Source organism: Bos javanicus, chromosome 9, assembly GCF_032452875.1.
Source record: "Bos javanicus breed banteng chromosome 9, ARS-OSU_banteng_1.0, whole genome shotgun sequence".
NCBI classification, from domain to species: domain Eukaryota; kingdom Metazoa; phylum Chordata; class Mammalia; order Artiodactyla; family Bovidae; genus Bos; species Bos javanicus.
In genome coordinates, this window is record NC_083876.1 from 32,299,251 (window position 1) to 32,587,608 (window position 288,358).

The following is a 288,358-nucleotide window of genomic DNA, read 5'->3' on the forward strand; positions in this document are numbered from 1 at the left end:
GTTCTGAAAGACGCATTTTGGATGTTCTTCTGGGCATGCTTTCCTGACCCCTGCCTGTGACACCAATGTTGGGTTTATCGTATCTTCTTTTACTGATCTATTAATATGTCTCTCTCCCTCATGGGACTGTGTGTCTTAAGAGCAGCAACATTATCTTGTTCATCTTAGATTCCACTGCCTGCTCATAGCAGGTGATCAGTTAATATTACATGAATAAATGGATGGATGGATGAGTATGTGAATGATGGATGCTTTTCTGAGGTTCCCCACAGTACCTGATACAATATGTTATTCATATTTTTGGATCAATAAATATTACCATCTGATTGACTGGAAACCGGGTTTCAAGATACTCTCATTAAACTAAGCTACAGAACCAAAATAAAAACCAGACTGCTGGTCTTGCTGCCAGTACTTTTGTGTGTCAGGAATATCCCCAGATTTGGATTAAGTTTGGGCCAGTTTAGAGGTAGACCCAGACAAAGATGGAAGAGGCAGATTGGTAGAGTGAGTGGCTGCCAGTGCTCCAGCAGAACAAACAGCTCATCAGCCAAAAACTCCCTCAGATGTCCATTTATGCATTTCTCAATTAAAGATTAAATTCATTACTATCATGTAAAAAATTGTTTAGTCTGGGTTTATTTTAAACTTTGTAAAATGGGTGTTATTATGGTTGAAATCTTCCAAGACTTTTAATTTTTTGAAAATTGCATTGCTAAAATTCATTCATATGACTTCATGTACCATAATTTGTTATTCTGTTTCACGGCTATATTACAGTTTATTTATCTATTTCTTGATGATGGACATTGGAGGATTTTCCCCCAATTTTTGCTGTTAAAAGCTACATTGCTTAGACCTGATTGTGCACCTCTCTACATACACAGGTACAAAAGTTCATCTTGGATATGCCTAGAAAAAGAGTTGCTAGGTTGTAGGGAAATATGATGGTCAACTTATAAGGCGCTGCCAAACTGTTTTCGAAGGTGCTTGTATAAAGTTACTTTCCCATCGGCAACAGATTAAGAATTGCTTGGTCCCTTTTTCCAGCATTTAGTGTTTTCAGAGGTTTTTTTTTTTTTTTTTCTTGCTATCATCTCTTTGCTGTATGTATGCATTTCTATGATCACGAATGAGGTTTGAGACTTTTATGATTTGGGACCAAATAGTTTTTCTCTTGTACAAAATGCCTTTTCATGTGTTTTGCCCACTTCACTTTTTCATTACTATCATATTTATCCAGAATTTAATTCTAGTGTACTTGAAGGTATATTGACTTGAGAGTAGAAAACCTGGGTCATGGTTAACATCTGACGATTACTTGCCAAGTTTTCTTGAGCAAGTCATTTTCTCTCTCTGAATCTCTATGTTCATCAGAAAAGTGGAAAAAATAATACTCGTTCTGCCTATTTCACCATCTTGGGGTGATAACTGAATTAGATTAGGTATGTCAAAAGCTTCATAAACTATAAGTTGTTATACAAGTGTTGAGTGTTGTAGTTGTATTGCACATCATTCATTAAATCCATGGGATTTGGGAGGAATGCATGCATGCAGTGAAGTAAGAAATTTACTTGATAGAAACATTTGCAGATTCAGTTATGTCTTATCTCAAGCTAATCCGTCCAAATAGTTCTTTTACCTATATTAACCTTAGATACCATTTTTATTGAAACTTTAAAAAATATTTTAGTTATAAACAAGTCTCTTTGTACATAGAATTCCATCTTCTTTTTGTCATGTTGGCAGTCTCAATTAAATACCTGACGTCTTTTAATTCTTTTTTTAAGTAAATAAGACACTGGTCCATAGTGAAGCTAAAGATGGAACAGGAAATACTTTTGCTAACACAGAAACTCATATATGTGTGGGTATATGCCTGCATGTATGTATGTGTGTGTGTGTAGAGTGGTCATTACTTTATTGAGAACTTTTCTTTCCTTCTAATTCACCATTGTCTTTTTCCATTGCTTTTATAGTTACTTAATTGAATTTTAAGAATATGGTTTAAATTATAACTTAAAGTAGGCTAAATAATGGCCCCTAATAATAGCACACACTAATCCCTGGAACCTGTAAATGTAACCTTAAACAGAATAAGGATCTTTGCAGATATAAGTAAATTAAGGGGTTTGACATGGGGAAATTATGCTGGATTATCCAGGAAGATCCCAAATGCAAACATAAGTGTCCTTATAGAAGACAGACAGAGGTAGATGTGACAAGCAGAAGAGAAGATCATGTGACCATGGAGGCAGAGATTGACGTGGTGTGGCCACAAGCCAAGGAACGCTGGCAGCCACCAGCAGCTGAGAGCAGCAAGGAATGAAGTCTCCCCGGAACCTCCAGAGGAAATGGCTCTGCTGACACCTGATTTTGGCCCAGTGAAACTTGTTTTGGATTTCTGACTTCTAGAACTTTGAGAGAATAAATTTCTGCTGTTTGCAGCCACCAAGTGTGTGGCCAGTTGCTTCCATAGCATTAGGAAACCAACACTAACCCTTCATATGTGTCAGGCAGAAGGGCACTCAGTTATAAGGACTAGTTACAAATCAGTGATTCCTAACTTCTTCTCCAAGATTTAATAACAATGTGTTCATTGAGCCTTGTAAGGTGCCTAAATGGCAGTAGGTGCAGCAAGGAACATAAAAGGAATAAGAGACATTCTTATTTAGAATGTCATCCAGTTGAAAAACCTAGATGAATTGTCATCTAGTTGAAGAATCATCTAGTCGAAGAATCAAAATGAATAGATGCAAAACCATTTAGCATACAATTCAAGACAGTGCCTAAATCAAGCACTCTTGCCTGGAAAATCCCATGGATGGAGGAGCCTGGTAGGCTGCAGTCCATGGGGTTGCTAAGAGTAGGACACGACTGAGCGACTTCACTTTCACTTTTCACTTTCATGCATTGGAGAAGGAAAAGGCAACCCGCTCCAGTGTTCTTGCCTGGAGAATCCCAGGGACGGGGAGCCTGGTGGGCTGCGACCCCATCACTCTGTGATGGGGTCGCACAGAGTCAGACACGACTGAAGCGACTTAGCAGCAGCAGCAACCTAAATCAAGGGTTAAATTCCTCTGGTCATGTGAACAAAATGAGCAAAGCTAAAGGCCAGGATAAACAAAGTAAATAATAGGCAGGGAGTCTGTCAAACCCTTGGGATGGAAAGCTCATAATAGGAATAAATTTAGCTGCTAGGAGGACTCCCTCGCAAAGGGAAAATTAGCAGCAGGATGTCATCTTAATATTAGAGGAAGCAAGGAGCCATTAGTTATTTGGGGCAGAAGAATCGAATGATGGAAACCATGTCTAAGGAAGGCTCATTTGTTTCTGATGGAGCAGGTGGTACACTCTGGTTTGCTTGTCAGTCTCTTTTCTCCTAATAGGCAGTATGACATTATATTTTAGAATAATTTTTTTCTGAAAAATATCTGGGACAGCTATGATGCTCCTTAGGATAAATAGAAACACTATGGGATGTCAGAAACAAGAAATATAAATCCTTCTCTCAGTATTCCCAATCAGATGTAATTGATATTTCTCCATATCTCACCAACTAAAAAACCAAGAACATTCTTCTTTAATATCCACATTGCAGTAGAACCCTCTTCATGGGCTGCAGGAAGCCCATTTTTCTTCTGAATTTACTTCTCAAGTGGTTTCTGAACATCCTGGAAGAAGGTGTGCAAACTGTTGAATCTTGGCTCTCTGGAGTTCCTCAAAACTTCCAGGGTGTGTTTGACTTCTGCAGGCTGCTCTGGTTCCACTGTGCCTGTTGCTCTGAGCAAGGACTCCAGTTGCTCTCTCCATCCTCATGGCCAAGCAAAGTCTGGGCTGTGGTGGGGATAAACAGACATTTAGAATAAAGAGTAACAGGCACTGCTGCTACATGGGTACTGCTAAGGGCCAGGTACCCAGAGGAACCTCAGAGCATGGGGTATTAAGGGAAACTTCTATCAGACTTCAACATGGAGGGGCCAAACCAACCCCAACCAAAGAGCATGCCTAGATATCTTCCCACCTGGGAGTCCAGCCTCAGGAAGAGAAGTTCCTTCCCTCCTCCATCCTGGGCCAGCTCATTCCCACATCATGATGACTGTCAGTGGGAATAGCCATTTTCTTCATTAAGGCTTAATGCACACACCACTAGGCTTTCTCCATGGACCAGACAAGACACTTGACTAGTCAGTTACATATCAGAACATCAGTGATGGAGCCTGGAGAGCCCTGGTCTGTGCCATCCACTCCTGTCATGGTCCTCCTCAGCTTTCAGCTTAAGGTGAAAGGAAGATCAGGCTGCCTCTCCCTCCCTCTGGGGCTCAGGCTCACAACCTCTTATGGGTACATATTTGGCCTTGACGACACAAAAGGAACTTCAAGAAACAACAAGAATTTTTGAGGACAAACCAATCTCAACCCCAAATTTCCTAGTGCTTTACTTTAACTCAGCGAAGTCTCAGGAAATGTGCGCTTATTTTTTTATTACTATGCAGAACATTCAACATCTCAAGTTGCAATATCCTTAGTTTAACAATGTGCTAAGTCACTTCAGTCATGCCCAACTCTTTGCGACCCCATGGACCATAGCCCACCAGGCTCCTCTGTCCATGAGATTCTCTAAGCAAGAATACTGGAGTGGGTTGCCATTTCTTACTCCAGGGGATCTTCCTGATTCAGGGATCGAATCCATGCCTCTTACATCTCCTACATTGGCAGGCAAGTTCTTTATCACTAGCACCACCTGGAAAGCTTAACAATAATTCCACATTTCCCCCATAACAATTTGTGGTAATTTTGTTTTTATGTGTCAGCTTGATTGGGCTAAGAATGCCCAAATAGCTATCAAACATGATTTCTGGGTGTGTCCTGTGAGGGTGTCTGTTAGCATCTGGATCAGTAGACTGAGCAAAGATCACCCTCATCAATGTGGGTGGGCATCAAGCAATCTGATGAGGACCTGAACAGAACAAAAAGTCTGAGGAAGGGTGAATTTTCTGTCTCGTTGCTTGAGCTGAAATATTCATCTTCTCCTGCCCTCGGATCTGGGACGTCAGTGCTCCTGGTTTTTAGCCTTTAGACTCAGACCAGGAAATTCACCATTGGTGTCTGGATTCTCAAGCTTTTGGATTCAGACTGAATTATACCACTGGTTTTCCAGTTGCAGATGGCAGAGAGGTTGTGTGACTTCTTGTCTTCCATAAAACTGTGAGCCAATTCTGATAATACATCTGCTATCTAGATCTATCCTATTTGTTCCATTTCTCTGGAGAACCCTGACTAATACACTCCACATTTATAAATAAAGAAATAAATTGCCTATTCTACTCATTATTTTCCGTGACAGAAATGTGTTACAGAAAAATTGCTAGCAGCTTTAATTGGTATTCCTCCAGTTTTCAAGAGTAAATTAAAAACTTATCACCACCGTATTCCATTCCATATTTATTGAACTATAAATGTGATTCAACAGCTATTCATTTATTCATTCATTCAACAAATACTTTTTAAATGCCTACTATGTGCCCAGTGCTGTTCTAGACACTGGAATACAGCAGTGAACAAAGAAAAATCCCTGCCTTCAGGGTATCTGGTATTTCATTCTGATGCGGGAAAGTGGTGAATAAACAAATAAAACTGGAATATATTAGCTGATATTATTTGCTGAAAAGGAATAAAAACTTAGGATAAAGGGATATACAGTGACTGGGTGAGGCCATTTTCAGAAGGGTTAAAAGGAGAGATTTTTCTGACCAGGATATATTTGACTGATATACTTGATATATCAAATATTTGACATATTTAATATATACCCATCCTGTATTCTTTTATTGCCTTTAGTCATAGCACCTCAGAGTTTTTGCAAAGTGAATGGATGACATCTGTACTGACTACATTTCCCAGCTTTCCTTGCAACCCTGTGTGCCACAGACTAATGGAGGAGGGCTTCCCAGGTGGCTCAGTGAGTAAAGAATCTGCCTGTAATGCAAGAGAAACAGGTACAATTCCTGAGTCGGGAAGATCCTCTGGAGAAGGAAATGGTAACCCACCCCAGTATTCTTGCCTGGAGAATCCCATGGACAGAGGAGCCTGGGGTGGGCTTCAGTCCATGGGGTTGCAGAGTTGGACAGGACTGAAGTGACTGAGCAGGCACATATGCATGCACATACAGTTGCTGCTGCTGCTAAGTCACTTCAGTTGTGTCCAACTCTGTGCGACCCCATAGACGGCAGCCCACCAGGCTCCCCCGTCCCTGGGATTCTCCAGGCAAGAACACTGGAGTGGGTTGCCATTTCCTTCTCCAATGCATGAAAGTGAAAAGTGAAAGGGAAGTCGCTCAGTCATGTCCGACTCTTCCCAACCCCATGAACTGCAGCCTACCAGGCTCCTCCGTCCATTGGATTTTCCAGGCAAGAGTACTGGAGTGGGGTGCCATTGCCTTCTCCAACACATACAGTAGGTACTTACTAAGAATGTTGGAGGAACAGCAAAGAGGTTTGTGAGGTTGTGGTAGAGTAGGAGGAGACAAAATCAGACTTGTATCAGAGGACAGCTCATCTTATGCCTTGGAACCCTCATTAGCGGTTGGGGTTTTATTCTCATGAGCTGTGGACATACTGTTGGAGCAAAGGAATGACATTATGTGATTTCTGTTTTTAAAAGACCATCCTGGCTGTTGTGCTGAGAATAGAGCAGAAAGGCAAGTGTGGGAGCCCAAAGAGACTGCTTTAGAGGTTATGACAGTAATCCAGGCAAGATAGTACAGCAGCTGGGACTAGGGTGCTAGTGGTGGGTGCACTTACAGAGCATTTCTAAAATAGAGATGCTCGGTGTGCTGATGGATTGTAAATGAAAGAAGTAAGGGCGATGAGCATAGAGAGAAAAGGGATTGACATGAGAATTAGAAAATCACATGAGGAGGTCTAGGGGTGGAGCAGACAGTGACTTATATTTTTTTTGATCAGGAGCTTCATATGACCACTTTTTTTGGACAATTGTAATTAATTTTATCTCAGTCTCCACCAATCAAGTGTCCCTCGTGGCTCAGCTGGTAAAGAATCTGCCTTCAATGTGGGACATCTAGGTTTGATCCCTGGGTTGGGAAGATCCCCTGGAGAAGGGAATGGCTACCCACTCCAGTATTCTGGTCTGGAGAATTCCATGGACTGTATAGTCCAGGGGTGGCAAAGAGTAGGACACGACTGAGCGACTTTCACTTCACTTCACTTCCACCAATCAGACTTTGCATAGGGAGTTCTGCGGATGCTCTCTCTCTCTCTCTGCCTGTCTGTCTGTCTGTCTGTCTCTCTCTCTCTCTCTGTCTCCTCGTTTGACCTCTGCCATGTCTTTCTGTCCTTAGCCTAAGCATTGCTTAACCCAGTCATCTCTCTGGGGAGATGTTCAGTGCCAGCAGAAGATAGTGATCTCTGAGTGACATAACTTAATTATCTTCTCTCTCAAAAGCACTTAGGGAAAGAGAAAATGAGAGCAGGGATATTGAATCAATGTTGAAGATACGCACTGTAATTGGAGAAACGATGGGAGGTTGAAATACCGATGAAGGTCAGGAGGGAAGAGAAATCCCAAGCCTGAGACTGTGAGAACAAATGAGAAAGTGAGCAGTGGAAGACAAAGAGCAGGCATCAGTGGTCTCCATGACCACGAGGTGAACCGAAGGTGAGGGGGGAAGTGATGAGGATGAGCAAATGGGAGGATTGACCTCATTTCTCCTCACTTGTAACTGATGCAGTCTTTAGGTGCCCCGTAAATTGATGGGATTAAGTAAACTTGAGGAAGAGGCCCCAAGACAATTGTCATACTTTTTAAGATCTGATTATAAATTAGATTTGAGCTCAGTTGTTCTTATAAGAAAACGAGGCAAAAGTTACCCTAACCCTCTGTCCGAGGTGTACAAATGACTTAAGATGGGAAGTCCTTCTTCACTTCCAGGGGGAATTACCCATGGCAGTGTCAAGCCATCTAGGGACACCCAAAGACAAACTCCAGGGACGGCTTTTTTTTTTTTTTTTTTTCCCATTTGCTAAGTGGATGTTTCCAGAATGGACAGTCATTGCAACTGGAATAGGACAGCCTTGAAGCCACTTCGGAAACTGCAAAATATCCAGCAACTATACCAGGCATTATGAATCCAACATGGAGGGAAATGTGTTTTAAACCAGTGAATGACAGGTTGAGAGTAAGAGGTACCTTCTCAATCTCTCACTATGGTTTATAGCTAACAGTCAAATTTAACATGAAAAGCAATATGACTAGAATCTCAGCATTGCTTACATATGCTTTTATTTGACCAGGCTTTTGAAAAATTAATCAATTAATAGATGTGCTGGGTCTTTGTTGCTGCATGTGGACTTTCTCTAGTTGTGGAGAGCAAGGGCTACGCTCCGTTGCGGTGCCTGGGTTTCTCATTGCAGTGGCTTCTCTTATTGCACAGCACGGGCTCTAGGGCACTCAAGCTTCAGTAGCTGTGGCATGGGGGCTTAGTTGTTCCACGGCATATAGAATTTTCCCAGACCAGGGATTGAACCTGTGTCCCCTGCACTGACAGGTGGATTCTTATCCACTGTGCCACCAGGCAAGTCCCTGACCAGGCTTTTTAACATGCCTTTATTCCTTGAAATATTTGGTATTGGAATAATTTGAGTAATGATTATTGTGAATAATCATGACTGCTCCCACATCTTTAAAGACTTAGTTATTCCTTAAAGACCCTCAGAAACCTTAAAACTTTTAAGTTTTTTGCATATCTACAGAATATGTCATCACCTTTGAAAGTAAATTTATTAGGTTTCTGAAAAAGGACAAAGTAAAAACAAACTTATAGCTACTTTTATGTACATAAAATCATGAAAACAAATAAAATCAAATATTCATATTAAGATCTTTAGTTCATTTTTTACTTAAGAACTGTTGATGATGAGGCCCTTGCTAAACTTTAGACTCAGGTGGATGAAAATCATTGTTAGTAAAAATACAATTAGGCTACAGATTAGTGATGGCCAAGAGGTGATGTCATTTAACTTGAACAATATTCACCTGTGGGGAGAGGCATGTAAATATTTTCAGAGGAAGAAAACTTACAGATGATTTATGAAAAAACAAAAAGATGCTGCCTCAAATATTTTAGGGTGGTTACTATCATAAAAAGAAAAATACCAAGTATTGGAGAAATGAACTCATGCTCTGTTGGTGCTAATATAAAATGGTGCAACAACCATGGAAATGGTGTGACAGTTTCTCAAAAAAGATTAAAGGGCTTCCCTGGTGGCTCAGTGGTAAAGAATCCACCTGCCAACGCGGGAGGCAAGGGTTCGATCCCTAGTCTGGGAAGATCCCACATGACTTGGAGCAACTAAGCTTGTGCTGTGGAGCCCAGGACCCACAATTGCTGAGCCTGCATGAGCCCTAGAGCCCATTCTCTGCAACAAAAGAAGCCACTGCAATGACAAGCCTGCGCTCCCCAACTAGAGAGCAGCCCCCACTCACCACAGCTAAAGGAAAAAGACCCAGCACAGCCAAAAAATAAAGAAATAGTATTAGCACAGGATCCAGAAATTCCATCTTGGAGTATAGATCCAAAATAATGGAAAATAGGGACTCAGAAACTATTCGTGCATCCATGTTCTCAGCAGCATTGGTCATAATAGCCAAGTGGCAGGTTGAAGCAAGCCAAGTGTCCACTGACAGGTAAGTAGATAAATAAAGTGTGAGATATACAGACAACGGACTTTAAAAGGAAGGAAATTCTGACACAGGCTAAAACATGGATGAACCTGGAGGACATTATGCTGAGTGCAATAAGCCAATCACAGAAGGACAAATGCTACAAGATTCCACTTATATGAGGTAACGAGTGTAGTCCAATTCACAGAGACGGAAAGCAGAGCGTGGTTGCCAGAGCCTGGAGAGGGGATGGGGAAGAAGAGTTTGTAATTTAATGCTCACAGAGTTTGCAAGATGAGAGGAGTTCTAGAGAGATGGATGGTTGCACACCAGTGTGCTTGGGCTTGTTGCCACTGAACTCTGCACTTCAGAATGGTTCAGGTGGTACATTTTACGTCATGGGTATTTTACCACAATTAAAAATAATTTTTTTAAAGTTAAAAAAACCACTGAAAACAAGAAGAAAGTTTAAAACTGTGTTGTAAAATCAGCAATCATGTATTTTTTCTTCAGTTTGAGGCATCTCCTTCTGTGTTTTGCTCAGAGAGTAATTCCCTGATGTGATGCTTACACATTCCCCACTGTCCAAACCTTGTTCGCCCTGCCTGCTGCTACATTCCAAGAGTTCCTGTCCTAATTAACATTTCAGTCTAATAAGATTTTCTGGCTCTTAAAGTGTGATCTATCAATTGTTGACATATCTTGGGGTATGGCCAGGCATAACCCAGCTGACTACAGCTGCCCATGGGACGGGCAGGCTGGGAGGGGCTGGGCAAACAAGCACCAGGGAACAGGTGCCAAGAAAAAAATGCAGTAGGCAGGGTAGGTAGCAGGGCAGGAATGAGTACAGGGATGGTCCATGGGCACAAGGTTGCAGTAAGTCCCAGTGGAATTCTGGCAGGTGGTGACCTTCTGGGATATAGCAAGAACTTAGATCGGCTGAAGATATTGCGGAAGGTTGTCAGAAGCTCACAGTTAGGATTGTTCCAAGAAAGGAGATTGACAAAAGCATGGCAGAGCCTCGAGCCTCAAATGACTAGAGAATTCTAGCAGGTTGAAAAGGCAAGATTCTCAACATTCAGATTCCTAGGTACCAGATATTGAATAGCAGATGGTTCAGGAAGGGTGACTGAGCCTAACGCCTAGAATGTGGAGCTAAATTTTAGGTATCCCAGGCCCCTTATATAAAGTCAGGATTGGCCAGACACTGAGCAGGGCATAATTTAAGGACCTGAGCACCATGGGACAGCCAACTAGTCGACCATAACTCATGATTAAAATAAAGTTGAATTACTGCTGGACTGGAAGAAACACAAACTGGAATCAAGATTGCCGGGAGAAATATCAATAACCTCAGACATGCAGATGACACCACCCTTATGGCAGAAAGTGAAGAGGAACTCAAAAGCCTCTTGATGAAAGTGAAAGTGGAGAGTGAAAAAGTTGGCTTAAAGCTCAACATTCAGAAAACGAAGATCATGGCATCCGGTCCCATCACTTCATGGGAAATAGATGGGGAAACAGTGGAAACAGTGTCAGACTTTATTTTTCTGGGCTCCAAAATCACTGCAGATGGTGACTGCAGCCATGAAATTAAAAGATGCTTACTCCTTGGAAGGAAAGTTATGACCAACCTAGATAGCATATTGAAAGCAGAGACATTACTTTGCCAACAAAGGTTCGTCTAGTCAAGGCTATGGTTTTTCCTGTGGTCATGTATGGATGTGAGAGTTGGACTGTGAAGAAGGCTGAGCGCCGAAGAATTGATGCTTTTGAACTGTGGTGTTGGAGAAGACTCTTGAGAGTCCCTTGGACTGCAAGGAGATCCAGTCAGTCCATTCTGAAGGAGATCAGACCTGGGATTTCTTTGGAAGGAATGATACTAAAGCTGAGACTCCAGTACTTTGGCCACCTCATGTGAAGAGTTGACTCATTGGAAAAGACTCTGATGCTGGGAGGGATTGGGGGCAGGAGGAGAAGGGGATGACAGAGGATGAGATGGCTGGATGGCAGCACTGACTCGATGGACGTGAGTCTGAGTGAACCCCAGGAGTTGGTGATGGACAGGGAGGCCTGGCGTGCTGCGATTCATGGGATCGCGAAGAGTCGGACACGACTGAGCGACTGACCTGATCTGACCCATTCTAAAGACATGGAGCTTTGAGAGTCGTTAGCACTCTTGGCATCTTCTAATATAAGGAAACTATTGGTGAAGAATCTAGCTTTCTGAAGACCACAAAGCATGGCAGAATTTATAACTCCAGGACGCAAAGAACATTTTGAGATAGAAGCAGACTAAGCTTTGTGTCTTGGCTGGAAGGAAAAGTCTTGGCAAAACATCCATTCTCTAATATTCCTCTGGTGTAATTGGCGAATGCTGTGTACTCTTCTCTGACCTCATATAGACAAGGAGGGTAACTTCTGAACCTAACAAGCAGACCCACAGCCAGAAACAATTCTGTATATTTAATATATATATTATATAATTTTATAAACACACACAGGGGATGACAGAGAATGAGATGGTTGGATGGCATCACTGACTTGATGGACATGAGTTTGAGTGAACTCCGGGAGTTTGTGATGGACAGGGAGGCCTGGTATGCTGCAGTCCATGGGGTCGCAAAGAATTGGACTTCACTGAGCGACTGAACTGAACTGAACTGATAAACACCCACAATCCATTTCGAGTTCAGATGGGAATGTACACGAAACCTTGGGCCTCACAGCAGAGAGAAAGCAGCTATAAACCAGGGAAGAAATCCTCCTGTTGTCCTTCCAGGGCTTGATTAAATGCCTGCATGGGCGGTGTAGTCAGAGTCTCTGAACAGGGCGGTGCTGGCATTCTGTTGAGGAGGAAACTAAGTCTGGGAGCTTAACTTATTTTCTCAAGATGTCTTGTTCAGGCAACAGCAGCCCTGAGGTATTATAGAATCTAACAGCAAGGAGGGTGAAGGAGAGTTAGAAGGTGAAGGAGAGCTCCAGATGGATAGGCGCTCAAACAGAACTTGTCGTTCTGTCATGAGAAGCCCTCCTCGTCAACGTCTGCTCTAGGAAATCTCTGGTCTGGAAATATAGTTAGGGGGTCCCCCAGCTTAACCAGTTTAGACCTTGAAGCACAGTGACTGCCTTTATTCTTTGAAAAAAAAAAAAAAATCAGATAGGGAATTCCCTGGTGGTCCAGCGGTTAGGACTTGGCAATTTCACTGCTAAGGGCGTGAGTTCAATCTCTGGTCGGGGAACTAATATCTCACAAGCAGCACAATGTGGCAAAAAAAAAAAAAAAAATCAAGTAAAATTACAGTTTGCAGAGTGACAGTCTTGTGATTTTTGCTGGGAAGTAGGAGGAAGGATCGACCCTCCAGGGAACCGCCTCTCTTCAGCATCACAGTTACCCACCCTATCCTCCAGCATCCTGACCTCAGTGGCTTGGCAGGTCGTCAGGCCAGACCTCACTTCATTCTTCCTTTCTCAGACGGGACAATGCCAAGTGCCAGGGCCAGCCATGGAAGAAAAAAAGGGTGTTCTTAATAAACCCTGAACTCAGAAATGCTCCAACTTATAGTATGCTGTGCTTGACCAAAAATATACTGGTATTCATTTTTTGTTGCTGCTTTAATATCACAAACTTAGTGGCTTAAACTACACACATTTATTCTCTTAGAGTTCTGGAGGTCTGAAGTCTGAAATGCATCTCATTGGGATAAAATCAAGGTGCTGCAAGGATTGTTTTCCTTTCTGGAGCATCTAGGGGAGAATCTGTTTTCTTGCTCTTTCCAGCTTCTAGAGGACGTCTATATCCCTCGGCTTATACACCTTTCTACCTTCTAAGCCAACCGTGGCTGGTGGAGTCTTTCTTGCTAGTTGTTTATTTTATCCATTAGAGCATGTTAATCAAAGTTGTTTTAAATTTTCAGTCTGGGAATTCCAACATCTCAGCCACGTCTGGGTCTGACAATTGTTCTGTCTCTTCAATTCTGTCTTTTGTCTTTCAGTATGCCTTGTCATTTTTTCTTAATAGCGGGACATGATGTACCAGGTAAAAGGAGCTTCTGTGAACAGTATGTAATGGAGAGGTGTTGGGAGTGGTCCCATGATTAGGTCTCAATCTTTTAGTGAGCCTGTGCCTCTGGATTGGGATCTCCTAAGTGTTTCTCAGGTTTTCCCTCCTGTTTAGGTGGAACAGGATGGCTAAGTGGGCTGGAGTTGGATATTTCCTTTCCCTCGGTCAGTTAGAGTCAGAGAATACCTAGCAGATTAGGCTCAGTTAAAGAGTTTCTGCAGAGGGCATGCCTTGCTAACAACAGAATGTTCTGGCATATTTTAAAATCGTTCCTTTTCCCCTTCCCTTCTCATACTGGAAGTCTGAGACCAGTTTTTCCCTCCAATATTTACTGTGGGGACCTGGTTAAGCTCCTGGAGAGAGCTTATCTCACAATATTGTGCAGACCCCTTTGAGAGCATCCCCCTGGAGTATTTAAGTCTCAGCATTGTCTGCATTGAGCCTCTAGCAACTCATCAGTAATAATTCATGATAACCCTGGCATTGGTTCCTGTGGTAACTTTCCCTCTTGAGTTTCTGTTCAGTTCAGTTCAGTCGCTCAGTTGTGTCCGACTCTTTGCGACCCCATGAATTGCAGCACGCCAGGCCTCCCTGTCCATCACCAACTCCCGGAGTTCATTCAGACTCACGTCCATCGAGTCAGTGCTGCCATCCAGCCATCTCATTCTCTGTCATCCCCTTCTCCTCCTGCCCCCAATCCCTCCCAGCATCAGAGTCTTTTCCAATGAGTCAACTCTTCACGTGAGGTGGCCAAAGTACTGGAGTTTCAGCTTTAGCATCATCCCTTCCAAAGAACACCCAGGTCTGATGTCCTTCAGAATGGACTGGTTGGATCTCCTTGCAGTTCAAGGGACTCTCAAGAGTCTTCTCCAACACCACAGTTCAAAAGCATCAATTCTTCGGCACTCAGCTTCCTTCACTTCCTTCCTTCCTTCACTCAGCCCAACTCTCACATCCATACATGACCACAGGAAAGATCATAGCCTTGACTAGACTGACCTTTGTTGGCAAAGTAATGTCTCTGCTTTTTAATATGCTATCTAGGTTGAATTTCTGTTAGAGAGGCAGAAATGCCACGCATTTGCCTATCTGTCTGCCTGTCTAGTCTCGTGGGCAGTGGCTTGCCCTGGGTCTTCCTTGCTGTTATGCATCCTAGAAGAGTTGTTGATTTTTCAATCTGTTTACCTTTTTACTTGTTGTTAAGATGGAGAAACAACCTTCAAGCTCCTTATGGCAGTACCAGAAACCAGAGTTGTGGAGTCTTTCTGTTTGGCATCCCACTTAGACTCCCCCACCTCCACTTTTAAGGACCCTTGTCATTACACTGGTCTCAGCCAGACAGTCTAGCATATTCTTCCCATTACAAGATCAGCTGATTCACAATCCTAATTTCATCTGCAATTTTTTGGAAAGTTCTTTTAATTTATATATTTATTTTTAATTGAAGGATGATTGTCTACAGTATTGCATTGGTTTCCACCAAACATCAGCATGACTCGGCCATAGGTTTACCCACGTTGCCTCCCGCGTGAACATCCCTCACTCTTCCTCCCCATCCCACCCGCCTAGGTTGTTATCGAGCCTTGATTTGAGTTCCCTGAGTCATAGAGCAAATTCCCATTGGCTATCTATTTCACATATGGTAATGTATGTTTCCCTGTTACTCTCTCCATATCTCCCAACCTCTCCTTCTTCCTTCGCCAGCTGTGTCCCTAAGTCTGCTCTCAATATCTGTGTCTCCACTGCTGCTCTGCAGGTAGTTTCATCAGTACCATCTTTCTAGATTCTGTATATATGCATTAGTATACAAGCATTGTTTTTTTTCTCTTTCTGACTAACTTCACTCTGCGTAATAGGCTCCAGGTTCACCTACCTCACTGTGGCTGACTCAAATGCGTTCCTTCTTATGCTGAGTAGTATTCCATTGTGTGTATGTGCCACAGCTGCTTTACCCATTCATCTGTCAACGGATGCTAGGTTGTTTCCATGTTCAAACTATCGTGAATAGAGCTGCAATGGACATTGGGTTACAAGTGTCTTTTTCAATTTTGGTTTCCTCAGGGTACATGCCTAGTAGTGGGATTGCTGGGTCACATGGTGGTTTTATTCCTAATGTTTTAAAGAATCTCCATACTATTCTCCATAGTGGTTGTATCAATTTGTCCATCTGCAATTTTAATCTCCCCTCGCCACATAATATAACATAGTCTCAAGTGCCAGGGACAGGACCAGGACATGCAAATTTTTGAGGGACCATTATTCTGACCAATGCAAGATCCTTCCTCAGAACTTCTCTGGGGGAGGGAGGAGGCAGCAGATACTGGGAATCATGATGAGAGGAACAAGGGTGCTTTGTCCTCAAAGTACCGGGACAGTGATCTCCATTTCCTAAACCCCAAGATGGCTCTTCCATATACCTTAGAGACCTGCTATTCTCCCTGTCTCTGAGTTTATTTTAGGAGAATTTTTAAAATTTCATCTGTTTGGGGAGGAATGGCTTTCTCATTCGGTACAGATACTATGTGTTTCAAAAAGTGAAGCTGAGGATCTCCTCCCTAGGGCCAGGGCTCCCAAGTCTCAATCCATGAACGAGAGTAATGACAGTAATGAGTCCTGAGTATCAGTTTAAGGGGTGAGGAATAGTGTGGGGAGGGGAGACGGAGGGAAGGAGGAAAGGGAAAATGAAGACAAAAGTTAAAAAGACTGGGATAGAAAAGATCAGGGTGCCTCACATGTTCTAAGGATGAAAGTTATTTCAGTCATGTCTAGACACAGGCACTGGCTTGCCATGTGAGTGCATTTCACAGCGCGGCAGTCTGAGCCTAGGGGCTCCCAGGCAGCTCCAGATGTTTGCAGGGAGAGGTTCCCCCAGTCCCTATTGTGAAAGTGCAGAAGCTTCAAAAGGATATTAGGAGACCCAGGAACAAAAAGGATGGGAGTGTGGAGAAAGGAGATCAGAACAGAAGAGGTAGAGATGGTAGTTCAAAGGGGAAAAGAGAAAGTTGAAATGCAGTTAAGAACGTTCATCTTGTTGGATTAGGAACCAAAAGAGTAGACTCAGGTAAGAAATCAACCGGAAAGATAAGCATGGATTCAAACGCTTTCCTGGGTGAAAGAGAAAACCCTCAAACCAAAACCAAAACCCAGCCCCCACTGTGCTCAGTGTCCTGTCTTCTTGCAGCTGCTAAGCCCAACTTCCAGCAGCCCTCTCTGCATGGCAGGCGCACATGGCCGATGCTGATACTCGCGGCTGAATGTCTGGGCTTGCTGGTGTCTTGGCGCTGTGACCTCCAGCTGTCCCTGTAGCTGGCAATCCTAGCAAGAGAAAGTGAAAATGACAGGGGACCTGGTCTGAGTGATGGGCAAGGAAGTGGAATGAAAGCGCTGCTGCAGTCAGCACGCAGCCCCCAAGGGCGGTTTCTGTTTAATGCTTGCTAACGACCCGATGCCCTTGTCTCATCACAGACTCAGGGGAGTTGAGCACTATTGAGCCCTATTAAATGCCCTATTAAATTTGTTTTTGTTTGTTCAGTTGCTAAATCGTGTCTGACTTTTTGTGACCCCATGAACTGCAGCATGCCTGCTTCCCTGTCCTTCAGTATCTCCCGGAATTTGCTTAAACTCGGGTCCGTTGAGTCAGTGATACCAACCAACCATCTCATCCTCTGTCGCCCTCTTCTCTTCTCCTCCTCTTCCTATTGAGCACTGTCAAATGCAGACCACGTACCATGAGGGCTTCCCTGATACCTCAGCTGATAAAGAATCCACCTGCAATGCGGGAGACCCTGGTTTGATTCCTGGGTTGAGAAGATCCCCCAGAAGAGGGCATGGCAATCCATCCCAGTATTCTTGCCTGGAGAATCCCCATGGACAGAGGAGCCTGGCAGGCTGCAGTCCTTGGGGTCATAAAGAGTTGGACATGACCGAGCGACTAAGCACACACACATGCAGGTACCATGAATCCTATTACAGAGAGGAAACTGGGTCTCAGAGAGGTATAAGAAATCATGCAAGATCAGTTAAGTGGGAAAGCTTGACTCCAGCCACTCTCTGAACTCTGCACAGGGCTCTTTTCAACACAACTGCCCTTCAAGAACAAACCTTTGAAAGAGGCTGCCCCTGCCTATCACATCTGGAAAACATGTGAGCCATTGCAGCCTCAGGCCCATGTGTCCTCTGCCCCACCAGGTCTCTACTCTGAAGTTTGGATCAGTGGATCTTTGGGGGTGGGTGGGATGGTTACTTTTTGAGGGGAGTGGAAGCCTTACAGCATGCCTTCTTCTCCCATCAGGGTTCTTGGACAGGTGCGGTGAACGGATGAAGGCAGCCTTCTCTTCCCAAGTTTAGAATGGAGTTTCGGGTCTCCTAAAAATCAAATGCTTAAAAATAAAGAAAATACGATTGTCAGTTCATTCTTACACAAAAATTTACAAACACCTGGTTAAGGATAATATCCACATCCATTGTATGCTCCCCTGATGTAGAGAAAAAGTCAGTCTGCCAGTCACTGTTGTCCTTCCTGGTTATCTTTTCCACTTCTTTTTCTCTTTATGTCTTCAAGCACAAAGTCCTGTCAGCAAGTTCAGGCAGCGCTCGGACAGTTCTAACTGGGAGGGGCAGGGCACCTGACGTGAAAACTCTGGAAAAGACAGCCACTTACACGGAAGGTCTGAGGAGCTGAAGTGGGGACTCTGGAGTCCTGCTCACCTACCCCTTTAGGGAAAGAATGTCTGGAGACATGGGGACTGCAAAGAGGCATGCAGACCTCCAGAGGGGTCCAGCTGACATGAGGACTGCTGCAAACTCTCTCACCTGTCATCTCTCTCCCTGGGGCAGGCTGGCCCCTAGGTAAGGGAGGTGTCATACCCACTTGAGGAAACATTGTTGTCAGTTGCTCAGTCGTGTCCAACCCTTTGCGATCCCATGGACTGCACCACGCCAGACTTGCCTGTCCTTCACCATCTCCCAGAGCTTTCTCAAACTCATGTCAGTTGAGTTGGTGATGCCATTCAACCATCTCATCCTCTGTCGCCCCACTTTCCTCCTGCCCTCAATCTTTCCCAGCATCAGTCTTTTCCAATGAGTCAGCTCTTCACATCAGGTGACCAAAGTATTGGAGCTTCAGTTTCAACATCCGTCTTTCCATTGAATATTCAGGGTTTATTTCCTTTAGGTTTGACTGATTTGACCTCCTTGCTGTCCAAGGGACTCTCAAGAGTTTTATCCAGCATCACAGTTTGAAAGCATCAGTTCTTCAATGCTCAGACTTCTTTATGGCTCAACTCTCACATCTGTACATGACTACTGGAAAAATCATAGCTTTGACTAGACGGACCTTTGTTGGCAAAGTGATGTCTCTGCTTTTTAATATGCTGCCTGCTACTGCTGCTGCTAAATCACTTCAGTCGTGTCCGACTCTATGCGACCCCATAGACGGAAGCCCACCAAGCTCCCCCGTCCCTGGGATTCTCTAGGCAAGAACACTGGAGTGGGCTGCCATTTCCTTCTCCAATGCATGAAAGTGAAAAGTGAAAGGGAAGTTGCTCAGTCATGTCTGACCCTTAGCGACCCCATGGACTGCAGCCCACCAGGCTCCTCCATCCATGGGATTTTCCAGGCAAGAGTACTGGAGTGGGGTGCCATTGCCTTCTCTGAATACACTGTCTAGGTTTGTCAGACTTTATTTTCTTGGTCTCCAAAATCACTGCAGATGGTGACTAGCCATGAAATTAAAAGTCACTTGCTTCTTGGAAGAAAAGTTATGAATACACTGTCTAGGTTTGTCATAACTTTTCTTCCAAGGAGCAAGTGACTTTTAATTTCATGGCTACAGTCACCATCTGCAGTGATTTTGGAGACCAAGAAAATAAAGTCTGTCACTTTAGATTAAGTAAAATTAAGCAGAAGCCTTTCCTTCAGGAATTGATGAGCTTAATAAACTAACAGTTTTTATGAGTCTCCCAAAGAAGAGTATGGTAGGAAGTCAGGAGTGCGATCCAGATTGGTGGGATCCTGAAGCTCTTTCTGGCAGCTGTTTTAAGGAATCACTAGATGTGGGGGAGATATTATTAATCTCGTTACACAGAAGAGGGAAGTGGGTCTTGGAGCAGTCCAGGGAACTATGGTCCACACAACACAAAATCATGAATGTGAGTTAGGTGTAGCTATGGTTTTGGATGGAACCCACACAAATAAGCTTTATGCTTCCTTAGTTCACGGTCAACCCATATTTTCTGAATATTTTTATCACCTTGAGGAGGGTGCAGGGAACACTCTTCGGGAACTCTGAGTCTAAATGTCAAGTGTTCAGGGTCTTGGGCGGCTCGCCTGTTTCTGCAAGGAAGGCACCCAGGCAGATGCTGTCATCCAGCTTGAGTGTTCTTTTGTTGTGGTTGTTTAGCCACTCAGTTGTGTCCAACTCTCTGTGACTCCATGGACTGTAGCCCACCAAGCTCCTCTGTCCAGGGGATTCTCCAGGCAAGAATACTCAAGTGGGTTGCCATTTCCTTCTCCAGGGGAGCTTCCCGACTCAGGGATCAAGCCCAGGTCTCTGTGTCTCCAGCTTGGCTGGTGGACTCTTTACCACTGTGCCGCCTGGGAAGTCCCTGGAGCCCCCCTTTAGCACTGCTTTCCTAATCCACTGAGCAAAGCAGTGGCCCCCAGGCTGGAACTTCTCTGACAGTTAAAGGTACACCCTAATGCTGGCTTCAGGGGGTTGTTGTTTTTGTGGCTGTTAGATTAATCCTGGACACAGTGCAAAAGGCTGAGGCCTCTCAGAAGGTGGGTGGGAAGGGGCAGCTTCTAGAGAGTGAACCAATGCCCTGGGGTGCAGTACACTCGGCAGACACAATTCAGAGGACAGTTCCTTTCATTTGGGGATTCTTTTAAATGCTGCTCACTCTGATTCATGTCACATGAGTCTGTGTGTGATAACTGTCGAGGAGGAACTTGGGCTGTGACTTTAAGCAAACACTGCTGGAGTGTTTCTAATCACGTTCATGGTGCAGCAGTCTTCTGCATGTTAACTCATCGTGCTTGATAAGGCTGACACTGAATGCTCATGTTAGCACATATGTATATATTTCTAGCTGTCACTTGGTTCAATACCAATATGATTATCAGTAATATCTGAGTTAAATGTGAGATGATCAGACTAAAACTAGAGCACAAAGGATTTAGGTGAATTCTGAAGATTTACCAAGGGAAACAGTGGCTAAACACTAAAACAGGTTATTGAGGGAAGTTATGGAATCTGTTTCCCTGGAGATTCTTAAAACAATGTCTATTCTATAGAAGGTTCCACAATCCTGACAGAAGGAAGAGAGCTTAATTTACTGGTGAGATCTTCTAACTAAAATCGTAGCTACTCTGCTCAAGGTAAATACTGAGGGGTCATATAACCTCAGATACGCAGATGACATCACCCTTATGGCAGAAAGTGAAGAGGAACTAAAAAGCCTCTTGATGAAGGTGAAGAGGAGAGTGAAAAAGCTGGCTTAAAACTCAACATTCAAAAAATGAAGATCCAGTCCCATCACTTCATGACAAATAGCTGGAGAAACAGGAAACAGTGACAGACTTTATTTTGGGGGGCTCCAAAATCACCACAGATGGCGACTGCAGCCATGAAATTAAAAGACGCTTACTCCTTGGAAGAAAAACTATGACAAACCTAGACAGTGTATTAAAAAGAAGAGACAAAGGTCCATCTAGTCAAAGCTATGGTTTTACCAGTAGTCATGTATGGATGTAAGAGTTGGACCATAAGAAGACTAAGCATTGAAGAATTGATCTTTTTGAGCTATGGTGTTGGAGAAGACTCTTGAGTGTCCCTTGGACTGCAAGGAGATCAAACCAGTCAATCCTAAAGGAAATCAATCCTGAATATTCATTGGAAGGACTGATGCTGAAGCTGAAGCTCCAATACTTTGGCCACCTGATGTGAAAAGCTGACTCATTGGGAAAAACCCTGATGCTGGGATAGATTGAAGGCAGGAGGAGAACGAGGGGTGACAGAAGATGAGATGGTTGCATGGCATCACTGACTCAATAGACATGAGTTTGAGCAAGCTCTGGGAGATGGTGAAGGACAGGGAGGTCTGGCGTGCTGCAGTCCATGGGGTGGTAAAGAATTGGACATGACTGAGCGACTGAACAACAACATACCCTGGGTGGCATTTTGATTCCTTAACTCTTTGCCTGCTGGAGAGCTAGAAATGCTATTTCAGGTCAAACTAGACAAAGGTGAACTTATTACCAACAGGCTGCTTTCTTAATTACTCTATAAAGTATGGTGATTATACTCTATAAAGTAAGGTAATTATTATTGTTGTCACTACTATAATAACAATTATTAGTACATATTAATTATTATTATTACCTACCATTTTTGAGCACTCACTATACATTAGGTACTGTTCTAGCTGTTCATACACATTGCCTCATTTTCCTCCTGTAACAACATTTCAAGAACAGTGTTATATCCATTTCATAGATATTTAAGCAGAGTCTTGAGGCTAATAACCTGTTGATGATACAGCAGGATTCAGACCCAGGTCTGTCTGACCCCAAGGCCTGTACTTCTGTGTATTACGAGGTGTGCTCCTATATCTAAAAGCACATCAGATCACACATAGTGTTCACTCGTGCAGTCCCACTGGGCAGCTATACTCTTTCCACTGGTGCTCAGCAGAGGCTAGGTTCTCTTTTGGACTGGCTTTCATCTCCATGGACACCTCAGAGGTTCATAAAGAATGACATATTTCCCATTAATTGCTGAAATATTAAATGGGATGAGAGAGACCTTCATAACAATCACCTATTTCCTATGTAGGTTCTCATTAGGATAAGTAAAGTTCTGTTGTTTAAAATGTTTGCAAATATATTCTTTTAAAAATTCTCAAATGAGAACTTGTCTTGGGGTGAGGGAACACCTGAAGATTATTCAAAATCAAACCTGGTGAGTTGCAAGAATAATCAATCCAGCTATCATAAAACAAGGTATGAATGATGAAATAATGATGTCAGTTTTCTTATGTAATGTTGTGACACACACTGACAGTAAACAGCCTGGATCTCCATCAGAGCCAGCTCTGGCCCCAACACTGACATTCATGTCAGAGTCCACACGGTGACCTAGAAACATCTCACCTACTTATTGACCAGTGTCCCAGAGAGGACCAAAATGATGACTTATAGGAAATGCGTTAATCTAGCAGCTGGTGAACTTGGGAGCAAGACAGATGGTGGAGGTGATGATGTTGCGTGAATTGTTTCCTCTCTCAGCGAGATTGCCAAAAACATGTTCCTCTGCAATTTTTTCTACCGAGGAGGGAGTGGGAGGAAAGACTCTTTTATTGGTATCTGTAACAGATACATTTTCCTTAGACAAGATATAGGTCAGCGATAGTCATGACTTTTTGTGCATGTATAATAGGGAACAAAACATTTAGCCTCATGATGAAAAAACAGCACAATATTCTTCTGCTAAGAATTCTGAAATTTTTATATTTAGAGTTTTGACTTCTTTTTCTGATTCAGGTCACTTGTTGGTTGAATGCCACCTACACTTAACACAGTTAAAATCAGCTTATTTCCCTCCCTGTTCTCTTTAAGAGCCTTCATCAGATCAGAAGCTCCCCAGTATTGTCAGTGGCTCCATTCTCCTGCCAGCCTTCTATGTTCCTAACTTGGTCAAATTTTTCCCTTCTATCATTTTGTCCAGGCAATCACCAGTTATAAGCATCCTTGCTCTGCAGGGCTTCTTGAAGCCATACGCTGTCTCCATTCCCACGGGCACAGGCTAGGTTGGACTGAAGCATTGCATCTAGACATGGGGAATAGTTTTTAATCTCCCACTTTTAGTTCCTTTCTTATACACACCATCCTGTCCAGAAACAAGCAGTTTCATCATTTGCCTGACCAAATTACATTACAGTTCTGCCGCAAGTGTTCTATCACCTCAGGACTCAACGTACTGTCTTAAAAGGCCCTTACTGTGCTCATCAGACCCCTTACTGTCCTTCCCTTCAACCCCGTCCACCTCGGATGGACCCATAGACCGTTCAGCCTGGCACTTCCCACCAAGGGATGCCACTTGGTCCCTTTCAAACAGTGTTCAAGACTAGAGAGTACGTGGTTTCCATGTTTTCATCCCCACAACTTTCTTCATTATCTTCTTATCCCTTAGCACTGATACACAATACAATGAAAAGCTGAATTAAAAATTTATGTGCCATTGTGTTTGTATTTCTACCTTCTACATAAATTGTTCCAGCTTCTTGTGTAAAGGGACTGGGCGTTGGGCAGTCCCTACACGCAAGTCAGGTTTCCACTGGTCCCATCTTAGTAAAGGAACATTTTGGAAAATTCCATCCTTTCCTTACAAACTTTGAAATCAAATTGTCCTTGCATGTGCTATGTAACAAAATTTCTTTGACTGGAGTGAATTGACCCATTGAAAAATATATCTCCTTTGTAAAGAATTTTTTCTGTAAGGAAATCATTGAGTCTAAAGATAATTCTTTCTTTATTCAAAACTGATTTATTTAATGTTGTGTAGCAAAGAGAGATTTGAGATTTTTAGAAAGCAATTTCTGTCCACAGACAGACAAGTTGTTAAACAATCAACCCAGAGTTAAGGTGCCTACTAAGCTATTCAACTAGGATATTTTCATTTTTTTCAGTACCAGAATTTGTTAGGTAGATTCATATGTATCAGTTTATTTTACCCTCACAATGATTCTTTGATATAGATTTTGTTATTTTTCGCATCATTGACAATGAAACCAAAGCCCAGTGCACTTAAGTTCCAAATTCAAGTTCATCAAACCACAAGTGGTAGAACAGAATGGTTACTCGGCTTCTTACCATCTAAATCCTGCACTCTTTCCTAATCCTGAGCCGTTCTGTGCCAGGGGCTTCTGGTTAGCACTGGGCCTCTTACTAATGAGAAAGAGGCACAGGACCAGCAGTGTGGCTGACAACGGTGGTGAGGCAGGCAGAGCCCTGAGGAATGAGCCGTGTTGATTAGACACTGCCTTCCCATATGCATTTGGAACTCTTTCTGGGCATTCTTTCAGTTCCATTGTTCTGTCTGTGTACTTATGAATTAGTACTGTAGTCTTAGTTATTGAAGCTTTGTATTTCACTATTTTATAGGGCTTACCATTCCCCGCAACCCAGATTTTTCCTCTTACTTGAGAATCAGCTTATCTAGTTCAAAACATCATTATGAAGTTTGGGGGATCTGATGTCAGATTTCTAGATTGTCAGGGAGCGTTGATATTTTGTATCTTCAAAACACAAAGAAGAGCAGGTCCCCCCATCTGTTCCAGTGTCCCTTTGGGTCTCTTTTTGTTTCTCAGTATTACTGTCTTTTATGTTTTCACTAGATCATAAAAGTAAACCTATTACTTAAAAAAAAATAGTTCTGTCTTGGTTTATTCTGTGTTTCAGTGTTGGTCTCTTTTCTTGTTTCTTTTCTTCTCTCTTTCACACAGCACACATGGACACATATACTAACTTCTTCATCCACAGGGTCATCAATGGCATTTGAAAGACATTGAACTAAAAGTTCCAGAATCTTCTATGACAGGGACACAGCAAGATGTTCTTTCTCTCTAGAACATGGCAATAAACTGTCACAGCTTCATGATGGAAGAACTTTTATCTCATTTGTTCATTGCAGTTTTCCACGTGTTTAGAACAGTGTTCATTAACTCTCAATTGCTGTTTGTTGACTGAATGAAAAATCCAGTATATGCCTCTCCAAACTGCACTGGAACAAAGCCCTTGGTTCATATTTTCTGCCAGGTGAAGCTGACTGTTGGGTATTTTGCTGTAGAAAATCTGTTGAGAAAAGCAGCAGTGTGTGGAGGATAATTACCTTCCTGTGTATGCTCTACTGACCTATTTCTCCATTAGAGTATTAATAATAAATGCCCAAGGCTCTACTGAAAATAAATAACCTTATTCCATTTTGCTTATTAGACAAAGCCTTGAAATTCACATTTGCACAATGAGGGCTCTAAAATGCATCCTGGCAGATGGATACTTCTTGAGCTGTCATAAGGAGACGAAGAAAATTCAGTCAAATGTGTGGGTTAAGGCGGCAATGAACACTTGTCATTCTGAACCGTGTTAGAAACCAAGGCCCTTGGTCTCTTCCGCGTTACAGCGTTTCCTGGCAGTGTGGGCTGTGAAGTGTGTGCAGGAAGCACGGTTGCGCTGTGGTTTCACACCGGAGCTCAGGTTGCCGCTCATGAATATGTATGATGAGGCTGTCACTTGAGTGTTCTTGAGCAGAACTGAACCCCTGCACATACCCATTTCCTGCCTACCGTTTGAAGAGGTTCCTTGAGGAGGTTTGAAAAAGTGAGTTGCATCTCCAATTGTGGAGCGTTTTACCTTATTTCTCTTCGAGATGGCAAATTGCACCCTGATTTATTTTTACTCACTGTGAGTCATTTGCTAGTCTTATTTTATAAGTAATATTTTCTACATCTTACCCAGAGGCAGATGGGAAAGTTCAAGGAAACACCCTCTTGGAAAGAGGAAAAGTACTCTGGTCTGGGTTTGCATGTTGGTGCCTTTCCTGGAGTCCCTGATATAAGCAGTGGAATAAACAGATGGTGAATGGGTCTAGCAGAGCCACATTTAGAGTGGGTTTTCTTTGTTTTAGAGGCTGTTATTCTGCTCTTACTGTGGACTCTGTGTACTCCTGAGAATGCAAAAATAAATAAATAAAACTGGAAGCTCTTTCCTGATATTCATAACACAGGTCACCAGATCCAAAGGTACTTGGCCAGTTGGGAACTCTCTCTCACACACACACATACACATGTGCTAAGGGTTATTGTGTGTTGTCTTTGTGAGAGGAAATGGGGGAGGAGAGGGGGACTCTAGTGCTTCTGAAGCCGAGAGGCAGTGCTCCAGAAACCCACGTGGTGAACAGCATGTGCTGGGAAATGCCAGCCTGTGTCGCTCTCAACTTGGCGTATAGACTCGACTCCTGTTTGACAAAATTTATGGAGCAGACAGCGAATAGTAGGGGTGTTTTCCCTAGACAAGCAGTAAGGGTGAGAGATGGGCATATGTGGGTTGCTATGCAGTTGTTTCACTGTTGATATGGGAGCCTTGCCAAGCAGGACTTGGATCCTGGAAATGTTTGCATGATTCCATGGAGGTGCTGGCTTTCCAGCTGAACCCATGTATGTGTCTTTTCCTTTAATGACAGTCATGAGGGAGAAAATGTACCTGCTTTCTGGATGTGTTGCTTCTATTTCTCCACAGTCTGGAGGCTCCTTCTTGAAGTCGTGACTGGCATTATCTTGGTTGTCATAATGAGCTTCTAATGAACTGTCTGTCTAGATTGTTCGTTCCTCATGTTAGATGTTCTTTTCCTATGGAAAAAAAACTTATCCTTTAGAAATTGCTCAACATGGTTTTGGCATTGAAGTTTCGTGATTTAAGAGCTGATGATTTTATCTCATTGTTAGATGGTGAAATAACAGGGTCAAACTGAGGTTAACAGGATTTAGAATTTCAATTTGGCTGGAGTCTTTCCTTCTGAAAAATGGTGAAAGAATGGAAGGATGGAAGGAAAGAGAGGAGGAAGGGAGAGAGAGAAGAAGGAAAATCTATTTAAGGAAAAGTCTGATTAATAAATAGGTGAAATCATTGACTAAATCTAAGTTTATCTGAGCTAAACATTTTTCAGTTCAGTTCAGTTGACTTTGATCTCTTTAACCCTCTTATGTATTCATTTATTTTTATTTTTGGCTGTGCTGGGTCTTCGTTGCTGTGAGGGCTTTTCTCTGGTTGTGATGAGCGGGGAGCTACTCTCCAGTTGGGGTGATGGGCTTCTCATTGGAGAGGCTGCCCTTGTTCTGGAGCATGGACTGTAGGGTGCACAGACTTCAGTGGTGGCTTCCAGGCTCTAGTGCACAGGCTGAGTAGCTGAGGTGCACAGGCTTAGTTACTCTGCCACATGTGGGATCCTCCCAGATCAGGGATCAAACCCACTGTCTCCTGCATTGGCAGTGGATTCTTTACCACTGAGCCACCAAGGGAAGCCCCGAGCTAAACCCTTTTATGTATATTTGTTAAATTAAAGAGGGTAAAATAATTACATTTTCATTTTAAACACTTACTCTAATATCTCACTTTTTTCTTCCAGTTTTATTGAGATATAATTGACACACAGCACTGTATGAGTTTTAGGTATACAACATGATGATTTGATCTACATACATCATGAAATGATAATCACAAATTTAGTGAACATCAGTTATCTCATACAGATTCAATAAAAGAAAAAAAATCCTTATGATGAGAACTCAGGATTTACTCTCTTCAGGACTTTTGTATATATCTTTCAGCAGTGTTAATTATATTTACCATGTAGCACATTGCATCTCTAGTACTTACTTATCTTATAGCTGGAGGTTGTACCCTTTGACCACCTTCATCCAATTTCCCATCCCCTTCCTCCTTTCCCCCCAACTCTGGTAATCACCAATCTGGTCTCTTTTTCTTTGAGTTTGTTTGTTTGGTTTTGAAGTATAACTGACTCACAACATCATCTTACTTTCTAATATACAACATAGATTCGATATTCTGTACATTCCAAAATGATCACCACTGAGCTAAACATTTTTACATTCTCTTCCCATCTTCGTTGGGTCAACAAATACCTTTCAAGAGTGTACTCTGTACCAGGCATAGAACAATACAATGTTTCTGGCTACCATTTAATCATAGACTCTTTTGATTCTATCACAACAAGGAAGTCCTTTTTCCACTGTGTACCTCATATTCTGTCTCCCCTGCCATTAGAAAAATTAGATTACCTGTGACTTTTGTTTCATGTCCAATTTAGGGTTATGTTTCCCCATGTCCAGTTATCTTTATCCTTTTCAGCTCTCCTGGATCATGCAACTTAATCCAAGGCCTTAGGAACAGGCTATATTTTACCAAGTTATGTGAGTGCACTTTTCAGTGAAGTTTTTGCAGCCCTCCATCTCAGGCCTGAATTGCTTCCTCAGCACCTCTCTTGTGAACTCCAACTGCTTGGGTACTTAGCTGTCTTGGCTATGAATACCTTGAGGGCAGGGCCTGTGTCTTATTCATTTCTGAAGTGATGGCAACATAGCACTTGGCAAGTATTTGTAGAAAAAAATGAATATTGCCCAAAGCATCTTTGTTTATATATTCTAACCTTTTGGTCTTTTCTTTTTATGGGTTGGATTCTAAGAATGAGTTTGTTGGTCTAACTCTATATAGAATTTTAGTTTTAATAGATGTTGCTAGATTGCTTTCCAAGAAAAGCTAAGGCAGTTTACTCCCATATTGCCCTCAGTAATAGGTTTTATTGTTTTTTAATGTTTGACAGTTCAATAGCTATAAAGTAATATCCCATTGTTTAATTTTTCTTTTCCTGCTAGTAAAAGTTTGAGTATCTTTAATGTGTTTATTGGTCATTTATTGCTGTTTTGTGAATTAACTTTTTATATACCTTGTCCATCTCGACACATAAAAGTTTATATTTATTTCAAGATATATAAAACAACAATATAAAGCCCTTTCCCCCTGAAATTCCAATTCTAGGTCTGTGTCCTTGGAAACACCTTGTGCGTGTGTGCTTAGCCACCCAGTCACATCCGACTCTCTGTGGCCACACGGACCATAGTTCTCCAGGCTTCTCTGTCCATGGGGTTCCCCAGGCAAGAGTACTGGAGTATCCATTCCCTTCTCCAGGGGAGCTCCCTGAACCAGGAATCAAACCCGCATCTCCTGCAAGATATGTACACAAAAATATACGCAATGCATCTTATCGGAGTATTGTTTGTCGTAATTAAAAATCAAGTTTAATGAAAAGGAGTAGTTTTATGTCTTATGGTGTTTCCTTACTAAAATAAAGAGAACGAGGAATTAAAAGATATGAGGTATTACTCAACTATAAAAAGGAATGAAATTGTGTCATTTACAGAGACATGGAATGGACCTAGAGACTCATACAGAGTGAAGTAAGTCAGAAAGAGAAAAACAAATATCGTATATTAACACATATATATGGAATCTGGAAAACTGGCACAAATCATCTTACTTGCAAAGCGAAAATAGAGACACAGGTGTAAAGAACAAATATATGGACACCAAGGGGGAAGGCAGGCTGGTGGGATGAATTGGAAGGTTGAGATTGACATATATACACTACCCGTGTACAAAATAGACAACTAGTGAGAACCTACTGTAGAGCACAGGGAACTCTACTCCGTGCTCTGTGGTGACGTAAATGGGAAGAAAATCCAAAAAAGAGGTGATATATGTATACACGTGGCTGATTCGCTTTGCTGTACAGCAGAAACTAACTGTACAGTAACTGTACAGAAACTAACTTTACAACACCGTAAAGCAACTATACTACAATGATATGTATATTTTTTAAAGTGAACTCTCTCAACATCCTTCTTCTCCTTTCCCATTCCCTGTCCTTGTACATGGGGACAGAGCACCAGTGTTCAGTCACAGGAGATACTGTGGGATGATAGATAACAGTGATGAAGTGGAGCAGAAGGGGATAAAGGAATTAAACATGTGGAGATGTGAAGAAAAGAAATTAATATAACATGTGGTGTTGACTGCTACCTCAAGTTGGATAGAAGAGGGTTAAAAGAGAGAATATTGAAGAGTAGTAAAAATTATGTGTAATTTTCAGTTGTTTAATCAGTATATAAATCAAAAATTCCAGGATGTTCAAATATATATATTTCATGAGTTGAGATTACCCTAAAATAAAAACTAAAATCATATTAAAATTTTCTGAACCTTTCAGAAGATATAGTATCCCAAAGGGGCTTCATTCTAGAAGGAAAATCATAGTAGCTTGCCAATTCCAGTTCTGGTCAGGCATTCTTAGAATATTTTGGAGTGGATTTTAGGCTCGTGGGGATTCTACTTTCAGATTATCAACCAACAAGCCAAAACAAGGCTCTTGAAAATTTTCTCTACGTCTGCAAATCTGGATAGTGATGCAAATATATAAGTTTCATTGCTGGTACTTTGAGTGCTGATAAATTTGGGCTTTAATACAAAGAAAATGATCGCTCTTTCTCTTCTCTAGAAAATAAAACTAAGAAAACAACTCCCTTGACAGAGTACCTGTGTTCTACGACTAAACGTAAGGCAACTGATCAAGTATACATTACACACAGGCTCTGAGTTCATCCCTCACAGAGAGCTGTACCTGAGGAGTAAGGACACACAGCAAGTGAAAGGCTGTGGTGCTTACAGACAAAGCACCCCGAATACCCCCCAGTTAGCTCAGTGGTGACAGTGGGCAAAGGACCGAGAGCAACAACGTGGGGCAGGGTTATCAGGGAAGGCTTCCCAGGCATTACATCAATGCACAAGGAGAGAGAAGGAATTCATACCAGGGAGGGAAATTATTTATGGCATTGCAAGGGGGAAAAGAGGATTTTTTTTCAAGGTCCTGGTATCTCTGTTACTTGGTCCTAGTGTTTGGACATATGGAGGTACCATTGCCATTAAAGTATTAAAATGTGCCAGAAGACTTGGAATGTCTTAAGAGCATGCTGTGAAGGGCTGCTGACACAATTCCAGTTATGCCTTGGTACAAATGTCATGTCAGATTGATGTTTGGAAAAGGACTGAGATTTGAAAAACTGCCTAATGAGCTCTTGTGTTCTTTTCATCTTTTATTTTGTACAAACCAGACTCAACATGCCATTGGTAACTTCCTCAAAACTCAACAAGATAAAGGTCTGTAAAAGGGACTTGCTGGCTATCTTGATCCCTAATGGAAAGTTCTTAAAACCTTGATTTGATGAGCCCAGGCCATGCCATGTAACATTTAGTTACATGTTTAGTCTAAATATTTTCTATTTTGTGCTCCCTTTAGCAGGCACTATATCCCTTCTCCCATCTATAAATTGTCTTAGCTCAAAGGGATGGTTTTTGCTGTGTTATGTTATCTCACAGCCTGGGGCAAATTAACAGATAAAGTGAAAGTGAAAGTCACTCAGTCGTGTCTGACTCTTTGTGACCCCCACAGACTATACAGTCCATGGAATTCTCCAGGCCAGGATACTGGAGTGGGTAGCCTTTCCCTTCTTCAGGGAATCTTCCCAACCCAGGATCAAACCCAGGTCTCCCGCATTGCAGGCAGATTCTTTACCAGCTGAGCCACAAGGGAAGCCCTAGAATACTGGAGTGGGTAACCTATCTCTTCTCCAGCGGATCTTCCCAACCCAGGAATCCAACGGATAACAGATAAAACAAGAAGCCAAAATCTAGTAAGAGGAGGCCAGTGCGGACAGGTGTGCATGCCCTGGGTATGAAGAGAAGAACGAAGCACCTTCATGTTCTTTGAGAGCCCCTTTGACCCATGCACTTTTAAAAGCAGCAGAAGAAATGAGCTGAGAGTGGAAAAGAGTGTGTGGGGGTGAGGTTGTTACTTAGCAACAGGGAAGCTTCTGGCCAATGTTCTGAACTGAACAAAGGAAAGCACCTGGGATGGCGTGGAATAAATGAATGTGGAAAAAATGAAAGGGAGGAAAGCAGATGTGGCAGCGAGGGAGGGCTTAGAGGAGAATGAAAAATAACACAGCAAAGGAAAAGCATGAAAATGGATGTGGTAGGTACTTAAACACCAGAAGACTATGAATAAAAATCATTTGGGAATAAAGAGATCTGAAAGAAAGGTGAAAATAACCAAAGGGTAAAGAAACATCTGCAGTGGAAGCAGCCGGCAACTGGAAGGATAAAATCCCCCAGTGCAGGGAACTCTTGGCTTAAAATCTGGCTCTTCCCTGGTGTTACAGGTCACACCAGGGTGGATTGGCTGCATGGTTCCTGGAACAGAGTTCAAACCACCTGAGCCTGATTCTATTCGAAATATGAGCTGGGAGGTAGGGTGGCTCTAGGAATATTTTTTGTTACATTTTATAATAGGTATGAATCCTTATGTGTTAGTTCAGATGGTAAAGAATCTGCCTGCAATGTGGGAGACCTGGGTGCAATTCCTTTGTTGGGAAGATCCCCTGCAGATGGGAATGGCGACCCATTCCCTTGTGTTCTTGTCTGGAGACTCCCATGGACACAAGAGCCCGGAGAGCTACAGTCCACTGGGTGGCAAAGAGTTGGACATGACTGAGTGACTAACAATTTCACTTTCATGAATCCTTCAGTTCAGTTCAGTTCAGTCACTCAGTCGTGTCCGACTCTTTGCGACCCCATGAATCGCAGCACGCCAGGCCTCCCTGTCCATCACCAACTCCCAGAGTTCACTCAGACTCACATCCATTGAGTCAGTGATGCCATCCAGCCATCTCATCCTCTGTAGAATGACCCAAAAATAACTTTTTGGCTTTTGGACCACTACATCAGGACCAACCAACCAAGAGAATTGGATATATACTTTAAACCAGGCTAGAAAACTTCTAATTCTGTCTTTGATTCCTCTAATAGTGCATTAGTTTCTACTGTACAGCAAAGTGAATCAGCCATACATATACTTTGTTGGTGTTGTTCAGTTGCTAAGTCATGTCCAACTCTTTGCATCCCCATGAAATGCAGCATGCCGGTCTTCCCTGTCCTTCACTATCTCCTGGAGTTTGCTCAAACTCATGTCCATTGAGTTGGTGATGCCATCCAACCATCTCATCCTCTGTCACTGTATACTTTTATCTCCTCTTTTTTAGATTTCCTTTCCATTTAGGTCACCACAGAGCACTGAGTAGAGTTCCCTGTGCTACAGAGTAGGTTCTCATTAGTTATCTATTTTATTATATAGTATCAGTTAAGTTCAGTTCAGTCGCTCAGTCGTGTCCAACTCTTTGCGACCCTATGAATTGCAGCAGGCCAGGCCTCCCTGGACGGAGGAGCCTGGTAGGCTGCAGTCCATGGGGTCGCTGAGGGTCGGACATGACTGAGCAACTTCACTTTCACTTTTCACTTTCATGCATTGGAGAAAGAAATGGCAACCCACTCCAGTGTTCTTGCCTGGAGAATCCCAGGGACTGGGGAGCCTGGTGGGCTGCTGTCTATGGGGTCGCACAGAGTCGGACACGACTGAAGTGACTTAGCAGCAGCAGCAGCAGGCCTCCCTGTCCATCACCAACTCCCAGAGTTCACCCAAACTCTTGTCCATCGAGTCGGTGATGCCATCCAGCCATCTCATCCTCTGTCATCCCCTTCTCCTCCTGCCCCCAATCCCTCCCAGCATCAGAGTCTTTTCCAATGAGTCAACTCTTCACGTGAGGTGGCCAAAGTACTGGAGTTTCAGCTTTAGCATCATTCCTTCCAAAGAACACCCAGGACTGATCTCCTTTAGAATGTATATATGTCAACCCCAATCTCCCAATTCATCCCATTTCCTCCTTTCCCCTTGGTATCTATACATTTGTTCTCTATGTCTGTGTCTCTATTTCTGCTTTGTAAATAAGATTATCTATACCCTTTTTTTTTTTTAGATTCTTCGTATATGTGTTAATATATGGTATTTGTTTAAATGGCATTTTCTCAGTCCCTGTGCAGGGTTATCATATCCTGTTTTACAGGGCTGCATGGATTTACTTATATTATCAACAACCACATTGGTTGATATGTTATTTCTCTTTGTCTATATATACAATAGGACTAAGTATTAGTTATTCCTCTTTAAAAAAACTTTTCTTATCTATAATATATAATTGTCCTAAGTAGCATCAGTCATGTCCAACTCTTTGCAATCCCATGTACTGTAGCCCACCAGGCTTCTCTGGCCATGGGATTCTCCAGGCAAGAAAACTGGAGTGGATTGCCATGCCCTCCTCCAAGAACTTATTACAAGTGATTTCTAATTAAGCATGTTGAATGATAATACGCTCTTTGGTCTACGTGTTTCCCAAATCTCACTTAAATGACAGTAAGAGGACACAACATGAAGAACGAATGAAAATTAGACAAGGTTTGGTATACCAGTTATCTGTCATTGTATAAAAACCACCTCAAAATTTAGTGGCTTAATATAATAGTATTTATTAGTGCACAGTTCTTGAGGCAGCAGTTTGTTCAGGATTCAGCTGCAATAACTTATCTCTGCTCCACGTGGCACTGACTTAGATTACTTGCAATTGCAGTTAGTGGACAGTTAGCTGGAGTTAACGATTGGGGTGCCTCAGATCTCCACAAGCCTCTCCAGCAGGCTGGCTCAGGCTTCTTCACATGTTATTGAGGTTCCAAAGGAGGTGAGAGGAAGCGAGGCCTTGTTATTAGTCACAAATGATCACTTCTGCAGCTTTCTATTGTCAAACAAGTTGAGAGGTGCTTTGGACTGAACTGCATTCCCCCCAAATTCATATGTTGACCCCCTAACCTCAAATGTAACTTAATGTAATTTAAAAGCAGATAGGGCCTTTAAATTAAAGTTAAATGAGATCATAAGGGTGGGGAGATCATCCAGTAGGACCAGTAGTCTTATAAGAAGAGGAAGAGACTAGGGATGTGCATATACAGAGAAAATGTCACAGTGAAAGTGTGGCCAGAAACCAACTCTGCTAATGCCTTGATCTTGGACTTCCAGCCTCCAGAACTATGAAAAAATGAATTTTTTTTGGTTAAGCCACCAGTCTATGGTATTTTCTTATGGCAACCTTAAGAGACTAATACACAAGGCCGGTTCAGATTTAAGGGGTGGAAAATAGACCACCTCTTGATGAAAGGAGCCATAAACAATTTTGGATCATTTTTCATCCACCACACTTGGAAAATGTCAGCTCGCTTTAGAAAGTAGAGGTGTATCAAGAGGTATACTTAAAGTAAAGCACAAAATACTCCCACTTTCTCCACACACACTTATTTCACTTTGTAATGGATATTGCATTAATTTTTTTTAATTTAGGTAAATAACAGATAGTCATTTAGTAGGCATATATCTAAGTAGGATCTAGAAAATGATATTAAGACATAGAATTTTCATTAGAAATGAACCACTCATCTATTCTCAACGTTCTCCTCCTGCTTAGGAAAAGGAAGAAATGATTAGAAAATAAGTCCTATACCAGAGGCTTGAGAACTGTATAGATATAAAAAGTGGTTTGTTTTTCTTATTCATGTGCTGGGGTAAGAAGGAAATACTTTTTGGTTGAGAGGGCTCCTGATTAATAGGGATGCTAAGACAGAAGAAGGCAAATAGTGGTAATTAACTGCTAAAGCCAAGGTAGGTGTGCTGACCATAATAACAGCAGTAGGATTGGCATAGGATTCAGAATGATGCATTTCTCAAAAATCTCTGCAAGAGTTCTATGTACATTAGAGTTACAGCGATCATAACAGATGGCAGCCAGCTAGGTTTGTAATTCATCTGTATAATGGGAAATTCTGCAGTATTGAGACTTCCCTGGTGGCTCAGACGGTAAGGCGTCTGCCTACAATGTGGGAGACCTGGGTTTGATCCCTGGGTTGGGAAGATCCCCTGGAGAAGGAAATGGCAACCCACTCCAGTGTTTTTGCCTGGAAAATCCCATGGACAGAGGAGCCTACAGTCCATGGGGCCGCAAAGAGTTGGGCACGACTGAGCGACTTCACTTTCTTTCACTTTCACTCCAGTATTAGCGGTTGTGGCTCTGATGTGTCTTTGAACTCAGTAGTTCTGGTGTCTGGAGAAGGCAATGGCACCCCACTCCAGTACTCTTGCCTGGAAAATCCCATGGATGGAGGAGCCTGGTGGGCTGCAGTCCCTGGGGTCACTAAGAGTCAGACACAACTGAGCGACTTCACTTTCACTTTTCACTTTCATGCATTGGAGAAGGAAATGGCAACCCACTCCAGTGTTCTTGCCTGGAGAATCCCAGGGACGGGGAGCCTGGTGGGCTGCCGTCTCTGGGGTCGCACAGAGTCAGACACGGCTGAAGTGACTTAGCAGTAGCAGTAGCAGCAGCAGTTCTGGTGTCAGCCTTCTGACACTTGTGTTTCCAGACTTTCCAGTGATTTTTGTGAGCACCTAATTCCCTGTCTTAAAACTCTTTCTACTTAAAGTACCTAGAGTGGTCCCGTACCCTGAACACTACTAACATGCATCCCAATAGGACCCTGAGTCCCTGCCATGTTTACTTCCCCAGTTTCTGGGTATATTATTAAGACAGATGACCTCAGAAAGTGGCAGAATTCCTACAACTTGACATGTTGAGTAAAAAATTACTGTAATATTTTTTAAAGTGCATCCCTGGGGAAATCACAGAGATGAGGCCATGGTATTTCCTATCCATCTGCACTTTTGGCCAGTGCAAAAGATGGATGAGTCTTGAAAATCACAGAGGATTAGTGTAGGCTAAGTCAAGTGGGAATTCCAAATACAGTAATCTTCCAAATCCAGTTGCTTTATTGCAGCAAATCTACACACACTATGACTGCAGCTTTTATCTGGATGCTCCGTTCTCTCTGTTCCAACAGAGAACATTATAAGTAGTTTGATTTCACCTCAGATGACAGAAACAGATTTTCAACTCCAAGTTATTTTAACTCTCTATTCTCTGTGCCATGAGTTAGTCTATAAGAACTAAGTTGTCTCACCATCCTCAGCCAAATCAGCAATAATATGCTGATGAGCTCCAGAGAGCAGGAAGTGGCTGGTATTTTAGACTGAAACTGCATGCCAGAAAGTAGGAAATAAACTCTATTCTAAAGCAGTGATGGCTCAGTATCTGTGCTGGGTGGCCTGTGAAGTTTATCCTGTCTAATGTCAAGGACAATTTGTTTCCTACCTCTAGAAAAAAGTACTATGATTTCTGGTGCTCTTTGGATTTTAGAAGCAACAGACGTGGTGTTTTGTGTGCCCTTCAGCTCCTTCCTGAGTGACTTGAGAGGCTGACAGCTTCAAGCGGGGTCCAGAGGAAGACTCTCCAGTTGGTCCAGGCTGTGGCTTTTCCATATGGCCTATTAGGACCCAGTGAGATCAGTGATGGTCAAAAATCACATGAAGTCTGTGGTGTGGAAAGGTTGCAACAGTACAAGATTCACAGTAGAAATGTCAAGGATTTAGAACAAAGCTATGCCTTCTTCAGCGAGGTCCATTCTTCTTTTGGAGGAGGAGAACTTGGCTGGCCACTGGGCCCTGATAGAAACCAGGTGACTATGAAATATAAGCTGCTCATCATGCACTGGGTGTTATCTGATCTACCCAGCTATAACGTCAAGCATATCCAAGTGGAAACAGTATATAGATGAGTGCATCTGAGCAGGTCCTGAAAGCTCAAGTTTCATAGGCTGGTGACTTCTTACTATGCCTACCCACGCCACATGCCCCTTCTCCACCAACCAGACTTGCAACACCAGGAACACTTCTCCAGTATCAGCTAACTGAAAAAAAATGAAAACGAAAATGGAACTTACAGATGGCTTTGCATAATAAGCTGGCCCCAGCTTCAAATGGATTGCTGAGAGCCACTCAGTCCCACTTACTGGAAGGTGAAAAATTCTCACGGTAGGTAGAACTTTAAGTGGTATAACATCTTTGTTTTATCCTGGAGAGATCAGCTGATGTACAGTAACAAATACATTGGTCAGATTGCTATAGACATGAAAAGAATAAGACAAGAGAATAGGTGACAAAGAAGCTTGGGAAGAAGCATGTGGATGGGTCTCATAAAATGGGCCTATATTGTGAAGACATTAAGGTTCCATGGAAATGTCCACCACATTGTTTGTCAACCGATAGCTGTTCTTTCTTGAGAACAAGACTTCTTCAGTTTTGTACAGGTACCCATGCTCCTCCTGTGACTTTATACTTCAAGGAATACTGGTCTTCCCCAACAGGTGAATCAATTAATCTAGCCCACTATGATTATTCTATTTTCTATATGAGTGGTTGGCTTAAAAAGGACCATGTGACCCAATTTTGGCCAATGAGACTTTGAAGGAAGTCTGCTGTGGGGTTAGTTCTGTGTGAGTTTATCTATTAAAAGGAAACATAAGAGGCGATCTCTTCTTCCGCCTCACTTTGAATTGGGAGCTAGTCTTACAAATAAGGTCCAGGGGGAGCATTTCTGCTTGTAGTGGTCGTAGCAGCAACATCTGGTTTCTAAGGCCAGCTGCATCTGTAGTAGCATCCGATGTCAAGTGCCAACACTGTCAACTGTGCAAGCTGTTATTTCTGATACTAAGTGGCAGCAGCAGCTGTGTCCTCACAGGAATAGTTTTGTGATATGATTTTGGTCATACCCTGGACCGCATGGCTTCTGAACTTGACTGCTCCCCTGGACCATCTCTGAACTAACCAATATCCTTTAAATAATCCCTTTTCTGCCCACACCAGGCAAAGTCCATTTCTATTGTTTGTTATGAGGCTCCCTGGCTGATATCAGTTCAGTTCAGTTCAGTTGCTCAGTCGTGTCCGACTCTTTGCGACCCGTGGACTGCAGCACGCCAGGCCTCCCTGTCCATCACCAACTCCCGGAGTTTACTCATACTCATGTCCATCGAGTTGGTGATGCCATCCAACCATCTCATCCTCTGTCATCCCCTTCTCCTCCCACCTTCACTCTTTCCCAGCATCAAGGTCTTTTGCAATGAGTCAGTCCTTCGCATCAGGTGGCCAAAGTATTGGAGTTTCAGCTTCAGCATCAGTCCTTCCAATGAATATTCAGAGTTGATTTCCTTTAGGATGGACTGGTTGAATCTCCTTGCAGTCCAAGGGACTCTCAAGAGTCTTCTCCAACACCACAGTTCAAAAGCATCAATTCTTCGGTGCTCAGCTTTCTTTATAGTCCAACTCTCATATCCATACATGACCACTGGAAAAACCATAGCTTTGACTAGACAGACCTTTGTTGGCAAAGTAATGTGTCTGCTTTTTAATATGCTATCTAGGTTGGTCATAACTTTTCTTCCAAGGAGGAAGTATCTTTTAATTTCATGGCTGCAGTCACCATCTGCAGTGATTTTGGAGCCCCAAAATATAAAGTCTCTCACTGTTTCCATTGATGCTGGCTAATATAGGTCTTCTGTATAAAATCGTCTGTGAGCTTTGGTCCAAAAGAAAAAAAAATGTATTTTTGCTACACTTAATACTGTTCTTGTAATTAAGTGTTTCTTTGTAAGTTTAACTTTTTGATATTATTAAAAGTTAGCAAAGACAAATGTTCCTTCACCTACCAGCAGCATCCTTTTGGAAAGGATGGGAATTTAAAAAAAATGTATCAATAATGGACCCAACGGAAACTAAATATACAGTTGGGAAATGTAAAAATAAAGGCAGTGCCTTCCATGCAGGCTGAATACTGAAGAATTAGCAATAATTAATTACAAAACTGGTTCAGTCATAAGCAACCTGAGACACTGTATCCCCAAAGGTGTTGGGGGAAGAAGTCTCCTTCAAAAGCAGAGACATTACTTTGCCAACAAAGGTCAGTCTAGTCAAGGCTATGGTTTTTCCTGTGGTCATGTATGGATGTGAGAGTTGGACTGTGAAGAAGGCTGAGTGCCGAAGAATTGATGCTTTTGAACTGTGGTGTTGGAGAAGACTCTTGAGAGTCCCTTGGACTGTGAGGAGATCCAACCAGTCCATTCTGAAGGAGATCAGACCTGGGATTTCTTTGGAAGGAATGATGCTAAAGCTGAAACTCCAGTACTTTGGCCACCTCATGCGAAGAGTTGACTCATTGGAAAAGACTCTGATGTTGGGAGGGATTGGGGGCAGGAGGAGAAGGGGACGACAGAGGATGAGATGGCTGGATGGCATCACTGACTCGATGGACGTGAGTCTGAGTGAACTCCAGGAGTTGGTGATGGACAGGGAGGCCTGGTGTGGTGCAATTCATGGGGTCGCAAAGAGTCGGACATGACTGAGCGACTGAACTGAACTGAACTGAACTGAAGAAGTCTCCAGGGTACTAGACAAGCCTAAACCCCATATAAGACAAAATGCCAGGATTGATTCAGACATACAAGATGCTTTTAAGTGAACTGGGCAAATCAAAAGAGAGGGACTAGGATGTAAAACTATACCTGAGATACAAACCACAAATAATTGACTCTACTGAAGGTGGGAAGATAAAAGATGTATTCTTAAAAGCAAAATAATGGTGCACAAGGCAAGAAGAATGTATCACTATTGCAATTAGTCTTGCTTTATTACTACATGCTTGAATGAATGAGTTTTACTTATGGAGCATCGAAATCAAAACAAAGAATTCTTTTGGTAGTCATATGGTACAGTCATCTTACCCTACAAACAGTAAGGCTGAGTTGGTTTAGTACTGAAGCAGCTCTATTCACAGGCACTGATCACTGTCTATTTTAGTCCCATAGCCATTAATTTCTTGGTTTCCTATCCCACAGGAAATCTAATGCAGCCAAACACTCCTTAAAATTATTCTGCTACATTCTATAATGGAAAGAACCCCCTACCTCCTCTCATTCCTAATGGAATCACAGTTCTGAGACCATTTTCCTCACAGAACAGCGGAAATAACCTATTAACAGTTGAAAGTTTGAAGATTTCAAAATAAGCTAATGTCCATATGAACTATATTTTTTCTCATCAAACGAAAACCATAAAAATTATTGTATGTGAGGTTACATGCTGCATATTATGCTATATGCAGTGTTCGAAGTTGAAAACCCAGAATTTAACGTGAAATATTTTGAACCTTAAATCTGGACAATCAATTCATAATTTAAAAGAAAAAGCTATGTAAGTTATAGAGCTAATTTGGCTTCCACTTAAAGCAGAGGATGAGACAAAGACTTGGCTGCAGGGCATGTGTTAAGGAGGTGATTCCAGGGAATAAGAGTAAAGGAGCAAGGAGAATGGGACCAGAGGAGTAGAAAAGTCAACACAAGGGGGTGTTATCCAAATCTCTGTTGTAGGCACAGGGACTCAGTTTGGCTGCAACTTTTGCAAAGTGTGAATTTTTTCAAGAATTTTCCATCTGAGGGAAGAGAGGATGAAGCCTGGCTCCCACATTGGTTGATGGCTGATGTCTCCCTGGGCAGCACTAACAAAGCTCCCCTCAGGGTTATGTTGATACATAAGCCCAGGGTATGGGAGAGGCTCAAGGCAGAAAGCAGAATAATTCTGTACCTGCTTGAGTTGGGACCCTGTCAACAGGAGTTAAACCTGAGCTCTCAACAGATGAAACAGAGATGGACCAAAGAAATGAGAATAAGGTTCCAAGGTATTTGTTGCATAAAACAAACATATGTGAAGGCCAGTTATGGTACATTGTTTGCCAGAATTTGACCGTTGAGCCATTGGCTTGAAGGTGAAGGTGAAGTCGCTCAGTCGTGTCCGACTCTTTGCAACCCCATGGACTGTAGCCTACCGGGCTTCTCCATCCATGGGATTCTCCAGGCAAGAATACTGGAGTGGGCTACCATTTCCTTCTCCAGGGGATCTTCCCGACCCAGGTATTGAACCCAGGTCTCCCACATTGGAGGCAGACGCTTTAACCTCTGAGCCACCAGGGCCATTGGCTTAGAAATTCACAAACTGAATTCACAGAATCATCTAACGAAGAGATCATAGAGATAAAATATACAATTGTTTTAAGAAAGAGGGCTGATTTCTGCTTTTTATTTATACATTAATTCAATTAATTTAATGAATATTTACCACATGCTAGGTGCTGGAGATACATCAAAGAATAAGATAAACAAAGTATCTGTCTTGTTGAGCTTGCATTCTGGTTGGGAGGCAGTCAAAAAACAGTGAGTAAGGTGATTTCAGGGTTCTTAGTCACAGGGGCTTGTGGAAATGAACCAGAGTCACACAGAGTCAGACACGACTGAAGCGACTTAGCAGCAGCAGCAGCAAGCTAATAGCGAGAGAAGCATGGCTGCTATTTTAGGTAGGTACGTGGAAGGCTTCTCTACGTAAATGATGTCTGAGAAAAGACCTGAATGAGAAGGAAAGAGCCAAATGAAAGTCAGGGAAGAACATGCTGGGCAATTGCTGAGTCATAAAGTCCTGCCTGCCTCTTTGAGACCTCATGGACTGGAGCATGCCGGGCTCCTCTGTCCTCTACTATCTCCCAGGGTTTGCTTAAATTCATGTCCATTGAGTTGGTGATGCTATCTAACCATCTCATCCTCTGCCACCCTCTTCTCCTTTTGCCTTCAATCTTTCCCAGCATCAGATTCTTTTCCAAAGAGTCAGCTCTTTGCATCAGGTGGCCAAAATATTAGAGCTTCAGCTTCAGCATCAGTCCCTCCAATATGCTAGGCAAAGGGAATAGTTGATGTAGGAGCCCTGAGAGAGGCATAAGTGTTTGTGTTTCATGAAGTTGAGAGTGAGACAAAAATAGCAAGTGATGAAGTGAAACAGGTCGGCTGGAGGCAGGTCAGGCAGAGTCCCGTGAACTATGGCAAGGAGGTCAGGCTTCACTCTTAATGAGATGGGAAGCCACTGAAAAAATGGTAATTAGAGGAGGGATGTGATCTAATTTGGTTTTTAAAAGTCCACTCTATGTGCTGCATGGAGTGTTTCCAGGCAATTATGTTCCCTGGAACATAACACACCCGAGAATTTGTATTTTCCATAAACAAGTTAATCTCTCAGTCACATTTGCTTAAAACACAATAGGTGTCCACATAAAGACTTGCAGGCAAAATATTCTAAGCAGCATTATTCATAACAGCCAAAAAGTAGAAACAACTCCAATGTCCATGAACCGGTGAGTGGAAAAACAAAATGTGCTTATACAAGGGAAAACTATTTAGCATAAAAAGAGATCTTGATACACATTCCAACATGAACATCAAAATCATCATGCTAAGTGAAAGACTCCAGACACAGAAGGCCACATACTGCATGATTCTACTTATATGAAATGTCCAGAAAAGGCAGATCTATACATAAACAGATTAGTGATTGCCTGGGGCTGGGAGTGGAAACAGAGATTAACTGTAAAGGAGTGGGAGGGTCATATTGGAATGATGGAAATGTTCTAAAACAGTGTGGCAGTCATGGTTGTGCGAAAATGATAAATTTGCTGGAAATCATTGAATTGCATACTTGAAACAGGTGAATTTGAAGGCATGTAAATTATACCTCAATCAAGTTGTTTCTAAAAACATGTGGATATTTCTAAATTTAGGACATAGGTCTTCAGATTGTATGGACCCTTGGTCTTCAAAGACCTTGGCCTTCAAAGACCTTGGCCTGATCTGAGGTTTTCCCTGCCCACCCTTGCTCCAGGCAACACCACGCTGGCCAGCTTTCTAGTCACCAGTGCCCTGCTTCAGAACCGGTTGAGTTGAAACTTCTCCCTCTTTCAATTTTCTTCCCTTTCAAGAGGTCATACCCCTTCCAAGCTCTATCTGTGCATAGTTCAAGTCTCCGGTTGGTTGATTCCTATGTAAGGAATCTCTTTATCATCTTTAGCCCACCTAGTTTTCTCTCTCACTTTTCTAGCTTTTGTCAAGTGTTTCTATTTGTTTTATTTTTTTGTTGTTGTTTTCTATTTGTTTTAAACTATTAATACTTATTTGCTTTTAAATATTTATTTGGTTGTCCGGGTTTTAGTTGTGGCATGCAGGATCCAGTCCCCTAAGGATGGAAATGGGGCCCTCTACTCTGGGAGCACAGAGTCGTAGCCACTGGACCACCAGGGAGGTCTCTTGTCAACTGTTTTGCTTTGTTTTTTAAATTTCCTTTACTACTACAACCTTCTCTCCTCTCTCTCTCTCCCTCTATTATTTTCTTTTTCTCCCTTTTCTACTTCTATTTTCTTCTCTGTCACCTCCCACTCTTTCTCTGTTTTTGTTCCACTTGTGACCCCACCAAGAGACTGTAAAAATCGTAGCCCTTACCTGGGAGAACAGTACTGGAGACAGACACATCAGTGCCAGGAGAGAGGAGAGACTAAGCGATACTTTATGGCAGCCCCCTCCAGTGTTCTTGCCTGGAGAATCCCCTTAGACAGAGCAGCCTGGTGGGCTACAGTCCGTGGGGTCGCAAAGAGTCGGACACGGCTGAGCGACCAAGCACAGCACAAGTGGAACTTTGTCTAATCAATCTCTAAACTTAAAAGTACCGAAAAGTCTACCTCAAAAATACCTGAAAATTGCCCTCCACCTCACTATTGTACAATCAAACCTGCTTTTACCTCTACTATATTCATGGGAAATAAAAAGTTATGAAATCATATTTTAATACATTTGTTTATTTGTGTATCAGTTCAGTTCAGTCGCTCAGTCGTGTCTGACTCTTTGTGACCCCATGAATTGCAGCACGCCAGGCCTCCTTGTCCATCACCAACTCCTGGAGTTTACTCAAACTCATGTCCATCGAGTCAGTGATGCCATCCAGCCATCTCATCCTCTGTCATCCCCTTCTCCTCCCGCCCCCAATTCTTCCTAGCATCAGGGTCTTTTCCAATGAGTCAACTCTTCACATGAGGTGGCCAAAGTACTGGAGTTTCTGCTTTAGCATCATTCCTTCCAAAGAAATCCCAGGGCTGATCTTCAGAATGGGCTGGTTGGATCTCCTTGCAGTCCAAGGGACTCTCAAGAGTCTTCTCCAACACCACAGTTCAAAAGCATCAATTCTTCGGTGCTCAGCTTTCTTCACAGTCCAACTCTCACATCCATACATGACCACAGGAAAAACCATAGCCTTGACTAGATGGATCTTTGTATAACTGTATTTTAAAATTATTTTTTATTATGAACAAGCATATAACAAGCATAACAAGCATAATTGCAAAAAAAGTATTATATTGACATTGATGAAAATACTTTTGTGTGCTGATCCAGTAAAAGACACAGTACTTAACATATTATTTCTATGGGAAAATGATGTCTGAAGTCCAAGCAAAATTTACGGTTTATTTTTGGTTTATTAATTGGAGACTGTTATTATTTAATTAGTTTTAAGTACTTATAAGTCTTAAGTGATTGTCACTCAGTCATGTCTGACTCTTTGTGACCCCACGGACTGTAGCCTGCCAGGCTTCTCTGTCTATGGAATTCTCCAGGCAAGAATACTGGAGGGGGTTGTCATTCCCTTCTCTAGGAGAACTTCCTGACTCATGGGTTGAACCCAGGTCTCCTGCATTTCAGGCAGATTCTTTACCATCTGAGTCACCAGGGAAGTGCTATACATAATTGTTCTATTGGCTGACTTCGTATCTTGTTTTATTGCAATTTTTCCCTGATACATTCTTAAAAGCAAAAGGTAACTAAGCAAAATTAAATTTCCCTGTGGAACAGATGACAGATTTATCATCATCCTTGGATCTTCCTTTTACATGAAATATATTATAATGGTGGAAATGATTAGCATATTAATAGTCTAATATTAGGGGCTACCCAGGTGGCTCTAGTGATAAAGAACTCATCTGCCAATGCAGATATAGGAGACACCAGTTCAATCCCTGGGTTGGGAAGATTCCCTGGAGGAGGGCATGGCGACCCACTTCAGTATTCTTGCCTGGAGAATCCCATGGACTGAGAAGCCTGGTGGGCTATGTCCACAGGGTCTCAAAGAGTCAGACATGACTGAAGTGACTTAGCAAGAAAACAAGTCTAATATTAGTATCATCTGACTTCATTTCTTGTTTACAAATATATTAAAAAAATGAGTTTCTAAATTCCTTTAAAATTCAGCTGTAGGGAAAGAATTAGGACCATAGCTCATAATTACTTATTATGCGAGATTATGAAATCAGAGGTTACTGGTATGTCTTGCCTTAAGGGATGGATAAATACAGACATGCCATGGCAGACTGCATACAAGGCTGAAAGAAACTCTTCAGTTCTACTGGGAGAAGAGTAGGAGGAAACAACGCTGACCTTTCATTTCCTGTAGGTTGCTTGTAATTTATGAGATTCTTTTTTTAAAACAGCTTCAAATATCTTTAAACCTTACGTATACTAGTTAAACTTCAATAATGAAAGCTGAGATCATAAACATCAAAAACTCCATTTAGATGTAGGGTGGATTTTTCTAATGTAACCTAGAGGGAGAGCCTCTCAGAAGAAGGAGTTTCATGTTTTGATTTTTAACTGCTAATTTAAAAATTGGCTGCTAGAGAAAAGGGTGTGAGTTTGTTTTAGTTTTGGTCTCCATTTCCTGTGTAAGTACTTTGGGATGGATGTTAAGTTGAGATATGAAGCCACTGGAAAAAAACAGGTAAAGAGAAAATACTATCATGAAAAATTAAACACTAATTTTCCACATAGTTTTTTGGAAAGGAAAATCAGTTTGGCAAGGTGAAAAAGGTCTTTGGCAAAATAGACGGCTTGAGACCTCCCTGATACATAGGCTCCCTGATAAAAGAGTCCAGTCTATGGACAGATCCCCGATAAAGACCAGCAGGCCACGATCCAACAAATGCCTCTTTACCCCACAGGCTGAAGTCTGCAAGAAACAGATGAATGTTTAGGGCTTTTACAGAGTTAACTAAGCTTTTCAGTCCTGCTCTTTTAATTAATGATGTACTTTACAAGACCAGGTAGCTGTAACAGACAGTTACACCCACTTGTTAATCACTTATTTCAGTAAGAAAACACATTGGCGTTTATGAATGGACATTGGTCTGTCACTATATGTTGATGAAAATGTTAGGATCTTGGTGAAACCATGCTGCAAATACACAGCCAGAGGCAGCACTGATTTTCCAACACCACTGCTGAGGCTGGGAAAGGAGACAGAGGATTGGTTGCAGGCGACCCTGAGGGATGTTATTCTCTGTTCTTGCTTGGGCGAAATGACTCCTTGCAATGTAGTCAATAAAAGGTTAAAAAGTTAAGTTTTCATATAAAAATATTTATAGTTCATATTCTTCTACATAAACATTTAAAGGTGGAAAAAAAAAAAAAACCCTCCAGCTTGGCATGAAAAAGATTAAATTTTCTCCCAAACATTGGTTTGGAAATTTTCCCAAAAGAAAGCTGTCTGATCAAACTGCTGCAATCTTAAGCAGTAAAAAGAATGTACTATATTTAAATGTAGCGATCGGATTTTTCTGATCAGTGTACTGCTGCTGCTGCTGCTAAGTCGCTTCAGTCGTGTCCGACTCTGTGCGACCCCATAGACGGCAGCCCACCAGGCTCCTCTGTCCCTGGGATTCTCCAGGCAAGAACACTGGAGTGGGTTGCCATTTCCTTCTCCAATGCATGAAAGTGAAAAGTGAAAGTGAAGTCGCTCAGTCATGTCCAACTCAGCGACCCCATGGACTGCAGCCTAGCAGGCTCCTCCATCCATGGGATTTTCCAGGCAAGAGTACTGGAGTGGGGTGCCATTGCCTTCTCCGTGATCAGAGTACAAGAATCCTCAAAAATCATCTTGTCTGGAATCTTCAGAAAAATACAGAAGCTTTATGATTTAGTATGGATCACTGTAGGAGGCCTCTGGGAATCCCACAACTTTTTTTCATTGTCACCATAGCATTCCAACTGCCTTAACCTTCATGCTTGTAAAAACAGGTACTTTTTCAAATTTGGGCCATATCTCCCATGTGGCAGTGTTCTGGGTTCTTTGTCCTCAATGCGGTTATGACCACTCCGGAAATTTAAGAAAGATATACACCTCTAGATCCAAGCTCTAGAAACATTTCCATATTGGAGCTGAGAACTCTAAAAATAACATGTTAGCACTAAATCCTTGATATTCAAGAGCAAAAATATAGAGCAAGCTGAAAGTGTGTGTGTATGTGTGTATTTTAGGAATAGGAGAACTTTAGAACACAAAATTATGTGAAGCTTCACTCACTCAAAGCACAAGGAAATGTGAGTAACTGGGCAGTGAAGGGGACATGTTCCTTGTACAGTTGGGCTGCCAAATCATTTCTGTTCCCTCAATATCTAGTGAAGACACCCCTCTCTTTGAAACTTCTTTATTGAATGAAACCATGGGCTCCTGGAGGTGAAGACCACATTTCACAACCGTAAAGCATGTGTTTCTGGATCCCAGCACCTAGAATAACCATAGTACATAAAGTACTAAAAATAAGATTGATGAATGAAAGGAATCAATGAATGAGTAAACATGTATTTATAAACTGCTGTGACTGTGAAATGTAAGGCTTTGCTCAATAAAATTAGCTTATGATATTTTTCAGTTGAATATCTTGGTTCAAACAGCTGCTTGGTTTCTGAAAGCCACCCACTTTTTATTTTTCCTTGTTTGTTTTTGTTTTCCTGAGATTAATAATTTTGAAATAAATATTAATGTCTGTGAAAGCATTATTAAAGCTCTGATGATATTTAAGTGCATCACAGGTTTAATCATAGTGAAATAATAAGTAGATCCGGATTTCAAAATTATCTATATTAGATTAAAATGTCCTAATCCCACATCTCAGATACTTTAAAAATTCTGTCCCCTATTATAGCATTGCCTTTGCAGGAAAATTTCATGGGGTTCATGTACTACTAAAAGGAAAAATGCAAAAATCTTCTAATTCAGTGGGGGAAAAAAAAAAAACAGAACAGCATCAGATATTTTGAAATCTTTAAAGTTTTCCTGAAAATATTCATATTCGGTTTCTTTACTATTAATAATGGACATAACTGGATTATTTCATTCTATATCCCTGGTAACTAGTGTTTAGACTTATTCAGTTCCTTGCTTTCCAGTGCTTCTCCTTACCATTCTAGAGTTGAACCAAAGCATACCTGAACATAATATACTCTACATAAAAGCACAGTTATAACAGTTCCTTGTTATAAAAAAATGTGGTTCTGTTTGTTGTAATTGTTTACTCTCATTTGGCCTGTATTATCTAATCCACATTTTAAAAATTTCAGACTGCATTCAGTGTTTTAAGGTCAAAAATTGTACTTTTTAAAGTTGAATTACTGGTGAGTGTGTTTTCTACGTTGAATTACTTGGCAACCAAGGGAAGGTTCTTTATAGACTGGACTCAAAAGCTCTTGTTTACTGTTAATCCTGAATTTGGTTCTCAAAGCAAATGTCATATACACAATAGCTCTGTTGTGGATTCAGAACCAAATTCCATTTCAACAATGGGAAACTCCTCATCAGCCCTGTTCTACAGACATGTGGTTTCAGTCAGGCACTCCAGAGCCTCCTCAGAATGTAGAATCTCTTTAATAATTTGGTTGGATCGTAAGTTCTTACAGATACCCAGCTGTTTAGAACTGAAGTATTTTCCTGTTTTCCTGCTACCTAGCTCTGAGCATGCATGTCAATTCCACAGTTCCACCTAGTATCTGATGCACAAACTAACATGCTGGTAGATGTTGATGGTCCAATTTTGAGGAATTATTTTTTTTTTAACTTTTTTCTATTTCCCAAATATGTTACAAAGAGTGTGTGTTAGTTTTGGAATCAAGAAGAAAATAAACTCTGTTTAGAAGAAAGTAAAATCAGTGTCAAGGTTAGATACCAAGATATTTTGTATAGAAGATCCTTTGGGGGGCTGCCAGTGAAATTTCTGATCTAATATTCTGGCAGGCTATGAAAACCACTTCAGAAAGAATTTTTACTTCTTACTAGAATTATAGAAACAGCCTATTTTTCTAAAAGATTGAAAAGATTATCCATGTCTCTCCCTACTCAGTTCCACTGTAGTTCAGAAGATGTTTTGCTTTCAAAATGCGTGGGGAAGGTAAACTCGTGCCTTGCAGACCACATCAGACCCAAATACTGTTCTGTTTGGTAACACATGATTTAAAAATAGAAATTGATGCATGAACATCATGAACATTTAGTTTGTCACAGACCCATCACACCTTTAGGTAACCTGCCTAGCACCTGAGCTTATCTCAAGTTGATACCTAAAGGCTGCTGCTGCTGCTGTTAAGTCGCTTCAGTCGTGTCCGACTCTGTGCGATTCCATAGACGGCAGCCCACCAGGCTCTCCCGTCCCAGGGATTCTCCAGGCACAAACACTGGAGTGGGCTGCCATTTCCTTCTACAATGCATGACAGTGAAAAGTGAAAGTGAAGTTGCTCAGTCGTGTTCGACTCTTAGTAAAAAATGGACTGAGAGATGATGTGACTAAGACATGTTAGGCAAAGCAACAATTGTGCTGATAGCACCAAGCTTCTCTTCATTTTGCATATGGAAGAAACTAATTTTGGAAATAAGGAATTACAATTAATTTAGTATCCACAAACACATGCTTCTTACATAACCTTATGTAACTTTCTCCTTATCTTTCTCCCTATTTAGTTCATTCTTCAGCTACTTCCTGCTAATATTCCTAGAGCCTAACTGTGCTCATGTATTTGTTTTTGGCTGCACCATGCAGCATGCGTGTAGGATCTCAGTTCCCTGATCAGGGATTGAACCCACACCCTCTGCAGTGAAAGGGCAGAGTCATAACCACCAAAATCTTAACCACTGGATAGCAAGGGAAGTCCCTGTACTTATGTATTCATTGTTTATTCTTTCTCTCTTTTTTCTTTACTGGGTGCAAAGACCCCTTTTGGTGCTAAGGAAAGAACAGTGGATATGAAGTGTACAGTCTCATATGCCCTGAAGGGGCTCAGACATGAACATTAGAAGTAACAGGATTGTGACAGTTGGCAGGAACTGAGTGCCATGGAAACACAGGGGATGAAGGCTGTGACTGCCTGGGAAAGGCTGTGACTGCCTGTGTCGCCTGTTCCAAAGGCGACAACTTCACTGACTCTGAGAAGGAGAAATTCAGCTGATGATCAAGTCAGACAGAGGTATTCCGGGTCAGAGGAGGGCAACCAAAGCCTGGCTTCAAGGGAAGTCTTGGGAGATTCAAAGAACTGCAATTTGTTTGGTTTGACTTAATCACCAGTGTGTAAGGAATGGAGAGAAATGAAATTTGCATTATTCATTCATTTAATGATTCATTCGATAAATTGTTTAATCACTTGCTCTGTGCCAAACATTGAGGATACAATAGTGATTTATATAGTCACATCATTTGTTGCACAAATATAACAGTCTAATGAGAAATGGGGAAGTAAGGAGGCAATAAAATAAAGTGCTATGATAAATTGTCTTCACTGTCGTCTTATTTTAAGAATTTGCCACAACTACCCCAACCTTCAGCAACCACCACCCTGATCAGCAGCCATCAGTATTGAGGCAAGACCCTCCACCAGCAAAAATATTGCAACTTGCTGAAGTCTCAAATGATGGTCATATTTTTTGAACATAAAGTAATTTTATTTATTGATTTATTGGCTGCACCATGTGGCATGTGGGATCTTAGTTCCCCGACCAGGGATCAAACCTGCACCCTCTCCATCAGAACCACAGAGTTTTAACCATTGGACCATCATGGAAGTCTCAATAAAGTAAATTTGAATTAAAATCTGTACATTGCTTTTATAGCCATAGTGCTACTGTATACTTAATAGACCATGGTATAGTAAAAACATAACTTTTATATGCGCTGATGCTGCTGCTGCTAAGTCACTTCAGTCGTGTTGGACTCTGCACTGGGAAACAAAAAATTCATGTGACTTGTTTTATTGAGATATTCGCTTTATTGTCATGGCTTGAAACTGAACCCACAATATTTCCAAGTAAGCATATATTTGAAAATACATGCTGAGAGCTGGAGAGAGGTCAGTGCTAGACATATGGGTTTGGAGACCATATATGTGGTCATTAAAAACATAGATGTACATGAGTGCAGAGATCTCCATGTTGCTTCCCAAAGCAATTCCTGACTTCTCCAAATGGCATTCACACACAACAATGGTGGTTCAGCACTACGGACAGTGGCAGGATCACTGGCACTTCCCTGCCCCCTACTCAGCCCATCCCCAATCTTTTAGTTCTGTAAGGTCAGAATTTCATTATCTTTCCCATCCTAGCTTTCTTGATTGACTTCCTACCACTGCCCTGACCCATATCTATGCTTCAGGCAATTGTGTTCAGTTCAGTTTAGTCGCTCAGTCGTGTCCGACTCTGCAACCCCATGAATCCCAGCACGCCAGGCCTCCCTGTCCATCACCTACTCCCGGAGTTCACTCAGACCCACGTCCATTGAGTCAGTGATGCCATCCAGCCATCTCATCCTCTGTCGTCCCCTTCTCCTCCTGCCCCCAATCCCTCCCAGCATCAGAGTCTTTGCCAATGAGTCAACTCTTCGCATGAGGTGGCCAAAGTACTGGAGTTTCAGCTTTAGCATCATCCTTCCAAAGAAATCCCAGGGCTGATCTCCTTCAGAATGGACTGGTTGGATCTCCTTGCATCCAAGGGACTCTCAAGAGTCTTCTCCAACACCACATTTCAAAAGCATCAATTCTTTGGCGCTCAGCCTTCTTCACAGTCCAACTCTCACATCCATACATGACCACTGGAAAAACCATAGCCTTGACTAGACGATGGCAAGAATACACAGAAGAACTGTACAAAAAAGATCTTCACGATCCAGATAATCACGAGGGTATGATCACTGACCTAGAGCCAGACATCCTGGAATGTGAAGTCAAGTGGGCCTTAGAAAGCATTACTACGAACAAAGCTAGTGGAGGTGATGGAATTCCAGCTGAGCTATTCCAAATCCTGAAAGATGATGCTGTGAAAGTGCTGCACTCAATATGCCAGCAAATTTGGAAAACTCAGCAGTGGCCACAGGACTGGAAAAGGTCAGTTTTCATTCTAATCCCAAAGAAAGGCAATGCCAAAGAATGCTCAAACTACTGCACAATTGCACTCATCTCACACGCTAGTAAAGTAATGATCAAAATTCTCCAAGCCAGGCTTCAGCAATATGTGAACCGTGAACTTCCTGATGTTTAAGCTGGTTTTAGAAAAGGCAGAGGAACCAGAGATCAAATTGCCAACATCTGCTGGATCATAGAAAAAGCAAGAGAGTTCCAGAAAAACATCTACTTCTGCTTTCTTGACTATGCCAAAGCCTTTGACTGTGTGGATCACAATAAACTGTGGAAAATTCTGAAAGAGATGGGAATACCAGAGCACCTGACCTGCCTCTTGAGAAATCTGTATGCAGGTCAGGAAGCAACAGTTAGAACTGGACATGGAACAACAGACTGGTTCCAAATAGGAAAAGGAGTATGTCAAGGCTGTATATTGTCACCCTGTTTATTTAACCTATATGCAGAGTACATCATGAGAAACACTGGACTGGAAGAAACACAAGCTGGAATCAAGATTGCCAGGAGAAATATCAATAACCTCAGATATGCAGATGACACCACCCTTATGGCAGAAAGTGAAGAGGAACTCAAAAGCCTCTTGATGAAAGTGAAAGAGGAGAGTGAAAAAGTTGGCTTAAAGCTCAACATTCAGAAAACGAAGATCATGGCATCCGGTCCCACCACTTCATGGGAAATAGATGGGGAAACAGTGGAAACAGTGTCAGACTTTATTTTTCTGGGCTCCAAAATCACTACAGATGGTGACTGCAGCCATGAAATTAAAAGACGCTTACTCCTTGGAAGGAAAGTTATGACCAACCTAGATAGCATATTGAAAAGCAGAGACATTACTTTGCCAACAAAGGTTTGTCTAGTCAAGGCTATGGTTTTTCCTGTGGTCATGTATGGATGTGAGAGTTGGACCGTGAAGAAGGCTGAGCACCGAAGAATTGATGTTTTTGAACTGTGGTGTTGGAGAAGACTCTTGAGAGTCCCTTGGACTGTGAGGAGATCCAACTAGTCCATTCTGAAGGAGATCAGCCCTGGGATTTCTTTGGAAGGAATGATGCTAAAGCTGAAACTCCAGTACTTTGGCCACCTCATGTGAAGAGTTGACTCATTGGAAAAGACTGTGATGCTGGGAGGGATTGGGGGCAGGAGGAGAACGGGATGACAGAGGATGAGATGGCTGGATGGCATTGAGTCCATCCTGACTCGATGGACGTGAGTCTGGGTGAACTCCGGGAGTTGGTGATGGACAGGGAGGCCTGGCATGCTGTGATTAATGGGGTCACAAAGAGTTGGACACGACTGAGTGACTGATCTGATCTGATCGAATCTGACTAGATGAACCTTTGTTGGTAATGTCTCTGCTTTTGAATATGCTATCTAGGTTGGACATAACTTTCCTTCCAAGGAGTAAGCGTCTTTTAATTTCATGGCTGCAGTCACCATCTGCAGTGATTTTGGAGCCCCCAAAAATAAAGTCTAACACTGTTTCCACCGTTTCCCCATCTATTTCCCATTCCAGCTTTTGTTTTTATCAGATGACAACCTGAGGCCCAAAGAGACTAAATAGTTTGCTCAAAACCACATTCCTAGTTAGTGATATCATACATCTGTTCTGAATACATCACCTTTTCTCCCATCTTATTTGCTTCTATATCTTTTTCCTCTGAGTTCTGGAAGATTTTTTGAGTTTGTCTTCAAATTCATTAATTTTTGGCATTTTCGTATTTTGCTCTTTGCTACTTTTGCATTCTCTTTTCTTTTAATGATCCTATTCTTATTTCTAAAGCAATCTCTCCTAATTTCAAATAGTTCCCATTTAAAAGTGTAATATTTTTTAAAATGACAGCCTTATTGAGATAAAATTCACATACCACACAATTCACTCTTTTAAAGTGTACAATCTTATTGGTTGTCAAGTGGTATCTCATAATGGTTTCATCTTCCTAATAACTAATATTGTTGAGCATCTTTTCAGATACTTACTGGCCATTTGTCTATCTTACCTGGAGAAATGTCTATTCAGATGATTTAAAAATTGTCTTTTTATTGTTGAGTTGTAAGAGTTCTAGATACAAGTTCCTTACCAGTTTTGTGATTTTCAAATAATTTCTCACATTCCCTGGGTTGCCCCTCCAGGTTTCTTTTGAAGCACAGAGTTTTTTAATTTTGATGAAGTCCAGTTTGTCTGTTCTTGTCTTTTTTGTTTGTGCTTTTGGCACGAGATTTAAGAACCATTGTTTAACCAGATCACAAACATTCCTGCCCATGTCTTAAGAATTTTATACTATTAGCTTTTACAATTAGGTCTTTATTTTGTGTTAAATTTTGCATATAGTGTGTATATGATGTAATGTAGTTTTTGCATCTTGTTGATAACCCAGCATCTTTTCAGTTCCTGGCATTTAGAGTTTTCTAAAGTTCTTTTTTTTTCTCTCTATTTGTATTATTAACTATTCATGGATCAGTTCAGTTCAGTCGCTCGTTGTGTCCAGCTCTTTGCGACTCCATGGACTACAGCACGTCAATCTTCCCTGTTTATCACCAACTCCCGAAGCTCACTCAAACTCATCTCCATTGAGCCGGTGATGCCATCCAATCATCTCATCCCCTGTCATCCCCTTCTCCTCCTGCCTTCAATCTTTCCTAGCATCAGGGTCTTTTCCAATGAGTCAGTCCTTTGCATCAGGTGGCCAAAGTATTGGAGTTTCAGCTTCAGCATCAGTCCTTCCAATTCAGGACTGATCTCCTTTAGAATGGACTAGTTGGATCTCCTTGCAGTCCAAGGGACTCTCAAGAGTCTTCTCCAACACCACAGTTCAAAAGCATCAATTCTTTGGTGCTCAGCTTTCTTTGTAGTCCAATTCTCATATCCATACATGCTGCTGCTACTGCTGCTAAATTCCTTCAGTCGTGTCTGACTCTGTGGGACCCCATAGAAGGTAGCCCATCAGGCTCCCCTGTCCCTGGGATTCTCCAGTCAAGAACACTGGAGTGGGTTGCCATTGCCTTCTCCCATCCATACATGACTACTGGAAAAACCATAGCTTTGACTAGATGGACCTTTGTTGGCAAAGTACTGTCTCTGCTTTTTAATATGCTGTCTAGGCTGGTCTTAGCTTTTCTTCCAAGAAGCAAACATCTTTTAATTTCATGGCTGCAGTCACCATCTGCAGTGATTTTGGAGCCCCCCAAAATAAAGTCTTTCATTGTTTCCAGTTTCCCCATCTATTTGCCATGAAGTGATAGAAGGGCATGCCATGATCTTAGTTTTCTGAATGTTGAGTTTTAAGCCAACTGTTTCACTCTCCTCTTTCACTTTCATCAAGAGGCTCTTTAGTTCTTCACTTTCTGCTATAAGGGTGGTGTCATCTGAATATCTGAGGTTATTGATATTCACGAATGTGATCATTGAAATTTACTCCTCTGGTTAATCTCCTTTTGTAGATTTAAACTGGTGCTTTTAATCTAGAAGATGGTCCTTCTGCTTGTTCATTTTTATGATTGTGTTCATCTCCATGGATGCAGTTCACAACTTTCAGAATTGTTTGAGGCTCCAGTTCAGTTATTAGGTGCAGACAGTGGGAGAACGCAAAATTAAGATTCATCACAGTTCTGCTTTAATAAGTTGGATTCCAGGTGTCTGTCTGAGTAGAGGAAGAGTTACAGCCAGAGGGGGCACATTCAGAGACTTTACTACTGTGTCACAGAATTCTTGTTTTCTTGTGGCTCAACTCAGCATATGAAGGGTAAGTAGGATGTCCTGGGATGTTGCTCTGTGTGGACTCTAGCATTTAATGTTCTTCCTATAGATATTGGTGTGTGCATGCTAAGTCACTTCAGTTGTTTCCAACTCTTTGTGACCCTATGGACTGTAGCCCACCAGGCTTCTTTGTTCATGGTATTCTCCAGGCAAGAATCCTGGAGTGGGTTGCCATTCTCTTCTCAGGGGATCTTCCCAAACCAGGGATTGAATCCGCATCTCTAATGTCTACTGCAATGGCAGGTGGGTTCTTTACCACTAGCACCACCTGGGAAGCCATATAGATAAATATTACTAGGAATGATAGTTGTCCCTCCCTGACTGCCCTATATCTCACATTGGTCTCTAGTTGCAGAACCCTTTAATAGAGAGCCCCTAAAGTTTATACAAGTGCCAATTCATTTTTCCTGCATTTAAAAACACATAAATTTAGATCAGTGTCTTGCACAGAAAACTTCTTTCAGCCTCCGATTTGACTCTGCTCATTACTGATTATTCTTGGCATCTATCTACTGACCCCAATGAGTTCAGTTTCCTATTCCCCTTACCCTGAATGATTATTTTGTGGTTTTTGCTGGTGTTTCCTATGCTTGTCCTTCCCTAACCACTAGCCCCCGACTTTGGTGACTGATCTATTTTTTTGTGTTTTACAGTAATCAACTACGTTAGAGATCAGATTGTGCTTCTGTTCAGTAGATTGATTTTAAGTCATGCAGTGTCTTTAGCACTGACAATAGCCTGCTGCTTGTCCTAATGAGAACATTTCCACGGTCAAGTTGAAATGCCTAGATGCCGCTAATGCCGCTCAACAGCCTTGAATGAGTTTTCAGATCAGTGGGGATATCACTGGAAAAAATGACCAAAAAAAGTAAAAGAGCAAGAGGTCTGTGGTATTAGTCAGATTTCTGCTGCAATAGTGCCGCATAATAACCAGCCACAAACTTTAGAGGCTTAGAACAACAGAGGCTTGTTTTTCTTGCTCCAGGACTGGTCAGCTCCACATTTCTTCATTCTTGAATCTGGCTTTACGGGGGATCACAGAAGTAAAGAAGTGCTAAAGCCAAAGACAGGTGTGTTTAAAGCCTCTGCTTGCGTCACATCTGCTAACTTCAGTTGCCCAAAGCAAGTCACGTGGTCAAAGCTAATATGAAGTCAGTGGGGAAACAAAAGCTGCCTACTCTGGTGGGAGGTACTGCAAAGCCACTTGACAAATGGTGTGTAATTCCACTTCGGGGAGGGAATGAAGCATTGAATACAATCCAGTTGTATGCTCAGTTGCTCAGTCTTTGCAACTCCGGGAATTGTAGCCCGCCAGTCTCCTCTGTCCATGTGATTTTCCAGGCAAGAATACTGAAGCAGGGTGCCATTTCCTACTCCAGGGAATCTTCCTGACCCAGGGACCAAACCTGTGTCTCCTGCACTGGCAGGCAGATTCTTTACCACTGAGGCCCAATCCAGTTACCATAACCATAATTCTATTTGCTATACCCCTTCCCATTTCACAACTTTGTATTAGTAAAGAAACTTAAAGGTTTTCTAATATGATCCTTTCATTGTGTATATGAGTTATCTGGGGCCCAGAGAGACTATGGGAATTGCCTATAAGTCAGTTCAAAGTTCTGTTCCACGAGACTAAATGCTGTACTGCAAACTTTCCTCCAGATCCCAGCTCTCCGTGGAATTATATGAGTTTAGTTCATGAGATAAACCCAGGATTAAGGACCTAAACGAGTCAATCTCCAGAGGTAAAAACCTAGATTGGCTATAGATTTGAAGAATTTTGGTAGTATACTGAAGAGAGACCTTCAGTTCTAGATTCTGACTTAAAAATTTTAAAAAAATTGTTTTTTCATAGAGTTTTTCCAAAGAAAATATTTAGAGACTCGGAGTTGTTATTTAAAAATAGGTAATGTTTCCAGAAGGAAATGTTTAGTTTCTTTCCCAGTTGCTTTCCATTGTCTCCATGTTTTATCTGACAAAGAATCAAATGTAAGGAAGGGCCGGGGGCGGGGAGGTAGACCCAGTGGAAAACTGCCAGAGATGGAGGGAAGCTGTAAAACAGGGCCTGTGCAAGCTGACTTTTGCTTTTTAAGTTACCCTAATGTCCTCCCTAAGGTAAATCACCAGTGGCTAATGGGCTTGGCTTACTCCTCAAAAGCAGATCCGAGCTGGTAAGCTAACTGCAGTGCACTGGAGTCGGGTTTGTTTTGAGAGAAGGGAACAGCTGTTCCTCCGGAGTCCTCAGCCTGTCCATTACCTCAGTGTTCCTAGATGCTACTGCTTACAGCCCTTTCTGTCTTGTTTACTGCTCCAATTCTGTAGGTCAGTGTGACTACAGATTACTTTTTTTTTTTTTAAGAGATACTTAATAGTTAAGATAGTATTTGTTATTAATGTCCTGCCCAAGTTTGCCGGTTTCTTTAACATTTCATGGTTATACTTCTAGTTTGTTTACTTCTTGCGAATCGACTCTGCTGGCAGGAAACTTGACCCCTGTAGATGATATTATCTTGGAGGAATGTAGGGCTAGGCTAGAGGGTAGTTTTTCTGCGAATCAGTGATCTGACCACACATAAGAAACAAAGCCAGATAAGAAGCCACCATTCAAAATGAAAAACAGAGTAATAATTTAGCAATACAACATTAAAAGAGAAACACAGGAAAAGATACAAAATAGTTTCAAATAATTATTTTCTATCCTATTATTATTCTGTTCCCTTTATTTTACCCTCGAACAGATGGTCCCCAAGTTTTCAATTACAATCTCATCTTTAACATGAAAAAATTTCACAGAGCCCCACATAACAGTAATTACAGTTTTAGTAGAATTTGATTGATAATACATTAGGACAAAGCACATAGTTATGAATTCACTGATGCTTTTAATTAAAATCATGCTTTATAGAACAAAACAGCATTTACATCCATTTGAAGAACAGGTATACATATCAACACAAGGCACCTTATTCAGGGTACAGATAAGCATACTTCATGGAAGTATGCATGTCTTCCTGTAATAATTATAAAGATCAGCAGATGTCCAGGACCCATCGTCTGGCGTCTAAACCTTGTCCTCCATTTTTATGCCTGTCAGTTTTGGAAGCTGTCCTATTTAATGACATCATTGGTCTCCTGTCTACACAGGCACTGCATATTCTTGCTGGTTGGATTAATCAGGACATAACAACATGAACTGAGCCTTGTCTTTCTAAAAGATGACTGGAGTTTAGGGTATTTTTTTGTTTTTGTTTTTTTAACCTATTTGTATGTTTCCTTGAGGAAATCAGTGTCTTTGAAATATTGATACATCTTTTACCTTTTGCAAAATTAAGGATAGGGTCTAGGAATATACTTGGTCTGCCCAACTCAACAGATACTGTGAGGTTTAAACTAGATTATATAGCACCTCACTGCATACACAACAAATGGTAGCCAGTCAGTATCTTAGTACAATCTTCTCATTTAGAACCTAATTCTTAGCTGTTGCAGAACTAGGAATGTGTAATTCACCCAGAGTTACACTGGCCTGGGTGACTGCCTTACTTCCGAGACCCACAGTGGCCTGTGGACAGGAAGTAGAAGGTCCGCACAGTGAACTGCGCTGGGAGTGATGACTTAGTTTTAAGATTTACCTTGGCCATTCCCAACGAATCGTTTAATCTTTCTGGGCCTCAGTTCCTTGTGTGTGTGTATGCTAAGTCGTTTCAGCTGTGTCCAACTCTTTGCAACCCTATGGACTGTAGCCCACCAGGCTCCTCTGTCCATGGGATTCTTCAGGCAAGAATACTGGAGTGGGTTGCTGTGCCCTCCTCATGAATAGAAGAATGGACCAAAACCTTAGAGGTATTCACTTTTTACAATGGGGCTCTTTTATTTCCCTAAATGAAATCTAATCGCAAAACTCCAATGTATAAACCAGATACAAAACAACATACAATTTTCACGTGCAATTTAAAACTTTTACTGTTTGCCATTGAGGCCCTAGGAGTACACCTTGGAAACCACTGATTTAGTTCATATTTAAGATCCAGCTCTAAACAAAGATATCCATTTTTTCATTTAAAGTGAGAGAAAATGTTCCTTTCCCCAAAATTGCTAGTGGTCATCTCCATGGGACATCTAGCTCTGATGGTCTGTCCATTCAGGAAATCAAACCTTAGATCAGAACATTGAGCATAAAATAAAGCAAGTTCTTCTTCTTCTTCTTCTTTTTTTTTTTTTTTTTGACTGTGCTGTGTGGCTTGTGGGATCTTAGTTTCCTGACCTGGGCCCTCAACAGTAAAAGCGCTGCATCCTAAACACTGGACAGCCAGGAAATTTCCCACATGCTCTCTATTCTTGAGGAACAGTTTTATCAAGCAGTGGTGACCTAGTTTAACACCCTTCTTCATGCTAATAATTTTTTTTCTCTAAAGAACTGGGCAGGGAAATCTAGAATCTCAGCACCAGTCTCCATAGGTCAGTATTGGCAGAAACACTCATTAGAACCTTACCCTTTAACTTATCTTTTTCTGTCTCCGTATAGATCTCCATACTCCTGACATGACTGCCCTCCTAATATTCAGAATACGCATCTAGACTTTAGGAAGTTGTCAAACTTTTCAGTATGTTTGAACACACCTGAGCCAGGTGGTCAGCTAGGCTCTGTCTTGTCCATTTCCTATGTTGGAGGGTTTGCCACTGGAGATAGACTCATTTCTCTTTCCTTGACGGAGTAGTTCTTAGATATTTTTTAATACATTGATCTGAAATACAAATCTCTTGCGCTCATCTCACACACTAGTAAAGTAATGCTCAAAATTCTCCAAGCCAGGCTTCAGCAATATGTGAACCGTGAACTTCCTGATGTTCAAGCTGGTTTTAGAAAAGGCAGAGGAACCAGAGATCAAATTGCCAACATCTGCTGGATCATGGAAAAAGCAAGAGAGTTCCAGAAAAACATCTATTTCTGCTTTCTTGACTATGCCAAAGCCTTTGACTGTGTGGATCACAATAAACTGTGGAAAATTCTGAAAGAGATGGGAATACCAGACCACCTGACATGCCTCTTGAGAAATTTGTATACAGGTCAGGAAGCAACAGTTAGAACTGGACATGGAACAACAGACTGGTTCCAAATAGGAAAAGGAGTTCGTCAAGGCTGTATATTGTCACCCTGTTTATTTAACTTATATGCAGAGTACATCATGAGAAACGCTGGACTGGAAGAAACACAAGCTGGAATCAAGATTGCCAGGAGAAATATCAATAACCTCAGATATGCAGATGACACCACCCTTATGGCTGAAAGTGAAGAGGAACTCAAAAGCCTCTTGATGAAAGTGAAAGTGGAGAGTGAAAAAGTTGGCTTAAAGCTCAACATTCAGAAAACAAAGATCATGGCATCTAGTCCCATCACTTCATGGGAAATAGATGGGGAAACAGTGGAAACAGTGTCAGACTTTATTTTTCTGGGCTCCAAAATCACTACAGATGGTGACTGCAGCCATGAAATTAAAAGACGCTTACTCCTTGGAAGGAAAGTTATGACCAACCTAGATAGCATATTGAAAAGCAGAGACATTACTTTGCCAACAAAGGTTCGTCTAGTTAAGGCTATGGTTTTTCCTGTGGTCATGTATGGATGTGAGAGTTGGACTGTGAAGAAGGCTGAGCGCCGAAGAATTGATGCTTTTGAACTGTGGTGTTGGAGAAGACTCTTGAGAGTCCCTTGGACTGCGAGGAGATCCAACCAGTCCGTTCTGAAGGAGATCAGCCCTGGGATTTCTTTGGAAGGAATGATGCTGAAGCTGAAACTCCAGTACTTTGGCCACCTCATGCGAAGAGTTGACTCATTGGAAAAGACTCTGATGCTGGGAGGGATTAGGGGAAAGAGGAGAAGGGGATGACAGAGGATGAGATGGCTGGATGGCATCACTGACTCGATGGACGTGAGTCTGAGTGAACTCCGGGAGTTGGTGATGGACAGGGAGGCCTGGCGTGCTACAATTCATGGGGTCGCAAAGATTTGGACACGACTGAGCAACTGATCTGATCTGATCTGATAGGTTCAAATATCATCAAATGTGTAACTCTGATGAATGAGTCATATTACAGTATGCTCTAGACTGCAAGCTCCCCATAAGATTCTGAACTACTGCAGGATTTGTTTTTGTTTGCTCAGCACCTAACAGGACCTGAGCTACAAAGGAAACTTGATACATCTTGAATGACTGACTAAATAAATTAAATGAATTTGTAGCAACTCATTAAGCAAGAAAAGACTGAATGGCATTATTATTTTGAAAAGCAGCAATTACAAAGTTTATAGTTCAGTTTATCACTGAACAAATCTAGTTTGTGCCTTCAGACCCTGATAATGCTCCTGCATTGTCACAGCTTCAGAAAACGTGCATTTCTAAACCACACGGATACACCCCAGCCAGTATCTTTCCCAGTTTCCAGCCACTGAAAGAGCTGCTAGGAGCTAGAGCATGAAGCCAGTCGAGCCGGCAGCTGAGGAAGGAACCACGGAAACTATGGGTTCTAACCCTAGCCTTTGCTTGCTATGTGACTTGGGGCAAGTTCCTTACTGTCTCTGTATCTATGAAATGGGTATTAGCTGATGTGAGGATTTAATGAGCTGATGACCCTAAAGCCCTTGGAACAGAGCCAGGCATGTCGTAAACATTCAATAGGTGCTTTCATATATTCATCCTGATTTAGTGGAAAGAGCATAAGCTTTAAGTTAGGCAAGCCAGGCTTTTAATTCATACTCTGGCCCTCTTTCTTGTTTAATCATTTAATTTCGCTGAACTTGTTTCATCTTGTGTAAAATGTGGATAATAACAGTGGTGGTGGGGAAATGCTATTAAAACTGCAGCAGACAACAGCCTTCAGATTCCTAAGACTCTAAGCTTAGGAAAACACCTTGATGAGCCTGCTTAGGATATGAAAGAGGAAGCCCCAGAGAACTAAATCACTTTGTCTGATAAAGTAAGACTTTTGAGCATTCCAGAGCTTCAGATGAAAACAGCAACCCCAAGAAGAACAGAAGTCCAGCAGAATAGCCCCAAATCTGGGCTGTTTAGGGGGCAAGAGTCTTACTATTCAGTGTTGAATTATTACTTGGCACCATAGTGAACCATTCCCTACCTTTTCACCAGAATATAGATATTTGTTATATAAGTAATCATATGTGGGTGATAATAGGGAAGTGAAGAAATTAGGGTGATGTGTTTGTAGTAGAAGGAGAAGCGGGTAACAGAAGATAAGATGATTGGATGGCATCACCAACTCAATGGACATGAATTTGAGCAAACTCTGGGAGATAGTGAAGGACAGGGAAGCTTGGCATACTGCAGTCCGTGGAGTTGCAAAAAGTTGGACGTAACTTAGTGCAGTCATGCACAACAATAACGTTTGTAGTCCTGGATAAGGCAGTACAGTAGAAGGGAACAAACACAAGAGGTATATAGAGGAGAGATGAAGATACCTTGGCCCACATAGGAAAACAGGATGCAAGGTAAATAAACCTGGATAAGTGGGGAAGCCAGCAGACATCTCACCAGGGTGAGATGGCGATCAAGCACGTTTATTTTACATTGATCTTCGTTGTTGTTGTTTAGTCACTAAATCAGGTCCAACTCTTTTGCAACCCCCTGGATTGTAGCCTGACAGGCTCTTTTGTCCATAGGATTTTTCAGGCAAAAATACTGGAGTGGGTTGCCATTTCCTTCTCCAGGGGCTCTTTTCAACCTAGGTGTTGAATCCGTGTCTCATGCATTCCAGACAGATTCTTTACTGCTGAGCCACCAGGGAAGCCCACAGTGATTTTAAAGGATTTAAAAAATGAAAAATAAACAGAAAACCCCTAGAGTCAGTTAAAGAAGCTAAGTATCCTGGCATTTGTGCTACACACTCACTAGGATTCTCATGACAATTAGTGTTAATGGATGTAAACTCTTAGCGCAAAGTAATTATTCCATAAATAAAAACTATCATCCATTTACCCTGTTAACGCATATATTATTCAGTGATTATTTATCTTACCCGAAGAAGCTGGGCAAAGAGCAGCTGGTATATGAGGGCAGTGGAGCATACAGGCTCTTTCCTCTTACCTAGCATACCTCTTCCTACTCTGCACGTTTCTATCCCTGGCCTCTGTCTTTCTGCACAAAAAAATAACACTCTCTGAGACTTCAGGAGGGTCAGCAAAGCACAGGCAGGCTTGTGTGATTGAAAAGATTTTTCCTACATCATGCTCATGTAAGAGAAAGCTTATAGATGGAAAGTTTAAAAATTATTTCAGTAATCAGCTAAGAGTGACAAGCAGGGTTCTAAAAACATGGAGCTATTTTATCTATGATCCATTTTCCAGTAAGTGACTACCAAGATAGCTGGAGCACAAGAATAGGTAATGGCTTTGTTTTCCTAAGATGTAGTCATTGCAATTATTTTTAGATGAAAGATTTGGAGCCAGAAGCACAACTCATAATTATGTTGCTATGATTCTACAACCAGTTGTTTTGTGGAATTAATTCAACCATAACAACTTTAAAAGTCACCACATTTTCCCAAAAAAATGTGCAGATAAAAATGGAAAATAAAATATTCCATGACACGAAGTGCTGTCATTAGCTCACATCTTTCTACTTTCGAAGCTTGCATGCCCTCTTCCCTAGGCCCTTTTCTAGTTCCCAGTTCTCACCCTCCTTGACCCATTATTGAAGCTCACTGACAGCCACTCCTGCAGGAAGCCCTCCTAAAGAACCCAGCCTGATGAACACCCCTTCTTCTGAACTCCTGCATTGATTGTGGATGGTCTACAACTTTCCTTAGAACTCTTCATTCTCTCCCTTGAATTTTTTTTAAAGATATTTTTGACCTGGGCCATTTTTTTTTTTCTAAAATCTTTGTTGAATTTGTTACAAAATTGCTTCCGTTTTCCATTTTTGGTTTTTTGGTCATGAGGCACCTGGGATCTTCGCTCCCTGACCAGGGATCAAACCAGTGCCCCCTGCATTGGAAGGCAAAGTCTTAACCACTGGACCATCAGGAAAGTCCCTCTCCCTTGAATTTTAGTTTATTTTCAAATTTATATCATTATTTCCAAAGCTAGGTTTGTATCCTGTAACAATTTTACATTATGAAAACAATATGTCAGAGATCAATATTATCAAAAATTTGGAAGAGAGGAAAGAAAACTGTTCATAATCTCATCATCTTAACACTAGTCCTGTACTCATCATTTTATGGTGTTTTTCCTAAACTTTTTTTCTATGCTTCCTCTTTCACTAATTTAATTCCAGTGGCAATGTAATTTCACATTTTGAAGTTTTGCAACTAATGTTACATCACCACCATTTTGTTAATTGCTATAAGCCTTCATAAATATTCCTTTAAAGCCTGTATAATATTGACTATTGTTAAAATTTTAAATTGTTAATTATAGTCCACTATTATACTGGGCTTCCCTGGTGGCTCAGTGGTAAAGAATCTGCCTGCCAATGCAGGAGATGCAGGCTCAATCTCTGGATCAGAAAGATCCCCTGGAGGAGGAAATGGCAACCCACTCCAGTATTCTTGCCTGGGAAATCCAGTGGTCAGAGAAGCCTGGCTTGCAACCATGGGGTTGCAAAAGGGTTAGATGCGACTTAGTGACTAAACAATTATGATACAGCAGTTGACATATTTATGCATGTAGTTTTTTCAGTGTGTGCGTTTTTTTTGTGTGTGCATGCATAGTTTGATAATTTTTTCTTGGGATAGTATTCCAAAAGGAAGATCACTGAACCAAAGAGTATGATTATTTTTATGGTTTTAGAAACATATTGCCAAATTGGTTTCCGAAAGAGCGACCAATTTATATCAGCAGAAGCAAATGAGAATACCAGTTTCTCCAAATTTTTACGGGAATTATTTTTTAATTACTTAGTCTTCATATAAACAAAAAAGGATGAAATTGGTTCACTGTTTTAATTATTTACTATGACTTCAAATATACAGAAAAGTTTGGAGAAAAATATTAATTCATGGCTCTGGTTTAACAAATCTTAATACATTTCCATATTTTTTACTAGTTCTATAAAAATATATATATACATGGATAAAGTCTTTGTATACCCCTTTCCCAATTCTATGCCAATGCTCTGCAGAGACAGCCAGAATTGGAAGTTTATCATCCCTTTGCATTTCCATTTCCATATCTTTTAATTATTAAATCTTTGATTAGTAATGAAGTTAAACTCTTTCCTATGACATAGCTAATATGAAAGTACTCAGGTTCTAGAGTCAGGTAGATTTGGCCTTAAATTCCTACTCTGTTTCTCGCTACCCATGTGTCCTTGGACCTCTCCTTGCCTTGGTTTACTGATAGAAAATGGAGATAAAATCATTCCTACAATCCTCTAGTCATTAAGTCGTGTCAGACTCTTTTCGACCCCATATACTGTATGTAGCCTGCTAGGCTCCTCTGTCCATGGGATGCTCCAGGCAACAATACTGGAGTCAGTTGCCATGCCCTTCTCCAGGGGATCTTCCTGACCCAGGGATCGAACATGGGTCTCCTGTATCTCCTGCATTGGCAGATGGGTTCTCTACCACTGTGCCACCTGGGAAGCCCCAATTGTCTATGTTGCTATGAAAATTAAATGCTATGGTTCAGGTAAAATTCTTGGCACCATGCTCAGCACTAAATACTACCTTTCATTATTACTCTAGTTTCTCTTTTGGATTGCTTGCTCCTTGTCCCTCATAAAAAGATTAGCTTACCTACAACTGTGAAACACTTTATCAAACATGATCCTATTTACTTCTCATGACAGCTTTATGAGATAGCATTGCAGTGATCCCTGCTGATAAATGAGGACACTGAGCCCAAAAGGTCCACATCCAGCAGGGAGCAGAGCTGTGTGTGTCTGAGCTCGCATCTCTGGTACCAGCACCTTGCACTGAGCATTTCTAGGCTGCAGCCCCATCACTTCTGAAAGTTAACAAGCTGTTTCATGATACAATATGACTGGCCTATGATACAATATGACTGGCCTATGAGGTGGTTTTAGCACAGTTCTTTAACTCAATCATTATAGATAGATTCCAGTTTCTTTCCCCATTTATAATTATTTTCTTTTCCTTTAGTTTCTAAATATCCTATAGGAAATATTTCTTTTTATAAAACTAGATATATTTTTAAGTGCAACAAAAATTGTTACCAGTTAGATAATATAATCATATTGTATTTACATGGTTAGAGATTTAACATATCTATGTTTGGTACTACTTTTTTCTGATTTTTAAAATTTTATTTTAAAAATAAGACAAAGAGAAGATCTTAAGCAATTTCTGCACCCAATTTTCGGTCCATGAATGCATGAGCCCTAAGTATTCTAACTAAAGTAACCCGTAATGATCCTGAGTAAACATTCAGTTAGCTGGAGTAAGATTAAATTAAAATTTCATGATTTATAAAAATTTAATTTAAAAAGAAAAACAATGTCTTAATAAAATGTATTTATAAACTATATTTCATGAAACCTTGGTTTTCATTGTTTTTTTTCAAGGCTAGGAAAAAAGTGCCATGGGTATAGATTACAATCTACTCTGGCGTGCATTAATAGGACACATACATAAATATCAGTTCTGTTTATATAAATCTTAAACTACAAGAACATTTTTTACAGTGACATTTTATGGTAGTCATAGTTTTCTCAGGTCTCATATTTCACTCATTTTTTTCTTTGAACATTCTGATCTCTCATATCAATTGACATTCTTCTTATATTTAAGAAAACCAGAAGATGGGTTAGGCGTTAATGAGGCAGTCACAGGCAACATGACAAAGCCCCCAGGGCATAGTAGATGGAGGGACCCTTAATGGCAGCTTAGCAGCAAAAAACATCTCAAGGCTCAGGAATGGTGTGTTAGGGACACAAGATCATACAAAGACTATTTACTGAACTAAATACCGAAGTATTTTTGAAACGACCAATATAGATTCCACCAACCTAAATCCAGTGTTTGTTTTGGTTTTATTCCAATGTGAGAATAATCTGGTCCTTTTTTTCTCCCAGAAACCACAGGATTCAGGTAAGTGGCGGTACGGGTTACTGGGAATCCATAAAAACCATCACTTTATACATGACCGTCTGCCCCTCACCTGGCAATCTGCCAATTCTCCCAGCGACTCCCTGGAGCAATACTCTGGGTCTGGCCTTCTGCCAGTTTGTGAAAAGGGTTCGAGGCACGAGCTTCACTGTGGCTCTCTTTGCAGGTCTCCCTCAGCGGACCTTCTCCGGGAGCCGGCAGCCACCTCAGGAGAAAGCCATCTGGAAACTCTCGCCAAGTTTACCTCTTTAAGCAGGAGAACGCCCATACGAACCAAACATTCTAAGGAAATTCATCAGAACCCCTGGATGAAAGGGTAACAGGAAAGCGACAGCGTCTGATACCGGCTTCTCCTGTATCAGGCAGGTACTTACAGGATGATAACCACCTCTGCCCTGAACACACGGAGATGTTACACACAATGCTAACTAAGACTCATTTCCTCTAAGAAATGTTAAGCCATCTGTCCAAAGAGATGGTAGGAGGATGAAAGTTCCTTTAAAAAAAAAAAAAATGATGTGGTAAAGCCCAAACTCAAACCCAGAGCAAAAGTGGTGTTGATCTTCTATGCTTCGATTTTCTGGAAGCAGCTTCAGGCAGCAGGCTCCGCGGGCGGGTGAATTCAGGGGCCGTTTTAGGGCAAGCCGGGTGGGATTAGATGTTCCAGTGTGCACTGTGCTCCTAAGCCCGCTGTGATCTGAAACTGAGCTCTTGGGCCTGGGCCAGAACCAGACTGACGTTCCAGGGTGAGCAAAGAAGGCAGCAGCCTTCAGGCAACCGCCGTGCAGAATTCTCTGGATAATGCCTTTGGCTCTGTTCTCTCTAACACTGGTCAGATGCTCCCAGTCCATCTGCGACCTCCTTAGTGTCTCTATAGGTGCGTCCTGCTGAAATTGTATATCTTTTTAAGATTCTGAAAATAAATCCTATCACTATCTTCTGGTGTTAGTTGAGAATAGTTATCTTTCAGTGGTTTTCACAGTATAAATAACTTGCCCAATATTACTAAGGCTCTATAACTTCATTAGGAGGTTATCTGTAATGAAAAAAAAAAATAAGTACCTAATTAGGTAAAGACATGGAATATCCCAATTAGGAAAATGCCATATAAATTTATGTATATCATATATATCTTTTATAATTTATTTTGTCATCATCCATAATATATGTATGAGGAAGGAGTGTGAATTTAATTTTAGATGCTCTGTTCATTGTTAATTCATCTCAGATTCTCTATAAGCACTTATGATAATGAATGTATTTGATGTTCAGGTGGCTCTTCTGTGCTTTCATTTGCAGTTTTGCAGTTCAGTAATTGGCAATTCAGGGTGCAGAAAACATTTTTTAAAAGATCTCAATAAGTGTACTAAAAGTACAAATTGGTTATTCTAGGTTTTTAAAAACTTTTAAGTATTATTGAGTTGTAAGAAAAGTCTATAAGAAGTTATTCCTTCTGAATTCAGCTTTAGGTAGTATGTTAAAATAGATTCCCCCTAAATAACACTATAAAACATTATATATGTTTAGAAATACCTTGTCTATGGCTCAAAGTGGAGTAAAAAGTAGACCAATTTAAATGAATTAATTTTAACTTATTAGTTTAGATATGTCCAAATATCAGGTAATCCCCATTTTTTTCAAGACACATTCAGAAATGTGTCCCAAGTTTGGGACAGTGTGATATGTTAAAATTTTCAGATATAAGTGAAAAGATTAAATATCAACACATTATTGCTTAACCATAACACAAAACATGTTGCTTTGTCCACTTTCACATTCAACATATATTTATGATTACTAAAATGTGGTCATTATTGTACTACATTTTACTGTTTTAAAATTATCTATTAAAAAAAAAAATACTGGCTCCAGAGTTTACAGATGGAATTTACATCAAGCTAGATGACTTCTCCAATCAGTATGCTGTTCATCAAAATAAAGTAAGAGTGAACCATAATATTAGGGACTTGTAAGGACTGGAGCACAAAGTGACTCCATCTTTTCTGAGAGATAATTTGGGCTTAAAAACCCCCAAAGAGCCCTCACCTTATAAATATCTATGTATGTTTATAAAACAGAAAATTAAAAAGCTATAAGGCATTATAGTGAAGTAAGTCAAACTTTTACACCTAGCCCTACTTTTTCCTGCTCTACTTAGATATTCAACAAATATTAATATTTACTAAATGAGTAAGTAATGAACATTTATGTACTATCTTCTTTTGGTTTTTAATATGTATTATTTTTATAATCAGAAGAAATAACAAAGAAATTAGTTCCCCCATAAATCCAGAAACTATAGCTAGACTTTTCTTTTGTTTTCTGACTATAATACTTGTTAAAATTCCATTGACATTTTAGCCAATGTGTCCATTCTTTAAATTAACCCAGATCACTCTAGGGGTTGTTTTAGTGATATTAGCTTTATTTACAGTTCCTGAGATCCCTACATCCTCCTATTGTGTAAGAAAAATAGGAAAACTCTTTGGAATGAAAACTTACCAAAGTTAATAGAGCTATTGAATTGAATACTACCTACCACCTAGAAGTAACAAAATTACCGTGAAAACTGTCTTAATGTTTTAAAATTATTTGAGTGGTGAAGTTGTAACCTATTAACTACTCTTAATTAGTTAATTAAACTCTGTGGGCCTCAGTGAACTCAATAAGCTGCCCAAGTCTGTAGTCTGCTTCTGGAAGCACTTTGGATAGTGGTAAACTTGTTTCGGAGAAGGCAATGGCACCCCACTCCAGTACTTTAGCCTAGAAAATCCCATGGATGGAGGAGCCTGGTAGGCTGCACTCCATGGGGTTGCTAGAGTCGGACACGACTGAGCGACTTCACTTTTACTTTTCATTCTCATGCATTGGAGAAGGAAATGGCAACCCACTCCAGTGTTCTTGCCTGGAGAATCCCAGGGACGGGGGAGCCTGGTGGGCTGCTGTCTATGGGGTCACACAGAGTCAGACATGACTGAAGCGACTTAGCAGCAGCAGCAGCAGCAAACTTGTTTAATTGGGAGAGCCGCCACCGGCACCAGCCAAGGCAGGACTATTGAGGACTTTGTCCAGTGAGTTTCAAGTGTGCCGAAGTGGCATTCTGAGTGCACTCAAACCTGTTGTTCCTCTCAATCTTGTCTTCCTCTGCATTTATCTGTATCATTGGAGTCAATTCACATTGCTCTGTGCTGCCTTTCTGGTTACTCATTCTTGGTTGACAGCACTCAGAAACATTTTCATCAGGCTCCAAGAACCCCCATTTTACTACTTAAACAGATACATAGACGAAAACCCACTCCTTTATATCTTTATCTTCACAGGTTGTTTCAGTTGGGCTCTCTGGGAAGCAGATGCTAAAACGGAGTTAGGATGCAAGGCGTTTATTAGAGATAACACCTGCAAAAGATGAAAGAGGCAGGAAATAGGATTGGAAAGGAAAGACTCAGACCGCAGTGCATATCTGATGGGGTCTCAGTCAATCCAGTGGGGAGCTAGAGAATAAAGGCTGGTAATTGGAAGGGTTCTGCATTGGAAACACTAGCACGCCCCAGTATCTCTGCCACGCTTCGTCACTGGCTGGGGCTCTCCAGGAAAAGAGGCCTCCACTCAAGAGCTGAGGCAGACTCCTCATGTGTTAACAGCTTGTGGACTGACCACCCTTGTGGGTGAACATCAAGCTCTTTCTTGAAGGGAAATCAGAGGGAAGCAACTCTAGTTAGTACTGCTTCATCACTTTTTCCTTAGTGCCCACAATGCAAAACCATGTTTATCCATCTGCCTTCTTTATTCCTACACTTAAGCTGATGGGCACAGCTAAAGAAAATCATACAATAGTACAGATTAATGTCACATAGTTTCCAGTCTTGGCTGAACCCTAAACACTGTACAGAAATCCTATAATTAGATTCTTCCTTCTCATATGGCACCTGAAGGAAAAATCTTATAATTTTTGTTTTGCAACATGTTAATAAACATGATGGGGAAAGTTCCTTAGGGTAGATCTGAATTCTACCTTTACTGCTTGTGTGAATTTGTTTAACTTCTCCAGGTCTTTTTCCCTCCATCTTTAAAATGGAGCTATTATTAGCTGCTGATGACATTGTTTTCAGGATTACATAAAATATTGAACCAGTTTAGTGAAAATTCTCAAATCATTGACAGTACAGACCCTAAGGTTTTCCCCCACTAACTGACCAACTGTAATCTACTGAAAACCCCTCTTTCCACTAAGTACATCCCAATCTAATTTCATAACATTTGGACATTTTAAGTTATTAAACCAGTCCTCTTTCTCCATTGGGCTAGCTTAGGAAACTGTGTGTGCCTTTAGTGAAGGCATGATCAGCTTTCTTGAACTCCACAATTTCCTCCTTCCACTTAACACTTGGTGTCTGAAAAGGAAGACACAGAAGAATTTGTTTCTTCATACACTGTCAAGGTTGCTATCCTGCTTTCACTGTAAATGACCTTGAATCTTTTCTATAGGCTCAGCATGACCAGGTTCAGTTCAGTTCAGTCGCTCAGTCGTGTCTGACTTGACTCTTTGCGACCTCATGAATTGCAGCACACCAGGCCTCCCTGTCCATCACCAACTCCCGGAGTTCACTCAGACTCATGTCCATCAAGTCAGTGATGCCATCCAGCCATCTCATTCTCTGTTGTCCCCTTTTCCTCCTGCCCCCAATCCCTCCCAGCATCACAGTCTTTTCCAATGAGTCAACTCTTCGCATGAGGTGGCCAAAGTACTGGAGTTTCAGCTTTAGCATCATCCTTCCAAAGAAATCCCAGGGCTGATCTCCTTCAGAATGGACTGGTTGGATCTCCTTGCAGTCCAAGGGACTCTCAAGAGTCTTCTCCAACACGACCAGGTAGTGACTGTAATAATTTCCACTGACAAAGAGATCAGTTATAAGCAGTTCAAGTAAACATTGATGGTCCCTGGAAGACTAAACTTTATATTTTGGCTTAATTTAATTCTTTCCAGTCTCACCTCCCACCCAAAGGACCACTCCATTATTCAAGTGATCCGTATCTTACCTACTTTCTCATCAGCCATTGCAACCCAACCCTGGAGCCAAAGGTATAGTTAAGACTCATTTTCTGTTGTTGTTCAGTTGCTCAGTCGTGTCTGACTCTTTGTGACCCCATGGACTGCAGTATGCCAGGCTTCCCTGTCCTTCATCATCTCTTGGAGCTTGCTCAAACTGGTGTCCATTGAGATGGTGATGCCATCCAATAATCTTATCCTCGGTCATCCCCTTCTCCTCCTGTTTTCAATCTTTCCCAGCATCGAGGTCTTTTCTAATGAGTCAGTTCTTCACATCAGGTGGTAAAAGCATTGGAGCTTCAGCTTCAGCTTCAGCATCAGTTCTTCCAAAGAATATTCAGGATTGATCTCCTTTAGGATTGACTGGTTTGATCTCTTTGCAGTCTGAGGGACTCTCAAGAGTCTTCTCCATTTTTCTGTATCTCTAAGGAATCAAGGGCTTGAGATGATGTGTCCTCACCCTCTTGGCTTGGTTATACCACCCAGGCACCTCTCCCTAATCTTTCTTTTGCTATTTTGGTAGTTTTGGGCAGAGACAGGAAACCCAGTAGCTGAGCAAACATCCACATGGGAAGTTCAGGGAATCAGAGCCTAGAATGAAGTCTTCTATGAACTTGGACCCAAAGAATTTGGTAAATGTTTTGCAAAAGTGCATCATTTCACCATAACCTGAAATAATTAGTAACCCCAAAGGGTCAGGAAAAGCTATCAATCAGTACTTTATAGTATTCTGATATATCATTCTGATACAAAGTAAGGCAATGGCACCCCACTCCAGTACTCTTGCCTGGAAAATCCCATGGATAGACGAGCCTGGTAGGCTGCAGTCCATGGGGTCACTATGAGTCAGATATGACTGAGCGACTTCACTTTGACTTTTCACTTTCATGCATTGGAGGAGGAAATGGCAACCCACTCCAGTGTTCTTGCCTGGAGAATCCCAGGGACGGGGGAGCCTGGTGGGCTGCCGTCTATGGGGTCGCACAGAGTCGGACACGACTGAAGCGACTTAGCAGCAATCTCACTGTACGCATCAATGCTGTTTTTTTCTTGGTGAGGTATGTCAGGACTCCATTTCTAGATTGTATGTTGGTGTAACTAATATACGGTGCATACATGCATTTTTCTAAGCACACTACAAGTATTAACTCATTTAATATGCACAAATGTCCTATTCAGTTCAGTCGCTGAGTCGTGTCCAACTCTTTGTGACCCCATGAATCACAGCACGCCAGGCCTCCCTGTCCATCACCAACTCCTGGAGTTTACCCAAACTCACGTCCATCGAGTTGGTGATGCCATCCAGCCATCTCATCCTCTGTCGTCCCCTTCTCCTCCTGCCCCCAATCCCTCCCAGCATCAGGGTCCTTTCCAATGAGTCAACTGTTTGCATGAGGTGGTCAAAGTACTGGAGTTTCAACTTCAACATCAGTCCTTCCAATGAATATTCAGGACTGGTCTCCTTTAGGATGGACTGGTTGGATCTCCTTGCAGTCCAAGGCACTCTCAAGAATCTTCTCTAACACCACAGTTTAAAAGCATCAATTCTTCAGAGCTCAGCTTTCTTCACAGTCGAACTCACATCCATACATGACCACAGGAAAAACCATAGCCTTGACTAGATGGACCTTTGTTGCAAAGTAATGTCTCTGCTTTTCAATATGCTATCTAGGTTGGTCATAACTTTCCTTCCAAGGAGTAAGCGTCTTTTAATTTCATGGCTGCAGTCACCATCTGCAGTGATTTTGGGGCCCAGAAAAATAAAATCTGACACTGTTTCCACTGTTTCCCCATCTATTTCCCATGAAGTGATGGGACTAGATGCCATGATCTTCGTTTTCTGAATGTTGAGCTTTAAGCCAACTTTTTCACTCTCTTCTTTCACTTTCATCAAGAGGCTTTTCAGTTCCTCTTCACTTTCTGCCATAAGGGTGGTGTCATCTGCATATCTGAGGTTATTGATATTTCTCCCGGCAATCTTGATTCCATCTTCTGCTTCTTCCAGCCCAGCATTTCTCATGATGTACTCTGCATATAAGTTAAATAAGCAGGGCGACAATATACAGCCTTGACGTACTCCTTTTCATATTTGGAACCAGTCTGTTGTTCCATGTCCAGTTCTAACTGTTGCTTCCTGACCTGCATACAGATTTCTCAAGAGGCAGATTAGGTGGTCTGGTGTTCCCATCTCTTTCAGAATTTTCCACAGTTTATTGTGATCCACACAGTCAAAGGCATAGTTAATAAAGCAGAAATAGATGTTTTTCTGGAACTTTCTTGCTTTTTTTATGATCCAGCAGATGTTGGCAATTTGATTTCTGGTTCCTCTGCCTTTTCTAAAACCAACTTGAACATCTGAATGTTCACGGTTCACGTACTGCTGAAGCCTGGCTTGGAGAATTTTGAGCATTAGTTTACTAGCATGTGAGATGAGTGCAATTGTGCAGTAGTTTGAGCATTCTTTGGCATTGCCTTTCTTTGGGATTGGAATGAAAACTGACCTTTTCCAGTCCTGTGGCCACTGCTGAGTTTTCCAAATTTGCTGGCATATTGAGTGCAGCACTTTCACAGCATCATCTTTCAGGATTTGGAATAGCTCAACCGGAATTCCATCACCTCCACTATCTTTGTTCACAGTGATGCTTTCTAAGGCCCACTTGACTTCACATTCCAGGATTTCTGGCTCTAGGTGAGTGATCACACCATTGTGATAATCAGGGTCGTGAAGATCTTTTTTGTACAGTTCTTCTGTGTATTCTTGCCACCTCTTCTTAATACCTTATGCTTCTGTTAGGTCCATACCATTTCTGTCCTTTATTGAGCCCATCTTTGCATGAAATGTTCCCTTGGTATCTCTGATTTTCTTGAAGAGATCTGTAGTCTTTCCCATTCTGTTGTTTTCCTCTATTTCTTTGCATTGATCGCTGAGGAAGGCTTTCTTATCTCTCCTTGCTGTTCTTTGGAACTCTGCATTCAGATGTGTATATCTTTCCTTTTCTCCTTTGCTTTTTGCTTCTCTTCTTTTCACAGCTATGTCCTATTAGGTAGTTACTATTGTCATCCACAAATTAAAGATAAGGAAACTGATCCACAGACAGGTTAATTAACCTATATCTCTTCTACTCACTTTTGTATTGTTGTTGAGTACTAAGTCATTCTGACTCTTTGCGACCTCATGGACTACAGATGCCAGACTCCTCTGTTCTCCACTATCTCCTGGAGTTTGCTCAAACTCATGTCCATTGAGTTGGTGATGATATCTAATCATTTCATCCTCTGTCATCCCCTTCTCTTCCTGCCTTCAATGTTTCCCAGCATCAGGGTCTTTTCCAATGAGTCAGCTCTTCGCATCAGGTGGCCAAAGTATTGAAGTTTCAGCTTGAACATTAGTCCTTTGTATAGTCGAATGTATCTGCTAAGAATCCGATTGCAATTTTCAAACCCATCATCAAGTGAAAAAGTTTCTGAGTTTTCTTTTTTTCATTATTTTAAATTATTATTTGAGATTACAACAACACATAATAAATCTAGTAACTTGTCATTTTTGTGATCTGGAAGAAGTTATATATCATAGTCCTTGTCACACCTTTGATACACCAGAAGTATCTGTACCTTGGAATTTTTCAGACTTCATCCACAAAGTTCCTATCAAGTGGCAACTGTTCTTTAGGAACTCTTTCAGTTGTTATTGGTTGGTTTAATTTTTCTACATTTTGTTGGTTTTGAAATTTTATTTTTTTGTAAACATTACACTCTCTTGAGGTTGCTTATATTATGTACCATATGTTTTCCTAATTTTAAAATATCACATATCCATTGTTACATCACTTCTTTGTTCACTGGTTGTTTGCTCAATATGATACGTTTATATAAGAAAAATACATGTAAGATAGTTTAAACTTAATGAGTTTAGAGATTTATACCCAAAGAATTTAAGATTTATGAATGCAACATATATTTTTATTTTCAAATAATGTCTTTTTAATGCAATATTTCAAATGAGGAATTTAATACAGATCTGACAGTAAATTTTTAGTCCTATTTTCCTCTTTTTAAAGTCCTTTTTCAAAACATTAAATATGCAAATTTCACCTAAGCAACTGTATTTATACACATATATACACACACAAGCATATACAGTCACTATTTTCATTACTTGTATTATCTCTACTAAGAAAAATTACTAAAATATTGAAGTTCAATAATAAATGTCTTGGGCTTCCCAGGTGACTCAGTGGTAAAGAATCCACCTTCCAGTGCAGGAGACTCTGGAGACGTGGATTCACTCCCTGAGTTGGGAAGATCCCCTGGAGGAGGAAATGGCAACCCACTGAAGTATTCTTGCTGGGATTATCCCCTGGACAGAGGAGCCTAGGGCTACAGTCCATTGGGTTGCAAAGAGCAGGACACGACTGAGCAAGCAAGCAAATAATGTCAGAATGTGTATTAATAGGATTCTCCTTATGGTCTTTACTTACTATCCCAATGAAACAAAAACATGCTGGTTTATAACATTGGCCTTAATAATGGTTAGGTAGTCCTCAGTCTCTCAATCTTTTGCTATGATTAATTTTAATCATTCTGAGAACCATGGATACTGGGTGTATCATAGATGTGGCTGGAAATCTCAATTCAGTATATGGTTGACCCTTGAAAAATCAGGTTTGAACTGTGTGGTATGGCTTATATGTAGATTTTTTTTTCAATAGTAAATATTGCAGTATTACAGAATCCTTGGTTGGTTGAATCCTTAGATGCCACAATGTGGATACTGAGGAGTTGGGGATGAGGATTCAGGGCGACTGTATTTTATACTTGGAAATACCTACTGTGCAGAGGGTAGGTGCCCCCTAACCCCTGTGTTGCTTAAGGATCAACTATGTTCATAATGCATATGATTTTTTAAAAATGATGGTTACAGTTTACTTCATATGCATAGTATTTTTAGTATTTCAATTATTTTAATTGCATTAGCTCTCTATCCTCTCAAGTTTAATTAGTAGGAACACAAAAAATTTATCCTTGGTGGTGCCAACTGCCAAAATAGCAACATGTTTTTCTATTTCTATTTAGTACAGAGCATATTTTACATAGTCTCAACTTCACACTTTTTTTGGTGTATGTAGTGGCATGCCTTTCAATTTGATAAAAACATAGAAGAACTGAGTAAAATATTTTTTAGAAACACTGCTTAGAATTGAGTGAAAGTTGGCAGAGTTTTAGAATAACAGTAAGTATATATTAACTCACAAAGGACTGAGATATATTTGTAATAGTTCATACATGTCTTAGATCTGTATAAAAAAGTTTGGTATGTAATAAATTCTATACCTAATATGAGAATATAGTAATTATAAATCATGAAAAAAGAATACTTTCATATAATTCTATAGCTTCTGATAATTCATGTTAGAATTTACTTTTTTAGGTTTCTTTTTGAACCTGTACTATTCAATTATCATATTACATGGGTTAATGCACATTTAAATCACAGAAAGGAAACAACTGCATTCTTTTTTTCATATTTCTATCACTTTCTAGCCTTAGAAACAGTTGACCCTTGATCAGTTGTTCAGGATTTGGAGAAATAAGTGGAACTCTACCTGTGGGAGACTAAATGTAAAACTGCAATCAGATAAATTACAAAATACCTAGATGTAGATTAACCTCTAAAAGTTTTAGAAAAAGCAGAGAATTCCAGAAAAGCATCTACTTTGCTTTATTGACTATTTCAAAGCCTTTGTGTGCTGCTGCTGCTAAGTCACTTCAGTTGTGTCTGACTCTGTGAGACCCCATAGACAGCAGCCCACCAGGCTCCCCCGTCCCTGGGATTCTCCAGGCAAGAACACTGGAGTGGGTTGCCATTTCCTTCTCCAATGCATGAAAGTAAAAAGTGAAAGTGAAGTCGTTCAGTCGTGTCCGACTCTTAGCGACCCTATGGACTGCAGCCTACCAGGCTCCTCCATCCATGGGATTTTCCAGGCAAGAGTATTGGAGTGGGTTGCCATTGCTTTCTCCTAAAGCCTTTGTGTAGGTCACAACAAACTGTGGAAAATTCTTAAAGAGATGGGAATACCAGACCACCTTATCTGGCTCCTGAGAAATCTGTATGCAGGTCAAGAAGCAACATTTAGAGCTGCACATGGAACAACAGACTGGTTCCAAATTGGAAAAGAAGTACATCGAGGCTGTATATTGTCACATTGCTTATTTAACTTATATGCAGAGTACATCATGTGAAATGCCAGGCTGGATGAAGCCCAAGCTGGAATCAAGATTGCAGGGAGAAACATCAATAACCTCAGATATGCAGATAACACCACCCTTATGGCAGAAAGTGAAGAGGAACTAAAGAACCTCTTGATTAAAGTGAAAGAGGAGAGTGAAAAAGTTGGCTTAAAACTTAACATTCAAAAAACGAAGATTATGGTCTCTGATCCCACCACTTCATAGATGGGGAAATAATGGAAACAGTGAGACTTTATTTTCTTGGGCTCCAAAATCACTGCAGATGGTGACTGCAGCCATGAAATTACAAGATGTTTGTTCCTTCGAAGAAAAGCTATGACCAACCTAGACAGCATGTTAAAAAGCAGAGACATTACTGACAAGGATCTGTCTAGTCAAAGCTATGGTTTTTCCAGTAGTCATATATGGATGTGAGAGTCGGACTATAAGAAATCTGAGCACTGAAGAACTGGTGGTTTTGAACTGTGGTATTGGAGAAGACTCTTGAGAGTCCCTTGGGCTGCAAGGAGATCAAACCAGGCAATCCTAAAGGAAATCAGTCCTGAGTCTTCATTGGAAGGACTGATACTGAAGCTGAAGCTCCAATACTTTGGCCACCTCATGAGAAGAGCTGACTCATTGGAAAAGACCCTGATGCTGGGAAAGATTGAAGGCAGGAGGAGAAGGGGGTGACAGAGGATGGGACGGTTGGATGGCATCACCGACTCAATGGACATCAGTTTGAGCAAGCTCTGGAAGATGGTGAAAGACAGGGAAGCCTGGCATGCTGCATTCCATGGAGTCACAAAGAGTTGGATACGACTGAGAGACTGAACTAACTGAACTGAATACAAACATGAGGGCTTTGTTAGCAAACATCCAAAACAGGAAAAAGCATCACTGTGGTCAAAGCTTGTTAAGAGTTAGCAACCTGCTTCCTGGTTTACCGGATTCATCAGCCAGGTCCAGAGCTCAATTCCTTCTACAGTGCTTAACCAGTATTTATTAAATGCACTATTTTAAGGGTTATAAATATTGCCAGTGAAAAGGAAGATTTAAAGAGGATGCTGCACCTTTTTGTCCTTCCTCAGGATACCTGCTCTTGCACTCTGGGTTCAGGTGAAGGGTGGAATCTGACCAGGCAGAGAAGAACGTGAAGGTGTAGTTGCCCTCCCATTACATACTTTGGTGTCATTTTGACTCCTGATTGCTTATCTGAAACACTGAGCTACTAGATTAAAATTGACAGCCCCTCCCTGAACCCCCTGGTACTTATTTACCTCGGGTCTTTTTTCCTGTTTTTTTTTTTTTTTTTTCTGCACTCGTGTCCATGTTGTAGATATTTTGGTACCCTCTCCCCGCCTCGGTTGTAAATTGAGGAAAATGACCTCTTTACTATCCTCCACAATGATCAATAAACGATGCTTATAGAATGCATGACAACTTTAATTTCAACCCCAACCCTCTTTTATCACAAGCAGTCTTGATGTGAAGGCAGGTCTTCCATGCCTTTTTCTGAAAGGTGCCCCGGAGGGCCTGAGGGCTTAACCAACGGAGCGGGGAACCTCAAGACAAGTCCCTGACCCAAGTTCCGCCCTTTCCTCACCGCACTGAGCGCTGGGATGGGAAAAGAGGGATACAGCAGGTATGTCGGACTGACTATTCGCAAACTGCGGAGCAAAGGGGCTTGATGGTACCCACCTGGAACGGCCCGCAGGCCCCGCCCCGCGCCGCGCACGCCTTTTGTAAGCGCACTAAGCCCCGCCCCCTCCAGGCCCCGCCCCTGCCCGGCTCCGGCTCCTGCTCGGGCTCCGCCAGCGGAGGGGGTGGAGAGAAGCCGCAGCTGCAACTTCGTCTGGAGCCTCGCAGCCTGGGCTCGGCCGGGGACCGAGCCGCCGTCACCGCGGAGCCGCCGCTTCCCTGGCCCGGGCCTCAGCACAGCTGGGCTGACCATGGCAGCCGCCGCCGCCGCCGCGACGAATCCGGCCCCTGCGCCCCCTTCCCGTCGCTGAGCGGCCGTTGCTCAGCCCACCCGCTCGCCCCGCCTCGCGGGTGCCGCCGCAGCTCAGGCTCCGCACAAGTTTCCGCCTCCGAAGAAGCAGAAGGCAAAGGCAGCGGAGGACGGGCGTGGGGAATCGGGCGCCCCCGGCCCACTCAGCACTCCCGCCCGCGATGTGGGGGCGCTTCCTGGCCTCTGAGGCCGGCGGCCCGGACAGCCCCGGCGAAGCCCGCAGCTTCCCGGCGGGTAAGTAACGGGACAGGCCGCCGGTCGGGGTGGGGGTCGCGGCCGACCGCGGCGCCCTAGGGACCCCGCCGTCGCCGCTCCCCTCCCTCCTCCGGCCTGGCTTCCCCCTAGCCGCGCGCCCGCCCTCCCGCCAGCCCGGTTTCCTCCCGGCTGCCGACACCCAGCCGGGCGGGCTGACATCTGGCTGCCCGCCTCCCCGGCCAGATCCGTCCGGCATCGCGGCGCGCCGGCCCGGCGTGGCTCCGTATCCCGGCCGCTCCTCGTCGGGCCTCAGCCCCAGCGCCCAACTTACAGCTCACTTGGGCCTCCTCGGATTGGGCTTTGTTGTGCGTCCCCCTCCCTTTTTTTTCGGGTGGGGTGTGGGGACGTGGGTAACGGGGCTCCCGGAGATCCGGGCTGGAAGGTCGCTGCGACCGTGCTGCAGCGGCGGCGTTGCGGCGCGCTCCAGGGGCGCCGGGATCTGCTGCAGCCGCTCCCGCAGACCTTACTGGAGGGCGCGTTTGAGGGTGGGAGGAGGCTGCTGGGGATGTCTGGATTGCTGGTGCCCGCCCAGGGGTCCATCTCCTCACTGAAACCTGGTCACCGCCCAGCAGTTCTCTCTGGAGGACACGTCCTGCCAAAGCCAATCGATCTTTGAGCAAGAGGGGATGTTAATTCGTTTGCCTGTTCCTGGCCTTTTCGGGGAAAATTTGGGTTTTACCGCGTTGGGTGTGTGAAGGGAACTGTTTTGTAATGCAGAGCCATTTCATGCCTGCATCACTTGAAAGTTGTGTAGGAGCCACCAAATTAGAATAAATCGTCTCCTGATTAGGAATGTAGAAAATAAGACTTGGTTATCTGATATTGACAAGTTACATGACGTTGGCTGTTTTTTTTTCAGGCGCTTTAATTTAATCTTAATTGTATTTTGAGCCACCCACCTCCCCTCCCTGCGCCCCAGAAGCTGCAAGTTATATGGATCATTTATCCAGAAAAAGCCGCCATATGTACATACACAAAAATTTTCCTGCAACTCCAGGTGCTTCTAGGACTCCTCTGTTAGGTAACCTCTTGTTACACAAAATGTTTGAGCTCTACTTGTGTAACTGACATTTTAGTATACATTTTCAAGGCGATTTGCAAACAAAACAATATTTGGAAGTGGTTTTTTGTTGGTAGTATTTTTGCTATTTAAAAAATATCAGACACAAACTCAGATTTCTATTAAAATTTCAAATAATACAGTTCTGTGATACTTTAAAAATTAGTGATTTTTTTTTTTTAGACAGATAATTTTCTCAGGTTTATTTTCTCAGGGTGTAATTGACATTTAGAAATTGTAATATACTTAATATGTGCAACTTGGTTTTGATATATACATGTGTATATACACATTGTGAAATGATCTCCACAGCCAACTAGTTGACCTGTCCATCACCTTATAGTTACAGGTTTTTTGTGTGTCATGTGTTTGGTGAGAAAACTTTAAGATTTACCCTCTTAACATTTCAAGCATATAATAATACACTTTTAACTGTAGTGGCATAATGTACCATTAGATCTAGACATAAATAAACTTTCAAATTCAGAGTTAGATTTGAAATTGTTCTCTTAAATTTGGTCCTGCAATGCTTTTAGAAATAAGATAATTTAATGTAGGCATGAGTTTAGTTTAAAAAAAAAAAAAAGTAGGAAATTATTTTCTCTATAATTTATACCATTTGTCCTAAGAGGAGGAGACAGGAGTTAAGAGGTTTCTGATACTCATTGGTTATTTACAAATTCTGCAATCACAGTAACTTCAGTCAGTGAGAAGGCACTTCATTATCCCCAGAGGCTGGAGGGAGTGGTTTCAATTTATCTGTACATGTCAGAAGCCATCTGTAATGTCTTTGCAAATTAACCTCTTAAAATTTATTTTTATTTGTTATAATAACATGTTTGAAGGCATAATATCATCCAAGCATTGTATCCATTTATTCCATTGTTTTTTAGGGAGAAGAAAACATCGTAGTGCTTAGAAATTGTTAATTAACTGAATAAAGGACTTGGAGGTTATATTGCAGCCTCTAAACCTTTGCTGTGTCAAAGAATATTGTGGAAGAAGATACTTTATAAATATCCAAATTTAGTAAATTCAGACAGTATATCTTTACAACACATTTATTTTATCTAATCTTTGACAGTAATAAATCTTTGGTAAGTCAGGGCATGTCTTTCCAATACAATTTTTCTTCAGCTGTGTGCTAAGAATAGATTACTTTTACAGAATAGTAATGTAATTATTTATGTTTATTCTCTTCTTAAGTAAAGCAAACCTTTAAAATTATTTTTGTAGCTTAATATGTACCTCATTTGTAAAACTTAAGTGTGGTTTCTTTAGCAAATGAGCAGGTGGTGAAGGTCAAAATAATGACCTCTGGGTTGGTTCATGTAGGCATTTTTTTCCTTAGAATTTAAAGAAAATTTGTATATTTGAAACACTGCCCAGTATTACCTTTTGACTACCTTGAGTGATTTTAGAGCTTTTCTGAAAGCAGAAGGAACCAATCTTCTGATTGAATTTATTAGCAATCATTTTGGTTTTGAGGGCCAGTGTTAAGACAGGGATACATAAATAATTTCTAGTATTTAAATGAGTTTGTCTCAATATGTGGGTTAATCCTAGATGTCCAAAAACTAGTTTGTTTATACAGTTATGTAACTAGACCAATCTGCCTGCTAGTGCAAGAGACACAGGTTCGATCCCTGGGTCCAGAAGATCCCCTGGAGAAAGAAATGGCAACCCACTCTAGTATTATTGCCTAGGAAATCCCATGGGCGGGAGCCTGATGGCTACAGTCCGTGGAGTTGCAAAGTTGGACGCAACAACTAAACAACAGACAACTAAACTAGACTAAAGAGAAAACCAAAGATAATACAGAACCAGTTTTAAAAAATGGGAGAAAACTTTTCTTTTTAAGGTAATGGCAATTAAAACAAGTAGGAATAATTAGTGGGTATGGTAAGTACTGAACTTTGGACCTTTGCTGTAGGATTTAATTTTGCTTTGGCTTTATCCATAGTTTTTCAGCTTTGCAAAGACAACTGTTATAAATGAAAATAAAATGAGTATTTTCTTAACATTCCCATGCAAAGATCAAGCAAAAGTGCCCCTCCCCCCCGTTTTGATTGGCAAGTGTGGTTAGAAAGCTAATTTTATTTTATTTTCCTTTGCCTGCTTTTATTTTAATTTTTTCAAACTTTCAACTTTTTTTTTGGTATTGGGATATAGCCGATTAACAATGTTGTGATAGTTTCAGGTAAACAGCAAAGGGATTCAGCCATACATATACATGTATCCATTCTTCCCTAAACCTCCTCCCATCCAGACTGGCACATAACACTGAATAGAGTTCCATTAGCTAGCTATACAATAGATCCTTTAGGGTTATCCATTTTGAATACATAGAAAACTTAATTTTAAGTAGAACATGTGTTATGTTTTTTATGATTTGGTTGAGTGTATTTGAGAATACTCCATTATTCAAAATGTATAATAGTTTCAAAGTTGGATGAAAGCTGGATTATTTCCCTTAGGTTTAAACATCTAGTATGATATGGTGATATTTTGAGTACTTGCACTTAGTTATATTGAATTTGTTGCTTTTTATAAATCATACTTTCAAAGTATTAATATATTTAATCCTTAAAACATTTGGAGGTAGGATAGGACAGTTTTAAAGTCTGCTAAAATTAAAATGTTATAGAAAATACTCACCCGATCTGAAGAAGTGTCATTTGAGTGCCTCGAGCCTTAGTGCCTTACTGCCTCTCCCTAGTTGATGCCTGGCTATAAGGTGTTTAGTGATGTCATAATGATGGTGGTAGTAACTGGTATGATTATGTCAAATACTAAGTCTTTCTGTGGTTTTGAATTAAATGAACCCAAAAGTACAATGATACCAATGAAACATAACTCTTCTGCCTAAACTCAGTTGAGCATGTTCTTTTATAATAGGCTTTCAGGGATGAGTGGTTAATCTCAGCTTTAGTAATGACTTTTGTGAAATGAACCTGATTATTACTGATAGCTTCTTGGCTTGATGAAGGTGGTAAACTAATCTGAGGCCAGGAAATAAATGGTGAGTTGACAGCCTCTGTTGTGAATGTTTCTGTATGTTGAGAACAGAAGGTATTTTACAGTCTCAAGTTTCCTGACTGGATCAGATGTGTCTGTGTGTACTTGAGAAGATGAAATGAAGGCTCTCAGATTTTACTGCATTTTATCTTAATTAGTTCCCTCAAATTGTGTATTAAAAGTGAATAATGCAATCATTTAGATACCTTCTAAAGGTATAATGATATGCTAATTATTATTATTACTTTAAGGATATATATATTTACACTGGCAAAATAATATTCTACAGAGTGGGATTTATTGTATACGGTCATTTTAAGAATGAGGATGATCAACATAAAAGAACATCAAATTGCTCTTCATACTAATATTTTACTTGCATTTTCTATTTTTCTTTAAAAAAAATTCATTGTTACCTAGCATAGTGCTTGGCACGTACATAACTACTTGGTAAACTTGAGTCATTCTTTCAGTATGTATTGTGTGGTAGGCATTGTACTGGCCTCTGGGAGTGCAACATTGAACAGGAACGTTCCCAGCTCCAAGGGAACTTACATGCTAGTAGGGAGGAAACGGTTTGTAAGTAAACCAACAACATGATGATTCAGCTAATGTTAAGTACTATGAAGAAAAGGGAGCTGAGTGAGATGATATAGGATGGGTGGATCTGGGTAGACAAGGCCTCTCTGAGGAGGTAACATTGCTCTGAGACCTGAGTGATGAGGAGCCAGACATTAGGGCAGGAGTGTTTAGGCAGAGGGTAAATAAACAGCTCCAGGCTAGAAATGAATTTGGGGAATTTGAAGAATATCAGTGAGTCTGGAGCATAGTGAGTGACCAGGGATATGAGGTGAGGGAGTCCTGTAAGAATTTGAAAGAATTTTAGGTTCTATTCTATGTGAGGGGAAGGCAGTTTTGGATGGTTAGGGAGATGACTGTTCATTCTTTCACTTAGCACACTGAGTGCTACTGCAAGGCAGACCTTGTTTTTTGTTCTACGTACTGGGGAGATGAAGCAGACGTTAGGCGTTGATAGATCACTCCTGGCTGTTTCGTGGGAGGAGGAAATTGTGGTGGGATGCAGAAAAGATTGGTAGCAGAGAAACTGGTTGATAGGTCACTGCAGTTATTGGGTGAAAGATGATGGTTTGGATTAGGGTGGTAAGAGTGGACTGGAGAGAACAGAGTGAGTCTGGAATATACTTGAGAAATCGAGCTAACAGGATTTACGGATGGCTTGGAGGTGGCAAATGAAGAAAAGAGGAATCAAAGATGAAGTCTTAGTGGTGGCTTCAGTAATTGTAATGGATGGTAGTGTCATTTCGTAAGGTGGGGAAGGTGAGGGAGTAAGTAGAATTAAGAGTTCTGTTTTAGTCCCGGATGGAGTTTGAGTTGTGTTTTAGAGGTTCAGGTGAGATGTTGGGCATAGAAGTCTGGATCTCAGTGGGGAGGTGGGAGAGCTGGAGGTAGAGAGTTTGAACATGGTGTTTAAACACGATCACATAGAGTATCCAGAAGACAGCAGAGGTTAACGTTTTCTAGTCAGATAGAGGAAGAAGATCCAGCCACAGAGAGACCGTGAAGGAGCAGCCACCAGTGAGTAGGAGTGAAACTGGGAGAGTGTAATGTTCCAGAGGAGAGAAGACTGAAGGAAGGAGTCAAGAGTCAAAAGCTAACCTTCTGGAAGAGTCAGAGTCACATGCTTCCAAGAGGCCAAGTAAGATGTGACAGGGAGAATAGATCAGTGCCACTGTCTAGTTTCAGTGAGAGCTTTAAAATGTTTAGACTAGTAGGGATTAAAGATCCTCTAATCCAATCAGCCCATTTTATTGGATTTATAAGATTGGTATATAAGTGCTTAGTAAGTGTTTGGGTGGCTTTCTTTGCCCTTACCACTTAATCAGGCTAGGGTGACCAAGTGTTTGGGTTTGCCTGGGACATTCAGTTTTGAAACTAGGGGTAGTGTCTCCTGGAACTCCTCACGCTGAACAGTTGGCTGAATCTTGACTATAGGATTCTGCCAAGGGCATCTGAACTGGGTAAAGCTTTAAATTACTTTAAAGAGATTTTAAATTACTTTAAAGAGAGTAGATTTAAGATCAGGAAGTTTTATGCCCTCTTTATATAGTAGATGTCTTCATTGCTTTATTGATGCTGTTTCAGTACTAAAGTTCAGAATTCTGAAGTGAACTCTAGTTTTTGACTAACCTTCTGAAAGAATGGGATGAAACAACCACCTCAGAGACTACATGGACTACGTATCATGTAAAGTGTAAAGTTTTCTATGAGGTGGTTTTACTGTCGTGTAGAGGCAGAGATCGTGTGTTTATAGATCACAGTCAATGAACATTGCTTTATCATGACATTACTGAAGCTTTTTTGAAGCTTTTTCATTAATTCTGCACATCCTATCTCCTTTTAAGAATAATGTACTGAGAAGTTTGACTGGAAATGAAGTTTTTAAATTTGGGGGTGTAATTTTATAAATTTTGTCAAAACTTTATTTTGGAGTGTTTTGAAACTGAAGTTCTGTTTTAGTTTTGGCTCTTAAGTATTGGAAAATTAAAGACTGAGAAATAATGAGCTTACTCTGCTTTCATTGAAGACCAGTGGCTATGTGAATTTTCATTAGGTCTAGCAACTTTATTTAGCAGTGTTTATTTTTATTGGGACTTTTATTTCTTCCTGGGAGCTGATGATCCTTCTTAAGTTTGGACTTAATTTGCTACCATGTAGAATATTTTCTCTATTAATTGATATTATGAAATAGTTGCATTCAAAGACAGAGGTAAACCTCTCTGGAATACCACTTGTTATATTCCCTCCTGTTTATAGTGGTTTTATTTAAAAAAACCTCTTACTAGTTTTTAATCATACCTATTTTTTCCAGGTTATAGATAGAAACAAAGGCTTTTTGAGAGACTAAATTAGTTATGTGGCCTTCATTCCAAATAGCTCCAAAAATACTGTTTTGAATACAGCATTTCATGTAACCAGAATATAAGATAGGATATCTGTGGCCTCTCCACATATGAAATCAACAAGCACATAAAATTTTTTTCATAGAAAGAGATAGTCTTACCTATATTGTTTGCTACCTTAACCCTCCTGAGTTCCTTGTCTTACATGATGAGAATATTACTGGTTTGGATTCACACTTTTTACGTGAAAGGTGAACCATTTATTTTCATCTGATCTTGGCCTTATTGAGTTAATTTTAACCTCAGCTGGAACCAACCTAGTTTAAAGCTCTTCCTTGTTATACTCAAATTGCAAATAAGAAAATTTAGAACCACATTTGAAGACTATATAGTGTTATAACTTTGGTGGTAATGTTTTTAAAAATTAGTTTTATTAATAATTTTAGTACTAATACTAATAATAGTAGTTTTAATAATAATAGTTAATGAATAACTTCCAGATATCATTTTTATATTTAGAATGCAAAGAATACTAGCTGCTAATTATTTAAACTTCAGTTTATTGAAATCCTTAAATGCAGGAAAGCCAATTAACTTAAATTGAGGTGGATTTTTTTCCCCCCAGTTTGATTGAGATGTAATTGATATATAACATTGTATTAGTTTAAGGTATACAATATAGTGAATGAAATATATATATATATTTCAAAATTATTACCATAATAAGCTTAGTTAACATCCATCACCACACATATTAATAGTTTTTTTCCCTTGTGATGAGAACTTTTAAGATTTACTCTCTTAGTAACTTTCAAATATATGGTATAGTATTGTTAACTATAGTCATAATGCTGTACATTATATCCCCAAACTTATTTATCTTATACCTGGAAGTTTCTGCCTTTTTACGGCTTTCATCCTTTTCTCCCACCCTCCCACTCCCTGCTCCTGGAAGCCGCCAGTCTGTTGCCTGTCTTTATGAGTTTTGTTTTGATTCTGTGTGTAAATGAGATTATACAGCATTTGTCTCTGGGTATTTATTTGACTTAGTGTGATGTTCTCAAGGTCCATTCACCTTGCAACAAATGGCAGGATTTTCTTCTTTTGTGGCCGAATAATATTCCATTCTGTACAAACACAGTTTCTTTAGTCATTCCTCTGTTGATGGGCCCTTTAGTAGTTTCTGTGTTTTGGCTATTATAAATAATACAGCAGTGAACACGGTGGGGGTGGGGTGGGGGATGTAGATATTAATATCTCTTTGGGACAGTGATTGTGTTTTCTTTGGATGTATACCCAGAAGTGTGGATTGCTGGATCATATGATAGTTGTATTTTTAGTTTCAGTATGGGGAGCCTCCATACTGTCCTGTGGTGGCTGTACCAGTTTACATGCCCACCAATGGTGTACAAGGTTTCTCTGTTCTCTACATTTTTGCAAACACTTGTTATTATGTTTTTGATAGTAGCCATTCTAATAGGAATGAAGATCTCATAGTGGTTCTGAATTGCATTTCCCTGCACTTAGTGATCTGAATCACCTTTTCACATGGCTGTTGCCCTTGTATAGCTTCTTTAGAGAAATATTTATTTAGTTCCTTTCCCCATTTTAAATCAGATTATTATTATTATTATTGTTTTTCCTATTGAGTTGTGTGAGTTAGTTCTCTCTTTTGGATTTTAACCCCTTGTCAGATAGATGACTTGCAAATATTTTCTCCCATTCAACAGATTGCCTTTTCATTTTGTTGATAATTTCCTTTGCTGTGCAGAAGCATTTTAGTTTGATGTAGTATACTTTTTATTTTTGCTTTTGTTGCCTTTGTTTTTGATGTCAAATCCAAAAAAAACATTGCCAATTCTGATGTCAAGGAGCTTACCCCATGTGTTTTCTTCTAGGACTTTTATGGTTTCAAGTCTTACATTTTTTAACCCAATGAGTTGATTTTTATATGTGGTGTTAGATAAAGTCTAGTTTCATTCTTTTGCATGTGGTTGTCCTATTTTCTCAATACCATTTATTGAGGAGAATATTCCTGGGCCTTTTATTCTGTTCCATTGATCTATGTGTCTGTTTTTATGTTTAGCCCTTTGAAAAATATCTTTGCATATTAATTCAGTTATCACAATAGCTCTAAAAGATAGACACTATAATTTTTTCTCCTCTTTTTACATATGAAGAAATGGAGGCACAGATTGGCTAACTGACTTACTCAAGATTTCACTGCTTCTGAGAGTGGTACATAACTCGAACCCAGGCAGTCTAGTTTCATAGTCCACATTTTTTCCCACTATGCTATGCTATTAATTCTATAATTAAAGAAAAATTAAGGTAATTGGAGTCACTTACCCTAGAGATAAACAGTACTGAATTGAAGTAGAAGAGTGGGATGAATAACAGATACCTCTATGGTATTAGCTTTTTGTCACTTTACCTAGGTATTCTCCAGTGGGGTGCAAGATTTTCTGTTTCTCTTTTCCTGATTACTATTAATGTGGATATTTTTCTGTGTTTTAATCTTCTATTTAATTTTTTGGTGACTTTTTTAGTGCCTTTTATGATTTTTGAAGATTGTTTTCCCCCATTTTTTAGAAATTTAGGCCAACAGCCCCTCAAATCACTTTTAATTATTAGTTTTTTTCTCTTTTTTTTTTTTTAGCTGCCTTGGAAAATATTTACTGATCTTTAAATAGATGCTTAAATGTACACTGTCTCAAGGGATAGCTTAAAATTTCCTGGATTTTAAAATAGACTACCAACCCACCCCCCAACCCTGTTTTAATCCTTCTAAAAGAAAGAATATTTTTAAGATCTAATTATAAACCTTCCAAAATTTTATTTTATACTAGGAGCATTTATTGGTTACCCAGTGGTTATAACACTGCATTTATTGAGACCCTGTCTTAAATGTGCAGCTCTGTGCTAGAGACTAAAAAAAGTTGCCTTTCACTGTTCCTATTTGGTAAGGAGGAAGAAAGTCATATAAATATGAGTTAATATAGATTAGTAAATGTTGTTATGGTATTTTAAATGATATATTGGGAGAGTACAAAGTAGTAGTTATTTTAATACTCCCTGGAAGAATCAGAGAAAACATTTAGAGCAAGTTAATTCTGAATCGAGACTCTTAAAGAAGAGAGAGAGGAGAAGTAGCTTGGAGTCAGAAAGGACCTGATCTCTTTGGAGGCAATGGTTAGGTATGTGCGGCTATAGAGTGTTGGGAGCTGGAGCTGGGGAGGTAGGAGTTGTAAAGTGTTAGAAAATGAGGTTGCCAGTTGATGAAGAACTTTGCCAAAGTTAAGGAGTTTGAGTTTTATTTAATATGCAGTAAGGAACCCACAGACTTTTGTAAGCAAAAGAATGATGTAAGTGTATTTTCTGATAGTAGGGTAGAGGCTGGCTTGGGCAGCCGCCGCAGCAGGAGGTCTGTCTAGCAGTTGAGCCAGAAGCCATAATCTGTGACAGTGGGAAGGAGAGGAGAGACGTAATTCAGTGAATACGTCTAAAATGGACTGAAGAGGTTCAGAAACTGATTAGACATATGAGATAAGGAAAAGAAGGTTTTTGGTTGTGTTCCCTGGGTTTCTTTCTTTTTAACTTGGTTTCTACTGATAACAGAATGGGGCAGTTGAAGGCTACTGTTCTGAACTTTGTGCAGAAGTGCTTTGTACTTGTTAACATTTCAGAGATGTTATATCATGAGATTTGTTTATCTTATGTCAAATAAGGGTAAATATGCTTTGATATTTTCCATTTTGTTCTGTTTTATTAAAAAGAGTTGGTCTCAATGCACTGAATGGTGATAACCTGCATTTAAGAAAAACACTGTACTTTGTATTCATGGTTTGTATTATATATTCAGCTTTTTATTTAAAACTATAAATCTGCTTTGTCAATTTTGTTTTTCGGCTTAGTGTTGTCATTTTTAAAATTCAGTAAGGTTAGTTCTTCTAAATGCAGTTACAGTTATGTTAGCATATTATGGAAGACTTGATATTGTATGAATTTTTGCTTCCAATTTAGAAAAGAAGCTTCAGAAAGAATATATAATAGATAACTTATTCATTTGATGTTCATCTTCCTGTTTTTTCCAGTGTGAGAAATATTAATAGTTATTAAATAAGTTAATATTTAATATTCTATTTAGTATTTAAATACTGGACATTTAATATTTAATGTATTTAGTATTCTATTTAAAATAATCAAAATTGGTGTTAAAAAATGTAACATATTGTCTTCCAAAGAGAAGTCCCAATGCACGGTGTCTTGGGAATTTTTGCTGTTCTTATAGAAATGCTCTTTCCTCTAGGGAGAGCAGATTCTACATAGTCATTCAGTTACTGTAATATGATAGGACCTAGGTAAGATTTTATTTCAGAGATCACTGAGCCTTATTTTAAGTTATTTTTAAAGTGCCCATATCTAGAAATTGAGTAACTCCCGTTTTAGTAGTGTAGTCTTATAACAATTGGGTGAAAAAATTTTCCTTATATCACTTGGTAAGCGCATTCATGTCATGTCTAGTTCTGACTGCTTTGTGATTCTGGATTATGTTGACTAGAGATACAGCATGTCATTCTTCTCAAGTTGAATTCATTCAATCTGAATTAAAGCTTAGAATGTTATTTTAATCATGACATTTTGTTAATTATCTCCAGTGTTCTAGGCATATAAAATACCGTGTCCTTTAAAAAAACTGTAGTTATATTTAAAGGAGGAGACAAATGTGAATGCAGCCTGGAGGAGATCAATTTCTATAGATAATTTGGTCATTTCATGATTCTTCTGCCATTTTGGGAAATCTGAATGAATCTCTTGTTCCTTTAAAAGGAAAAGTTTAGCAAAAATAAGAGCATTGTGATACTATCATAAGTAAATTAAAATGTCTTACTGATTTAAAGGAATAAGATGCCATTCTGAGTAGGACATGTTTTCCCCACTGACTGATCAAATACTTTGTCTGACGTGATTGGACTTATGCTTTCTTTTCCTAAAGTTCTTTTGATGAGAATGCCTTCCTATGAAAAGTGCACCAGTCTTTTGTCAGAATGTTTGAGTTACTTTGTTTCCCCCGTAGACTCTCCTACAGCTTTAAAAAGCTTCCTGATTTGTTTCTGCTACTGGACTAAATTAATTGTGGTATTATTGATACAGACTTGTAGCTATCAACCAAAACAAAGAACCAGTCTGTTCTAAATTCTTTATTTTGAATTTGAAGAAATTTTTTTCCTTTTAAATGTAGAAATCTAATTCAGTTTATGAACATTAATATGTAATTTTGAATTTTTGAACAATTTTTCAAAAGTTATGGTACTTTGATTTACATGGTAGAATGTACCCATTTTGTTCCAAAATAGGCCATATAAGTTGGGTACCCTTTCCAGGAAAACATATCTCCAAAGGCTTTCATTAATAGTTACTTAGCACACGTATAGAATCGCTGAGGTACTTAATAACTAAATTATTTGGTTTGTTATTGGTGGGGTTAAGCATTAAAAAAACCCCTATTTTTCTGATTATTAAAGTAATAATACAAAGCATAAGAGTCAAATTACTGATAATCCTACCATCTAGGAAAAACTACAAGTAGTATTTTGATGTACTTCTTTCCAGTTGCTCTGTGCATTTTTTGTTTGCTTGACTCTTTGCTGTATATATGCTGGCTGCAGCACTGAGTCAAGTCTGGAACACTGGTCCCTGCCCTTAGTGAATATTACTACAGTCTAGAAGGAGGACAGATACTTGCACAGATAACTTTTAATTTGATATAGTGAATGCTAAGCTAGAAACAGGCAAAAAAACGAGTTCAGAGAATTCCTAGAAGATATGAAATCTGAGGTTATTTTTGAATTTCCCATTTATTGTATTTTATATCTTACTTAGATTGATAATATAAGCATTTTAGACTTTTATATCTTCATTATTTTAATGGCCTAGATTCTGTTCCTTTCTCCCTTTTGGGGTTTATTTGTAATAGTTCCTTATTAGAAATAATGCTTAAAGAACATTCCAAAGACCCATTCTCCCAAATGTTGGATTCTTTTTTTCTTGAGCTTCGTTGAGATATAATTGATAAATTGTAATGTATTAAGGTGAAAAAGTGATGATTTGGTTTGTGTGTACATTGTGAAAGGATTCTGATTAGAGTTGATTAACATATCCATCACCTCACTGTTTACTTTTTTTTTTTTTTCAGTTGAGAACATTTAAGTTTTATTCTCTTAGCAAATTTCGCTTACACAGTGTTGTTAACTGTAGTCATTGTATTCTACATTAGATTCTAAGACTTAGTCATCTTATAACTGCAAGACACCCTGCCATTCTCTCCCAGTTTCCCCATTTCTTGGACCCTGACAACTACCATTCAACTCTCTTTGAGTTCAACTCTTGTTTTTTAATCCCACATGTATTATACCGTGCACTAGTCATCTTTCTTTGTCTGGCTCCTTTCACTTAGCATAATGCCCTCCAGGTTCATCCGTGTTGTTGCATATGGCAGGATTTCCTTACATTTTATGGCTGTATAATATTCTGCTGTGTGTATGTGTCTTTGGAAAAATGTTATTCAGATCATCGTTTATTTGGATGGTTTTTAGCTGTTGAGTTATATAAGTTCTTTGTATGTTTTGTGTTATTAACCTCTTATTGGATATATGGTTTGCAGATATTTTCTCCCATTCCATAGATTGTCTTTTCTTTTTCCTTCTTCCTCTCTCTTTTTTAAATTTTCTTAACTGTTCAAAAGCTTTTTAATTTGTGCCATGCTGTGCTCAGTTGCTTCAGTCATGTCCAGCTGTTCGCAACGTTATGGACACAGCCTGCCAGGCTCCTCTGCCAGAATTCCTCTTGCCATGAAATTCTCCAGGCAAGAATACTGGAGTGGGTTGCCATGCTCTCCTCCAGGGGATCTTCCCTACCCAGGGATTGAACATCTCCTGCATTGGCAGACAAGTTCTTTACCACTAGTACCACCTGGAATGCCCTTAGTTTGATGTAGTTCCATTCATTTATTTTTGCTGTTAGTGTCAAAATCCAAAAAATCATTGCAAGACCAATGTTAGGGAGCATATCTGTATAGTTATTCTAGGAGTCTTGTGGCTTTACGTCTTATGTACAAGTCTTTAATTCATTTTGAGTTCATTTTTGTGTATGGCGTAAGATAGTGGAATAGTTCATTCTTTTGCTTGTGGCTGTCCAGTTTTCCTAACACCATTTACTGAATAGACGGTCCGTCCTTTCCCCTTGTATATTCTTGGATCCCTTATAGTAAATTAATTCACTGTGTATGCATGGGTTTATTTCTGGGCTCTCTATTCCATTCCATTGATCTGTGAATCTTTTTAAATGACAATACTGTTTTGATTACTATAGGTTTATAGTATAGTTTGAAATCAGAAGTTTGATGCCTCCAGTTTTGTTCTTTTTCAGGATTGAGTTGGCTATTCAAAGTCTTTTGTGGTTTTAGTTTTTTTTTTCTATTTCTGTAAAAAAATGCTTTTGAAATTTTTATAAGGATTGCATTGAATTTGGATTGCTTTGGGTAGTATGAACAATTTAGCAATATTCTTTTGATTCATGAGCATGAAATATCTTTCCACTTTTGTCTTCTTCACTTTATTTCATCTCAGTGTATTCTAATTTTTGATGTACAAATCTTTTACCTCCTTGGTTTAATTTACTTCCAAGTGTTCTTTTTGATGCAGTTTTAAGTGGGATTGTTTTCTTAACTACTAATGTCTCTTTTCAGTAGTTTGTTAGTATATAGAAACACAACTGATTTTTGTGTATTAATTTCCGTATGCTGTAAGTTTATTGAATTTGCTGATTTGGTTTTTTGGTGGTTTTTTGTATGAAGTATGTCATGTGCAAATAGAGACAGTTTTACTTCTTCCTTTCTGATTTGGATGCCCTTTATTTCTTTTTCTTGTATAATTGTATAAATGCTCTGGCTAGAACTTCCAGTACTTTATTAATAAAAGTGATGAGAGTGGCTATCCTTGTCTTGTTCCTGATCTTGCTCCTCAGCTGTTCACTGTTGAATATGATGTTAACTGTGGGTAGTTATGTATGGCCTTTATTGTGCTGAAGTATGTTCCCACTATATCTAATTTGTTAAGAGTTTTATATTGAAAGGATGTTGAATATTGTCAAATACTTTTCCTACATCTGTTGAATTGATATAGATTTCTGTGCTTGATGTTGTTAATGTGGTATATCACTTTTATTGATTTGCACACGTTGAACCATACCTGCATCTTTGAAATAAATCTCATTTGACCATGGTGTTTGGTCCTTTTGATGTACTGCTGAATTAGGTTTGCCATTATTTTGTTGAAGATATTTGTATCTATGTTATTGGGGATGATGTCCTGTGATTTTCTTGTAGTGTGCTTATCTGTCTTCAGTATAGGGTAACAATGATTTCTTAAAGAGCTTGGAATTGTTCTCTCCCTTTCCATTTTTTTTGAAGAGTGTGAGAATAATTGGTATTAATTTTTTAAATGGTAGGATTCCTCATTGAAACCATTTGGTCCTGAATGTATCTTTGTTGAAAGATTTTCGATCATTGATTTCTAGTAATCAGTTTGTTCGGATTTTCTTTATCTTCATGATTTAGTCTTGGTGGGTTGTATGTTTCTAGGAGTTTATTCATTTTTTCTAAGTTGTCCAGTTTGTTGGCTTATGATTGTTCACAGCAGTTTCGTATAATCTTTGTATTTCTATGTGAGCAGTTGTAATGTCTCCTTTTTCATTTCTGATTGTATTTGAGGCTTTTGTTTTTTCCATAGTCGTTCAGTTGTCAGCTTATCTTTTTAAAATAGCGTTTAGTTTCATTGATCTTTTCAGTTGTCTTTTTTAGTCTTTATTTCCTTTATTTCTACTCTGATTCTTATCAGTTCCTTGCTTTCTTTTTTTTTTTTTTTTTGCTGCATTGCGTGGCTTGTGGGATCTCAATTCCCTGACCAGAGATTGAACTTGGGCCATGGCAGTGAAAGCCTAGAATCCTAAATTAGTTCCTTCCTTCTACTAACTTTGGTGTTTGTTCTTCTTCTGGCTCCTTAAGGTATAAAGTTAGATTGTTCATTTGAGCTTTCTTAATGTTGGCATTTATCACTATAAATTTACGTCTTAGAACTGCTTTTGCATTCCATAAGCTTTGGTATGTTGTGTTTCCATCATTTGTCTCAAGAAATTTTTTTATTTCCATTTCACTCATAGTAATTTAGGAGCATGTTGTTTAATCACCACGTATTTGTGAGCTTTCTGTTTTCTTCTTTAAATTATTTCATACCATTATCATTGGAAAAGATGGCTTGGTATGTTCTAAATCTTAAATGTAGTGAGACTTGTTTTGTGGCATAAGGCATGATCTGTCCTGGAGAGTGTTTTATGTGCACTCAAGAAAAAAAAATTATATTCTCTTTCTATCTCTATATAACTTAAGGAGTAGATTTATTGTAAGGAATTTATTCATGTGATTATGGAGGCTGGCAAGACCCAAGATCTGCAGGCTGAGTCAGCAAGGTGGAGACCCAGGGAAGTCAATGGTTTAGTTCCAAATTGAATTTGAAGGCCTGAGAACTGGGAGAGCTGAATGTAGAGTTTCATTCTGAAGGCTGAAAGGCCTGAAGTCCAGGAAAAGCTGATGTTTCATTTCCAGTCCAAAGGACAGGGTAAAGCCAGTGTTCTGTTTTGAAGACCTTAAGATGGGAAGAATTCTCTCTTTATTGGGGGTGTGTCAGCCTTTTGTTCGGAGAAGGCAATGGCACCCCACTCCAGTACTCTTGCTTGGAAAATCCCATGGACGGAGGAGCATGGTAGGCTGCAGTCCATGGGGTCGCTGAGGGTCGGACATGACTGAGCAACTTCACTTTCACTTTTCACTTTCATGCATTGGAGAAGGAAATGGCAACCCACTCCAGTGTTCTTGCCTGGAGAATCCCAGGGACGGGGAGCCTGGTGGGCTGCCGTCTATGGGGTCACACAGAGTCAGACACGACTGAAGTGACTCAGCAGCGGCAGCAACCTTTTGTTCTATTCATACCTTTAGCTGGTTTGATGGAGGCCCTTCCACATATGGAGGGCAATTTGCTTTACTCAGTCTACAATTTAAATATAAGACCAAAAATAGTCTCATAGAAACATCCCAATATGAGGACACCTCATTGTCCAGTTATGTTGACACATACAATTAATCATCATACACATTAATATGTTGTTAGAGAGTTTTCAACCATGCAGGGGAATTCCATGGTGGTCCAGTGGTTAGAACTCTAGGCTTTCACTGCCAAGGGCCTGGGTTCAATCCCTGGTCAGGGAACTAAGATCTCATAAGTCAAGCAGCATGCCTCCCCACCCCGCCTCCCAAGAAAAAATATACAAATAAGCTTGTCACTGAGTCCAAGCTCATATAACTGGCCAATAAATTAAGAGATGAGTTGTTGAGGCAAGGAGTAGTGACTTTATTTGGAAAGCCAGCAAACAGATGATGGTAGGCTCATGCCCCATAGAATCCTCTGGCCTGACTTAGAATTCAGGCTTCTTTTATAGTTAATGGGGAGGGAGTCAAGTCAGACATTTCGTGGTTCTCATCAGCTTTTGGGGCTTTCCCCAGTGACTGAGTGGTAAAGAACCCACTCTGGAGATATGGGTTCGATCCCAGGTTGGGAAGATCCCCTGGAGAAGGAAATGGCAACCCACTCCAATATTCTTGCTTGGAAAAGCCTCATGGACACAGGAGACCTGGTGGGTTCAGCCCATGGGGTCTCAAAGAGCTGGACACGACTGAGCAACTGAACAACATCATCATCAGCCTTTGGAGGGGATGTGTTAGCCTCCCTGTAGTTGTTCAGGGTGGGCCTGGCCTAGATGTTTCCTGTGAGCTGAACAGAGGTTGTTTTTTTTTTTTTTTTACCTTAATGCTCATTATCTGGGAGATTTCCCGGAGATGGGTCGTTATAAGGTGCGTACAGCTTATAGGCAACCTCCCTTTAGTGATTAACTTGTAATAGAATATAAAAGGTTCTTTGTTATTACAAACTGAGACTGTTTATTCTGGAAAAAGAAATCCAAAAAGTTACTGGTATTGGTAGTCCACAGAAAATTTCGATAATGCTGCCATGAATTTTCAGATTTAGAGCAGCAGTACTCGCTAGTATGTGCTCTAGGATGAACTAGAATTTCTTCTGAATAAAGGAATGAATTAACATGCTGGCTAGAGTTACTCATTTTGAATCAGCTGAACTTTAGAGAATATTTACAAATTAGAATAATTTTTTTTTTTACTCTAGATCAGGGATCTGCAAACTATGACCTTTCGGTCAAATCTAGCTTTTCATCATTTTGTAAAGTTTTATTGTAACACAGCCACATCTGGTCTTTTGTCTGCTACTGCCTTTATGACAGTGGTGAAAGTTTTGATAGAGATCAGATCAGATGGCTTGCAAAGGTGAAAATACTAATCTCTGACCTTTTACAGATGTTTTGTTGAGCCGTTCTTCCTGGTAATAGTTAATGATTTAAGCTAGGAACGTCTTCCTAGCTTCTGATGATAATACTGTATCATTTTTGGTGGGTTTTTTCTCTGTTTTTTTTTTTTTTTTTTTATCCCCATTACTGGTGTGTCTGTGTGTGTACATGGGGCGGGGGAATTTATATCCTTTCTATATACAATTGGTTTCCTTGGGTCAAGATTTGTTAACAACAAATGGAGTGGAGTTGTTGTGGGTTAAATATGTAACACTACTTTATACTGCTCAAAATAGTTACATTGTCTAAAAACAAGTGTATTTCCTTTATTTCAGGGGTCTTACCGCAGCTTTTATAAAATTGTTGACCAGGAATCTGTTGAATTTACATATCTTGCTCTGTAACTGGTTCCTTTCAGAATCAAATGCTGATGTAGCCTGTGAATGAGTAAAAGTAATCAGCATTTTCTTCTTAAGATGATAGTGTATAATCATCATCATTATCATCCCTAGTGACAGAGTAAATGTTTCTCTATTTGTTTCTTTAGTAAAACATTGTAGTTAATATCAGCATTTAGATGTGGAGCTCCCTGAAAGCTCCTTTTTCCGTATGTGTAAATGTACAGTCTCTTCTGCAGCCATGGAAGCATACTATATAAGCAGCAAGTGCTTTTCTCCCATCCATACTTAACGTTTTGGATGTCACTACATGTTAAAAAAAATAGGTCAATAAAATTATTTTTAGCACTTAAGTAGTATCAACTAACTTACAGACAGTGTTTTGTTTCTAGGCATTTATTTTTTTATTTAAAGAAGTACTGTCCTTGTGCTTATATATTATTATACTTCTCTGTTATTTTTTTTAATAAAAATTCCTAGTAGGAGGTCTTATGTTGAAATTTAGGTACATGTTGAAATTGAGATACCTGTTTTCAGATGTTCTAATTTTGAAATGCTCTATCAATTTATGTACCCATAAAAGTATGTGGACGTTTCCTGCACTTTGACATTGGTATTTCAAATATTTGCCAGTGGTATTTAATGTTATAGATGATTTAAAAGTCTAAAAATAGAAGCATTGTTGTCTTTTTCATTTCATTATTACTAAGGTTGGACATCTTTTCATATCTTTATTCGCCATTTCCATGTACTTCCAGCCTATTTATGCTCTTATCTGCTTGCTAAGTCACTTCAGTCATGTCTGACTTTTTGCGACCCTATGGACTGTAGCCCTCCAGGTTCCTCTGTCCATGGATGGAATTCTCCAGGCAAGAATACTGGAATAGGTAGCTGTGTTCTACTCCAGGGGATCTTCCCCACCCAGGGATCGAACCTGCGTCTCTTATGTTTCCTGCATTGACAGGAGGGTTCTATACCACTAGTGCCACCTGGGAAGCCCATGTTCTTTATTCCTAAAAAAATATTTCTCCAACTAATAGGTTTGCACTTGGGAGAGAAAATAGTGGGCTGTTTTTCCTTTTTGATAATGGTTTAGATAGGACTTGGAGTTCATTTAAATGGAATATTATTAATACCTGAGGAACTGTTTAAAGGAAGGATGTTTGGTGCAGATAATAGACAGATCACAGTAGAGCACTTTTGGTGACAGAACGCCTTCACTTGGTGCTTTAATATGTGAGTGCCTAATCAGATGAATTAAGATAAACCCAGTTTTGAGACTGATGTAGAATCTACAGTTTTCACTTGTTCTGGACCTCAAAGCTGGTGGAAGTGTTTCTTTGGCTACCATTTTTTAAACTTGAGTTAATTCAAACTTAATTTATAAATTGCATAGAAATAGAAAATAAAATAATTTGATACAGTATTTTATTAAAACTAAAGCTTTAATGTTGGGGTTAATATGGTAGAAAATAGATTCTGGTTTTATTATTAATCTCTTTATATGTTTTGATATTAATATAGAGTGTGTCTATTATAAATATGGTAAAATAATGGTGATTAATTGTCTGGATGTGTTTGTCATTTTGTGATTCTTGAGTTTATTAAACTGCTAGAAAGTTCTCCTTGCCTGCCAATTTCGATAGCATGTAACATGATAATTCTGTAAAGGTGTCTTATTTCACATCATGATGATAAGTGCCTTGTCATTTCTCCATTACTTGGAAGCAACTGCAATTGCAAACATAAAACCCAATGGGAGCATTATAATTATGTGATAATAAGTCTGCTTTAAGGTAGCTATTCAGGTCATCTGTAATGTGCTTATTACTTTTCAAGGGTATAATTGAAATGAAGTCTCAAAATTCTTGTACAGAACTTAACACCCACAAATAAGTCTGCAGTCTTCAGGTTTAGAGTCACTGTGTTGAACATTAATAAAGATATGTACTGCTATAGCTTTTGTATAAATTTCAAGATTTAAAATTGCTTTCAAATTACTATAAGCATTTTTCAGTGCTTATCCTTTATTTCTGTTCCTAATTGTTAACAGGCTAGTAGTAAATAGTTCACAGATTGACCCTGGTCCATGGTATATTTTGAGACATTGTAGATAAGAAGGAATGAACAAGAAGGTAAAATGATGGATAAATCAGGTAAAGGCAAATGTCAGTTAAGTAAAAATGGGCAACATAAGTGAAAATGAAGTTTAAGAGAACATTGAAAGTGATAAATTAGCTGAACAGTGAAGATTTATTGTAACTCAAAAGGGAAAATTAAGAGCCAGGAAATGCTCTGGTGTTAAACTTTTATTGAAAGATAACTAAAGAAATAGAATCAATTAAAATAATGCAAAATAATTTTAAATTTTAAGTGGTTAGGCTATCGTAGTAGAAAATAGATTGTTTTGACTTTCCAGCTTCCCTAGTAGCTCATCTGGTAAAGAATCTGCCTGCAATTCAGGAGACCCTGGTTTGATTCCTGTGTAGGGAAGATCCTGTGGAGAAGGGATAGGCTAACCACTCCAGTATTCTTGGGCTTCCCTGATGGCTCAGCTGGTAAAGATTCTGCCTGCAATGCGGGAGACCTGGGTTTGATCCCTGGTTTGGGAAGATCCCCGGGAGAAGGGAATGGCTACCCATTCCAGTATTCTTGCCTGAAGAATTCCATGGACTGTATAGTCCACGGGTTCACAAAGAGTCGGACACGACTGAGTGACTTTCCATAAGTGCATTCTACATGTATTGTCATGCAATATGCTTTGATTAGATTTTTCCTGAGTCCTAGTTCTCAGATAATATCTGTATATGGGATCACAGATGCCTACCTATCAAATATTACAGAGCAGAGTACTAACATTTCCATACAGATTGATGATAGAGTTGACATTTTACATCAGACAGTAGTTCTGTGTTTAAAAGTTCAGTATCTGTAAGCAGAAATCAGATATCTTCAGTCAAAGAAAGCTGCTAAGTCAGCGTCGAATTTGTATATGTCTGATAAGTAAGTTTATTTGGTGACTCATAGATATTACTGATCTATTTGAGTTATTTTTGGCAGAAAATAAGCTTTTTATCTTACTTGTATTTTTTTTTAACAAGGCCAAAAGATGTCTTCTACCTACTCATAGACATTATAAATTTATTAACTTTTTGCATATTTTCCTTTGTAGGCCCAGATTATTCTTCATCAGCATGGTTACCTGGTAATGAATCATTGTGGCAGGCCACAACTGTCCCATCTAACCAGCGAAATAGCCATATCAGGAGACATAGTATAGCTTCTGACAGTGGTGATACTGGCATTGGAACTTCCTGTTCTGACAGCGTGGAAGGTGAGTTAAATTCTTACTGGTTAGACATGAAGCTTTGTAGAATGGTTGTAATTGAGAAAGCAAGGGACATGTCTTATTGTTCCAAACTAAAAAATTATAAAATAATGTTTGAGTATTTAGTAATATTCAGTGTTGTTGTATATCAAATGAAATTGTTCTGATCAGATTAGTTTTTCCTTCCTTCATTTTTAAATTAAACTTTTTATTTTGAAATAATTGTAAATTCACACGTGATTTAAAGAAATAGTACAGAGATGCTAATGCAACCTTCAGCTCATTGCTCCCCCACCCCTTGGTCTCTTGCAAAACTGCACTGCAGTATCACATTGATAAGGTCAAAATACAGAACATTTCTCTCACCACAGTATACCTGATTCTGTTCATACCCACTTTCCCTCCCACCTCTTCGTAACTGTTGGAAACCACTGATCTATTCTCCATTTCTATAATTTTGTTTGTCATTTCAAGCATACCCTATAAATTGTACCATACAGTATGTAACTCTTTGGAATTGGCTTTTCTCTCTGTAGATTTATCCTGGTTGTTGTGTGCATTAATAGTTCCTTTCTTTGTATAGCAATGGTGGTATTGGAGAGACCACATTTTGCCTAACCATTAAACCGCTGAAAGACGTCTGGGTTGTTTACAGTTTGGGGCTTTTAGAAATAAAGCTGCTATTATAAACATTCATGCATAAGGTTTGGTGTGAACATACGTCTTCGCTTCTCTGTGGTCAGTGGCCAAGATTGCAGTTGCTGGTCGTATGGGAGCTGCACGTTTAGTGTTTAAAGAATCCGTCACACTGTTTTCCAGAGTGACTACTGTGTTTCCATCAACAATGTAAATAGAGCAGTATGAATAATCAAACTTTCTCTTCAGCCTTGCTAGCCCTTGGTGATTTTTATTTATTTGTTTTTTTCTTTGGTTTTTAAATTTTAGGTTTTCTGGTAGGAATGTAGTGATATCTCATTTTGGTTTTAATTCTCATTTTTTTTTTAAAGGTTAAAAATGTTGAACATTTTTTCACAGATGTTTATTTGCCATCTATCTGTTCTGTTTGTTGAAATGTTCTTATCTTTTGCTGTTTTCTAGTTGGATTTCCTCCATTTTTATTGTTGAGCTTTGAGTATTCTTTGTATATTTCAGACACTAATCCTTTGTTGGCTATTTGATTTGTAAACATTTTCTTCCAGTCTGGCTTGTCTTTCATCCTCTAACTGTGTCTTTTGCAGAGCAACAGTTTTTAAGCTTGTAAATCCAGTGTATCAGTTTTTGCCTGTATGGATCATGCTTTTGGGATCAAGGCTAAGAACTCTTTGTCTAGTCCCAGATCTTGAATATTTTACTTTTTTCCTCTTTTTTTCCCCCCTAAAAGTTTAATCATTTTATATTCTGTAAGTCTGTGGTCCATTTTGAGTTAATATTTTTATAATGTGTATATGTTTGGGTGTTTCTGAGAACACTCTTAGGCTCAGTTATTTGCTGGAACTCAGAAAAGATATTATACTAGTGGTTATAGTTTTTTTTACAGCCAAAGGATACTGATTTAAATTAGTAACAGAGAGGTAAAGGGCAGGGTCCAGAAAACACCAGGTCCAAACTCCCAGTTGTCCTCTCCCAGTGGAGTTGTGTGGACAGTAATTAGTTCTCTCAGCAGTGTTGTGCGAGGGCACACACAGTGGCAAGGCCCAATCCTTGGTGTTTGGGATTTTTACTGTGGGTAGGTTATATTGATATGGTTGAATGCCTGTAGCATGACCTTAGTTTCCAGCCTTTGAGAAGTCAAGCTGACCTTACGTGGTTCAAGACTCCTACCATAAATCACATTATTAGCATAGACTATATGCTTGGAGTTACCCAAGGTCCCCAGGTAAACAAAGACACTCTTATTAGGCAGGGTGTTTCAAGAATTTAGAGGTTACATCTTAGGAGCCAGACAAGGGCCAAACCTTTCTTGGAATGTGCAGTGTGTGGAAAACCCAGACATGCTGATCCTTAACTGCACAGTGTGAGATTTAGATTGAGGTTTATTTTCTTTGCAATATAAATCTTGAAACCAGAATAATATCCACTTACTTTTTTTTGAAAATTGTTTTAGCTATTCTGGTTGTTTTGTTTTTCTGTGTAAGTTTTAAGTAATTTTGACTATACAAAAAGTCTTGCTGGGAACTTAATAGGAATTATGTTGTCCATATATCAGTTTGGGGAGAGTTGCCATCTTTACTCTGTTGAGTCTGCTAATCCATTAAAATGGTATGTTTTCCCATTTATTTAGATCTTATTTCATTCACCAGTGTTGTATAGTTTTCAACATACATGTCCAGTACATGTTTTGTTAGATTTATAGCTAAGTATTTCATTCTTGGGAGAGTGAATGTAAATGGCATTTTATAGTCCAAGTTTGGTACCAGTGTGTTAGTTGTATATTACAAGATTGCTGAACTCACTCTTTCATTCTCAGAGGGGTTTTGGGGGTTTATTTCTTGGATTTTTCTCTGTAGATAGTTATGTCATCTGTAAGTAGGAGTATTTTTCCTTTTGATATCAGGATAATACTAGCTTTCTAAAATGAATTGGGAAGTGTTTCTTTCTATTTTCTGGAAGAGATGGAATAGAGTGGTTTTAATTCTTCTTTAAATGTTTAGTAGAATTCTTGTGACACCATCTGGGCCTAGGAATTTCTTTTTTTTTTTTTAATATTAATACCTTAAAATCATGAATTAAGTTTCCTTAATAGTCGTCGTTCTTCACTCAGTCATATCTAACTCTGTGACCCCGTGGACTGCAGCACACCAGGCTTCCCTGTCCTTCACTATCTCCCGGAGTTTGCTCCAACTGATGTCCGTTGTGTCAGTGATGCCATCCAACCATCTCATCCTCTGTCACCCCCTTCTCCTCTTGCCCTCAGTCTTTCCCAGCATCAGGGTCTTTCCAGTGAGTCAGCTCTTCTCATGAGGTGGCCAAAGATTTGGAGTTTCAGCTTCAGCATCAGTCCTTCCAATCAATATTCAGTGTTGATTTCCTTTAGGATTGACTGGTTTGATCTCCTTGCAGTTCAAGGGACTCTCAAGAGTCTTCTCCAGCACCAATAGTGCTAATAGTCATAGAACTACTCAAATTATCTTTCATGTTGGGTGAGTTGCAATAGTTTGTCTTTTTGAGGAAGTAGATCATGTTGGATGATGGTGTTGATTTTTTTCTATATCCTTGATGATTTTCTGTTGAGTTGTTCAGTTGTTGAAAAAAAAAGTATTAAAAGTCTCAACTGTAATTGTGGATTTGTACATTTAATTTTTTAGTTTTATAACCTTTTGTTTGATATCTTACAGCTCTGTTGTTCAGTGCATATGCAATTAGGATTGCTATATATTCTTGGTGGGTTGTCTCTCTTATTATTGTATGATGTCTTTCTCTGTCTCTGGTAATTTTTTTGTGCTGAAGTCTACTTGGACTGCGAGGAGATCCAACCAGTCCATCCTAAAGGAGATCAGTCCTGGGTGTTCATTGGAAGGACTGATGTTGAAGCTGAAACTCCAATACTTTGGCCACCTGATGCGAAGAGCTGACTCTTTTGAAAAGACCCTGATGCTGGGAAAGATTGAGGGCAGGAGGAGAAGGGGACAACAGAGGATAAGATGGTTGGATGGCATCACCGACTCAATGAACGTGAGTCTGGGTGGACTCCGGGAGTTGGTGATGGACAGGGAGGCCTGGTGTGCTGTGGTTCACAGGGTCGCAAAGAGGCGGACACGACTGAGTGACTGAACTGAACTACTTTATCTAGTTTAATATCTTCTACTTCCTTTTGATTAATGTTTAAATGATATATATTTTCTGTTCTTTTACTTCTAACTTGTCTAAACATTATATTCAAAGTTAAATCATTATTAACAACGTACAGTTGGGTCATGGTTTTTAATCCACTTTGCCAGTCTTTGTCTTTTAGTTGGTATATTTAGACTATATATAATGTAATTATTGATGTATTAATACTCAGATTTTCTGTTTGTTCTCTTTGTTTTTGTTTTCACTTTCTTGGCTTTCTCTGGGTTACTTGAACAGTTATAGAATTCTACCTGGATTTAACTATAGTATTTCTAAAAGGGTATCTCTTTGCATAGCTCTTCTAGCAGTTGCTCTAGGTATTATATGTTATATATAATGTGGATATATAATATAAAAGCTTATGTATATATAGCTTACCATTTTAACATTTGGACTATAGAAGCATTTTCTCCCTTTATATCCTTTTATGTACCCCATTTATAATAAAATTATTTCAGCTCTTTCCTTTACATATAACCATAACCGCATCAGACAGTGTTATAATTTTTATATCATCTGTTAAACATAATCTAGGAAACTCAGGAGGAGATAGAGAACCTGCTATGTTTACTCATATTTTTGCTTCCTGTGTTCTTCCTTTGTGTTGTTCCAAGGTTCCATTTTATTGGTTACATTTGGTTTAGAGGATTTCCTTTAGTCAGTTGTTTAGGATACATTTGCTGGCAACAAATTATCTTAGTTTTTCTCCAACTGAGACTGTCTTGGTTTCACCTTGATTCCTGAAGGATGGTTTCAGTAGGTATACAATCTGCCTAGTTTGACAGTTCTTTTATTACTTGAAAAGTATTGTCACTTCTTTCTGACCTCCATGGTTGATTAACAATGTTGTGATAGTTTCAGTTATACGGCAAAGTGTTTTCAGTCCAGTTCAGTTGCTCAGTCGTGTCTGACTCTTTGTGACCCCATGGACTGCAGCACGCCAGGCCTCTCTGCCCATCACCAACTCCCGGGGTTTACCCAGACTCATGTCCATTGAGTCAGTGATGCCATCCAACCATCTCATCCTGCCGTGCCCTTCCTCCTGCCGTCAATCTTTCCCAGCATCAGGGTCTTTTCCAATGAGTCAGCTCTTCGCATCAGGTAGCCAAAGTATTGGAGTTTCAGCTTCAACATCAGTCCTTCCGATGAACACTCAGGACTGATTTCCTTTCGGATGGACTAGTTGGATCTCCTTGCAGTCCAAGGGACTCTCAAGAGTCTTCTCCAACACCACAATTCAAAAGCATCAATTCTTTGGCGCTCAGCTTTCTTTATAGTTCACTTTCACATCCATACATGACTACTGGAGAAACCATAGCTTTATACATATACATGTTATCTATTCTTTTTCAAATTCTTTTTCCTTTTAGGTTGTTACATAATACTGAGCAGAGTTCCCTGTGTTGTGCAGTAAGTCCCTGTTGGTTATTCATTTTAAATATAGTAGTGTGTACATATCAATCCCAAACTCCCTGTTTCTTCCCCTGACCCATCCCCCTTGGTAACCAAGTTCATTCTCAAAGTCTGTGAATCTGTTTCTGTTTTGTGTATAAGTTCATTTGTATCATTTCTTTTTAGATCACTGCATATAAATGATATTATACGATGTTAGTAAACTAGTTTTCAAAAGATGAAATGATTTATTCTCATCAGTATGGTGATTAAGAGCTATAGCTTTGGTTAGACCTGTTATCAGTTAATTATCTGTGCAATCTGGAATAAATTCTCATTTCTCTGAGCCTGAGATTTTTCATCTTCAAATTGGAGATAATATTTTTTAAAAGTCTTATGGAAATTTAATAATATGACTTTTAAATTGCTTAGCACGGTTTCTTTGTATTACCATCAGTACTTTAATAAATAAAGTGATTATTCTCCTTCCCCGGACTCTTACTTTTTCTCATGTCTCTTCAAATTTTCCCTCCCTGGGAAGGTTCCCTGAAACAGTGATACTTCTGTTGCCACTGTCACAGCTTTGTACCTACTACCCTGCTTTACTTTGGGTTTGTTATTTGTTGTTTATTGCTTGTTATTTGGGTTTGTTATTTATTGTTTGTATCATAGAATAGGGACTGGTATAGGGACTAGTATGGACTGGGTGCTCGATTTTGTTCAATGAAACGATGCATATATATATGTGTGTATGTGTGTGTGTGTGTGTGTGTATATATGTGTGTGTGTGTATATATGTATACGTATATAGAGAGACTTTCAGTTACAGATTCTTGTTTTAGCCTGCTTTGTACTTGGTATTTCTGAGATTGGTGCCTCTTTGATATTTCCCCAGAGAGATGGACTCCCTGTGCTGCATTCCCAAGACTTATTTTTTCAATAGTTACCACACTAAATTTTCTGTCTTCTGAAATTTTGTTGTAATCTCTTATTGCTGATGGTCCTATATTATTCATTGCCATGAGTTTCCACTTTATTACTTTTCTGTTATTTCAGTGGGTTTTAGAGGGGGAGAATGTAACTTTGTGAACTTAGGCAATGATCTTGAACAAGAGAATTTGTCATGTAGATATAAATGAGAAAAAATAAAGAGAAAAATAATTAAAAAAAGATTGTAAAACTTTTCCTTAGTGTCAACTAGTATGTGTATTTTTTCTATTCCCCCCACCATGATTTTAAAAAAGGTGAAAAATGCACATTTTTAAAAAGCACATTTAAAATGAAGTAAATTTATTTTATATGAACATAATTTTAAAAGCAAATTTGTATTTCAAGTATTAAATTTATGGGCTTTGAAAATTTTGAATTCATTTAGCATTAAATAGAGGAAAAGTAAAATTTCCCTTTATCTTCTGTCTTCTGATCCTTGCTTTGTTGTCAGAGGTCACAAGTGCTATTAGGGTATTGCATGTTCTTCTAGATATTTTGTTCTGTGTTTATTCACATACACACAAACTTTAGAATAAAACTGGATCATCCCATATATACTTGGTAATTGGCTTTTGTATTTTTTAAGTCTGTATTGGAGTTCTAAAAAAAGAGTTTGTTTTCTTTTTTCATTGTGATATGAGTCATATAAGCTAAGGCATACTACCCGAGGCTCCTAGAATTGCTCTGTTCTCCACGGAAATCCAGCCATTGAGATAAGCCGAGGACTGGGTTAGACCCAGGAATTCAAGGGTTAGGCAGGCTTACATGGGGGCTTTCTTCACGATGCTTTGAAAATAACACACAGAATGAATCAAAGTCCTCCTACCAGTTTACAACAGAATCAAGCAACAAATCAGAGAAGAAAACAAACTTATAATCTCTATTAGATATTGAGATTTCTCTAGCACATATATCAACCTAAGTACTTTTTAAAAACACATGCTTATTTGGAAATTTAGTACATGATATAAAAACAGCATTTCAAAGTAGTAAGGGAGGATTAAGCCTGAAAAAAGTGTTATTAGAGCCTGACCTCAAACTGTAAGAAAATTAAATTTAAAATGGAGTAAATTTATTTTATATTTTTACATTAGAAATATTCTTAAGCCATACAACACAGATTTTAATAGAAATTTAAATTTTGAACACTGCTAAAAGCTACTAAATATAAAAGGAAACATACTAGGAAAAAAATATTTGTAATCAAATTAACAGGAAAATAGTATCCTTATTTAATGCACCCAAATAGGTGTTTATCTATAAAATTTTAAATATTTAATAATTTAAAAATTTCACAGATAAAAGAAATACATAATTCATGTAAAAATTACAAATGGCCAATAAACATCAAAAAGATGATCAAACTCAGTCATAGTGAAGTGAAAGACTGTACAATTAGATACCACTTTCACCAGTGAAATTGCCCCTTAAAAAAAAAATAGACTAATATCCAGTGTCTGAGCAAAGATGGGAAAAACAGTACTCTAAAAAATAGTATATGTAGTCAGCCTTTATAGAGGGCAATTTGGCAATGATAACTAACAGCTGTGTGGCTGTTAACCATGTTCTAGGCACTTACAGGTTAACTCATTTAATCCTCACAGCAGTTCTCTGAAGGGAAAACGAGACAGAGGTTAAATTACTTACCTGTAAATAATATATGTACAGTGTATATATCCTTGATTCAGCACACACACAGGTAAATAAAGATAACATATATAAGAATATTCACTGTAAAACTGTTTCAAAGAAAGTTAGAAACAAATCCAAGTGTCTTATCAATAGGGAAGTGGTTAAATATTTCACTGTGTATTCAGTTAAAATAATTAGGTAGCTATATATATGCTGCTGCTACTGCTAAGTTGCTTCAGTCGTGTCCGACTCTGTGAAACCCCATGATGGCAGCCCATCAGGCTCCACCGTCCCTGGGATTCTCCAGGCAAGAACATTGGAGCGGGTTGCCATTTCCTTCTCCAATGCATGAAAGTGAAAAGTGAAAGTGAAGTCGCTCAGTCTTGTCCAATTCTTAGCGACCCCATGGACTGCAGCCTACCAGGCTCCTCCGTCCATGGGATTTTCCAGGCAAGAGTACTGGAGTGGGGTGCCATTGCCTTCTCCGAGCTATATATACACCAACCTAGAAAGATACTGAAGTGAATTTGCAACTTAAGATAATAAACTAAGCACATTCCTCTACTTTTGTTTCTTTCTGGAAAACCACTAAAAGTCAGGAAAAAAATTAAAAAACCAAACCAAATTTTACATTCTAAAACAGCAACAAGAATTCAGAAATAAACCGTTGATTTATACTATTAAAAATGCTTAGAAATGCTCAAGAACCAGTAGTATCAGACTTGCTATGTTTTCCCACCGTATAGTAAAGGTTTTTCTCCTTTCTATATTCTGTTCTTTGGATGCAAGTTAGAAGGGAAGGATTAAACTCTGCCTCCTAGAGGAGGAAGTTTCTGAGTTTAATATTTGAAATTATTCTTTAAGATATGTTTGTCCTTTCTTATTTATCTATTTGGTAATTTGTAAATATCAACACGAGCACTTTGTTAAAGTGCTGCACTCAATATGCCAGCGAATTTGAAAAACTCAGCAGTGGCCACAGCACTGGAAAAGATCAGTTTTCATTCCAATCCCAAAGAAAGGCAATGCCAAACAATGTTCAAATTACCATACAACTGCACTCATTTTACATGCTAGCAAGATTATGCTCAAAATCCTTCAAGCTAGGCTTCAGCAGTACATGAACCAAGAACTTTCAGATGTACAAGCTGGATTTAGAAACGGCAGAGGAACCAGAGAAAAATTGCCAGCATACACTGGATCATAGAAAAAGCAAGGGAATTCCAAGAAAATCTATTGTTGCTTCATTGACTATGCTAAAACCTTTGACTGTGTGGATCACAACAAACTGTGGAATATTCCTGTATAGAGAAAGCCATGGGAGTTTCAGAAAAACATCTCTCTCTGTTTCATTGATTGCACTAAAGCCTTTGACTATGTGGATGATGACAAGGAAAGCTCTTAGAGAGATGAGAATACCAGATCATCTTACTTATCTCCTGAGAAACCTGTACTCAGGTCAAGAAGCAACGGTTAGAACCCTGTATGGAACATCTGGTTGGTTCAAGATTGAGGAAGGAGTACAACAGGGCTGTCTGCTGTCACCCCTTTTGTTTCACCTGTACGCTGAGCACATCATGAGAAATGCCAGGCTGGGTGAGTTACAAGCTGGAATCAAGATAGGCAGGAGAAACATCATCGGCCTCAGATATGTGGATGACACCACTCTAATGGCAGAAAGCGAAGAGGAACTAAAGGACCTCTTGATGAGGGTGAAGGGGAGAGTGGAAGAGCCGACTTAAGACTAAATATTAAAAAAACTAAGATCATGGCATCAGCCCATTACTGCATGGCAAATAGAAGAGGAAAAGGTGGAAGTAGTGACAGATTTCGTCTTCTTGGGCTCTAAAATCACTGTGGACAGTGACTACAGCCATGAAATCAGAAGGTGATTGCTTCTTGGCAGGAAAGCGATGACAAACCTAGACAGTGTTGAAGAGACATTACTCTGCCGACAAAGGTCTGTATATCAAGGCAGTGGTCTTCCCAGTGGTCAGGTATGGTTGTGAGAGCTGGACCATAAAGAAGCCCAAAGAATTTATGTCTTCGAACTGTGATGCTGGACAGCAAGGAGATCAAACCAGTCAATCTTAAGGAAGATCAACCCTGAATATTCATTGGAAAGACTGATACTGAAGCTGAAACTCCAGTATTCTGGTCATCTGATGTGAACAGACGACTCAACTGCCCTAGAAAAGACTGAGGGCAGAAGGAGAAGAGGGCATCAGAGGATGAGATGGCTGGACAGCATCACTGATGCAATGAACACGAACTTGCGCAAACTCTGGGAGATGGTGAGGGACAGGGAGGCCTGGTATGCTGCAGGCCATGGGGTCGCAAAGAGTTGGACACGACTGGGCGATGGAACAACAACTTTCTTAAAGAGATGGGAACCACACCACATTACCTGCCTCCTGAGAAACGTGTATGCAAATCAAGAGGCGACAGTTGGAACTGGACATGGAACAATGGATTGGTTCAAAATTGGAAAAGGAGTATACGTCAAGGCTGTGTATGGTCACCCTGATTATTTAACTTACATGCAGAGTACATCATGCAAAATGCCAGGCTGGATGAAGCACAGGCTGGAGTCAAGATTGCCTGGAGAAATATCAATAACCTTAGATATGCAGATGATACGACTTAAATGGCAGAAAGTGAAGAGGAACTAAAGAGCCTCTTGATGAAGGTGAAAGAGGAGAGTGAAAAAGCTGGCTTAAAACTCAACATTTGAAAAACAAAGATTATGGCATTTGGTCCCATTACTTGGTCCCATGGCAAATAGATAGGGAAAAAGTGGAAGCAGTGTCAGATTTCATTTTCTTGGGCTACAAAATCAATGAATATGGTGACTGCAGCCACAAAATTAAAAGACACTTGCTCCTTGAAAGAAAAGCTATGACAAACCTAGACAGTGTATTAAAAAGCAGAGACATCACTTTGCCAACAAAGGTTCCTGTGGTCAAAACTATGGTTTTTCCAGTAGTCATGTATGGATGTGATAATTGGACCATAAAGAAGGCTGAGCACTGAATAACTAATGCTTTTGAGCTGTGGTGCTGCAGAAGACTCTTGGGAGTCCCTTAGACTGCAGGGAGGTCAAACCAGTCAATCCTAAAGGAAATCAACCCTGAATATTCATTGAAGGACTGGTGCTGAAGCTGAAGCTCCAATACTTTGGCCACCTGATGCGAAGAACTGACTCTTAAGAACAGACCCTGATGCTGGGAAAGATTAAGGACAAAAGGAGAAGGGGTTGACAGAGGATGAGATAGTTGGATGGCATAACTGACTCAATGGACATGAGTTTGAGCAAACTCAGAGATAGCGAAGGACAGGGAAACCTGGTGTGCGGCAGTCCATGGGGTCACAAAGAACCAGACATGGCTTAGCTACTGAACAAAAACAACAGCAGCAATCATTTATTTTAGTATGGACTGGGTTATTATCCAGTGTGTGTGTATTAGTCTCTCAGTCATGTCTGACTCATTGCGATCCCATGGACTGTGGCCCGCCAGGCTCCTCTGTCCGTGGAGTTCTCCAGGCAAGAATACTGGAGTAGATTGCCATTTCCTTCTCCAGGGCATCTTCCTGACCCTGGGATCAAACACGGGACTCTTGAATTGTGGGCAGATTCTTTATCATCTGAGCCACTAGGGAAGCCCAAGGAACCAAAACCAAAAAATATAGATGACCATACAGCATCCTTATTGCCAAATTCAGACTTAAATTGAAGAAAGTAGGGAAAACCACTAGACCATTCAGGTATGAACTAAATCAAATCCCTTATGATTATACAGTGGAAGTGAGAAATAGATTTAAGGGCCTAGATCTGATAGAAATATCAATAACCTCAGATATGCAGATGACACCACCACCCTTATGGCAGAAAGTGAAGAGGAACTAAAAAGCCTCTTGATGAAAGTGAAAGTGGAGAGTGAAAAAGTTGGCTTAAAGCTCAACATTCAGAAAACGAAGATCATGGCATCTGGTCCCATCACTTCATGGGAAATAGATGGGGAAACAGTGTCAGACTTTATTTTTCTGGGCTCCAAAATCACTACAGATGGTGACTGCAGCCATGAAATTAAAAGACGCTTACTTCTTGGATGGAAAGTTATGACCAACCTAGATAGCATATTGAAAAGCAGAGACATTACTTTGCCAACAAAGGTTCGTCTAGTCAAGGCTATGGTTTTTCCTGTGGTCATGTATGGATGTGAGAGTTGGACTGTGAAGAAGGCTGAGCACCGAAGAATTGATGCTTTTGAACTGTGGTGTTGGAGAAGACTCTTGAGAGTCCCTTGGACTGCAAGGAGATCCAACCAGTCCGTTCTGAAGGAGATCAGCCCTGGGATTTCTTTGGAAGGAATGATGCTAAAGCTGAAACTCCAGTACTTTGGCCACCTCATGCGAAGAGTTGACTCATTGGAAAAGACTCTGATGCTGGGAGGGATTGGGGGCAGAAGGAGAAGGGGACGACAGAGGGTGAGATGGCTGGATGGCATCACTGACTCGATGGACGTGAGTCTGACTGAACTCCGGGAGTTGGTGATGGACAGGGAGGCCTGGCGTGCTGCAACTCATGGGGTCGCAAAGAGTCGGACACGACTGAGGGACTGATCTGATCTGATGCAGCATCCTATAGTACCTATAGTAATTTGTTGCTCAAATTATTCCAGCTTTTGCCATTGGGAACTCTTTCAGGTTGACTCCTGTGATACTTTGTGTTCTCCCCCCATCCTTTTGTTTTTGAGCACTTCTTTTGAATACTGTAGGGTGTTGTATGGTCATCTTATGTTTTCCCTACCATAGACCTAGAATCAGCCATTGCTCCAAAGAGCCCTAGTTTTTTTGTTTTTGTTTTTGTTTTTGTTGGAGAAGAGTATTTAGAAACCAAGATCTGTGTGCTGGGAGTGCTTGTTACTGCTGGGGTGTCATTGCTTCTGTGCCATCATGAAGGACAGAAGTAGCTTCTCTGGGGTATATATACTCACCTGTATATATGTGCATATCTAAAATTATTTGTGTCTATTCATAAGTATCTGTATTAAGCTAAGTTAGTTCCTACTGATGTCTCTCACTCTAGTCCAGTACAGCAGAGCTCATTTTAGCTTTTTCCCCTCCTTGTCTGTAATTTCCCTCTCCAGCAGTGAGGCACCTCCTACCATCTACCATCCATTTACATATTTGTTTATCTCCCAGTGTACAAGTAAAGCACATTTGGAAGTATTAACCCATATTTCACTGTATTCGTTTCCCAGGGCTACCATAACAAATTACCATAAACTGGGGGCTGCTTACGACAGCAGAAATATATTTTCTCACAGTTCTGGAGACAATAGATTCAAAGTCAAGGTATCAGCTGGGCTATGTTTTTCCGAAGGCTCTAGTGACAAGTCTTCCTTAATTGCCTCTCTAGATTCTGCTGGTCACTGGGAATCTTTGACCTTCTGTGGTTTGTGGCACCATAGCTTTCTTCTCTGCTTCCTGTACATGGCCTGCTTCTCTAGGTCTCCTCTGTGTCTTCATGTAGCTCTCTTTCCCTTTGTAAGGACACTGGTCATTGGATTTAGGGCTCACCCACATACAGTATAACCTCATCTTAACTTACTACATCTGTAAAGACCTGATTTCAAAATAAGATAACATTCACAGGTACTGGGGGCGTTAAGATTTCAGTGTATCTGTGTGGAACACAGAATTCATTCCACAGCACTATTACATGTATTAATATCTGGTTAAATAGAAAGGCATAAAATTTTTGGAGAGTAATTTGGACTAAGTGGAGTTGAAAATAAAACAGGAAACTACAGTGATGTTTTAAAAAATGTATTATTAGTTATTTGGTCTCATCAATAAACTTTAAAAACGTTTTTGAGTATAGAATTGTGTGGAAAGGATACAGATCCGGAGATTTAAATGTTATAGAATGGATGTTCTGGGGTGGTTTTTTTTTTTTTTTTTTTTTTTTAGTGCTATTGCAAAGCTGTTTAAGCAAATCAGACAGTCTGTTAACTCTGTTTCCGTGTTGTGACTTCTGAAAAGTTTACTTGGATTCAGAGATAAATTTCACTTTTTTAAGCTTTGGCTTAGACATTCAAGATCAATGCTCTTTTTCTAGTCAGTTACTTCCCAGGTGCTGCAGTGGTAAAGAATCCACCTGCCGTGCAGGAGCTATAAGAGACACAGGTTCGATCCCCGGGTCAGGAAGATCCTGTGGAGTAGGAAATGGGAACCATTTTAGTATTCTTGCCTGGGAAATTCCATGGACAGAGGAGCCTGGTGGGCTACAGTCCATGGGGTTGCAAAGAGTCGGATGCGACTGAACATGCACTCATGCACTTTAATTTCCATAGAATATTATGGTATTAATCTGGGTCCAGCTGCGAAATTTTCTTCCTGAGTTCTTCCAGGGAAAGCTTTAAAAAAAAAAAAATCCCTTCTTTTGCCCATATTAGGCCACACAGTGTCAGGGCTGTGACGCTATATTTTCTTAATGAGTGGCTGAAAAACTGAAAATACCTCATTGAGAATATGATAGTACTTTTTAAATAATTTCCAGAAACTCTTTGATTCTGCTCTATATTATTATATATAATTACTCATCTTTTCTATTTCTGTTTAGAAAAATGCCTTTTCTCTTTATTCTTTGAATTAATTTAAAACTTATTTGTGTCAATAGCAAATATCACTGCTTTTCTCACTGAATAATTCATCAGGTGTTAAATACAAATCCCTATAATGTTTTAGGGATAAAGAACATGATTTTCACTTTCTTCTTGAATTGGGCTGATGTGTGAAGATGTTGTTTTCTTTTGGCCTTTCATTATTTCTTGCCATTACCTCCAAGTTGAACTCAAACTCCTTTTCCTGCTTGTTATTTAAATTAATACATAGAATCAGTGATTTTACTGGTATGTTACAGAGCACTGTACAAGATATTCAAATGGACAAAGAATCCATTGAGTTTAAGGCATTATCATAGAAGGTAGTGTTATTTAGAACCTATTATATATGGATGAAGCAATGTCAAAGTTTGAAGACAGAGGGCAAATAGGGCAAGAGTTCTAGGAAAGGATAGTAACGTGTAAGGGTGGTGCATGAAAATAAGGTGGAGTTATAGGATTCTTGGAAATTGGCAATAACAGAGACTTGGTGCTTCTGTGGAAAATGAGTCAGAATTATGGTTTGAGTGATAATACTGATAACAGATGACTTTGATTGCAATTGTTTGACTGTCAGGAGAGGTGAAGGGTACTCCTGTTAAAAAAATCAATTGTTTAAAAATTTTATCTAAAGATAGGGAATAGTTTTAGCAGGCTTGTTAAAGATTATTTATTTAGAATGAAAGCTTGGTGTGTTTGCTGATGTAACACCTGATTCCAGTTAGTGTAGTTTTCTTGCCTGAATTTATGTCTTTCTGAAGTTCTCATGATTTCTGCTTCTTGAGAGCTGTTCATTGATTTTTTACCATCTCTGTTCTTTGGAAACTTTCCTGAGTTTTCTAATTTGTGATCTTTGTTTTTCCTTGTTGGATTTGCTTCATGTCATCATATCTGTTTAGTATAAAGGGCTCAGGGAAAAAAAGATCGTGGAGGATTATTGAGTGTTGAAAATAGCCTTGCATTAGAATGTAGCTAATAGGTTGATATTTCTAACATAATGTCAGCTTTAAAACATGCTGTGGATTAGATTATTCCATATCAGTGTCATGTGGATACTTTATATATGCTTTGCATATTAATACTTTGGTCTTTAATTATATCATTTTGTCATTCACTAACCGTAGGCTTACAAAGTGTTTGTTTTTTCTGATTTATAAAGTTAAATCTATCCTTATTAAATTCCAAACCTCATCAAATAACCTAAAAAATGTTTATCACCTTTGTACTAAACCCTCCAGCTGAGAATTGTGGTAGTGTACAATTATATTAATTTAAATAATATACATGAAATTTGGACCTGTTACCAAACACAATTGGAGTTTGTTTTAGAGTGTATCTGCAGAATATTTTAGTGAAGTTTTACTATTAACATTTGTCTTAGAAGAGGGTACATATTCCTTCTGGATTTCTGAGGCTTTGGCATGAAGTGCTGCATTATTTGGTTTGCTGTGACAATTTTTGGGTGAAATGTGTAAATGCATTTGAAATCTTAAAACCGATTATTTGCTGAGCAATATTCCACTATATGTATACATACCACATCTCCTTTGTCCATTCATCAATTGAAGGACATCTAGGTTGCTTCCCTGTCCTGGCTATTGTAAACAGTGCTTCTGTGAACATTGGGATGCATGTGTCTGTTTTGATTATGATTTTCTCAGAGTATATGCCCAGTAGTGGAGTTGTTAGGTCATATGTTAGATTTATTCCTGGTTTTTTAAGGACTCTCCATATTGTAGTCCCTAATAGCCGTATCAGTTTATATTCCCACCAACAGTGTACGAGGGTTCCCTTAGCTCTAGTGAGATGGACGAACCTAGAGCCTGTTATACATAGTGAAGTAAGTCAGAAAGAGAAAAACAAATGTAGTGTATTAATGCGTATGTATGGAATCTAGAAAAATGATATCGATGAACCTATTTGCAGGGAAGGAAATGAGACGCAGAGGTGGAGAATGGACTTGTGGGCAGTGGGGGAGGGAGGGAGTGGGATGAATGGAGAGCAGCGTCAACAGACGTACACTGTCGGGGCAAGATGGACAGCTGGTGAGGAGCTGCCGTGTGGCACGAGGGCCCAGTCTAGCTCTTGCTCATGACCTGGAGGGATGGGAGGGGAAGGGGAGGAAGGCTGCGGAGGGAGGGTATGTATGTATAATTATGGCTGATTTGCGTTGTCCTGTGGTAAAAACCAACACAATGTTGTAAAAATTTCTTAAAAATCAAAAAAAGATTATTGTTAAAACCTCAATATACATAGCAAATAACTGCATGATTTATATACTACATTGGACTGACTAGTAACAAAAACTCCCAATTTAATTCTTACCACAATTTACATACTATGCTTGATACAATATGTGTACTTACAGCCATTGTAAATTATTGTCATTTCCTTTCTGAAGATATCTAAGGTAGTTTATGGAAAACAGTAGTATAGCACTGTGTGATCCAGTGTGGTAGCCACTAGTAACATGGGGTTACTGAGTACTTGAACTATGTCTACCCAAATTGAGATGTAAGATTCACACTGGATTTGAATAAAGAAAAGACTGTAAAATATCTTATTAATACTTTTTAATATTGATTGCATAATGATATATTTTAGATATAGTGGATTAAATAAGTTATTGAAGTTAGTTTTACCTTTTCATTTTAATTTTTGATGTGATTGCTATAAAACTTAGAATTATAAATGTAGCTTGTATTATATTTTTATTGGACATTTGGTAGTGACAGTGTAATTTGTTAAGGGTTTACTTTCAGATTTCATGAGCATATATGTATGTTTATATATTTCCCAGTAGAAATGGCATTGGCTTCTCAAAATAACTCTTGTCCCTCTACTTAATACTCAATATAATAGAAATTTGTATCGATTAGCATTATTTCTATGATAAACTATATTCTGCCGTCAGTCTGGGAGTCCTAAGAGCATACTCCTGCTGTCATTTTGACAATGCTAAAGGCCTCACTGCAGTGGAATTGCCCTGGTTCTTTTGGCAAACAGAAAGTTAATGTGGCTATGGTGAGATACAAATGTCTGGGTTAGGGGAGATTTTAGATAGGAGAATCCTTGAAATTCTAAAGAGTTCTCTTGCCCACTTAGAGGATAGAGTAAAGGAATAATGTCAGTAATTGTTGCTAGAATTCTCCAGTCGGGTGTGAAGTGCAGGCCCTCAGGCTTCATTAGGAGGAAGAGGGAATCTTACCCTGGAGTCTCAGAGCATACTTGGCTGCTAGACCAGCGGATACCCACGTGAAGCTGAGAAAGTAAAGAGTGTGATTGCACCAGTTTTTCATGTGTAAAGTTTGGTTGGAATTTGAGTGTGTAGGAGGGAAAAGCCTATCTTGCTACAAGCTTCTAAAATATGTTCTTTGCCAATAACATTATGCATGTGTTAGATAATTCAAATATGTAACCTGTAATAGTAAATTTTGAGTTCTTGTTTATCTTAGCAATTATTTATTTTTAAAAGATGATCATGGTTAAGTGGTATACCTCTGTATACTAAATGTAAATTTAATTTTTGAGGTAGACATAAAAGAACATGAATAAGTTTTACTTCAATTCCATGACATATTAAGTAAGCAGTACAGCTGTGAAGTAAGTCATCAGGCTTTAAACAAACTGAAAGGTACTGTCTAGTCAGACCTTTAGTGTTGTTTGCATGTAACTGATGTTCCAAGTGATGCTGGTCATTGATGTTCGTCATTGCTGAATCCTCAAGGTATTCTGTGCATCATCTGAAAAAATAACATACTCTTTTTTACTATTCCTCTTTATTTTAATGTTGTGTTTTTTGATTATTTAAAAACTTAAAATTCATACATGAATGTAGAATATATATTTATCATACAGACTCTAAATGCTTTAGGAATTAGAAATATCCAATTTTATAAGTGACCTTATATGAAAAAGTAACCTTTCTATGCTCTCTTCTGTGCACCTTTTGGAATCTGTTCATTTATTCACTTCATAAACATTTATTGAATACTTACTCTGTTTCAAGAACTGCAGAGATCAACATGGAGAGGATTACATCAGAACTCAGCAGAGAAGGGACTCTCATACAGAAAAATACTTTAAAATTACCACTGAGTGATTTACTTTTAGCATGGTATTTTGAGATTTTAAATAATGCTAAATAAGAGTGTGACATTTTTGTATTTAACAAGTTGGAACACTAATTCGACATTAGCGGCGCCACTTTTTAGCTGTGGTAATTTGTTCATGGGGTGTCAGATTCCAGGGTGGGAGGAAATAGATCTGTGACGTGAGGAGATGAGCCTGCAGGACTACCAAATTGTAACGTAAGCCACACTGCAGATCACCTGTTTGTTCCGTGATTTTCTTTGCTGAGACCTGGAGGCCGTGTAAATAGCTGCTGTTGGCTCAGAGAGGAGAGTTGTCTTTGAAGTATACAGCACTTGTTGTATAGGGCATAACTTCGATGTGGTTCCAGACTTGAGTGATTAAGGGAGAAGCAAGAGGAGGAGAGGAGCCTGTCTAAAAAGGACTTACGTTTTCTTAGACTTGGCTCTGTAAGCTTCCATAGGAGCCGGCCTCTCGTGAATCACAAGGTGCCTGAGAGGCAGGCTCACATGCAGTTCTTTTATCTTTTAAAACTTGAGTTCGGAAATGTAGCTTTAAATAGTCTATTTGGGGCTAATTTTCAAGCATATTTATATATTTTACTAATGAAAAGGTAAGGTGGAATTAAATATTTTTTCTTTGATAATTCCCAACTGCTATATGTATTAGAGATAATTTTCTTACCTAATTAACCTCATTTATTTCAAATAGGAGGGACTGACAAAAGTGGACTTTAGTTTAATCATATCTTCATTAGTTAGTTGTTTTTACTAAGAAATAATAGGACTGTCGAATAGTATACATTCTGAGGTCATCTTGTGAATGTATGTCAAAAAGGAAGACGACGGCGAGGGAGGAGGGAGAAGGGTTCAGGATGGGGAACACATATACCTGTGGCGGATTCATTTCGATATTTGGCAAAACCAATACAATATTGTAAAGTTTAAAAATAAAATAAAATTTTAAAAAAATTAAAAAAACAAAAAAACAAAAAGGAAGACAAATAAGAAAGTTAACATTTGTTGCGTTGTGGTTATTTTATGAAGAAACTAAGGCCTTGTAAGGTAATGATTTGTTCAGTCATTTATTTATTCATGTAACCAATATTTATTGAGTGTATATTATGTGTCAGGTATTATGCTAAAGGTTAGAATTAAATAGACATTTTCTCTCTTCATTGTATGCATAAAGTCTAGTGGAGAAGACAAGACAGGAAATAATTATAAAAGATGAGATGGTTGGATGGCATCATTGACTTAATGGATATGAGTTTGAACCAGCTCTGGGAGATAGTGGAGAACAGGGGAGCCTGGCGTGCTACAGTCCCTGGAGTCTCAAAGAGTCAGACATGACTCAGTGACGAAACAATTGAAATGTAACTTACATACCATACAATTCACCCATTTAAAGTGGACAGCTTAGTGGCTTTTAGTATAGTCACAGAGTTGTATAAACATCATTGTATGAATTTTAGGACATTTTTACCACCCTAAAGAGAAACCCGACTCCCCTTAGCCACCACCCTCAACACCCCTATGCTCTCAACACTAGACAACCACTAATTTTGGAAGACATCATACAAATTTTCCAGGGCTCTGTTTTCTTTGCTTGTGTATTTTATTACAGTGACTAAGTTTCATTACCTTACTTTGCTAAATGGTTTCTTTCTTTTTTTTTTTTTAATATATCTTTATTTATTTTAACTGGAGGCTAATTACTTTACAATATTGTATTGGTTTTGCCATACATCAACATGAATCCACTATGGGTGTACATGTATTCCCCATCCTGACCCCTCCTCCCACCTCCCTCCCCATACCATCCCTCTGGGTCATCCCAGTGCACTAGCTCCGAGCATCCTGTATCATGCATTGAACCTGGACTGGTGCTTCGTTTCATATATGATATTATACATATTTCAGTGCCATTCTCCCAAATCATCCCACCCTCACCCTCTCCCACAGAATCCAAAAGACTGTTCTATACATCTGTGTCTCTTTTGCTGTCTTGCATACCTGGTTATCATTACCATCTTTCTAAATTCCATATATATGCTTTAGTATATTGTATTGGTGTTTTTCTTTCTGGCTTACTTCACTCTGTATAATAGGCTCCAGTTTCATCCACCTCATTAGAACTGATTCAAATGTATTCTTTTTAATGGCTGAGTAATACTTCATTGTGTATATATACCACAGCTTTCTTATCCATTCGTCTGCTGATGGACATCTAGGTTGTTCTGGTTTCCTTGGTGTGTATTCCCAGCAGTGGGATTGCTGGGTCGTATGGCAGTTCTATTTCCAGTTTTTTAAGGAATCTCCACACTGTTCTCCATAGTGGCTGTACTAGTTTGCATTCCCAGCAACAGTGTAAGAGGGTTCCCTTTTCTCCATACCCTCTCCAGCATTTATTGCTTGTAGACTTTTGGATTGCAGCCATTCTGACTGGCGTGAAATGGTACTTCATTGTGGTTTTGATTTGCATTTCTCTGATAATGAGTGATGTTGAGCCTCTTTTCATGTGTTTGTTAGCCATCTGTATGTCTTCTCTGGAGAAATGTCTGTTTAGTTCTTAGGCCCATTTTTTGATTGGGTCATTTATTTTTCTGGAATTGATCTGCAGGAGTTGCTTGTATATTTTTGAGATTAATTCTTTGTCAGTTGCTTCATTTGCTATTATTTTCTCTGATTCTGAAGTCTGTCTTTTCACCTTGCTTATAGTTTCCTTTGTTGTGCAGAAGCTTTTAATTTTAATTAGGTCCCATTTGTTTATTTTTGCTTTTATTTCCAATATTCTGGGAGGTGGGTCATAGAGGATCCTGCTGTGATGTATGTCGGAGAGTGTTTTGCCTATATTCTCCTCTAGGAGTTTTATAGTTTCTGGTCTTATGTTTAGATCTTTAATCCATTTTGAGTTTATAGAACACAAACAAAATAATGTGTTCTCGTTCTAGAACACAAACTAGAAAGTGTTCTAGTTTCATTCTTTTACAAGTGGTTGACCAGTTTTCCCAGCACCACTTGTTAAAGAGATTGTCTTTTCTCCATTGTATATTCTTGCCTCCTTTGTCAAAGATAAGGTGTCCATAGGTGTGTGGATTTATCTCTGGGCTTTCTATTTTGTTCCATTGATCTATATTTCTGTCTTTGTGCCAGTACCATACTGTCTTGATGACTGTGGCTCTGTAGTAGAGCCTGAAGTCAGGCAGGTTGATTCCTCCAGTTCCATTCTTTCTCAAGATTGCTTTGGCTATTCGAGGCTTTTTTGTATTTCCATACAAATCGTGAAATTATTTGTTCTAGCTCTGTGAAAAATACCGTTGGTAGCTTGATAGGGATTGCATTGAATCTATAGATTGCTTTGGGTAGTATACTCATTTTCACTATATTGATTCTTCCGATCCATGAACACGATATATTTCTCCATCTATTAGTGTCCTCTTTGATTTCTTTCACCAGTGTTTTATAGTTTTATATATATAGGTCTTTAGTTTCTTTAGGTAGATATATTCCTAAGTATTTTATTCTTTTCGTTGCAATGGTGAATGGAATTGTTCCTTAGTTTCTCTTTCTATTTTCTCATTATTAGTGTATAGGAATGCAAGGGATTTCTGTGTGTTGATTTTATATCCTGCAACCTTACTATATTGCTTGATAAGCTCTAGTCATTTTCTGGTGGAGTCTTTAGGGTTTTCTATGTAGAGGATCATGTCATCTGCAAACAGTGAGAGTTTTACTTCTTCTTTTCCAGTTTGGATTCCTTTTATTTCTTTTTCTGCTCTGATTGCTGTGGCCAAAACTTCCAAAACTATGTTGAATAGTAATAGTGAAAGTGGGCACCCTTGTCTTGTTCCTGACTTTAGAGGAAATGCATTCAATTTTTCACCATTGAGGATAATGTTTGCTGTGGGTTTTTTATGTTGAGGTATGTTCCTTCTATTCCTGCTTTCTGGAGAGTTTTTATCATAAACGGATGTTGAATTTTGTCAAAGGCTTTCTCTGCATCTATTGAGATAATCATATGGTTTTTATTTTTCAATTTGTTAATGTGGTGTATTACACTGATTGATTTGCGGATATTGAAGAATCCTTGCATCCCTGGGATAAAGCCCACTTGGTCATGATGTATGATCTTTTTAATGTGGTGTTGGCTTCTGATTGCTAGAATTTTGTTAAGGATTTTTGCATCTATGTTCATCAGTGATATTGGCCTGTAGTTTTCTTTTTTTGTGGCATCTTTGTCAGGTTTTGGTATTAGGGTGATGGTGGCCTCATAGAATGAGTTTGGAAGTTTACCTTCCTCTGCAATTTTCTGGAAGAGTTTGAGCAGGATAGGTGTTAGCTCTTCTCTAAATTTTTGGTAGAATTCAGCTGTGAAGCCGTCTGGACCTGGGCTTTTGTTTGCTGGGAGATTTCTGATTACAGTTTCCATTTCCGTGCTTGTGATGAGTCTGTTAAGATTTTCTTTTTCTTCCTGGTTCAGTTTTGGAAAGTTGTACTTTTCTAAGAATTTGTCCATTTCTTCCAGGTTGTCCATTTTATTGGCATATAATTGCTGATAGTAGTCTCATGATCCTTTGTATTTCTGTGTTGTCTGTTGTGATCTTTCCATTTCATTTCTAATTTTATTGATTTGATTTTTCTCCCTTTGTTTCTTGGTGAGTCTGACTAATGGTTTGTCAATTTTATTTATCCTCTCAAAGAACCAGCTTTTGGCTTTGTTGATTTTTGCTATGGTCTCTTTTGTTTCTTTCACATTTATTTCTGCCCTAATTTTTAAGATTTCTTTCATTCTACTAACCCTGGGGTTCTTTATTTCTTCCTTTTCTCGTTGTTTTAGGTGTAGAGTTAGGTTATTTATTTGACTTTTTTCTTGTTTCTTGAGGTATGCCTGTATTGCTATGAACCTTCCTCTTAGCATTGCTTTTACAGTGTCCCACAGGTTTTGGGTCATTGTGTTTTCATTTTCATTCATTTTTGTGCATATTTTGATTTCTTTTTTGATTTCTTCTGTGATTTATTGGTTATTCAGCAGCGTGTTGTTCAGCCTCCATATGTTGGCATTTTTAATAGTTTTTCTCCTGTAATTCAGATCTAATCTTACTGCATTGTGGTCAGAAAAGATGCTTGGAATGATTTCAATTTTTTTGAATTTACCAAGGCTAGATTTATGGCCCAGGATGTGATCTATCCTGGAGAAGATTCTGTGTGCACTTGAGAAAAAGGTGAAATTCATTGTTTTGGGGTGAAATGTCTTATAGATATCAATTAGGTCTAACTGGTCTATTGTATCATTTAAAGTTTGTGTTTCCTTGTTAATTTTCTGTTTAGTTGATCTATCCATAGGTGTGAGTGGGGTATTAAAGTCTCCCACTATTACTGTGTTATTGTTAATGTCCCCTTTCATACTTGTTGGCATTTGTCTTACATATTGCGGTGCTCCTATGTTGGGTACATATATAATTGTTATATCTTCTTCTTGGATTGATCCTTTGATCATTATGTAGTGTCCTTCTTTGTCTCTTTTCACAGCCTTTGTTTTAAAGACTATTTTATCTGATATGAGTATTGCTACTCCTGCTTTCTTTTGGTCTCTATTTATGTGGAATATCTTTTTCCAGCCCTTCACTTTCAGTCTGTATGTGTCCCTTGTTTTGAGATGGGTCTCTTGTAGACAACATATATAGGGGTCTTGTTTTTGTATCCATTCAGCCAGTCTTTGTCTTTTGATTGGGGCATTCAACCCATTTACATTTAAGGTAGTTATTGATAAGTATGATCCCGTTGCCATTTACTTTATTGTTTGGGGTTCAAGTTTATACACCCTTTTTGTGATTTCTGTCTAGAGAAGATCGTTTAGCATTTGTTGGAGAGCTGGTTTGGTGGTGCTGAATTCTCTCAGCTTTTGCTTGTCTGTAAAGTTTTTGATTTCTCCTTCATATTTGAATGAGATCCTTGCTGAGTACAATAATCTGGGCTGTAGGTTATTTTCTTTCATCACTTTAATTATGTCCTGCCATTCCCTCCTGGCCTGAAGAGTTTCTATTGAAAGATCAGCTGTTATCCTTATGGGAATCCCCTTGTGTGTTATTTGTTGTTTTTCCCTTGCTGCTTTTAATATTTGTTCTTTGTGTTTGATCTTTGTTAATTTGATTAATATGTGTCTTGGGGTGTTTCGCCTTGGGTTTATCCTGTTTGGGACTCTCTGAGTTTCTTGGACTTGGGTGATTATTTCGTTCCCCATTTTAGGTAAGTTTTCAACTATTATCTCCTTCAACTATTTTCTCATGGTCTTTTTTTTTTGTCTTCTTCTTCTGGGACTCCTGTGATTCTAATGTTGGGGTGTTTAACATTGTCCCAGAGGTCTCTGAGATAGTCCTCATTTCTTTTAATTCTTTTTTCTTTTTTCCTCTCTGATTCATTTATTTCTACCATTCTATCTTCTACCTCACTAATCCTATCTTCTGCCTCCTTATTCTACTATTTGTTCCCTCCAGAGTGTTTTTTATATCATTTATTGCATTATTCATTATATATTGACTCTTTTTTATTTCTTCTAGGTCCTTGTTAAGCCTTTCTTGCATCTTCTCAATCCTTGTCTCCAGGCCATTTATCTGTGATTCCATTTTGTTTTCAAGATTTTGGATCATTTTCACTATCATTATTCAGAATTCTTTATCAGATAGATTCCCTATCTCTTCCTCTTTTGTTTGGTTTGATGGGCATTTATCCTGTTCCTTTACCTGCTGGGCATTCCTCTGTCTCTTCATCTTGTTTATATTTCTGTGTTTGGGGTGGCCTTTCTGTATTCTGGCAGTTTGTGGAGTTCTCTTTATTGTGGAGTTTCCTCACTGTGGGTGGGGTTGTATGGGTGGCTTATCAAGGTTTCCTGGTTAGGGAAGCTTGTGTCCCTGTTCTGGTGGGTGGAGCTGAATTTCTTCTCTCTGGAGTGCATTGAAGTGTCCAATAATGAGTTATGAGATGTCAGTGGCTTTGGAGTGAGTTTGGGCAGCCTGTATATTGAAGCTCAGGGCTATGTCCCTGTGTTGCTGGAGAATGTGCATGGTATGTCTTGCTCTGGAACTTGTTGGCCCTTGGGTGGTGCTTGGTTTCAGTGTAGGTATGGAGGCATTTGATGAGCTCCTGTTGATTAATGTTCCCTGAAGTCAGGAGTTCTCTGGTGTTCTCAGGATTCGGACTTAAGCCTCCTGCGTCTGGTTTTCAGTCTTATTTTTACAGTAGCCTCAAGACTTCTCCATCTATACAGCACCATTGATAAAACATCTAGGTTAAAGATGAAAAGTTTCTCCACAGTGAGGGACACCCAGAGAGGTTCACAGAGTTACATGGAGAAGAGAAGAGAGAGGAGGGAGATAGAGGTGACCAGAATGAGATGAGGTGGAATCAAGAGAGGAGAGAGCAACTAGCCAGTAATCACTTCCTTATGTGTGGTCCACAGTCTGGACCACTCAGAGATGTTCATGGAGTTATACAGAGAAGAGAAGAGGGAGGAAAGAGACAGAGGTGGCCAGGAGGATAAAGGCGGGGAGTCAAAAGGAGACAGATCCAGCCAGTAATCAGTTCCCTAAGTGTTCTCCACTGTCCGGAACACACAAAGAGATTCACAGAGTTGGGAAGAGAGGAGAAGGGGGAGGGAGGCGATATAGGTGACCTGGTGGAGAAAAAGGAGAGTCCAAAGGGGGAGAGAGCAGCCAAGCCAGTAATCTCACTCCCAAGTAAAAATGGGTACTGAAGATTGGGTTCTTAAAGGTACAAAATTGATAACAAATACCAAAAAGCAATGATTAAAAATCTGGAGTAGAGGTTGGATTTTCAAAAAAACATTAAAGAAAAAAAAAAGTCACAAAAATTGTAAAATATATATATATATATATATATATATATATATATATATATATGAAGTTTGCTTTAAAAAATAGGGTCTCTTTTTTTTTTGCAAAGTAATAGTAGGTTATAAAAATGAAAATTAAAGGAGTAATAGAGGACTTAAAAATAAAAAAATTAAAGAATTATAGTAAAAATAGTAAAAATATATCTGGGACTTTCTCTGGTGGTGGTGTGGGTAGTTCATTTTCGGATAGTTCCTTGATCCGCCTTATATTTCTCAAGATCTATACGCCCCTTCCTGTGTAGTTGGTACTAACTACAGGGTTTTAATCTATTGCACCTGTCTCTGTTTTAGCTGCTTCTGTTTGCTGGTCTCTTCAGTGTCTAATTTCCGCCCTGACACAAGGGGGCAGTGGTGGACAGTTTTTTAGGCTCACTTGTTCAGTCGTGCTGTGGGGAGGGAGGGACGCTGCAAACAAATAACACTGGCGTGTGTTCACACTGTCTCGGCCACACTGGGTTTGCCCCTGCTCACAGGCGTGTGTACTTTCCCTGTCTACACTGCTTAGGCTCTAGGTTGCTCTGCCGGGAAGTGTCCGATGCTGGCCCTGGGCTGCATGCACCTTCCAGGTCTAAGCCGCTCAGGTTCGGGCACTCGGGTAGTCCTCAGAGGCGCAGACTCAGTTGGGCCTGCGTTTTTGAGCAGCTCAGGTGACCAGGTGTTTGGCCAGCATGGTCGCTGCGACTTATCGCTGCTCGGTTTTCTGGGTGTACAGCCGGCGTACCTTCTCAGGCGGATGTTGACCATCCAGAATCTCAAGAAGTCTTAGTTAGCAATAAGCCTGCTTGCAGTTTGGTAGCTGATGCCTCTCTAGGGCCGCGATTGCCCCCTTCCGGCTCTGGCTGCCCTCCCCTGCCTGTCACTGGAGGGTTGTGGGCCGGTCTGCAGCCGGCTAGCTTTGCTCAGTCCTTTGCTCTGTGAGCGGGCCTGGCGGTGTCTTAGGTTAGGGCTTTTTGCGTGGTAGCTATCCCTCAGTGTGGTTTGCTATCCCAAGTTAGTTCGCTCAGATTGCCCTCAGGGCATTCAGGCCCGGTCCTTACTCTAAGCAATGCAGCCCACGCCTCCCTGCCCAGCCCCCGCTTGCTAGCCTCGGGTGCAGGTGTCTGCGCTGCTGCTCCGCTGGGGCAGTTACCGTTGGGCACTTAATCTGTGGGTTTTAATTATTTATTTATTTTTCCTCCTGGTTATGTTGCCCTCTGTGGTTCCAAGGCTCGCCACAGGCTCGGCAGTGAGAGTGTTTCCTGGTGTTTGAAAACTTCTCTCTTTTTAAGACTCCCTTCCCAGGATGGAGCTCCGTCCTTACCTCTTTTGTCTCTCTTTTTATCTTTTATATTTTTTCTTACCTCCTTTTGAAGACAGTGGGCTGCTTTTCTGGGTGTCTGATGTCCTCTGCCGGCATTCAGAAGTTGTTTTGTGGAATTTTCTCAGTGTTCAAATGTTCTTTTGATGAATTTGTGGGGGAGAAAGTGGTCTCCCTGTCTTATTCCTCAACCATCTTAGGACCGCCTTTCCTAAATGGTTTCTTTAAAACACCTCAGCTTAATGTAAAATATCTTCTCGTTCTTACCCCTTTTTTCTTTTTTACAGAATATTTTAATTGTTACTAAGGTAAAAAGATGGAGAAGGAAATGGCAACCCACTCCAGTGTTCTTGCCTGGAGAATCCCATGAACGGAGAAGCCTGGTAGGCTGCAGTCCATGGGGTCGCACAGAGTCGGACACGACTGAAGCGACTTGGCAGCAGCAAGGTAAAAAGAAGGTGAAATGGTAAACCTACATGTACATAATGCCAAAGTTATACAGGTATAAATTCTAACACATGGCAGTATTATTTCAGATATTCTGTGCTCATCCCCATACCTTAGGTAATATTTTAAGCAAATTGAGAGTTCCTTCTTAAACTTTAATTAAAATAGTAGTAATATTTATTTTGCATTTACTATGTGTAAGGCATTATAAGAGGTTTACGTGATTGTTTAAGTTAATAAAAAAATTACGTTAGGTACAATTCTATATCCATTCTGTAGGTGACATAAATGATATTTAGACTGTTCTCTAACTTGTTTCCCTATTTAATTAAGGTTCATTTCATTGGTGAACAACCTTATGTTGCTGTAACTTCATAGCTTTGGCACTTTCAGGGCTCTTGATGATGGATACTCCCATAACATGGTCTCCAGAAAATTACAGTAAATTAGATAGTCAGTTGACCTTAACCTTAATGAGAATATGTGCTGTATATTTTTGCAATGTGAGGTTTTATAGTTCTGATGTGGTGGTTGTTCAATCACTAAGTCATGTCTGACTCTTTGTGACACCATGGATTGTAGCATGCCAGGCTCCCCTGTCCTCCACTATCTCCCAGAGTTTGTTCAAATTCATGTCCATTGAGTCAGTGATGCCATCCAACCATCTCATTCTCTGCTGTCCTCTTCTCCTTTTGCCTTCAGTCTTTCCCAGCCTCAGGATCTTTTCCAGTGAGTTTGCTCTTTGCATCAGGTGACCAAAGTATTGGAGCTTCAGCTTCAGCATCGGTCCTTCCAATGAATTTTCAGGACTACTTTCCTATAAGATTGAGTGGTTTAATCTCCTTGCAATCCAAGGGATTCTGGAGTCTTCTCCAGCACCACAATTCAAAAGGAACAATTCTTTGGTGCTCAATCTTCTTTATGGTCCAACTCTCAAATCCGTACATGACTACTGGAAAAACCATAGATTTGACTGTACGGACCTTTGTTGGCAAAGTAATGTCTCTGCTTTTTAATATTCTGTCTAGGTTTGTCATAGCTTCTGTACACGATTAAAAATTTTTTCACTATAGAATCCTTCTAAGGTAAAATACCTTGGACATGGAACAACAGACTGGTTCCAAATTGGGAAAGGAGTATGTCAAGGCTGTATATTGTCACCCTGCTTATTTAACTTCTATGCAGAGTACATCATGAGAAACGCTGGGCTGGATAAAGTACAGGCTGGAATCAAGATTGCTAGGAGAAACATCAATAACCTCAGATATGCAGATGACACCACCCTTATGGCAGAAAGTGAAGAGGAACTAAAGAGCCTCTTGATGAAAGTGAAAGAGAAGAGTGAAAAGTTGGCTTAAAGCTCAACATTCAGAAAACGAAGATCATGGCATCTGGTACCATCACTTCATGGCAAATAGATGGGGAAACAATAGAAACAGTGACTTTATTTTTGGGGGCTCCAAAAATCACTGCAGATGGTGACTACAGCCATGAAATTAAAAGATGTTTGCTCCTTGGAAGAAAAGTTATGACCAACCTAGACAGCATATTAAAAAGCAGATACATTACTTTGCCAACAAAGGTCCATCTAGTCAAAGCTTTGGTTTTTCCAGTAGTCATATATGGATGTGAGAGTTGGACTATAAAGAAAGCTGAGCCCTGAAGAATTGATGCTTTTGAACTATGGTGTTGGAGAAGACTCTTGAGAAGTCCCTTGAACAGCAAAGAGATCCAACCAGTCCAACCTAAAGGAGATAAGTCCTGAATATTCATTGGAAGGACTGATGCTGAAGCTGAAACTCCAATACTTTGGCCACCTGATGCGAAGAACTGACTCATGGGGAAAGACCCTGATGCTGGGAATGATTGAAGGCTGGAGGAGAAGGGGATGACAGAGAATGATATGGTTGGATGGCATCACTGACTCAATGGACATGAGTTTGAGTAAGCTCTGGGAGTTGGTGATGGACAGGGAAGCCTGGTGTGCTGCAGTCCATGAGGTTGCAAAGAGTCGGATGTGACTGAGTGACTGAACTGAACTGAATTGAAGGTAAAATACAATTACCTTCTCTTTACTGAGAGAAAGTAAAAAATAAAACTTAGAAGATGTTAATAACATATCTGGGGTTGCACAGCTGTTCAAGTGATGGAGCTGAGGTTCTTCAAATCTAACTCTAAAGGTATACCCTTACCCACACCATTAGATATCTGTTCTTAAAGTGAGACACTAGAGGAGGAAAACGGAGAGGTGTAGTGTAGTGTGTAGGATAGGATAGGTAACACTAGACTGAGAAACAGGAGACTGGGATTCTGTTTTGAGATCTGTACTTGGTCAAGTAATCTAACCTTTATGGATTTAGTTCTTCATTTGCATATGGAATTAGGTCAGAAGTTACACACAGAATACTTTTTTGCTTGTGAAATCAAATAATTTCAAGGCAGTATTCAAAACAATTATGATTTATGTTCATTTACAAACCAAATAACTGTTTTCATTAGCCCTGCATCTCTACTTAATTTTCTTGTTAATCTACATTTTTGCTGAAAAGAAAATATTTGAATTTAAAACTTTAAATGTGACGTATAAGAGCATTTCAGCTGTAGTAAATTTGCAGGAATTAAAATTGTTTGTTGGAGGTATATTTTGTATCTTTTTGGACCTCATTTTTACTTTCATTGTTATCCGTCCATCCATCCATCCATTCATACACTCAGGTTTTTCTATCATTTTGCATCTTAGCATGGTAGAATATGACTTCCTGAGCCTGACCCAGCTGACTGACCTGAATGTAGTCCACTTTTGAGACCTGTGTTGAACCCAGGTATTTCTGACCTGGAAAGACTCTCAGTCAGACAGCCATGGGTTTAGAGTAGAGATTAATGATTTCATATCTCCCCAGACATGTAGGTGGTTAGAGGACCAGATGCTAATTTTTTTGTCAGTTCTATCATAAAGTAACAGTTTTTTTTTCCTGAGAAAATTTGAATTTTCAAAATCAGTCTTCATAATTTGAGATCATTACAATTTGATTTATAAACATTTTTAGAGAGAAAGAACACTTGCAGCTCTTTGCAAGTAAACTGCTGATGAGACAATCTAAATTGAAACTCGTAAGAGATATCTAGAAAATGGTACAGTTGAAAGAAATTTTAAAAGCCTTTCAAGAACATAAAAATACTACAGTTTTGGTGTAAATACAAAAAGGAGCTTCTTTTTTTTTTTTTAACTGACCAACTTTTAAAATGAGTTTTGCCTTGAATTGTTGACCTCTTTAAACAGTACCTAGATTGTCCTTTAAGTTGCCAATAATCTGACTGCAGATCAGAAATGCTCCCCCCACTTTAAAAACCAGCTTTTCATCTTATTTTACATAAACTTACAAAATGAAGTTTCTTAGTTTGTTGTGAATGATTGGTAAGAGTGTACAAAAAGGGCTTGAGAACTAACTTGTGAACAGTATAGACTTCTATAATTATTTTAAACAAGTAATTTTAGAACTTGTCACTCAATTTCTGCCTCAGTAGGATTTGAAGTGACTTCACAAAATACAATTGAGAAATATAAAATAGTTAAGAAAAAATGGTGATTGGTGATAATGATTAGACAATAACTAAATGAGAACCAAGATTTGCACATAATTGTGTATTATTACTGTCAAGTACAATTGCTGAAATAGTAGGTCATATGTTTGGCAGTAGGGAAACAGAAGCTTCTCATTATAACAAGTAAAAGCAAGCAGTTCAGGAAAGTATGCTTTTCATGATCTTGATACCTGATACACAGTTCTCCTCATGTTCTTGATGGTTATTTCTATATGATTCTTTAATGCAATCATTCTCAGTTTCTATGCAGATACCATAGTGCCAAAATAGGATTTAATATTTTAGGTATATCTTTTGTAAACATTTAGCTGGATTTAAAAATTATGTGAACAGTTCTTTGAGTGGATTTTTACTTACTGTGATTGTTAAATTTTGATTTTTAACCATATTGTATACTTTCTGTTCTGCTTTTCTCAAGCTTTTTCTTTCTTACCTTTTTTTGATTCACTTTTTCTCTCATGACATTTTCCTTCTAGTGTATCACAAGTTATACACACATATCTTTAAAAAATCTTTACTGAGCTATAATTCATATACTGTATAATTCACCCATTTAAAGTATACAGTTTAATGCTTCTTAATATATTCTCAGAATTGTTCAACTGTTATACAATCAAATTTTAGAACATTTTTTAGCTCCTCCTCCCCTAAGAAATCTGTAATCTCTCTCTCTCCATCTTTCCTTCCATCCCCTTAAGCGGTCACTTATCTGTATAAATTTCTTTGTTCTGAACATTTCAGATAGAGTCATCTAATATGTTGTCCTTTGTTACTGATTTTCACTTAGTGTAATGTTTTCTAGATTCATTCATGTTGGAACACATATCAATCAATACTTCTTTTCATTACTGTATAATATTCCACTGTAACACTTTTTATTTATCCATTTATCAGTTGATGGATGTTGAGTTATTTTGACTTTTTGACTACTAATAATACCTCTATGGATATGTTTTCATTTCTCTTTGGTGTATACCTTGGAGTGGAACTGTTGGATCATATGGTAACTCTTATTTTTGATTTTTTAGGAACTGCCAAACTGTTTCTTAAACAGCAGTACTATTTTACACTCCTGTCAGCTTTGTATGAGAGTTCCAATTTCTCCACCTCCTTGCCAACACTTATTATCTGTCATTTGGATGATAGCCATCCTAATGGATGTGAAATGGTGTCTCATTGTGGTTTTGAATTGCATTTCCCTAAAAATGTTGAGCATCTTTTTGTGTGCTTTAATAAGACCATCTGTTGATCTTTGGAGAAATGACTTTTCAAATTTCACATCCATTTTTACATTGGGTAATTTGTATATTTATTATATAATCTAATTGTGTTTCTCATATAATCTGAAGTCCCTAACAGATGTATAATTGCAAAGACTTTCTCCCATTTTATGGGCTGTCCTTTCACTTTCCTGATGGTATCATTTGTAGCAAAATTTTTAAAAATTTTATTCAGTTCCAATTTATCTTTATTTTCTTTTGTTGCTTGGGCTTTTGGTGTTGTATCTGACAGATTACTCCCTGACTTAAAGGTCATGAAGATTTACGCCTATGGTTTCTTCTAAGGATTATATAGTTTCAGCTGTTACATTTAGGCCTGCGATTCATTTTGAGCAATACTTGTTGAAAGTATAAGAGAGGAATCCAGCTTTATATTTTTTTGCTTGTGGCTGTACAGTTTTGAGCTCTCCCTATTCTTTTAGTTGTTTAGAAATTATAATATGCATCTCTAACTTGACTATAATGTTAGAATGCTGTTCCATCCTTGTTTTATTCATCATAGTTGATATTTTGGTTTTCTTTGCCCTCTTTTTGTTAACCCACAAGTTAGATATTGTTATATAACCATTGGTGTTCTTAGGTTTAATCACACGTTTTTGTTTTTTTTTTTTTAATCTTGTTTTTACAACTCAGGACTCATTTTTCTTTTTTAGTGAAAGAACCTTAAATGTTAGTATGATTTTAGTGACTCTCTTGGTGATAAGCTCTGTTTTTGTTTAGCTGGATTATATATTTTGCCTTTGATCTTGGAAGATAGCTTAGTGCTCCAAACAATTCTTGGGTGCCAATTATTTACTGTTAACTTTCAGGAGCTATTTCACTGTGCTCTGGATTCCATTATTGCTATAAAGAAGCAGGCTATCATTCTGAGACTTGTTGTATGAATAAGCTGCCTTTTCTCTCCAGTGCATTTCATACTGTGTGGTGCTTTGTAGTTTCCTTATGATAAGCTGTAGTTCTGTCCTGCAGCTGTGTGTGTGTAATGGTGAAATTGTAAACCCCGAGGAGGGCTATTTTCATATTTTATTGTGAATAATATATTTGTATAGTCTTTTCTGCCTAGTACACTGCCTTGTACATTATACATTGCTAGAAGATTGTTTGGTTGAATATTATTGAATTTCCTTATATAGCTCTTTTCCTACCAGAGTATAGTTAAGAATATTTTAAAAATATTTACCTAACAATGTAAGGAATGCTTAGAAATGTTCATTTGTTTAAAAAAATGGGGAGAGTTAAATGTGGCTTAAATTTTTTTTTTCCTCATGATACATTATCACGGCATTAGCAGGAACGGGAAAAAGTCATGGTATTCTATAAAACTTAATTATTGCCTTTGGGTTAGGCTTAATATTTTTATTTAAAATGTAAAATACTATATTTTATATTGAATGAAAATACAAGCTGTTATTTTTAAAAGCAGAATATTTTAATATATTTATACAGTTTCCTGATTATTTTTTAATTGTAAACATTTATGATTTCTTATTATACTATAGATCTGGAAGGTGTGGTTTTTTAAAAAATTTAATTCCTTTTTACTATAAGAAAGAATAGAGAGACTGTCCCTACATGTAAGAAGATAGAATCAATCTGGCATGAATTGCCAGGTAAGAATAAGATGATAGTGATTTTGTTCAGAATCCAGAACTTTTGTTGTCTTAAATGTAATTCACTTGCATTATCAGGTTACAGCAGTGTCCTCTTCTTCTCTTTTTCCCCTATAAGCTGAAATCTGTCTGCAATCATTAGCTTTTCTGTGTTCTCTGTGAATACTATGGACCCTGCCCTCTGGCTTTTAAAAGGACTACCTTCTGTGGTTTCAGATTTCACTGTTCTAACTTAGATACTGCTGGATGCCATCATAATAACTTGCCTTTGAGATTTGTGGCTACAATTAGGTGGTATAATGAAGCACATTAGGAAATGCGTTGCATCTGCCTCTAATTGTGTTTCATTAGGCAAAATAAATTAATTTTCAATTCATCTCTGAGAATGGTCGTTTTTTTTCAGGTATCTATCCTGTCAAATGTTTAATTCTTTGTTCATTAATTTATGTTGTGTGTGTGCATGTGTATGTATGTGCATATGTATGTGGATAGAATAAACTTTAATTCTGAGTTTTCACAGAACAAATTCTGAATGTCACAGTAAATCAATTTCTACAATGAACCTCAAATACTGTTGATAGTTGGACTTGAGATATTTAATCTTGAAATTGAAGGTTTCAGAACTGAAATCAGTCACAGGTGTACTGAATAGAACATTGTACTGAATAGAATAGCAGAATCACTTATTAAAAAGTGATGTTTCCTGGACCTTCTCTACTCTTGAATTGAATGAGAATCTCTTGGAGTAGGGCTCCAGATACCAGGTAACTGTGTTTTGTGCTGAAATTTGAGAACTTTAGATGTAAGTGAGTTTTGGAGTAAATTCTATTCTTAATGTAATGTTCTATGAACAGGATATATTACAGTAGCTTTTAGATTTGTAGGAGTAAATACTAGTGTGATGTAGAATTGGTTTTTATCACCAATTGTTGATTTTCTATGCAGTTTGAAAATATGAAGCTGGCAAAGGTAGACAGGAAGTTAGCATATTTTCAGATAGAAGTAGCACCCAGGACTGGTGAAGTTTCAGCTGGTCTCAGAAGTTTCAGCTGTGGCATGGAATGTGAGACAGTCACTTCATATATAATTCAGACTTTAGAAGCGGCGTTCTTTGATATTTCAGACTCTCTGAGGTGACACAATAAAACATCTTTGCAGAAGTTTGGCTAAATGGTAAATTTATGCTCTTTGGAAAGAAAATAAGACATTGTGTAAAGTAGAATGTAAAAGCATCCTTTCTTTCTCTCCTCTTTCTACCTGTGTTTATTAAGTTTTGAGTATATTCCTCCAGATCATTTATGTGCCCATGAATATGTGTGTACTTATATACACAGCTTCCCTCGTAGCTCAGTCAGTAAAGAATCTGCCTGCAGTGCAGAAGACCTGGCTTTGATTTCTGGGTCATGAAGATCCCTTGGAGAAGAAAATGTTAACCCACTCCAGTATTCTTGCTTGAGAAATCCCATGGATGGAGGAGCCTGGTGGGCTACAGTCCATGGCGTTGCAAGAGTCGGACACAACTGAGCGACTAAACCACCACCACATATTCCTCCAGATCATTTATCTGCCCGTGGATATGTGTGTTTGTTTGCATATTTTAAATATTGATGTATACATATTACCCCTCTTCTTCCAAAGGCTGTAACAGTTTTATGTCCTATCATCGTAGGATATTAGCAGTCATTAATAGTTTTATGTGTATAGTAGGGAATGCACTTTTACTGTTTAGTGAGTTTAGCATCTTTTTTTAAAAAATAAGTATTCTTTTTAAAAACATTTATTTTATTGAAATATTTTCTTGGCTTCATACTTGGATCAGTTAGTGTTCTTAATCAGCAGAAGAAGCTGACTGGATGATTGAGAACAGGAGGAATTTATTTAAGGGTGTTCTGTTAACTCAAAATTTCTGAGGAGCATTGGAGAACCAGGCTTAGGGTTAAGCTTCCAGGTAATACGCCTCAGGCGCCTCTGAGAACGGACACTCTCCTGCCCCATTGGAGGAACCAACCGATGCCGCCCAGTTACTGCCCCTTCTGTGCCAGCACTTGGTTTGGCCACCTCTACTGTTGTCATTGGGAGGCTAATGTGTCTGCTGTTGCCAGAAATGGTAGCTCCACACAGAGCCCATTTTCTCATGTGACTCACTTCCAAACTGAAATCTGTGCAGGTGCTTCTGAATGTCTGTATCGTCGTTGCAGGGTATGTTGGGAATTTAAGGTCTAAAATTTATTTTGGGAGGTTGGCTTTATAATATGGGAATTTTCTTGAGTATGAAAGGGTTTTGTAGAAGCTGATGGGAACCTGTAATATGGTAAGTTACAGTGATATTTTGTGATACTTATTCTTTCATCTGTAATATTTTTCCCCTTCCATCTCCAGGTGACTAAATTCTGTGCAGAGACCTCTTGGAATTATATTTTTAAAACAGTTTGCCTGGCTCTTTCTCATCTGAATCTTCTTATGATTTCCTCAGCATTTCTTTTCCTGTTACTTTATTTAAAACAATATCAAAACTCATAAGTAATATTTAAATATATACTGAGTCAAACATTATGGAAAGACATAGAGAACAAACTGTAAAAGTTACATTTCACCATCTACCCCTGCACTTCAAATTGCTATCACCTTTCAATCCACTCCAGCACTCTTGCCTGGAAAATCCCATGGATGGAGGAGCCTAATAGGCTACAGTCCATGGGGTCGCAAAGAGTCGGACACGACTGAGCGACTTCACTTTCACTTTCTGTATATCATGTGATAAAATGATAATCTTTGATTTTAGTTAGGCATATTTGATGGCGGTTTGGCATTTGATAGTAAGTCCATTGAGTGTAGAGGCCCTTTGGGCTTTATTTATTCTTTGGGCTTCCATATTGCCTACTACAGCTGTTCCTATGTTTGGGATAGTATTATGTGAAGGTCTGATCTATGGCAATAGCTGTGCAGTCATTTTGGAAGTAAAAATGTACAACCTGGGAATTTAGTAAATGTTCAGAGAAAGATAGGAATCAAAGTAGACGTCAGGTGGTCTAGCTTGGGAAAATAGGTCATTGAGGATGCCATTAAGGGAGACTGAGAATGTAGAAACTACTCTCCATCTGCAAATATATTGCTAGAACCCTTTCTGTTTATTTTCCATTACTGAAGGAGCACCTTTACCCATATTTCTGATTTGCTTTCGAGTGTGGAGAGGTACTACAGTGTTCAGGTTGGGCCTAGATTTCCACAGTTGAGGAAAGACACTAAGAGATACCATTTTTTAAGTAAAGTTAGAAGTTGTGTCTGAGGCTTCAATGATTTATCATGAATAAAACCTTTCAATGGGGAGATGGATTTTTCTTTGAAGGCATAGTACTTTGGTTAAATAGCATGAATATATACCTGTTTTCTAGTCATTTTCATCTGTAAGTAGATTGCAAATGAGCATATATTTTATGTATCCATTTTTAGAAAATGTATGAAAGTAGGTTTGATTTGTTTCAGATGACCAATAATAATAGTAACAGTAATAAGTAGTAAGTCTCTCATGTTGATGAAGTGCTTTTGAAAAACTTGTGCTGGGAAACCATATTCAGATTTTTGTTTTGGCATTTTACATTTTACCTCTTTTTTTTTTTGGTCTGTTAATTACAACTAATTTGGCATTCTTTTTTCTTTCCAGATCATTCAACTTCAAGTGGCACATTATCTTTTAAGCCTAGTCGGTCATTGGTTACTCTTCCTACTGCCCATGTCATGCCGTCTAACTCCAGTGCTTCAGTTTCCAAACATAGGGAATCATTGACATCAGATGGCTCAAAATGGAGTATAAGCCTCATGCAAGCATTGGGAAATCATAGTAGGGGGGAGCAGGACTCTTCACTGGACATGAAGGACTGCCGGCCCCTCCGGAAATGGTCATCTTTATCCAAACTCACCGTCCCAGAGAACTGTAGCCAGGGTGGCATGGTGCACACAGAAGAATCAAGGAGAGGTTTGGAAAAGACAGGGAGAGACAAGGCATTAACAGCACAACTAAGGACCATTGGACCTAGCTGTTTACATGACAGTATGGAGATGCTTAAGCTAGAGGATAAGGAAATAAATAAAAAACGACCATCAACTCTGGACAGCAAATATAAATTTGAGAGCTGTAGCAAAGAGGACTTTAGAGCTTCTTCCTCCACTCTTAGGAGACAGGCCTTAGACATGACATACAGTGCCTTACCTGAAAGCAAGCCTATTATGACAAGCTCAGAGGCTTTTGAATCTCCGAAATATTTAATGCTTGGTCAGCAAGCAGTAGGTGGAGTTCCCATTCAGCCTTCTGTGAGGACGCAGATGTGGCTCACTGAGCAGTTGCGGACAAACCCCTTGGAAGGTAGAACTACAGAGGACTCTTACAGTTTAGCTCCTTGGCAGCAGCAGCAAATTGAAGAGTTTCGGCAAGAAAGGGATACACCAATGCAGGTAAGGCTCAGAACCTAGTGTTTGCCTCCCTCCAGTGGATGCTCTGAGTACTAGCACACTTGAAGTAAGCATTTGACAGTGTGTCTGTAAGCACAGATTGCTTTACTTTTCCTTTCCCGTGGACAGTAATAAGCATAAATGTTATAAAACTCTAGAAGTATTGTGTTGATAAAACTTTAAAAATATTTGAGACTTATTAACATGGAAAACTTGAAACTTTGTATTTGACTTGTTGTTTTTCTTCTCATTTGTTTTGCTTTTGTTCAGTTGCTCAGTCATGTCCGACTCTTTGTGACTATGGGCTGTAGCATGCCAGGCTCCCTATTCTTCACTATCTCCCAGAGTTTGCTCAAATTCATGTCCATTGAGTCAGTGATGCTATCTAACCATCACATCCTCTGCCACCCGCTTCTTCTCTTGCCTTCAGTCTTTCCCAGCATCAGGATAAACACAGCAAAAAATATTCAATCTAAAGAAAATTGAAACAGAAACAAAGGAGGCTGGCATGATATAATAGAAAGAACATTAACTTGAATGAAGGCTTGGATTTTGTTTCTGGTTTTATCAGATTCAGAATCTGGATGATTCTCTTATCTGTCACTTAATACTTAATATCTCTGGGCCTGAGTTTTTCTTTCTTTCCTCCCCCCTGCCCCCCAAATTGAGATATCATCGACATACAACATATTAGTTTCAGGTATGTAGCATAATGATTCGATATATGTGTGTTATAAAACGATCACCACAGTAAGTCCAGTTAACATCCATCACCATACTTAGCTACAGAATTTTTTCCCTTGTAATAAATAAGATCTACTCTTAGTAACTTTCAAATATGCAATACAGTATTATTAGCTGCAGTCACTATACTATACGTTATATCCCTGTGATTTATTTATAACTGAGGGTTTGTACCTTTTGATCGCCTTCATCCATTTTACTCACCCTCCAGCCTGTGCCACTGGCAACCATCCATCTGTTCTCTTTATATGAGTGTAATTTTTTTGTTTGCTTTTTTAAAAAACATAATTTGTCTTTCTCTGGGTGACTAATTTCACTTGGCATAATGCTGTCAGGATCCATTCATGTTGCCACAAATGGCAAGATTTCCTTCGTTTTATGTGAATGTTCTAGCGTGTGTGTGTGTGTGTGTGTGTGTGTGTGTGTGTGTGTGGAGAGAGAGAGACAGAGCACGTTTTCTTTTTTCATTCATCTATTGATGGATACTTAGGTTGCTTTCATGTCTTGGCCATTCTTGTAAAACTGAACATAAGGTTGCATATATATCTTTTCAAGTTTGTCTTTTCTTTTTCTTCAGATAAATACCGTGGAATTACTAGATCATAGATAGGGTAGCTCTCTGATTTTTTTGAGGAACCTCCGTACTCTTTTCCATAGTGGGTGTGCCAGTTTACTTTCCCACCAACATGTATAAGGTTTCTGTTTTCTCCGCATTCTTACCAACACTTGTTATTTCTTGTCTTTCCGATAATAGCCATTCTAATGAGTATGAGGTGATAGCTCATCGTGATTTTGATTTGACTTTCCCTGATGACTAGTGGTGTTGAGTACCTTCTCATATATTTGTTCGCTGTGTATATGTTTCTTCAGAGCTTCTGCCATCTATAAAATGAGGAGGTGGAAATAAAGTCATTGATAAAGCTTTGGCAGTGGTTGGTATGTATTCAGGTTTATAAAACAGATGCGCTTTTAAAAAAAATTGGGTTTTAAGATTTATTAATCATTTTAAGGAAAGTACTGTATGATAATATTACATAAAAAGAGAAGTGTGTACTTCCTAATGTCACATGTAAATGTGTAAATTTCTTGATGTGAAAATGTCTTTTGTTCCAAGGTAATTGTCTGCAGCGCATTTTAACTGGGAAACCTGTTGTCTGTAGAATTTTTCATAAATCCTGTCATCCATTTTTTTCTTATTACCAGAGTTTTCTGAAACAAAGTGATTTCATCGAAAATTGCAGAATTTCCCTGGAGTAAAAACTTAAAATTACTAATAAAAAATAATGAAGATTAAAGGAATATATTCTATGAAAGAATAAGGAAATCACTTATCTAGTAACGTCACGAATCTGAGCGCAGCCCCAAAACATACACATAACCTAATGTGCTCCATTCACAGGAGAGCCCTTAACACCTCCTCCGCGCTTTCTTTACTCTTATTTTGAACATAGTTCTTATCATCTTGATTATATATATTTAAACTGCATAACCAAACAGATGTATCATGATGTTTGAATAACAAATCATAAAAGAGCAGTTTAACCAGATTTATTGTGATTTATCTGTTCAAGCAGTTGAAAGATAGGAAACCTAATTTATCAAATGCTGTCATATTTTAGTTCTCAAGTGCTTGTGGTTATAGGAAAACAGGGATTGGATAGTTGTTTCTCCAGCTGGTGTCTTTACACAGAACTGGAATAACCTGGGATGGTTGGGGGAGGGGACTGAATGTTTTGCTCCAACCTGAAGTGTAGGTGCCATAGAGAGGTAACTGAGAAGCTTGAGTGAATTTCAGAGAATAAGTACTAATTTCACTCCTTCCATTCTGTTGGGAGGATCCTCTTCAGTAATCAAAGTTTTCCCCAACCTTGAAGCAATGCAGAGAATGGGTAGGTAGCTTGGAGGTGCTTTGTGGAGCAAACTTATTTTTAAATATTCTTGGTGCATGGTAGAGGAAGAAGGTGAAAAGGGACAAAATTTGCATGTGCTTGGAGAGTCCTACTTTTAGATTAACCTTTAGGATGGTCTCTTTATAGTGCTTAAAGTTTAAGCTCAAAGTTTCATAGTAGAAAGGTGAAACCAGGTAAAGAAAACCTAGATACTTTAACTGAAATGTTTGACAACTTCTCTTCTAAGTCTCCTGGACTGTTATAGAAGAAAACAATCTTCAATACCTTCTCCTTGGAGCTTGCAAATATCTTTCTTTTAAAGTTCTCATCTTTCTTGTTTCTTAGGTCTCTTTAAAACATTGACTTCTTTTTAGTCTAATTTTTGTATAAAGGGAAGAGCCTTAATAATAATTATTCCATTGATAAATTGTGAGAATGTGATTTTCAATGACAACTGATTGTCACTGTGAAGAAAAAACAAAACATTTTACAGCTAAGAAAAGGAATTTGGCTGAGAGTCACAATCTAACATCACCATAAATTTATCTAGAACTTTTGTAGCTGTCAGAATGTTTTACCTCATTTGATGCTCAGAGCCTCCTTCCTCCTTTTACTCCCTCAAAAGATTAGTATTGCGACATGAAAGTGTTTCTCTTCTTAGAACTCAGTCCTGAACATCTACTGAGCCAGCCTCACAGTCTTTTTTGCATGGTGTTCCTTGTTTCTCATAGTTCCTTACTAAATTAGCTAGAATACAGGTGGTGTAGAACTCTGAAGCATTTCCCCTTGAGAATGAAGAGAGGCATCGGGTGTCCTTAGGTGTCCTTAGGATATAGGTCTCCATGTACAATGTCCACCATAGTCTTTGGTTCTTTCCTCTGCTCTACATTAGCAGCTCTCTTCCCACCTTTGCCTAAAGCTGTTTAACCCTACAAAAACTGTGATGTAAGAGGAAAACAAACAGCAGACTCTTGTCTTCTCTGGAAAGACTGTGTCCCTTTCTAAGCCCCTTTTGCATTTCTTTTTGGGGGATGGGGAGAGGGGTGGGAAGGAAATGGAGGATGCATATTTCTACATACAACACGATCCATTGAATCCCTGTAAGCTCACAGTGGATCTTCCAGACAGAAGTGAAGGAGTGGTCTCTTATTGACAAAGTAGCTCTTCTCTTCTCTTATATTCTGTAGGATGTTTCTGAGTACTGTGTTGCAGACATTAAAAAGAAGAAGATAAAATTTTGTGCTTGTTTTAAACAAGGAAGGGCTTGATCATCCAGGATATTGACACCTAATGATTTCAACGTATTTTACTGGAAGATTTCTCCTGTGTAAATGAAAAATATAAATATTTAGTAGAATGACTTAAATGACTTGGTTTTTGTCTTAACATGACATAAGAATGGTTTATTTTTAATGTGAGAGCATTTTGTGTATTCTATTACATTTTCTGAAAAGAAAGTTTTCTTGTTTTTATTTTTTTTGCACCGTTTTTTTTTTTTTTTTTTTTTACTGTTTAAGATAATTTTACATAACCATATTGAAAGATGTGAAAACTTCGACACTCTCAACAAATAGACTATGACATTATGACATTCACTAGGTAACTAAAATGCATAATTGATTTTTGTTATACATGTTTTAATGAATAAAATTATTAATGTGTTTGACTTTTTCCAAGCCATCATCTTTTCTATATAGTATTGGCACATAATCTTTAGACATTTTAAAGTGTGCTATTACTTAGAAGAGCAAATTGTTTTGAAATTTTACTGTTTTCTCAGTATGCCAGAAGACTCAAAAATAATCAAAGGATAAATAATTTCTAGCTAGTAGGAAATTCATTGTTTTATGTCTGTCTGCCCTCTTGTGTCTCTACTAGGAAAATCTTGATCTTATTTGGGGAAAGTTACTGAAAACAGCTTACAAAGTCAAAACTCCTTATAGATAGATTGTTTTATGGTCATATCAATCATGAGCAATTTCACTGAGTTCAAGAAGGTTCATTTTAATGTAGGTGATTTGAATTAAATAAACATTTTGAACCAAATAATATAAAAGGCAACATTAAACATTTAAAAAATAGTTCCGTTTTGGTTCCCTGTAAAGTAAGGTTAGAATTTGAGCATTTGGTATATAAGTTTTTAAAATACATAATTCATTGTATCTTACTCTTTACAGATTATGATAAACAGAATAAATAAGTTCCATTTTAAGAATGAGTATTTATTTTACAATATAATCTGAGTTACAGTATTCTGTAATCCTTAAGTATAAGGTTTTAATTTCTATTAAAGGCAGAATGAACAACAAAACAATTCTTATTTCTGTTTGACTTTGGAAAAGCTCCATAACCTCACAGTTTATGATTTAAAGTTGATGTTTGTAATGAACAACATAATGAAAAGGCTAGAACCTATTATTTCAAAATTTCCACTTGTTTTTAGGATCATTGCAGCTAATTAATTATAGAACTTGGTTACTTTTTGCCTGGGTAATTATTGACACCAGTGAAGTGAATGCATTAATTACTTCTTGTTTATAAGCTCTTCTGGTTGATATTAGGGATATCCGATCCATAGTGAGACTTAAGAAATCCCTCTCTCAGTATGAAACCTCTGTTCTCAGATATCAGTGAACCAACATTATCCCCCTTTCTATCTCTAGTACCTCTCAGGGATTAAAAAAAACAGTAATATTTCTTTCATTATTTTGTTAGTAGCATTTGTGTTACAAGCCATAGTCAAGATTGACTTTTCCAATTTTTTTTTTACCATATTTTGGCAAATTTTATAGTAAATTACGTCTATTCCTTTAATAATTACTATATTGGTAGTATGTCTTTAACTGTAGTAAAAATTTTGAATTATGTAATATAGGTGTAAACTGTTTTAGACTTAATTTTAAACTAAGTCAATGTACCAAATTTTTGTGAATGTATTTTCCAAACCAGCTTTTGCTTCTGTTTTATGAGTTGTTTGAAGAAATTTTTAAATGACCAGTTTTTGCTTCTATTGTTCTATGAGTAGTTGGAAGATATTTTTAAATGAAGAGAAACTTGAAATGTATTCAGCAAGAAAATCATTGTAGATTAGTGTTGCTGGTTAGTGTAGTAGAGTGGCCTACCTCATAGGTGTTTACAACCTGGTTGATAGATTAAGAAAAATAGCTATACCTTATCATGAACAGTAGTGGGATAAAAATTTTACTTTAAAATTTAAGAATTTGTTGATTTTGGAGAGAGAGTTAAAATTTTCATTTTCTGATGCTCGAAGTAATATTTTTTCTTTTATTCTTTTGCTTGCCTATAATGAGCATGAGATTAAAATAGAAGACAACCTGTAGAATCATTCTAATCTTAAAATTTTATGATTCCAGTGGCAAGTTATGTGCTCTAACTCAAGTAATTAGCTATAGTGCTTTAAAGGGAGAGGTTCTATTCTACTAGTATATTAGTAATTATGGCTAATCACACTGTCAGATGTTAAATTAGCCAACAGTTCTTGTCTATTGATCATAAAGTCCTGGTGAGAACAGATTATGGTTTACCTGCACATATTAAAATTCGGTAATTCTTTGAGAAGATTAGTTGTTTTATTATCTAAGGGTATGGTCTTGCTTGTTTTTACTCGATTCTCATAAACTTAAAATATTAGGGTATTGTAGAAAAAGTATAATTTCTGTTTTAGAGTGTAGGGTCTGATAGAGTTACTATGGAGACTTCTGTATGATGATAAACAAGATAACAGATATGAGGGGTATTTCAAACGATATTTCATTTGAATGATTATGTTGATATACTTGGTGAGGACCTGAAAAATACTCAATAAATCATCCAAGAGGCTTTTACAGTACAATATAAATTATATTTATCCCAAAGTGTGAAGCTGATGCTCTCTATATGAAGTGAACTTATTAGCAGTGCAGTTTCAAAACTAAACTCCTAGTTCATCCTTAGGAAAGATTTGGGATAGAAACTTAAGGTCTGTTTAGAAAATTAGCAGTTACATTATGCACACTTACATTATAGTCACTTTAAAGTTAATTTTTGAAAATAAAGCCCTTCTTATGTTTACAACATCCAGCAGATGAATACGTTTGCTAACAATTTGCTCTGTTCCAAATCTTGACTTTTTCACAAAGAAATTCTTCTATTTAGGAAGTGGTCTCTTATATAGTATTGTTTCCCCTTCTTCATGGGATGACAGATTTTAAGCAGATGGTGGTAAGTGGCAGCACTGGGATTGCAGCAGAACTTCAGAGAAGCATCACGATGATGCAGATCAGCAAGAGACATATTAAGATGAGACAGAAATTGATAAATAGGTTCTGGAGATTTTGACGTGCTTGTTGAGGCATTTCAATGGTTGAAGCTCTTCTTATAGCAGAGCGAGTGAGGTACTGGACTTTATCCATGGTACCAGGAAGGCAGGGAGCCCGGAGTTTCAAATGCTCAAGAGAAAGATAAAAAGCTGCCAGCCAAGTGCGTCTTCTTTTTGGTAGCCTGGAATGTAAAAGTAGTAAATGGTTTAGGATCATAGGTGTGACCTATCCTCTGAACAGGTAAAACACTGTTCTGTGTTAATCCCTCTTCCTCAACCTAATTTGTATTTACAACATCAAATACCTCTATAGTCTTTGTGTATTGCTCAGGCTCTATCTTTTTTGGTGATGGTACCATCATATCTTATATTTGGGGTATAGTAACTTCAGTCTTTGGAGAAGGCAGTGGCACCCCACTCCAGTACTCTTGCCTGGAAAATCCCATGGACTGAGGAGCCTGGTAGGCTGCAGTCCATGGGGTTGCTGAGGGTCGGACACGACTGAGCGACTTCACTTTCACTTTTCACTTTCATGCATTGGAGAAGGCAATGGCAACCCACCCCAGTGTTCTTGCCTGGAGAATCCCAGGGACGGGTGGGCTGCCGTCTCTGGGATCGCACAGAGTTGGACATGACTGAAGCGATTTAGCAGCAGCAGCAGCAGCAACTTCAGTCTTGGCCTCCTCCTCTCAAAATGACTGGAAGTATAGTTCGGTTAGGATGCAGCTTGTCTTGGGCTACCTTGGGCCAAAGTTCTTATGTGTTATTTCATTAAGACTATTTTCTCTGTGAGCACAGTTGTTCTGAGCATCAGTGTATAAATAGCTCCAGAGCAAACTTTATAAAAAGAAATGCATGCAATAAATTATTCTACAGATGTTGACTTCACTCCAAAATAAAATAGTTCAATGAGAAGTGTTTTACCAGAACTATAGATTGAAATGTTTCTCATTTGTTTTGACGATTTTATAGCTTTGTAAAATATACTACTTTAAGTAGCATTTTAACAGGATGATATTAAGTACTAAAGATTGTCAGACTCAGAAGGCATAGTAATAAAATTATCATTGTCTCACTGTCTACTACGCATAGTTGCCATTTGCAAAGGGCCTATACTTACGAACAGTGTTTGCATTTGCTTTCTTTCAGAGCTCCCACAAGCTGTTCTGCCTAATTAATTAATTATTTGCTGCCTGATCAATTACCTGTGCTGATTAATAAACAAAATAAAACTTAAAACAGTACATCATTGTAGAAAATTAGGTATATTCAGTAGATTAAAAATTAGCTGTAAGTTAAGTGCCCAGAGGTAATAATTTGGCAATATTTGTTGTCAGTCAGGATACTTCTGTGTATTTTGAAATAAGAAAAATTAGAAATGAAGTTTTAAAAATAGTCATAATTAACTGCCAGAGATAATAACTGTTAACATTTCTTGATACATCTCTGCTGATCAAGATATTACTGCCTTAGCCCAGCTGCCTGGTTTCATTTTCTCCCTAGTGGTTGTACATCTCATGAAGACCCATCTCAGTCTTCAGCTGTATTTTGCAAGAGAGACTAGTGCTGAAGAAGAGGGAAGAACTGAAAGAATGAGAAAGGATCTTTAGGCCTGATCTTTAGATTAGGTTAGAACTCATTTACTGTTGCAAAGACACCACGTGATACACAGTGGTTGGTTGGATTCTGTACAGTTTCAGCACTTCAGCTTGGCTCCATTGGCTGAAGACCCTGTGGTCTCCTTCACAGACTAGCCTGTAGTGAGGAGATCCAAATAAAGAAATAAAGGGTTTTTCTTTTGTTCTTTAAGAAAAAAGTTCTTTAAATTGTTTCAGCTTATATTTGCTTATTATAGATGTCGTGGGTTTCTACTGTTGGGTAATTGTGGAGAAGATTATTACTTTTTTATATAAACTTGACTGGTCTCTGTATATAACAGAGCACAACCTAGAAGACTGTAAAGAATTAGCGTTGGTAGTTCCTATCTGAACTTAATTTTTATGAAGCTTTAGGACTTAAATGGTGTACAAGCCCTGAATTTTAAAGTTATTGTGAGATACAACATGGAAAAGGAAGAGCAAGCCAGTTCATCATGAAGTCACTCCCCTCCCCTGACACCGGGGAGCGACACTTTAGTCACATGAAACGTGTCACCTTTCCATAAATACTTCATTCCCTTTTATGATTGTCTTTTGCACATGTTTTTCTGGCTCTGCCTGGAATGTCTCCCCTCCCCCAGCCTCTACCTTTGATTCTTTGCCAGGCAAACTTCAGTTAATCCTTAAGGTCCAGTTTAAATATCACTTCCTAATGAAACCTTCCATTACTCATTAAGGCAGGATTGGTTATCACCTCCGTTGGGTTTTAGTAGGGCTCTAGTGCTGCCTGTATCAAGATGTGGCTAGCGGGCTGAGCTGTGCTGTAATGTTGATTTGCATGCCTGTTCCCCCTTCTAGACTTCCTGTTCATGAGTATAAAAATTCACGGGCTTACTTTGTATTCTAGTGCTTAAGTGCAAAATGAGTACCATTTGAATAAATCAGTGAAGCTGAACGGTGATTTATTTTGATTTACTTTAATATTTTTAGAAAATTTTTAATGATCAAAGATAGTGCTTTGATTAACAGATGAACCATTTAGGTCATAGAATTTGATAAACAAAATGTCCAGTATTCTTCTCAAGTCTCTTTACAGATGAGGAAAGTGAGGCTTAGAATATTTACTTTAGAAATTAAAACTTAAATAAACTATTGTTAGTGACTAACAGAATTAACCTGAACTGAACTTTGTACAAGTGGGTATTTGGTGTTTATGAAATACAAAGAGGTTTGTCCTGAAGAAATGAGCTATCCGATGATGATGAATAATGGACAGACTTAAAAGATGATCTCATAATACTTCAGCCAAGTATTGTCAGAAAAGTTCCTGGAGACAAATTGGGTATAAAGGAGACCACCAAAAATACTGTCTTGTTTCTTGTCAAACTTAGAAATATGTTATAATTCTAAATAGTCACTTTATAACCTTGTGCTAAAACCAAAACAAATCCTGTTTACATGCTGAAATGTTAAGCTTTGTGCGTGCAGTATTTTGGGCCCAGTTCTATTTGACGGTGGTACGGTCTGAAATGTGTTGAGTCCTAATTCTGCTGAACTTCCAAAATGTATATGATAGTAATTAAGCCAGAATTTGTGATGGGGCTTCCGGTTGTAAGTTGAGAATTGAAAAGCTGTGTGTGGGAATAGCACAGCCCTATTTTTAAAGCTGTCTGTGACCTTCACTCCATCATAATTTATGGCATGGTTGTCAGGTGTTTTATTCTTTTTCCTCCTCTCTGCACACAGTTATCCTGTGAGTTTAGAACTCCTGTAGTCTTTTTTTTTTCCCTTCCTTTTCTTAGAGCTAAGCTGTGAATGCAGCAGTATTTGGTGGAAGAAAGAGAGAACAAACTACAACTCTAATCTTTCAGCATTTACCATGTGTCATGTTAGGCCACATTTTGGGTCAGCTTCGGCAGCAGTTCTCACTTTGTAGTGAGTTCTATTTCTTAAGGTAACATCAGATGCATTCTTGTGCAAAAGGAACCTTAATAGACCTTTGAAAACTTTTTGGTGTCTGCATTAGGTTTTGCTTACAATTGATACTTTGATGTTATAAATGCTGAACAGTAATTCCCACCTGTAATTTAAGCACTTCAGTGCTTTGCAGAATTTACTGAACTTCAGTTTTTTTCAGTACTCCCTCTGCTGAAACCATGAATTCTTTAAATTCTTTGTGGCATTCAGAATTTTGCTTCCCTTTAATTTTTGTCTGCTTGTTTATGCGTTTAGTGAAATAAACATGGGGATATTTTGTGAGTAACTTCAAGTAATACACATCTAAGACTATCGTCTGATAGATAATTTTTTGAAAAATTTTTCCCATTAAATTGATTCAGAAGATTAGAATTCTCTATAGGTTTGAGTTACAGGATTTGTCTGTATTAGGATTATTGGAGGGTTTTAATTTTCCCCTACTCTGCAGTCATTTTTGCACATAATCCAGAAGCGATTGTGTATGCATCTTTGTTGTTGTTGTTGAATTAAATCAGACCAGTTCATCTTTAGATTTGTCATCAATTAGTTGGCATCCACAAGTTCACTTTGGTTGGATCTCTTTTCTTTTGAGATTGCCTAGTGCTTTGGCTCAGATGGTAAAGCATCTGCCTACGATGCAGGAGACCCGGGTTCGATTCCTGGGTGGGGAAGATCGCCTGGAGAAGGAAATGGCAACCCACTCCAGTACTCTCGCCTGGAAAATCCCATGGACGGAGGAGCCTGGTGGGCTACAGTCCATGGGGTCCCAAAGAGTCGGACACGACTGAGTGACTTCCCTAGTGCTAATAAAAGGCAATGGCACCCCACTCCAGTACGCTTGCCTGGAAAATCCCATGGACGGAGGAGCCTGGTAGGCTGCAGTCCATGAGGTCACTAAGAGTTGGACACGACTGAGCAACTTCCTTTGACTTTTCACTTTCCTGCATTGGAGAAGGAAATGGCAACCCACTCCAGTGTTCTTGCCTGGAGAATCCCAGGGACGGGGAGCCTGGTGGGCTGCCGTCTATGGGGTCGCACAGAGTCGGACACAACTGAAGCGACTTAGCAGCAGCAGCAGCAGTGCTAATAAACTTGGAAGTTGTATTAGAAGTTATTTTGTAACAGCAACTTCCCAGAACTTTGTTGGTCCACAGTGGCTATTTGAAAGAGTCTTCAAACTGCTTCTGCCTGGTTATGAAAAGAATTGTGTAAACATAAAAATCAACATATCCTCAACCCCTAGATTGATCTCATAATGAAATGTTTCCCTTGTTCAAAGCCCTGCCTTTAGGGAACTTCATTAAACAGCAGCGTAGAGATTTTTCTCTTTGAAATTAGCAGATTGCTGTTGCCAATCTGTAGGCTTGTCTTTAGTATCTGTTCGTTATGTTAAAATTAATTTATTTGCAATTAAAATACTCTTTAACCTTCAGATTCTTCTTTGGGGGGAAAAGTATGGGGGGAGGAAGTTTTAAGGAAAATGAATGCCAGTTAAATGTACCCCCACTAATGAGTAAGTTGGTCCCCTCTCTCCACCCTTTTTTGGAAAAACCTGTAGGTGAAATGCATTATACAAAGCACTAGAGGTCCTCAGTTGACTACAAGTATACTGGGATGGAGCTGTACACCCAGGCCTCATTTTGTTGTGTTTATTTGGTGCTGCATGCTTCAGAATTATGTAGGATAAGAATATTGATGGACTGTTTCTGAAAATGTTCAAAAAGATACATACTATCTCATTTAGTTGATTGTAATTTATAAGCATCACTTACTTGACTTCTAACCTTTAGATTTTCTTCTTTGCTGGTATGATCAGTACTGTGTTAATTCTTACTTTTAGATGAAAGTGATTTTTCATAGCATAAATAAAGCAAGATTCCTCTGTTCAAGCACTGCAGAACAAATAGGCTTGAATATTTTAAATGGTATGATGTGAGGAGGTCAGAAATGAAACCGGGGAAAGCTAAGAATTTAGTATGAAACTGGAATAAAATATGCAAGTGTGGTTTCTGTTTATGCAAATATTCTCCTATCTCTAATTAATTAGTGAGATTAAGAAACAATATCAATATGTAACCAAACGCAATTTTGGGGAAAGTTTTGAGGAGAAATTAACCTGCATTTTCGATATCAAAGCTAAATAGATTAAAGACATGAGTATTTTAGCAATGAAACAAAAAGAAACTTTGATTATTCTTGTTACTGTTCTTTAAGGTCTGTGCCAGTTATTTTGAATTTTGTCTTCCAAGATGTTTCGCTTATTAATTGAGGGACATCTATAAGTATTATATCCCTAGCTTTTAAAATGGTCAGGAGAATATTATAAAGGTGATTAAGGACATCATGCCTCAGGCATAAATTTAACTTTAAATGAAATGGTGTGGTTTTAAATTAAAATAGAAGTTGTATCCCCTAACTTTGCCTTTTGGAGTGCCATATAGTATTTGAGGACTTGGAGTTCATTTTGTTTTGCCAGTGTCGTGATTTATTTTTAAGCCGTTGATCAGTGGATGAGATGTGTGTGTGGTGTAGAGTCTTAAAATCTTGGCTCTTGCCAAGGCGCCACCATTTCCTAGCTCTCTGACCTTGGGCAATTCACCTTTTTGCATCTGTTTCCTAAACTGTAAAATAGAGATGGAGTGTCAAACATTTGGGAATTAAGAGGATCAAATGAAATATTTGTGGATGGTACATTTAGAAAATTGTTAAAGAAGAAGGAAGCTTTAATTAACTGTTTCTAGGATTGGTAAGAAGTATACAGTCTAACTTAGATACTCTAATTTTTACTTAAAACTTTAATACATTACATAATTAATATTTTACCTAGTATATTAAAATTGGGGGAACTATTTTGTTCATTCAAATATTCTTCTAATTAGTGAGATTAAGAAATAATATGTAACCAAATGCAATTTTTCTGGAACATTATTTTCCTTTATGTCCACTGGAATACTGTTAAAATCATTTTGATGTTTGAGTTTTAGGAAATCATAGTGACACGACTCTGCTTACTTAAGCAAAGTACTCTAGCTCTTACCTGTGTTTTTAAAACTCACTCAGTTTTTCACAATTTAAACATATTTCACATTTCTCCTACTTTATTTCATCAGACTTATTTTTTAGCACTTAGTTTTAAACTGCATGAAACAAAGACAGTATTTAAATTTCACCTTATGACAGAGATGAACTAGTTAGGACATAATGTTTGACACCATGTATAAAATTTGGGTAACAGTCACTAACTATGTAATTTCTGTTAATCTGGACACATGAAGGATAACTTTAGTAGAATTTCTGCTCTTTCTAGAAATTATCAACTTTGTGGAGCAATTATGTAATGTGAAATTTTGGTACTATAAAAGAACTCATGAACATCTCATTTGAAGTGTGAGAATGTTATTTGATGGATATTTGAGTAAAAATGTACAAATCTGCTCAAGTAACACACCTACACTGAGTGACTCTTGAGTAATATCAAAGGAAAAATGTTTTATGAATATGAGGACACTTAGAGGCACTTGACAAAAACGAGAAAGGCATGCTTGTAGATGCCTTAAGGAAAGCTGCTTATGGAATTATGCAAAGTTCTTATCTCTTAAAAGCAGTAGAGTTAACATTTGTCTTAAGAACTTAGAATTCTAGAATTAAATTTTATTTTGACATATATAAAAATAAAACTAATGAAATAAAATCAATGCAGTATCCTTTATGCCCTGACTAGAAGTTAAGAATGAAAACACATTTTGTATATTAAATTAAGAATCTAGAGTGGAAAAGAATATAAGCAGAAGTTACAAAATTTATGATGGCATCTCCATTCCTGTGCATTTTTTTCATACTGCTCCCCACCTTCTAAATGCCAGAGAGGAAACACTGGAGGACAGTAACTTAATAAAAATATATTCATTAATAGGCAGAATAAACATTCATTTCAAATTCACTCAAATGAGATTCTTAGGAATACATGTACTACCAAAATAACAAGCATATGGCAATTATTTTTAAAATAAATTAATGTTCTGTAACTTTAGAATTTTACATATTTTTGACGAGTGTTTTGAAATGTCCAAAGTCTTAGTTTGTGATTTAATATTGAATTTAATATAAATAAATCGATTTATTGAAAGCTTTTTTTTAATAGAAGTAGACTAGACTTTGTAAAAGTAGTTTGTGATATATTTCTTAAACTCTACTTTGTTAATATTCACTGTAAAGAATCAGAATAATATTGGAGTAGTCATGCCAGTAATGTGCCTCTTGTACAGTCACACAACTGTTCATAAAATTCTGGATGTAAGTAGACCAGTCCCACCCTACTTCTCAACAGAGTAACACATAGCAAAATGAAATCGTTATTTTTGCATAGAGAAATCAAATCACCACTAGCACCAAACATGGTAACATAATTGAAAGATTTTAATTGGCAGAAATTTAACAGCAAAGCTTCATACTGAAGCTTCATAATGTTAGCTTGTAACAATATAATAATTTTTGAACAGCAAAATAAAAGTGAAAGTTAAATCAAAATGACAAACCAATAACCAAGATCAAAGATGAATGCTACCTTTATGATTTCTAAGTTGTCTTATTCTTACTATCACTGCTTAGATAAACATTTATTTAGAAATTAAGCTTTATGTCAGTCAGACATTTTATTATTTAAATTTGAACTGAAACTCAGAAAATATGATTAACTCTTTTTTAAAAGTTCAGTAAGTTTGAGTTCTAGAAAGTGCCATAATCAGTGTAATCTGTTTCTTACCTTGGCTGTTGTGACGATCACAATATAGAATACTGTGGGTTACATGAAGTGTTATCCGACGTTTAGCTGGAAAGTTTTCTGACTCTTACCAGAGTTATGGGAACAATTGAAGTAGGTGGAGGAGAAAAAGTGTTCCAGGGAGGTCTTATGATGTCACACAGGAATTCTGAAGTTATGATTGGTTAACCATAGTCTTATCACAGCCAAACATTTTAGAATGTCATTTATCTTAACCTTAGGTATGGAAAGGTCATTAACACTTTGTGCCTCATTTTTTTGTTTTTAACTTTAAAAAGCATGTGGGAGATAAGTGAAAAAGTTCGGAGTGGTAGAAAGCTCTTTTTTAAAGGTTCATGCATCTTCAGCTCAGAAGTAATTATAATCTGAGGGTGATAATGTTAAAGAACTAAAATTGTTAAAATAATAGGAATTTTAATAGAGTGAGAATAATAATACTGCCTTAAGCCAAACAGCTTTCATTGAGTTGTTGTTGCTGTACTGAAGCTTCATAATGTTAGCTTGTAACAAGATAATAATTAAATTGCCACAGAATCAAATTTCCTATTTTTTCCCGACTTATTCTTTTCTCATACCTATTTGTATATGGGGGAGAGAGTATGTGTGAGAAAGCCAGAATGAGAAATCTGATTTTGGTTTTAAAAAATTAGCTTTATCTTATAGTTAAAGTAAGAACCAAGAAATGTATTTAATTCACTTTTGTTTTCTCAATTAGTGCTCTAAAAATAGCAATGTATTTACGAACATTAATTCTCATTTTTTAAACTGATAGATATCACCCCAAGAAAAGTTGTTGTTTTCAAATTTAAGTATTTAGGTTTTTTAACCAGCTGCAGTAAATTGCCATAAAATCTTACTAAAATTCCAGTAAGCTGATAGTATCAGGAGTAACTTTCTAGCCAAAAAGATGTAATCCCACAAAACTGATCAATGGCATCCTAGTTAATGCTACTTTATTGACGATAGATGTGCATGTGTCTGGAAATTTAAGTAGTATTTCTAAAATGGTGTGCCTCACTTAATGCAGTAGTTGTTTTCCTGAAATTTACTATGTAAATGAAATTTTAGTAAATGAAATGATCTTTTGAACTTCTGAGAACAGAAAAGAATTCCTTTGACAAACCAGGCATCGTTTTCCTGTCCCCCACCCCCCAATTTTTTTTGTTTATATATTAGATTAACTTAAAATCACCACTCCTCCAAATTCTGATTCTTAAATCTCGACTGTAATTCTGGAGAAGCTACTTGTTATTTTTAATTTTTAAAATGCTTACAGCAAAGTGAACTCAGCCTGCTTCACTTTCTTATGGGTAACTAAAATCTTTTGCAGCAGCTGCTTATGTGTCCTTAAATGGAGATGATTTTGGCTTCTTCCAAAGAAAGATAAATCCTTTGCTAAAACAAATCTCTTGTTATTTAAAGAATCGGCTAAAACTATCAGAGAAATAATGTTCAGCAAAGGCCCTCTGTGAACATTGCTAAGGGAAAATTTTACAGCTTAAAAGGAAAACCCGAAATTAAGTAAATTGCATGAACGTTTGACGTTTTGCTCAGTGCTATTCAAGCATTTTTTCTTTCAATCCTTACATAATAAGGATCTCTGATTATTATCAATTGCCAGTGATTACTGACATTCAAAACCTAGGGACTTGAAATACAACCCTAACATGACTTATAGTAATTTGTCAAATATGACATAGCTGCTAAGTGACAGATGGTTCAGATTTGGACCTCTTTAGTTATAATTCTCTGGTAGGTTGGCATGTTAGAGGGGGAAGCTATAGTGTAACATGGATATGCATTCCAGAGAGTAGCATTTATCAACTAAGAAACTATAAGATGGAAATAGATGAATTATTAAAAACAAACTAATTTTAGCAAGTCTGCTTTAAGTTTGCCTACACATTCATTTGAAAATGAACCTTAGAGGATAGATCATTGTGTGAGTGCCTCTAGTTCTAAGAAAATAGTATTAGTAATACTTAACTTGTATAAAGTAAGAAACTACCACAGACTGAATAAAATATGGCCTAGGTATTTCACATGTTGGCAGATTTGCTCAAAAAGCCTATATAGGTTGACACACACACGCGCGCATGCACACACACACATGTACACCCAGAAGGATATTAACAAAGTGTGTGTGTGTTTAGAGTTGGAAAGAGGAGATAAAAATCTACTTTTCAGATTTGTGCAAGAGTGGGGAGCTTCTGTGTCTACCGTTTTCCTTTGGTTTAGCTGCTATTGCTGCAGCTGATCATCATTGTTAGTCTAAACGGAGCTCTAGAAAGTGTTACATCTTCCTTTTGGGCTGATTGCCTAAACAGAAAGTTGTATACTAGGAGCTTTGGTGAACTACAGAATAATCAGTAGGTATTTCCTCAGAAATTCCACTGTGATGGTCTAGAAAGTGTTTTTAGAGGTGCTTTGTCAGAATCTTCATTTGGGTTCAGACTATAGTCTGAATCCATTTTTGGTATATATGACCTTATACAAACTTCTTTAAGCTGCCTTATCTGTGGGATGGGTTTGTCGTGAGGATTTTCCTAAGATGAAATATGTATATAATGACTTAGAGATCTTGCAACACAGTGTCCATTTAGTGTTAGTACTTATTTTCCTTTTGAAGATGATTCTTACAGCCCAGGGGTAGAGTTCAGTGCCCTTTGAACTTGGATAGGAAACATGTTAAAGATCTTTATTTTTACTAAATTCTGAATGAGATTTAGCCTTTCCTCAGTTGTATGTTTACTGTCACTATAGTAGTCTTAGATAATTTCATATAGAACAGTTGGAGGGATATAGCTTGAAATACTATTCATATTCATACCACTTGAAATTATGCAATTAAGCTGTCTGTAAATATTGTTATTTAATGCATTAATAAAGAAGAACAGAAAAGAAAAAAGGAAATAAAGCAGAAATATTACAACATAAATTTGTTTTTTTTTTAATATTTGGTGAAATTTCTTTTCTAATGTATGTTTCTCATTTTTTCAAGTTTTATTTTAAAACAGTTCTGAATTTACAGAATTAGTGCAAATATATGGACAGAGGAGCCTGGTGGGCTTGCAGTCCATGGGGTCGCAAAGAGTCGGGCACAACTGAGAACTAACACTTACTTACTTACTGTAGTGTAGTGTAAACCCCACACCTGGCCTCCGCTGTTGTTGACGTATCCGACACAAGTCTGGTACATTTATCACAACAGGTGTACCAGTGTTGATACTTTATTTTAAGGAAACCCATTTTTTCAGTTTTCCCTGGTGTTCCTTTTCTTTTCCAGGATTTCCCAGGACACCAGATTACGTTTAGTAGTCGTGTCTCCTCTGGTCCCCTTGGTTGTGACAGTTTCTTACAGAGCGTCCACAGGTGGGACTTGTCTGATGTTTTTCTCGTGGTGAGGCCGGTTGATGTGTTTTCGAGAGGAAGATCAGAGAGGTAGAGTACCGTTCTCAGCACATACCAAGTGTACATGCCTGTCGGCATGACTTACCAGTGCTGTTAACCTGGACCACCTGGCTGGAGTGACGCATTCGTCAAGCTTCTCCATGGCAAAGTTACTCTTTCCCTCTCCTTCCTTCTTTTACTTTCCGGAAGAAAGTTACTGTACACAGCCCACAGTTATGCTTCCCTACCTTAGGAGTGGAGTGTCTATAAAAATTACTTGATATTCTGTGTATTTTATGATATAAAAACACAAAAACGGATCAGTCAGCTTCAGCCATCTGCCAGAAAAAGTCCATGGCACAGAAAATTAAGAAGTCCTGTGCTGGAGGCAGTTTCTGTCTTTGTATGGGGCAGCCCTTTTTGGAAAGAAGACTGACAGGCTAAAACCAAGATCTCCCAGTCTGCTTTTTTAAGCCCTGCTTTTCCAGCTTGTCTCTTATCACATTCCTTTGTATCCTGTGCCCTGGCCCTGTACAGCTGCCTGCAGCTATTTGAACAAGCTATTGTTCTATTTTAAGCCTCCTCACTTTTTGTAGGAATGCCCTCCTCACTAACCTGTGTCCCCGTTAAAGCACTATTTCAATTTACGTCTTCTGTGCAGCCCTCTCTTTCTTATGATAAACACTTTTGCATGTACCCCTATAATTATCTATCTCATTTTATTGTGTTTAGAAATGTATCTGCCTAAAGTAAATTGCAAGCTCTGCTGATCCAATAACTCATGTTTATAACCTCTTTATTCCTTATAGTATTATTACCTAGTATAGCACCTTGCTCATAGCAGTTCTTATAGATACTGATTGAATGGATGATTGGATGAGTGAATTAATAATGGAGGAACCAGGAAAGATTGCATGGTGGTACTGAATGATTCTGCAGAAGTCTTTTAGGCAGTTAAAAAAAACAAAACATAAATTTTAAAGCTCATTGTGGGGGAAGAAAATAATTGGGAGAGATTGGGGATAAGAGTACAGTAATTGAGAAAATAACTTTCTTGTCATTTAAAAATGATGTAAATATATTTATAGAGTAAGAGTGAGGGAACGTTGAAGTATAAGCCTATACTTGCTAAATTTGAATCTATATATAAATTAAAAAAAAATTTTATTTACTGTGCTCATTTGATTCATAATAATTCATGGTGATTTATATACTCTTAACATTGCAAAGCCTGCTTTTATGTAATTACTAGTTTTATTAGTTTTAATTTTATTTTAATAGTTAAAAAAATAAGTACCTCTACATTTACCACCTAAACAAAAGCCAAATTTTTAAAAATATTTTTTTAATGTGGACCATTTTAAAAATCTTTATTGAATTTGTTACAGTATTGCTTCTGTTTTATGTTTTGCTTTTTTGGCCACGAGGCATGTGGGATCTTAGTTTACCCAACCAGGGATCAAACCCATACCCCTTGATTTGGAAGGCAAAGTCTTAACCACTGTGCCACCAAGAGAGTCCCTCCAAATTGGGCTATTAATGTATACCTAAATAGTTATATGATCTTGCCCATATTCCCCCTGTTTTCTCCTCCCAGGTAAATGATTAGTCTGATTTCTAGGGTAATTTCTTTACATTTGTTTTATAGTTTTGTGGCATTTTTAATTTGGTATTCTTTAAAAGTTTGTGTTTTTTTTTGAGATTTTACTTTGTTTAAAGGAAATTATGATGTATAAAGCGAGTCCCAGGTGGCTTAGTGGTAAAGAATCGGCCTGCAATGCAGGAGCCGTAGGAGACGCAGGTTCGATGCCTGGGTTGGGAAGATCCCCTGGAGTAGGAAATGGTAACCCACTCCAGTATTCTTACCTGGAAAGTTCCATGGATGGAGGAGCCTGGCAGGCTACAGTCCATGGAGTCTCAAAGAGTCAGACATAACTGAGCACACACACACATGATGTATAAAATCTTTTACACTGAGTGTTTAAACTCCAAGTTGTGGTGTGTGGAAGCAAAAGACCTTTCTAGGTAGACCTGTTTTTTTTTTTTTCCTTCTGGAAACATTTTGACAAGAAAATTTAAGTTGTGACAGAATTAAAGCATTTTAATACTTAAATATGTAATATAGTAAAATGCAAGTTTTGAATAAATTTTTGTGATACTTGAAAGAAAAGGAGCTTTTCTGGGTTAGACTCCCAGGATTTTACTTAAGTCGTAAGGATTTTGTTCTGTTGAAAGTTTGAGAAATTACTGCTTTAAATTTTAAAGCTACCTAAAGAAGAATTTGTTGAAAAGACATCTAAGAGCAAAAATGATAAGAATAGTAGTCTATGACTTAGGGAATGGGAAAGTGCCTAAAATCATAGAGAAGGGAGGATAGGAGTTATTCATCAAGTTGGTTTAAAAAAAGACCAATACTAAAGTAACTTATAAAACTTAAGAAGATAGATTTTAACTTATAAAACTTAAAGGAAGGTAGATTTTGCTTTAGAAATTGACATGTCAGATGCTTGAAGGCTAAACCATTTTTTTTTTTAATAAATGCTGAACTCTGGACAGACTCTTGCCTTATTAAATATTAATAACCCAATTAGGAAAGGGGAAGAATTTGACATCAAGAGAAGCCAGTTAGTTTAAAGGAAGTGCTTGTCATGTAGGTTCGCAGAATTTGGGAGAAATTTATGAAGCACACTCCAAGTGATGGAAAGAAATGCTGTAGCATGCTCTGTGGCTTTTTAAGGAATTTGTCTATCAGTAAACAAGTAATGTACAGATAAACATTTAACATTTGGAAGTTAACCACTAGTGCAAGATAACACTAGGAGGACAAGAAAATTCAGGATTGAGAGTCAAATTGGCACCAATATGATTTCTAAGAGAGCTGCATATTTTATACAAAAGAAGTTGACAGAACTGAAGCCAAAAGAAGAAATGGAAAATCTCATTCACACACATACACATAACAGCCAATTTAACAACAGAAGGCGACCCTCGAGTCTCCAGATACTTGCTTCAGAACTCTGTAGACCATGAGGTTATTCCTTTGTTAGGAAGATTCCAATCCAATTCAAAGATTTGTAGATCCCGGCGTACCCCACCCCCGTTACATTCATTATCTTTTGCTCTACACCCCAGTGCTTGAGCTCCTTGATTCCTGGTCTCTTTGTTGGCATCATTATTTGTCATCCAAAATGGAAATTTGGGACTGATCCTTGTTTCTGTCTTCTCACAGACTCTGGTCCACTAGGAAATCAAATGCAGATTGCCGATTCGAGATCTCTGTTCCCATGGCCTCATCAGCTCTCCTCTGAGCTTTTATATAACCTACTGTCTTGACCCTCTCCTGTTCTTTACTCTGATATCCAAGTTGCCTTCTCATGGGTAAATTTGGTTCTCACATGCTGAGAACTTTTCTTTATTATCACCATGTCCCTCAAAATTAAAAACCCAAATTTTACAGCCATTGCATACAGAGGTTTTTCCTAATTTGGTGTTGTCATCTCCTCCTAACTGACTGTATTTGACAACTCTGCCATTTGTGAGTTTTATTTCTTCTATCTGGAATCTATTCCTTTCTTTCTTGACTTTATTATTCAAAAATGTGTAGGGAGAAGCCTGTTTGTTTGTTCTTAATTTTTAATTGTGTAAGTATTAAGTATCTCTTACAATTCAGGAAACTCAGATAAATCAGAAGTTGGAGGGGTACTTAATATGTTTTTTAGGTATTTATTTTTTCTTTGCATGCATTTCATGAATGGGGGCTGATTTATTTTTTCTTTACTCCTCATACTACTTATCCCATAGAAGTTAAGGTTAATGGATATTTAAAATATTTTTTGCCATTACAAATGAGCTTGTAAAGGGCTAAGTCAAAGGCAGTTATGGAATACAAATGCAAGTGGCCCTTGAATTTTTAGCATAGATGCATTCTTGAAAAGGTTATGTAAAATGGATTTTAATATGTAGAAACCGTGTTTATCTTATAAAGCAAGAGATGTCCCAGCAGATAAGATTAATAAGCACAACTTTCTAATGTGCAGATGTTAAGTTTTTATCAGCAGTTTAATGCATTGAGAATTGTACCTGTTGTACACTGTTTTGATATATCGCAGTGAATCTGTACTTCCTCCTTAACCCATCTCCAGATTAAAAGCTTATATAGCACAGCAAAAGGATGTGAACATGTCATCTGCTGTTTTCATTTGCCCTTGAGTTGGTCAGAGGAAGTGAGTAGGTTCCAGGGCCAGCTGTTAGCACTAAGATCAAGAGCATACTTTTGGCAAATTTGGTTGTTCAGGCTTCCCTGTTAAAGTATTCATTTTTATAGGTTTATTGCTTAGTTGGGGCCATAGATATCTGAAGAGTTGATTGTTGACTCCAGCATTACTATGTCAGTTTTAAAAATCTGACTTGAAAACATAAAATATCTAAAAATTCAGTGTTTGGATTATTATGAACCTGGGTGCTGAATGTGTGAGAATCAAAAAGTGCTCTTGAGACTTTACACGTACAGAATAGAAGTACAACATAGTCACTGAAGACTTTTTTCCCCAAATATATGTCTAAAATGCAAACTAAAATTAGTTATATAGATTACTCAAAGATTACCTGGGTCTGAGAGAAATGAGGCTGAGCCTCAAGATTTGGAAAGCATCATTTTTATTCAAATGTAAGTCTGTTGATTAATCTTTGAACTATGATCTTGAGAGTGTGTATACATATCTTTTTTATTATATATATCATTGCTATAAAAATGTTAATAGAGGTTTTAAGTAATGATAATTTCAGGGATGGTAACCTTTTGAAGTTTGTAAATTTTTAGATTGCTTAATATTTAGCAAATATTACCAGATTCTGTGTTGTGTACCAAGAGTTTTAAAAGAATAAGGCCGGGCTTATCAGGATACAGACTAAACTGGGATAGGAAGCACTGTCATAAGTACTGTCATAATACTCTTAATTGCAATACCTGTCTGTGCTGTTCAAAACAACTTTGGATTTTTTTGAAAACTGAGAAACATCCTTGAGGGATCATCGTTAGTCATTCTCTTTTTGTTGATTGTGTGCTATGGTCTAGGGAATGAACTAGACTCTGGGCATTTACCACAAAAATTTTAAAAAATCTCTAACATTGCTGGTGCTGATACTTTTTAGAAAAATACGTGAAGGCATGTTTAAATTGAGCAGCAGTCAACTTGCCTGTCTAAACTCTCAACAGTTTCTCTGAGATTACCCATTGTTGACTCTTGGAATATATATTGAAAAAAAACAACAGTGTTTTAACATATGAAAGAAGAAAGTGCTTAATGGCCCTTAACTGCACTGTCAGAAAAGAAAAAAAGTAGTATATGTATGCCAAGCAAAGTCAGTTAATCCCAGTTGATGTAAAGTAGAAGCCGACTCCCTGTCTTCTCACAAGATAACCATCATTCATAAATTCCTTTTGTATCCTTCTAGAAAAATCCTAGATAACATTTTTAAATAATGTAGGCAGTACTTTGGCCCCAAAACACATTTATTATTTTATACTTTTCTTTTACCTCTCAGTGGTACAATATGATAAAAAAAATTGATAAGACACATTTTGGTAATCTGCTTTTAAAAATAAGTGGAATATGTCAGTGCTCATACTACCGCTTTGTTTTAGTAGACTCTGGCTCTGTAATCTAAATTTGTTATCCTTAAGTAATCATGCAAAAGGTTTGGAAAATAACTGCATTCTCTTTTTTTACAGGTGAAATACATTGTTACATTTGAATACTTAAGCACTTCCACTCTGAATCTTGTGATTGATTTGCTTAGGGAAAATGGTTCGCTCCTCAATCTTGGATATATCATTTACCCCTTCACTTTTGTGTTACAACTGTAATGAGATCATGTTTCATGCGTAGATCATTCCTTTGTTGGCATTTTTAAAAAACATGCTGATGCTAACAAAGATTATACATCAACCAGATTGATTTTTCAGAGGAAAAATGTCTTTTCCTCCAAAAGAAGAGTTAAATTAATAGTAACTTAAGCTGTGTAGCATGGTGGAAATCAGTAACACTTTTACAGTTCTATTTTCATATACATGTACTTTTAAGATATAAAATGTAGCTATGTATTCCTCTCATCAGTTTCTTTTTATCATTTTTTAGAGTCTTTTACCCTTGAAGTAACTTGATATATTTGTATTGTTATTTCAGTAAAGCATATCAGGATGGCAAAAATAGCATCATAGAATTAATAATATAGACAAAGAAATAGTGAGATCATTAAAACCTCAGTTCCTTCTGTAATTTTAACTTCAAGAGTCATGATGCAGACTTTCGTTTATAATTAGTCTCTCTGATAAAAAGTTTATGGATAGAATTTTTTATATGATTTGTTTTTATTTTTTAGAGAAATATGTAGTAATGCATTCCATAAATAATAACATGGGCTTAAAGATAGAATTTTTTTTATTTTATGCACATTCTTTTAGTAATAATACAATATGTAAGATACAGATTTTGTTGTAATGATAGTTCTGTAATCCATGTTTTTCCTTCTCTTTGAATAAAAACTCTAAATTCTACATAATTTGTAATTTATTTTCATCGATATTGTTGAGCTTTGTGAATTTACCTTTGGGTGAGGTATCCTGATATTTTTAACAAAAAGCACTCGTAGAGTATCTCTTCAGATAGATTATTCCAGGAAAGAGAGGAAGATTTGCTGTGTTATTTGACATGTTGTGAGTGATGAATGAGCTAAATAACAAAGGCAAATGAAAGAGAGATAACAAACTTGAAGATTTGCAGAGGTTGTAGTCCAGTTAAGTGTGGCAGCACTAGATTATCTAAGTTTAACAGTATTTGTCCAGGCAGAGGCCAAAGAATTTGGAGCTATTTTCAGATGCAAATAGTGCGCTTATTTTAGAAGCATGTTTGACCATTACGTGACATGTTTTGGCAACTTTTCATAGCATCTGGGTCTCATCTAAATAGATATATTTGGGATTGTTGTAGATGCATGTTTTCCCTATTCAATTATTAGACTGAAATTTGCTGTTTACAATGAGGTGGCCATACATACGTTAGAATTCTGGGTGGTTGGGGTCTAGATGCAGAAGAGTTATGCTAGTATACTGGCTAGGCTGCGTTTCCCAGGTGGCACAGTGGTAAGGAACCTGCCTGCCAGTGCAGAGGATATCAGAGAGACAGGTTCAATCCCTGGGTTGGGAAGATGCCCTGGAGTAGGAAATGGCAACCCACTTCAGTTTTCTTGCCTGGAAAATTCCAATGGCAGAGGAGCCGGGTGGACCCCAGCTGGTGGGGTTACAAAGAGTTGGACATGACTGAGCAAGAACACTCAGACTAGACTGTGTGGCTAGGCTACTGTTTTCTTTTCTAAACCACCACTGCAACAGTGTATCTTAATGCATTTTTAGGTAAAACATCTAAATGAGGAGTTCCCCTCCCTCCCTGAGTTTGGTAACTACCAATTATGTATTAAAAACGTTTACTTATAAAAGATGTCCTTGTTTTGCTGAACACATTTTGAAATGTTCCTGACTTTAATGACTTCCTTTCTGTTCCATACTTGGAGTTCGCTCACAGCTACATGCCTTTGTAATTATCTTCTAGATTTCATGTTCATGTCTAGTTAAAGTTTTATTATTATTCACAAGCTATAAATTATATGTTCATATGTTTAAATTACTTTCTCTTTGATTACTTACATTAGTTAATGGGCAAGTAAAAATATGACTGATGACTTGAAATTCTGCCACAAAATGGTATTCCCCTCGTGACCAGCTACAACTTTATTGAATGGAAATTCTTAATTGTCTTCTAAATACTTGGGATTAAAATGTATTACTACTGGTCATAGGGAAGACATTATTTGAATATAAAATACTTTCTTCTTTTTCATATCTGGGAGCAGAATTGCCCCCTGTTTAATTGGACAGCTTCATTGTTCTTCTTCAGTATCGACAGCTCTTAAGAACCATCTTGTAGGTTGCTGTACAGGAGGACAAATAATTTTCTCCCTACCATCCTTAGTTCTTAGCTGAGACCCTTGTAATAAAAGATGGATTACAAGAGAAACAAATAGAAGTTTATTAACATGTGTACCTTGTGTACCCATGGAAGATACTCAGGGGAAAATGAGGAGCTCAGAGTGGTAGCTTTAGAATTCAGGATTAGATACCGCTCAATTCAAGAAAAGCAGAGGAAGGATACAGGCCTCTCAGGGGAGATACATGATTTTTAAGAGAGATGACTAGGCCTTAGAAGAATAGATAGGAGCGATGATAACCTTTGAGGAACTTTGGGTACACTGTCTGCTTCTAGTCTTCTTTTCTGTGCTAAGAGCCAGTCCTCTCTGATGAAACTCCTGGGGAGGAGATTTATGACAGTTGAGTTCCTTTGGGAGGATCTGTCTTTAGGCGGAGAGTGGAGTTCAGAGAAAGCCTCTCCCTGCATTGGCTGGATTTCAACTGCCTACCGCTCAAAATAATTAACATGTCATTAATTATGGTGGCATGTTGATGAGCTCCTACAGTTGTGTTTTGGAGTGGCATGTTCTGCTGCCCTTCATTGCCAACTCTGTTTTTGCATCCTTGGTGTACAGTATTGACTTCACCTGATCTTTCTCTCTCAATTATTTGTCAATGTAAAATGGTACCGTAGTGATGAACAGGTAGGAAATTATAGCCGAGGCAGTGCATTGTCTCATCCACAGTGCATCTTTGAGTACTTACACATTTTCCCCAGGCAGGCAAGACCTTGATTTTACCGCAGTCTTTCTTTGAGGTAGAAAAATAAAGTTTAAGCCCACGGCGTTTAGATATACATTTTGTTTTTGTTAAGTTAGTATTGCATTTTGTGGATATGGCACAGTTTATCCATTTATCAGTTAATGGTTTGTTTCCAGTTTGGAGTGATGAAGTGTTTGCCTGTAGGTCTTTGTAGACATACATTTTTCACTTCTTTTGATTGGACACCAAATTCAGTTCCCCATTTAATTAGCTTTGTACCCCTTGTGAAAGTTAGTTGACCAAATGAAATAAGTCGGAGGAAGACAAATACCATATAATGTCACTTACATGTAGAATCTAAAAATGCCAAACTTACAGAAATAAAAACTAGAGTAGTGGTTACCAGAGGTTAGGGCGGTGGGGAGATGGGAAGATGTAGGTCAAAGGATACAAACTTCCAATTCGCTATAAATTATATTAAAAATAAAATTTCATCAGTTTCTTTTCTGTATATCTTAAGTAATGTAGTTGTTTATATAGTGTGCAAAATCATAAAGGTACAGTAGCTGCCTTGCTATGATTTTAATAACTCTTACTAGGTGTTTCAAATTGTGTTCTATAAGTTCATTTAGAATAGCATACACTAAAGCCTCATTATAAAAGCCTTAAAAGGTAACATGTTTCCATAATTGTCATTTTCAGTGTAGGGCAGATATAAACAGATTTTTAAAATTGCATGTAACTCTACCTGCAGCATTTGGTTGTTAGGATTCATTCTCTTTTTTGAACTATTTTAATGAGTCAGGATTAAGGCTTCCCTGGTGGCTTAGATGGTAAAGAATCTGCCTGCAATGTAGGAGACCTGGGTTTGATCCCTGGGTTGGGAAGATCCCCTGGTGGAGGGCATGGCAACCCACTCCCGTATTCTTGTCTGGAGAATTCCCACGGCAGAGGAGCCTGGCGGGCTATAGTCCATGGGGTGGCAGAGTCCGACACGACTGAGCGACTAATTACACACCGCCTGCAGCATTTGGTTGTCATGATTCATTCTCATTTTTAGACTATTTTATGAATCAGGATTGAAGTTTAGTAAGAAGATTGCCATGCAACTGGTTTGGTAATTGTTTAATTGTCTTAATTACAGAGAAAGGTTTCCTTTCCTTTCTTCCTATTTGCTCAATTTTCTAAAGGGTTTAGATCAAGGAAGGTACAAATTGGAAGAATAAAGTCTCATATTTTGTTTTATATATATTCATAAATGTGTCTGGCAAGTATTGGATTGGCCAAAAAGTTCATTCAAGTTTTTCCATACACCGTTACAGAAAAACCTGAATGAAATTTTTGGCCAACTCAGTACTTCAGCAGTCCATCTTGTCAATAGATGAAGTGCTATAAACCAAGTATATTGTTGATTGCTTTTCTACTGCAGACCTACTTTTTTCTTTTCTTTACTTCTTTCTTGATGCCAAGAAGTTTTATAAAATAAGAAGAGACTTCTTAGGAAGTTGTCAACCATGGGAAAAATTTTTAGCAGCTAACTTGTGGAAGAATAGAATAATTCATGTCATCTTGTAAATGTCATCATGTATTGTCTAGGCACTTGTCTTACTGAAATAAGTACAAGATGTGTAAAGTAAAGCATAGCTTAAAATATCGTGGTATAGGTCTTTCCTGACTTGTAATCCTCAATGGAGGAAACTTTTTTAGATCCTTGGAAGAGGATACCGTAGATGCTCAAGCTGTCTTAGAAATTTTCTGTTAGGCATGAAAATGATATACAAAAACCAGTATTTAAAATATCTGTAACATGTTACCAGGAGATTAATATTTAATTCAATATATAAATTAAATATATATTCACTTTTATTCTACAAATGTAATAATTATAGCACAAACAGTTTACCATATCATTCTGATAATTTCCACAACTTATGTTGAGTTTTAGAATTATTAATATGGTCTTAGTTGTTACCACTTTTAATGAATTCCTGTTTGAACTACAGTTTGACTAAATTGCATGAAATGACTACCGATTAAATTGATAGTCACTGGAAAAGGTCAGTTTTCATTCCAATCCCAAAGAAAGGCAATGCTAAAGAATGCTCAAACTACTACACAATTGCACTCATCTCACATACTAGTAACCTGGTGGCTCAGAGGTTAAAGCGTCTGCTTGGAATATGGAAGACCCGAGTTTGATCCCTGGGTCGGGAAGATCCCCTGGAGAAGGAAAATGGCAACCCACTCCAGTACTCTTGCCTGGAGAATCCCATGAAGGGAGGAGCCTGGTAGGCTACAGTCCATGGGGTCGCAAAGAGTTGGACACGAGTGAGCAACTTCACTTTCACACGCTAGTAAAATAATTCTACAAGCCAGGCTTCAGCAATATGTGAACCGTGAACTTCCAGATGTTCAAGCTGGTTTTAGAAAAGGCAGAGGAACCAGAGATCAAATTGCCAACATCTGCTGGATCATTGAAAAAGCAAGAGAGTTCCAGAAAAACATTTATTTCTGCTTTATTGACTATGCCAAAGCCTTTGACTGTGTGGATCACAATAAACTGTGGAAAATTCTGAAAGAGATGGGAATACCAGACCACCTGATCTGTCTCTTGAGAAATCTGTATGCAGGTCAGGAAGCAACAGTTAGAACTGGACGTGGAACAACAGACTGGTTCCAGATAGGAAAAGGAGTACGTCAAGGCTGTATATTGTCACCCTCTTTATTTAACTTATATGCAGAGTACATCATGAAAAACGCTGGGCTGGAAGAAGCACAAGCTGGAATCAAGATTGCCGGAAGAAATATCAATCACCTCAGATATGCAGATGACACCACCCTTATGGCAGAAAATGAAGAGGAACTAAAAAGCCTCTTGATTAAAGTGAAAGAGGAAAGTGAAAAAGTTGGCTTAAAGCTCAACATTCAGAAAACGAAGATCATGGCATCCGGTCCCATCACTTCATGGGAAATAGATGGGGAAACAGTGTCAGACTTTATTTTTTTTGGCTCCAAAATCATTGCAGATGGTGATTGCAGCCATGAAATTAAAAGACACTCCTTGGAAGGAAAGTTATGACCAATCTAGATAGCATATTGAAAAGCAGAGACATTACTTTGCCCACAAAGGTCCGTCTAGTCAGGTCTATGGTATTTCCAGTGGTCATGTTGGATGTGAGAGCTGGACTATGAAGAAGGCTGAGCGCCAAAGAATTGATGCTTTTGAACTGTGGTGTTGGAGAAGACTCTTGAGAGTCCCTTGGAAGAACTGATGCTAAAGCTGAAACTCCAGTACTTTGGCCACCTCATGCAAAGAATTGACTCATTGGAAAAGACTGATCTCTCATCTGATGCTGGGAGGGCTTGGGGGCAGGAGGAGAAGGGGACGACAGAGGATGAGATGGCTGGATGGCATCACCGACTCGATGGACATGAGTTTGAGTGAACTCCGGGAGTTGGTGATGGACAGGGAGACCTGGCGTGCTGCGATTCATGGGGTCGCAAAGAGTCGGACACCACTGAGTGACTGGACTGAACTGAACTGAAGTAACATGGAGTTGTAATAAGCAGAGACTTTCGCTTAATATCAGCAATATTGTTTATAGTGCTTAATTGTCTCAAGTTTTTAAGAGCAGTTACTGTCAAACATTTTTTCCAGCTCCTATGATATGAAATTTGAAATACCTTCTTGGTCAGCTGGGCCATAATAGAAAGAGTGAGACGGTGTGGTACGTTTTTGCTAGGCTGCCTGTATTTGAATCCTGGCTCTGGCGGCTACATATAAGCTGGTAGATAGTGTTGAAATGGGAGAATTTTGAGAGACTGATTAGCAGAAACCAGCCTGTCAGGAAGGATGCCATGAGTGGTGTCCTGAAGGCCCCCGTTTATGCCAGGAAGTAACTCTTTGTTGGGTGATGGAAAGCTCTGAGGAGTGGCCTAAGTATTGGATAGGACATTCAGGGGTTTGAAAGTGTTAGTCACTGAGTTATGTCTGACTCTGCGACCCCGTGGACTGTGGCTTCAGGCAAGAATACTGGAGTGGGTTTCTATCTTCTCCAGGGGCTCTTCCTGACCCAGGGATTGAACCTGGGTCTCCTGCGTTGCAGGGAGAATCTTTACCATCTAGCCACTAGGGAAGCCCTTCCAAGGTGTTTGGGCAGCATCTATTTTCAACCACAGTGAAAATGCTTCAGTACTGCAACAACTAATATATCCATACTGGCGCATGTTCGCCCAGTGTCAACCTGAGTTGTATATTAGGCAGAAGAAAGAATGAAATTCAAAAACTAAATCTCTGACTAACCTGTCTCTATAACCCTGTGTGTCATCTCGACTCCAAATATCTGCCCATTTGACAAAGTGAAGTACCCTGTTATCACATGGTTTCTACCATTCTTAGTCTGTTCATCTGCTGCTGCCTGAAACATCCTGTCCTTGTATACTTGACAGGCATTTTAAAGGTTTAATCTAGGACTAGTTGATGTCACCCAGTTACTGGTTTATTCAGAAGCAAGTCTTGTCAGTAGATCTTTGGAAGGCAAAGGATAAAGATATTGCTGCAAGTTTGAATTCCTTGAAAGTTGCTTTTTGGTGTTCATGTAGCATCTCTTAGCTTGCCAAGGAATTTGTGTTCCTCTTTGATTTACCAATTGTATTAGTTTCTTAGAGCTGCCATAACAGACAAACAAGGTAGCTTACACAACAGAAATTTATGTCTCACAGTTCTGGAGGTTAAAAGTTCAGAATCAAGGTGTCAGCAGAATGCATTCCTTCTGAGGGCTGTGAATGAAAGTCTGTTTCAGGCTGTTTCTAGTGATTTTCTGGCAATCATGTTATATTCATCTCTTTACACAGTCTTCCCTCTGTGCATGTCTGTGTTCACATTTCCCCTTTTGTGTTAGTCTAATGACTTCATCTTGACTTTATCTGTAGAGTCTGTATTTCTAAATGAGGCTCCATTCTGAGGAATTAGGGGTTAGAACTTCAGCATCATTTTGAGGAGTCAGTTCAGCCAGTACCACCAGTATTAAAATTTTAATTTTGTTTCAGTGATAGAAGTTTGAAGATATGTTAAATTGGTTTTGTTGTTGTTTGTGTTGTTTAAATATCTTAAATATTTTTAAAAGTCTAAACATTTTTTTTTTCTAAATGATACACTAGAGAGCGGCAGTCATCTAGATTATCTGATTAATAGTTATTTTCTATGGATATATTTACTACTTTGGGAAAATACTTTAGCTTTAGAAATTTTGATGTAATTAAAGGATGATGTGATGAATGACAATTTCAAGACCTGGAAACGCGTCTGGTAATACATGTACAGTCTAGTCTAGCCTTACTGTGCTCCTTCCTTAGGCATGGTTCATTTTCTTATTTGCAGAAAGCTTCCACAAGATAATGAGACCAACATCTTACATTTAGTATTGTAATGTGTTCTGTTGTCTACCGATTCTTGATTAGATTTGTACATTTACTTTAGAACTTCCTTGAAATTCTTCATGTTATGTTGTATTCACAGGTGTAATTTAAATTTTTTTATGAAAATCATTGGGAAAATACTAGATGACATATAAATATTCCCTTTAGCCACTTCTGACGTACTAATAGTGTAAACATGTTTGTGCAGGTTTTGTCTGGATCATCTCGTCAAAGTTATTCACCTCCCAGCTATCAAGATTTCAGTAAGTGGGAATCAGTGCTGAAAATAAAAGAAGGACTACTAAGGCAGAAAGAGATTGTAATTGATCGGTGAGTCATTTTTTTTAAAATTATTACTGAGTATTTCAGGCATGCAGAAGTGTAGATTAATAAAGCAAGTATCTTTGTACCTACCACTTAGAGTTTAAGAAATAGAACCTTACAAGGACATTGAAGTCTCATGTCTGTCTATTCCCAGTCCCAGACATTTCCAAAATTTTGCCTATCTGAGTACCAAAGCTCTGGAAAAAAAAATTATTTTAAACTGAATAGACTCCTGATTATTCTGAGCAATAAATCTTAATATTAATTATTTATGATCTATATTGATTCTACATCATTTATGTGTACTTTGGGGATAATTAAACCTGTTGCCTATCATGGTAATTGGAAGATAGCTTGAGAAGGCATTTTTTCTTAATCAATGCTAGTTACTACTTATTTTCATGTGCTTTTATGAGATAAAGTACTAGGTATTTTAATCTTAAAATTAAATCCTTATTCAAACTTTTAAATATATTTAATAGTTGAAATTTCAAAAGATTTTGCTTAGAAACTTAATGTTAAGCATGATCTGCTGGAATATGAACTAGTGCACAGACCTTCTGACTTCCTTACTCTCCACTATGTTCTCAACCATCTTGAACAGAGCCTGGCATGTAGTACCTGTGCTTAGTGCTTGATAACGTCCATGTTAGTATTTATTTATTTATTTGTATTCATTTAAATGAATGAAGATTGCAAGAGATTGTTACAATTGATTTTATGAAAAACTATCTTAAAATATTAGATGTTTCTAGTATAAGTGAATTTTATGTATAAGTATAGACACAGTTCAGAGAAGGCAATGGCACCCCACTCCAGTACTCTTGCCTGGAAAATCCCATGGACGGAGGAGCCTGGTGGGCTGCAGTGCATGGGATCGCGAAGAGTCAGACACGACTGAGCGACTTCACTTTCACTTTTCACTTTCATGCATTGGAGAAGGAAATGGCAACCCACTCCAGTGTTCTTGCCTGGAGAATCCCAGGGACGGGGGAGCCTGGTGGGCTGCCATCTGTGGGGTCGCACAGAGTTGGATATGACTGAAGCGACTTAGCAGCAGCAGCAGCATTGGATATATATTTTTAATACTTAATTTATTGTATATACTCGAAATTAATGCTGTTTTTAAACAGACCAAAATTCAGACTTTCATTAATATGAATTGATTTGTCCTCAATGAGAATCACTCAGCTTTTATTATTATTTAGACACCATTATACCATTCTATTGAGTATAAGTTAATAGATGTCTTAGTTCATTTGGGCTGCTATAACAAAATACCGTAGACTGGGTAGCTTATTATTGTTCAGTTACGCAGTCATGTCGGACTCTTTGTGACCCCATGGACTGTAGCACGCTAGTCTTTCCCATCCTTCACCATCTCCCAGAGTTTGCTCAAACTCGTGTCCATTGAGTCGGTAATGCCATCCAACCATCTCGTCCTCTGTCATCCCCTTCTCCTCCTGCCTTCAGTTTTTTCCAGCATCACTGTACAGGAGGCACTGATGAAAACCATCCCCAAGAAAAAGAAATGCAAAGAGGCAAAATGGTAGTCTAAGGAGGCCTTACAAATAGCTGAGAGAAGAAGAATCGTGAAAGGCAAAGGAGAAAAGGAAAGATATACCCATCTGAATGCAGAGTTCCAGAGAATAGCAAGGCGAGATCAGAATGCCTTTTTAAATGAACAATGCAAAGAAATAGAGGAAAATAATAGAATGCTTATAGACAATAACCATTTATTTCTCCCACTTCTAGAGGCTGGGAAGTCCAAGGCACTGGCCCATTCAGTGAGAATCTGGTGAGAGCCAACTTCCTGGTTCATAGATGGCCATCTTCTTGCTGTAGCCTCATGTGGTGAAAGGGGCAAGGGAGCTCTCCAGAGCTGCTTTTGTCGTGATGCTAATTGCATTTGTGAGAACTTGGTCTTCATGACCTAATCACTTCCCAAAGACCCTCCACCTCCACCTTCTGTATCACATGTTGGGCGTTAGGATTTAATGTATGAATCTCAGGGAAGGCTCCCAGCGTTCAGTCTATGAAAGTAAGAAATACAGATAGTTATTAATATAGTCTATTAAATATATTTATCAATTTTGTATATATAGAAGGATACTAAGGAAATAATCCAAAATCATTCAGAGTTGCTCAGTTGGCCAATTCTTGTTTTAATTAAAATTTTTTTTATTGAAGTATAAATGATTACAATGTATAGGTAATACAGCTAAATGATTCATATATATCTATATGTGTATATATATATTCATACATATTTATATATAAATCTTTTCAGATTATTTTATCATGTAGGTTTATTATAAAATATTGAGTATAGTTCTTTCTGCTATGCTGTAGGCCCTTATATATGTATGTGGTGGCTCAGATGATAAAGAATCTGCCTACAGTGCAGGAAATGTGGGTTCAACCCCTGGATTGGGAAGATCCCCTGGAGAAGTAAATGGCAACCCACTCCAGTATTTCTTGCCTGGACAATTCCATGGACAGAGAAACCTGGTGGGCTACAGTCCATGGGGTCACAAAGAGTCATACACAACTCAGCAACTAACACCATACACTGTGTTACTCTAGTTTTTAATTTATCCATCCCCACCATCTTTCCCCTTTGGTAGCCATAAGTTTGTTTTCTATGTCTGTGAGTTTCTGTTTTGTAAATAAGTTCCATTTGTATCATATTTTAGATTCCACATATAAATGATATATTTTTTTTACTGTAAAATACTTATCTTGGACTGACTTAGTATGATAATCTCTATATTTCATTCATGTTGCTGCAAATGGCATTATTTCATTCTTTTTTATGGCTGCATAATATTGTGTTGTTTATGGGTACCACATCTTTATCCATTCATCTGTTGGTGGACATTTAGGTTGTTCCCATGTCTTGGCCATTGTAAATAGTGTTGCAGTGAACATTGGGGTGCATATCTTTTCAAGTTATAGTTTTCTCCAGATATATGGCCAGGAATGGGATGGCAGGATCATATGGTAGCTCCACTTTGCATTTTTTAAGGAACCTCCATACTGTTCTCCATAGTAGCTGTACCAATTTTCATTCCCACCAACAGTATAGGAAGGTTCCCTTTTCTCCACATCCTCTCCAGCATTTATTATTTGTAGACTTTTTGTTGATGGCCATTCTCACTGGTGTGAGGTCATACCTAATTGTAGTTTTGATTTGCATTTCTCTAATAATTAGCAATGTTGAGCATCTTTTCATGTATCTTTTGGCCATCTGTGTGTCTTCTTTGGAGAATTGTCTATTTATATCTTCTGCATTGGCATGAGTAGGAGTTGGCTGGTCTAGGCTAGCCTCACCTGGATGGCTTGTATGCTCCCATACAAGCATCTGCAGGGTTCCGTTATCCTGCAGTATTCTAGCTAGGGTTTGTTTGTAGGGTGGCTGGGTGAAGTTCAAAGAGAAAATGAAGCACACGCAGTCTCTTGGAGATTAGGCTCAGAAATGGCACAGAATCACTTCCTCTATGTTCTGATTGGTCACAAGGCCAGGAGACTTCACCTGTGGACAGAAGGAACAAAAGGTGTGTAAATAATATAGGGAAGGGAATAATTATGGATGTTTTTGTGAATCGTACACCGCACCCAGTGTCTTAAATAATCTTCGATATTTTACAAGTCTGTTATAAAATTTGTGATGATTAATGCATTTGATATTGTATAAGACAGAGGAAGAAAAAGTAGCTCCTCTTTCTGTAGCAATAGAATCAGAATTTAAAAGCAAAAAATGTTCAAGTATAAAAATCTTTATATAACAAATATAGTACTAAAAATGAGAACAAAATAATAGTATATTTTTTCTAGGAACCAGATTAGAGTAATGGCCTTTAAAATTGTGATAACACATACAGAGGCTATTTCAGAGAGTGAGATGACAAGATTTAGTTTCTTAATGGATGAAGCTAAGAGTAAAGATGCCAAACTTTTCTATTTTGGAATATGGTGTGGTTGATGATACCTTTAAAGTCACTTAACTAAAAATTCTACACTGGATATTATTCCTGAAAATATCAAGTTGTTCATGATTGCATGAGAAAAAAATTTTTTTACCATGCCTATAGCTTTTATAGATTTTGGTTAATTAGATCAAAGAAGATCAAATGTTAAGGAAAATTAGCTGCTATAGAAACTGTTCTTATGGTTACCAGTGAGAAATGATCAGAGCGATAGATTGAAAGTTTGGAATTGACATAGATGTATTTTTAAAATAGGTAACCGACAAGGACCTACTGTATATGGCACAGGGAAATCTGTTCAATATTCTGTAATAACCTAAATGGGAAAAGAATTTGGAAAAGAATGTACATTTATATATGTAACTAAATCACTTTGCTGTACACCTGGAACTAATAGAGCATTGTTAATCAACTATACTCCAATATAAAATAAAATTGTTTTAAAAAGTAAGAAAAAGAAACTGTTCTTAAGTGTCCCCATCTTATGAGAAAAAGCACATAGTTTAATTGCAAAAGCAACTCAAAGGAGGAAAGCTGGTTTCCTAATTCTTTATACTCGATACTAATCATTTAGGTCATTCTGAATAAGATACTTGACCTTTTGCAAATTGATTGTCTCGTCTGCCTGGGTACAAGGAGTTTCACTACTTAAGCAAAAAGTGAGGTTTTCGAAGATCACTGTTTTAGGCAACTCCCCTCTCCCACCTAGCTGTACAGCATGAGGATTAAATGAATGAATGTGTGTAAAAAGTCTTAATCCTGTCTGATGCACAGTGGCCATTTAACAAAGAGTAGCCTCATTATATGTGTTTTGTGTATATAATAGTTATATTTATGTAATTGTCTTTCCTCAGTGGATTCTGAGCTCCTTCACAGAAGAGAGTTTCAAGTATATTTTATTATAATAGAAACTCACTAAATATTTGTTCAGAGGAAATAGCCTCATTTTAATGAAAAAGAAGCTAAGGTTTTTGGTTAATCTATGCTGTTGCTGATACTCATGGTTCTTATAATGGTTTACACTTAGAAGTTGCTTGGCTCCTGCCACTGAATTGAACAGATAAAATAGAAGGTGCACTGGAACCTGATTCAGAGAGGAAACCTGCTACGCTCAGTGGAGATAGCTGAGTTAATGTTATTAGTAAATGATACTATCAGCACAGAGGAGAATCTCATTCTGTCATTACTTGCAATTTCCAACATAGTACCTACAAATCTTCTTAAAATTGTCCAATATTAAGAAATCTGACTAGCCACTGTTCGGGGTTCTTCGGAAGGAGACTAAATCTTTCAGTTCAGTTCAGTCGTTCAGTCATGTCTGACTGTTCGCAAACCCCATAGACAACAGCGCGCCAGGCCTCCCTGTCCATCACCAACTCTGAAGTCTACTCAAACTCATCTCCATTGAGTCGGTGATGTCATCCAACCATCTCATCCTCTGTCGTCCCCTTCTCCTTCTGCCTTCAATCTTTCCCAGCATCAGGATCTTTTCAAATGAGTCAGCTCTTCACATCAGGTGGCCAAAGTATTGGAGTTTCAGCTTCAGCATCAGTCTGTCCAGTGAACATTCAGGACTGATCTCCTTTAGGATGGACTGGTTGGATCTCCTTGCAGTCCAAGGGACTCTCAAGAGTCTTCTCCAACACCACGGTTCAAAAGCATCAATTCTTCAGCACTCAGCTTCCTTTATAGTCCAACTCTCACATCCATACATGACCACTGGAAAAACCATAGCTTTGACAAGATGGACCTTTGTTGGCAAAGTAATGTCTCTGCTTTTTAATATGCTGTCTAGGTTGGTCATAACTTTTCATCCAAGGAGTAAGCATCTTTTTATTTCATGGTTACAGTCACCATCTGCAGTGATTTTTGGACCCCCCAAAATAAAGTCAGCCACTGTTTCCTTATCTATTTGCCATGAAGTGATGGGACCAGATGCCATGATTTTTGTTTTCTGAATGTTGAGCTTTAAGCCAACTTTTTCACTCTCCACTTTCACTTTCATCAAGAGGCTTTTTAGTTCCTCTTCACTTTCTGCCATAAGTGTGGTGTCATCTATATATCTGAGGCTATTGATATGTCTCCTGGCAGTCTTGATTCCAGCATGTGCTGCATCCAGCCCAGCGTTTCTCATGATATACTCTGCATATAAGTTAAATAAGCAGGGTGACAATATATAGGTCTTTTGTATTCATGAGCCCTAGAACACACCTGCATTTATACTAATGAGGTGATTCTTGAGCCCTGAATTTCTGCTTCAGGACCTGGGCTGTTCACCAGAGAGACCAACGCTGTGGTCAGAGGGTTGGGTCTTGGAGCTAGTTCAGCCTCCAGGACTGGAGATTGAATTCAGTCACACAGCTGGTGATTTAATCGGTCATGCCCATGCAGTGAAATTCTATAATAAAAATTTGGGGAACTCACCAGATTTGTGGCCAGTTGGCTAAAAGTGTGGGTGACCTGGGATCCCACTTGCCTGGCATCTGAAGTGAGGCTTTCTTGCTGGGGACTCTGCCCGAAGAGTTGTGAAATCCAGTGCTAAGTTACAGTGTTTGGTGTCTGAATGGAGTTTCACACAGTATAGCAGTTGGCCTTGAAACGAAATAGATTTAGAAATTGATTTTACGATGCTATATACCTAGGTTCTTTTAAACTGCCAGTGAGTCTGTTCTGGTTCGGGAGCACTGGTTTGGGACCCTGTGATGAGACCTAAAAGGCGTGAGAGCGGGTGCTGTCCACGTGCCATAGAGGTGGCTCTGAGGTTCCACAATGCCACCCCAGGTGCCCTGCACCAGGGCCTGGAGCGGAACCTACGTGTCCCATGCCCCAGCCGCTCCCAGCCCACTCTGGCTAGAGTCTGATGGCAGTGGCAGCGCTAAGGGACCCACCTCAGGAACAGTATAAGCTTTGAAGACGTTGCTGGGTACCTCTCCTGGGAGGAAGGGAGGCTCCTTGATGAGGCTCAGAGAGGCCTGTACCTCAGTGTGATGCTGCAGAACTTTGCACTCGTATCTTCACTAGCTAGGGCTTCAGGGACAGTGCTGAAAAGCAGTGGGTAGAAGGATATCTATGCCTTCTTCCTGATGTCAATGACCCAGATAACCATGATGGTGTGATCACTCACCTAGAACCAGACACCTTGGAGTGCGAAGTCAAGTGGGCCTTACGAAGCATCACTGTGAACAAAGCTAATGGAGGTGATGGAATTCCAGCTCAGCTATTTCAAATCCTAAAAGATGATGCTGGTAAAGTGCTGCAGTCAGTATGCCAGCAAATTTGGAAAAGTCAGCAGTGGCCACAGGACTGGAAAAGGTCAGTTTTCATTCCAATCTCAAAGAAAGGCAGTGCCAAAGAATGTTCAAACTACCTCACAATTGCACTCCTTTCACACGCTAGCAAAGTAAGCCTCACAATTCTGCAAGCTAGACTTCAACAGAACATAAACTGAGAACTTCCAGATGTTCAAGCTGGATTTCGAAAAGGCAGAGGAATCAGATATCAAATTGCCAACATCCATTGAATCATAGGAAAAGCAAGAGAATTCCAGAAAGACATCTATTTCTGCTTCATTGACTACACCAAAGTCTTTGTATGGATCACAACAAACTGTGGGAAATTCTTAAAAAGATGGGAATACCAGACCACCTGACCTGCCTCCTGAGAAACCTGTATGCAGGTCAAAAAGCTACAGTTAGAACTGAACATGGGACAACAGACTTGTTACAAATCGAGAAAGGAGTATGTCAGGCTGTGTATTGTCACCCTGCTTATTTAACTTCTATGCAGAGTACATCACACAAAATGCTGGGCTGGATGAAGCACAAGCTGGAATCAAGATTGCTGGGAGAAATATCAAAATAACCTCATATATGCACATGACACCACCCCTATGGCATAAAGTGAAGAGGAACTAAAGAGCCTCTTGATGAAGGTGAAAGAGGAGAGTGAAAAGCTGTCTTAAATATCAACATTCAAAAAACCAAGATCATGGCATCCAGTCCCATCACTTCATGGCAAATAGATGGGGAAATAACAGAAACAGAGACTTTATTTTCTTGGGCTCCAAAAATCACTGTAGATGCTGACTGCAGCCATGATACTAAAAGACACTTGCTCCATGGAAGAAAAGCTATGACCAACCTAGACAGTATATTAAAAAGCAGAGACATGACTTTGCTGACAAAGGTCCGTCTAGTCAAAGCTATGGTTTTTCCAGTAGTCATGTATGGATGTGAGCGTTGGACCATAAAGAAGGTTGAGCACTGAAGAATTGATGCTTTTGAACTGTGATGTAGAAGACTCTTGAGAGTCCCTTGGACTGCAAGGAGATCCAACCAGTCCATCCTAAAGGAGATCAGTCCTGAATATTCATTGGAAGGAATGATGCTGAAGCTGAAGCTCCCATACTTTGGCCACTTGATTCGAAGAGCCTACTCCTTAGAAAAGGCTCGGATGGGAAAGATTGAAGGCCAGAGAAGGGGACGACAGAGGATGAGGTGGTTGGATTGCATCACTGACTCAACAGACATGAGTTTGAGCAGGCTCCGGGAGATGATGAAGGACAGGGAGGCCTGGTGTGCTGCAGTCTATGGGGTCATAAAGAGTTGGACATGACTGAGCAACTGAACAATAAATATATCTAGGTATAAACAGCCAAAATAACTTAGAAACACACTATTAAAACTGTATTAAATACTCAAGTAAACTGATAAAAATAATGAAATCTTAATTCAACACTTGTGATAGAGAATAAATATGATATAAATATAATAAATAAATACCCCATCTTGCATTATGGGATCTATCTCAAAATGAAAGCTGTACTATAAATTGCTATGAGCAATATCTCATCTGTTAATTGATCATGTATGTGAAATTAGAGTTAATAACTTTTAATAACCTGATATGTACACATATGCCTTGCTTTAGGAATCTGATCATAAATCCCAGGTTATAAAGCAGGTGAGTTAGAAGGACATTTAGTATGAATTCTATTTTTTTAAAAAATCCACACTATACCAAAGAATTCACCACTGATTTTAAAAGTTTACCTAGCAAAATTATATGATTTTACTTCCACATGTAATTAAGTGTGAAACATACACGTTGCTGAAGGCTCAAATGATAGCATTTTTTAGTAATAAAATATTTTTAAATTAAGATATTACATTTTTTAGACATGTTATCACATACTTAATAGTTTATAGTATAATATAAACAAACTAATAAAATTTTACTGGTCTTTGTCTTTCCACCCTATACCTTTGGTCACCTCTTCTTTTATTTCAATCTGTCTTCCCTCTCTATCTCTTACAACCTCATTATGAGTCTTGTTATTAAATTTTTGATGATTAATGATAATACATATAAAACTCTTAGCATGTTGCCTGACACATTAACAGTTTTCAGATGTTTTAGGAAACATTCTCAAAAGTTACACAATTTGATTAAAGTAAGTTATGATCCACTGAGGAAATATTTGAACTTCATCGTGTCCGGGTCCAGCATGAGGTGACATTAAAATGAAATTTCAGCGCCATCAAGATATGTAAATCTGCCACCATGTGAGTTCTCCATCATTAGTGATGTTTCTGCATAGATCATGCAACCTGGATATTGTAGATAAGGTGCAGGCAGAGTACAGCAAGTGAACTACATGATATTTATAAAAATACCTGTCACTCCTTACAATGAGTTTTTTCAGATGTTTCAATTGGTATTGTGTGTCAAAAAGAATTTGGATGAATGGAAAGAATGATATTAAGATAACGACATTCCAGACTGAGAATGAAACAGTTTGTATACTAGGCAGCAAGAAGAAAGAAAGCAAAGCATGACTTTGTTAGAACCTAGAAAGAGTATTCTACAAAAGATTATGTTCTTTTAAGTAACCAGAAGTACTCAGTATAAACTTTTTTCTATATTTAACATATCTCATGGTACTGTAGTTTAAAAAGATTTCTTCTTATGAATTTTAAGATCATACTTCTAACTCTTAATGCCAAATTAGAATACTGAAAATTCTGCTTTTAATTGTATCAACTTATAAAAGTATGTTTTTTGTAATGTGACCCCAACTTATGTTTTGCAGGCAGAAGCAACAAATTACCCACCTGCATGAAAGAATAAGGGATAATGAATTACGAGCACAGCACGCCATGTTAGGACACTATGTAAACTGTGAGGGTTCTTCCGGGGCTGGTTTGCAGGTAAGATTACAAAGGGTTTTGTAGCTATCGTTTTACTAGTCTTGTCAAACATATGCTTAAGCTGTATGATTAGGACATTTGGGGACTAGTAATCTGTTCCTATGGTTCATATTTATATGTGTAGTAAAAGACGTTCCAGTGCTGTTTTCCAGCTGTCCAGTTCACATGCTTTTCCCACACTAACAGGAATTACTATTATCAGTTTCTAGTGTAGCCTCCCAAAGTTGATATTTATTACAACTCACAGATAAATTTATTTTATCCTACACAAAAGATATCAAAATATATAAAATATTCAACATACTGCTTTTTTTTTCATATTATATAAAATACAATGACTATTTCCATATCATTACCTAGGCAGCATCCCTTTCCTTTGCTTTTATAGCTGCTTGATTTCCCATTTTATGGAAACAGCATAATTTATCCATCCTATCTCTGCTTGTCAAAATTTGGGTTGTTTCTAATTTGGGACTACTATGCACAATCTTATAAAAGTGAAAATCTATACTCATTAAACAGTAACTCCCCATTTCACTCCCTGACCCATGGCAACTACCATTCTACTTTCTGTCTCTGTCATTTTTAATTACTCCAGGTATCTCATGTTAAATGGGATTATGTAGTATTTGTCTTTTTGTGGCTGGCATATTTCACTTAGCGTAATATCCTCAAGGTTCATCCACATTGTAGCACGTGTCAGAATTTCCTTCCCTGTTAAGGCCAAATAACATCCCATTGGATGCATACCATGTTTCGCTTTTCTACTCATCTTCCAGTGGACATTTGGCTGGATTCCGTATTCTATCTGTAGTGAATAATACCGCTGTGAACATTTTTGCATCATTTATTTGAACATGAATACTACTGGCAAATACTTTATGGTAGTACGTACTTCTATTTGGTCATTTCCGTTTATATCTTTATTCTTAGAATTAAATCAATTTAAGTGTAATTTTTTCCTCCATTATATTTTTAAACTTGCAGTTTTATTAAAGGCATTGTTATATTAAAATCAGGACATGATAAATGAAGACCAAATAACAGACTTATTTGCGGCAGAGGCACTTAACATAGAGATTCCAGCTTGTTTGTCATACTTCAGTTATTAATACATCAAATAGCTTGTTATTATGTGATGTCATCTAAAAGTCTCTATCATACTGAGATTAATAGTGTTCAGTTATTTGAAAGTGGTATTTCTGTACTACTTAAGTAGTATAATTTGCTTTGATAAGGGTATTTTAATAGAACCATGCAGTTTCCCCTTATAACTTCGTTATTCTGAATAAAGGTTTTACTTGAATTATACAATTAATATTACCAAAAAAAATAAAACTCAATATCTGTCTGCAAGCTAAAGAAAATGTTTTTTGACACATAGCATCAGACCAGTAGAGGGCTCTCTAAGTCAGTCTGCAAGGACAGATAGAAATATAAGGAAAATGGGGTTGCTAAAAATATTATAAGAATTTTAAATTATGTGGGGGAATTAAAATATTGTTGAGAAATTCATTTTAAAAGATAAGTGTGAGACTCCTCTGGCGGTCCAGTGGTTAAGACTTCACCTTCCAATGCAGGTTCAATTCCTGGTCAGAGATCTAAGATCCCACATGACTGGTGGCCAAAAAAACCCCCAAAAAACATAGAACAGAAGCAATGTTGTAACAAATTAAGTAAACACTTTAACAATGGTGTACATCAAAACAATCTTTTTAAAAAAAGGTAAGTGCAATTAATAAAAGAGAATGCAAGGAACCCCCTCCAATACTAAATGGATACAATAAATATATAAATGTTTTTCAGTAGATTGATACAGAGTGAATAAAATGGCAAAGGTTTAGAAGTAACAACTAATACAATAAATTCTCCTTAGTGAAGGAAGTTTTTATTTTTCTTTATATTTTATTGAACAAATTTGACATGTAATATGGAATGAGTTTGGGCTTCCCTTGTGGCTCAGAGGGCAAAGAATTCACTTGCAACCCAGATCTGGGTTTCACCCCTGGGTCTGGAACATCCTTTGAAGAAGGGATTGGACACCCACTCCAGTATTCTTGCCTGGAGAATTCCCATGGATAGAGGAGCCTGGCAGGCTACGGTCCATGGGGTCACAGAAGAGTCAGACACGACTAAGTTACTAAGCACACACGCACAGTGTGTTTAAGGTGTATGGCATGTTGCTTTGATACATTTATATGTAATATGATTGCTATTTTAGTGGTATTTATCACATTACATAATTATAGTACAATATTATTATTTGTATTCATTATACTGTGCATTAACTACTTGTGGCATATTTACTGCTTGTTGAAATTTTACCCTTAAACACCACACTCTTATCCTCTGTGGGTGCTCCACCCCTTCTCATGATCTCTGGTAAGAAGGTTCTTTCTGTTTATTACAGGTTTAATTTATTTAGATTCCACATATAAGTGGTATCATACGGTACTTGCTTTTCTTTATCTGATTTATCTCATTTAGCATAATGTGCCCAAGATCTGTATATGTGTGAAGATATCCTCCTTTCTCATGGCTGAATAAACTCCATTGTATATTACATCTTTTATCCATTCATACGTTGATGAATGTTGGGATTGTGGCCTTATCTTGGCTGTTGTAAATCAGCTCAGATCAGTCGCTCAGTTGTGTCCGACTTTGCGACCCCATGCATCGCAGCACGCCAGGCCTCCCTGTCCATCACCAACTCCCAGAGTTCACTGATAACTCACGTCCATCGAGTCAGTGATGCCATCCAGCCATCTCATCCTCTGTCGTCCCCTTCTCCTCCTGCCCCCAATCCCTCCCAGCATCAGAGTCTTTTCCAGTGAGTCAACTCTTCGCATGAGGTGGCCAAAGTACTGGAGTTTCAGCTTTAGCATCATTCCTTCCAAAGAAATCCCAGGGCTGATCTCCTTCAGAATGGACTGGTTAGATCTCCTATGATAACTATGGGAGTGCATGTATCTTGTAGAAATCATGTTTTCTTCTGGGTGTATATCCAGAGATGAAATTGCTGGATCCTGTGGTAGATTTGTTTTTTTATATTTTTGAGGAACCATCATGTTGTTTTCTGTAATGGCCACGCTAATTTATACTCCCACCAACCATGTTTAAGGTCCCCTTTCCACCACATCCTTTCCAGCACCACTTATCTCTTGTCTTCTTTATGATAACCATTCTAACAGGTGGGAGGTAAGATATTATTTTGATTTTGGTTTGAATTTCTCTGATGATTAGCATTCCCTGATGTGATGTTGAGCACTTTTTCACGTGTCTGTTGGCCATTTTTATTTTCTCTTTGAAAATATGTCTGTTTAGTTCTTCTGCCTATTTTTAAATCAGGTTGTCTTTTGTTAAGTTGAATGAGTCTTTTATGTATTTTGGATTTTAACCCCCTTATCTGATACGGGGTTTGTAGAATGTTCTCCCAGTCAGTAGGTTGTCTTTTCATTGTTAATTGTTTCTTTTACTGCACTTCTTTTTTAGTTTGATTAGTCTCATTTGTTGATTTTTGCTTTTGCTGTTTGTCCTTTTGGCATTATGTAAGAAAAAAGTCATTGCCAAGACAAATATCGATGACTTCGAGGAGTTTTATGGTATCAGGTCTTATGTTAATTTTTTGAGTCACGTGATGCAGGGGCCTACTTTCATTGTTCTGTGTGTGTTTCTACAGTTTTCCCAGCACCATACCCACTGGGCGCTCTTGGCCCCTGTTGAATACTAGCTGACATCGTATTTTAGAGTCTAATTCTGGGCTCTCCGTTCGGTTTCAGTGGTCAGTGTGTCAGTGCCAGTACCAGTTTTATTACGGTGATTTGTAGGGTAATTTGGAATCTGGAGTGTGATGCTTCTGGTTTTGTTCTTTTTCTCAGTATTGCTTTGGCTGTCCAGAGTCTTTTCTGGATCCTCACAAACTTCAGGATTGTTTACTCTATTTCTGTGAAGAGTAGCAAAGGAATGTTTTCCTTGGATTTATAAACATTACTTTTTATGCACAGCATTTTGTATTTGCACATTTTTGGGGTCCATAACTTGTTCATCCTAACTCCTTAGTATATTTAAAAAAGGAAATTATGCTTTTAATATTCTGTGTATTCTAGGTTTAAAAAGTATATTTTTGAAATAAAATACCTTTTAAATTAATTTACAGATAAAATATACAACTCTTGAGAAGTAAATGCTGTTTGCCTATTAAAAACTTTGAATAACCTTACAATCAAAATGACCTGAGAACTAGACATTGCCAAATCTCATAGGTGGAAAATGAGAACCAGGTCTTTATCCTAAAATTCAAACTTCCCCAGTTGTTTCAATAGTAGAATTACTAGAACCAAGAGTGGTTTGTACTTACAATATCTTATACCAAAATTTCAACCTGTAGTTAACAGGCTTGCATGGAAAAAAACCAAATGTGAAAGACCCTTCTTCCTTTTGTTAAAAATTGAGGAAGGCAGGCCAGCACTTGTTATTTGTTGTCTTTCTGATGATAGCCATTCTGCTAGGTATGAGGTCTGTCTCACTGTGGCTTTGATTTGCATTTCCCCAACAATGAGTGATGTTGAACATCTTTGCATGTGCCTGTATGTCTTCTTTGAAAAAATTTTTTCAGGTCCTCTGTCCATTTTTTAATTGGGTTTTTTCTTTTTTTTTTCCCCTTGATGTTGAGTTGTATGAGTTCTTTATGTATTTTGGATATTAACCTCTTATCAGATGTATCATTTGCCTTTATCTTCTCTTATTCAGATCTTGTCTGACTCTCCCTCAAAGCCTTGCTCATGAAGAGAATAATACATTTGTTCATTTAGCAATTATTTTTGAACTCATGTTGTGCTCAGTCACTGCTCTATGAAATAGGGATATAAGAACAATTAAGATGAACAAAAATTCCTGATTTCATGACCCTTACTTTCTGGTTAGGGGAAACACTCTATTAATATTTATTGATATGTATTTATTGTTATGTATTAACTTTATTAGGGATGTCTCATTTACCTGTTAGCTAAAAATGATCACCTGTGAGAAAAGAGTTCTTTAGTCTTCATTTCCCCAGAACTTTTACTTCTTTATAATGTACTTTTTACGCTCTAATTATGCCTTTTAACCAAATAATAACTACTTTTTATTTAGCTTCTGCCTTGTGCTAAAACTTCGTGTAACTTGGCCATGGTAGGTAATTTGAATTGATCATGGCACATAACTGAGAAGCAGGAGAGCTGGGATTTGCTGAGGTCTGTCATTAAAGGCTTGTGTATGCTCTTTGTTCTGTCCCTCATTTCCAATGTCTTTCCATTGGTTCAGGACAAGTAAACTTGTAAAGCCTTGCCTGTGTGTTTCTCTTTCTGAATAGCCACAATATGAGAACACCTCCCTGCAGACTCCATTTTCAGACCAGTCAGCATCCCATTCCCAGCACGAGGAACTTGAGGAAAAGCTTGCATCTACTGAGAAAGAAGTTTTACAGCTCAATCAGTTTCTCAAACAAAGAATAAGCCAATTTAGTGAAGAGAAGAAGAAACTGGAGGAAAAGGTAGGTATTTTTAATAAAGTTAAATAAGGCCAAGGGCATTCCTTCAGCATATGATTTTTTTTTTTTGTTATCTACTGTATGCCAGGTATCTTACCAAGTTTATTATTCTAAAGTGAATAGTTTTACAGTAACTTTTGAGAAACCCTGTGCTATCTACAAAAATCCAGGCTTTTTTTTTTCTTTTGAGAAACAAAAACACCATTGTATATTATATTATGTCTTTCTAAATAATAGTAAAGCTCTTTTTAGTTGCCTATGCTGAGATTTGACACCAATAACTTTTCTCCTTTTCCTTTTTGGATCCTGTATCTTTGTCATGTGTGGTATGAAGGACTGCTAAATGAAATAAAAGTGGTCTTTCTTTCAGAAGCACATGACTTCAAGTTATTTAAGCTGAAGCCCTTGAATAGAATAAGTAGTGAAAGCCAAATGCCTATATATACACAATGTATCTGTACATTTATTTGACCTTTCTGCCTTTATTATTTTCACATACTTCATCTCATTCCATTATATTGGCTTTAGATTTCTCTTGTTACACTCAACTTACTCTTCTATTAACTAACCTCCCATTCAGGTGATCTTAAGGCAGTCACCATAATTTTCTTTAGACAAGATTGGCACTATTGATAAGGAACTCATTGATATTTTTGAGTCAGTATAGATATACATGTGTGTATATACACACACACACATGAGCTAAAATTTTTTGTCTTCCCCCCAAAATTTGACATTTTACATGGTAGATAGAAATTGTTGAAAAGCTAGAAGTAAAATTCAAGATAATTTAACTCTTTGTTTGCTGCCTTGGTTCTAATAATAATTTATAAAAAAATTAGAGGAAAATACTTTTTCCCTAATTTATTTTGTTCTGATAATTGTATTTAAAATAAAGAAAAATAAATCTGTAAATTTCTTCTAAAATGGGACTCTCCTATTGCTTTCTAGGAATGATGTCAGTATTGTGTAATACCTTCTTGAAAGAAAAATCTTATCTTTTTATAACTGAAATAAGAAAGATTTATTAGCATTGTGTCATTTGATGGCTTCCCTGGTAGCTCAGACAGTAAAGAATCTGCCTGCAATGCAGGAGACCCAGGTTCAGTCCCTGGGTTGGGAAGATCCTCTGGAGAAGGGAATTTACACATTCTAGTATTCTTGCCTGGAAAATTCCATGGACACAGGAGCCTGACGGGCTGCAATCCATAGACTCACAAAGAGTCAGACATGACTCAGTGACTAACACTTTCCCTTTTCTTTTCTTTTCATTTTTTGTTGCTGTTGTTCAGTCACTAAGTTATGTCCGACTCTTTGTAACTGCATGGACTGCAGCTTGCCAGACTTCCCTGTCCTTCACCATCTCCTGAAGTTTGCTCAAACTCATGTCCACTGAGTTAGTGATGCCATCCAACCCTCTCATCTGTTGTCCCCTTCTCCCCCTGCCTTCAATCTGTCCCAGCATCAGGGTCTCTTCCAGTGAGTTGGCTCTTGGCCTCAGATGGCCAAAATATTGGAGCTTCAGCATCAGTCTGTCCAATTATTTGAATATTCATGGTTGGTTTCCTTTAACATTGACTAGTTTGATCTCCTTGCAGTCCAAGGGACTCTCGAGAGTCTTCTTCACCCCAACAGTTTGAAAGCATCAATTCATTTACCCATAGGTAATCACTGGAGTTCAAAATTCAGTGACCTCTATTAATGTGAAACAGAAAACTTGAAAGTTAAATAAACAGAAACCAGAAAATAGAGAACTTCCCATCAGTCAGCACGGTAAAGAAAACAAGAAAACTAGATCCAATAATTATGTGTGGTCAGCTGCTTGTGGTCACAGACAACAGAGATAATGTCTGATCAAGTATTGGCCAAGATCTGTGATCCAGAGCAGCAAGCCTGACATGATAGCAAAGAAGAGAGTTGACCAACCAGAGAAAAAGAAGTTACCTAGGATGCCTTTGCATGGTAGAAGACAACATGACTAAATTATTCTAGTGGCTCCTGTCTGAGGTCACGATAATGTCACATTTAAGACAGTTAAACAATCAAGTGTGAATTAGGGAGCATGCAGTAAAAGTAGACTGGTTACTTATGTAACTTACAGGGTCATTTGCTAAGGCAAAAACAAGATTGTGTGGTCTTTTCAGGTCACAACCAGTGCCAACATCCGTAAGTTCTGATAGAGAACAAGTTAAATTGTCACACCAGTACCTTGATTTTAGTCCTAAGAAAGCCCCAGCACATAGTAGGATTTGTCTATTTTACCAGTGTTGCTCCTTACCCAAAGAACTAAGTGGCTCCTAATTTTATTAATGGAATAAATAGATGAAATAGGATGTGATGTTTTTCTAATTGAAATTGTTTTAATAAAAGTTGTTATACATTGGACCTGAAAGAAATTAGATAAAGCACAAAAGAAACTAGATTGTGGCCAAGCATTAGCTTTTATAAAATTTGGAAGAGTAATCCATTATACTACTAATTACTACTTATTTCCATAGTGAATATGAGAAAAGGCTATAAAGTTATTTTAGAACCCTGTAAGCTTGTGAAATAATATTAAATGTCTGAAAGACAGGCAATTTAAAGCAAACATAGTCTAGAGTTTACTTTTTAGGCAACTATTTGTATATGCTTTGTTTTTAATTGACCTTGAGTATGAAAGAGTTGTAGCAGTAGTATCTCTACAGAATCTAAAGATTTGTATATTTCAGGTGGAAAGGCAAAAACAAATAGTGCATAAAAATCTGAGGTTCAACCTGTACAAATTGGGATTTACTAGTATTATGAATTGTATATGTTCTCTAGTAGGTGTTCAGTTAACGTATTTCATCAGTGCTAGGGTGGCATTAATGATAAGGTACGTTTTTATTTTATATAATTTTTGGAAGGAAAATACGCTGCAAGTTCAGTTTGACACAGTGCTTTAGCAACAGTCTTGCTTGAGCTATGGGTTACTCTCACTAGTCCCATTATTTGTTCTTAAGTATTTGATCATTTTGGTAAGTGTCCTGGCTTTGATTGCATTGCTTTATTTAGTACACGATAAGCAATTCCTTTGTAAGTAACAAAACAGCTTTAAGTACTTATAGATATCTCCTTTTCTTAATTCACATAAAGCATTGCACATAACTTTGCAAGAAATAAATTAAAATCATCATTCCAGAGATGAATACTTGCTTAACTGATTTCAGAATTATGCCCTGAAATTGTTTCTGTTTTTCTGGGTACCAAGACAGAAACAATGCCAAAATAAATTGGTTTTTCAATGCCAAACTATAATGTAACATTTCAAAAGTATTTTAAATGTCATTTAAACTTAGCACTATTTCAACTTGTACATAATACTGTTGAAATGACATATGAATAGTCTTGACTAAATTTGCACATATACAGACAGTAAAATCTATATCATTCATGCAGCCTGGCTAACTGCAGTTTATAGGACATCATCATTTGTAAAGCAAATAAACATTCCCAAACTCTTAATTTCAGTGATATGAGAATTTGCAAGAATGTGAATCTTAGAATTTATGAAATAAGGTAACTCATACGTAAGTTGGAAGTGATGTTAGCTATATCTGAAACTGCTGGAGAATTCAGTGATGCCTAAGATTAGGATGTTTATATAATAACAATAATATTATTATTTTTTGACACGAAACCACTAAAGATTCTTAATCTTTTTCTTTAGCTTAAAACCAGAGATAGATACATTAGTAGCTTGAAGAAGAAATGCCAGAAGGAGTCTGAACAGAATAAAGAAAAGCAGAGAAGAATTGAGACCTTGGAAAAGTATCTGGCTGATCTTCCAACTCTTGATGATGTGCAGAGTCAGAGTCTACAGGTAACGTGAAATAAAATGCTGATCTTTATTTATTTTTTTTTTTTTAAATGCTGATCTTTAAATGGCAGAAAACATATTCTTTTTTGAATTGACTCTTTTGACATCTGAAATTTATAGTTTTTCATTCATTTTGTATTAACATTTTGGGTTGTATATTTAGCTAATTGTAAGTTAAATCTGTGTGCTTACTAGCTGTTTTTAGGATTAACTTTAATTAGAAACTTTGTTCATTTAAGCATGAATAGCTCTTTCTTGTTCTTAATTAATACGTGGTTTCCTGCCAATGAACCTGTGTCTTAACTCTCTCACTGTTCTACTCTATAGTTTCTAAGCCACTGACACCCCACTCCATGCACACACCACATACTCCTCAGTTCTGACTCTCCCCAGTATTCTCTGGGAGCCACCGAGGCTTAACAAGACCCTTTTGGACTATCTTTCTAGATACTTGTCTTGTTTTCATCATTCTTCTTAATCTTTCCATAAATTCTTTCTTATACTTTAATCTATGACCTCCCTTCACTCCTCTGACTCCTGACTGTTTTCCTTTCTTAGCAATATCTCATCCAAAGTCCTTTTACCAACTCTGGAGAGGCCTTTCCTCTTGAGGCCTTACTTGTAAATGCTACAGATTTGGAGTAGTCCAAATCTGTAATGTGTTAAATGTGTTGTGGACATTTGCTAATATCTAAACCTACTCTTAAGTCTTTTCTCAAAGTCTTTCTGATCATGGGATTTTCAGTCTCCATGCTATTGGTACTTGAGGGCAAGTAGTATTTTGTTGTTTGACTCTATCCTGGGCGTTAAAGGACGCTTAACAACATTTCTGGCCTCTATCTACCGGATGCCAGTGGCACTGCTCCTTCCCTTCCCTCTAAACCAAAAATGTCTACAGACTTTTCCAAGTGTCTGCTGCAGGGAGTGGAGGGGTGAGAATCGTTGATCTAATCCATGGTGTATCATTCTGTAGACTTTAGACCTATAGCACATTCTCTGTTTACATTAATTTATAAGTTGTAAAACTAAGAGAGGGTGGTATCATGAAGGAACTAAAGAAGGATCCACAAGGGTTTGAGCAGGAACACACAGGACCGTAGATTGTAAAATGTGTGTTCATACCACATTATACCCATTAGGATGGCTAATACCCAAAAAACGGAAAGTAACAAGCATTGGTGGTGATGTGGAGAAATTCTAATTCCTCGTGCACTGTTGGTGGGAATGTAGTATGGTGCAGCCGCTATTGTAAACCATATGGCAGTCCTCAAAAATATTAAAAACAGAATTATTATATGCTCCATTAATTCCGCTTCTGGGTGTATACTAAAAATAATGGAAAGCAGAGTCTCAAACAGATGTTCATTCACAATGTGTGTTCATAACAGCGTTATTTCCAATACCCAGAATGTAGAGGCAGCTCAAGTGTCCATCAGTGGACGAATGGATGATCAAACTGTGATGTATACATACATTATAGCCTTAAAAAGAAACAACTTTCTTACACAACTACAACATGGGTGAACCTATGGACATTTGCTAAGTAAAATAAGCCAATCACAAAGATAAATAGATTAAAGATAAATGAATGGTACCTAAAGTAATCAAATTCATAGAGATATAAAGACAGAAAGTCAAAGGGTGATTACCAGGGGTTGAGGGGAGATGTAGATGGAGAGTTGTTAATGGATAGAAAGTTTATTTTGCAAGATGAAAAGAGTTCTGGTGATTAGTTTACGATAATGTGAATGTACTGAACTCTACTGAATTGTACACTTAAAAATGGTTATTAAGATGGTAGATTTTATGTTACATATATTTTGCCACAATTAAAAATAGAATTATACCCCCAAGCTGAGATTATTCACCTTTCTCTCTATGGCTTCCAGAAATTTCTGACTGTATTCTCCTCTTCATAATCCCATTCTCTAGGTTCCCTTTATGCAAAGAAAGAGATAAAGTGTTAAGTGCTTTACATGAGATGAAGATAGTGTGATTTTAACAATCAGTCCACTAACTCTTGAGAGCCTGGTACCGATTTCTAGTAGGAACACATTTAATATTCTTTGTGTTATGAACTTTAAAAAATTTCTCTTTAGCTTCAAGTTCTAGAAGAAAAAAACAAGAGTTTGCAAGAGACTTTGATAGATGTGGAAAAAAAGCTTGAAGAGTTCAAAAAACAGTATCAAGAAAAAGAGGCACAGCTAATATGCCAGAAAAAGAAAGAAAAGGAGTTGGTAACTACAGTTCAGAGGTAAGAAACCCTCAGTAATCCTTTTATATTATTCTTTATTTTTCAAAGAGCATTTTCACTTAAAATGCATTAATTTATAATTGGTGCTCTACTATTTTTCTTAAAGATGTACTGTTGATAACCAAAAGTATTATGTCATCGAAACAGATTGTCTCAGTTGCAGTTTATTTGATCCAGTGTACTGACATCTTGGTTTTAGACGATTTTAGATGAGAATATTAAAAAAGACACCAGTTGAAAACAGGAAGCATTAACACAAACCCTTTATCTCATGGCTTTGTCAAAGAAAAAGTAAAAATTCTAAATAACAAAAAGTGGGGCAGCCGGACTGCACCCCTTAATGGGACCGTCCGAGTAACTGGTCCCATTTCACCTGACCGCAGAGTAACAGCTGTGGCTCTTTGCCAGGCACCTTCCAAGTTTTCTCACATTCTCTTGCCTCACAGGACTCTTCTAATTTAATATAGTTGGAACTACAGTGCATATTATTTGCTTGCATATTTTGTTAATGTAAATGAAAATTGATACTAGATTCCTGAAAAACCTAGAGAACGAGGCAGTATATTCATCTACATATACTCTGTTTTTTAGAACTTAAAGAACCTTAATAGATGATCAACTGTTAGTAGTAAAACTATCTTAAAGAGGAAAACAACAAAGCAACAAAAAACTGAATTTGAGAAAGACACTCTTAATGCTTATATCAATTATGTATAACTCAACCAAACTTTTTTAGTCAAAATCCTTCAGATGATTCTATGTTAATATTGCTTTACTACTATTTTCTAAGTCTTAAATATGTCTCATCTACATTTTCCCCTTGGATTTCAGTGCAGAAAACCTCTGATTTCTAGGACAATTCAGTCGTCAGTGTCTCTAATCTCAGCTTCAAAAGAATCCATACACCTTTGACTCTACCTTTATTTTTCTCCTGTTTTCTGCTTTCTTGATCTTAAATTTCTTTTTATTACTCCACTCCTTATATCCTATTCTCTAGTCTCAAAACAGCTTCCTGACCTCTGTTAATTCAACCACATATCTTTCTTTAATCTTACGACAAAAGGCCAAGGGATAATGCATTTGTTCTGTTTTATAGTGTTACATTCATAAACTCAAGCTGTGTTTTTATGAGTAGAACTAGGAACACCTGAAAATAATTTGAATGTTTGTTTTGTTCCATTGTGTGTTTTTACATATTTGATATGATTTTATACCTTCTCTTTTATTTTGATTTTCTCTTTCATTATGCTTTTGGAGAACATTGAGCTTGGTATTCTTGATTTGGAAAGATTTAGTTTAGTGCATTTCAGAATTCATTTTCCATATCTTCAGTATCTTGATCCTGAGATGACATCATCCCAGGAAATTTCTCTTGATTTCTAACAAACATAAAGGACCAGAGAAGGTGTTCTAAAATTGTTCAGTACTTGTATGCCTATAATGTCACCTGACTTTGGGGGTAGGAATGTTATTTCAGTTTCCTCAACTATATGATGTAGTTAGTATTCCTTAAGTTTCAGAAGAATTTAAGATGTATTATGTGACTATAAATTATATCATTACATTGATCTGTTTTTATATACTATTTCCAAGTTTCCTGCTTTGTGAATATGTAAGAGCTTTTGGGATTTAAAAATGAGGCAAACGTTTTTCACTTGGAAATGAAAATCTTAAGTAAAATATGTGGAAGGGATTCACAGTTACGCAGTAGTTGGTACTTTGCTGTTCAAGAGATGTATCACTTTTCTAAATGAGCATGCTTCATAACATAAACAAAATGAGAATGTGTACGTGAAGGAATACTTTTTGCTATTTTTACATGACAGAGGACATTTTTCCTTCCACATCACTGACTCTTTTGTTTTCTTCTTAATGATAAGCCTTAACAGTTTTGATGTAATTTATTTTTCTTGAAATGTTTGTAATAAATACATAGAAATAGTACCTTAACACTGAATTGGGACAAAAACATTCTGAGATAGAAATAACATATTTTTTCACTCTTAGACTGAAAAAGCAGATACTTTTATGACAAGTAACAGTATATTACAAAGCCGTACAGTATATTTATAATATGTAAAAACTTCTCTGGTGCCATTATTTATGAACACATCCGAATACCTCATTGTACTATTTCTGACTGTCAATTCTTTGTCCACAGGCTAGATACGGCATTTCTTTATGAGGGATATGGAAGGGGAGACAAAACATGACAGCCATACTAGTTGAAAGAGGAAAATAGTGAAAATATAAAAATCCACATTAAAGGAATTCTGTTTCTTTTAGTAGGCTGCAGCTCTTGACTATGACTACATGCTAAAGTAAAACTATTTCTAGGTGTCTTGCTGTTTTGTTTTGGTTTGGGTCGTTGTTTCTTTTAACCTAAATACTACTCTTCCTTTCTCAAAGCTAACACCTACCCCCCTGCCCTTATCTTTTTTTCTTAATATACCAGAGGGGCTTCCTTTTATTGTTTCCTCATAAATGCAATTCTGTGCCAAGCATAGCATGAGGAATTGCTATGTCACATAATAAATGTATAAGATTATTGCTTTTCAAAGAGGAGGCCCCACTCAACATCCAGTACAGATTCTGGTCACCACCACACCGATCATACCTGTTGGGCCAACACACACTGAGGAAAGACATGGTAGGAATCCATACTAAAAACAGCCCTTGCATCAAAAAAATTATATTCAAACAGACTTCACAGAGATACTCCCACAAAACAGCCCTTCAAGACCTTTAGGTAACTGTTTCTCCTAAACTCATACAGTTAGAGAAGTATAAGTAAAATGCAGAAGCAAAGGAACCGCTCCCAATTAAAAGATCAAGAGAATTCCCTAAAGGAATAAACAATGAAACTGACCTTTCCAGTCTACTACATCCCAGGTTCAGAATGAAGTTAATAAGAATGCTGAAGGAAATTTTAAAAAGCTGTTGATAGAAATGCAGATTATTATAAAAAGGGACTGGATTGTTGCTTTCACTCATGAAGGAGAAATGTAATTCTGCTGATTTAAGTAACAGATATCTTTACGAACAAACTGCTGCTGAACTCAAAATGAAGGGCAAAAGACATACATCCATATTCTTAGGCTCCCTACCACAGTCATCTTAATCAAGGAGCTCGCCTTTTGGGAAGGAGGGAAAGAACACAGTTTAAATTGCGGAGCTCAGATTAGGACATGCGGGACTTTGCTAGGGCCTAAGGATTTCACATACTAAGCAAATCTGGTCTTGAATCTGGTCTCACATTTGCTGTTTCTGAAAAGATGATCAACCTCCATTATATTTTTTACTTGTAAGAAATATAAGTACTCAAACTTATTCATCTACTCTCTGTAGGTTTTTATTATTGCTTGCCTAAAATATATTATAGACCCTAAGAAGAGACTTCATTTATGTTGAAGTCATCTACCAAAATCAGCACATAGAGCTTATTTTCTTCATATAATTATGTCTCTCTAAAACAGTTTGCAGCAAAAAGTAGAAAGATGCCTTGAAGATGGAATTCGCCTTCCCATGTTAGATGCAAAACAGCTTCAGAATGAAAATGATAACCTGAGACAACAAAATGAAAATGCCAATAAGGTCAGTACATATCTTTGATAGTGAACTTTGACAGTGAAATCTGTAGATATGTGTGTGCATATATATAACTTATTTACTTTATTTGATTTATATTTTTACTAATATTGAGCAACTTTTACAGAGAAGGCAATGCCACCCCACTCCAGTGCTCTTGCCTGGAAAATCCCATGGACGAAGGAGCCTGGTGGGCTACACAGTCCATGGGGTCGCTAAGAGTCGGACACGACTGAGCAACTTGACTTTCACTTTTCACTTTCATGCATTGGAGAAGGAAATGGCAACCCACTCCAGTGTTCTCGCCTGGAGAATCCCAGGGACGGGGGAGCCTGGTGGGCTGCCGTCTATGGGGTCGCACAGAGTCGGACACGACTGAAGCGACTTAGCAGCAGCAGCAGCAGCTTTTATAGCATTTTTAGTTTGAATGTCTTTATTAGGAAAGAAAATAGCAATTTAAGTAACTGTAAATTAAATCCAAACTAAAGAAGTTATGTTATTTCTTAGCAAAAACAAAAGGATATCTTTTTCTTTCCTAAATTATTCAAAATCTGTTTCGAACTTCCTATTTTTTTAAATATTTATTTATTTGGTTGTGCCAGGTCTTATTTGTGGCTCACAGGATCCTTAGGTGTGGCATCAAACTCTTGGTTGGGGTGCTATCTAATTCCCTGACCAGGGGTCAAAACCGGCTCCCTTGCTTTGGGAGCACAGAGTTTTAGCCACTGGACCATCAGGGAAGTTCCTCAAATTTGTTTTTATAAAATGTAAAGATTAAAGGTTTATCAAGAACTAGAGTAAGGCATTCGCAGTTTTGTTTACGTGTGATCTAAATCATATGGCTATTTAAAGGATGCTTTGTATAAATACTTCTGTAAAAAAAAATCACATTTTGATTTTTTTAAAAAAAAATTCATGATTCTGTGTGCTTTTGTTTTCTTGGAATTTAGTAGTTCTAAAAAAGAAATGAAAAAAAAATTTGATTCAGACTGATATATTTCCTGTGTTCTAGATAATAGATAGCCAACAAGATGAGATTGACAGAATGATTTTGGAAATTCAGGTAAGGAATATTTTGTACATTTTTAATCAAGCTGTATGCTCAATTACATATCTAAAAATATAAAAGCATATATGTTTTGTGTAAAAATATTAATAACACTGGAGATGACATTATAAATTCTTTAATATTAATCTTTCAGTTTTTTAGAATGAAAATGATTCTTGGTAAATCATTTCTTCAAAAAATTGTTCTCTGTTCCTTACCTTGCCTCTTTTCAACTGGCTGTAGTCTGTCTCTACTACTGAGAACACATTTGAGTAAGACCATCAGTGATGTGCTATTTAAAGACAACGGACTATTTTTAGTTCATTGTGACTGGGCAAGAACCCACCCCTCCTACTAATTCTATATGTTGTTTTCTGTGTTATCAAAGTATAACACTGCATATTTGTGTCTGTTCCTCCTACTTATTTTCTTCATAGTGTGGAGACTACTGTAGATCACCTACTGTCTAGAGCTTAGGGTGTCTGACCCATAATACAAACCAAAATTTGTAGATTAAGTGGATTTTCATTCTTTTATTGATTTGCCCAATATGTACTGAGCCCCTGCATATATGCCAGGTACTGTTCTTAGCACCAGAGGTTCATCAGTGAACAAAGCAAGTCCCTGGCCATTTTAGTGGGGTGAGTTGGAGAAATGGAAGTATAATGCCAAGTAGAGAAGTGAAGTGGAAGTCTCTCAGTCGTGTCCGACTCTTTGTGACCCCGTGGACTATCCAGTCCATGGAGTTCTCCAGGCCAGAATACTGGAGTGGGTAGCTGTTCCCTTCTCCAGGGGATCTTCCAACCCAGGGTTCAAACCCACGTCTCCCGTGTTGCAGGCAGATTCTTTACCAACTGAGCCACCAGGGAAGCTCCAAGAAGAAATATGTGCTATTATTAAAAAAAAAAATTAAAAAATAAATTATTAAAAAAAAAAAACAGAGGGCAATGACAGATCATGTTGCATTAGATACAGCGGCCATGAAGTTTTCCCCTAGTAAGTCACATTTGGACATAGATTTGCAGGGAGTTAACCAGGGGAAGAACATTCCAGGCAGAGAGAGCAGCCAGTGCCCTGAGTGTGGCTGTGCCCTGAGTGTGCTCCCTGATGAACAGGAAGGCAGCTGGTGTGGAGAGCCCTGCTTGTGAGACCCAGCGAGAGCTGACCAGTGGGAGAAAGTAGCCCAGGGCCAGATCACACAAGGGGATATTACGTCTTCGTGTTTTATTCTTCAGGTGATAGGAAACCATTGGACAAGTTATGCTGAATACATTTTTATTTTTATATCTCCTGATAGGAGTATTCTCAAAGCTGGAGATAAAAAAGAATTACATAAGTGGTTTGAACATCAGAATTTATGGACAGTCTGCTTTGTCTTTTGACCATGTTAAGTGATCTATCAGTGTGATCAAATACTAGTCCAGTTCAGCAAGTATGTGGACTTACTGGATTGATTCACAGAGGTTATACTTTTTAATGTGTATTCCTTCAGTTGTTCTATAAGCCATTCAAATCGAGAAACCAGTTGTTCTATAAGCCATTCAAATCGAGAAACGGTTGGTTTCCTCAGCCATTATCTAACTTACCACGGACAACAGTGAAAGGAATTTCTATTTTATTTGGTAACATTTTCCAAGAAGTAAATCTAATAAAAATGATCTCAATGCAAATTAAGGTCAGCTTTGTCCTTTGGCATTGAAAACCTTTTATAGTCATTTAAAAATATTTATGTTTGGTTACTCTGGATCTTGGTTGCTGTGTGCAGGCTTTCTCTAGTTGCAGCAAGCAGGGCCTGCTCTTGGTTGTGATGCTTGGGCTTTTCACTGCAGTGGCTTCTCTTATTGCAGAGCATGGGCTCTAAGTTCCTGGGCTTCTGTAGTTGTGGCTCGAGGATTCTAGAGGGAGGGCTTAGTAGTGGTGGTATGTGGGGTTAGTTGCTCCGCAGCATGTGGGATCTTCCCTGACCAGGGATTGCATCTGTGTTCCCTGCGTTGGCAGGCAGATTCTTACCCACTGTACCACCAGGGAAGTCCTTGTAATTCTTTTATAATGGGAAGTTTGTCTCTTTTGCCACGTTTATGTACATCAGTATGGATTCATGGCTATGTTTTATACCTTGGGTTATGATTTAATACTATTGTACTTTGTTGCTCAAATTGTTCCAGGTTGGGGCATTGGCAGCTCTTTCGTTTGACTCATGTGTCCTTTTGGATTACTTCCTCTCCCTATCGCTTGTGTGTGTGTGTGTGTGTGTGTGTGTGTGTGTGTGTGTGTGTGTGTTAGCACAATAAGTCTTTCTATCTAGGAAAAAAAATTGTTTTTAATAGAGGTTAAGTTTTAAACTCAGGTGATCTTTCTATTTTTACTCTCTTGCTAACCCTAAAACGCCATAATAACTAGCAAAATTCCGCTATTATGATCATGCCCTATTCTCGGCTTTCTTTATTCTGGTACTTTCACAGGCATTGGTGAATATTATCTTGGAAGTGAATATTGTCAAGATAGAAAATCCTAGAAGATTTTGAAGTTCTTGAAGCAGTGAAAAATGCCTATGCTTACTACAGGAAAATTTAGCAGAAAAAGGAGTTCTTAGGCCCAGTTCTTAGGCCCATGGATATATTTTTTAAGAATACTGCAGAAAAATCCCTTCAAAGGAATATTTAAATATCTAAAAAACATCTTTGAAACATACATTTATTTTACTTTTGATCAACTTTAATAGTTTTTGGTGATATAAAACTCATTTCCAGGGATTGGACCCTAATATATAATCTGTCTGTAGAGTTTGATTTATTAGGAGCCAGTGAAGTCATTGTTTGGAGTGAGGTTACTCACTAATGGTAATTATTCATAGAAATATAATAGTCATTAGCATCCTCTGAAAGTCAGTTCTAACACGGTTGTCTATGTAGTTGAAACATTCTCTAAGTCAGATAAGATGCTTCTGTGTTACTAGTTTTTCATAGCTCTCCAGTACATAATATTAATAGTCTCTTTCCATTTTTTAACTATTCCCTTTAAGGTAAAAATGACATTCTTGTTATTTAAAAGTCCAAGCAATACAAAAGTGTCATCCTCCCTATCCTGTTCTACTCTTCACTCCAGAGATAACTAGTTACAAAATTGTATCTTTGTAGACATTTTCCTATGCATTCACTTAAATGTGATTCTTTATATGTTTGTATTTAAATAGCGAGATAATATAATAAATATTGTTTTGTGCTGTACATTTTTTTTCATCTAATAATATATACTGATCATTTCATGTCAGTAAATTCAAAACTACTTCATTCTTTTTAAATAAAACATTTTATAATGAGCACATACCATAATTTAGGGCTTCCCTGGTGATTCAGGCGGTGAAGCATCTGCCTGCAATGTGGGAGGACCTGAGTTCGATCCCTGGGTTGGGAAGATCCCCTGGAGAAGGAAACGGCAACCCACTCCAGTGTTCTTGCCTGGAGAATCCCATGAACAGAGGAGCCTGGTGGGCTACAGTCCGTGGGGTCACAAAGAGTCGGACACGACTGAGTGACTTTACTATACTATACTATACTATAAGATGTGTTCAGTTCAGTTCAGTCCCTCAGTCATGGGTGACTCTTTATGACCCCATGGACTGCAGCATGCCAGGCCTCCCTGTCCATCCCCAACTCCCGGAGCTTGCTCAAACTCCATCGAGTTTGTCCATCAAGTCGGTGATGGACATTCAACCATCTCATCCTCTCTTGTCCCTTTCTCCTCCTGCCTTCAATCTTTGCCAGCATCAGGGTCTTTTCCAGTGAGTCAGTTCTTCACATCGGGTGGCCAAGGTACTGGAGTTTCAGCTTCAGCATCAGTCCTTCCAATGAATATTCAGGACAGATTTCCTTTATGATTGATGGGTTGGATGTCCTTGCAGTCCAAGGGACTCTCAAGAGTCTTCTCCAGCACCACATTTCAAAAGCATCAATTCTTTGGTGCTGTGTATCAGAAGTCAGATAAATACTGATTTAGGTCAGTGACAAGTCTATTGATTCACAGCTTTGAAGTTTGGGGAGAACTCAGTCTTCTACCGATTATAATGTATTTGTTGTTGAATATAGAAAAGGTTTTACTTCATGTAAAAGTGTATACTAATTTTGAAATTGAATTCAGTGCTATAAAACGCAGATGTATCTGTTTTGTTCAGCTGTCAAGGTAATATTGTTAACTGGTGTGAATACCTTGATTACTAGTTGATCCTTTAGAAATACTGCCTTTCCTTTTATCCACAAAACCAGTGTAGCTAAACTGGCTTCTCCTCTTAAAAGGTTCTTCTTCTGTCAGTGTACAATAGAAAAGACATTTTGCAGTAGAATGTTTACCATCATTTCCGTAAACCTGGCTACAGTCCTTGAGTGTGAATGAGTTCTTCTTTGGGAATTATTACCTTCCTTCCTATTTACTTCTCAAAAGTACATTTCACCCATGTAACTTTGTTTCCAGTGAAATCTTACCATTTTATGTTACCATTATAATCTTTTGGCAGAGGACATACAAAGTAAAAAGGCTTACTTGTTTTTTTCTAACACATTAAAATGTGTTCTCATTAAAAGGATTTATGCACTTACATGATTTTTCACTAGTTTCCTTGGGGACTAGTTCTGAGTAGCTCTTCATGTCATCATGCTAAAAGCAGAACTCTCAGGCAGATGGCTTGTAATGTTATATCAGGTAGCAAGATGATAGTTAAGAAAGGAATTTGAGCTGGACACTGTCTTTAATTATTATTAAATAGAAACCTTAAGAAATGTGATTTTTATGGGGCTTGCATATCATTTATTGCTTAGTTTTAAAATACTTTGAAAATTCTTTTATCAATATGGAAGAATGAGGGAAAGTGATTTAATATTTGTCCACACTTAGGCCAAAGTGAGAAATGGAACCTCTGTTGCCAAATGAAGAGGTGTCAGTGATGGTTCTGGGTGATAATATTATATGTTATAGGAATGGTTCTTTCTGGTTTATGTTTACTATCCCTAGACTTCAACAGTAATCGTACAAAGTAAGAAAGAGCATATTTTTATACATGAAGTTGCTTAGATTTTGAAAGGTGTGCCCAAAGTCTCAACTGAGATTCTAAGTCATGTCTGTCGGACCTCAGAGTTTGTGCCTTGGGCATTAATCCTGGCTACTTCAAAGTGAAAAAAAAAAATGTTAGTCTGATTTGTTCCTTATATTAAGATAAGCCTTAGGGGAGAGAATTGTTTTAAGGGGTTTTCCTGGAATGAAACGGAGAAGGCAATGGCACCCCACTCCGGTACTCTTGGCCTGGAAAATCCCATGGACGGAGGAGCCTGGTAGGCTGCAGCCCATGGGGTTGCGAAGAGTCGGACACGACTGAGCGACTTCCCTTTCACTTTTCGCTTTAATGCATTGGAGAAGGAAATGGCAACCCACTCCAGTGTTCTTGCCTGGAGAATCCCAGGGACGGGGGAGCCTGGTGGGCTGCCGTCTATGGGGTCACACAGAGTTGGACACGACTGAAGTGACTTAGCAGCAGCACCAGCAGCTGGAATGAAAAAGAGTTAAGCTGGAGCACGTTGGGAAACTAATCTCCTGTGGAAAGCACCTTATACTTAGTTGCCTCGAAGTGCAATTTGGCAATTTTGTCCCCAAAGTGAAATCTTTTAGTACATTACACTCTACTATATGGTGGCATTATTAGCTCCTTGAGAGGAATAAAATGCCTTTTTTTCCCCCTGATACATTTATTTCAAAAGCTTTATCATGACTTTATCTCTTACTATTTTCTGTCATCCTAGCTCTCTTTGCTATTTCTCACACAGAAGAGACACCCGTCTGCCTCAGAACCTTTACACGACTGAAACATACTCTCTAGTTACCTACGGGACACAGTCTCTCACCTCCTTCAGGACTTTGCTCAGATGTCATCCTCTCCATGAGCCCTTATTCTTTCGGATTTGACATTCCACCCTGCCTCCATCACCACACTCTGTTCTCCAAAGCACTGGGCAAATTCTAATATGTGATACTACATAACTTACATATTTATTATGTTTATATTCTTTGGCCTTTTTCCTCTTAGTACAAGTTCCACAAGGACCAAGTGTTTTTGATTGTTTTGTTCACTGATGTGGATATATTTTTGCTAAATGAATGATTATATGAAGAAATGTATTTGTGATGCTCTTTTGTGTGTGGGATGGGGTGAGGTGAGGTTGGCTACTTGTGTGTGTTTATATAACAAAACTGCTAATATAAGATTCTTTTAAAATATTGTGTCCTAAATTAGGTTTGTGAAGTATGTAGAATACGTTGAGTAAGGCACATTTGGTTTTTATTCATTTGGGCTATCTGTATTTAAGGGGGAAAAAAATGGTTAGCATTTCTGGATATTTAAATCAAAATATTAATAACAAATGAGTTTAAAACCACATTCAACTCCAAGAATGATTGTGATACATACCTGTTTAGGTTAGTAACTTAGACTTAAATCATTATTAAACAAGAAATTTAAAGAGAAATTGTAGACATTTAAAAATTAATTTATTTTTAACTTTAGTAATTCTATTCTAAGCTTAGCTGAAATGCCCCTGCCCTTGCTTTTTTCTTAAACATGTGCTTTTTCATGTAGTTTGGAATAGAGAAGTAATCTTTTAGCTGAAATGTTAACTGTTAGCCAGCTATAGCGCTCACACCTAATATTATCCTATAAGTAGTACAGCATTTGGTCTTATTAGAATAAATGTATCTGTGAACTCTTTCCTCTGTTCAAGGACCACCTAGCTAGTGCCTTTGAACCCAACCAACATGTTAAGCCTGATATTAATATTGTTCCCAAATTCAGTTTTCCTTCTGGTGACAAACAGCACTAGTGCCAGACATTTCTCATTCATTCTGGTGAAGAAGATTGCCTTTTTCTTCACTGGTTTAAATTTAGGTTTATGTGGTGACACATTAATCAGATTTACTAGCTAATTATTAGTCACATTCAACATGCTAAAAATAAAAAACTAGTCTTTTAAAGAATTATTCTACACTGTTATGAAAATACCTGTTTTGGGTTCAGTTTTCATTGTTCAAATGAGATTTAGAGTAGTTTATTTGTGATTCCTTTATTTATAATATTAATAAAATAAAGTCATAAATCTTAAGAAAATTTTGGATAAATTCTGGATTCCAGCCAAATAATTTTGTCATGCCAGTAAGTATCAGTTTTTGGCTAGGTAGATAAATCCCAACATATCATGCAATCAAATGGATTTTGATTCAGTCAAGTGTAGTTACAAAGGAATTTCAGTACCCAAAAATATATATTCTCAAATAGCCCATGTGACTTTATGCTGTGGAGCTCATTTTTGTGGAATATAAAGCAAGTTTTTCCTTGAAATAAAATGTACTTGTTATAGAGCTTGATTCATTTGTATCCAACTTTTGAGTTATTAAATATAATATTTTTACAGAGTTTAGCAGACAAATGAAATAAAAAAGCAAAAAGGTTAGGTACTGTTACTAAGAAAATCATTTTATATTTAGAGTCTTATCTCACCAGTGGTGACTACCATCCTCTCTTATTCCACCCAGAGATAATGTGAGGGGGAAAAAGTAGGTTGTGTGCTAATTAGGTGGTCAACATTCTGAAGTATTTTTAGTGTTGAGACTAAATACAGACCTGAAGGGAAAAAAAAAACGAAATCTCTTCTCTAGACATATTTATTGATCTTGTGGTTTAAAAGGAGAAAAGTTGATAGAAAAAAGTCACTGATAAGTACAAGGTTTATAACAAGTTCTTCTGTGGTATGTTGCTGAAAATCAGATTTATAAGCTGAAATAACCCAAGAGCTCTTAAAATATCCTATATTCTGCTTTGATATACTCAAGATTTTCTCACCATAGTGTCATGTCTGTTTAATTTATAATTTTATAATGGAGTTAAGAGAGAGATTAGTTTATCTAAGCCCTATAGTAGACCTTTGGCTTGAATTCAACATTATATTCACTGCTTGGAATACTGTATACCAAGAGGAATGTTTACCTGTGTTTCAAATAATAGAAAACAGGGATAGTCTTATGATCTTATCATCTTGTAGCTTATTAATCATAAGAAAAGGATTTTTTTTTTTTTCAAGTATGCTGTGCCATGCATAGTTGCTTCAGTCATTTCTGACTCTTTGACACCCCAGGGACTGTAGCCTGCCAAGCTCCTCAGTCCTTGGGATTTTTTAGGAAAGAATACTGGAATGGGTTGTCATTTCCTCCTCCAGCGGATCTTTCCAACCCAGGGATCGAACCCATATCTCCTGCATTGCAGGCGGATTTTTTCCTGCTCAATTTTTCAAGTATAGATTTACTAATACACTCCCAGTATATAAATGAGAATCAGTAAAATAAAAACTGTTTGTAATATAGCGTTAAACTGCACCTTTAATTTAATATGTTTTACCAAGAATTAAAACTTACTTGGTAAAGATGATACTTTTCCTTCCTAGTCTTGGAAAAGATGATACTTTTCCTTCCTTCTATCCACTCTAGAAGTAGTATGACTTAATTGAGAAGTGGAGGCCTCATTTTCCAAGGGATTGGGGAAGTCAGGACATCTAAAGTGTTCAGAGCCAGTATTCCTGGTTGCCTACCTAATTGTATTATGCTTTAAGCATTAACATGCTTTGCTTTCAAATTCTCTTTATTGTAGTCTATGCAAGGGAAACTTTCTAAAGAAAAATTGACTACTCAAAAGATGATGGAAGAGCTGGAGAAGAAAGAAAGAAACCTTCAGAGATTAAGAACATTGCTTGATGTGAGTAGAAGAAATTCAGATTGCTTTCAAGGATGATTCAGTACCTATTTAAGTTACAGGAAATGCCTGTTTTGTACATACTTGTAAATCATTTTTTAATTGAAGACTTGATTTTGTTGTGCCAGATAATTAAATTCATTAGGTTTCTTAATAAGATTATAATAAAAAGACAAACTTTTAGTTTTGTATTGTCTTAGAAACAATTTCATACACTTAACTACAGCAAAGTCAGCTGTTACATAGAGATTAGATCCCAAGTCATAAAATGATGCATAAATTGAATATAAATGAAGTTATGCTTGAAAATCCTTAAGGAAGGTAAAATGTAGACACATCATCTATGGAACAGATCACTTTCTTCATTTAATTATGAGATGAAATGTAAATATTTGGCTTGTATTTAACGACATGTTATGTAAAAAGTACTTATTTTAGTTTTTGAGCTGTCATCGTGACATTTTCCTCTAAATAGTTAGAAATACATCTCCAAAAATTAGGGACAGTACCATTTCAGCACTGTCCCACCATATAAGAATAAGAATTTTCCTTGATGTTTGGTAATATCTATCTTAGAAAAATTCCTGCCTTTCTTCCCCAAATGTTAAAACCAGTATCAATCAAGACCATGTGTTGTGTTTTATTTTGCTTTTTAAACCTAAAGTTCTTTTCTTCTCCTTAACAGAATCAAGCCTTTTGTCATAGACTCAGATTTGTTATACCTGGATTTGTCTGATTGCTTCCTCATGGTGTCATTTATCTTGTTCTCTACCCCCTGTATTTCTTGTAAGCTAGAAGTTAAAGCTAAGGATATTAGACTCATTGCAAACATTTTTTGGCATGAATACTTTGTAGGTATTTTTCACATCTTCAAATTATATGTGTTTGCTTATCCCACTGTAAGTGTCACAAATACCAATCTCACTGGACTAAGGTGGTGACAGACTGATTCTTCCCGCTGTAACACTAGCCTCTGCAATCAGCAGATCTGTGGGCTTGATACTCAGGCAAGTGTGTGAATATCCAGTGTGCCAGCACCCTTTCCCTTGATGGTTTTAACATCCACCAATGATCATCTGAATCATTAGACAATTAAAAGAGTAATTTTTATATCATTCCTTTTACAATTATTAGCTGGCATTCTTCTATAAAAAAATTTATTTTCCTCATTAACCCAGGCTATTTGGCTTTTCTGAAATTTCCAATACCACCTGGAAAGTTAGTCAAACTTACCTTTAATTAGTAATTTTCAGGATGAGGAATAAATGGTGGTAATTTGGGGAGTAAGTGAGTGTCACTTTTTCTGAGCATAATAAATCATGAGCTCATACTGATACTTCTAATTCAGATTTAACAATTGAGAGTTGCTTGGACTTTTTTCTTCATCTTTGATTTTATACTTTTCTTTTCCTCTTATACTGAAAAATTTGGTTCCTATCAACACCGTAACATATATACTTTTTTCTCAATGTACAAAAAATAGTTTCAGATTAGGTAAATCACTGTTGCTGCTAACAATAAAACTACAGGATGAGGTTTCAATTTTCTTCGCAGTTCTTTCTATTCTGGGGATAAATCTCATAGCAAATTACATAACAACCAAGGTACTTTTAATATGAGACCTTGGGAGACTCCCTAGAAACTTAGTCTGTTGGAATTTATGTTTCGTCTCTCAGATTCACCCTCGGACATCAGATGGCACAGAGAAACCCTTTCCAGTATTGAATTCTTTTTCCCTCCTTTTTTATTTTTCTTACTGCATATATGCAGTTAAATCTGGTTACTGTGCATGTAATATGACTTCACTGTTTAGTTTATAGACTTGGGTGGGAGAATGTCAACCTTTATGGCTTTTGAGTACCTTTCCTCTGTTCTGACAGCCTGATTTTTGTTTTCTTTATCCAATGCAGAACCAAAGACAAACAGAAGAGACCTGCTCTTTATTGGATCAGGGCCAGGAAGCAGAACAGTCCAGGCAGCAGACCGTTCTTTGCAAAAGGCCACTCTTTGATTTGAGTGTGATTGATCAGCTGTTCAAGGAAATGTCCTATTGTTTGCTTGACTTGAAGGCATTGTGTAGTATTCTTAATCAGCGTGCTCAGGGCAAGGAGCCTAATCTTTCTTTATTACTGGGAATCAGATGTAAGTGGCTAATGACTTGTCCTAACTGTATTGCCTAACAATTAGAAACATATCTTCTTGAATTAGAAACGTCTGTCTTTTCCCTATTTATTTTTATCTCCCTTCCTATTTAGATTTATAAATTTCTGAATCAGTCTGTGGCTCTGAATACCTGTTACTGCTTAATAGCTAGAACTTGCCTCATTGGATTTATAAAAATGAGGAGGGTCATGGTTGATATGGACTGCCACTCGGAAGAATGCCTATAAATCCACATATATGGATGAGTTAGGAGATGTTGCCTGTGCAGAATTCCATACGTGACCAGAATGGTAGTTCAGTGTGATTTTCTGATTACTTTCCTAAAAGTGATGATTCTCTTTGCTTTCATGTGGCGATTGTATTAAATTAATGACCCATCCATCAGTCCGCTGGTAAAATATCTGAGAGAAAATACTTAGACGCTTTCCTGTGTATGTTCTGCGGCAGCTGTTTAATGTAGGTGCCGATGCTGCCACATGAACCAGTTTTCGTGCCTGGAGCTCTGTTGTCCTTGCGATGTGCACCTGCTGGCTTTGTCCCTTTCCATGTGACACCCACCCGTTCTGCCTCATTCTTCCCTCCTGCACCCTGATGGTGAGAGCTGCCTCAGTACTATCCTAGGGTCTGGTCCCTTCTCTGCTGCTTTTTCTGGAACACTCAACTTACATAAGGCCCAAAATCATTATAATATTAATATGTTGGTCTCTTTTTAATATAGAGGAAATAGACTTCAGTAAGGAGAAATGAGTGGAATAAGACCATAATGTTTCTATACCAACATGCTGTATTGAGTTAATTGCTTAATAATATGATTACTACATGACTGAGTGGAGACTAGTTTTATTTCCAGTTTCATCAAAGAGATTCTACAGTCTTGTATCATAATAGTTATTTTGGCGAACCAAGTAATACTCCTGATCGTGTAACTGTACTCAGAGATGTCAGCAGAAGTTTCTTTTCCATGAATGTAAGAACACATATATGAGTGTGAGTATATAGAAGCACTTTGAAAGAAATTTGAAGTATAGTTGATTTACGGGGTTGTATGTTAGTTTCTGGTGTACAACAAAGAGATTCAGTTATACATATAAAATATATATTTCATTATAGGTTATTATAAGAAACCAAATATAGTTCCTGTGTTATGGAGTAGGACCTTGTTGTGTTTACACATAGTAGTTTGTATCTGTTAATCCCATGAAAGAAAGTGAAAGTGTTAGTCGCTCAGTTGTGTCTGACTCTCTGTGATCCCACAGACTGTAGCCTGCCAGGCTGCTCTGGCTCCTCTGTCTGTGGAATTCTCCAGGCAAGAATACTGGAGTGGGTAGCCATTCCCTTCTCCAGGGGATCTTCCCAACCCGGGGATCAAACCTGAGTCTCCTGCATGGCAGGCAGATTCTTTACCATCTGAGCCACCAGGGAAGCCCATGCTCCTCCTTTATCCCTCTCCCCTTTTCCTCTCTGGTAATGATGTTTGTCTTCTATGTCTGTGAGTCTGTTTCTGTTTTTTAAATAAATTCATTTGTGTTGTATTTTAGATTCCACTTATGGATGATACCATATGGTATTTGTCTTAATCGTCCTTACTTCGTATAGTATGATAATTGCTAGGTCCATCCGTGTCGCCACAAATGATGTCATTTTATTCTTTTCATGGCAGTTCTGTATTTAGTTTTTTGAGGACCCTCCATAAGGTTTTTACATCGTGGTTGCACAATTTATACTCCCACCAGCAATGTAGGAGAGTTCCCCTTCCTCCACCCCCATTTATTGTTGGTGGGCTTTTTAGTGATGACCATTCTGACTGGTGTGGGATAGTACCTCACTATAGTTTTGATTTGCATTTCTTTGATAATTAGCAACATTTAAGCATATTTTCATGTTCCTATTGGCCATCTGTATGTCTTCTCTGGAGAATTACTTGTTTAGGTCTTCTGCCCATTTTTTTATTCAGTTAGTTGGTTTTTAAAACACTTTATAATGTTATATTCAGTCACTCAGTAAGCATTAATCAAATGCCTTCTATAGTCCAAGCACTGAAGTGCTGATAATGCACATAAATTGAACACAGTTCCTGCTCACACATTAACCACAATATTAGAGCATTGAAATAAGTGCTATAATTGAAACGTGATCAGAGGACAGTGGGAGCACAGAGGGGGAAAAAACAGTGAAATCTACCTGGGAGGAGCTGTGAAGCCTCCATGGGGGTGTTTAGCTTGAATCTCAAAGGAGGAGAAGTTTGACGGGTGATCATGGGGTGTTGGAAGTTAGCAGTCATCTCTTGGAGCAAGAAATAAAAGCTTACACACAAAAGACTCATTTTCTCCACCATTTCAGGGCTGGCCATCCTTTGGGTTATTTTGTAACCTTCTACCTTTGTGCTGTTTATATAGCGTTTATTAACTTTTGCAGTGATAGGGTAAGAGAGCAACCCTAACATGAGTAAAAGGGAGATTCAGCAATCTTGGCACCATGTATACTCCTTCCATTCTGTTAGGGTTTAACCCGAGTCCTTACCTTATAGTCTGGCCTTGTGAAAATTTGACCAACCAGCTAATTTCTCAAAAACAGTGGAGGTTTTTCTGATCCTTGTCTCAGCACCCCATCAACTGTCTGCTGACACTGTTCACCTCACCCTTGATAAAGCTCTGCTTCCATGGTTTCCATGACATCATTCTCTAAGTTCTGCTTCTACCTTTATGACTGCTCAGCCTCAATCTGTGAAATTCTCTACCACTTAAATACTGGCAGGCCTCCTGGAAACTTTTGTTGTTGTTTACTTTTTCCAAGTAATCTTGTACATACCCACTTGTTTTCTGTTTTCCCTGTACCTTTGACCCATAAAGATATTTATCTCTCACCCTGCCTAGACATTCATCCCCTTTCAGCTCCTAACTTTATTCACCTGTACGTTAGAACCAGCGGTTTCATAGGTATCGCAGACTCAATATGTCTGAAACAGAACCTACTTTTCTTCCCTCCCTAAACCTGTTCCTCCTCTGAGTGAGTAGAACCACTATCCAGCTATCAACCCAACCCAGATTTTATTCTCCACCCTCTCGTTCGCCCATCTGTGTCCTTTGCCTAATCCCTGGGCCCCTTCCCAAGCTGCCTGGTAATCAGACTTCATCATGTCTGTGAGCCCCTTCCTACTTGTAACATTTATGCCTGCTGCCACATCTCCATTGCACTCTTGCCTTAATTCAAGCTTTAATAGTCCTTCATCTGGACTGGTTTCTTTGTCAACCATTGTGCCCCACCCCACCATCCCTAATCCATCTTCTTTTTTAATTTTCTTTTTAATTTTTTTTATTGAATGATAATTGCTTTACAGAATTTTATTGTTTTCTGTCAAACCTCAACATGAATCAACCATAGGTACACATATAACCCCTCCCTTTTGAACCTCCCTCTCATCTCCTGCCCCATCCCATCCCTCTAGATTGATACAGAGCCTCTGTTTGAGTTTCCTGAGTCATATAGCAAATTTCCATTGGCTATCTATTTTACATACAGTAATGTAAGTTTCCATGTTACTCTTTCCATACATCTCACTCTTTCCTCCCCCTTCCCATGTCCATAAGTCTATTTTCTATGTCTGTTTCTCCATTGCTGCCCTGTAAATAAATTCTTCAATACCATTTTTCTATATTCTGTATATATGCATTAGAATATGATATTTATCTTTCTCTTTCTGACTCACTTCACTCTGTATAATAGGTTCTAGGTTCATCCACCTCACCAAAACTGACTCAAATATGTTCCTTTTTATGGCTGAGTAATATTCTATTGTGTATATGGACCACAACTTCTTTATCCATTCATCTGTCAGTGGACATCTAGGTTACTTCCATATTCTAGCTATTGTAAATAGTGCTGCAATGAACACTGGGGTCAGTTCAGTTCAGTTCAGTTGCTCAGTCGTGTCCGACTCTTTGCGACCCCATGAATAGCAGCACGCCAGGCCTCCCTGTCCATCACCAACTCCCGGAGTTCATTCAGACTCACGTCCATCAAGTCAGTGATGCCATCCAGCCATCTCATCCTCTGTCGTCCCCTTCTCCTCTTGCCCCCAATCCCTCCCAGCATCAGAGTCTTCTCTAATGAGTCAACTCTTCGCATGAGGTGGCCAAAGTACCGGAGTTTCAGCTTTAGTATCATTCCTTCCAAAGAAATCCCAGGGCTGATCTCCTTCAGAATGGACTGGTTGGATCTCCTTGCAGTCCAAGGGACTCTCAAGAGTCTTCTCCAACACCACAGTTCAAAAACATCAATTCTTTGGCGCTCAGCTTTCTTCACAATCCAACTCTCACATCCATACATGACCACAGGAAAAACCATAGCCTTGACTAGACAGACCTTTGTTGGCAAAGTAATGTCTCTACTTTTCAATATGCTATCTACGTTGGTCATAACTTTTCTTCCAAGGAGTAAGCGTCTTTTAATTTCATGGCTGCAATCACCATCTGCAGTGATTTTGGAGCCCCAAAAAATAAAGTCTGACACTGTTTCCACTGTTTCCCCATCTATTTCCCATGAACAATGGGATACATGTGTCTTTTTCAACCCTGACTTCCTCAGGGTATATACCTAGGAGTGGGATTGCTGGGTCATATGGTGGTTTTATTCCTGGTTTTTTAAGGAATCTCCATATTGTCTTCCAAAGTGGCTGTATTTACATTCCCACCAACAGTGCAGGAGCATTCCCTTTTCTCCACACCTTCTCCAGCATTTATTGTGTGTAGACTTTTTGATGATGGCCATTCTGACCAGAGTGAGGTGATATCTCATTGTGGTTTTGATTTGCATTTCTCTAATAATTAGCAATGTTGAGCATCTTTTCATGTGTTTGTTAGCCATCTGTATGTCTTCTTTGGAGAAATGTCGGTTTATGTCTTTTGCCCACTTTTTAATTGGGTTGTTTGATTTTCTGGCATTAAGTTGTATGAGCTGCTTGTATAGTTTGGAAATTAACCCTTTGTCGGTTGTTTCATTTGCTATTATTATCTCCCATTCTGAGGGTTGTCTTTTCACCTTGCTTATAGTTTCCTTTGCTGTGCAAAAGCTTTTAAGTTTAATCGGGTCCCACTTGTTTACTATTGTTTTTATTTCCATTACTCTAGGAGGTGGGTCACAGAGGATCTTGCTTGATTTGTCACTGAGTGTTCTACCTATGTTTTCCTCTAAGAGTTTTATAGTTTCTTGTTTTACATTTATGTCTTTAATCCATTTTGAGTTTATCTTTGTGTCTGGTGTTAGGAAGTGTTCCAATTTCATTCTTTGACATGTAGGTGTCCAGTTTTCCCAGCACCATTTATTGAAGAGGCTATCTTGGCTCCATTGTATATTCTTGCCTCCTTTGTCAAAAATAAGGTACCCATAGGTGCATGGGTTTATTTCTGGGCTTTCTTTCTTTTTCCATTGGTCTATATTTCTGTTTTTGTGCCAGTACCATACTGTCTTTATGACTGTTGCTTTGTAGTATAATCTGAAGTCAGGAAGCTTGCTTCCTCCAGTTCCATTCTCGAGACTGCTTTGGCTATTTGAGTCTTTTGTGTTTCTGTATGAACTATGAAATTTTTTGTTCTAGTTCTGTGAAAAATGCCATTGGTAATTTGATAGGGATCGCATTGAATCGGTAGATTGCATTTGGTAGTATAGTCATTTTCACAATATTGATTCTTCCTACCCAGGAACATGGAATATCTCTCTATCTGTATATGTCATCTTTGATTTCTTTCATTAGTGTCTTATAATTTTCTGTGTACAGTTCTTTTGTCCCCTTAGGTAAGTTTATTCCTAAATATTTAATTCTCTTTGTTGCAATGGTGAATGGGATTGATTCCTTCATTTCTCTTTCTGATTTTTCGTTGTTAGTATATAGAAATGCAAGTGATTTCTGTGTATTGATTTTGTATTCTGCAACTTTGCTAAATTCACTGATTAGCTCAAGTAATTTTCTGATACTATCTTTAGGGTTTACTATGTACAGTATCGTGTCATCTGCAAACAGTGAGAGCTTTACTTCTTCTTTTCTGATATGGATTCCTTGTATTTCTTTTTCTTCTCTGATTGCTCTAGCTAGGACTTTCAGAACTATGTTGAACAACAGTGGAGAAAGTGGGCACCCTTGTCTTGTTCCTGTCTTAGGGGGAATGCTTTCAGTTTTTCACTATTGAGAGTAATGTTTGCTGTAGGCTTATCATATATGGCCTTTACTATGTTGAGGTAGTTTCCTTACATGCCCATTTTTTGAAGAGTTTTAATCATAAATGGGTGCTGAACTTTGTCAAAGGCTTTTTCTGCATCTATTGAGATGATCATATGGTTTTTATCTTTCAATTTGTTAATGTGGTGTATCACATTGATTGATTTGCATATACTGAAGAATCCTTGCATTCCTGGAATAAACCGAACTTGATCATGGTGTATGAGCTTTTTGATGTGTTGCTGAATTCTCTTTGCTAAAATTTTGTTGAGGATTTTTACATATATGTTCATCAGTGATACTGGACTGTAGTTTTCTTTTTTTTGTGTTGTCTTTGTCTGGTTTTGGTATTAGGGTGATGGTGGCCTCGTAGAAAGAGTTTGGAAGTGTTCCTTCCTCTGCAATTTTATGAAAGAGTTTTAGAAGGATAGTCATTATCTCTTCTCTAAATGTTTGATAGAATTCTCCTGTGAAGCTGTCTGATCCTGGGCTTTTGTTTTTTTGGGAGATTTTTGTTCACAGCTTCAATTTCAGTGGTTGTAATTGGGTTGTTCATAATTTCTGTTTCTTCCTGGTTCAGTCTTCTCTTTTTTTCTTGATGAGTCTGGCTGAAGGCTTGTCAATTTTGTTTATTTTCTCAAAGAACTAGCTTTTAGTTTTATTAATCTTTACTATTGTTTCTTTCATTTCCTCTTCATTTATTTCTGGTTGGATCTTTATGATTTCTTCTACTAATTTTGGGGGTTTTTTGTTTTTTTTTTTTTCCAGTTTTAGGTATAAAGTTAGGTTGTCTGTTTGATGTGTTTCTTGAGGTAGGATTGTATTGCTATAAACTTCTCTCTTAGAACTGCTTTTGCTGCATCCCATAGGTTTTGAGTTGTCATGTTTTCATTGTCATTTGTTTCTAGAAATGTTTTTATTTCCCTTTTGATTTCTTCAGTAACCTGTTGGTTTAGAAACACACTGTTTAATCTCCATGTATTTGTGTTTCTTACAGTGTTTTTTTCTTGTAATTGATATCTAGTCTCATAGCATTGTGGTCAGAGAAGATGCTTGATACAATTTCAGTTTTCTTTAATTTACTAAGGTTTGATTTGTGACCCAAGATGTAGTCTATCCTGCTGAATGTTCCATGTGCACTTGAGAAGAAGGTGTATTCTTCTGCATTTGGATGGAATGTCCTGAAGATATTGAGATCCATCTCATCTAATGTATCATTTTAGACTTGTGCTTCCTTATTAATTTTCTGTTTTGATGATCTGTCCATTGGTGTGAGTGGGATGTTAAAGTCTCCTGCTATTACTGTGTTACTGTCAGTTTCTCCTTTTATGTCTGTTAGTGTTTGTCTTATGTATTGAGGTGCTCCTATGTTGGGTGCATAGATATTTGCAATTGTTATGTCTTCCTCTTGGCTTGATCCCTTGATCGTTATGTAGTGTCTTTCCTTATCTCTTGTAACCGTCTTTATTGTAAAATCTATTGTGTCTGATACGAGGATTGCTACTTCAGCTTTCTTTTGCTCCCCATTTGTATGGAATATATTTTTCTATCCTCTCACTTTCAGTCTATATGTCTTTAGGTCCGAAGTAGGTTTGTTGTAGACAGCATATATATGGGTCTTGTTTTTGTATCTATTCAGCCAGTCTGTGTCTTTTGGTTGGAGCATTTAATCCATTTACATTTAAAGTAATTATTGATATACATGTTCCTATTGCCATTTTCTTAATTGTTTGGGGTTGATTTTATAGATCTTTTTTCTTTTCTTGTATTTCTTGACTATATAAGTCCTTTTAACATTTGTTGTAAAGCTGGTTTGGTGGTACTGAATTCTCTTAACTTTTGCTTGTCTGAAAAGCATTTTATTTGTCCATCAATTTTGAATGAGATCCTAGCTGGGTACTATAATCTTGGTTGTTAGTCTTTGCCTTTTAGTACTTTAAATATGCCTGCCATTCCCTTCTGGCTTGCAGAGTTTCTGCTGAAAGATCAGCTGTTAAGCATATGGCTTTTCCCTTGTATTTTACTTGTTGCTTCTCCCTTGCTGCTTCTAATATTCTTTCTTTGTGTTTAGTCTGTGTTAGTTTGATTAGTATGCGTCTTGGCATGTTTCTCCTTGGGTTTATCCTGTATGGGACTCTTTGTGCCTCTTGAACTTGTATGACTATTTCCTTTTCCGTGTTGGGGAAACTTTCAAGTATAATCTCTTCAAAAGTTTTCTCATACCCTTTCTTATTCTCTTCTTCTTCTCAATACCTATAATTTGAATGTTGGTGCTTTTGATATTGTCCCAGAGGTCTCTGAGACTGTCCTCGGTTCTTTTCATTCTTTTTATTTTCTTCTGCTCTTTAGATGTTATTTCCACCATTTTATCTTCCAGCTCACTGATTCGTTCTTCTGCTTCAGATATTCTGCTACTGATTCCTTCTAGAGTATTTTTAATTTCAGTAATTGTGTTGTTTTTCTCTGGATGTTTATTCTTTAATTCTCCTAGGTCTTTGTTAATTGATTCTTGTTGCATTTTCTCCATCTTGTTTTCAAGGTTTTTGATCATCTTTACTATCATTCTGAATTCTTTTTCAGGTAGTTTGCCTATTTCCTCTTCATTTCTTTGGACTTCTGTGTTTCTAGTTTGTTTCTTCATTTGTGTAGTATTTCTCTGCCTTTTCACTTTTTTTTTTAACTTAGTGTATTTGAGGTCTCCTTTTCCCAGGCTTCAAAGTTGAATTCTTTCTTTCTTTTGGTTTCTGCCCTCCTAAGGTTGGTCCAGTGGTTAGTGTAAGCTTCGTATAGGGTGAGATTTGTATGCATTTTTGTTTGTTTGTTTTTCCTCTGCTGGGCAAGGCTGAGTGAGGTGGTAATCCTGTCTGCTGATGATTGGGTTTGTGTTTTTGTTTTGTTTGTTGTTTAGATGAGGCGTCCTGCACAGGGTGCTATTGGTGGTTGGGTGATGCCAGGTCTTGTATTCAAGTGGTTTCCTTTGTGTGTGTTCTCACTGTTTGATACTCCCAGGGTTAGTCCTCTGGAAGTCTGGGGTCTTGGAGTCAGTGCTCCCATTCCAAAGGCTCAGGGCTTAATCTCCTTAGAAGCATCTTTCTCCTCTTTGGGCTTGGTCACCTTTCCATTCGTAGATCCCAGCTTGCTTGACAAGGTTGGGCCAGGAGACAGAAGTCCTCGCCAAGCAGGCCGGACTTGGGAGAGTGCCTAGGGCGGCAAGTCGCAACCTCGAGCTCCCCTTGGTGTGGCTCTGGTCAGAATCTGCTGTTCCCCCGCACTGCTGCTGCCACCGCTGCCTTCCCTCTCTCTCTCCCTACACCCACACCTCCTAGGAGCTCGCCTGCTCCCTCACTCACGCTCTCCTTCCAAAGAACCCTCAGGTCCTGGAGAGCCCCCGAACCATCTTTTATGTTGCTGCCAGAGCCATCATTTAACCCGTAGTTCACATTTCCTCTGGGGAAATCAGAGGAAATACTAGGGGACTTCCCTGGTGGCTCAGACAGTTAAACGTCTGTCTACAATGTGGGAGACCCAGGTTCGATCCCTGGGTCCAGAAGATCCCCTGGAGAAGGAAATGGCAATCTACTCCAGTACTATTGCCTGGAAAATCCCATGGACAGAGGAGCCTGGTAGGCTACAGTCCATGGGGTCTCAAAGAGTCGGACACGACTGAGCGACTTCACTTTCACTTGGGGCTTCCCTGGTGGCTCAGAGGTTAAAGCATCTGCCTGCAATGCAGGAGACCTGGGTTCGATCCCTGGGTTGGGAAGATCCCCTGGAGAAGGAAATGGCAACCCACTCCAGTACTCTTGCCTGGAAAATCCCATGGACAGAGGAGCCTGGTGGGCTACAGTCCACAGGGTCGCAAAGAGTCGGACACGACTGAGTGACTTCGCTTCAGATTTCCTCAGACACCCCTTAGAACAGACATAAAGGTAGTTCCCACCTGCCTCTCTAGTCTCGTTTCTTGACATTCCTCTGTCTCAACCATTTATGCTCAACCATTTTAGAGCTGGTACTGATTTTCTTGATGTTTCTCAATGTATATCAGACTGTTCTGTTTTCTGTTTCTGTATACCTGTGTTCATTCTGCTTCCTTGGCCTCTTCAGAGAACCTGTCCCCTCTCCAGTTAGGCCACCTTGTTCTCTTCCTTATGTTGCTGTAGCCTTTGTGTCGTGGGCAGTTACCTAGGACACCTGACTGAATTTGCTTGTTTATGGAATGTATGTAAATCATTAAGAATAAGCCACCAGGTGCATTATTTTGCTGACCTCAGCACTCAGTACAATGTCTAGATCATGGATCATGAACAATAAAACAGTTAAATTAGTATTTGTTAAAATAATATGTTACCTGATTCTGAATTCAGCCCTTACCCTCAGTGATTTAGCCATTGGGCAGTTGGCTCTCAGCTTGATTCAATCATTTGGAATTCAAATGTTTGGAATTCCAGCATACACACACACACACACAAACACACACACACTCACACTCTCAATTCTTCTTACTTTGCAGTCTGTAAAAATATAAGATAGTGCCCCTTACCACCCAAAAGATTTTCAGATTTTTGTCTCTAGTTGGGTTTGAAGAGAGCTATTAGCATGTTCCTTTTTACTCTGGGAATATTGTCATCCATTAAACCTGTTGAATTTGTGCGTATCACTGTATGAATTTATGCATTTTCACTAGCAAAATTTTAAAAGGACCAAATAGATAAGATCCATTTACTGTAGTGCAAAATTTAAACCTGAGCTTGACCTGTATTGAGTGTATAGCATTATATTTCCAATGATAATTAGGCTGAAAATCCTAAAATGCCTTTGTTACCAAAAAATGTGACATTTTCTCCATGTTCTATATCCACAGCAATGAACTGTTCAGCTGAAGAAACTGAGAATGACCACAGCCCAGAAGCACTCACTAAAAAACTGTCAGATGTATGCCAGTTACGGAGGGACATAGATGAACTACGGACCGCAATATCGGACCGCTATGCTCAGGACATGGGAGACAACTGCGTTACCCAGTGACCGGTGTTGGGCCCACAGCAACAACGACCCGTTGCAAAGTGCTGCTGTGTTCAGTTCTTCATGTTTCTCTCCAGGAGCCATGATAGAAAGTTGCAAGTGACATGTGTCTTGCTGCGTAGGTTTTTTTCTGTGGATTTGTTCTGTCGCAGAAGAATTGGGATGTGAGAAAGTTTCGAAGGGGCTTATCTAATCAGGCAAAAAAAATTAAATTGCCATTTGAAAAATATGATAAAATGTATAAGAAAAAAAAAAAATCTGTATTCTCAAACTACTGACTGTAGGACCAAGCTGTGAAGAGTGCCCTTCAGATAAAGGGATAGAATTTCTTTTAATCACATAATTGTGTGTGTGTGTGTGTGCATGCATGTGTACTTATTTACAAAATTGTAAGGATTTCTAAGATCAAAGCAGAGCTTCTGAGAAAGGCACACACTATATTCTTGTGCTTCTTTTTTTTCTTCATGGAGAAGCTTGTGTTGTACTTGGGGTTTTCAAGGTTGGCTCAGCAAGAGTTCCCACCAGGCAAGTGTTGTAACAGCAGTACAGCAGCAAAACCTTTTGTGTTTTGAACGATCACTGTGCTGAGATGGTGAGGTTGTGGAGTTGGGTTGATTTTCGTACTGTAGACAGGTCAGTGATTTTTCCAGAGTGATTGTGAATCCTGTAAGAGGTGTGAAATACTGATGTGATGGTTAATCCCATTAGCATTATAATTTATGTATTACAAGGTGATTTAACATAATCGGAATTAATTTTAACATGTCCCTTACTATTTACAATTTTTATTTATAGATTATATATATATATATATATATATATAAGTGTAAACAAAGCCATATACAATTAATGCAAACCTAAGGCCTCAGATCATTATTGTAAAATGAACAAAATGACTCTGGAACAATAACTCGTTTATCCAAATCTCCAGTGTTTACATTTTCAACAGTTTTGTATCTGTTTTGAAGTTGAAACCACTTTAAGAAAAAATCAACCTGTATTCTTTATATCTGAATTATCACTAGCATAGAACAAAATCTAAACCTAAGTGATACTGAAATTCCTTTTATTAGGTAAAGTACATTAAAAACAGGGTTCTTCATAGAATATAAACTTGCCCCAGTTAGTTGTTCTTCTAGGGTATAAGATATCACGATGAAATACAACTGATTTTTTTAGTAGACATGCAATCATTTAAACTTCCAAATGAGTATTTCCCTATTTTAGTTGTATCTCGGAAGGAGTTTATATTTTATTACCTTCAGAGCATTTAGTACATTCTTTTGAATGTACTTAGTTGTGGCAATCAATGTCCTTTACACATTGGTTTTGATTTATCTCTTGATACAGCCCCAAGTCTCATTTAGGTCAAGACAATAGTAGGTAGAAGGAACAAAGGATGAAAATCAAGCTGGAGAATATTGTTTGGGGCAAGAGCAGATCACATGTCTGTTTTCTTGCCAGACTTATATTTAATGGTATAAAGGCTGCTCCTAGAAAAATATGCTCCTGAATAATTTCAGCAGTGAAAACATATTTGGGATAGACCTTCAAAGAAACTACCCAGGAAGACATTCAGCTCAGAATTTGACTTATAGACAGTTCTCAACAGTTATTCAATAGTTGCATTTCAGCAATCAGTTATAATACATTGTAAGGACATCAGCCTTCCCTTCTGTTCAGTGCCTGAGTCCTCCCTGCCATTTAATGTCTTAGGATCTGAACACTAAGAAATCAGTGCATTGTAGGGATTCTGCTTCCCACGGTCCTTAAGTTAAAAAGGAGGGACTTGGTCAGTAGCAAAAATTTGGCTTTCTAAGATGTTGATCTGTTTTTGAATGTTGGTGGTTTAAGACAATCAAGGAGTAGTAAATATATACCAAAAATCTGATACAAAGAATTCTGCCTTGTAAAAATTAATATCTGTAAAAATGGTCATTTATAGTAAAGTAGATAATTAGCATCTAATAGATAATCCACAAGTGTAGCACACATTTTTACATTCTCTTTGAATAGAGTCCCCTCCCCCCACCCTCAACCTCCACAATTTTGAAAATAAAGGTACTCTGAAATGATAGTGATAATGGGCAAATAGTCACTGATTTGGATCACTAGGTTCTTACTAAAATGTATATGTTTGGGAGTTTTATGGTCATTAGTGTTGTTTAAACAAACTGTTGGTCATTTGTTTTGACTGTAGATACTTTGTTTTCCGCTTTTGTTGTGATAAAATAATTTATATTTTTAAAAAGTAAGTTTTCGAAAACTCAAAAAATTTGACTTAATTTACATATCTTGGGGTAAAAAATTTTAACCTAACAGAAAATTAACTAACTACTGCTGATATATTTCAGTTTCCCCTCCATGAAAAGGAGAATTAAGATGTAATAATTTAAGTATAACCTTGAATTACAGACTGTTTATCTCTTGGAATCTGGGTTTTGTAATAAGCAGACAGCCTTGGAGGGAATTTTGGGGGAAATAAAGCTATTAGCAGTCTAATTTGTTAGTATTTAATTTTGATTTTTCAGAAAATTCCCTTCTCCAAGACAACCTTTTATGTTAGAATAGTAAGAATAATGATATCTCTTTAAAAACAAAGATTTTATGGTTAGACTAGGTAAGGTGGACAAGTAGAAACTCTGTAGTGTCGTGTCCTAGTTTGAAGTAGGATATTCTTAGGAGTTATTACAGTGATTATCTGTCTGAGGTGAAAATTAACCTAAGTTTTAAAGTAAATCTATTTGAAATTTGCTTAAGTATTGACTTAGGTAAGCCTTGTCTGAGTTTATTTCTTTCTTTTTTTTTTTCAATAAGTGTGGCCCCTTTTTGTGTTTGAAATAGGAGTCAGTATTCAATGTTAACCATATTTTTATTAGTGACATTTGTTTTGATCATGACAATTTATTAAGCTGAATTAGACTTCTTTCAGTAGCTCGTTAGAGACAATCTCAAGGGCTGGAAAGTGTTGCTAAAATGGATATTGTACATTTCCACAATAATGTACAATAATGAATGACTAATGAAATTATAAATTTTGTCATAGTTCAAGACTTATTAATAGGATTCTCTTAGATGGCATTTTTAAAGGAACTACTTTATTAGGAGAATGTTCTTTCAATATCAGTAATAGTTCATTGAATAATACAGTAGCTGAGAACTTGGACTCTATTTTTACATCACATAGTTCAGCTCAGGCACATCTTTGGATTTTGGCATTCTCTTATGCAGCTTTGTATCATTGTAGATACGTAATTACAGAAATAAGCAATTCTCATAACCATGCTTACTCAGACAATGTCATTTGAAACTGCCAGTAGCTAGAGGTCTCAGAGCCAAAGTTAATTCATTTTGTTTCCATTTTTGACAGTTTTTTTTCCAGTGTTCACAAAACATAAAATTTCTAGCTTCACCCCAAAATGTCATGCTAGAAATTGCTGTATAATAATAACTTGCATTTAATCATGAAGAGGGAAAGGTTTTGGATATTTGGATTTTTATCTTATTTAAAAGAAGCATTGAGTATATTAAGAATGTAGTTTCAAATCAATGTCATTAACAACACTGTTGCAAGTGCATACATGAAGAACCTTTTGTGCCTTTTTGCCTGCAGTAAGCATTCATTTCTATTTACACGAGCTGTAAGAATGTTGATGATTATTGCACCTTGTTCTTCTGTAAATAGACTTGATTAAGGATTTTCGTTTAAAGCAAGGAGGAGTTTTTGTTACTAGGTAGATACCTTAATAAACATAAAGGGAGTTATCAAATAATACGTCTTTGGAGTCCAACCTTTTCCCTGTTTAGTGAGCAGGAAACTCCTTTGGAATGTAGTCATTTGTGTGTATGTGTGTATATATGTATATGTATAGTTATTTAAATACATAAACATAAAATTCAGCATCACATTGGTGTGATGTCAAGAAGTAGTAAGGTGCTAGGTGGCTACATTAAAAGCACAGCAGAGTATACCATCAGTCACTATGACTGGTGGCTTTTATAAACTAGGTTCAGTTTTTGAACCGCCCAGAATACCTCATGTGTAAATACAATAGTCATGACTTAATTGAAATACAGTTATTGTAAAAAGAATGTGAAGCCACTGGTTGGCTTATGCCTTCTGATTATTATCCTTGCCCCTTTTTTTGTAAAGGGGTTGTTTTTTGTTTTTGTTTTTAAATAGGGTTTACAGCTAGAATTTTGAATGCCAAAGTTCTATTTATTAAATTTTAAAAAGTTTTCAATGTTAATGGCTAAGTATTTTTCCACTGGACTATTGTTTGTTGATGTTGGAATTTGTATTAACAGATAAATAAATTTTTTATAAAAGATTTATGTCTACCAAGTGCCTAATGTTGATATAAAAATGTATTTGAAATTTTACACTCTGAATTCTCAATGACAAGAATATGCTGGCTTGACTCTTTCAAAGTTTTCTTTATGCAAGAAAAAAATCTTACTAGAACAGGGGCACTTGTGCCTCCTATGTCTGTCTGAGGGTTTCTTTTCAGTCATTGCAAAGCGTTTTGTCAGGCCTTTTCCTTAAAGGGCACTGAGATTTTCTGATGGCATAAATGCAAGGCATGGCTATGCATTTCAGCTCATAGAACTGTATCTCTACTTTGAATTTCTAAAATTCTTATTTGAATCAAGAGTCTTCTCTCTACTTTTCCAACAGACAAAATCAGATTTCAGTTTTTTATATTGCTGAAAGAATAGCAAGGTAAATCTTTTTTATTTCCTCCCTTCTAATCAGAGATTAAAACCTTACTGAAACATATACAAATAAGACCTTGTTAAAAGATTGCTCTGCAGAGGCCTCAACATCTCAGATTGATGGCCTGGGTCCTTGTTCTAAGTCATATGTGCCTTAATGTTGCCTGCTGGTTAACATTTGGATTAGCAGCGTCTGTTTCTAGTCCAGTTAACTTGGCATTGCTGTCAAGAGTTTTTAATGAGGCATCTAATTCAGTTAACAGGAAAAAGAAGCATGCATTACAAACCCCATAGGTTGTAAGCAAATGACTTGGAAATAAAAACGGAATAGTTAAAGTCCTTGAGTATCTCCAAGGTTATTAATGAACAGTCTTCTGCTTTATAAGAAAACATATGATCATTTTGATCTGCTTTTAAAAATAAAGTTTCAATGGAGTCAGCAAAGACTTTTGATGGGGTTCATCCCAGTGATTTTGCCAGTACTTTGAGCTTCCTTTTTAGGCCAGTTTCCCAACCAACCAGTCTTTCTGTGTAGAAATACAAAGGACTCAGTTTGAAAGGAGTAAATATCCTCTTAGTGTTGGTGCAAAATGATGGCATGTGGATGCAGTAGAGCAAATTGTTTACAAATAAATAGCACTCTAACATCATGTCAGTTAAGATGGTCTCCTTGATTTAGTGGAGATTCCCATCTGAGGACTGAAATTGTGACAAAGATTTCTTCAATGTTCAAGTAAAACTGCTCTCCCTGATAAATTCAGTGTGATCACAAAAAGAAAAAACAGCTTTCCATTTCAGCCACCTGTTTTTACTTAAACACAGTCTCACTTCACAATCTCCGTAGATTCCTTTATAATAGAAGTTTTAATGAAACATACACCTACCCTACTCTGTGACCTGGAAATTCCAGTCTAGGTGTTTACTTGAGATAAATACAAACATTCATCTAAAAAGAGACTTGGAAATGAATGTTCACAGTGATTTTATCCATAATAATCAAAAGCTGGAAATAGCCCAGGATCTGTCAGTAAGAGTTCTCTATCTAGAGTTGAAAAACAGCATTCTTTCATAACCTCAGGTTTTGATTGATTATTGAATATATGTTAATATTTGGGGAAGATGGAGTAACATTTCATAGACAACAATGAGATGGTGTATCAGACTTCCTCTGTATACCAGAGGTGCTTTTGTTTCCCTTCCCTCTGGGGTGAGCATTGTCCTTTGTCGTGCTCCCACCTGTGTTCCATGAGTCTCCACACTTGATGTGAAGCTCTTGGTTTCACCCTTCTTGAAACTCCTCTTTTATGCCATTGTTTTTGAACAGCATAAAGAGCTCATCAGACTTTGAACTCTTTGAGAGCATGCATGTTGTCTTATTAGACTTTGCATTTAATAAGCCTGTAGGACATACTAATCTCCAGAGACGTGCAAATACCTGTTGTTAGCCGCAGGAAGGAAGAATGATTTCAAAGGGGAAAGAAATGGTTTTTATAGCATAGGTCATCCTTGGAGGCTGTGGGGCTTTTAATGGGACATGTAAAGTGATAATAAACCCTACTTAGGCAAGTTCCATTTTCCTCCGTCCCTTGGGCCTCTTGCTAATCTCTCCTGTGACTGTCCTCTCTCTGCCCTTCTGTGGGTTCAAGCCACAGGATTGGACACAGTTGTTTCCTAGCCCCAGTGTTCCTGGAGCATAACAATCTCATTGGGCGTTAAGCCAGCTGTGGAGGTTTTGTAAGGACAAATTCAAGGTCTTAAAGGAGGAGCAAAATGTCAGCTTAAACAGTGAATGCAGTTCCATCTATGTATATATCTATGCACAAGTCTGGCGAATAGTCATTGAAGCATATAGTAACAGCTAGCATCCCTTCTACTTAAAGTAGTGTATGTCTGTGACTTGGTATCCTTCATGACTTTCAAAACTTTCTCAGTCATATTCCTCTGCATATTGTTTTTTGTCCTGCTTCCTCTTTTCCCTATAACTGTGCCTCCAGTTATGTGTATCTTCTCTTTTATCCACTGTGTGTCTTATGTTCTTTACTACTCTTGTTCCCTTCATTCTTAATGTTCTCTTGTGATATATCTTCTAATTGACTATGTCTCCTTTTGGCTATATTTAATTATCTATGAAATCCAACCGTAGAGTTGGCCAATATCAGGTTTTGTATTTTTCAGTTCTAAAACTTCCATTTGGTTCTTCCTTAGAATTTTTAGTTTTCTTTCAACATTATCGATTTTTTCACTGATTTCTTAAGCAAATTAAGCATAAATATTTTAAAGCCCATTATCTGTATCCTCAGTTTGTTTCTATTATCTGTTGTTTCTCTTCATTTTTAAAATAAAGTCTTTTGTTCTCACCTGTGTTATTGTTTTTTTTTTTTTCAGAGCTGAATATTTTATATGAAAATATTTAAGGCTCTAGATAATGTTATCTTTCTCCAGACAGGATTTAAATTTGCTTCTGGTAGGGCTAGGGGCACTAATCAACCTAATTAACTCAGGGCTTCAGTTGATTTAGAGCAGGGGTTTGAGCCCTTGGGACAGCCCCCCCCCCCCGCCCCACTGTATCTGGCTCACATAGCAAAACCCCAACTCAAAGTAAAGGGCACTTGCCAGCACTTCCCTTCCTAAAACAGCTGTGGAGTCCAATTTTCACTTTCAATTCCAACCATTAGGTGAGCAATAACCTACAGGCCAAATTAGCCTACCACTTGGTTTTTGGAAATAAAGTTTCATTGGAACACGGTCGTGCCCATTTGTTTACCTATTGCCTAAGCTACTTCTGAGCTAAAATTGCAGAATTGAATGGTTGTAGGAGCCTATATGACTCTCAAAACCAAAATTATTTATTTGTAGAGTTTTGCTGACCCATATCCTGGATCCCTAAGTATAAGGAGAGCTCTGTCCAGTTTCTGTTTGTGTTACCTCTTCCAGAAATGGCAAATATTCCTAAAGGAAAAATAGCCCCAAATCCCAGGGTAAACTTTTTTGTTTCTTCCTTGTACTGGATCTTGAACCTGTAATATTTTTTTTACTGCACCATTACCTCTCTGATGCCTTCAACTAGAATTTTCCCCAGAATTTTCTAATTATTCTTTGTGGGGAGGGTTGATCTGAATTTTAGTTTGCATTTATTGGAAGCAGAAATCTTTATAAGACATTTTAACCACCAGTGTTTAAAAAAATATATTTGTTTGGCTACACCAGCCTTAGTTGTGGTACACAGGATCTTCAGTCTTTCTAGTTGCAGCAGGCGGGGTCTAGTTCCCTGACCAGGGATCGAGCCCAGGTCCCCTACACTGAGAGTACAGAGTCTCAGCCTCTGGACCACCAGTTTTTAGACAAATCCAGCCTGACAGCAGGTACTCCACCATCCCTTCTTGTTGGTTAACATGTTTGCAGGGGTTTTGTCCTTCGTCCTTCTGAACTGTCCTAGTTGTTTGCTGTATGATGTAGGGTGCAGTTATTCTAGACTTGGGTCTTCCACTTGTAAGACGTGCTATCACTACACAAAAGTTCCTTCCTTCCTAAACTATTTCAGTAGTATATTTACTTCACTAAGTTCCTGCCCCTTAAAATATATCCTGCATATCTGCTTCTGAATCGTCAAAATGGCAGTGTTAATCAGGCTCTCAAAAACCTTCAGTGATTCTCATTGTCTAAGGAAATCCTTGACATTTAAGCTTTTTTTTTTTTTCTTCATCCTATTTTTTAAGTTTTCTATTTCCCTAGTCTGGTCAAAATATATTGGTCACATACACTGATCAATGTGGACATTCAGCTCTGCTAAAAAAAAAATACCAAATAATTCAGTCAATGCTTCTTTCTCATATAAAATGAATTTCCTCCCATTTATACTCTTCAAAGTTTATTTCAGATGGCATTAGGTCTAACCATATTTTCCTTATCCTTCTATGCCTCATAGTGGTTTATACCTGGTTCACATTCAATAAACATGGTTTTCATTGGAAATAAGAGTTGTGTTCTAAGATATTTGCTTTGAGTAATTCTTCAATATTTCTGTTATAGAAACATAACTATTCTTCATTGGAGCACTGTCTTTTATTATTCCATAAGTATTTGAATATTAATAAATAAACTTGCTAAAATTAATGAAGTTATTCCTAGCATTGGAGTGGCTAAATAGTAATAGATAATAACTATTATATAAAGGTTATTATCAGATAGAGTGTTGACAGATTTCTTATAACTTAAACTATTGATAGCAGTTGAATAATTTTAATTCAGAGATTTCCTATTTTTATTCGAGTAGTAAGGTAAACCATGTGACTAGTATCTAAGAATTCTAATATGTTAAAAACTTAGAGCCCTTATTAATTCTACTAATCTCAAATCTCTGGATAGTTTTATGTAAGTATTTTTAAGAGTAGACTCAGATTAGTTAAGAATCCAGTGGAAGATGTATGGAAAGTGTGCTTGAAAGGATATGTGTTTTAAAACTTTTTTACCCAGATTAGAATCTCTAATTTCTTAATGTATGTAAGGTGGGGTAAAAATCTTCTTCATAACCTTTGTGTAGTATTTAAATCTGTGATGAAAAACAAATTCTATTTGTGTCTTTGAAAATTTTGACCTCAATAGTTCTGTCTTGCTGGCAAGTGGTAAGTAGTATACAGAGCAATAACCAAAAAGATATATACAAAATATATACAAAAGCAACAACCACTCTAATAGTAGAAAGTGAAGAGGAACTAGAGAACCTCTTGATGAGGATGAAAGAGAAGAGTGAAAAAGCTGGCTTAACACTCAACATTCAAAAAACGAAGATCGTGGCATCCAGTCCCATCACTTCATGGCAAACAGAAGGGGAAAAAGTGGAAGCAGTGACAGATTTTATTTTCTTAGTCTTCAAAATCAATGAATATGATGGTTGCAGTCACAAAATTAAAAGATGCTTGCTTCTTGGAATAAAAGCTGTGATAAACCTATACAGCATATTAGAAAGCAGAGACATCACTTTGCCAACAATGGTCCATATAGTCAAAGCTATGGTTTTTCCAGTAGTCATGTATGGATGTGAGAGTTGGACCATAAAGAAGTCTAAGCACCAAAGAATTGATGCTTTCAAATTGAGAAGACTCTTGAGAGTTTATTGGGCTGCAAGAGATCAAACCAGTCAATCCTAAAGGAAACCAGTCCTGAATATTCACTGAAAGGACTGATGTTGAAGCTGAAGCTCTAATACTTTGGCCACCTGATGCAAAGAGCCAAGTTATCAGAAAAGGCCCTGATGCTGGGAAAGATTGAAGGCAAAAGGAGAGGGGAACAGCAGAGGATGGGATGGTTAGATAGGATCACCGACTCAGTGGATATGTATTTGAGCAAAGTCTGGGAGATAGTGGAGGACAGAGGATTCTGGTGTGCTGCAGTTGCAAAGAGTTGGACATGACTTAGCTGAACAACAACAACTTAACTGAACAACAACAACCAAAAGGTCAGAGCTAGAAAATGTTCCTAGAGTACATATTATAATGGAGAATGAGGAGTAGTGGAATCAAATGCCAACTATGTTGAGGACACCAAGGCTTGGTGAGCTTGGAGGAATGGGAAGAGTTTTTAATCTGGGTTTTGAGTTCAGAATGCAAGTGATACTAACTTTTATTTGCAAAAAGTGTGGCAAAATGTGTAAGGATTTATGAATCAATGCTAATATTTGCCCATCAATGAATCTGGGGCAGAAGCGGAAAAAAAGAATGAATCTGGAGAAGAAAGAAGGGAATAGCATCGCTCTAGCTCAACATTCAGAAAACGAAGATCATGGCATCCGGTCCCATCACTTCATGGGAAATAGATGGGGAAACAGTGGAAACAGTGTCAGACTTTATTTTTGGGGGCTCCAAAATCACTGCAGATGGTGACTGCAGCCATGAAATTAAAAGACGCTTACTCCTTGGAAGGAAAGCTATGACCAACCTAGATAGCATATTCAAAAGCAGAGACATTACTTTGCCAACAAAGTTTCATCTAGTCAAGGCTATGGTTTTTCCTGTGGTCGTGTATGGATGTGAGAGTTGGACTGTGAAGAAGGCTGAGCACCAAAGAATTGATGCTTTTGAACTGTGGTGTTGGAGAAGACTCTTGAGAGTCCCTTGGACTGCAAGGAGATCCAACCAGTCCATTCTGAAGGAGATCAGTCCTGGGTGTTCTATGGAAGGACTGATGCTAAAGCTGAAATTCCAGTACTTTGGCCACCTCATGTGAAGAGTTGACTCATTGGAAAAGACTCAGATGCTGGGAGGGATTGGGGGCAGGAGGAGAAGGGGATGACAGAGGATGAGATGGCTGGATGGCATCACTGACTCGACGGACGTGAGTCTCAGTGAACTCCAGGAGTTGGTGATGGACAAGGAGGCCTGGCATGCTGCTATTCATGGGGTCACAAAGAGTTGGACACGACTGAGCGACTGAACTGAACTGAACTGATGATACTCAGGAAGGCCCCATTACTGATAGGAGGAATGCTTGCTTCTGTTTCATGTGAATGAGCAATGTATGGGGGATTGCTTATTCCAAAACATCTGTCAGTATTTCACAACTAGTGATTCACACTTTTGAACAGCTAGTATGATTCACATTTTACTCAGCTTGAATTTCTCTTTTAATAGATTTTGTTTTTAGAGAAACTTTGGGTTTACAGAAAAGCTGCACAGAAAATATACCCATTCTCATTCTAGCTCTGCACACAATTTCTCCTACTATTAATATCTTGCATTAGTGTGATACATTCTTTGTAAGTGATGAGCCAATACTGATCTATTATTTTTACTAAAGTCTGTAGTTTATAGTGGGGCTTCTCTGTTGGCTCAGTAGTAAAGAATACGCCTGCAATACGGGAGACTTGGGTTCGGTCCCTGAGTCAGGAAGATCCCCTGGAGCAGGAAATGACAATCTACTCCAGTATTCTTGCTTGGGAAATTCCATGGACAGAGGGGCCTGGCGGGCTACAGTCCATGGGGTCAAAAAAGAGTTGGGCACAACTTGGCGACTACACAACGTAGTTTACAATAGGCTTCATCTCTGAACAGCTCTCTGGGTTTTGGCAAATACATAGTGTCAGGCACCCACCACTGCAGGACTAAACACAACAGTCTGACCACCCTAAAAATCTGTGCTCCATTTATTTATTCCTCCCTGTGGCTAAACCCTTCTCAACCACTGCTCTTTTCACTGTCTCCACGATATCGCCTTTTCCAAAGTGTCATATAGTTGTGATTATATTGTATATAACCTCTTCTGATTGGCTTCTGAAACTTTACAGTGTGCATGTAGGATTTATCCATATGCCTTGATAGCTTATTTCTATGGCTTAAGAGCTTATTCTTATCACTGAATATTCCATTGTATGGAGATACCACGGTTTATCCATTCACTTATTGAAGGACACTTGGTTGTTTCCAGGTTTTTGGCAATTGTGAATATAAAGATTCTATAAGCTTTTGTGTGCAGGTTTTCATGTGGACATATTTTCAACTTTTTTTGAATAAATATCTAGAAGTGCAATTGCCCGGTTATATGGTCTGCTGCTGCTGCTGCTGCTAAGTCGCTTCAGTCATGTCCGACTCTGTGTGACCCCATAGACGGCAGACCACCAGGCTCCCCCGTCCCTGGGATTCTCCAGGCAAGAACACGGGAGTGGGTTGCCATTTCCTTCTCCAATGCATGAAAGTGAAAAGTGAAAGTGAAGTTGCTCAGTCGTGTCCGACTCTTAGCGACCCCATGGACTGCAGCCTACCAGGCTCCTCCGTCCATGGGATTTTTGGGGCAAGAGTACTGGAGTGGGGTGCCATTGCCCCCTCCGGGTTATATGGTATATTTAGCCTATAAAACACTGCCAAGCTGTCTTCCAGAATGACTTATCATTTTGCTTTCTCATCAGCAATGAATGAGACTTCCAACTGCATTTGGTGTTATCACTGTTTTGGACTTTAAATTCTAATAGGTGTGGAGTGGCATGTCATTATTGTTTTAATTTGCATTTCCCTGATACTATACAATGTTGAGCATATTTTCATACTCTTATTTACCATTTCTGTCTTCTTTGGTGAAATGTCTGTTTGAATCTCTTGCCCATTTTTAAAATTGAGTTGTTTGGTTTCTTATTGTAGAATTTTAAGAGTTCTCTGTACATTTTGGACAGAAGTCGTTTATCAGATGTGTATGGGCTATGGTTTATATTTCCAGTCTATGGCTTATATTTGATTCTCTTGAAAGTGTCTTTCTCAAGATGGAAGTTTTAATTTTTAACAAAGTTCAACTTTAAAATTTTTTCTTTGATGGATTATGTTTTTGATGGGGTCCCTAAAAAAGTCATCACCCAAACTCAAGGTCACATAGATTTTTCTCCTATGTTCTCTTCTAGGAGTTTTGTAGTTTTCATTTTACATTTAGATCTTGACGCATTTTAAGTTAATTTTTGTGAGAGCTCTAAGGTCTGTATCTAGATCCACATTTTGCATGTGCATATCCTGTTGTTCAGCACCATTTTCTGAGAGGACTATCCTTTCTCCATTTATTGCCTTTGCTCTTTGTCAAAGATCAGTTGACTGTAAACTCAGGGGTTGCAATTCACTTTTAAAATAAAGCTCCAAATAAATAAATAAAATGAATTTCCTTTTGGGAAAGGTAAGATTATGAATATTTTAATGTGAAAGAGTTATTCAAAATCTTCTCCTGACAGCAGGTTATTAAAGGCACTGTTTTTCCACATTTTTTATGACTTCTGCCTGGAAAGTTTTCTAGACCATCTCTGCTCCAGAGCTAAGGAAAAACTGGGATACAAGCCATAGCAAACATGAATTCATTTGGCTTGCTTGACCAGGTTAGAGAGTACTGACTGTTGAGTACTCATAATGGGTTGGCAGAAATTGACAACTAAAATATAGCAAAGGCATACTCTAATGTCTTCTCAATTTTGTCCAGGGCCTGAGTATGTGGGGATGAGGAAAGTGAAAATGTTAGTTGCTCAGTCGTGTCTGACTCTTTCTGGCCCCCATGGACTATAGCCTGCCAGGCTCCTCTAGTCCATGGACTAGAATTACATAGAATTCTCCAGGCAAGAATACTGGAGTGGGTTGCCATTCCCTTTTCCAGGGGCTCTTTGGGACCCAGGGATCAAACCCAGATCTACTGCATTGCAGGTAGATCTGCATTACCATCTTGAGTCACCAGGGAAGCCCCTGGAGATGAGGGGTTACCTGAAATTAGAACTTTAGTCTTGTAGAACTTTAATCCTCATCCTCTAGGTAAGGAACTGGGCAGCTTACATCCCTGTCCAGTGATTTACTTACAATGTAAATTGTTAGGTTGTTTGAATGTAGTAGCCATTGCATTGTCATTACGCTGTTAGTTATTTTTAGAATAATGTTGCTGTCAATCTTAGCTTTGATGTATGTAATAATTCACAAAGCAAACCAAATGAATTCACATTTTCTATGGCTATATCCACGTTTTTCCTTAGGTCAGGAGAAGAGCTGTTCTAGAAAGCTTTCCAGACAGAAGTCTTAAAAAATGAGGATTACTGTGGAAAAAGAGTGCATTTAATAACCTTGAACTATCAGTCCATATATGCAGTGATTAACACTTTCATATGAGAGCCCTATTCCAGGAGTACGTAACAGGAATATATAATTCACTTAAATTTAACCTAATAAAGCAGAGACATTACTTTGCCAACAAAGGTCCGTCTAGTCAAGGCTATGGTTTTTCCTGTGGTCAAGTATGGATGTGAGAGTTGGACTGTGAAGATAGCTGAGTGCCGAAGAATTGATGCTTTTGAACTGTGGTGTTGGAGAAGACTCTTGAGAGTCCCTTGGACTGCAAGGAGATCCAACCAGTCCATTCTGAAGGAGATCAGTCCTGGGTGTTCTTTGGAAGGAATGGTGCTAAAGCTGAAACTCCAGTACTTTAGCCACCTTATGCGAAGAGTTGACTCATTGGAAAAGACTCTGATGTTGGGAGGGCTTGAGGGCAGGAGGAGAAGGGGATGACAGAGGATGAGATGGTTGGATGGCATTACCAACTCGATGGACGTGAGATTGAGTGAACTCCAGGAGTTGGTGATGGACAGGGAGGCCTGGCGTGCTTCGATTCATGGGGTCGCAAAGAGTCGGACAAGACTGAGTGACTGAACTGAACTGAACTGAATAGCTAGATTTAATTTTCAGTAAAAATTGAAGACTTCAGTCTGAAAGTAGTGGCATGTTTTGTTCCATAAATCTATAAAGGGTAATTTTTTTTAAGTAATATGACTCATGAATATGAAGTGAACATGTGTCAAAGATTTTATTTAACTCATTAATTAAATGCGGGAACTGGAAAAGCTGTTATAGCTAATTCAAAAGATAATCCAAAGAACAAACACATTTATAAATCAGGAATACTGAAATGAATTTGCAAGTGGTTTCAAAATGCTATTCCTTCGTGGGGAAAAGAAGTCAACCAAACCTCCACTAGTGAGAATTTATTTCATATGGATAAACAAGAATTGTCAGTAAGCAATTATTTTACCTCATTATCAGTTTTCTACAACTTATAAGAGTTGTAAAATAGCTTCAAGGCAATGATAGGCTTAAATCAGATAGCCTAGAAGACTGTACTCTGAACAATGCATAATTTTCTATTGAAGACATTCAGTAACCAGTTTTGCTTACTGCAAATTTCCTCACAAATTTTTCTGTGCTTCAATTCTTTAGCTCATAGGGCATTTGTATGACTTCAAAGATTGTTGAGGCTTCTGGGTATAGATGATGTTTATAAAGTCTTCTTGAATCCAATCCAGACGTGCGATGTTTCTCACCAGGCTACCTTAGGCAAAGCACTGAAAGAGACAGGGACAGATTGTGAACCACAGCCGTAAGTGTATTCTGTTTAAATAAGCGTATTTATATAAATAAATAAGCATAAATAAATCCTTACTCCACTTGGCTTTTACTCTCTATTTTTTGGAAGCACACCTTTATTTTTCTCTCATTACTGAATAGATAGTTTTGTAGCTTATGACCCATGTGTTTCAGCGTGTTTATCTGCTGCTGCTGCTGCTGCTGCTGCTGCTGCTGCTGCTATGTCACTTCAGTCGTGTCTGACTCTGTGAGACCCCAGAGATGGTAGCCCACCAGGCTCCGCCATCTCTGGGATTCTCCAGGCAAGAACACTGGAGTGGGTTGCCATTTCCTTCTCCAATGCATGAAAATGAAAAGTGAAAGTGAAGTCACTCAGTCGTGTCCGACTCCTAGCGACCCCGTGGACTGCAGCCCAGCAGGCTCCTCCATCCATGGGATTTGCCAGGCAAGAGTACTGGTTATATATCTGATACATAGGCAATAGTGGATTGCCTTGTCTCTACACTTTGAGGAGATAATACTTTCTACCATTAATATATTAAGTAGTATTTGTTATTTCCTCTGGATTCATTCTTTATACAGATTTAGATGTTTAGAAAGGCTCTTTCTAAAGAATGCCACAGAAAGAGGTCAGCAATAATTTTGTGTGAATTTTCTCCTTTCAGTTTCCCAGAGTCCCAGAGACCATTGTCAACAAGAAGGAGATTGAGGTTGGGAATGGGAGATGGATGTAAGTCATGATACTCTACAGGGAACTTGCTGAAAGGAACATGTAAAGGCAGATTGGAAGAAGAGCTGTTTGTAATTATATTCCTTCCTATATTAAGAATGTTGTCAACAGCTGGTTTGGAAATCATACAAGATATATTAGTGGATTTCAACCTCATGAGGAGTAATCTTTATCCTTGAATGACCCCATCTAGTGAAAAAGTTTATTTTTAAAATAAATTAAAAAATCTCCTGTCAGCTGTGTGCTAATCCAAGTCATAAGAAATCCTCTTTTATATTTAGAGGGCAGAGTAAAAAAGTTCATTTTCTTGTATAATATTGATATCTTTCCAGGTCTAATAGACAAGGAAATGTCTAGTTTTAAGGTTGGAAACTGAAATATAATTTGTTATGATTTCTAAATTTAAATCATATATTTGTAGGAATAGATTATTAAACATTGTTTTCTTTCAATTAAAAAAGAGAAGTCCTCTTTTTATCTTGATACTTCTTCATATTAAGAACATTCAGTTCAGTTCAGTCGCTCAGTCGTGTCCCACTCTTTGCGACCCCATGAATCACAGCACACCAGGCCTCCCTGTCTATCACCAACTCCCGGAGTTCACTCAGACTCACATCCATTGAGTCAGTGATGCCATCCAGCCATCTCATCCTCTGTCATCCCCTTCTTCTCCTGCCCCCAATCCCTCCCAGCATTAGAGTCTTTTCCAATGAGTCAACTCTTTGCATGAGGTGGCCAAAGTACTGGAGTTTCAGCTTTAGCATCATTCCTTCCAAAGAAATCCCAGGGCTGATCTCCTTTAGAATGCACTGGTTGGATCTCCTTGCAGTCTAAGGGACTCTCAAGAGTCTTCTCCAACACCACACTTCAAAAGCATCAATTCTTCAGCACTCAGCCTTCTTCACAGTCCAACTCTCACATCCATACATGACCACAGGAAAAACCATAGCCTTGACTAGATGGACCTTTGTTGGCAAAGTAATGTCTCTGCTTTTGAATATGCTATCTAAGTTGGTCATAACTTTCCTTCCAAGAAGTAAGCGTCTTTTAATTTCATGGCTGCAGTCACCATCTGCAGTGAAGCAAATACAGTCAAAGCAGGTAAATCTCCTGTACTAGGCTGACTAGTGTTCGTCACTCAGTTGTGTCTGACTCTTTGTGACCCTTCGGACTATAACCCATGAGGCTCCTCTGTCCATTGTATTATCCAAGCAAGAAAACTGGAGTGTGTAGCCATTCCCTTCTCCACAGGATCTTCCCAACCCAGGGATGGAACTTGGGTCTCATGCATTGCAGGCAGATTCTTTTACCATCTGAGCCACCAGGGAAGCCCCACTAGGTTGACTAGCTGACTAGGTTGACTTGTGTTCCCCCAGATTGATGTCCACCTGGAATTTCACATCTTGTTTCAGAAGTCCACCCTCCAGAGGTATGGTCTTGCAGATGTAATTAGTTAAAATTAGATCATATTAGATTAGGAAGGGCCCTACTCCAATAATTAGTGTCCCTATAAGGAGAAATATCTGAAATGCCGAGAGGGAAGAATACTGTGTAAAACAGGGATAGAGACTGGAGTGGGGCATCTCCAGGCCAAGGAGGACCAAGGCTGCTGATGACCACCAGAGGCAAGGAAGAGGCAAGGAAGGATTCTTCCCTAAAATTTTGAGAGCACAGTCCTGTTCACACCTTGGCTCTGAACTTCTAGCCTCCGGTGTTACCAAACCAGTTTCCTTGGCCCAACAGGTAGCAAGCCAAACACCAAGACGTCAATGTTTGCAGCAGAGAGTTTATTCATGAGGCAGCCAACTGAGGAGATAGGAGAGCAATCTCAGACCCGCCTCCCTGAAGATGGGGGACTTGGGACATTGATGGGTGAGGAGTATAGGATGGTCAGAGGTGGAGAGGAAAGTGACTGCAGCGGGGGAAGGTGACATAACCATCTTCCTGTACAGGCGCAACTGAACTACATGCTTCCTCATGCTGCTGCTACTGCTGCTGCTAAGTTGCTTCAGTCGTGTCTGACTCTCTGAGACCCCATAGATGGCAGCCCACCAGGCTCCCCCATCCCTGGGATTCTCTAGGCAAGAACACTGGAGTGGGTTGCCATTTCCTTCTCCAATGCATGAAAGTGAAAAGTGAAAGTGAAGTCGCTCAGTCGTGTCCAACTCCTAGTGACCCCATGGACTGCAGCCCACCAGGCTCCTCCATCCATGGGATTTTCCAGGCAAGAGTACTGGAGTGGGGTGCCATTGCCTTCTCATGGGACACATGCCAATCTGGGGGAAGTTAGTGTAAAATGTGGGGAAATTTGGGGCTTTGACATCAAAAGGTCACCTACTGGCAAGCAAGTCTATGCTGTGCAGATGCAGGTCAGCCCTGTCTGTTCTATCTAGTTTAAGCCAGTTTTGTTGTGTTACAGGCAGATGGTTTTTAAAAAATAAACTGTTCCCTTATCTACTGTTCTGTGAAGACAAACCATATGGGCCTTGTTTCTGTAGTGTAGTGGTTATCACGTTCGCCTCACATGCCAGAGGTCCCTGGTTCAAAACTGGGTGGAAACAGACTTTCAGAAGCCTCAGGGTCTCTGTTAGTCACTAATTTCTATTAACACTATGGGGCATGGTTTCAGGGTTTTGTTTTGTTTTGTTTTGCTTTTTAACTATGTGGAGTACTGTTTCATAAGAATTGTGAGCGAACACATTTTGCTGTTTTCAGCTACCCGTGGTAGTCTCAGAAACTAATCCAGCACCCTTAAGCAAATTGGAGGTGAGGAATGACTTGGCTTCTTTGTCCCCAGCAAACCTCCTTCTCACTCTTGCTTACATTTGTGTTGATGGGCTTTTCATTCCAGTGCTCTAAACGGCATCTGGGAAACCATGTTTCAGAGGATGAAAGACTCTGAGGTCCTGTCAGACACTGCAGCACCTAGTCTGGGAAGGCTTTCAGGGCAAGTGGAAACTTCCCAATATATTTGAAAGAACTAAGGGCACGTCTCTCCAGAGAAAAGGCTTTCAAACAAACAAGAACTGCAGCTCCTCTCCTACCTCCAAACAAGTCCCTCAGCTCAGAAAGTCCCTGATACTGGGACGCATCTGGATGTTTGCTCATTTGTCACGTTCCCCTGTCATCACTTCCTGCGCCACCCCTGGGTCTCCTGAGTACTTCTCCCAGGAAACAGGTCCTTCAAACTTGCAGCTGTGATCTACAGTGCAGAGGACACATAACTAAAGCTTGCTGCTAGAACTTAATTCAGAATCTTCTCAACAAACATCCAGGCTCCTAATCTTTCTGTAGAACTTGGCTGAGGCAATATTGCCTCCTCATCTTGCCTGGTAAAAATAAGAACAAATAAACTCATTTCACCAGCGTAGGGTACAAATATGGCTATCTTTTCCCTATTAATGGTTAAATTTTAGCAGAGTGTAGCTCATACGCCTTCTGAGGAGTATTTAGCTATACTTCCTTCCTTTTGAGTTCTCCTCTCTCTGTGGACTGGTCTAGAAATGTGGGGGTAATTCAATTCACAGCGGATGAGTTCTGCCTTTGTAACAAGGAGACACTGGCAGTGTGGCCAGTGGGGGCTTGCAGCCACTGCTCTCTCGCGCGCTCACCAGTGGCCATCGTCCTGTACTGCAGGTGAAGCCCCCTTGGGGTCTGTGCTGTCCTTTTCTACCAGCCAACTTTGGTCTAAGCCACTCTGGTCTACTCTATGAACTAGAAAATACCTGGGAATTTTAGGAAAGGGGTTTGGAGTTGGGCTTTCCCTTCCAGAAGTATAAAAATTAAAATGACATTTCTCAGAGCTCTGAGAAGAGAGGAGACCTTTTCTAAATCACATAAAGTAAAAAACCAGGTCCAGTTACACGTTTCCTAGGGTAATGGGCACTTAATCAATTTTCTGTAATAAAAAAGATAATTTTGTTTCTCCTTTTTTAGCCAAAAGGAAGCAAACAGTTTTTAAAAATTTCACCTCACTTCTTTTCCTAACACAGTGACCATACTAAGTCAAACATCCTCAACAAATCATTTATTTTATTTAAAAATACTTTAAAATAATGAAAATAGTATGTACTTATTGCAGAATATTTCAAAAAGATCAGGTATTTCAAAGTGAAAAAAGCTACGTGGCACTTGTCAGTCTGACATCCTAACTTCTACCAGGACAGCATCTCTCACTTTTCTGTTTGAACTGAGCCCAAGTAGGGTAAGCATCCAACATCTTACAATGTCCAAACTTGGAAAGAAACCCTGCTCTTGTCTGAAAGAAGGGAATCAAGCTGCCTGTGTCTGTGAGTGCTCCCCTGATGGCAAGAGAGAGAACAGAGAAGCAGAAACTAAGGAAGCACAAGTCTAATGAAATCATCAACCCAACAGAAAACTCATGACTCTTGTATATAATAATAATTGTAAGACTCCAGGTGGTAGGAATCTTTGATTACAGCAGGCATTCTCATGAATTTCAACCTCCAGGTGATTCTCCCTGAGAAGGATGCAGTGAACTTGCAGAATTATGGTCCCCTTACCCTATCCATTTCTTCCTTCTGAGGAAAAAGGACTTGGTGATAAGAGATTAGGTAAATCTGCTTTAGGATTTTTGCTGATGATGCTCATGGAAACCTGTGATTTGCTCCAAGTTTTTGATTTTTCTTTAATCCAATTGAGGGACAGGTCTGTCATCTGTGACTTTTCACCACACTGCTGCTGGTCACCAGTTAATCTGTTCTAATTACACTAAGCTGATAGCTGGAATGTGGATGATTCATAATTGAGTCTCAAATGCCTGCATGTCTGGGAGTCCAGCTAATGAAAATGTATAGGCCTCAGATACCACTCGGAGAAGGCAATGGCACCCCATTCCAGTACTCTTGCCTGGAAAATCCATGGACAGAGGAGCCTGGTAGGCTGCAGTCCATGGGGTCGTAAGAGTCGGACACGACTGAGCGACTTCACTTTCACTTTTTACTTTCATGCATTGGAGAAGGAAATGGCAACCCACTCCAGTGTTCTTGCCTGTAGAATCCCAGGGACAGAGGAGCCTAATGGGCTGTTGTCTATGGGGTCGCACAGAGTTGGACACAACTGAAGCAACTTAGCAGCAGCAGCAGCAGATACCACTGGTGCAAACATATGTGCAAACTACCTCCCTTGGATACCCACAACAGGCCAAAATTAAATTGATAATTAATTTAAGCTAAGCTAATATCAGTTTATAATTAAAAGACAAGAATAGCATTACAAACAGCAAGCAGCTGAAGAAAAATTGATATATGATTTTAAAAAGTGTGCTTAAGTGTAGGAATTCCAACTATGTGTGTATCTTGTTCTGTTTACAACATTTTCCTTATTAAATATGAGTTCCAGGAAAGCAGGGAGTTTCCAGTTGTTTGTTTTGTTCAGATGTACTCCCAGTGTCTAGACCAATGCCTGGCAACAGTAGGTGTTGAGTGAATGAATACACTTCACATAATTACAATAACAATGCATGACAACCAAATCTCCCAGTAGGAACCTCCACCAACAAGCAGCACTTGTTAGAATATAAAAATTCAAGTCTATGGGATTATACTTTATTTCCCCCATAGAGTTATTCCTCAGCCCACGATGGCCCTCTCTACTCATGTCTGTCTGTGAGCCCTACTTTGAAAATCACAAATCTAGACTCTCTAAGCTCTGCTACAGTTGTTCCCCAGAGTCCATAGGATTGATTCCAAGACCTCTGCAGATACCAAAATCCTTGGATGCTCAAGTCACTTATATACTTTGAAAATCACAAATCTAGACTCTCTAAGCCCTGCTACAGTTGTTCCCCAGTGTCCATAGGATTGATTCCAAGACCTCTGCAGATACCAAAATCCTTGGATGCTCAAGTCACTTATATAAAAGTGTGCTGTGTACAGTTGGCCTCTGATGAGTGGGTTCTGTATCCTCATGGTTGGTTGAATCCAAAGATGCTGAACCCAGGGATATGAAGGGCAAACTGTCCTCCCCAGGTGATGCAAATGTGTGTTTAAGTTTGAGAAGCACTGCCTTAAGAACTGCAGTGCAGGTGGTGACTCTAGTCAACAACATCGTGTTGTATCCTTGAAAGTTGCTAAGAGAGTAGATCTTAAGTGTTTTTACCACACACACACACACACACACACACACACACGCACACACACATATACAATCCATATGATATGATGGATGTGGTAAATAACTTTACTGAAGTCATCATTTTGCAAGTTATACGCACATTAACTTGTCACATACATCTTCAGTTGAATTTAGTCGCTCAGTCATGTCTGACTCTTTTTGACCCCATGGACTGCAGCACACCAGGTCTCCCTGTCCTTCACCATCTCCCAGAGATTGCTTAAACTCATGTCCATTGAATCGGTGATGCCATCCAACCATCTCATTCTCTGTCGTCCCCTTCTCCTGCCTGCAATCTTTCTCAGCATCAGCGTCTTTTCCAGTGAGACAGTTCTTTGCATCAGGTGGTCAAAGTATTAGAGCTTCAGCTTCAGCATCAGTCCTTTCAATGACTATTCAGGACTAATTTCCTTGAGGATTGATTGTTTGGATCTCCTTGAACTCCAAGGGATGCTCAAGAGGCTTCTCCAACACCTCAGTTCAAAAGCATCAATACATCTTGAACCTTAAGGACTTCCCTATAGCTGAAATGGTCAAGAATCTGCCTGAGATGCAGGAGACCAGGGTTTGATCCCTGGGTTGGGAAGTCCCTCTAGAGAAGAGAACGGCAATCCACTCCAGTATTCTTGCCTGGAGAATTCCAGGGACCGAAAAGCCTGGTGGGCTACAGTTCATGGGGTCACAAAGAGTCAGACACTACTGAAAGACAACACAATTGTTGTCTGTCAATAATATCTCAATATAATGGAGGGGAAGCTACTGCAGTCACTGGCATAACAACAGTCAGCTCTGAAATCTTGGCCCTGCACCAGCCAATTCCAAACAGAGGCAATAGAGACACCTAGGTGATTGCAGTGGGTCTCGAGTTAGTCCATCAATCAACAAATGCTAATCACTCTAGGCGCCATGCTCTTAGTTCCCTGTGTGTCTCCCCCGACTACTACACAAAAGTCTCACTGTTAGTCACATGGAGTGTCAAATCATGAGTCAGCTAAGTAAAGACATCATTCAACCCCTTTATTTTGCCTGTGAGGAAACTAAAATTGTGAATGGCCTTGGGTCTATCAGTTCAGTTCAGTTCAGTCGCTCAGTCGTGTCCAACTCTTTGCGACCCCATGAATAGCAGCACGCCAGGCCTCCCTGTCCATCACCAACTCCCGGAGTTCACTCAGACTCACCTCCATCGAGTCAGTGATGCCATCCAGCTATCTCATCCTCCGTCATCCCCTTCTCCTCCTGCCCCCAATCCCTCCCAGCATCAGAGTCTTTTCCAATGAGTCAACTCTTCACATGAGGTGGCCAAAGTACTGGAGTTTCAGCTTTAGCATCATTCCTTCCAAAGAAATCCCAGGGCTGATCTCCTTCAGAATGGACTGGTTGGATCTCCTTGCAGTCCAAGGGACTCTCAAGAGTCTTCTCCAACACCACACTTCAAAAGCATCAATTCTTCGGCGCTCAGCCTTCTTCACAGTCCAACTCTCACATCCATACATGACCACAGGAAAAACCATAGCCTTGACTAGACGGACCTTTGTTGGCAAAGTAATGTCTCTGCTTTTGAATATGCTATCTAGGTTGGTCATAACTTTCCTTCCAAGAAGTAAGCGTCTTTTAATTTCATGGCTGCAGTCACCATCTGCAGTGATTTTGGAGCCCAGAAAAATAAAGTCTGACACTGTTTCCACTGTTTCCCCATCTATTTCCCATGAAGTGATGGGACCAGATGCCATGATCTTCGTTTTCTGAATGTTGAGCTTTAAGCCAACTTTTTCACTCTCCACTTTCACTTTCATCAAGAGGCTTTTTAGTTCCTCCTCACTTTCTGCCATAAGGGTGATGTATCTGCGTATCTGAGGTTATTGATATTTCTCCCGGCAATCTTGATTCCAGTTTGTGTTTCTTCCAGTCCAGCATTTCTCATGATGTACTCTGCATATAAGTTAAATAAGCAGGGTGACAATACACAGCCTTGTCATACTCCTTTTCCTATTTGGAACCAGTCTGTTGTTCCATGTCCAGTTCTAACTGTTGCTTCCTGACCTGCATACAAATTTCTCAAGAGGCAGATCAGGTGGTCTGGTATTCCCATCTCTTTCAGAATTTTCCGCAGTTTATTGTGATCCACACAGTCAAAGGCTTTGGCATAGTCAATAGAGCAGAAATAGATGTTTTTCTGGAACTCTCTCGCTTTTGCCATGATCCAGCGGATGTTGGCAATTTGATCTCTGGTTCCTCTGCCTTTTCTAAAACCAGCTTGAACATCAGGAAGTTCACGGTTCACGTATTGCTGAAGCCTGGCTTGGACAATTTTGAGCATTACTTTACTAGCATGTGAGATGAGTGCAATTGTGCGGTAGTTTGAGCATTCTTTGGCATTGCCTTTCTTTGGGATTGGAATGAAAACTGACCTTTTCCAGTCCTGTGGCCACTGTTGAGTATTCCAAATTTGCTGGCATATTGAGTGCAGCACTTTCACAGCATCATCTTTCAGGATTTGAAATAGCTCAACTGGAATTCCATCACCACCACTAGCTTTGTTCATAGTGATGTTTTCTAAGGTCCACTTGACTTCACATTCCAGGATGTCTGGATTCAGGATGTCCAGGATTCTCGGGTCTATAGAACAGACTAAAATCCAGGTTTTTGTTTACACCACATTTTATCCTTCCTCTGTGTAAAACTCAAGAGAGATATGGTTATATTTGACCCCTACCCATATGACCAGACACCTGAAGTAGGGAGAGCTTGTCTCCAGAAGGCTTGAGGGAAGTAACATGAGTTACTTGGGGATGACCTCCTTATATTCACCTCCTATCATGGAGGAGAGAGCATTTAATGAGAGGGTGAGAATGGATACATGTATATGTATGGCTGAGCCCCTTTGCTGTCCACCTGAAACTCTCACAGCATTGTTAATCAGCTATACTCCAATAGGAAATAAAAAGTTTAAAAAATAGAAATAAAGAGAGGGTTAAAGTGCAGGTCAGATTTTGACAGCAAGAAATGGGTAGAAGGCAGGGTAGTTCAGGCCTCAAGGTCTTCCCAGAGATGAGCCTGCAGAGGTTGTGTGTGGAGACAGAGAATGGGCCACTCAGCAGGACTTGAGGAGACTAGACTTTAGAGTTCAGGTCACGTCGTGGAGAATGTCAACTCGAAGCTCGGGACAGGAAAGCACTGAGTTTGGAAATAATCTTTAAAGCCCTCCCAGATTGTTTTTCCCAACACCAAACTCTGTCTCTTATCTTTGGCTCAGAGCTCGTCAAGGGAAGTCACTTTTTGCTTCTTAAGTGTTGTTGGTTTCTTCCTTCCAATTGCTCTTCCGCACGTCTATGAGCTGTTTTTAAACTCCGCTTGGCTGTGTTGCCTACTGCTCAAAATATTTTGAGAACTTAAAATAGAGGACAAAGGTAAGGCTGCTAAGCCTGCCATTTGGTGCCCCTGCAACCTGACCCCCACTTTCCTCTCTGATTTTATTCCCCGTGACCTGCTCGAGAGCTCCCTGCCCTCGCCAAGCTGGAGAATCCACTGCTTTACAGTAAATTAAACATGTTTCCACTTATGGTCACAGCCTCCGCTGAAACAGCCTGTCTCTTCTAAGTCCACAAGTCTCATCTTCCTCTTGCATCTAGCTCCTCCAAGATTCCCTTGATTCACCCCACTATAGCCATCAGCTACCGTCTCTTCTTAAACACCTTTGCAATTTTCCCTATTATTCAAATGGCAACTGATTTATTTTTTCATTAAGCTGAAATTTGCTGGATGCCTGCTGTGTGTCAGGTCCTAAAAGATAAGTGCCGGAATTTTAGCCCTGGAAGAGCTGACGATCTAGTCGGGGAAAGAGTCACTCTTATGAGTATGAGAGATGTAGTGATAGCAGTAAAATTGAGTAATGTGAAAGCAGCCAAGATAAAGTAACGAGAGGGATGAAACATGCAAGGAAGGGAGACAGGGGAGAAGGAAGGGAAAGCGAAGGGGAGAGAGAGGGGGATGCGAAGGCTTTTTGGTAAAGGTGATTTCCCAGTGTAGGTTTGAAGGATGGGTCATAGTCACAAAGGGGTGATGGGATGGGGAAGGATGACTCCATGTGAAGTCTTGCAGGTGACAGTGGCAAATTTGAAGAATCACTTAAGTTAACTTAGCAGATACTTGCTGATGATGCTCGTGGAAATGTGTGATTTGCTCCGTGCTTTTAGGAACGATTTTTCTTTAATCCAATTGAGGGGCAGGTGCTGTGAGTTTTTTGGCACATTGCTGCAGGTCCCCAGTTAATCAGCTCTAGTTAGACTGAGCTGATAGTCAGAAAACTGCTTCAAAAATCAGCCAATATTAAAATTCTTCCATGAAACAAGTTCTTTTAAAACAGAACCTGTGGGTGGACCTTGCGACTTTAGGGTTCGAGCTGTCCAGTGACCACGCGGTGTTACGAGGTGGTCATACATGCGTCTTAAAGCCACAATGTTGCATCCATCCCCCAGGCTAAGCTCTCCAACCCCAGTAACCTCCGAGTCTTCTTCAATGTGGACATCGGAGGGGAGCAAGTTGGTTGAATTGTCTTAGAATTGTTTGCAGATATTATACCCAAAACTGCAGAATTTTTGTGCATTGTATACAGGAGAAAAAAGCACTGGACCCACCACTGGAAAACCTCCCTGTTTCAAAGGATGTCCCTTGCATTGAATTATTAAAAACTTGATGATTCAGGGTGGAGACTTCTCAAATCAGAATGGGACAGGTGGAGAAAGCATTTATGGTGAAAACCTTGAAGGTGAAAATTTCCATTATAAGCATGACGAGGAGGGATTGCTGAGCATGGCCAAGCAGGCAGCAACACCAATGGCTTCCAGTTCATCACCACAGTTCTGACTCCACACTTGGATGGGAAGCACATAGTGTTTGGCCAAGGGATTAAAGAATGGGTGTGGCAAAGATTCTGGAAAATGTGGAGGTGAAAGGTGAAAAACCTGCCAAATTTTGTGTTATTGCAGAATGTGGAGAACTGAAAGAAGGTGATGATTGGGAAATATTCCCAAGGGATGGATCTGGTGACAGTCACCCAGATTTCCCCGAGGTTGCGGATGTGGATTTAAAAGATGTAGATAAAATTGTGTTAATATCAGAAGACTTAAAAAACATTGGAAATACATTTTTCAAATCCCAGAACTGGAAGATGGCCATTAAAAAATACACAAAATTTTTAAGGTATGTGGAAGGCTCTAGGGCTGCTGCTGAGGACGCAAATGGAGCAAAGCTGTAGCCTGTCGCTTTGAGCTGCATGCTGAATGTCAGCGCTTACAAACTGAAGATGTCCAATCGGCAGGGTGCAGTCGATAGCTGTTTGGAGGCCCTTGAAATAGACCCATCAAATACCAAAGCACTGTACCGTAGAGCTGAAAGATGGCAAGGATTAAAAGAATATGTTCAAGCATTGGCTGATTTTAAGAAAGCTCAGGAGATAGCACCAGAAGATAAAGCTATCCAGGCAGAATTGCTGCAAGTCAAGCAAAAGATGAAGGCACAGAAAGATAAAGAGAAGGCAGCTCATGCAAAAATGTTTGCTTAACGAGGAATTCAGTTTTGCTTAAGTGTGCGTTGATTGCATAAGCGAGGAAGACAGAACAAAGGGTTTGTCTGGTTCTGTTTGATACCCACTGTGTTCTTGCTGGAGAATCCCAGGGATGGGGGAGCCTGGCGGACTGCCGTCTATGGGGTCGCACAGAGTCAGACACGACTGAAGCGACTTAGCAGCAGCAGTGCTACCTCTGATACTTTGGTTCCCCGTGTTTACAGTCCAGGAATATGGATAGGGACTTACTCTTAACACACCAGTGTTACAACCTACCATGGCGCTGATTCCCTTTTCAGTGGCTCTCTGCGTTATTCAAAGGATAATGGTGTCTCCAGCCTGTTTCTAAACTCCTTAAGACACATTGTGTTTGAATAAACAGACAAAAGCTTGGGAAAAAAACCAAGCAGAACCTGTGTCTTTTCTTCATTAAATTATGGATGATTGTGATATCGAATTGCTAAGGACTTTTTACTCCTCTTCAATCTATGACTTTATTACTATTGTAATACAATTCTATCCTTTTGGCAAGCATTTACTGAGTATGGTGTTAGACTCCTCTTAGGTACCACTTCCCACCCTCTCTTCTGTGTGAGCTCTTTCCAACTTCCTCCGGGCACCACCTACCCACAGCTTTTCTATTGACCATGAGGTGGGGACTCTGGGAGGTCTCGTACATGCACAACTCAGAAACATAAGGGAGACCAGTGGGAGATGGGATCCAGAGATGAAGTCTTCTTTCTTCCTCTTTCAGAAGATTATTTTGAAAGACAGTTTCTACACTTAGCAAAGGATGGTCTTCAACAATCAGGCCAACATTTGCCCTCTGAACCCCTTCCCCTCACTTTTGCTCTTCTGGGATTTCTTTCACCAGTAGAGTAGTTACATTTAAAGTCTTCGTCTCCAGAATTCTCTGGCAGTCCAATGAAAGTAGACTCTGCACTTTCATTGCTGAGGGCACAGGTTTGATTCCTAGTCAGGGAACTAAGATTCCCACAAGCCATGGGGCCAAACAAATAAACAATAGTAGTTACTAAAAAATAAACAAATAAACAAAAAGTTCTTTATCTCAGTCTCTGCTTTCTTGGGACTCCAGGTTAGAGAAGCTTTTATTTACTATGTGCCAGAAACTATTCTAGACTCTTGGGCTGTAAGGAAGAGAGACTGAAGTTTAATCAGCCAAAAACTGTGTTTATGATCCTCATGAGGAATATGAAACACAAATTGTATCGTTTGTGTATATGCAGATATTTTATTTTTAAGAATTTTTTTCCCCCAGTGGCTTCTGCTAAGGGAAGAATTAAAAGAAAGGGGGTTATTAGAATATAAAATTTAAAAAGCTATATGATGTATAATCATACATACATAGGGAGTATGGGCCTATGTAACTATGAAAGTGAAAGTCACTCAGTCGTGTCCAACTCTTCACAGCCCATGGACTGTGCAGTCCATAGAATTCTCCAGGCCAGACTACTGGAGTGGGTAGCATTTCCCTTCTCCAGGGAATCTTCCCAACCCAGGGATTAAACCCACGTCTCCCGAATTACAGGCAGACTCTTTACCAGCTGAGCCACAAAGAAAAAAAAAAGTGAAGTCGCTCAGTCGTGTCCCACTCTTTTTGACCTCATGGACTATAGCCTGTCAGGCTCCTCCATCCATGGGATTTTCCAGACAAGAATACTGGACTGGGTTGCCATTTCCTTCTCCAGGGGATATTCCTGACCCAGGGATCGAACCCAGGTCTCCAGCACTGCAGGCAGATGCTTTACCATCTGAGCCACCAGGGAAGCCCAACGTAACTATGGAGAAACGGAAAACAAAAAACATAGAATAATGTTTTATTCTATGTGGCCTCATAGAATAATCCTAGGTCCTGGGACCATAAGTTTTTCCTAAATGTGTTTTATTTCTCATCTTTTATTTCAGTTGTAGATATTTCTTTTCTGCATTCCCACCCCCAAACTCAACTCCTTTTCCCTTAATAATCAATTATTTTTTTTCTTTAGAATGCTTACGATTAAAGAGATGGTTTGTATTTCCATGAGGCTATAACTTTCTTCACAGAGGAACGATCAGCATGTCTAATCATTAGGTTATATTTTAGGAAGACTGAGCACCCATTCAAAGTTAAGCTTCAAAACTGAATGTCATTCTCACCTATTTTTAATGCTGGGTGGCTTAGATCACACAATTCCCATATTAATGGCATTATACATTTTCTTTCAAACACAGTTGAAATTGACCATTAATGAAGAAACTGTTTTCATTTCTGAAGGCTTTGAAAATATGTCAAAGGGAAGATAGTTAACGTTCATTTTATTAGTCATTTTAAAGTATCCCACAATGAAGAGTATGTGCCATTATTTCTGTTATTCCTGAAGGATCTTCCGAGCTTGCATACCTATTTTGATCTCCTGAATGTTTTAAAACACAACATTCCAGCTCCCCTGCCCCTACCATCTATCTCCACCGTGAAATTTCTCTCCTTGAACAAAAACATTTTCTACATCCTCCTGCTAAATCTCTGCTTGGACACAGCTGGTCATGTGGGGCTCCATGCAATTTCATCCACCTCGGGTCCATTTGTCACTATGAAAAAGAACACCATAGAAATGCCACTTAACTATGCTGTTCTTAGGGGAAGCATCCCCTGGTGACTGTTCCAGATCATTGCCAATACCATCCAATCATGCAGAGAAGTCACAAACAGGAGATATGCATGCAGCCAGGCTTCCTAAATTTGTTCTCAGGCAAACGTGGCATTGATGTACCAAAAATGTGACTGGCTCATCTTTGGATAAAATAACCAGTGTTACTGTCTTCTCCCTAGGCTTAAGTTGGCTGGGTTTTGATGCCAGTCTTAAATTCTGGCTCTTGTAAAAAAAAAAAATAATAATAAATCATCTTGCAAACAGAAGTGCTTCCATTTCTCAGAAAGTAGCAGGAAGCCCTACTTATAAAGGGAAGGATTCAAAAACTAAATTGTGGTTGCCACCTTAAAGTAGGGGTTAGCATTTAATGCAATAATTTTTGGCAAGAGTTTGACTGGTTTCTGTCCTGCCCAGAGCTGTTATTTGCTGTGCCCGCTTTATTCTTAGCCTCTTTTTCAAAGCGGAGCCCCTGCTGCTTTTTGTGTCCCTTGGAGGCAGGGGTCCTATTCTTTCAGCTTCTTGAACTGAATTGAAATTTATGGTTTGGTACCAGGAAATGTATTTCTTGCCTTTTTTTTTTTCATTCAGGGATGTATAAAAATAAAAGTTAAAGTTTTAGTGAATATTTAATAGCCACATGAACATTTCCTGCAGAAGGACTAATGTTATAGGTGGTGGTGGCTTAGTTGCTAGGTCGTGTCTGACACTTGTGACCTCATGGACTGTAGCCCATCTGGCTCCTCTGTCCATGGGGCTCTCCAGGCAAGAATATTGGAGTTGGTTGTCATTTTCTTCCCTGGGAGATCTTCCCGATTGCAGGCAGCCTCCTGCATTGCAGGTGGATTCTGTACCGACTGAGCCACCAGGGAAGTAGAGAATTATCTAAAACTCATTGTTACATAAATGGCATATTTTTGCATAACTGCAACTTCAGGGCAAACTTGCCCGAAGGGCCACATTTCTAGGGGTTGAGGTGATTAGGGAATAGCTGTCTAATTTTCGGCTAATAAAATTTGGAGACACTTGAGGAAATTTCTGCTTACAGACTGGAAATTGCTTTGAAATTACTTCTTTTGTCCTAAATACTGTAAGTTCTGACCCCATGTACACTTTGTATCACAAGTCAGGCTTTGGGTCCTTATTGTCACCTAGCCCTCTCCTGGGACAGGAGCTTTAGTGGGGTGCAGGTCACTTGTCAGAACCAGAGAACCCCTTTGCCACCCTCTCCTGCCTTTGTGCTCCTGAATCCTCTTTCCCGCTAGGTCAAGCACGTGAAACCTGTCATTTCAGCTGATCCAAACCCTACGCTTTCATCCGGACTCATACTAGCAGTCTTGTTTCCATGTAGGAAGGGGTCTGTACCCTTTTCTCATCTGGGTGAATGCTAGGATTAGAAATGTTGCCTCTGTCCATCTTCTTACCCTGCCCTTCCCCAAGACAGAAGTAGGGGCAATTTGGCTCAGACTTACATCTATGGAGTTTGAGCCAAGTCACATGGTGGGAGAGTAACTGGCCCCCGAAGCCAAGTTCAGGCTCCATCCATTCATCTTTTTTCACTCCTCTGTTCAGATACAGGGGGTTTTCTCCTCTCTCCTTCTGGATCCAGTCAGAGGGCATGCCCCTCTGCTTTCTGTCCTCAAGCAGTAATCACTCCTGCATGGGGCCAAGGTTCATAGCAGATGGTCCTTCTCTTTACACTGGTTGAGATGACAGCATTCAAAATCTTCCCTTCCAATGTACTTGATTGCCGGAGAGAGCACAGCCATGGTTTCTATGGGGAACAGCTGAGCTGAACTCGTCATAAGAACAGCCTGACCTACAGAAATCTTTGGCATTGGTGATTGACTGTGGTGTCCCAAGAATGGAAGTGGATGGACATTCCACTAAAGTCATACTCCATTTTGTATAAATAGAAAAGCCTGAGATCTGATCAATGGAGGTCTGACTTGAATCACCATAATGGAGTCACATTCTTTCAACCAGCCTTGATCCTTTTGACAAATACAGAGCCTCTTCAATGAAGGATCCCTTAAAAGAGGGATCCTTAAATGTTGAGTTACCTAAGGGGAAACCCTGCTACATAGGCAAAGTTTCTGCAACAACACTCCTCACAGCCTTCTGATTAGGGACCTGTGGCTATTTCCCACGGTAACTGTGCACCAGAGCAAGGAGATGGGTCAGGTGTCGTGATTCTGGCTCAGAGCTGACACTGTTTCCTAGAGACACAAAATACTACTGTGGTCTACCAGTCAGAATGTCAAGGTCCACCCTTGACATGACGTCAAGGGATCAAAGAACTTTTGACTCATGTTAATCTGTGTGTCTGGTGAGTTCCTGAACCCACCTTCCAACTAATTCTCCAACTCTAGATTTACTTTGCTATTCAGCAACTGGCAGAAGCCCCAAGTTGGTTCTGTGACCTGTGAAATGAGAACTGTTAATAGTAGGAGAGAGCAAATGGATGCCATTAAAACTTCCCCAATTAGTAAACCAACAGTAATACTGCAGTCTTACAGGTACTGCAGAGATTAGTGCCACCATCAAAGGCTTGGGAGGTTTGGGTGGTGATTTCTACCAAATCTGTATTTGCTATTTGGCTGATAATGGATCACAGAGAATGATGGTTGATTATTGTAAACTTAATCAGATGATAACTCAAATCATAGTAGCTGTTCTTGATATGGCGTCGCTGCTGGGGCAAACCAACGTATCCCCTGCTGGCTTGGCAAGCCCCTGATAAACAGGTGTTAGAGGTTGAGGTTTAAGGATTTAGAATATTACATAAACTTAGTTGATAAAACAACGGCAGGGTTTGAGAGGATTGACTCCAATTCTGAAAGTTCTACTGTGGGTAAAATGAATCAAACAACATCACATGCTACAGAGAAATCATCTGTGGAAGGAAGTGTCGATCAGTGCAGCAAACTTTACTGTCTTATTTTAGGAAATTGCCATGGCCACCTCAAACTTCAGCAACCGCCACCCTGATCAGTCAGCAGCCATCAACATCAAGGCCAAAACCTTTTATCAGCAAAAAGATTATGACTTGCTGAAGGCTCCAATGGTGGTTGGCTTTTTTTGCTTTGTTTTGTTTTAAATTTATTTTTTTAGTTGAAGGATGATTGCTTTACAGAGTTTTGTGTTTTCTATCATACATCAACAAGAATCAGCCATAGGTCCTCCCATGCCCCGTCCTTCCCAAACCTCCCTTCTTTCTCCCTCCCCAGGTGGTTAGCTTTTGTAGCAATAAACAAACCATTTTAAAGGGCTTCCCTCGTGGCTCAGCAATAAAGAATCTGCCTGCCAATGCAAGAGATGCAGGAGACACAGGTTTGATCCCTGGGTTGGGAAGATCCCCTGGAGTAGGAAATGGCAACCCACTTCAATATTGTTGCCTGGAAAATTCCATAGACAGAGGAGCCTGGCGGGCTACAGTCCATGGGGTTGCAAAGAATCGGACATGACGGAGCTTACAGCACATACCCAGAGGGTTGAAGTTAGGCTTAATGGAGGTCAGAATTTCCTCCTTTTCTCCCAATTTTGGCCTTGTTCCTTACCTATAGGGAGAGCTCCCAGCCAACCCCACAAAGAATCGTGGCTGTTTAATAACCGAATTCTAGAAGAACAGAGGGCCAGCTGAAGGAAAGACTGATATGCTTCTGGCCTCAGAAGGGTGAGCCCAGGGTGCCTCACCCCACCCTGGTGAGCTTGGTAAATATATGCCTGATTATTCTCTGTCTCTCCAGACAGATCTGTTTTTATTCTCATGAGCAAGAATGAGTAAAGGGACAGAGAGAAGATCCAGAAATGTTCATTCCAACCCTCTTCCTTCATCTCTATGGAAATGCCAAAGGGGTGGCAGGTGTTTCCCTAAAAGAGTCCAACTGGGATAAGACACTGCTCTTGTTTTGATAGGGCTTCCTGGTGGCTCAGATGGTAAAGATCTGCTTGCAGTGCAGGAGACCTGAGTTTGATCCCTGGAGTTGGGAAGAGTCCCTGGAGGAGGGCACGGCAACCCACTCCAGTATTCTTCACTAGAGAATCCCTATGAACAGTGGAGTGGGGCCAGCTACAGTCCATGGGATTGCAAAGAGTCAGACATCACTGAGCAACTAACATTTTCACTTGTTTTGACAAGAGCATTCTTTTTTATGTATTTATTTAAATTTTACTGAAGTATAGTTAATTTACAATGTCATGTTAATTTCTTCTATACAACAAAGTGACTTAGTTATATTTATTAATATATGCATATATATTGTTTTTCATATTCTTTATCTATATGTATATATGTACATTCTTTTTCATATTCATTTCCATTACGATTTGTCACAGGAGAGTGAATATGATTCTCTGGGTTTTACAGTAGGGCCTTGCTGTTTATCCATCCTATATATAATAGTTTGCCTCTGCTAATCCCGTACTTTCAAACCTTCCATTCCCCTTAGCAACCACCAGTCTGTCCTGACAAGAGCATTCTTGTTTGATGTTGCTGTGGGTGGGTATGAGATATACTAGAAACAAACTTGTGAACTTTGCAATTTGAGTTATAGCTTTAAATTACTTTGCAAATAGCCAACGGATTAATCGGTTTTTTTTTTTTGGTTGTTATAAAACAGGGTAGGATATTTTTCTTCCTTGGGTCCCTTGAGTCCAGAGACTTAGAAACGGGAAATTCGGCTTATACAGAAACAACTTCAGCTCTCAAGGTCAGACCGCATACTGATGAGCTAGAATGTCTTTACTTATTGAATCTGCTTACCCTGCCTCACATCAAACAGCGTCGTCCATATGCCTTTCCACAAAGAAAGCTGTGGGGTATTGCATAAAACCGCTGAATCATCATCATGGTACAGCTGGATGCAGCGTCTTTAGGAGACAGCCTTTCTCTCAACCAGTATTTCCTGAGTGATCTCTTCTTCAGTTCTACATGATGAGGGCATAAGTCCTGGGGATGTGATGGTAGACTTTGCATTGTCCTTATCTTTCAGGAACTTCAAGGTATCAAGCAAATATAATATTTAGTATTTTAAATAGAATCACATACATTTACACAAATTCTGGTTGATCTGAAAAATTGCAGTAGGACTGTGCTTAAAGACTTTATTTTGTGGTCTACAAATCTGGTCACAGTCTAGGTCAAATTGCAACCCCCCTCTATGAAGCTCTGTCCCTGTAGCCTGAGAAGAAACTTCTCAGTATGATTTATTTTAATATTTATTTATTTTAGTTGGCTGTGCCAGGTCTTAGCTGCAGCACATTGGATCTTTGATCTTTGTTGTGGCATGCTGGATTTTTTTTTTTTTTTTTCAGTTTTGGCATGCAGAATCTAGTTGTGGCACATGAACTCTTAGCTGCGGTATGTGGGATCTAGTTCCCTGACCAAGGATGGAACCTAGGTCCCCTGCATTGGGAGCATGGAGTCTTAGCCAATGGACCACCACATATGATATTATATGGCATTTTACCAGAGTTACTCAAGATTTTAAAAATGTCTATTTGTCACGCAAAAAGGGACTATATTGGCTTAGGTAGCTAGGAAGTCCAAAGGGCATCTGGCTTCAAACAAATTTCAAATAATGCCCTCAGGGTCCTGCTTCCCTCTGCCTATATATGCTGCTCTTAATCCTAGCCGGCTTCTATCCATTGCATTTTAAGGAGGACTCTGTCCCAGTTTGGCTCATATGCTTATACCTGAACCAATCACTGTGGCTGGTGGCTTGCAGTATCACGATTGGTCAGACTCAAGCCACCACTGAGACCAGAGAGAGCTGGGGATTTGTAATTTCACCCTTTGGTGCAACTGCATGGAATAAAAAAGAGTTAATTCACAGAGAAAGGAATGATGCTGAAAAATGAAGAGGTTAAAAACAAAAACAAAAGCAAAAACACATCTAGAGCAATCAAAGAGAACAGAACAGGCCCTTTAGCTCTGTCCATGCTCTGAACCAGCAAGGTCACTATGCTGTTCAGGCGTAGAGAGCTGGTAAATATTTGAAACAATTGGAGGTCTGGTGAAAAGCCCTACTTTGTTCTGTTTGTCCGGATTTCCTGGTGTATTTACTCCAGCAAAGCCAATGTCAAGCTACTAACCTCACATCCCTGTGCATGGAGTTGGAGGGATATGCAGTAAGGCTCAACCATGTGCTGTTTCTACCACACAGATACAATCTATGTTAATTACCTCCAGTCCACAGATAAGAACAAATGGAAGTAGGAAGTGTAGTAATGTAAGTAGGAAGTGATGTAGTTTGAGTATTTATTACATTTGGTTTTGATATAACGTATTTAATTGCAAGTTTATATCATAGGTTTAAACATTTGTTTGAAGTATAGTTGATTTATAATATTTCGTTAGTTTCAGGTATACAGTAAATGACTCAGTAATACATACCTATACATACATATATAGTATTGTGCTCATGCTCAGTCATTAGGTATTCCTGGGCTTCCCTCGTGGCTCAGCTGGTAAAGAATCTGCCTGCATTGCGGGAGACCTGGGTTCAATCCATGGGTTGGGAAGATCCCCTGGAGAAGGGAATGGCTACCCACTCCAGTATTCTGGCCTGGAGAATTCCATGCACTCTACAGTCCATGGGGTCACAAAGAGTCAGACTCGACAGTGACTTTCACTTCACTTCACTTCAATACATACATATATAGAATTGCACTCATGCTCAGCTGTTAACTCATGTCTGACTCTTTGTGACCCTTTGGACTGTAGCCCCTCCAGCTCTGGGATTTTTGGTCCAGGGATTTTTTTCAGGCAAGAACACCGGAGTGGGTTGCCATTTCCTCCTTCAGGGGATCCCAACTCAGGGATCGAACCTGTGTCTCCTGCATTGCAGGTGGATTCTTAACCCCTGAGCTATCGGGGAAGCCATATAGTTGATAGTGATAATGGTTTTAATAACTTTGCTCATTTTGCCTTACCCTTCTGATTTCAAATCTACACTCACTAGTCACACCTTACCTTGAAAATTTTACATATTTACTTGTCTGGATTCAAAAGACGTCTATTAAGAACTTGCTTCTCCAAGTTCTGTTCTTTGATAAAGTGCTTTTCCCTTCTTTTCTATTTAAAAATACAAAGTAAAAAGCTGTGTATTGAGCTCATAACAACTTACTTTCTTTGATTACTGGTAAGCTTAGTTACACTGAAGTGGAAGAGAAATTTGTTCATCATTTAGTTATTTTAGATAAACCTTTAAAAATCCATGCAAAACCTATTCCCACTGAAAGTAGATCAACAACAAACTACAACACGTTAAGTGAATAAAATACAGTCTCAGAGGAACAAAATCAGTTAAAACCAAGAACTCAATATATGTCAATTAAAAAAAAAAAGCAACTTGTTGCAGAACTCCTCTTGGAAATTCAAGGAAAGATCACACAAAAGTTCAAAGACTTGCTAACAGGCAACTCCTATTCTTTTTCCAAGGAGGAGGCCAGAAAGAGGTCAGGAAGATTTCATTTCTTGTTTTGAAACATCTCTGAGATAACTTACCCTGCTCGTTGCTGTGGCCCAAATGGACAGGCTGGAAGCACTTGGAGAACCACTGACAGAACTTGGAGAAGAGCCTGTATTGCCAAGAGAGTTGTTTATGACTAACATGTGTTGGGATGAAGGGTGGGCAGGGAAGCTGATGCCAGGTGAAAAAGAACTCTGTCCTAGAACAGAATTCTCACCTCCAATGTTCCAGTTGCAGCAACACGAATTGCAAGTTATGCCAAATCATTTTCCCAGAAAGTGGGGGGCTTCTGCCTGTCCATAACCGGTAATTTCTTCAAGGAGAAAATGTGCAAATTACCCTTTCACTTTGGGAGTCAATGCTATTATCTGAAACCTTTATTCTCTAAGCAGCACAATCTCTTTAATTGATTTTTACCATGCTCACTTTTGATCATGATGGTGTGTGTGCGTGTATGTGCTCAGTCATATCTGACTCTTTTGCAACCACATGGACTGTAGCCCGCCAGGCTCCTCTGTCCATGGGATTTTTCAGACAAGAATGCTGGAATGGGTTGCCATGCCCTCCTCCAAGGGATCTTCCTGACCCAGAGGTTGAACCCGCATCTCTTGCACTGGCAGGCAGGTTCTTTACCACGGCAGACCAATGTTTAATCCAGTTTTCCTACCACTTGCACGGGTTTGAATTTCCCTAATGTTCTATTTATAGCTGCTCAGTGTGTTCTTGGAAAATAATGTTGAAATTATAAAGATAGCTTAGTGACTTCATCCAAGGCAGGAGGGAAGGAATAGGTGGCTCATGAGTTACAAAGCCCTTTTTAAATGCAGACACCTTTTTAGAAATGGATAACAATGGCAACACCATGAAACCAGCTGCCTCCTTATCACAAGGGAACAATTACCTTGTTCAAATGAATTTGTTTCCAGAGGATATGTTATAAATACTCCTCATCTCTGTAAACTCCCTCAATATATATATTTTTTAAAAATCCCGATGGTTCATTAGGTCTTTATACTGGGCTGTAAAAAGTTAAAATTCTGTAAAAAGGGAAAAAATAACTGATTCTGAGACCAAAATTTCAGCTTTGTATATCCCAGTGCATTCTTATTCAGAGAAGTGTGTTCTGGATAGGGTTTACTTTTTATTTGTCGGCTCTGGATGAGGTATTGTTGAATAAAATTGCACTGAAGTCTGTGAGATGACAGTTCTAGAAAGACTGTGCAGATGCCTCTTGCCAAGTTTAGGTAGGGGCTTTACTTTCTGATGAGCTCAGAACTGGCCTTCATGGTCTCTGGGTATCAAAAGAGTATAACCTGGACAAAGCAAAGCAAGAAGTGGGGCCATAGGAGGAAAGCAGGCAGGGCTGTTGTCTGATAGAGGAGCTTCCTACTCTGTGAATTCAAGAGCAAGGAAGAAGATCTAAGCCAAACAGGGAAAGTAGGGAGATGTCAAGCTGGGGAAGGGGCACTGGTGCTGGGAGGTGACCCAAGATGGATGCTTAAATTCAACTCTGCAATCATATTTTCTGTTCTCACAGGTCAGAGAGACCAAAGGTAGCCAAGTAGATGGGTTTCCTTCTGTCTTCTCCTTAACCTTTCTAAGTCTCAATAGCCTCAGCTGTGAAATGTGCCCTCAACTGATGAATGGATAAATGCAAGGTGGTACATCCATAGAATGGAATATTATTCAGCCATAGAAATGAATGAAGTACCGACACACGCCACAGCATGGACGAACCTTGAAAACAGTATGCAAAAAAGAGAGAGGCCAGACCCACAAGGCCACACAATGTTTGATTTTGTTTGTAGGCAAATCTATGATTCTATTTGTAGTGACAGAAAGTAAATCAGTGGCTACCAAGGACTGGGCAGGGAGGGATGTGGAATGATTGCTGATGGGTGTAGAGTCTCTTCTTGTGGTGATAAAATCCTGAAATTAAATAGTGGTGATGGTTGTGTGACGTTGTGGATATATGAAAAACAACCAAATTGTACAATTTAAAATGGTGCATTAAAAAAAAGAAAATTATGTTATTGTGAGCACTGGATGGGCTAACTTATAGAAATGAAAAAATGGTAGGTAGTTTTTAAAAATATTATTTTTTGGTTTCACTTTTCTCCTAGCTGTAAATATCCCTCTCCAGAATGTATGTCATTTGACTCAGGTTTCACATAGCATTGCCTTTGAAATGACCTTCAAAAGAGGAACAAAAGTATTATGATGACTGTTGATGAAAATAATAGCTATCACTTGACTACTTAGAGGCAACAACCCCAATATTGGGTATTTTCCAAAAAATTTTCGATAAATCAGCAGAACAATCCTACTAGCTATCCTGACGTTACATTTGAGAAAACAGAGGCTCTTTTGCCCAAGATCAAACAACCAGTTGATCTGGGAATAAAGCAAAGAGCTTTAAAACTCCAAAATCCACTTCTGTCTGCCATACTACATTAGACAAAGGTATAAATTACTGTAGGGAAATAGTGAAGAATATCAAAGAATGTCATGAAGTAGTTTAATCAAATAACATGTTCATATCATTTGAAAATAAAGCTGTCTATATAGCAACAGATTTTTTTTCATTGAACAGGAAAGATTTTATTTTACAAATAGACTGCTGTGGATGTGATGGCTTTGCTCTTGAAATTCTCTAAATTTCCTTCCATATACAACACAAAAATGTGAACAAACTTATAGAAGAAAAACCAAACTAGTCATTTAAATGTCAGTGCTGTGAATGTCATCTGAATCAAAGCATTTGAAATCCCCTTATCATGAGTCTTCACAGCATCTTTCATAATCAGAAAGAGCTTTGAGCCAATACTATGGTGTTAGAAAAATTTGCCATTGAGAGCATACTGAAATATCATCAATAAAGATACCAGACTGTGAAATCATTGAGAAATGGTGCCCTCCAGCAAGTTGGCGTCTATGAACAAATCTCTACAGAGATTTTATTTTTACTCCAGGCTTTATTTGATCTACTGGCAACCGCAGGACTCTGAGCTAGGGCTGAAGGCATTATAAGAATAGTTTCTTTCATAGAAAGATTCTTCTCATCATTGCACCGAATTTTCACAGGCAGTTCATCGGAAGTATGGTACTTGAGGTCACTAAGCTTTCAGAGGAAGCCCCAAAATGAAGCAAAGGTGTTTGAATGGAAAGCAAAGTTTTCTCTTTCCACTCTAACAAACTGGGCTTCATATATGACCCAGTGTTCCAAGGAGAACTTTTTTCTTTTTCTTTTTTCAAGTCTGGCATAAAGCAAACATTCCACATTCCCACTTCCTGCTTTAAAGCAGAGTTTCCTGCTTTAAGGAGAAGCTCACATTTGTTGGTACAGTCTGTAGTCTGCAGGGCTTCCCAGGTAGAGCTAGTGGTAAAGAACCCACCTGCCAATGCAGGAGACGTAAGAGACACAGGTTCGATCCTTGGGTTGGGAAGATTCCCGTGGAAGAGGACACAGCAACCTACCCCAGTACTCTTGCCTGGAGACTCCCACAGACAGAGGAGCCTGGCAGCTTACAGTCCATAGGGTCAATGAGAGTCAGACACCACTGAAGCGACTTTGCACACAAGCAGGATGGACACTATGCTATTTATCTTCCTTCCATACACTATCTCATTCATCCAATACCACTGTGCCTTTCCTACAAACAGGAAATTGAAGCCTAAGGCTTGGAACGTACACAGCTAGTAGGTGGAGGGGTCAAGACCAGAATGTATTTCTTTCTGTCCCTCAAATCTAGTTTGCTTTTATAATGTTATGCTGCCTCTCAGAGAAATACATGGGCTAAGCAAGGAAGGATATTATGAGTATAAGGATGACCTAGTTCCTGTTATAGAATGCACTCTGAAATGGGATTTTAAAGATAAGTGCTGAATAATTACTCTATTCTAAAATCAAAGATATTCCTATTTGTACAGTTTAATAATCTTGCTTCCTACGGGGAAAAACAAAACCTTGTCATTCTTTATGATTCCAGGGGAAAACTGCTAGTTCCTTTTCCATCTTGTTATCATTCTTCCCCAAGGGAGGAGGGTGACCACCGGGAGGCTACCAAGAGCATCATATCCAAGAGCCTGCTGGGTGAGACGCAGACCCATCCTCATCTCAGGTCCTTGCCTGCTGATCCCTCTGTCTGGAACATATGCTTTGCCCAGACGTTCTATATCCAACTCTCCACCCATCACTCAGGTCTTTGCTCATATCTTACCTTCTCAGTAAGGTCCTCCGGGACCAGCCTATTCAAAATTGCAAACTGCTCATACCCCCTGCCCCCCACCCCCATCATCCTATCTTCCACTGTTTTGTTATCATAGCACTTACTACTTTCTAACATAAATAATTTGTTACATTTATTGCTTATTATATTTCTCACCAACTGGAATATAAGCTGTTTGTGTGTTTAGTTCATGAATGTATTCAAGTGCCTAGGATATCTTTGTTTAAGGACTCAACAAAGGAATGCATGTGAAACCACATATTTCTGTACTTCTATTTCCTTCTATTTCTACTTGCAAGCCGATCAGTACTGCGCAATCTACTTGCGTTCTGATTTGGTTTTTTTTTTTTGGAAAGCCATGCTAAAAATAGCAAGGAGCAGGTGGCACACACAAACCTTCAGCTTTGTTCAAGCACTTTTCCTGTACTCCTGACTCAGTAGGTTAGTTATTGCAGATGAATGTGCTGCATTGTCCACAGATGTCCCCAGCTTTCCAGCTGACATCTATACCCACTCCAGTGTTCTGGCCTGGAGAGTTCCACGGACTACAGTCCATGGGGTCTCAACGAGCCGGACACGACTGAGCGACTTTCACTTCACTTCGCTTCATTTGTTGTTTGTTCCCAGACATAGAGTGCGCTGTGGGTGCTTACCACTGTGTACACCTACAGTGATGAAAACAAGAGTTGGCCTAATAACTCTGTGCTCTTGGATATCTTGGTTTCTTTTCCTTTTATTCGCACATGAATGAGATCAACATTGCCAAAGTTCCTCTTTCCCATCTGCCAGATGAGGAAATACCACTTGAGAGAGGTCAAATGATTCACCTAAGGGTACCACAGCTGTTGGTGCACCTATTTCAGATTTTGTTGGCCTGACTCCAAGTACAGTGCATCCATTCATACCACAGAGATTTCCCAGTGCTCACCTCAAATCCACTCCTCCTGTTATCCACATACTGTATTCGAAATGTCTAGCCAGCTTGTAACTAGCTGGGGGGAACATACTTCTCAGCCCTGCCTTGTAGTTGCTTATGGCCAATGCAGTGGTGGGAGGTGTCACTTCCCCAGGTGGTTTTTTGTGCTCTTTGCCCTTTCCAGGGTACTGGATGGTGACATTCAAGACAAGTCTTGAATACTGTGATAGTCATCCACCTGGGTCCCTGAATACATGCTTGGTCCCTGAATATGAGAGAAGAAAGAACACACTAAAAAACCTTGTTTTTTCCTTTTTCTTCTTCTCCTTTTTTTTTTTGGGGGGGGGGCAATGCTGCATGGCTTACAGATCTTAGTTCCCCAAAGAGAGATCCAAACTTGAGCTCCCTATAGTGGAAACGCAGAATCCTAATCACTAGACCATCAGGGAAGTCCCAAAACCTTGTTCTTTGAGTCACTGAATGTTTGGGTGTATTTATTATTTCAGCTTAAGTTTCTCTAATTTGCACAATCCAGATCACCATTTTGCTTGAAGATTGTATTGAAGAGAACTGAAGATTGTATTTACCACTTTTCAAGGCAGTAAAGGTTAACTCCTTTTTTATGAATCAAAATATCTTTTTCCTATTTCTTACGATTTTTCCCTTTGGAGTAAGCAGAATTTCAGCAGATTTCTTCAAAACAAGGCTGCTAATATTTGATCACAGCTTAAGGGCAATTGACTATGCCAAAGCCTTTGACTGTGTGGATCACAATAAACTGTGGACAATTCTGAAAGAGATGAGAATACCAGACCACCTGACCTGCCTCTCGAGAAATCTGTATGCAGGTCAGGAAGCAACAGTTAGAACTGGACATGGAACAACAGACTGGTTCCAAATAGGAAAAGGAGTACGTCAAGGCTGTATATTGTCACCCTGCTTATTTAACTTCTATGCAGAGTACATCATGAGAAATGCTGGGCTGGATGAAGCACAAGCTGGAATCAAGATTGCCCGGAGAAATATCAATAACCTCAGATATGCAGGTGACACCACCCTTATGGCAGAAAGTGAAGAGGAACTCAAAAGCCTCTTGATGAAAGTGAAAGTGGAGAGTGAAAAAGTTGGCTTAAAGCTCAACATTCAGAAAACGAAGATCATGGCATCTGGTTCCATCACTTCATGGGAAATAGATGGGGAAACAGTGGAAACAGTGTCAGACTTTATCTTTTGGGGCTCCAAAATCATTGCAGATGGTGATTGCAGCCATGAAATTAAAAGACACTTACTCCTTGGAAGAAAAGTTATGACCAACCTAGATAGCATATTGAAAAGCAGAGATATTACTTTGTCAACAAAGGTCCTTCTAGTCAAGGATATGGTTTTTCCTGTGGTCATGTATGGATGCAAGAATTGGACTGTGAAGAAAGCTGAGCGCCGAAGAATTGATGCTTTTGCTTTTGAACCGTGGTGTTGGAGAAGACTCTTAAGAGTCCCTTGGACTGCAAGGAAATCCAACCAGTCCATTCTGAAGGAGAGCAGCCCTGGGTATTCTTTGGAAGGAATGATGCTAAAGCTGAAACTCCAGTACTTTGGCCACCTCATGCGAAGAGTTGACTCATTGGAAAAGACTCTGATGCTGGGAGGGATTGGGGGCACAAGATGTAAGCTGACTTTATATTACCAATGGTCTCTTGAAGCGAGAGAGAATGAGAGTAAGGAAGCCCGAGCACATGACCCTGGGGGTCCACATATAGGAGGGAAGCTTCGTGTAGATCTGTGAGGAGAGAAGGTGGTGTGTGACTGAAAAGGCAGTAAACAGTTGGAAAGCTTAGAGAATCACACTTTCCAAGAAGCCAGTCGACGCCTTCACCTGCTCTGTGTCTCCCTAACGCCTCTGGGGGAGCCCAGCTTTGTCAGCAGGACCCCATTTACCTGCCAGGCAACCTTCCTCCTACTTGCAAACACAACTCCTCACCAGGACGTCCCCAAGCACCCACAGCTTGGTGCCATACCCACCGAGACATGGCAACCCAGTATTCGGCCAACAGTTCATTCTCTCTCCATTTTAAACCCTCCTATCAGACATCTTTGGTGTGATCTGATACAAACGTGTCCCCTGACTGGTCCAGTCAGCTCAGAGCTGTTCTCGCCTGCTTGATTCCTATCCTGAAGGGATTGATAAGTACAACGAGGAGTTGAGATGCTTAAACACAAGATATTAAAGCAGAGAGTAGTCAAAAGCTTTGTGACTCCTCATGGATAAAGATGGCAGGGGGACAGGTAAGACAGTGAAAAGAGTGAGCTGGATTCACCCGTCTGCCAGCCTCACCCCAGATCGCCAGTCTGATGTCTTAAGCTGAAAGTACTGGACAAGGCTTATGACTCTATTGGCTGAGGAGAACGGCTGTACTCTTGCTTAATTTCATCCACCTTCCAGCCCCATAAACTCTCCTTGTTCATTCTGCTGCGGCATCTCTCCTTTTGACTGACACGTTACTTCCTTGTCTGGAAGCACCCACGGACACAGAAACAGCTGTGAGAGTAGCTCAGGCTTCTGAGCTACTGTCTGGCATGAAATGAGAATGCAATTTCCTGGGCACAGCGTGGTCCGTGCCCTATAATGTCTCTCTTGCTTTCATTAGTGACCACAAAAGGGCCCTTTGTGACTGGAAAGTGCAGGGGGTATGCACACACACACACACACAAATGTGAAAGAAACGTTAGAACATGTTTCCCAACAAAAACATGGGGCTGATACAACCAGTCCTTTTATTCAAAAGGTCAGTAATTGAAAGCAAAAGATTGTCTCTGGCCTCCTCAGGGTCTGAAGTCATCCTCAAAGATGGTATTGACGTCCTTCTGTGAGTAGGCATGACCCCCTCCTTCCACCTGCCTTGCCTCAGCAGCAGCAGCAGCATCAGGGTCCTGGCAAGAGGTCAGAAGCGTGAGAAAAGGATGCAGAATTTGTTTGAGCCCCTTTCAGGAAATCACAGTTTGTCCTCAAGTGTATCGTCCCTTTCCATGCAAATTTCAGCTACAAATGCCTCCCCAGAAGTGGGATATTAACCTCCTGGAGGCTGCTGGTCACTTTTCCTGGCAGGACTTTGCTCCTTTTAGTTAATCAGGTACCAGATTGAATTAACATCTGCCTCCTCCTTCATACTCTTTTCAACAACCAGCCCTCTCCCGCTCTAACTCAATTTCTATTTTCAGGCCTAGGTAGAAAATTCCCTTTAACTCATATTAAAACCTCTTCCTGCTGTCAATGATGTCCCTCAGTAGTAGTAATATATGCCTCCAATAAATACTTTGAAAACTTCCTACTGACTTCTCCCATTTGCCTTTCAATGTCCAACTTTCCCTTTCCCGAAAAAATAAAAATAAAAAAGGAACGCATGCAGCTATGATGAAATGGAGTGAATGCCTCAGACACTTTGGAGTTCAAGCTAGAAGTGATGGTGAGAATTTTACCATTAGAAGTGGTACGTAATGGTTATTTATATCCTATCTTTTTTTTTTCCCTCTCCCCATTTCTCTAGAGACATCTATAAAGACTCTTACTTTGATCAGAAAAAAAGTGGGCATGAGGATACAGAGGGGAAAGAAAAGAATTAAGATAGCAAGAAAAAAAAAAAAAAAAGAAGAGGCCAAGGGACTTCTAAGGAGAGAGATGAAGACTATTTAGCTTTGAGTTTGTATGAGTTGCTGTGATACAAACTTCCATCATTTTCCCTAAACCTTTAGCAAAGTCACTTCACACCCAAAGACTCGAGGTGAGTAGCTCGTGTAGCAGCTCTGTGAATGCGGCAGGCATCCATGGTTTCACTTGCTGTGGACTAGGTTCCTCGCATGCAGGGCACTAACTCCACAAACAAAACAATCTAGCCATAACAGGAGACCAGATAAAGAAGTGACCATATTATCCTAACAGCTTCAGAAATTCACATCACTCTTGACAAGGGCATTTGACTCTCCATCAACTGTGGAGTCAGGATATTTGACTGTGTAGATCAAACACAAGAAGAGTTTAGTATCACAGGTAGAATATCTTAGAAGAGTACATGCCCATTCCCAGAGTGTGTGTGTATGTGTATGTAATGTAGAGTTTTTACACATAGACTAGTTTCTTTATATCCTACCCCCAAGATAATGAAACCATGTAGACTAGTTTCTTTATGGCCTACCCCCAAGATAATGAAACAACTAAGTGGAAATTTCAGCTGGTTATTTCTGCAAACATTGTATCAGAGGAATAGAAACTGTTTAGCTGCTCTCTTGAGAACAGGACATGGGAATGAATAGACTGGGAAGAGTGATAACAGGCTGCATCATTCACCTCCAAACCCTGGAAGCCAGGAGCAGAATGCCACCCTGGAAAAGATTTTTCTCTCCCTGGAAAATCACCATAACATCATCATCCTAGGTACACTTTTAAGACCTGCCATGCTCACAAGTGCACAATCTACTTGTCTGTCATATACAATGAAAGCCTCAGCACACAGCTCACTTCACGGAGAGGGACATGTACCTCGATGTATCAAGGAAAATGGTGAGGATTGGGGATTGAGGAGATTATACTTTTTTTTATAAGCCTAGGTGTTTCCTTTCCTCCTCAGTTTTAATAAATATACACATACACACATCACAACAAACATACTTTTAGTAGACAATCCTTTCTACAGTTTGTTTAAATCTTAACACTTTGTCAAGATTTGATATGCATTTGCACATGCTCTGAAATATCCCAAGTAAAAGCATTTCTTTTGTGACTCTCAGAGGCTAAGACTGGACAGAAATCTCACATTTTCGGACTGGTTCTTAAGTGAAAAAGGAGCAGCTGGCCTTTCACATGGCCTGATCTGGGGGAGCTCAGAGGACCAGTGTCCACCACACAAGCTTGTGATCCACTGAGGCATTTCTACCAAACAAGATGAATTTCCCTGAGTCGAGGCATCATTCCTCGTCAAAGTCTTCTGGGAGGAGAGGAACCCCCTTAGGAAGGGGCCACTGGGCCCCTCTCCAATGGAAGGTTTGCTCGTGGCTCTCCATCTTCTCAGACGGAGGCCAAGTTCTTTCCCGGGTGTCCCTGGTCTTTCTCTGCCTGGCCCCCGCAGCAGCTGGTCAAGTTCTCAGGAACTGGAGACAACCCTCTGAAGGGCACCCTTTCAAGCCCTTGTCAACTCCTGGCACCTGTCCCTCCCTCCCTGCCAGCAGGGCCACTTCCTCTGCCACCAGGAGATTAACTGCAGCTCAGCAGAGCCCAGCGGCACGGACGTGTGCGTCTTTACTCATCCTGCCTGTGTTTGTTCCCTCTTCTTTTACGAGGTAGCATAGCAACCCAGTAAATCATACCTTCCACACACCCCGCCCACGATCTTCTCTTGATCCCACTGTTCACAGTCACCTTTCCCTACATGGCCTGGACCCTATGGGTCCCAGGATGAGCCCCGATCTCCCTGTCCCTGTGCGTGCACGCATGTTTTCTTTGCCTAAAATTCCCTTGTCTGTTTGCAGAACTCAAACTCAACCCTAAAGACGCTGCTCAGACATTATCTCTGGCCTTCCTGGGGGTAGTTGACTACATCTGCTTCTGTGTTTTCATTAGCCCTGTGAGCAAACTCCTACAGCATTTATAGTATCAAAGGTTTTTTTGGTATTTTTTGTCTCCTTCTCTAGATGTAAGCACCTAGAACAAGGGTCATAATGATTTTTATACCCCCAGAACCTTTAATAGTACCTGAAAGTGAAAGCTGCTCAGTCGTGTCCGACTCTTTGTGACCCTATGAACAGCTGTCCACCAGGCTCCTCTGTCCCTGGGATTCTCCAGGCAAGAATACTGGAGTGGGTTTCCATTCCCTTCTCCAGAGGATCTTCCCAAGCCAGGGATTGAACCTGGGTCTCCCGCACTGCAGGCAGATTCTTTACTATCTGAGCCATCAGAGAAAGTGCCTGGTGCCTTATAGGTATTGGCTGAATCTGTAAAATACAAGAGTCACTAACACTCTAGTGAAAAATTCTATTACAGCCTTTATGGGAGACAACCCAGCTATAATGAAGCTCTTTACTTCAACAATAAAGTTAGAAAATATCCAAGCCAGGTACTTCCTCTAAACTCCACGTTCGTAGGTCCAATCATGCTTACTCATACTGCTCTTGATGTCTTTTAGGGTATTCAAACAATTTGCCCCAGACTGAACAAATTTTATCCCTCAGTCGCATCTTTCTGGTTTCCCCATTTTAGTTAGTGGCAACTGCATTCTTTCAGTGGCTAAAGGCAAGTATTCTGGAGTTGTCCCTGACTTATTCCTTGCTTCTACATTCACATCAGTGCATTAGCTGGTCCTGATCAGCTCTTCCTTCAAAACATCATTCATTTCACTCCTACCTTGGTAGAAGCCACAATACTTGCTCACCTTCATTGCAACAGCCTCCTAACTGGTTTTCCTTGCCCACATCCCATCCCTATGTCATAGTCTATTTTCAACAGAGCGACTAGAGTGGTCCTTTAAAATTTTATCATGTTCCTTCTCTGCTTGAAACTCTCCAATGACCCTCTTGTTACCTGCATCCTCTCCCAGTACCTGAACAGGTAGGTGATAAACATTTGCCAGTTGAATAAATTAATGTTCAAGGCTTAGTATAAAAACAGATATCAAGACACTGCAATTTATTGTTGTTTAATCACCCACGAAGGTATACACTATGCATTTGCTACATTTTGTGTATAATCATGTTTTCAATACCACCAAAATGTTCCAGAAATATCTGGGTACCAAACATAATTTCTTTCTGTCTAGCTGTAAACTGACCACAAAGTATCCATTTGGTCCTGGTCAGTCACATCGCTCTCAGGGAGTTGGTTTCTTCAGCTTTTAAAGGAGGAAACTGAATTCAAAGATTTTCATAATTTCTTGCAATTTGAAATGTCTATGATTTTTTGTGTGAGTTTTGCCTCTCCCTTCCTTAAAACAAGGACGGACTTGACCTTTCTGGATAACCTTTTATTTGATCTTTTAAACCAGGAGTTTGCCATTGACATGTACCTGCTGTTATATATAAAATAGATAACCAAAAAGGACTTACTGTATAGCACAGGGAGCTATACTCAAAATTCTGTAGTAACCTAAGTTCTGGAAAAGGACAGATACATGTATATGTGTAGCTGAATCACTTTATGGTACACCTAAAATTAACAGAACATTGTTAACCAACTATACTCCAATATAAAATAAAAGTTGAACATCGCATGACACGCCTTATATGTGGAATCTAAAAAGACATGAGACACTTATTTACAAAACAGAAACAGATTCAGGGAGACTTAGAGGACGAACTTATGGTTGCCGAGGAGAAGAATAGGGGAAATGGATAGTTAGGGAGTTTGGGATGGACATGCACACACTGCTATATTTAAAATGGATAACCAACAAGAACCTACTCTATAGCACAGGAAACTGCTCAGGTGGCAGCCTGGATGGGAGAGGAGTTAGGGGAGATGGGGTACATGTACATGTACAGCTGAGTCCCTTTGCTGTCCACCAGAAACTACCACAATATGGTTAGTCGGCTACACTCCAATTCAAAATAAAAAGCTTAATAAAAAATTTCTCTTCAAAAGTGTTCTAGTTAATGTCACAGAAGAAATCTTCAGAGATGCTGCAGAAAGAATGTGGGACTGGCGGGTGAGGCAGGAGAGTGAACCCGACCAAGATGGAACCAACACCATGGGCCAAATGGGGCAGAAGAGAGACTGCGAGAGACGGGCTCTAAGGACAGATCTCGTCCCCCACCAGTCTGTACCCTTTCCCTCTCTTGAGATCTGGGACAGAGGCTTAGTGAAGTGTCCCTGACTTTGAAAAGTAATGACAAGGAATGAATTTTCAAGTGCAGCTCATTCACACTTGTTTGAGAGACTGTGTTTGTACGGAAAGCTGTTTTAACACTGAAGTTGTCTGCAGTAATTTGTTCAGTGGTATATTTAGACAGGAAGCTAATATAAGATGAAATCATTGCTGTCGACTCTAACAGGTTTTTAAGTGATCGGGTGGAAAGGGGGCTCACCTAGCCTTTGGGTAGAAAATTCTGGAAATAGATCAAATGTGAAATTTCTTTAAAAACTTCACCTTTCTGTATTTTCAAGTGAAATTGAATTCACTTTTCAAAATATTTATTGTGTAGGTTTCAGATGCCACTCCTTAAAACCTGCAATTACTTGTGTGTGACTCTTAAATCGATCATTTGAGAATGGGAAAAATTGCTGGCTTGTGTAATTTTAAACTTTAATAATTTTAGCTCTCACTTGTAATCAGAAGATAGAAAATGGCATGCAAAAGCAAGGCAGTTCAAGTTTCTCAGCTTCAGTTCGGCCACGAACCCTCATCATGAATTGTTCAGGACAATTTTCCAACTCATTGACAGCATTCTCCAGTTTCTGTTGAGTGATTTTGCAAATTGCTTCCATCATCCTTTGCTCCAAGTCCCTCCAAGCAATATGCCTTCGATGAGTAAATATTCACCACTTTTTTCTATCATGCCTAAACTCCAAGTTAATAAGACTTGAGTGTGCACTGGAGCTTGTAAAGACCAGACCTAGAAAGAATGGCTTATAGACTTGTTTATGTCTTTAATTACTAATGTAATACATAATAATAACTGCAAAAAATTCTAGAAAATTGCAGAAATGTGTAGTATAAGTAAAAATTATTCCTCTATAAAAATTCTTCCTCTCCTTCTTCCCACTAACCCAAGGCTCATGTCCGGGGTAACTGCAGTTATCAGTCCAGAATCTTTGTGTCCAGGATTTTTCTCTATTCACAAATACCCAAAAACACATACTCATACACAGTAAACACAAAAATTAATTCTCTTCCTCCCTTCCTTCCTTCTTACCTTCCTTCTCCTTCCTCCTCTCCCCTCTTCCCTCTTTCACTTTTTTTCCAAATATGTATTTAATCTAATACTAATTATTATCCTACCAATTCCTTTTTTTTTTTTCACCCAACAATCATCTTAGAGATCCTTCCACAATAGCATATACAACTTGCCCCATTTCTTGAATAGACTTTCAGTATTCCCAGGTGATGCTAGTGGTAAAGAATCTGCCTGCCAATGCAGGAGATGCAAGAGACGTGGGTTCAATCTCTGGGTCATGAAGATCCCCTCGAGGAGAAAATGGCAACCCACTGTAGTATTCTTGCCTGGAGAATCCCATTGACAGAGGAACCTGGCAGGCTACTGTCCATGGAGGCACAGAGTTGGACCCAACTGAAGTGACTGAGCATGCATGTGCTCATTCCAAAGCATGAATATACTATAATTTATGTAACCACTCTCTTACTGTTGGGCATTTAGGTTGTCACCAGTTTTCAAGGTCACCAATAATGTTGCAAATGTGGGAAGAAGGGAGGAAGAAAGCAAAGGCAAAGAGCAAGAAGAGAATCAACCCACCTCACTATATCATCTAAGACCCAAGGGCAAAACACAGCATCGTGTTCAGACCTTTGATAACTGAGAGCTGACCTCAGGCTGCTACACTTCAGATGTCATGCTGGCAGGGCCACTAGATGCTACAGGTCACTACCTCGTGGGTCTGCAGAAGCTATGTTCTACTCAAGCAGGCAAATGAAGCCCTGGCACGTGCAAACTCATTGTCCCCTGAAGAACATATAAAAGACCCTAGTCCTCAGCTTACCTGTGGGATAGTTCCTTGGCCAGCACACCTTTCAATGTTGTTAAGAATCCTACTGCCAAACAGACTCACAGATAGAGATAACAAGCCAGTGGTCATCCTTTGGGAGAGGGAGGGGGAGGGGCAAGAAGGGTTAGGGGCTTAAGAGATATAAGCTACTATGTGTAAAATAACTAAGCCACAAGGATATATTGTACAACGTGGGGAATACTGTCAATATCTTATAATAACTATGTGTAATATAAACTTTAAAAATTGTGAATCACTGTGTTGTACACCTGAAACTCAATGTATGTCAATGATATCTCAGTAATAATACGACTCTTGCTGCCATTGGGTTTCTGAGAAGACCTGAGGTTTCAGCCTGCCTTGAGTCAACTCACAGCTTTGGGGTCAGTTCATTCCACCCAAGGAGAAGGCAATGACACCCCACTCCAGTACTCTTGTCTGGAAAATCCATGGACGGAGGAGCCTGGTAGGCTGCAGTCCATGGGGTCGCTAAGAGTCGGGTGTGACTGAGCAACTTCACTTTCACTTTTCACTTTCATGCATTGGAGAAGGAAATGGCACCCACTCCAGTGTTCTTGCCTGGAGAATCCCAGGGACGGGGAACCTGGTGGGCTGCCGTCTATGGGGTCGCACAGCATCGGACACGACTGAAGCGACTTAGCAGCAGCAGCAGCAGCAGTAGCAGCATTCCACCCAGCCATCTCATTCTAGTGACTCAGACGCAGCCCCCACTGCAAGCCTTCTGTTCACCCATGCTCTGCCTCTCATCTTCTCCTTCCATGGGTGTCCCATCCCCAGCTCTTTCCACAGCTCCTCTTGCACCACATGAATAGGCATCTACACCTTATCTCCTCACAGACCAATTCCTTATTCTTCTTTCTTACTGACGCCTGTGAAAGCATCATGAATCTGTAGTCTTTTCAAGAGTCATGTGGCAGCTGCTCATCTTTCTTCATCTTCCCTGTTTCTGGATTTGGGCCTGAAAAATGGAATGAGGAAGAAAAGATCAGAAGAGAGAGGAGAGTTGGCATTCCAAATACTATTCATATTCTCCACTGTATGGGCTCCTGTCACAGGGCTAAACCATTCCCTTCCCATTCTCATCACACTCAACTTCCAAACCTTGGTTAGTCCTCCAGATTCATGGGAAGCTTTGGCTCCTGTGCACATCATATCCTAAAGTCTGGGGGCTCCATTCACAATGCGGGGACTCAGGGAAGTGGGCCTTTTAGGCCCTTGATTTCCCCCACTTTGGGTGCTGTCACCCCTCTCCCTATTTCCATCGTGCCCACCCATGCGCACACTCCCATCAATCGGAATCCCCCTCCTCTAAGATCTTCAGCTTCCACCTCTCACTCCCTCATACCTACCACACCTGCTCTGCAACCTCATTGTGATCCTCACACAATGTCCCGAACCCAGAGCCTCTGCCTTACCCCCACTTTATCTCTCAGTCTAACGAGTCTTTGCTCAGATTTATTCTTTACTTTCTATCTTCCCTCAAGCAGTGCTCAAACCCTTGTCCAAAAGACAGCCACATTCCACCTGAAGTGCGTCAGTATCTTTGGAAGGGCCTCCCCACTTAAGAGACTTCTCAGGTGGCTTAGTGGTAAAGTATCCACTTGTGAATGCAGGAGTCGCAAGAGAGGTGGGTTCGATCCCTGGGCCAGGAAGATCTCCTGGAGTAGGAAATGGCAACCAACCCCAGTATTCTTGCCTGGAAAATCCCAAGGACAGAGGAGCCTGGAAGGCTACAGTCCATGGGACCACAAAGACCCAGACATGACTGAATGACTAAGAACTCATGCACTCACCCCCACCTTCTACTTTTTCTTTGTACATGCACTTTAACCTAATTCCCTGGGATGCCTTGAACACTCTGTCGCACTGCAGCAAAACCTGGACTTCTCTTCCCCAGAAGGGAACACTCTATGGTACTGACATCTCCTGTCCAGTCTCACTGTACTTGTCCTCTGTTTTTTATCTGCCTGCCCTTTGACCTTCTCCTCACTCTAGTGGAGACCTCAGGCTGCCTGTTGTCTCTGGAACAGCTTCATTTCCTAGGTCCAGGGTTACTTTAGAAGATAGTTCCAAGTTCACTTATAATATTTTTACATCTTGAAATCTGAAATTAAAATGGGACAAAAATTGACTTTGGCAATTAAAGCTTCCAAACAAAGCCACAAACTAGAAAACCTAGGAATGTGAATAATAATTATCTTAATAACATCTCATAGTTATATACTTCCTTTATTATTCACAAAGCGATCTCTATTATCCTAGGTGATCCTTATACTAGTTCAGGAAGTATCATTCTTTCCTTTTTATAGATGTGAATCTGAAGCACAGTGATGTAAAATGACTTTGTTTATATATCTGGTTTAGGAGCAGAAGCTTGGCATTTGAAATGCGAAGATTCTTAAATCTACATACACACCCTGTTGGGCTTAAAGATACATCTAAGTTTACCCCATAGGGGGAAAAAACGGCCAGCAAGGCTTGAATTAAAGTCTATGGCTTTGTGACCCAGAAAACCCCCTGCCTTGGAGGTCACAGTCTAGGGACATCGTGATTTTTTTCCCCTATCCTTGAAGCATCCTTAAGTTCAAGCAAGGGCACAGTTATCAAAATGCCAACTCTAATTTTAGTTGGGGCAAGAGCAAGAACAGACGGAGATGTGACGTTTAATCAAAAGTGCTATCATTCAGGGACGTTAATAAGTCAGTTATCGGGCTCCCAGTGGGGCTGGCACGTCTGACCTCACTATCTGGGGAGCGCATGCTGCTGGACTCCAGCTTCTGGTCACCGGGTGATGACTCAGAGCCCCGGCTGCTGAAAGCCTGTGGGAAACACAATTCCAGGACTCAGTCGGAGCCAAGAAATCCTTCCACACGCTCTCTAAATAGCATGTGATAACCACTTCTATCAAACCAGAACAACACCTGGGTTGTTTTTTTTTTCCTGACCTATGAAGTGTGGGTACTCAGAGGATGGAATACATGCCTTATCAAGAAAACCTAACATTTATCCTGTTTTCAGAGTCTTCGTAAATGTGCCTTTGGAAAGCAAGTTCACCTGCTTTTGTCTGTTGGTTTTTTAAACTTTTATTTCATATTCAATTATGGTTGATTTACAATGCTGTGTTAGTTTCAGGCGTACAGCAGAATGGTTCAGTTATACATATGCCTACGCTTTTTCTGATTCTTTTCCAATATAGTTCATTACAGAAAGTTGAGTCGAGTTCCCTGTGCTATATAGTAGGTCCTTGTTGATTATCTATTTTGTATATTGTGGTGCAAGTTCACCCGTTTTTAAGGTGAACTTTGTTACAAAACGTCCCGGGTGCTATATACCACTATGTGTAGAATAGCCAGTGGGGAGCTGCTGTAGAGCAGAGAGAGCTCAGCTCAGTGCTCTGGGATAACCTCCGGAGTGGGCAGGGGGTAGGGGAGGAAATCTATCCAACAGTGTAAAGCAATTATACTCCAATTAGAAAGAAAAAAATAAATAAAATCTCCAGTGGAAACAAAAAAAGTTGAGTGGCAGTAAAAGCAGTTTAACCACCTGATTGCTTGGGCCTACTCTGAACAAGGGCATATGCAACCATCCCCTAACGTCTACCTCAGAGACCAAGGTGACGCCTGAACAGAGCTGTGGGAATTGATACTCCAGGCGTCCGAGGCCAGAGACCTAGTCAATCAGAAGCGTCCAGGTGGCTTCAGCCTCAGTTTCCTCACTGACAGGAAATTTCACCACAGCCAGGCCAGAAGATCTCATTCTCAGCAAGCATGATCCCAATTTGGGGTTGTCTTGAACATACACTAGCCCTGGAAATATGGACCCAGACTTGGAAAGTCTTGGGGTGTGCTCCAGCTCCGAGAAGGTTGGGAAGCCCAGGTCCAAGATGGAGGATGTTGTGGGAAATGGATTCGCCCTTTGGTCACCTCCGTGGCTTGTTTGGGCCTGGGGAAGGTTCCAGACGGCCATTGCTTTTCCAGAAGGTCAGTTCCAGGAACTGGTCCAGTCCGGTTCCTGAGGACTCCCCTGGCTCTTGGGAAACTCAGCGCCTTTTCCAGAATGACTTCAAGTGGGGGGCGGGGAGGTATTTTAGGGCTGCTGGGGGTTGCTGGAGGCCTGAAAGACCGGAATGGATTGGCCTCCCCGGGTCTGGGGGTTGGGAGGCTGGCACTCCCTCCCTGGCTGTTTCTCTGGGAGGCATGTGCCTTAGTCGTGGAGGCACTTGGCCCCCTCCCAACACTCAGCAGGAAGGGGAAAACTCCCAAGACTGCTCAAAGCCATCCGAAAGCCTTCCTGGGTAGATTCCAGAAGATGTTAAGAGTGTTCCCTGACTGAACATAGATGACCTGAGAAATCTGTGAGCATCATGCTTCCTTCCTCTTAGACCTTGTCCGGGTGAAATTATTCACTCTTGATAGGAAATAAGTTGCTAAATAGCTACCCCTCCCCTATGACCAAATGACACTGCCTTTAGCTATCTGTCTAAAAACAGGGTTATTAATGAGGAGGAAAGCCACCCTCGGATTTTTAAAGCTTTTCTGACTGCACTGGGTCTTAGCTGTGGCATGCAGGATCTTCAGTCTTCACTGAAGCTTGCAGGATCTTAGTTGTGGCATGCAAACTCTTTAGTTTCGGCATGTGGGATCTAGTTCCATGACCAGGGATTGAACCCAGGCCCTCTGCATTGGGAGCAGGAGCATGGAGTCTTAACACCATGGGAAGTCCCCATTCTCAGAGTAAACCTTCCTCCCGGAAACTCAAATATCTGCATGATCCTGAGTTGCCCCATTTTTCTCTGAGGGACAGCCGCTTGCATCTCTGAGAGCCTGAAATAGCCCCAGGCATGTGCCAGTCTTTATCTGCTCTTCAGCCTGGGCCAGGAAACTCAACACAAAACAGAATGTTGGCGTCTAGCTTTCTACCCGTTAAGGAAGCACATGGTGGAAAAGACTGAGTTGACCCAAGGGCACGGTGGCTGCCTCTCCCCTGGCAGTGTGGACCGTCTAGCCCTCTTGCTCCAAGTACCATGGGACAGTGGGGAAGGGCTTCTCTGGGGCCCCGGGGATTGGAGCCTCCCTCGGAGCTCTCTGGCTTATTATACTTTATGCTACTTTTTACTCATATATATATATACTTATGGATGATCTCCAGATATTTGGCTGCCTGATACTTTCACAGTGCATTCTCAGGGAATTAAAAGTGGATTTTAAAAAGCTTAATCACTTTAAAAACTATTTGACAGTTTCTTAAAAATTTAAATACACACCTATCCTATGACCTAACAATTCCACACCTAGATATTTATCCAAGAAAAACGAATACTTATATCCACTAAAACTTTATTTATAATAGACAAAAACTGGAAATACCCCAGGTGTCCTTCAAGAGGAGAATGGATGAGCACACAGTGGTGCATTCATGCCATGGAATACTACTCAGCAATAAAGAGATGTGTACTGGTGTAGGCAATGACATAGACAAATTTTCCCAATACTATGCTGAATAAAAGAGGAAATACTGGCTTGTGTTGTGCATGTTGCACACAAGAAGAGTGCGTGCAGTGTGAGTCCATGTAAATGAAATTCTAGCAAAATGAACGCATGATGATAAAAATCAGATCAGTAGTTATTTGCCATGGAGGTGAGAGGGAGACCGGAAAGGGCACAGAGGAACTCTCTGTGGTGCTGGAAAAGTTCCGTGTCTCCATATGGATTAGTCAAAACTGTTTCAATGGTACACTTCAGATCTGAGCATTTCAGATCTTATGTTATCCCATTTCAGTGCTATAATAAAAAAAAATGTTAAAGATTGGAGGGAGACTACTCCCAGCACTGCTCAAAATTGGCTGCTGGAAGAGTCAACGTTTCTTTGAGAACATCAGGAATCATGCTTTAGGTCCTGCGAGGACAACCTTATGATTCCAGGACTCATTCTCCTCTTCATGCCACAGATGCATCTCTTAGCTCCTGTCCTGTGCCAGGTATCACTCCCAGTGGAACAAAAGAGACATGCTCTTATGAAGCTTATATTCTAGTAGGAGGAGATAGGGAAGAAACAAGTAAATGTAAAGCAGCAAAGTGTGGTGAGGCATCTGTCTATGATGAGGTGATACTCTGAGTGATCAGGAGCTGGTCACGCAAAAATAAGGAGCAGAACATCCAAGACAGGGAGACTAGCAGAGCTTCTCCAAATGTCTCATGTTTGATTGGACCAATTGGTTCCAATCTCTCTAAATCTTCACTGACACTTACCTTTAAAAAAAAACAACAGCCATCTTAACAGGTGTAAGGTGAATGCATATTAAGTCAGGCAAGGTGAATACATACTAGAGATCTGCTGTCAATGCAGTGTCATAGTTACAATACTGAAAAATTTACAGAGTCTGTCTCAAGTTAAATGTTCTTACCATGCACACACACACACACACACACTCAAGAAACAAAAATCCTGTATCAAAATGGCAAAGCAAAATTTGTAACTGATGCTTGGAGAAGTTCTTGCTTGAATGGTAAACCTTCTGAAGGTGAGATGTCCCCCAGTGTTCTGAAAAAATCATTTTTCAGCACATCTGATCTGAGGAAGCACCTTAGGTCTGCAACAATGTTACAAATAAGATCATTGACAATCATTCTCTTGATGGGGATGACTTTTGAGAGTCCTTTGGACAGCCAATCAGTCCACCAATCAATCCTAAAGGAAATCAACCTTGAATATTTATTGAAAGGACTGATGCTGAAGCTCCGATACTTAGGCTACCAGATGCAAAGAGCTCAGTCATTGGAAAAGACTCTGATGCTGGAAAGATTGAGGGCAGGAGGAGTAAAAGGTGACAGAGGATGAGATGGTTAGATAGCATCGCCGACTCAATGGTCATGAATTTGAGCAAACTCAGGGAGACAGTGAAGGACAGGGAAGCCTCATGTACTGCAGTCCATGGGTTTGAAAAGAGTTGGACACGACTTAGTGACTGAACAACAACAACAAATCATTCTCTCTGGGTCACTGTCTATTTAGACCATAATAAATGACCGGATTTGTTTTGACTTCTCTAGGGAAACCTCTTAAAAATATTGTCAACTAGATCTCACATCTTCAGGTTCCCTTGGAGCATCAGCTGCCTTCAGGTCCTCCTGATACCCATATTTTGGGTGTTCAAAGTCTGAGCCAAAATCTCCACAGTCTTCCCAGATAGCACTTTTCTGATTTTTTTGTTTGTTTGTTTGTTTGAATGTGTTCCAGTTCATGAAAATAAAACTCAAACAGTTGTAACCTTGAGCAGGAAGGTTGAGTTTTCATCCATGATTTTTAAAAGATTCTAATTAGAGGATAAAACAGGGGAATTTGAAACTATTGATAGGATATTTTCTAAGTCAGTGGGTGCACCATCTGTAGTACTGTCTTGGTAAGGGAGTTGCCCATATCCTGAGAAATACTCAGCTCATTTCACAGAAACCCTGCTAGAAGTTTTACTAGACATTGTTGCCTTACCCTCACAAACCAACAGTCTCAACAGTCTTCCTACAGAAATCACTTAACATTTCCTTCCAAATTCTTTTACAAATCACATTATCTGAGCCTCCTGTGCTATGAAAGCCAGTGTCCAACCAAATATTTTCTTCTTTTTGTTTAACTGATATTTATTGTTCTAAGTGAAGTTGCTCAATCATGTCTGACTCTGCTACCACATGGACTGTAGCCTACGCTCCTACATCCATGGGATTTTCCAGGCAAGAGTAATGGAGTGGGTTGCCATTTCCTTCTCCAGGGGATCTTCCTGATCCAGGGGATTTTCCCGACTCAGGGAGGTCCACATATCATGAGTAGACTTTCTTTCACTTTACTGGTGGCTCAGACGGTAAAGAATCTTTCTGCAATGTGGGAGACCTGGGTTCGACCCCTGGGTTGGGAAGATCCCCTGGAGGAGGGCTTGGTGACCCACTCCAGTATTCTTGCCTGGAGAATCCCCATGGATACAGGAGCCTTGTCGGCTACAGTCCATGAGGGGTTGCAAAGAGTTGGACATGACTGAGCGACTAAGCACAGCACACAGGAAAGATTCATAACCCTCTTCTTGTGTGCAATGATTGGAACAAGGAAGAAAAACAGGCACAGCTTCATCACAATTGGTGATGTGATCCTTATGGATTAATGATGCAGTAGAATCTAACTTGTAAATCAAACTGTAACTCATTTGTGTGCTCAGTCATCCACAAATGTTCCAATGACTAGTTTTTCTTTTCCAGTAACTTACAGGTTTGATGAATGCTGAAGAGGCTTATCAGCTGCTGAATGTGGGCGTGCATGAGGCTGCAGAGTTCCAGGCTAGTGCAAGAGTGAGTGACTTTATCTAGACTATCCTTGTCTAGGCAGAGCAAGACTTCTGAGACCAGTCTCCTCTGTCCAATATTTCTTTAACTGATTGAAAGGTGGATATTCAGGATGCAACTACTTATGATGGGGCTGATGTCATAGTTTCCTGGGAAAAACAAATGGAAAGAATAGTTGCCTCTGAAAGCCTAAAACATTTCCTCCGTTCTCCCTCCTTACATCCCTATCTCTCTCCCTTTCTTTCCTTTTTTCCTTCCTTCCTTCCTCCCTCCCTCTTTCTTTTCTTCCTTCCTTCCTCCCACCTCTCTGTTACTAAGTCTCTCTCTCTCTGTGTCCTAGTTCCTAGTCAAAATAACCTTGGAAAAAATTGCCCAAAGAATAGGAGCTCAGTGACTAGCTTGCTACCACCATGGAATGAACGTGGTATTGGGGCAAATGGAGATCTGGTCAGGAGGACACGTTGGTTTCAGCTTCAGTGCTGACTCCTTGAGGTTGATGCAATTGTGTGTTTAAGGGTTCAACATTGTGTCCAGATGCAGTAAGAAAGAGGACCATAACCAGTCGCTGTTTTATGAGAAGGTGGGCCAGCAGCAGTGCTCTGGGGGTGGGGAGCCATGGTGGAATTGCGGTCTAGTGGTTACTGCTGGGGATGCTGCAGCCAGGCTGCCTGGACTCACATCCCGAATTGATACTTCCTTGTTGCGTCGCTTGGAGCAAGTCACTTGTTTTTCTGTACCTCAGGTGGTTTGCCTGCCTAGAGCTTTATCAGTTTTATTGAGCTTTTAAACAACTTTAGGTTTCATTGATTTTCTCTATTGTTTTTCTCTTTGTAATTTCATTGATTTTGACTCTCATTTTTTATTATTTCTCTTCTCTGTTCACCTTAGGCTTTTATTGCTTTTCTTCTCTAGTTTTCCTAGATGGCTCAGTGGTAGTCTCTGCCTACCAATGCAGGAGATGCAGGATACTTGGGTTTGATCTCTGGGTCAGGAAGATCCCCTGGAGGAGGAAATGGTAACCCACTACAGTATTCTCACCAGGATAATCTCATGGACTGTAGCCGATGGGGTGGCAGAATCAGACACGACTGAGCACGCACAGTAAGTTTTAGTTTCCTAGGGTGGAAGCTTAGATGATTGATTT

The 288,358-nt window shown here is 39.1% G+C and overlaps 2 protein-coding genes, 4 long non-coding RNA genes and 1 pseudogene across 11 annotated transcripts; 2 read left to right on the plus strand and 5 right to left on the minus strand.

The window, feature by feature from the left end:
* Positions 1 to 14,734: 14,734 nt before the first annotated feature.
* On the minus strand, positions 14,735 to 86,493 carry LOC133253787 (uncharacterized). The gene is made up of 4 exons (XR_009738433.1): positions 86,427 to 86,493; positions 22,129 to 27,147; positions 18,013 to 18,123; positions 14,735 to 17,059 (listed from the first exon to the last, which is right to left on the minus strand). It is a non-coding gene; the product is annotated as an uncharacterized LOC133253787 (long non-coding RNA).
* CEP85L (centrosomal protein 85 like) lies at positions 82,230 to 230,229 on the plus strand. 5 transcript variants are annotated; one of them, XM_061427461.1, is made up of 13 exons: positions 82,230 to 82,687; positions 104,747 to 104,908; positions 143,317 to 144,104; positions 177,149 to 177,270; positions 187,345 to 187,462; positions 192,816 to 192,995; positions 196,684 to 196,836; positions 198,933 to 199,087; positions 202,564 to 202,681; positions 203,688 to 203,738; positions 212,401 to 212,505; positions 214,413 to 214,644; positions 225,738 to 230,229. In XM_061427461.1, the coding sequence occupies exons 1-13, from the start codon at positions 82,615 to 82,617 to the stop codon at positions 225,899 to 225,901; spliced, it is 2,421 nt and encodes an 806-aa protein (XP_061283445.1). In that variant the 5' UTR covers positions 82,230 to 82,614; the 3' UTR covers positions 225,902 to 230,229. The 5 variants fall into 5 exon arrangements, with proteins under 5 accessions (XP_061283445.1, XP_061283443.1, XP_061283446.1 ...); XM_061427459.1 differs by lacking the exon at positions 82,230 to 82,687 and adding an exon at positions 83,293 to 83,729; XM_061427463.1 differs by lacking the exon at positions 82,230 to 82,687 and adding an exon at positions 133,003 to 133,162 and having other exon boundaries at positions 104,851 to 104,908.
* On the minus strand, positions 144,188 to 145,244 carry LOC133253786 (uncharacterized). The gene is made up of 2 exons (XR_009738432.1): positions 145,050 to 145,244; positions 144,188 to 144,573 (listed from the first exon to the last, which is right to left on the minus strand). It is a non-coding gene; the product is annotated as an uncharacterized LOC133253786 (long non-coding RNA).
* Positions 146,379 to 159,502, minus strand: PLN (phospholamban). Of its 2 annotated transcripts, XR_009738430.1 has the most exons (3): positions 159,390 to 159,502; positions 150,754 to 151,234; positions 146,379 to 148,057 (listed from the first exon to the last, which is right to left on the minus strand). XR_009738430.1 is itself a non-coding variant. In XM_061427465.1 (2 exons), the coding sequence occupies exon 2, from the start codon at positions 151,144 to 151,146 to the stop codon at positions 150,988 to 150,990; it is 159 nt and encodes a 52-aa protein (XP_061283449.1). In that variant the 5' UTR covers positions 151,147 to 151,234; positions 159,390 to 159,502; the 3' UTR covers positions 148,723 to 150,987. The 2 variants fall into 2 exon arrangements, 1 of the variants encoding a protein (XP_061283449.1); XM_061427465.1 differs by lacking the exon at positions 146,379 to 148,057 and having other exon boundaries at positions 148,723 to 151,234.
* Positions 178,885 to 218,434, minus strand: LOC133253785 (uncharacterized). The gene is made up of 4 exons (XR_009738431.1): positions 217,186 to 218,434; positions 198,702 to 198,770; positions 180,598 to 180,799; positions 178,885 to 179,297 (listed from the first exon to the last, which is right to left on the minus strand). It is a non-coding gene; the product is annotated as an uncharacterized LOC133253785 (long non-coding RNA).
* Positions 230,230 to 240,897: 10,668 nt separating the features above from the next.
* LOC133253788 (uncharacterized) lies at positions 240,898 to 264,200 on the minus strand. Its single transcript, XR_009738434.1, has 4 exons — positions 264,060 to 264,200; positions 262,247 to 262,355; positions 261,315 to 261,546; positions 240,898 to 241,451 (listed from the first exon to the last, which is right to left on the minus strand). It is a non-coding gene; the product is annotated as an uncharacterized LOC133253788 (long non-coding RNA).
* On the plus strand, positions 251,113 to 253,971 carry LOC133254467 (peptidyl-prolyl cis-trans isomerase D-like; annotated as a pseudogene).
* Positions 264,201 to 288,358: the final 24,158 nt, after the last annotated feature.

What these genes read in the sequence shown, in the direction of transcription:
- PLN (XM_061427465.1), bottom strand. Translation starts at nt 151,146, where the DNA reads ATGGATAAAGTCCAGTACCTCACTCGCTCTGCTATAAGAAGAGCTTCA.
- CEP85L (XM_061427459.1), top strand. Translation starts at nt 83,642, where the DNA reads ATGGATCATTTATCCAGAAAAAGCCGCCATATGTACATACACAAAAAT. An exon ending in TTCTAGGACTCCTCTGTTAG is followed by an intron (nt 83,730 to 104,746) that starts GTAACCTCTTGT and finishes TTTCCTTTGTAG; the next exon opens with GCCCAGATTATTCTTCATCA. An exon ending in TTTATTACTGGGAATCAGAT is followed by an intron (nt 214,645 to 225,737) that starts GTAAGTGGCTAA and finishes CTATATCCACAG; the next exon opens with CAATGAACTGTTCAGCTGAA.